Here is a 239383-nt window from a genome sequence, read left to right as displayed (position 1 = left end):
TTTTGTATTCCCCTTTAGACATGTGGGGGTTACTTTAGACTGATATCACACAGAGAGCTTTGTTTTTTGCTGTCTCTGTTTGTTCTGTGTTTGAATAACCCAATGATGATTTTGTCCCTCTGTGTTTGCATGTGGGAACGGGATTGGTTGTGGAGAAACAACCACTCCCTATTTAAGATGGCTTCTCATGAACAAAAAGCTGTTTTCCTGATGAAGCTCTAGTACGGAAACATTGCAAATAAATTAAACATTGCAAGTCAGACAGTGTGCGGGAGTCCTTAATATAAATCTGACATGAACAAATAATGAAATTTACGTGTTACAGACTTTAATGACGCAATTTACATGTTGTAGACATAATGACAAAATTCATGTGGCACAGATTTAAATGACCAAATTTACGTGTCCTCATTATAAATTATGATGTTATGTTATAGACTTAATTGACAAAATCACTTTACTGACTGAACTGATTAAACTTGCACGTTGTGGACATATTTACGTGTTAGTCTTATATGACTAAATTTATGTGTCACTAACATACACCATGAAGTCTATGTTACTGATTTAAATGACAAAATTTATGTGTTACAAATTAACATGTTGCATACATAATAATGAAATTTACGTGTTACAGGCTTAAATTACCAAATTTATGTGTTCTCAATATAAATGATGAAAATTACATTATGGACTGAATTGGCGAAATTTACATGTCACAGACATAATGATGACATTTACATGCAACAGATATAATTGACAAAATTTCCGTTTTACAGTTTGAAATTACAAAATGTGTGTCCCTAACAAAATGATAAAATTTACATATTATGGACTGATCTGACAAAATGTACATGTTGTAGACATATGACAAAACATATGTGTTTCAGTCTTAAAGTACTAAATTTATGTGTCGCTAACATACACCATGATATTGACATGTTACAGGGTTAAGTGATGACATTAACGTGTCACAGACTTAATGGAATTTACATGTTGCAGACATATATAACAAAGATTACATGTTACTAATTAGAATAACAAAATGTACTTGTTACAGACTTAAATGACGGAATTTACGTGTTATAGACTTAAATGACAGAATTTACATGTTGCAGACATATATGACAAAGATTACATGCTACTGATTTAAATAACAAAATTTATGTGTCACAGACTTAAATGACAAAATTTATGTGTTGCTAACATACAGCACGAAATGTACATGTTATGGAACAAATTAACAAATGTACACACGAGGAACTCAAATGACAAAATTTTCATAAATGTGGTTTAAATGACTACATTTACATGTCGCTGACATACATGACAAAACTTACGTGTTATTGACTTAAATGATTAAATTTACGTGATGCTAATTTAACCAGTGAAATATGAACGCCACTGACATACATGACAAAACTTACGTACATACAACGTACGTGCTGCACAAATAAACAAATGATTTGATGTCGCACCCATGAGCTAATGACGAAATTTACATGTTATGGACAAATAAGAATCACATTGGTTTGTTTTCGAAGAATCATGGCCAGCAGTGTTTGCGACACTGTAAAAATCAAGTTTTTAGCGCTTTCTGGTGGACAAGCTCTAAATTACCTCAAACACATTTAAGAATTTCTATACTGACTTTTCTCTCCTTTAACTATCGACCCATATTTACACCAGTATCACTGTATCTGCTGTAAACTAATATCTGCTAATTTATTGATGTAACTTTAGTTAACACACAGTAAGACTGAAGGTAAATCAATACACAAATACGTACTGTCATAAATATTTATAATATACAAACTGTGCTAAAACCATCAGTACAATTATAGAAACTGTGTACTGATTAATTGGCATCAAATGAAGAACTTCAGTGTATGAAACAAAAAAAAAAACTAAATATTTGATGGTTTAAGCTAACATTTTATAGACTCGCAAATAACTAATATTTTAAACAACATTAGAAGTGATTGTTAGGTACAGTCCTGCACAACGATACATGTATTTCTCTAATAAAACATACACTTTTTAGAAATATGGATGACAAAAAGAGCTGCCAGTGTTTAAACTGTTTTCATACTGATCAAGTAGCAGTGGAAAAATATCATTAAACTGATATTTTCTATTTAAAAGTCACTTTTTGTGTTGGTTGTTGGAATTGTTACCTTAAATGCTCACATTAATTTTTATCTCTGAGTTTTTGCTGGTCACAACGTTTTAATTTTTCTCCAGTTTAAGTGTTTTTGCACATTTTTCATGAATATTCAGATGAACACAATTTGTACAAGGAGGCACTGACACTGTGAGCGCTTACTTATTGAGGATTCATTGTACTGTAAGTGATGTTGATGAAATGATGTTGAACAGATGTATTTATAGTGCGGCAACACAGCTGATCAATCGTTCAGTTTGTGATAAAAGCACCAAATTTGTTACATATATAGCTTAGAATATGTAGAAGACGTGGATATCAGGGCATTGCAGACTGGCATTCTGATGACCATGGCGTCAAAATCCAATATGGCTGCCAACAGAAAACCATTTCAGCCATAAGTTTTGTAATGAAACTTTATATTATATTATATGTATATATATATATATATATATATATATATATATACATACCTAAGTTGGTGCTTTTATATCACAAACTGAAAGATTGTCTTGATTTTTGAGCTATGCTGCCCTAATTTCATTTATTTTAAAGTTTATACATGTTAACGATGAATTCCAGAATCCACTTTGTTAAAATTTAAAAAACAAGTTATTTCAAATGTTCTGTTTTCCTTCTTGCTCATTTTATTTAACTAAAGATTTATATGTTGGTGATGTTTGAATGCTGTTTGAATTACTGTATATGGCACTGCATTGTGGGTAAATTGAGCCATTTTCTGTTTTTAGCATCTAGACCGCGTCTTCACATGCAAAATAAAATAAGCTAAAGAAACATGCCAATGGAGTAAGATTATTTCACCTGCTCTTTCAGATTGAGGTTTTGATCCCAAATCCATTTCTTCTGTCTCATTTGAAGCTGATTAAAAAAAAAAAAAAGAAAAGAAAAAGAAAAAGACCTGGGAACAGGTGGACTCATTTCACCTTATTGGCTGAATTTTGTCTTGTTTGAATAAAAATACGTCATGGAAACAAAAAATGTGACCAGATGAGTTATTACAGAGATGTGTTTTTGTCTTTATATACACCAAAAGATGGAGATGAACAAATAAATTTACGTCTCACAAACATGAGTGCAAACTTGCAGTGGTTAGCATTGTCACCTCACAGCAAGAGGGTTCCAGGTTCAAATCCCGGAGAGAGGGAGCCCTTCTGAGTGGAGTTTGCATGTTCTTCTCGTGTCAGCGTGGGTTTTCTCCGGGTGCTCTGTCTTTCTCCCACAGTCCAGAGACATGCAGGTTAATTGGTAACTCTAAATTGTCCGTAGGTGTGAATGTGACTGTGAATGGTTGTCTGTCTCTATGTGTCAGCCCTGTGATAGTCTGGTGACCTGTCCAGAGTGTACCCCGCCTGTCACTCAGTGTCATCAGCACCCCCAATAGGATAAGCGGTCACAGAAAATGAATGACTATAACACGTACAAGTTACAGTTTTGAAGGAAATGTACAGTGTCTGCTTATCAAATGCAGATGGTCTCTTTTCAAAATAAAGTTCCAACTCAGGTTTACTTTCTTGGGTTTAGACAACATAAATAAATACTTACAGTAAGTATGTTTAGCCTCGTTTCCACCAAACACTTTCAATATAGTACCTTTGGAACCAACAGTAACCCTTCAGACATGGTACCTAGACCCTCGGTCTGTTTAGCATTTCTGCCACAAACAGTACTCTTAAATGTAGGCAGGGTTGTCACTCATTGCTCCATCTAGCACTCGCTGTATTTCCTCATCACCAGTGACATAGATGAAAGTCTGCACCTTGTTTATTGTCCACAGAACGAGGCTGCACACTGACATTTTCAGAACAAAATAGAACAGGCTGCAGTGAGAGTCTCTCTCTGTTGGATATTTAAAAATAGCAGGTTTGTGCATTTGGTCCCTCTCAGGCAAGCTCAGGGGTTTAGTGTTGCCGGAGCCCACAGAAAAGACGCTCTGTGATGCTTTTTTTTCCTCCAAGTGAGGATTAGAATAGATGCAGTTCACATAAACCAGTCGAAATTAATGAATATTTTTAAAGTCTTGAAGATCCACTCATTACTAAAAGTGTCTCTATATAAGACTAAAGTAATGGTCAAAGTTGTCATTTTAAAATTTAAGGTGTGTTGATGGATTCACGTCATCAACTAAGATATATAATCCCTCCAGTGTGTTCTTGCGCACTTCAAGGCATTGCCTCTAATTTCATTGTGCAACTTGTATTATGACAATAAATTTGATTCTTGATTCTTGATTCTTTTTCTGGGTCTGCCCCGGGGCCTCCTACCAGTGAGACGTGGCCAAAACACCTCTAGCGGGAGCTGCCCAGGAGGATCCTGATCAGATGCCCAAACCACCTTAATTGACCCCTTTCAGCGCAAAGGGTCAGAGGCTCTACTCCAAGCTCCCTCCAGGTGTCTGAGCTCATTACCCCATCTCTGAGGCTGAGCCCAGACACCCCATGGAGAAAATCATTTTCGCCACTTGTATGCGTGATCTCATTCTTTTGGTCACTCCCCAGAGCATAGGTGATGGTTGGGATGTAGATGGACCAGTAAGTCAACCAGCTCCACCTTTTAGTACCAGATCTATGTGCTAGGTACCCCAACAGAGGAGGGACCAAAAATGGGGACGGTATGGAGTAGTTCTATTGGTATCATCCACAACTTTTCACAGTGGAAACGGCAAAAAAGCGTACCGAACTGAACCGTACTGTACTGCTTGGTGGAAACAGGGCTTTTGTAACGTAATGTCACGTGACATACACCACAAACCTCATGTAACATGTCACTAGCATACTATGCTACACTGTTGTTGAAATAACTCAGATGACTTTTGGTTTGAGACAGGACACAAACAGCTGACTCCAGGGTGGAGTTTGATTGACCCATCCAACTTACCCTCCGCTCTCCCACCCACCTGATGCAGGCTGTCTTAATCTTAGTACTATGGCAGCTTCTAGGTGTGTCAGAAAATTCTAAAAAATTATACCGTCCACTTCTTCTCATACCGTCACTAAGGGTACCTTGGTGTGTCAGTTTCTGAAGCCAAGGGCCACTGACCAATCATTTGTATTTGATGAGTAAAAGGTGAGAATGGATTGACAATAATGGTGAGGTGTATCCAAAAGCTGTTTTTCCCAACACATTTTCACTCAGACCTCATCACATATTGATGTTTGGTCATGGACTTTACACATCCACGTACAATGTGAAGGATGAAAGGTAGGGCCTCCATAGTGTAGTGGTTAGAGCACTTCTTCCATGTGGAAGGCCCAGGATCAAATCCTGCTGGGGTCGACGTCAGCAAAGGCATGTGGTCGCAAGAGGTTCCCACCGCAGAACCAAATGTCCTCAACAGCAGTGCATCTCAAGCCCGTCAGATGGCCAGACACAAAAGCGGACTAATACCACGCAAAGGTACCCTGGGTGCGTTGGTTGTTGATGTTCTGGACCACTGTGTTAACGTGATCCTGTTACATGCATTGTCTTCTTTCAAAATATACTCCTGTTTTCACAGGAAATGTACAGCTTGCATACAGTCTCTTTCAGAATAAATGCACTACATTGGTACAACATCGCAAATTGATGTTGTTTTTTCCTCCAACAACAAAAGCATGTGGTTAAGTTTAGGAAAAAAAGAACAGGGTTTGGCTTTATAATCTTACGGGATGCGAGCACCGCTCTCCAGAATGAAAGTCGGTGTTTGTTGGATCATGCCGACATTTAAGGGCGGCTTTTATTATGAGTGTCTGACGCTGCATGTCACTGGCCATCGCCGTATTTCAATGACTTCGGTGTTAGTACGGGTTGTTTTTCCATGTCAATACAGGCCTAAAAACCAAGTGCAGAGTACATTAGCCACGGTAGCTTTTACCTAATTTTAACTGCAACACAGCTCTCACTTGACCCTTTCATCTGCAACCAAACAGAAGAAAGTCTGCACAAATTAACGATGAATAGTGTATGCAGTGCACAGCATAGTTTCAAGGGTGGACTTTTATAAAAAATCTGGGGCAAGTGAATTTTAAAAAATTGTGGTTGCTGTTGACGATAGCTTGGCTATTTAAAAATGGCAGGTTTGTGAAGGATGTCCTGATTCTGTCTAACCAATCAAACCTTGACCATCCTCAACTTCTGCTGAAGGAAGGCTGCCCTGTAATAGTCGACCAAATGTTAGTTGACCAGAAAGGTCATTAGTCAGCAAGATTTCATTGGTCGCTTAGTTGCAGAAAAAAACAAATACGCGTGAAACTTTAGAAGCTGCGCCTTATCAAAATAAATCAAAACCTATATGACTGGACCATGTGGGAATTTAATTTGTAGGACAGACACAGGAAGAGGCCATGCTCAACAGTCAAACAGGAGACATGTTACAAACCAATCACAGCCAACAGACATCTTTCCCTTCTTCTGTAAATATTCAGTCTGATAAATACAGAAAAGTTGATCATGTTAGTGCAGGGCTACCCAGAGCTTTACATCTGTCCCACAGTCGATAGGCCTACACACTTGGACAGCACCTGGAAGAAGATCAGCTCTGCTCTCAGGATTTCGTTTTCCAGGTGGTTAAAGATGTGGCTTGTGTACGGTCCCTAATTTCCAGGGCTGGTACCTGCGGTTATTCCACAGGCTGATTAATAACATGTCGGGCAGGAAATCCAAAGTGTGGAATCATTTTGAGAAGGTGAAGCATGAACCCAAGGTGATATGTAAACTCATCTTCATTCGTCGACACAAACAAAACATGGAAGTAGCTACATGCCCATTAGCCACTTAGCACAATGATTACTGCTTTGCAGACAGCATCATTAACAGGCGGCTCGCTCAGTGTGTGACGTGCACTTGTAGATAAAATATAGGCCTATATTAATGAAGGTTCATTAGTACGGTTTTGTATTTCTCTGTAATGCAGCACAGTGTTAACAGTGTTACTGATACTATTCTTTCTCAGACCTTTAACTCAAACCACTGTGTTGCCCCGACCAAAATATATCTTGTAATAATTGAAAAATTAATATCGTACACATGCGGGTGACTAATCGAATAATGGCCCGAAGTGATGACTATTGGTCGACTAGGAAAATTTGCAGTCGGGGGCAGCCCTAAGGAAAGCCAAGAGGGAGTGAGTCGAGTCATATCATGAAGTAGAAATGCAGCATAACTGAACTACTAAAAAAAAAAAAAAAAAAAGAAAAAAAAAACCCTCCATCATACTGTATTAGGTTAGAATAGCAGAGATGCAGTAGACATTGTAGAAACTGTGAAGTTGTTGTCACTGAACAGAAAGCATCATTCGGTCTGGTGACAGGACAGGTTCCTTTATATATATCTGTAGACAAAGGCTGCCTTTAGTATCTTGTCAGTGGCTTACTACATGTCATATTACAAAATATGATTAAGACTTTTTTATTTAAACGTATTAAAGTCTTTTACTGACTCTGGATGAGTTTAAAATCTGGAAATTTGGACACAAGTGCAGGAATCACACGTCCTGATTCTCATCACATGATCCAGGCATCCAGCTGCGCTATTGGCTGACAGCCCAGAGTGAGCTTCATCAGTTGGTGAGAGGACACATACACACACACACACACACACACACACACACACACACACACAGGTCAGTGAGCTATAATGCAGCAGATGTAGGGCAGCACAAACAGCATCGCTCCATTACACAACTCCACCTCTACAACACACACACACACACACACACACACACACATCAGCACTGTGTGTGTGTGCGATTGTTTATGCATGTGTGAGCATTTCTTAATGACTAATCTGCTGCTGTGTTTGCGTGTCGCCACATCAGACATTGAACATTAAATCGACCTTAAAGGAGCAGTCTGATAATTATTTATAAACCCTCCTGTTCTCTGTGGATCCAGGATGGTTAGCGTAGCTTAGGACAAAGACTGTAAGCAGAGGGAAACTGTTAGCCTAGCCCCATCAGGAGCCAGCATGTTCATTTTTAGTACAACAAATAAATAAATCCAGAAGAAGTCACATGAGCAAACAAGCTGATATAGCAAGTACATATTTTGGCAACTGACAGTTGTTTCATCAAATGTTGGTGATGATGCTCCGTCCAGTTGTAATTGGCCAAGCAAAAGAAGAAAAGCTGTCAGATCTGTCGCCATTTCCTGTAAGTGCATAAAAGCTGTCTTTGATTTGAGACAAGACTAACCTGTCAATATACACACACTACACTATTAACACTTACATGTAGTACACTGCATACTCCAGGAACAGCTAGACTTTTTTGAACCAGGGCCAGATTAGATAATGTTGAAATACCTGGGGGCCAGTTGTTTCTCTCATTGCATGGGTTTTTAAAAATGGCTTTACACATCTTTGCTGTTGGGCTGCGTATAGACCCTTTTAGGACAGACATCCCAATGACATCAGTTTGTTAGCTGGAGGCAAAGCCTGCCTCTCCACCACAGGGCTGTAGGCTACATAGGAGTTTTAAATGTGGTCTTGTTGTGTTATTGGGAGCCAGAATAGAAGGAGTCATGACTCAAAACCAGCCACCACTGCCCGTCAACAAGGACAAAGACAACTATGGTTAAATGTAATGACGAAATGATGAAGAGGAAAGGACTGGATGGAGGCGATCATCAAAAATGCTCGCATGTGCAGCACACACTTCATATCAGATTAGGGAAAAGGTATTTCCTGTTGTAAGGACGTTATGTGGAGGATAACGTTATGTGTATTAAAGGTTATCATGTCCACCTCATCAGAAATTGGGGAGGTATTGAGAGGAATATTGGATTTCTCTGTAATGCTAACTTTTTAGCGCATTAGCTGACGTTAGCTTCAATTGTAAAACAAATTGGAGGAAACCATTCAAGTGTCGTCCTCTGTAAGATTGGCATAATCTGGTCCCATTGGTCATTGTTTACTTACTCAAGTAACACTTGCGGTCCCAGAGAGTGAGTGACCTGACATGGTGTTTTCATAAATTCAGTCTGATGCTCTACACTAATATGAGAGCCCTGTTGGTCGAAGAAACGGAGTGTTATATTTCTACACGAATTAACAAGGGTTAAGTTAATCACACATTCACTCTGCTGCTCCGTCTCCACAGGCAGAGTGCCCACAGTGTGCTCTGCCACTCTGAGAGTGTGGTGCTCTGGATAACTGAACAGTAAGGTCAAACATTGCTCCAAATTTACAAACGGTCCAGTTTGTGCCAGAGTGTGCTCTGTCACTCAGAATGAGTATTTTTGAATGCACAACTCACATCATCTTCCTCTATTGTCTAAAACAAGCCAACAGGAATTGCTAGCTAGTGCCAGGTAATGTCTGTGGATAATTGTTTTGCCTCCAGCTAAGTGCTGCCCACCAAAAAGTGTCATACTGTTTTCTAACAGTAAAACGGTATGTTGGCAAGAACCTGGAGATATGATACGTATCACTACGAAGGGGTTACGATCCAATATATTGCAATACTGTAAGCAAGGCGATATATTGAGTGGCCCCTGAGCATCTGATGTGAGAAACATTACGTGTTTCACAGGTACCCAGTCCATCCAGTATATGACGATGTCCGTTTAAGGCAATCTTTGTTTCAGTTGATATTTAAATGATGCATTTTACCAAATAAATTTGTGCTTCATGAAGTTACACACACACACACACACACACACACACACACACACACACACAGTGGCGGGTCAGTGGCGCCTGAAGGGTTAATGTGGTTTATTCTGTCTGCAGAAGTCCAGCAAGAAAACATTCAAATCTGACATCTAGTAAACAACAAATTACATTTTTCTGTGTGTATTTGTGTGTGTGTGTGTGTGTCTGTGTGTGTTAACTGGGTTATTTACTGTGATAAAACCAGTGGAGCCTGATTCGTGTTCACATCAGAGTCCAATAAATTATTTACACTGATTCTCTATCTCTGAGTGTGTGTGTCATCATCATGCTCGCTCTCATGTCTGATGCTTCTGTTTCTGTATGTGTGTGTGTGTGTGTGTGTGTGATGGGGGTGTATTACATGTTTTATTAACACACACACGTACACGCACATTCAGTGGTCTGGTGTGTACCAGGTCAGTGTTACAGTTTGTTCTCGTTTAAAAAAGGAGGGATTATAGAGGTGTGTGTGTGTGTGTGTGTGTGTGTGTGTGTGTGTGTGTGTGTGTATTGGGGGATGGTGTGTGTGTGTGTGTTCATTGTGACTCAGAGCCCTGCAGCGTCTGTTCAAAACCTCGACCTCATTTATTCCTCTCAACCTCTCCTCCATCTTTCCTCATTTCCTTCCTTCCTCTCCTCTCATTCTCTTATTTATCCTTCTTTTCCTCTTCATGTCTCCTTTCCTTTGTCCCCTGTCTTATTTCCCTCTCCTTCCGTCTCTTCCTCTTTATCATTAAATTGATTCACAAACAGTAGTGGAATGTAACTAAGTACATTTACTTAAATACTACACTTAACCTGTTTAACCCAAAATTATTATTCCCAGACATAAAACTATCCAAATCATCTGTCACTGATAACCCTTTGAAATAATCAGTCATTATTATTATTTTTTTTAATTTTCATGGAACAGTAGATGAAACAATGTTATATGGTTGGTCAAAACTGTGAACAGCGGGATGATGTGTTATATCTACCATTTAATGACTGAATTATCATAATCTTTTATACAGTCATCAAAATTCACACACATTTAAACTCTGTCACTGGCCATCCCCAACATTACCACTGGAATGTTCTATCATATTCCAGAGTGACTACTTTACATAAAAAGTAAATCTTATACATACATACATCACCACTTTGTTAATGGCGTTTTACATTCACATATTAAGTGCTAGGTATTTTACGTCTGCTGTTGATGTTCCAGGACATGAAATCAACACCAGGATGTCAACAAAAGCACATGGTTAGGTTTAGAAAAAAATATCTTATAATTCAGGCATTCAGGAAGAGAAAACTCAGCTCCTGGGTGAAAGTCCAGGGTTTGTTAGTCCCATCCACTGACCTCCTACCCACCCTTTCCTGCTCTTTATATTACGTCATTACCAGCAGCGTTTCAACCTGACCCGGTCCAGGAAAGTATCATACTGCCCTGATAGGTGCCATCTGGCTGACCAGCAGCATATCATCACAAAGCCAAAGGTTACGTCCCACCGCATTACATACTGCTGCAAAAGGTGGCTTTTGGCGTTAGGTGTCTGATGCTGACATCATTGACAAAGTGGCGGTATTCAACGACTTCGGAATAAAAACGGGCTAGAGGGGGAGGTCATAATCACTGATAAAGCTGTTCCTATCATGATCTGTTGCATAAGTTCAGCATATGAAGGGAGAGGAAGAGAAGGAGGAGGAAGAAGAGGAGAAGCAGGAAGAAGTAGAGGAGAAGAAGCAGGAGGAGAAGCAGGAGGAAGTAGAAGACGAGAAGCAGGGGGAAAAGCAGGAGGAGGTGTAGAAGGAGGAAGTAGAGGAGGAGAAGCAGGAGGAAAAACAGGAGGAAGAGGATGAGTATTAGGAGCAAGTAGCGGAGGAGAAGCAGGAGGAAGGGGAGGAAGAGGAGGAGAGGCAGGAGGGAGTAGAGGAGAAGAAGTAGGAGGAAGAGGAGGAGAATCAAGAGGAAGAGGAGGAGAAGCAGGAGAAGCAGTATGAAGAGGAGGAGAATCAGGAGAAGCAGGAAAAGCAGGAGGAAGAGGAGGAGAAGCAGGAGGAAGTAGAGGAGGAGAAGCAGGAGAAGCAGGAGGAAAAGCAGAAGAAAGAGGAAGAGAAGCAAGAGGAGAAGCAGGAGGAGGTAGAGGAGGAGAACGAAGAGGAGGAAGAGGAGGAGAAGCTCTCATAGCAACAGAACTAAAAATACTTCCTGTTTATAATCAACACACACAGAGGACAGTGACATCATCAACAACAAACTGCAGTGCTGAGGTCAGAGTGATGTCATCGACCCATCCTGCTGTCTCTGTCCAATGACAGCTCGTCTGAGTGTGCGTGTGTGTTCATGTATCTGTGTCTTATAAAAATAACATAACAACCAAAAGCTTTCAGCTCCAAGAACGTAAATATTTAACAGTAGCTCACACACACACACACACACACACACACACACACACACAGAATAAAAACTGTAACTAATGATGTCACAACAAATCAGAATTTCTCAGTTTGAATAACAATAATAATAATAATGGTAATTATTATTATTAATAATAATAATAACAACAACGAGGTGTGGACAAATGCAGCTGTCACTTTGGGTTCGGAGTTATTGTGACGCCATTTCCTACTATTTTCTCTGGAGTTTACCTAATTTAGTGGCTGAGACATTCAGCAACCCGGTCTCACTCAGAAGTCATTGAAATCCGGTGCTTGGGCAGTGATTGCAGGATCAGACACTGACGATACAAGCCGTCCTTTAAAGCGGCGGGACCAGGACGAAAGTTAAGGTTGTGAAAGTCTGAGTTAGGCTGTTGGGAGGGGTGGTGGATCGGTCCAACAAACACCAACTTTCATCCGGGAGAGCGGTGTTCACATCCTGTAAGATTCTAAAGCCAAACCCCGCTCTTTACTAAGCCTAACCATGTGCATTAGTTGTTGGAGGGGGTAAAAAGGCTAAACTGCATTGTAGTGCCTTTATTTTGAAAGAGACTATATGTAAATGGTATATTTCCTGTGAAAACGGAAGTGTATTTTCAAAACAGGGTACAGATGACCCCGGTCCATGACCAAGGCGGGGCCTGTGAAAAGGTCAATGGTTGACCTTTAAATTGGATCAAGTAAAACCCTTTACTTACTGACTTAAATCATTGATAATACAAGTAATAGGTATTTACATGATAAATAATTGTATTTTTATTAACATATTTCAGCATGTCATCAGATACGGGTCAGGTGCGTGATGCGCAAAATTCACAAGTGCCACTGATGTAAACATGCAAGGCGAACTGCAGCCTGATGAGCTAAGTCAGAATGCCAGTACAAAGAGAACAAAAAAATGAAAGGAACAGAGAGGTGATGAGCAAATGGACAAAAAAACAAACCCAAAAAAACAAAGACACACCATGAAGACACACCAGAGGGGTATTCCAGGTAGGAGGTTCAACAAACTCTGAGTCTAATCCTGAACTCTGAGTTGACTTACCTTGAGATGGGAAACTCTGAGTATCTGGTTCCAGAACAGCTGATTTGAATTTGTTCAATCAACTCTGAGCAGGTACACCTTGAGTTGAGTGTGTGCACAACCACAAAAGAGAGGCCGTTTATACGTTGCCGGCTACTTTCATAAATGGACATTTCACCGTCTCCGTTTTCAAAAAGATCTTCATTTACACTTACCCATGTATATATACACAAGAGCATGCCAAACCTGTAGGTGGCAGTGTAACGAGAAGCTCAAGCCTTCCATGTATCCATTGTCACCATAGCAACATAGGTCGCACTTTTGACACAGGCGCATGTTCCGGCGCATACTGTGACGTCGGCTGCCTATAACTCCGTTTATCTCAGTTTACATGCAAACGCGCAACCGGAGATTTCCAAAATCTCCACTCTGGCCGGAGTTTTTAGAAAGACTTGTTTTCAGAGGAGAAATCTCCATTTGCGTATAAACGAAGGGCACAAACGAAGGAAGATGTCTCCGTTTATCAAAATCACCGTGTACGTGTAAACGGCCTCAGAAAGCCATCATCAATGGAGCCCTGATACCTCGATCCACCATGGCAACTGGAGAGAAAAAGGGATCAACTTATTTTACACCTGTGGAATTGGAGGTTCTCATGAATGCCTACAGTGAATATGAACATATATTTCATAAAAAAAAATGTAACACTGCTAAAGCTTCCAAGGAGAGAGAGGCAGCATGGGAGAAAATTGCTGCCTGAGTCAATGCTAAGTTTGAATGCACTAGTCCATTAATTTAACATTTAACCACAATCGTAGCATACAGGTGAAAAAGTGATGGAGTGGTTTTGAATAAAATCTGATTTTCATTGTAGGTGCAATCTCACAGGGGAAAAACGCATTTGGAAGCAGCTTAAAATGATATAAATAAATGAATACTCACAAGCGTGGGTTCTCTCCGGGCACTCCGGCTTCCTCCCACAGTCCAAAGACATGCAGACTGGGGACTAGGTTAATTGGTGACTCTAAATTGTCCGTAGGTGTGAATGTGAGCGTGAATGGTTGTTTGTCTCTATGTGTCAGCCCTGCGATAGTCTGGCGACCTGTCCAGGGTGTACCCTGCCTCTTGCCCGATGTAGCTGGGATAGGCTCCAGCCCCCCCGCGACCCTCAAGAGGATGAAGTGGTTAGAAGGTGAATGAATGAATGAATGAATGAATACTCACAAGCCCCCGGCTGAGCACTGCCGTGTTGGGGTTCTCCCCGGAGAACAAGAGTAAGTAAGTAAGTAAATTTTATTTCTATAGCACTTTTCACAGATAAAATCACAAAGTGTTTTACAGCAAGAATAAAAAGCAATAAAATACAGACAGAGACAACACAGAAAACACACAACGGCACAGAAAACAGATTAAGTCAGCCAAAAACATCAACATCAGTAAAAAGCCTGTCTAAAAAGATACGTTTTTAGTTCTCTCTTAAAACCTTCAATGGACTCTATGCTACACAGAGTCAGAGGCAATGCATTCCAAAGGCGTGGAGTACTGGCCTGGAAAGAACAATCTCCTCGTGTTTTCAAATGGGTGCGGGGAACCATCAGGAGTTTCTGATCAGACGACCTTAGTGAACGTGAGGGAGAATAGGGTCTCAGTAGCTCAGTGATGTATGAGGGGGCTTGATCATGGAGGGCTCTAAAAGTAAGTACCAAGATCTTAAAATGAATCCTAAAATTAACTGGAAGCCAATGTAAGGAATATAGAATCGGGGTGATATGATCCCTTTTCTTAGACCCAGTTAAAAGCCTTGCTGCTGCATTTTGCACAGTCTGAAGGCGATTTACAGCCTTTTTGTTAAAACACATAAAAAGTGCATTACAATAATCAATGCGAGGTGAAACAAAGGCATGAATAATCATCTCCATTTCAGTTCTTGAAATCATGGACCTCAGTTTTGCGATATTCCGCAAGTGATAAAAGCAGTTCTTCACCAACTGTTTACAGTGGAGGTCCAAGGACATGTCCTTATCAAACACAACTCCTAGATTACGTAAGCTAGGTTGGACAGAGAGGCCTAACAGACCTAAATACTGCTTTATGAGGGGAATGGCACTGTTTGGGGCAATAATCAGTGTTTCAGTCTTGGCAGAGATCAGTTGAAGAAGATTGTTATTTAGCCATTTTTTGATGGCAGTTAAGCAGGCAGTTAAATTATCCAATTTGTGCAGCTCGGTTTGCTTGAAAGAGCAGCATAGCTGAACATCATCAGCATATAGATGATAAGAGACATTGTTGAACTCTCTGATAATCTGGCCAAGAGGGGTCATGTAAAGCAAAAAAGAGAATAGGGCCAAGAACTGATCCCTGTGGGACCCCGCAGGCTAGCCCTGTCGTGTCTAATAAAAACTGATTGACACGGACCAAAAAACTCCTGTCAGTCAGATAGGACCTGAACCAATTCAAAACAGTGTCTCTGAGTCTATTTAGTAAGACTTTATGGTCCACCGTGTCAAATGCCGCGGTGAGATCTAACAGTACCAGGACTGTGTATTGACCAGAGTCTGCTGCCATCAGGACATCACTTGAAACTCTAATTAAGGCAGTCTCAGTGGAGTGTTTTTTACAGAAGCCTGATTGGAAGGTGTCAAAGATCGAATTTGTATCAATAAAGGCAGTTAGTTGTTCGGCTACTACCTTTTCCAGAATTTTAGCCAGAAAAGGGAGCTTTGAAATGAGCCTATAATTTTTCAAATCAACAAGATCAAGTTTGGTTTCTCTAATTTAGGTTCCACTACTGCCTGTTTAAAGAAAGCTGGGACAACACCGGTTTGGAGAGACTGATTTATAATCTCTACAATACAAGGGCCAATAGAGCTAAGAGTTTTAAGAAAGAGTGATGTTGGGAGTATATCCAGAGGGCTAGAGGACGGTGTCATGGTGGCAAGGAGAGCACTGATGTCTGACAGTGAGACCAAAGAAAACAAGGACCATTCACACCGGGAAGGCTGAATGGTGCAAGGGCTTGAACCAGCTAGAGGAATATTAGCCCTGATGTCATTGACCTTGTTCACCATAAAGCTGGCAAAAACATTACAATCAGTCTTAGAATAGACGAGGGCTGAGAAAACATCAGGGGATGTAATAGAGCTGATGGTATCAAACAGAAACTTAGGATTTCTCTTATTAAGAGAAATAAGTTGGGCAAAAAAGCAGCTCTTGCAGTTATTAGCATATTATTTAAAGCTAGTCTCAGATCCTTGAGGTACAGCCTGTGGACCAGGGCAGGGCTTCCTAAGAGAGGTGGATCTAGATTCTATTGGAGCTACTTTATCAAGAACAGACTTACATCGAAAATTAAAACACTGAACCAGTGAATTCACATCATCATTATCATCACTGTTTGAAACAGGCTCGGTATCAAACAAGGAAATAAAGTTATCAGCAACAGGCTGATTAATAAAATGTCTCTTTCCCTGAAAAATACATGGCGGGTGCTCCTCAACATATGCCATGTCAAAGAAAACACAGCTATGATCACTGAGAAGAATATCCTCCACATATAGATTTTCAACATTCAAACCATGTGAGAAGACAAGGTCCAGTGTATGTCCCTTAATGTGTGTGGGACCAGAAACGTGTTGCTCAAAGTTAAAAGATTCAGTGATATTTAAAAGTTCAGTAGCAATGTAAGATGACAGATCATCTAGGTGAATATTAAAATCACCAATAACTGGAGCCTTATCCAGTTTGATAGTAGAAGATAAAGAGTTCAGTGAAGTCAGATAAAAACCCACCAGCTGGGCCAGGAGGGCGGTAAATTAAAATACAATAAAATGGGTTATGTTCATTTATCTTAGCCACTTGAAGCTCAAACGAGGGGAAACAGTCGGAGTCCACCAATCTAATTTTGTAGCAGTCACAGAATACAACGGCAAGGCCCCCGCCACGTCCAGTGAGGCGAGGCGTAGCAACAAACGAGTAATCTGAGGTACACAGCTCCTGAGGTGAATAAATTCCTCGTGCCGCTGCCAAGTTTCAGACAGGAAGAAAACGCCAAGATTTTTCTGGATGAGCAGGTAATTCAGGATGAAGGATTTGTTTGCGATGGAGCGTGCATTGAACAAGGCCATCTTGGACTGTGAAGGCACCACAACGTCACCGCCAGCTGACTGAGATCTGACAGCTGACAGACAGCTGACCCGCGGAGCGAAGACACGCCGTAGGCAGAGGCTGAGGTGGACCTGGGTATACTGGGGAAAAAGCTGAGGGTCGTTATCCTCCTCAAGAGCTTGCAAGGGGATGGGACGCAGGTAGCTCGTGAGACCTTCCAGGCCATGCCCGGGAAAGAGCCGCCTGTTCCGCCTCAGCCACACCTGAACGCCGGCCCTGGATCCGCGTTTCCGCAGTCTTCTCCAGAGTGGAGGTAGCAGCAGCCCTCCGAGTGACAGGTCAGCAAAGACAGAAGGAGGAGGTAAGAAATTGTGGCCCCAGTTTGCACTGAATTGCTCCATGGAGTTCCTGATTTGTAGCAGCATGGACCAATCATAGCACAGGCTGGAAGCGCAGGTTGACAGGGCTTGTGAAAATGACAGGACAAAAATTAACGTGAACGGCAGCGGCCATGCCAGTCACAGGCGCCATCTTGCCAACTGGTGAAAGAGTGGGTTGTCTCGATGTGACTGCAGGTCACAAAGAGAGGGTCTCTGACTGTTGTTTGTGCTTATGCACCGAATGGCAGTGCGGATTACCTGGCCTTCTTGGAGTCTCTTGGTGGCGTCCTGCCAGGGGTGCCAGCTGGGGACTCCATAGTTCTAGTAGGGGACTTCAACGCTCACAGGGGCAATGACGAAGAAACCTGGAGGGGAGTGATTGATTGAGGGGGTCTGCCTGATCTGAACCCCGAGTGGTGCTTTGCTACTGGACTTCTGTGTCAGTCATGGACTGGCCATAACGAACACCATGTTCGAGCACAGGGAGGTTCATAAGTGTACTTGGTACCAGAACACCCTCGGCCAAAGATCAATGATTGATCTTGTGGTCGTATCAGCACATCTGTGGTCGTGTGTCTTGGACACTCGGGTGAAGAGAGGAGCAGAACTGTCAACTGATCACCACCTGGTGGTGAGTTGGATCAGATGGCGGGAGAGGCTGCCGGGCAGACATGGTAAACCCAAACATGTAGTGAGGGTAAACTGGGAACATCTGGCTGAGGACCCTGTCCATGGGGTCTTCAGCCCCCACCTCCGGGAGAATTTCTTGTGCATCCCGGGGGAGGTTGGGGGCATGGAGTCTGACAGGTACCGATTGGCCAGAAGGGCTGCAGCTGTGGTGGTCGCTGAAGCAAAAACACGGGTGTGTGAGGAGTTCGGGGAGGCTATGGATAAGGACTTTCGGTTGGCCTCAAGGAATTTCTGGCAGACCGTTAACCGACTCAGGAAGGGAAAGCAGGGCTTGTCTCAGGCTGTGCTCAGCAGAGAGGGAGAACTGCTGACCCAAACTGGGGATATCGTCGGGCGGTGGAAGGAGCACTTTTGAGGACCTTCTGAACCTGGCCATCACATCCACTGTGAACGAGGCAGAGCCTGAAGACTCAGGGGAACTCTCACCCATATCCCTGGCAGAAGTTGCTGAGGTAGTTAAAAAGCTCCCCAGTGGCAAGGTGCAGGGTGTGGATGAGATTCACTCTGAGATGCTGAAGGCTCTGAGCACTGTTGGGCTGTCTTGGCTGACATGCCTTTTCAGTATCGCGTGGGGGTTGGGTACGGTGCCTGTAGACTGGCAGAATGGGGTGGTGGTCCCCATCTTCAAAAAAGGGGACCGGAAGGTGTGCTCTAACTATCAGGGTATCACACAGATCAGCCTCCCTGGTAAAGTTTACTCCAGGGTGCTAGAAAGGAGGCTCCAACCGAATGTCGAACCTCAGATTCAGGAGGAGCAATGCGGATTCCGTCCTGGCTGTGGAACAGTGGACCAGCTCTTTACCCTTGCGAGGCTGCTGGAGGGGTTGTGGGAGTTTGCCCATCCAATCTACATGTGGTTTGTGGACCTGGAGAAGGCTTATGACCGCGTCCCTCGAGGGTCTTGTGGGGGGTACTACGGGAGTACGGGGTGCCAGGCTCACAGCTACGAACCATCTGGTCCCTGTATGACCAAAGTGAGAGCTGTGTCCACATACTTGGTGTTAAGTCTAACACATTCTCGGTGGGTGTTGGCCTCCGCCAAGATTGTCCCTTGTCACCAATCCTGTTTGTGACCTTCATGGACAGGATTCCGAGGGGCAGCTGGGGGGAGGAAGGGGTCCGGTTTGGGGACCTCAGAATTGCATCTCTGCTTTTTGCAGATAATGTGGTTCTGTTGACTCCATCACACCGTGACCTCCAGCATGCACTGGGGCGTTTTGCAGCCAAGTGTAAAGCAGTTGGGATGAGAGTCAGCACCTCCAAGTCTGAGGCCATGGTTCTCCGTCGGAAACCAGTGGATTGCCCTCTTCAGGTTGGGGGAGAGTTACTGCCTCAAGCGAGGGAGTTTAAGTATCTTGGGGTCTTGTTCACGAGTGAGGGTAGAATTGAGCGTGAGATGGATCAGCGGGTCGGTGCGGCTTCTGCAGTGATGCAGGTGCTGTACCAATCCATCGTGGTGAAGAGGGAGCTGAGCCAGAAAGCGAAGCTTTTGATCTACTGGTCCATCTGCGTCCCAACCCTCACCTATGGTCATGAACTCTGGGTAGTGACCAAAATAATGAGATTGCGGATACAAGCGGTGGAAATGAGTTTCCTCCATGGGGTGGCTGGGCTCAGCCTTAGAGACAGGGTAAGGAGTTTGGACATCCGGAGGGAACTCGGAGTAGAGCTGCTGCTCCTTCGCGTCGAAAGGGGTCAGTTGAGGTGGTTTGGGCATCTGACTGGGATGCCTCCTGGGCGCCTCCCGCTCAAGGTGTCCTGGTACGAGGCCCCGGGACAGACCCAGTACATAGTGGAAGGATTACATATCTTCTCTGGCCTGGGAACGCTTTGGGGTTCCCCAGGAGGAGCTGGAAAGGATTTCCGGGGAGAGGAATGTCTGGGGTGCTTTGCTCAGCCTGCTGCCCCCGCGACCTGGCCCCGGATAAGTGGATAGAAATTGATGGATGGATGATTGTACCTTTCTTTAGTTTTATTCATATTTGATTTGTTAAACAAAGTAGCTTAAATAACCTATCATTCAGCCACAGTTTTGATACTTCAGGTTTCTTTATTGTCATTGTACAAACAAAACGAAACTCAGGTGCACTCAAGGACCGGACTCAAAAAAAAAAGTAATAAATAGTAATAAAGATAGATAAATAAATGCCTCCATTCCACCCACATTCTACACAAATATAGATATACTTGTTAAATGCTAAATAGACCTTCACTTTTTATACCGCCATTCTAATCATCCGACAACTCAAACTGCTTTTTACACAACATGTCACACTCACCCATTCACACACATTCACATAGTTGTGGCCAAGGCTACCATACAAGTTGCCACCTGCTACTCCTTAGATTTAATGCAGGACTTTTACTGTAAGAGAGTATTTTTACAATATAGTATTGGTACTTCTAATTTTGAGTGGCCTTTAATCAGCTGATCCTCAGTGAGTCTCATGGGACTGCTTCAGCCAGACAGGAAACTCCCTGGGGACGCTGAGCGTGCAAGTGTGCGTGTGGTCACAGCTGTTGCATTCATTAATGGACAATTTACCAGTTTGATCTGTGTTAAATCGGAGAAGAGAAGGAGAAAGAGAAACAGGCGGAGGGGGAGGGTCAGAGGTCAAACAGGGCTTCCCATTTCCTCCTTGTTTCTTCTTGAGTTCTTTTTCTTTTTACAGCTCCAGTGTGGAGGATTTAGGGGAATATGTTGGCAGAAATATATTAAAATAATTATGTTTTTTAGTGTATAATCACCTAAAAATAAAAATTGTTGTGTTAATTATTTTAAAGTCAAAAGACTCTATATAAAAAATAATGAAACTGTTTAAGTTGAATTAAGATGATAAAGTTTAAATTAATAAAACTTACATTTATACATGAAGTTAATTATAACAGAGAATTTGATTCCATTAAATTTCTGTATGTTTAAGAGCTGGAAATATTTAGTTTACCTCACAATTGTAGCATCTGCTATGTGTTTACGTATTCAGTTAGAATGTTTTACTTTGTATTTGCTGTTCCTGCTCCTTAGTTTTGATGCATAGACTCAACACATTTATATATCCTCATTTAAGTCTATTCAGAGGATCAATCAGACTCTTCAGTCCAACCACTGTGACAATACAAAAGCGTAGTAAAAAGGTGAAACCAGCAGGATACTCCTTATATATTCATTCACTGATTATATATATATATATATATATCTATATATATATATATATATGTGTGTGTGTGTGTGTGTGTGTGTGTGTGTGTGTGTTTGTTTGTTTTTATTTTTATTTATTTTAGTAGAGTAATACTAAAAATAGAATAAAATGATGGAGTTTGGCAAGTTGCACCCAGATGCAGTTAGTAGGATAAGTACATCCACAGCAGAAAGACAACAACGCCATCTACAGGAAAAACTGCGCTCACACACACACACACACACATACACACACACACACACACACACACACCATCTGTCTTGAAGTTGTGTTTATTTAAAGATGTTCGTGTTAAATTAGTTTTTATTTGGTTTTCATTTAGGTTTTTTTGTTTTAACTGCACTTTTTTTTTTTACCTTACTTTTTTCTCTCAGTAAACTCAATAGTGCGTCATAAATAAAAAATGGAGGATTAATATCAAAACAGAAACAATTTAATGTGAAAGAATACTTTAAAGGAAGAGAAGACGCAAATGATTTTCACAACAGAATCCCTAATGGAAAAGTTAATGCAAATGCCATTTAGCTTTGTTTTATTGATTTCTTGTGCATTGATTATTTATATAATTTATGTCACAGGTTCCTAATTTGAGGGTCCTGACCCCCACCAGGGGGTTTCAATCAATCAATCAATTCAATCAATTTTATTTATAAAGTTTCTGAAGCCTGACACTAAAGTTGCATAATTGCCTCGAGTTGGTTCGTGTTCTCACGGCAGCATTTACAAGTGGACCAGATCAAATGCCTTGTGCAAGAAAGCTGCTCTTGATTGGTCAGTATTTCCATGTGGGAAAAATCCAGGGAGTAAACAAAACATTGAAGAAGAGTACACTTGCAAAATAAATGTGACACTTTCTAATGTCACAATGGAGGAATAACTATGCAGGTTGATTTTAGCGCTGGTCATCGTGTAATATATTACTTGCATTGTTCATTTTAGGCAAACCATACAGTTTGAATCGAGGCATGGCTAAATTCAAACTAGAAAACAATGTTTTGATACATTGGATGTGCAGATTGTGCATATTAAAGCAGTACAGGAGGAGGTGCACATAAATAATCCTCTGGGACTGTAGCATGCTCATGCTTGTTTAACTCAAACAATGTGTTATACGACTGCAGTTGGTTCAGATCGAGGTTGGAACACATTCTCACCACAAACTAACCACACCAGAGTTTATTTGTAACCAGTTGGAGACCACCTCTTCAAGAGGGTTCGGTCCGGTGGTTTTGGTGCACACCACCCTTACCAAAAAATAGTTTACTTAAGTATATTTCAGTTTACTTTGAATGTACTATCAGGGATATACTAAACAAAAGTATTAGTTTATACTGACAAGTAGGCTACACAGAAAAAGTTGAAGTATACTTTGCCAATACTTTTACTTACATGCAAGTGTATTTAGCCTATACTTGTATAGAAAGTATATACTAGAAGCCATGCATGCACTTAAAATGAAGTATTCTTGTACTGTACTACAGCTGGCTTGTGGGTGTATACTTGTATAGCTATATAATTCAATTCAATTCAATTTTATTTATAAAGACCAATATCACAAATCACAATTTGCCTCACAGGGCTTTACAGCATACGACATCCCTCTGTCCTTATGACCCTCGCAGCGGATAAGGAAAAACTCCCCCAAAAAAAACCTTTAACGGGGAAAAAAAAATGGTAGAAACCTCAGGAAGAGCAACTGAGGAGGGATCCCTCTTCCAGGACGGACAGACGTGCAATAGATGTCGCACAGAACAGATCAGCATAACAAATTAACAGTAATCCACATGACACAATGAGACAGAGAGAGAGAGAGAGAGAGAGAGAGATGCAGGTAATGACAGTAGCTTACAACAACATTATTGAAAGTAATAATATTATAGTTATAGTTCTGGCTACTGCGGTACAATATGTTGAAAGTATATATTAATATCTGGCAGTATACATGTGTGACAATAATCATATGCGCATAATAATAATGTGTAGAAGTATGCCTAATAATGGCAGCAGCAGCAGCAGGAGGCATCTGGCGGGACCACGGCAGCAGCATAACCACACACGTCACGCTGTCCAGGCACCGCTGCGATATGAGTTAACCTGAGAGACAGTGGAGCACAAAGGCTCCGGAGAAGAAGCCGAGTTAGTGACATCCAGAATGGCCGAGTTAGCAAGATGCAGTAATAGGATACGAGAGAGAGAGAGAGAGAGAGAAGGAGAGAAGGAGAGAAGGTGCCCGGTGTATTATAGGGGGGTCCTCCGGCAGACTAGGCCTAAGTCAGCCTAACTAGGGGCTGGTACAGGGCAAGCCTGAGCCGGCCCTAACTATAAGCTTTATCAAAGAGGAAAGTCTTAAGTCTAGTCTTAAATGTGGAGACGGTGTCTGCCTCCCGGACCGTAACAGGAAGATGATTCCACAGGAGAGCAGCCTGATAGCTAAAGGCTCTGGCTCCTGATCTACTTTTGGAGACTTTAGGGACCACGAGTAACCCTGCGTTCTCGGAGCGCAGTGTTCTGGTGGGATAATAGGGCACTATGAGCTCTCTAAGATATGACGGAGCTTGACCATTTAGAGCTTTATAAGTTAACAGTAGGATTTTAAATTCAATTCTGGATTTTACAGGGAGCCAGTGCAGAGAAGCTAAAACAGGAGAAATATGATCTCGTTTCTTAGTTCCTGTTAGTACACGTGCTGCTGCATTCTGAATTAGCTGGAGAGTTTTTAAGGACTTACTAGAGCTACCTGATAATAGAGAGTTACAGTAATCCAGCCTTGAGGTAACAAAAGCGTGGACCAATTTTTCTGCATCTTTTCGGGTGAACTATTCCTCAAAAAAGAATTAGAGTTGTTGTTTTTGTTCAAAAGTGTGTTTGTAGATATGGGAAAGTATATGTGTTCAGATGAAAAAAAAGTCCCAAATTCAGTTGTTTAGTTCAGAAAAATAGTTTATTGTTTTGAATAATGAAAAGGTCCGAGATGTCTTTCTATGTTTTACTCGAGTGTCTTCAAGGTAAATAATCAAACTTGTGGACTAGTATTACAGTATGTATATTTACAGTATTCTACAAAGTATACTTTCATAAATTACTGTATATACCTTTGTATGTGGTAAACATAATAGTACACTGAGTACGAGGAGTATACTTTGGGTATAAGAAAAGTAAAATGTGAGTATAAGGTTAGTGTACTCTACATATAGGAATAGTATAATTTAATTGTAAGAATAGCATACTTTGAGTAGCCGTGGTATACCTTGAAATATAAGTGTGGTATAATGTAAGTATAGGTGCAATGTACTTTTAAATATATGCAAAGTATAATTTGAATATATGAATAGTGCAATTCAAGTAAAATGTAAGTGTAAGTATAAAAAATAGTGCAATTCAAGTATAACAGTAGTATACCTTTAGTATTAGAATAGTATAATGTAAGCATTCGAATTGTGTACTTTAAGTATACACAAAGTATTATTTGTCTATACGAATGGTACATGTTAAGTATAATGGGGCAGCAGTAGCTCAGTCCATAGGGTCCTGCATTGAGAACCAGATGGTCACCTGTTCAAGTCCCCGTCCAGACCAAATATGGAGCGTGGACTGATGGCTGGAGAGGTGCCCTTGAGCAAGGCATCAAACCCCCATACATATACATATACATACATATACATACATATATATATATATATATATACATATATATACAGTACAGGCCAAAAGTTTGGACACACCTTCTCATTCAATGCGTTTTCTTTATTTTCATGACTATTTACATTGTAGATTCTCACTGAAGGCATCAAAACTATGAATGAACACATGTGGAGTTATGTACTTAACAAAAAAAGGTGAAATAACTGAAAACATGTTTTATATTCTAGTTTCTTCAAAATAGCCACCCTTTGCTCTGATTACTGCTTTGCACACTCTTGGCATTCTCTCCATGAGCTTCAAGAGGTAGTCACCTGAAATGGTTTTCCAACAGTCTTGAAGGAGTTCCCAGAGGTGTTTAGCACTTGTTGGCCCCTTTGCCTTCACTCTGCGGTCCAGCTCACCCCAAACCATCTCCATTGGGTTCAGGTCCGGTGACTGTGGAGGCCAGGTCATCTGCCGCAGCACTCCATCACTCTCCTTCTTGGTCAAATAGCCCTTACACAGCCTGGAGGTGTGTTTGGGGTCATTGTCCTGTTGAAAAATAAATGATCGTCCAACTAAACGCAAACCAGATGGGATGGCATGTCGCTGCAGGATGCTGTGGTAGCCATGCTGGTTCAGTGTGCCTTCAATTTTGAATAAATCCCCAACAGTGTCACCGGCAAAACACCCCCACACCATCACACCTCCTCCTCCATGCGTCACAGTGGGAACCAGGCATGTGGAATCCATCCGTTCACCTTTTCTGCGTCTCACAAAGACACGGCGGTTGGAACCAAAGATCTCAAATTCAGACTCATCAGACCAAAGCACAGATTTCCACTGGTCTAATGTCCATTCTTTGTGTTTCTTGGCCCAAACAAATCTCTTCTGCTTGTTGCCTCTCCTTAGCAGTGGTTTCCTAGCAGCTATTTGACCATGAAGGCCTGATTCGCGCAGTCTCCTCTTAACAGTTGTTCTAGAGATGGGTCTGCTGCTAGAACTCTGTGTGGCATTCATCTGGTCTCTGATCTGAGCTGCTGTTAACTTGCGATTTCTGAGGCTGGTGACTCGGATGAACTTATCCTCAGAAGCAGAGGTGACTCTTGGTCTTCCTTTCCTGGGTCGGTCCTCATGTGTGCCAGTTTCGTTGTAGCGCTTGATGGTTTTTACGACTCCACTTGGGGACACATTTAAAGTTTTTGCAATTTTCCGGACTGACTGACCTTCATTTCTTAAAGTAATGATGGCCACTGGTTTTTCTTTAGTTAGCTGATTGGTTCTTGCCATAATATGAATTTTAACAGTTGTCCAATAGGGCTGTCGGCTGTGTATTAACCTGACTTCTGCACAACACAACTGATGGTCCCAACCCCATTGATAAAGCAAGAAATTCCACTAATTAACCCTGATAAGGCACACCTGTGAAGTGGAAACCATTTCAGGTGACTACCTCTTGAAGCTCATGGAGAGAATGCCAAGAGTGTGCAAAGCAGTAATCAGAGCAAAGGGTGGCTATTTTGAAGAAACTAGAATATAAAACATGTTTTCAGTTATTTCACCTTTTTTTGTTAAGTACATAACTCCACATGTGTTCATTCATAGTTTTGATGCCTTCAGTGAGAATCTACAATGTAAATAGTCATGAAAATAAAGAAAACGCATTGAATGAGAAGGTGTGTCCAAACTTTTGGCCTGTACTGTATATATGTAGGATAAAGGATCCCTACACATATATAGACCTTTTTGTTACAGACTTAGATTATTTTTGTTCAACCAGAAACAGCCTCAAAATCACCATCACTAAACCCACCAGACTCTATTTAAATTAACTGCAAATTTATCATCCTAAAACACACTTTATCTAAAGTCAACAGAAACAAAATACAACTCACAAAAGCCGTCTTAGATTGTCTTTCTGCTGTTCCAACAATCCCCAACTCTGATTTACAGTTAGAGTTAGATGTGAAAAAAGGCTGTTTATTTAAATGGCGTCTGCTGGAAAGGGCGATGGCAATATCAAGGCTGTTTCTGGCTGTTTTCCTCCCTACCACTCCTCTTTTTGATCTTCTAACATCCAGGGGCAGAAATCCCGGAGGGCATACGTCATATCCCCATCTTTTCTTTAGAGTTGCGTAGCTGGACTGAGGTGAACAAAGTTAGACGTGGTTGTCGTGGCTGAAGCAACAAAGAAAAGGAAGAAGGTGAAGGTGTTGTCCCAGGAGACAAAGAAAAGAAAACGGGAGAGCGATAAAACAAGAGCGCGAGCAAGGATTAATATTGGCCCGGCTTTCACACGCTGGCGAGAGCTGAAAGAGGACTGCGAGTGGCAGTAGAAGTAGGGTGACCAGACGTCCCGCATTGTGCGGGACTGCACAGCATTTCTGTCTCTTTTCACACATCACGCAAGTTGAGACCATGTCCCGCATGATTGGTTGCCACCCGCGCTAGCATTGTTGGAGTACTGTAGTACTACGGTACCTCACAGTACCACTACTGTGGGATAAGTTCAAAGTCCAATTGCAAGAGGGTGAGTGTCCATGCGCCGTCCAATAACAGTGCGTGCTGGCCACCTGGCACTCAATATGCTGCTGCAGTGGTTTGTATCCAGTGACATTTCAGGTATTAGCTGAGCTATTGAGAATCTTTAAGCAGTGAAAGTTACTATTTATTTCTTTTTACTTGTAGGTTAGATTTGTTTATATATGCTACAGTGATTTGTTTTCCACAGAGCTCTACGGTGCAAGAATTTTACTCACATTTGCGACTAAAAATAGTTTTGCGCAAGCAAAACAAATCATTCAGAGCACCATGTGCGAGTACAGATTTCAACCAGCAGCAGAAACTAAAGGCAAATCCTGCTGGTTGGGGGTTGAACGGGGGTCACAGACGCCATATTCCTGTCAAATACGGCGCAAGATAACGGCTTACCGGCGACGGAGAAATCCGGCTCCAGGTACAATAATTTCATCTTTGTTGATTTATTGACTGCCCAGAAATACCTGAACAGCCAAGCCGTGGCGGCACACAGTTATGTGATGTGTCAGAGGAGAAACGAGCCGTTCACATTTCTCTCTTTGTGGCAGGTAACGGCACACAAACCTCACCACACTTTAGGGACTGTTCTTAACTTATGAAGGGACTGTTCTTTACTTGTCAGGGGAGGAGGGTGGCTGGTTGATTTTTGGTTTATTTTTATTTCATTTATTTATTTTATTTTGATCTCCCCTATGTTAATCACTTATTGATGCTGTTTTTGAAGTATGAATAAGTCAATAAGTAATTTATTCCACTGAAATATCATTGATGTATTAGGCCTATAGAAAAGTGATTTATCTTTTTATAAATGACAAAAGGCACATCTGCCTAATTTTTGCTGTGGTATTGTGATACTACTCAGAATCGTGATACTTTCACTGGGGTCCCACTGGTACCATGACAAGTCTCTGATGACTAAACTTCGCACTGGGGGCGGGTGTCCCACATTGTCCCTCACAAACCTACTCCTTGTCCCACATTTGGTTTATTGGGACCTGGTCACCCTAGAGATGGAGGGGGGGGGGGGGCCTCCAAGGCGCCTCTTGCCTGGGGCCCCCAGAGTGTCTTCAAACAGCCCTGCTCTCTACTTAGGAGACTCACTGTCTGCAGGTTGGCTGCCTCAGGAGGTACATTTTAAGATAAAGTGTTAGCCTACATACAGACAGCTTTCATTTTAGTTTGTCTTTAACAGTTTGCTGTTAGTACTGCGAGCGCAATGTGCTTGTGTCAACCGCGATCGTAAATCATAATAGCGGTGAATGAGAGACAGATAGAGCGGATTGAAATATGGACTTCTACATGCTGATCACATGTATTGATAAAGTATTGGCTTGGCTGCAGAGGTTTTATCGCACTTACTTACAGTAACAAGCATAGTTGTCGTCAACTAGAGTAATCTTGAAGTTATATTCCCTTCATCCGCATCGCGGCCTCTCTGCTGTTGTCTGACTTCACTCTGTTGAGTTTGTGTGTGTGTGTGTGTGTGTGTGTGTGTGTGTGTGTGTGTGTGTGTGTGCGCGCGCGCGCTCTGAGGAGGAGGTCAGCCCTGACATGCAGAGAGCAACTCATCTCTGAGTTTTGAAAATGAATAAATAAATAAAGCAATCGGCCTATTCAGGTATGTACAAAATGCTATAAGGCTACCTGTTCTGAAGACATGTTGATTGCACATTACATGGCTAACTTCAGGAAGTTCACCGGTATCGTTGGCTTGTCAACAAATGCACGCGCACACAGATTTTTGTGACAGATGTAACAGACAAACTTTTTTTTTTTTTGTCTGTAGGGGGACCCCGTGAGGTAAAAAGCGTAATCCTCCATTGTGTTGCTTTAACCCTTCTTCTTATCTTTCCTCCTGTACTCCATCTTTCATTTCTTCCTCCCTCGACTCTCCTCTTTCTGTCCTCGTCCTCTTCCTCCTCCTCCTCTCTCTGTCCTCCTCTCTCTGTCCTCGTCCTCGTCCTCGTCCTCCTCCTCCCTCTCCTCTCTCTGTCCCCCCCCCCCATTACAGATCCCTCATGTTTTATGGATGTTTATCAGCAGATGGAAGCCAAGTCCTCTCAGTGTGTGTGTGTGTGTGTGTGTGTGTGTGTGTGTTTTGTGGGTCACATTTCAGTTTGTTGTTTTGAGTCTTCCAGTTTTAGCCATGATGCACTCAGATCCTTAACTGCAGTAAAAGTACTAATTCCACACAGTAAAAATACTCTGTTACAGTTCAGGTTATGCATTGACAAGGTTCCTTTAGTAAAGGTATGTTAGTAAAATCAGTAAAATGTCACTGCCTTTACAGCTTCGACTAGTTCAAATGTACAGACTTCTTGCAACCCACCGGGTCTCTCGAACCAAGGAAATGGGGCTGAGTTCAAATAAACACAAGAAATTTGTGCTCTAAATAAAGGATCTGCCCTATGATAAGCTATTATGGCAAGGCTTAACTATAGAGACCAGTGAGCTGTGATAACTAAAACGTCTTTGGGGTCATCAGGTGGGAACCTCCTTTCACCAGTGTTTCGTCTTGTTGGTCCCACAACACCTCCAGGAGGCTAGACAGTGATCTCTGGCATCCCAGAGACTCCCCTAATGCCAGCTCTCACTGCTCCCCGCACCAACCCAACAACCTCCTTTACCTTACATTACACATGGCTTTCTCAGCCCATGACAGCACTGCCACCTTCAACAAACCCAGGCTCCATTGATGCAAGCTCCAGGTAGTGACCGTGCTGATACTATCTTTCCTAGCACATTCACCATACCCTATTTCACATGCTACATATTGTAAGGAGGTACCAGATACAATAACAATCTTTATTTCATAAATACAATCAAGGAAAGCTTTAAGTTAAACGTGTGGGGGCCTGAAGCTGAAACAGAGGGCATGGACCATTATACTGGCAGGGGAAACTAGAGCTGGACTACAGCCCAAGAAAAAGGGTGCACATCACTGTTAAAGAAAAATAATCCACACCATCCCACAAGATGTATCACACACTCCAATTTCCACACACAAATAAGAGATGCGAGACACACATCACTGAGACCAATCACTACAAACTGGGAATGCACTGCAACCAAACACGACACACAGTGAGTTACCCTCTGACGCAGGTGCAACCAACTACAGCCCTGCCTGGCACATGTCTGGATCCCTCCCGTTCTCTCCCCTGTACCCTCACACAAACAATATATATATATAGGCCTATCACAACATAACAAATACAATAATAAATCAATTCATAACAATTAATAAAAAGAACCAATGTAACTTGCGTGATCGTCGAGACCCCCCCACCAGGGTCTAGGCTTGTGGCACCATCCAACTCCCCGGGGAAACCACGGCTTCGTCGGACAGCACAGTGGAAGAGGAAGAGATGCCCACTGAAGCAGGAGCAGCAGGGAACGCCAACAGCGGCATGCTGGAGGCGGCAGCTAAGCTGGAGAGCGCTTGGCAGCTAACGCTCCTATCAACCCTGCCCTAACTAAAGGAGACGCAGGGCTCCCCTCCTAACACAGGAACGGTTAAACCTAATCAGCTGTCTTCGTCGCCGGTGGCCCTACCAGCGGCGAACGACACCCTCCCTCCCAGGATGAACGCAGCCGCACATGCAACAGGTTGCTCCCTAGAGACACAGACAATGAATGGTGCTCTGCTTTTCAGTCTTAGAGTCCAGCGCACACAATCAGCCGCAGCTGCAACTCATCAGAATCAGCAAACGCATTCACCTTGCAGCATGGTCTCAAACAAAAGGGATTCAAATAGGCCACTCCCACACTTAAATAATCTTCCTCTTCCTGGATTTTCTCCTGAGACAACTGATTGGTGGATCTCTCCACCTGATCTCAAGGAGTTATGTACCCTGCTTAGTAGTTCCCCCTGCTGGCCCCCAACTGACATTATTCCGCTTCATCCAAATCCACTGACTACATCTAGCTGCTTCATCTGACATTTTCTTTACTGTCTTCCTCAAACACTGTCCCCGCACTCCGAGTTCCCCCAGGAGGGAGACAGCTGATCTTGCTATGAATCCCCTACACCCCACTTCTACTGGACAAATCCTAGTTTTCCATCCTTGCTGCTCAGCTTCTGCTCCTAAGTCTGCATACCTAAGCTTTTTTCTTTCATAGGCTTCTTCCACTGAGGCTTTCCAAGGAACTGTCAGCTCAATGAAATTAACTATCTGTTGACTCACTGACCACAACACTATGTCAGGCCTCTGATTGGTACAAACTATTTCCTGTGGAACAACAAGCTTTCCTCCTAAATCTACTTGCATTTCCCAATCACAAGCACCTTCTAGGCGGCCACACCCTTGCCTCCTTACTAACTTATCACTTCTGTATTTCTCTCCCTCACGGACAAACTGAATTGCTAAACTCCTATTCTTAAAACCTTCTGAATTTGCCTGTCTTCGTTTCCCTTCCCTTCCCTTCTTTCCCAATTCAACCATTGTCCCTGGTTAGCCTGGGCCACTACCTTTGCACCCCTTAATATCTCCTCCTGTTGACGTAACTGTTTCAGAACCAGCTTTCTTTTATCTTTGAGACCTGCTTTATTCCATACCGGTTTGACTGAGCCAAGCCCCAGGCCTCCCCGGCCAAACTGAACATTACCTACGATCTCTGCATGCCTAAGAGCTGCCTCTGCCTCCTGAACTGCCGATCTTGGCTTCCACTTCCTTCCTTTGGTTGGATTTGGAAGCACACTCCTAACTACCATGTCCTTACTCTCAGATAACAAGAGCTCTGTCCTGACCTTGGCACATTTAAATCCCTCTGTTAAACTAGATACTGGCAGCTGAAGTATCCCTTTTCCATACAATGCAACACTACTTAGGCACCTAGGAGCGCCCAACCACTTCCTAATACAGGAGCTAACCGACCTTTCAATTCTCTCCACAACGGATATTGGAATTTCATAAACTGACAGTGGCCACATTAACCTAGGATATAGCCCAAACTGCAAACACCACAACTTCAACTTTCCTGGAAGTTCTGATTTATCTATTCTATTCAATCCTTCAGCCACATGTTTTCTAAATTTCACCACCTGTTCCTCATCATTCAACTCCACATTGTACCACCTACCTAAGCTCTTTACTAACTTTTCCCTAATTGTTGGGATTTCCTTATCATCTATGACAAACTTCCTATCACTTAACTTCCCTCCACGTATTGAGATGCTTCTAGACTTACTTGGCTTGATCTTCATGCTGGCCCACTTGAGGTTTTTGTTTACCTTCTCTAGTAGCCTCTTTGTACATGGCATTGTTGTGGTCACCAGTGTCATGTCATCCATGTAAGCCCTAACTGGTGGAAGATGCACCCTGTTCTGCCATCCCTCCCCACCTACTACCCACTTGGAAGCCCTGATGATTACTTCCATCACCATAGTAAATGCTAATGGAGAAATTGCACACCCTGCCATGATGCCTATTTCTAGCTTCTGCCAACCTGTTGTGAAAACCTGTCGTACTAAGACACAATCTAATATCCTGAAAATATGCTTTCACTAAGTTAACAACTACCTGTGGCACTTTTAAGTAGTCAAATGCACTCCAAATGATGCTATGCAGTACTGAACCAAACGCATTTGCAAGATCTAAAAATATTACATGCAGGTCCCTTTTTTAAATCTTCGCTGCCTGAATCTGTTGCCAGATAATGCTAGTATGCTCTGCAAAACCTGGTATTCCTGCCTTCTGCACTATATTATCTATTAAGCTATTCCTTTCCAAGTAGCTAGCTAATCTCTGCACCACTACATTAAAGAAAATCTTCCCCTCTACATTCAAGAGAGAAATCATCTGGAATTGGCTAAGGTCCATGGACTCCTTTGCCTTAGGAATGAGGACACCTCCAGGATATCCGGTGGAAAACCTACTATCCTATTCTTCTCTAAATCTGAATATGTAGTTCTCAAATATTATTCAACCTCTAGCCTTTCTGCTTTAAGCTGCCCTCCCTTTTCCTGGCTAAACAATCACTTTAAACAAACTTAAAAGGGTCCCTGAAATAGCTGTCCTTGCATATTCCCTCTTGCCCTTTCTTTGCCACACACTTCTTTCCCTGATGAGGTCTGAGGCCTTTAATTGATGTTACTTTCTGCCAGCCGCAAGGACAAACCTGGAGCATCTTGTTCTCGATTGTGCTACTTTTGCCCCAAGTGCTGCTAGTTCTAGCCCTGGTGGATAGGTCCATGCCCCCATCCTTCACTGAGTCACAGATCCAATGCACAGTCGTGTCCGTTCCAATGTTACCGTGTAATCCACCTGTGAGTCATCTTCCACCCCTGCTCTTGCTGACTCTTGGGGTATTTTCCTTATGTTGGCTGTAGCTAATTTGGTTGTAGCAAGGCTGCTAGGCCTCACTACTGCTACCATGGGTTGCTAGCCCATGCCAGCACCTTTGGGGTCTTTTCCCTCCTGTCAGCTGTCTTTCCAAGCAGTCACATGGTCTTTCCCTTGTTGATGAAATAACTGCAACTCTTTGCGCTACCTACATACTTTGTAAGTACCTGTGCTACTGTATTTCAATAAAGCAAAACAGAAATTAGCAACATTAGTTTTATTTTATGCTGCTCATGATGCGGGCTATTTCATACTGTAATTACAGAAATGATAGTTATGCTCAAAGATACATATCAAATGGAAATGCCATCTACCCTTTCCTCAGTGAAAAAATATTTCTTTTTAATACTTGTAATATTTATAGGTTTCCACCACATCAAACTTCATCCTACATCCAGAGGGACGCTGCATCAATTATGTATTTTTCTATTTCATTGTAATTGTAATTGTATTCAAAGAGAATTTTCCTGTTATATTGTAATTGTTGCTTAATAAATACAAGTACATTGTAGCATGTGTCACATAGTATCCTTTGTCTTGTAAGTGGAAACTGTAAAAGTGTTACTGTGACTAAGTAACTTGTATGCTGCTATAGTTGTCATCCTGGAGTGAGAACCACTTGTTCAGTTAATTACTGTAACCATTTTGAGGTTTAAAAGGCATTTAAAGCTGTTATGTTGAAAAGATATTCAGAGAAGGTTCAAAAGTAAAAGTGTTTTTCATTGACTATTTGTACATGTTGATTGAATGGTTACAATTACACCACATTTCACCAGGATTTGCAATATTGACTTTGAACTTACAAATTCCGTTGTGATTACTTAGTTGGGCTCCAAAATGGTGATAGGCTATTGATAGTCAAATAGATGGTGAAAAAAACTTTCACTTTTGAATCTCCTCTATACATCTTTTCACCATCACTGCTTTAAACACATTTTAATACTCAAAATGCTCACTGTAATATTTAACTGAACAAATGGTTCTGGTTTTCGGATGACAAGTAAGGTAGCATACAAGTTACATACTGAGTCAAACTAACATATTTACAGCTTCCACTTAAAAGATAAAGACCATGTGACACATACTACATACAATACATAAAATACATTTGTATTTATTGAGCAAAAGATTAAATATAACACGAAAAATACTCTTTGAATACAATTACAGTGAAACAGAAAAAATACGTAATTGATGCAGGCTCCCTCTGGTTGGAGGAAGAAGTTTGATAAGGTGGAAACCTGTAAGTAAAACAAGGATTTAAAAGAAATTTATTTTCACTGAGACAAGGGTGAATGTAGGCTACATCAAGGGTCTGATATACAGTATCTCACATAAGTGAGTACACCCCTCCCATTTTTGGAAATATTTTATTATATCTTGTCATGGGACAACACTATAGAAATGACACTTTGATATAACTTAAAGTAGTCAGTGTACAGCTTGTATAGTAGTATAGATTTACCTTCCTCTGAAAATTACTCAAAACACAGCCATCAACATCTAAACAGCTGGCAACATAAGTGAGTACACCCCACAGTGAACATGTCCAAATTGTGTCTAAAGTGTCAATATTTTGTGTGCCAACCATTATTATCTAGCACTGCCTTAACCCTTTTGGGCATGGAATTCACCAGAGCTCACAGGTTGCCTCAGGAATCCTCTCCCACTCCTCCATGATGACATCATGGAGCAGATGGATGTGAAGACACCTTGCGCTACCCCACCTTCAGCTTGAGGATGCCCCACAGGTGCACAGGTGAATTTAGGGCTGGATACATACTTGGCCAGTCCATCACCTTCACCTTCACCTTCAGCTTCCTCAGCAAGGCAGTTGTCATCTACTAGGTGTGTTTTGGGTCGTTTAGCTGGCTGAAAAGAGGTCTTGGACGTTCAACTTAACATGACTATGTTACTAACGGTGACTATAGTAATTTTTTTTAAATGCCTTTTCAACATAAAAGTGTTGGCTCAGCCTGTTGAATATCACACTCCAGCTGGATCTGACTCAGATTTCAGGATGGACTCACGTGCTGAGGTGATCAGGCTGCAAATACTGTGGACTCGAGCCCTGCTCCTCGCCTCACAGGCTCACATGGTGATAGTTTTCGGGGCCAAACCTTATCAGGTTCTCCAGGTGCTCACTGACAGCTCCTCCCTCAGGTCTCTAGGAAGCACTGCAGGTTTAATTTGCAGTTTATTTTTATTTAATTCTGTGGGTGGACTCTCAATAACTCCTGGAAAATAACAGTTCAGTTTAAATCCTGACTGCCAATGTAAAATCTGCAGCATTTAATCCAAAGAGAAACATTTTGGTATGAACACATATCATCAAAGTTCTCTCCAAAACACAACTTTGTTTTCCTTTTAATTTTTTATTCAAAACCCTTCAATATGTTTTTGTTACAGCACACAAAAAGTCAAACACAGTTTTCCCCACAGACAGGACGATGATAGAGGATAGTATCAGCTGACAGAAGAGTGAGCCAGGGTCAAAGGTCAAAGTTGGAGGTCAACTATCACCTCGCTGCAGAAAAACAAAACATCTGTAAAATTATTTTAAGTCATTAAAAAATAAAAACAAACCTGAAACTGAGCTGAGAGTCTATTTACAGTATTGCCTTAAAAACCAGTTAAAACTGACCTCAGCAGGTCTGACACGCGACCTTTGACCTTTTACACTCTTTAAAACAACAACACAACACTTAACAGCAGCCCTGTGTCTTCTGCAGGATGCTGCAATGTGGCGATGTCTTCATTAAACGTTATAGGCCTCAAAAAGTGTGAAGTTTGAAAGGTTGTGGGTTGTCACGTTTAAAAAAAAAAAAAAAAAAAAAAAAGGCCCGTGTGCCATCACGTGACTGACCCGGCTGTTGTAATTGCACTGTTTGGCCACTACAGAGATCGGCTACAAAGCCCAGTTGGGGGCTTGCCGTTGACCCAGAGGCTAAGTCATAGTCAGACTGAAATAAACAAAAACGATTTTAGAAGTGTTGGTCAATTTACATGATATTATCATATCTGTATTATTAACATTAACAGTCATTTTTAAATATCATGATTATCTGGTATATTGCGACACACCTAAAAGCATCCATGATGACATCCAAGTCTTAATTACAAAAGCTCTGATAAATATCGGACTGATATGGAACTGCCTGGACACAAAACAAACATGGACTTGTCAGCTAAATTCTGCTGTTAAAGGTGATTTAATGTATAACGTGTAACATCCTCACTTCACTGTATTTAAACTGTCACACAAGTGAGTCTGTAGACTTCTTCAGTCGTTCAACAACGTAAAAGCAGGGCAAAAACCTCCTGTCTTTAATTCCCATGATTGTTCTCCTCACAGAGTTGCACAGGACAAACTCGCCACTTAAGTACTGGACACATGAAAGCTCTGAAAAGTGGTGTGTTGGTTTTTAAGAGTGTAAACAAGAAAAAAGCTAAAACTCAAAAGCAGTTTAGTTCAAAGTTCTGCATCATCAGGACAAGAAAAACTCACTCCTCGGGAGATAAACAAATGAAATGCAGAAATATACTTTTAAGGACACTACTTTTTTTCTGTGTGATAATCATATTTTCAATAAACAATTTACGTGATTACCAATTACTTCCTGTCAGCTCAGGTTTGGTCCTGTTTGAAACAGACACAGAGAAAGTAGAGTGTAAAAAGTTGCTGCCTGCATGGCTTCAGAATTCAACGCAGAGCAGTGACACCTGAATCAGACGCAACAGGTGTGTCCGTTTCAGGCTCCACCTCCATCGTAATGGGTCAATGAGCCCTCAGTATCCCATAATCCACTTCAACGGTGCGTTCAGGTGATCTCTATCAGTTTGTTCAGTTATAATTTAAGTTGGGTTTAAGTGGGTCACATGACCAATAGGGTGTAACATGATTGTATAAATGTCTGATTGGCGCCCTCAGACGACTTTATTTAGAGTTAAGTGTCTTCTTTCTCAGTTTTACTTTAGCTGCTTTGAATTCCGGAAAATTTAATTTCCACCTGCAGGTAAGTTTTCTGACTCAAGAAGTACCTGAACGCACCGCAGGTTTTGGTCTATGTGAAAATGAAGCGTTTCCTCTGAGGAGGAGCTGCAGTGAGGTTCGGGGCTATTTTCAGGAGGCGGGGCCTAAAGTGAGACATTGCGGTGGTCTGAACATCACGAGAGGACGGGCAGTTTGAGGACAAGCCAAACTAAAAAACAACAGTAGCTGCTGTTCAGAGACGAAACAAAACAAAAAAACCAAACGCATCAGAACAAATATTTCCTCCCACCCACCCCCTAATCTTCCCTGGAAAATCCCTACAATAAATCAAACACACACTGGGAACATCATCTCCTATGTGGACCTGAGCTACAGCAGGTCTGCATGTTTCTAACGGGGCAGAGACAGCAGAGTCAATGTGATCGCTATTGAGTTCAGGGACTAAAGGGTTAAAACACGATGGTCGATGAAGATCCTGAAACATGTGACGTCCCTGATTGGGTGTTAGACACACTGATGTCCTGAAGGGGCGCTCTCCTCTCCTGTTAGAGTCCAGAATCAGATATGGCTGCAGGAAGAACCGGGTTCTGGTCCTCTGCAAAAACCTGAAGGATGATTTTCAAAGATCAGATCGGATGTGGTCTGACTGTCTGGTGTGAAGCCCAAGAAGACAGACAGATGATATGAAACAAGCTGGCTCTTCACTTCCTGTTTGTGCAGAATCATCTCTGTGTTCAGAGGTTTCTGTTTCACCTGCAGATAAAACTCCTCGTTGAGACATTCGCGATGAATCAAGACTTTGGTGGGAGACGTTTCAGGACAGCAGGTCCAGCTCGTACAAATCAAATTAAGTCCAGAGCAGAGTACAAGACCTTCAAGAGCTCTGAGTTTTCAATCCCAGATTATTGTCATGGTGATAAACCCAAACTACACAACTGATCTCAGAACCAGTTTACAAGACAACTCCTAAACTAGATCAAATCAGGGGTGTCTTCGCTACCAAGTCAAAGACAAACCTGTTGTGTTTGTTTTTCTCCAGTACTGTAGGTACCAGGGATTCAATTCTTCCCGAGCTGGGCCCTATTTCAGAAAGCAGGCTCAACAAACTCTGAGCCTGATCCCAATCTCCGAGTTGACTGAGCCTGAGCTGGCAAACTTTGAGTTTTCGGTTCCAGAACAGTTGAGCAGAATTACCTCAATCAACTCTGAGTATGTTCAGCCTGAGGGAAGCGCATTCACAGTGAACACCAACAGACATCATTAATGGAGCGCAGATAACATGATTCTCAGTGACGATGGGGCCCAAACACACTGGGCAGCAACTCAAAATCAAGCACAAAGATATCAATATAAGGCTGAGGTTAACTGAATTGCTGAGAAATGATGTCTTCACGTAATCTCCTTTATTTTCAGATGGAGCTATGATGGGATGTGAGTCCCATAAATGAGCCAATTACACTGCAGAATCTTTGAATATATGAATAGTGTTCATGAATCATTGCATAATGTATCCACGTGGATGAATTTCTTATTAACACTGACAAACCTGCAGTTCTGTGGAATTCCACCTTTTTCTAATGATTTTTTTTTTGTTGCCTGTAATGGCAAAACAGCATAACATTAAGGGGAGAGAGACGGAACGACACACAGCAAAAATCTGCAGGCTGGACTTGAATTCGGAGCTGCTGCATCAGGGGCTGGGCGTGGGATCATGGTGCCCTGCTACATCCACGGAGCCACTGATACCCCATGATGGTTACTTTGATGATCCTTTCTGATCTATGCCCATGGAAAACCACAAAAACTGGCAAAAGTCTTTTCAGAAACAGAGCCACTTTTTCTACGGCCTGACAAACCGTTGCCTTGCAGATGTGTCTCTGATGTTATAAAGAAAACTACCGCTGCTGAAGAAACAAAGGGCAATGCATAAAATTTGCTCCGATGATAATGCAAATCCACGATGTGTAATTTGATTTATCTGGGTGGAACAGATTGTTAGATAAATAATAGACTGTGAGGTGAAATTGTGTCTTTCATACAGACACTTCACAGAGAGACATCCAAACAGGGTCTAATGACCATCTCCTTACGCAACAGCCTCTGAATGAACTGCCTCAACGTCCACAACTTTATTCACGGGGACACGCCATGTTTCTTCTTCCTGCTACATACTCAGTGGGTGATCAGCCTCAGGCTTAGATGAAGCAAACCTGCGAGCCAGCAGGTTTGCTTCACAGAGTATGTTGCCATAACTGACTCAGGGTTTTGCTGAACTGGCTTTGTGAAACAGAAAACTCAGAGTTTCCCTCATCTCAAGCTTAACATTCTCAGAGTTTTCACTAATTCTGCTTTCTGAAATAGGGCCCGGATAGCACGGCATATACACCTACAAGTGTTGTAAGCACCTTTTACACCGCCTCTACGAGGCAGGAATTTCACGCCGGCTGTGTAAAAAGTACAATCGTGGAATGGGGGAACAAGAGTTGTCTCACCTCAAAGCTGGCAGTGGAGGTAGTAACAGCACAGAAACAGTCTGTATAAACAGGATAGCCAGTGGGATGAGATCATGGGCGGCATGGGTGTTACGTTTTGACGACAGGTTTTCACGTGATTTCAGGAACCTATCCGGTTCAGTTCTTTCAGCCTTGTGTGAAAGCTGCCAATCAAACTCTTAAACAACCAGACAGATACGGCTTTTCCGACAAATTCCCTGTTGTTCTAGTACCGGTTACGTTAGGATTCTTGGAACCAGTTTTGATCTGAACCATTGTAATCAAACAACAACCTGCTATTTTTTTTGTGTGTGTGTGTCAGTTGAGAACCAACTTTTCAGTTTCTGAGTGAATTTATTTTTGGTCAAAATGCTCTGAATGGTTCAAAATTAGGTGCAGGAACCCGAATGGAACCCGTTCCATGTTGGTAGAAAAGGAGTAAGAGAAACTACGTCTCAGTCTGGTTCAGTCTGGATCTCCTGATCTGTATCAGTGATGTTTAGCCTGTATTTACCCGAGATCATTTAGTAACTATGGTAACACGTTTGCAGCAGCCGCGCTTTTCCCTGATTAATCAGAAACTGGAGCATGTAGGCTTTAAAACCAGCTGTGTGATGTGATTGTGTATTAGACCAGCAACGTCTCAGAGGTCTTGCGGTCTGAACTGGACTACAGCAGGAAGCTTCGTCAGGAGGCTCTTTATTCCACCACCTGATGTTGGACACAAGTTTTGTTTTTCCCAGAGTGAGCGTCCGTCCCTGAAGTAGAAAACACACCCGACGGCTTCTTGATACAAGCAGGAGCTATAGCCAAGCCGACCACCAAGACGCAACACCCAAATCTAGCCTGACAGAGGAGAGGAAGTGACATCATTCTGTAGTCACACCTTTTCTCAAACATCTTTGCTAACAGGAAGTCTGTTCGCAGCAGGGCGGGACTTGTAGATTTGTTTTTGGCCGGTAGGTTTGCTGCCAGACTTCAGTCATCCAGTGAGGCGTTTAGATGAGTCAGAGTTCAGGATGTGGACAGGGGACAGACTGTGACCCTGAACCAGGTTTAAAGGGAAACACGTGGACTCTTCAATCGGTATCAACAGGTGAAGTTCTGATAAAATCTTCTTATATATTATCTAAAAATAAAGAAGTGAGATTCTATTACAAACTGAAACAAACTATCGCAGATCACACAGTTCCTGTTGCCGCTGTCTCTGTTGCCGGTTGTTGTTTGTTTGTTTGTTGTTTTTTGTGTGGCGAAGGACGCGTCCAGAGGTGGACTGAGACGGACAGAAACAGGACGGGACGACACACAGACGACACATCAGCTGGAGGACTAGTCGTCTTCGTCGTCATCATCATCCTCGCCTTCGTCGTCCGCGTCTCTCTTCCTCTTCTGTCCCTGAACACCCGCCTGGTCCTCTGCACAGTGAGAGAGAAAACTGACCTATCAGAAGAGAGCGACGGGATTCTGACTTATTTAAGTGCATACTAATGCTTAACTCACCTTCCTCCTCCTCCTCTGCATAGTCGTCCTCATCGTCTTCCTCGTCCTGACAGGATGCAGTGACAGAAGAAGCTTCATTGAGTCACAACTTCCAAAATAAAAGACACAGACCCTTTTACTGTGAGTACATAGTAAGATGTTTTTGGGTGGGCGGGACTTAGCTGGAGGCAAAACAATTCTCCACAGACATTAGCTAACGCTAGCTAGCAAGTTCTGTTGGCTTGTTTTAGACAATGGAGGAAGAGTGAGTGGTACATTCAGAAATACTCATTCTGAGTGTTGGAGCACACTCTGTGGTTGCTTGTGGTTGATTACTAATCCAATCTTACAAAGGAGGACGACACTTGAACGGTTTCCTCCAGTTTGTTTTGCTATCGATGCTAACGTTAGTTAATGCGCCAAAAAGACAGCATTAGGAGAAATACAATATTCCTCTTAATACCTTCCCAATTTCTGATGAGGTGAACATGATAACCCTTAATCAGAGGTTGCGCTAGACTTTTTCGTCGCCGGTCATTTTGACCAACAAGGTCGTAAAAATCCGGTCATAATCTATTTTTACCAGTCATTTTAATTTGCGTTTTTAAATTATAATAAAGATATTCAAAGACGTTTCGTTTTCATTCGTTCGTTTTTAATAAATCCAACAAGCAAGTTATAAAGTGTCAATCAATCAATCTTATAAATAAAATTGATTGATTGATTGATTGATAAAGTGTGCATTAATAAGGACATGAACGAAAAGATGAACAGACATCAACACACCGCAGCGCTTCAGTTTGGCGTCTGGTCTTCATGCGAGCCGCAAGCGCTTCTGTCAAGCTGGATAGAGCGGATCGTACCAAACAGGAAGTCGGACACAGAATAGACCAGAGAATCCAGCCAATTTTCAAAATAAAATAACAGCATGCACTGAGGAACGTGAGGGAATACCATGTTTATAATTTAAAATAACACAACAATATATAATCTAACGCATTTTTCAATACCCTAATCACAATTTTAATTTTGTGTCACTGAGCCTACAGACTACATAAATAAAATGGTCAGAACAATATGCCCTATTCATTCAGTGTTAATCCAACGTGGTAAATACATGGACATGCAATGACAAATTGTCATTAACTTATTACGTTATAAAAAACGATTAAAATATGGCCTTACCCATGTTTAAAATGACCTGTTGAAGTGAAAAAACGAGTACTGACAGGAACAGGCGAGTGGAGTCGATGTTTAACCGGTGCGGAGAGCGCAGGAGAAATGCGCTGCCTGTGTGGACAGTCAAGCGCCTGCGAGTATACTCGCAGGACTTCTGCGGCACTAACGCATCTGGTGTGTCCAGGCTGTTATGTAAACAACGCTACATGAAGCAGATGAATGACTTTTTCTCTGCAGTGTGAACACGGCAACCACAGACTGTGCACTCCGCTGCCAAGTGGGCAGGGGTGGTAATTGCAACCGGTCAAATGACCGACGGCCTTCAGATTTTCCGGTCATTGTTGTAAAAAAAACGGTCAATGACTGAGAATATCCGGTTAACGCAACCCCTGCCCTTAATACACATAAGGTTATTCATCCCTGCGACAAGAAATACTTTCTCCCTAACCTGATATGAAGTGTGCGCTGCACATGTGACCATTTTTGATGATGACCTCCATCCAGTCCTTTTGTGTTATCACACTTAACCATAGTTGTCTTTGTTTTTGATGACCGCCAGTGGCGGCTGGTTTTGAGCCATGACTCCTTCTATTCTGGCTCCCAATAACACAACAAGACCACATTTTAAAACTCCTATGTAGCCTACAGCACTGTGGTGGAGAGGCAGGTTTACCTCCAGCTAATAAAGTGACGCCATCATGACATCAGCCCGAAAAGGGTCTAAACAGAAGCAGCTTGTTTCTGATTGGATGAAACTAACAAAGCTCTAAATCTGTTCATCACGTCTATGTCATGTGACCAGGCTGACCTCCATCAGACCGACTCTGTTAGGCTGTGGTTCTTAAATATACTGATATAAGTGTACAATGTCAATTTATAAAATCATACAGATTTATGCTGTTTGTTATCGTCATTTTTTGGCTGTAAATAAAACATTAGAAATTATAAAATCATTCAAGAATTTGTGATTAAAATGTTTTCCCTTTTGCAAAAAAAACTCAGGCAAGCTTTAAAAACATATACATAATATAAACAGAACCAAATATCATTTTTATAAAGATGAACTATAGAAGACAAATTTCTTTTATTGTCTGGAAATCACGTTTGTCTTCAAAATAATTCTAAAAATACAAAATCAAATTATATAATTTAGGAAAAAAAATATTTTTCTTTTATTCAGGTGTGATTGTTGTGTTTTAGAGAAACATAATGCCCCCCCCCAAAAAAAAAGTTTTTTAGGAGACAACAGTGTCCTTCATGTTTACCAACATTTGTCCTCAGAGGCGGCCATTTTGGTGCTGAACCTGGTCAAGAACACGGTCACACCTGAAGTCACAGCTGAGGTCGATCCATCAGAGCAGCTCAGTTCAGATCAGGCAGAGAACCAAACTTAATTTCAAATTTATCTCATCAAACTTCACCTTATGTTTCATATCTTAATGTTCTATGTTCAAACGGTTTAAATCATAGAAGAAAGTCGAGCCCATTCAGTCGTGCAGTTTTATAAATTATGGAACTTAGAATTGAGTCTTTTGTTTTTGGATTCAGTGCGATGAACAGAGTCAAACAGATGTCTTATATTTTTAATATTTCATATTTCTTGTGTTTGCAGCTTCAGTCCGACGTAGGATCTCACTAACATTTGAAATCAAATTCCAAACCCTGGAATGACATCCAGTTCTATCGAGACAGATTTAGTGCAAATGCAACAATTAATGCTGATACAATCAGTGTCTCTGAAATAGTTCAAATGTCACAAAATTTATTGTGTACACTCAGTGGGTCTGATTCATGAAACGTGAGCAGAACGAATTTGTGTGTAAACTGTTGGCAGAAGAAAATGTACGCGTACTTCAGCATCCATCAATATGTTAGTAGCTCCGAAGCACTTTGGTTGAGTGTAACTGTTACTGTTAATAACAAGGTGTTGCAGTCACTACAACTGGATAGTGTATTGCAAGTTTGTATATTTTGGCGTAAAACAACTGAAATACATTGTCAGTGAATATTTTGACGATTAATTTAGTTTCAACATTTTTGTGACTTGCCAGGTGTGTTAATTAGCAACTGGGGTGTAACGATCTGGAGTGATATATCGATTCAATGATCAACAATCCAGTATCATCGATGCAAAGTAAAAACATCGACCCATGTCATCATCTTCAGGTTACACTTTTATTTTGAAAGTCTGTGTCACCATCAAACAGCAGCAGGCGGAAGACAAGCAGCCAAGAGAAAGAGGATGAGGATAACGTTATTTAACTTAAGAATAAATCAGCAGTGTGGAAATAATTTGGATATCGGAGAAATTACAGGTCAACAGACAGAGCACATGCTGTATGTGAACAATGTCATTAAGAGATAAAACACGACGTAACGTTACCCGCCTGGCCGGACATCTCACTCTACTAACTTCTCACTAAAGCAACATTAGCTGTTGTTTCAACAATGCTGAGCTAAAAAAAAACGTGCATGCGGGCTGAAACTCAACCAAGCTGGTCAGGAGATACAGAGACTTAAACCAACAGTAAGTGACAAAATTAATAACATTACATGTAATTTGTTAAGCTATGAGAAGAGGAAAAACAGTCACAAATTTATGCAATGTAAACATGCTAAAGCTAATAATGGGTCACTAGCAAAAAAAAAACAGTTGTTTTGTCTGTGAATCGTGACAGTTACTACTGAGCTGAATTTGATACTTAGTGGAGTCAGTTTAAAGTAAACTTCACTGCACTTATTTATGTGTTGTTTTTATCTTTTATGGCCAAAAATGAAAAAGGGTGGCAGCTTCTTCTGTAACAGACTGTGTTAAATGGGCATGTAATATCGTCTCATATCAGTTGCAGGCCCCTGAATCACACTGAATCAAAATTATAATGTTGCAGACTTCACAATATCAGCTAATATCTTGTCATTGTCCAACGAATGGAAATAATATCATATTAGCAACATTATTTTAATAGAAATATTAATTCATGTTTCCCTCAAAAAGAATTGGCTGTTTCATTAGTTGTATATCCAGGGATGCAAACAGGTATATGGTCAAAAAAAGAGAGAGCTTGTCAAAGTGAAATTCTGAATATTGAAATACACAAACGCTAATTTGGAAGAATATTGTGTATTCCAAAAAAGAACAAATCCATTAGGCCATCATGATCTCGCTAGAGGTCCAAATCTTTATACATGTCTTCATGCTCTTTACATTGAACAAAGCAGGTAGATTGGCCTACTACAAATAACATGTCAGTTTCAAACTAAGACATCTGAATATCCTGGGGCAAGTGCCCTTAAGTGCTGGATAATAGTTTTTACATCTGGACTGTATGATAAAAAAAGAAAGAAAGAAAAAGAAATTCTGATTATCAAAATACACACTCATTTCCCTCATTCTACAAATGAACAAAGTTGAATGTTTCAGCAAAACTACCAAAACAGAGTGCAGTTCAACCTACCTCTTTCCACAATTTCTTTGTTTATAACAGCTACAAGGTCCTTGCTCACTCTGGAATTGATATAAAACGCGGAATGTTTATGGAATGTTTGCGTTGTTTGGCATGAAAATGACACCCTTAAAAATAGTCAGAGGCCACTGTATTAGTTAATTTGTCTGTATACAGGATGTAGTATATGCATGGACTTATCAGCATTTCATAAGCAACCGTTTAAAAATTACTTTACAAATACGTTATATTTACTGCCCTTGAACTCTACCAAACCAACTAGCCAAAAACGTGGAAAGAATAAATGAATGAATGAATGAATGAAAATGAAAGTAAAGAAGCTGCATATAATGAGCCATTTTACTTTCACTGTAACAGTGCTGGTATGCTGAACAAGATCTGAATGATGAGTTCATATTTCACACAGAATCTGAATCTGCACACTGCCTTTGAATCGTCCCCCTCTTGAAGTCGAATCTTTTAATCCTCTCTCTTTCTACAAATCTTGTGTGTATTCTTTCCATATTTTGCCCACTTGTTAGTGAAATAATTAAAGAACCTCCATTAATCGCGCAATTTAAATGTGAAAATGTCACAGTCCCTGTCTCTCATTCCCCTCCTGTCACTCTGCTGCAGTGATTTTCCACTCTCCCTCCCTCTGCTCCACTCTACCTGCCAGCCACGCCCACCTCATCAGCCCAACTCTGCTCACCTGCCTACACAGCTGCAGCTCATCATAATCAGCCCTGCATTTAAGCCTCTCCAGCACTCTCACTCATTGCCAGATTGTTCTCAATGCTTGCACCAGACTTTCCAGCGTTTCTCTGCCTGATCTCCCGGTGCCGACACTGCCTGTTCCCGACCTGCTCTCCTCGTCTGCCTCCCGGTAAACTCACCTGCCTTCTGTCCCTGACCTCGTGCTCTGCCTCAGCGTTTCTGGTATCTGACTGCTCGGCTGGTAACGACTCCTCCACCTGTCCTCGTTTATCCTCCTGCCTGCTCCTCTTCGGTGCCTCTGCCTTCGCGGACTGCTCATCTGGCTACGACCCCCCCACCTGCCTCCGACCACTCCTCTGCTCTCTCCCCGTCGGCACCTCCACACGTGCAGCCGGCTCTTCGGACCACGGAGCTTCCTCCTCATCGTCTTCGGCTGAAGTAAGCTACTTCTCTTCCTCGTCTGAGCCCGGAGACTGTGTGAGGGCTTGCAGCCCGAAGAACAAACTTTATTCTGTGTTTATTCAATCTGCACACCTTGTTTGTTGTGGTGGGAATAAAGGTCGTTATCAACTGTTCCAAAGCGCCTGTGTACTGCATTTGGGTCCATACCACACCCGTTTCAGTACAATCTGGCCAGAAATGGACCCAGCAGACCCCGCTTCTCCTCAGTCTCGCCTAGCCCAGGTGGAGGGAATGCTCCAGCAGCATGAGGCTCAGTTAGCCTCTAACGCGGCGGAGGCCCGTCAGTCAGCGTCAACTCTGGAACGAGCACTAACCTCGCTAGCCGCCCAGGTACAACAGATGGCAGCCTCCATGACTCAACACGCTGCCTCTGCCTCAGCTCCAGCCCCTCCTGCTCCGACCCCGGGGCCATCATCCAGCAACACATCTGAGCCCGGTGGGGGCGCCAGAACACTACGCTGGGGATCCTGAGGGTTGCAACCCTTTCCTGACAAACTGTTCAATTCTGTTTGCCCTGCAACCCCATACCTTCGCCACAGAGGGAGCTAGAGTCGCCTTCGCCATCAACCACCTCACTGGAAGGGCACGTCTGTGGGGTACGGCGGAGTGGGAGAGAGGCACGCCAGCCTGCGCCTCTTTCCAGGCCTTCTCAGAGGAGCTTCGCAAGGTGTTCGGACCCGTTTCCCTGGGTCCTGATGTTACAGGGGGACTCATGAGTCAGAGGCAGGGGGACCGGACAGTTTCGGACTATGCCATAGACTCTGTGAACCCGGGCTCGCCTCAGTGACTGGAACGCGGCTGCCCAATGCGACGCCTTCCTCAACGGACTAGCTCCTTACGTTAAGGATGAGCTGGTCTCGTTTGACCTCCCTAGCTCCCTGGACGGGCTCATCCAGCTGACCACGAGGCTAGACAGACGAATACAGGCGAGGAGGAGGGAGCAACGCCACGAGGGAGGAGATCATCGGCTTTCCGCCCGTCAGCGTGGGTTTCCAGCCACCCCTGTCCTTTCCTCTGAACCCATGCATGGGGGGGCGGAGCCCATGCAGGTGGGGCGCACTAGCCTAACGCCAGAGGAGCGAGAGCGCCGACGCCGGGGAAATCTCTGCCTCTACTGTGGCCAGGCCGGCCATTTTGTCTCCCGGTGTCCAGTAAAAGGGAGGGCTCAGCAGCCACGAGGGGCATTCTGCTGAGCCGGTCCCAGAACTCTGCCCCCAACCCAAGACCACTGTTTCACGTCCAGCTCCTGCTGGCAGAGGGTTCCCACACCCTCGCCACTTTCATCGACTCAGGTGCAGATGTCAACCTGATCGACGAGGAACTCGCCCGTCAGCTGGACATTGGTCAAGTTCCTCTCCCTCGTCCCATGCCGGCCAGCGCTCTGGATGGTCATCTTCTGGGGACCGTCACTCATCAAACCATCCCCATTTCGATGCTCCTGTCCGGCACACACCATGAGACCATCCGGTTTCATATCCTGAGGTCTCCCAACCTTCCCCTGATCCTCGGCTACCCCTGGCTTCGCCGCCATAACCCCCATATAGACTGGTCTACGGGGTCCATCCTGGGATGGAGCCCCTCCTGTCAACAGATCTGCCTCAGACCGACAGTTGCACCCACGCCGCCTGCCAGCTCCTGTTCCACCCCAGACCTCTCCATGGTGCCCCCCGACTACCACGATTTCCGGGAGGTGTTCAGCAAGGCGAGGGCCACCTCTCTGCCCCTCATCGCCCTATGACTGCGCCATCGACCTCCTTCCGGCTCTGTTCCCCCAAGGGTCGCTCTACTCCCTGTCCGCACCTGAAAGGGAGGCCATGGAGACCTACATCAGTGATGCCTTGGCCGCCGGGATCATCCGACCCTCCTCATCACCTGCTGGGGCGGGGTTCTTCTTCGTCGACAAGAAGGATGGTTCCCTGAGGCCCTGCATCGACTACAGAGGGCTGAATGACATCACGGTAAAGAACCGCTATCCTCTCCCCCTCATCGCCTCAGCTTTCGAGCTGCTCCAAGGGACCACCATCTACACCAAGTTGGACCTCCAACGCCTATCATCTGGTTCGGATCCGAGAGGGGACGAGTGGAAGACAGCCTTCAACACCCCACAGGACACTATGAATACCTAGTGATGCCTTTCGGGCTCACCAATGCCCCGGCTGTTTTCCAAGCCCTCATCAATGACGTACTAAGGGACATGCTCAACAAGTTTGTATTCGTCTACCTAGACGATATCCTGATCTTCTCCCGGTCCAAGCAAGAACATATACATCACGTCCAGACAGTGCTACAACGCTTGCTAGAGAACTCCCTGTTCATCAAGGCTGAGAAATGCGAGTTCCACGCCTCCTCTGTCTCCTTCCTGGGATACATCATCGGCCCAGACCGCATGGAGATGGACCCTGCTAAGGTCTCAGCCGTCACCTCCTGGCCTGTCCCTGACTCTCGCAAGCAGTTGCAACGTTTCCTGGGGTTCTCCAACTTCTACAGGAGGTTCATCCGGGGCTACAGCACGGTGGCAGCACCTCTCACCGCCCTTACCTCCTCCAAGGTCCCCTTTCGATGGACTTCGGCCGCCGAGGAGGCGTTCCAGCACCTGAAGGGGCGATTCAGCTCAGCCCCCATTCTCCTGATCCCTGATCCCGAGAGACAGTTCGTAGTGGAGGTTGACGCTTCTAATGTGGGGGTGGGGGCCGTCCTCTCCCAGCGTTCCGCCAAGGACCAGAAACTACACCCCTGCGCTTTCTTCTCCAGGCGTCTGTCTCCACCTGAGAGGAATTATGACATCGGTCGAGAACTGTTGGCGGTGAAGCTGGCGCTGGAGGAGTGGCGCCATTGGTTGGAGGGAACCAAGACCCCTTCCTCGTCTGGACCGATCACAAGAACCTGGAGTACATCCGCTCGGCCAAAAGACTGAACTCTCGTCAGGCCCGGTGGGCTCTGTTTTTTGCCAGATTCAATTTCACCCTCTCCTACCGGCCAGGCTCCCGCAACATTAAACCTGACGCCCTGTCCCGACAGTTCATGGTCGGGGAAGAGGACCCCTCCAGCCCAGACAACATCCTCCCCGCTTCCCGTCTGGTGGCCGCTCTCACCTGGGAGGTGGAGGAGCGGGTAAGAGCTGCTTTGGAGGACCAGCCGGGGCCCAGCTCCTGCCCCCAAGACCGCTTATTTGTCCCTCAGGAGTTGAGGTCTGAGGTTCTGCAGTGGGCCCACGGTTCCCGACTCACCTGTCATCCTGGAATTCATAGAACCAAGGAGGTTCTACAGGCGGTTCTGGTGGGTCACCTTGGATGATGACACCAGAGACTTTGTTAACGCGTGCCCAGTCTGTAACCAGAACAAGGCCCCCGCGACGGGCCCCTGCCGGTCACCTGCACCCTCTGCCTGTGCCTCATCGACCCTGGTCCCACATCTCATTGGACTTCGTCACCGGGCTGCCGCTGTCAGGAGTCTACACCACCATCCTGACAGTAGTAGACCGGTTCACTAAGATGGCTCATTTCGTGCCCCTGCCCAAGCTCCCTTCGGCCAAGGAGACTGCTGAGCTAGTCTTGCAGCACGTGTTCTGGCTCCACGGCCTCCCGTCCGACGTGGTCTCCGACCGAGGCCCCCAGTTCACCTCTGCATTCTGGAGAGAATTCTGCCGCCTCCTGGGAGCCTCCACCAGCCTGTCCTCTGGGTTTCATCCCCAATCCAACGGCCAGTCCGAGAGGATGAATCAGGAGATGGAGACGGCGCTCCGCTGCATGGCTTCCAAGCACCCTGCCTCCTGGTCCACAGAACTGCTGTGGGTGGAATACGCCCACAATACCCTCATCAGCTCTGCCACTGGGCTCTCTCCATTCCAGTGCGCTTATGGCTACCAGCCTCCCCTGTTTCCTGCCCAGGAGAAGGAAACCGTCTGCCCGTCGGTGGAGGCCTTCATCCGCCGCTGCCGCCGGACCTGGACACAGGCCAGGACCGCTCTCCTACGGGCCACAGATCGTTATTCAACAGCAGCCAACCGCCGCCGCTCCCAGGCCCCCCCTTACCAGGTGGGACAGAAAGTGTGGCTGTCAACCCGGGACCTTCCTCTGAGGGTGGAGTCGATGAAATTGGCTCCCAAGTTTATTGGACCATTCCCCATTGAGAAGGTTGTAAATCCAGTGGCTGTTCGGCTCAAGCTGCCCGCACTATGCGGATTCATCCCACCTTCCATGTCTCCAGGATTAAGCCATTCCGGGAGAGTCCCCTGCAGCCCGCCTCCCAGCCACCTCCACCTCCTCGCATCATTGACGGGGCCCCTGCTTACACGGTGCACCGCCTGCTGCGCTCTCGTCGTCGTGGGAGGGGTCTGCAATACCTCGTCGACTGGGAGGGGTACGGCCCGGAGGAGCGGTCATGGGTTCCGGCCCGTCAGATCCTGGATGCGCGACTCATTGAGGAGTTCCATCGCCAACACCCTGATCAGCCCTCCAACATCGCCTCGGCACGAGGGGGTCACAACACCAATCCTCAGTCCCCTCTTGCAGCTGAGACATCTGGATCTGAGGAGGAAGACGGGGGGTCAGTCTTTGAAGAGGACGAGGAGGCTGGGACGGAGGCCTCAGAAGAATTTTAGCCCTCCTCCAGGCCCCCTCCACCCACCCGGCTCCTCTAGAACTGTTTGGGACGTCAGGGGCCGTCCCTTGAGGGGGGGGTTCTGTCACAGTCCCTGTCTCTCATTCCCCTCCTGTCACTCTGCTGCAGTGATTTTCCACTCTCCCTCCCTCTGCTCCACTCTACCTGCCAGCCACGCCCACCTCATCAGCCCAACTCTGCTCACCTGCCTACACAGCTGCAGCTCATCATAATCAGCCCTGCATTTAAGCCTCTCCAGCACTCTCACTCATTGCCAGATTGTTCTCAATGCTTGCACCAGACTTTCCAGCGTTTCTCTGCCTGATCTCCCGGTGCCGACACTGCCTGTTCCCGACCTGCTCTCCTCGTCTGCCTCCCGGTAAACTCACCTGCCTTCTGTCCCTGACCTCGTGCTCTGCCTCAGCGTTTCTGGTATCTGACTGCTCGGCTGGTAACGACTCCTCCACCTGTCCTCGTTTATCCTCCTGCCTGCTCCTCTTCGGTGCCTCTACCTTCGCGGACTGCTCATCTGGCTACGACCCCCCCACCTGCCTCCGACCACTCCTCTGCTCTCTCCCCGTCGGCACCTCCACACGTGCAGCCGGCTCTTCGGACCACGGAGCTTCCTCCTCATCGTCTTCGGCTGAAGTAAGCTACTTCTCTTCCCCTCGTCTGAGCCCCGGAGACTGTGTGAGGGCTTGCAGCCCGAAGAACAAACTTTATTCTGTGTTTATTCAATCTGCACCGTACCTTGTTTGTTGTGGTGGGAATAAAGGTCGTTATCAACTGTTCCAAAGCGCCTGTGTACTGCATTTGGGTCCATACCACACCCGTTTCAGAAAAGTCTCATTGACTGACTGTCACCAGTGTGTATGTGGAGAAGGAGAGGGGCGGAGGGAGCGGAGCTGTGGAAACATCCTGCAGTCCGACATACTATCATGCATTTAAATAACTTATTAGATGGATATATGTAGAGAAAGGCGACATTTAGAGAGCAAGCCCAAATAAGCAACTCCACTTTAGAAACAAGCCCAAAGTCGCGGCTAATAAGCAGACCTGGCAACCCTGAGCCCTACGCATAGCGCTCTATGATCTTTGCAGCACATCATCCAAATGAAAACAAGTGGTTCACGCTTGCACGTGCATTACACAGTTGTTTTGCCCACAGCATTGTCATCTGCTCATTTCATTTGTGTTAGTGGAATTATCTACCAGACTCTTCCACGTCCACGGCCACGTCTGTCAAATTTCAGCTTCAAATTTTCTTTTAAATTTTAGCAACAAACATTCAGCGTTCCGCAGTGTGATGCGGCAGAACCACATCATCAGCTCAAGCTGCCTCTCAGGACGCTTTGTTTTTAAGTGTCGTCCACTCTGAGCTCATTTCTGTATTATTAAACCTGAAGCACAATCAGTGAAACAGGAAGTAAAGTGTGACTGCGACTGTTTTGGTGTTCTCTGCCTGGTCTGGACAGGTGCATCATGGGAACAGACCTGTGTCTGAGCCAGCTATGGATCGACCTGTAGGCTGAAGCCTGAGTTGCCCACCTGATCGGCCCGGTTCACCTGAAAGCTCAGTCCCACCTCTCCTCCCTCTGAGCCGTCCTCGTCCTCCTCTTCATCGTCTTCCTCATCGTACTCTCCAGTGGGCCCTGCCCCGTCATCGCCGTCCTCATCTGTAAATACAGAGACCACGTTCAGACAGAGAACAGGAGGGTACTGGTTATTAGTGATAGGCCTCACCAAAGGTCCAGTGATACAACATTATCTCAATACTTAAGACACGATACAGTATTACTGCAATTTTACTTATTGTGTGATATGCTGAGTATCGCGATATGTTTTCATTCTGTTCATCTCACTTCCAGCATTTTTATAGCAGCAAATTGTATCTACTGATTTTATTATTCCAGTAGGCTTTGAATTTGCAATATTAATAATTTATATCCTTAAAAAAAAAAAACTCACCGGTTATACTGGTCTCACCACTGAACACACACACACATACACAGACAGACAGACAGACAGACGCGCGGTGTCCCACCTTCGTCTTCAGCCTCAGAGTCAGGCGCCTCATTGTCCTCCTGGTCAAAACCGTCCAGATAGGTGACCTGAGGCAGCAGCTCAAACACGCTCTCCCTGTAGTCCTCCAGAGATGTTATCTCACAGTTGAACAGGTCCAGACTCTGAAGGCTCTTCAGGTTTTGCTGCAGTGGGAAACATGGTGTTAGTATGTTAGCGGCTAAAAACAGCACACAGACAGGAGAGACTGATGTTAATGTGAAGCTGAACATATTAAGGTCTGATTTTAGTGTCAGTGAAATAAAAGATTGAGGGTGGATTTAAAACACATTTAGACTGATGACTCATAATTGTCAATTTCATATAAACAATAAAACACACATATTTTTGTTTGTTTGTTTTTTGTGTTGTTTTTTTTAGATCACTGAATATCATAGGACAAAAAATATTACACCTTAGTTAGGGTTTGGGGATATGAATTAAGTAATCTTTCCTTCCCTTTAATTTTCCTTTTTTACATGCATATTTCTCATATTCTCTTAGTAGTATTTTTCATTTTAGTACAGGGTTGTTGTTGTTTTTTTTAAGTTCAATTTTTTGTGCTTTTTTGCCTTTAGTGGACAATAAATTAAAAAGCGAGCCAAATTATAGGTCTATCTGGTTCGCAATCAAACATTTCTAGTGCTGGTGTGTTTTATTTTTTTCTCAATGGCCCCTCCGCGGCTCCGTAGTACACAAACAAAAAATGAAGTGAACTGAATTTAAACTCAATTTGTTTGACTTACATTTATCTCTTTCATATCATGAATGCATAGATCTATGCTTTTGATGTGATAACCAGCCAGCCTGACAACATAGGCTACAGAGGCCCTGGACCTGCTGCGCTCAGAGGTGGAGCGGCGTTTTGATCAGGAGGGACTCCGCGTAGCTGCAGGGTGAGAGCAGGCAGTTCTTGAGGCGGCTCGGGAGAAACGAGAGCTGCTAATAGAGCTTAGATTGGGTCCAAAAAATCCAGCCCGACCCGGCCCGAGCCCGTGCACGTTATGTCTGGGACGGGATTTAAATTATGACGGGATTTTAATTATGATTTAAACCCGTCATTTTTCAATAAGTTGGCCGTTATAATTAAGAGTATTAAACCACAATTCTTGTTATTTGAATGACAGAAATATAGGATCTTAATGAATGGCACAACACGGAAGCATGATTATGTAATAAAACAGGTGTTTATTTTAGGATCCAGGTGGTGAAGGGCTGTGCGCACACAATGTTCCAACAGGGGACAGCCCTCCATTCCGAAACACCGCCGTTCCAAACCAGCCCCACTCCGAAATTGATTTTCAATCAAGTTTGAGAATTGTACTGTGGAGTTTTGCACAGTGGCGACCGGATCTTTGCACTCAAACCACAAAAAAAATGTGATGGCACAACAGTCTCCTTCAGTACATTATTCTATGCTTTCTTTTAATTTTCACATTGGCTAGTCATCCTGTGTAATTTGTTTTTAACAATCGGAACTGTTGAAACAAGTTGTAGGAAGCCTCTGCAAGTAGGCTAATTGGTTGCTGGCAAAATGGTTAATCAGCAGTGCCGTGCACTGTAGAGCTGATGCGCTGCTGGTTCTGTCGGCCTGAACAGAATACAATGTTTATAGCCTACTGTTGTGTACAGCCTGATAGACTGAGCTGAGTAGTGATGTGCGGGTCGACCCGTAACCCGCGGGACCCGCAAATGGACCTGCGGGTCGGGCAGCAGTGATCATCTGTTCAATCGGTCTGTAAATGGTAGTTTGACATTATGATTATTATTATAATCATTAGGCTATTACTGTCACGGCATCCGAAGGTACTGATGCGTTGAGCAGGTGACAGTCCGCGGTCGTTTTCAAAACACACTTGTGTCAGCACTCCAGAAACTTGTTGAAACTTCAAACAGTAATTTACTGTACAAAATGGGGGAAACAAACATTGACAAAAACAGTTCCATAATTCATATTAAATTCAAAAGATAACGAAAAAACAGCTATATAAAAATGTGTGGAAAAAAAAAAAGAATATGAAATACCAAATTTTCATAACGAATACTTACCCATACAAACGAATATCCGAATATTTGGGTACAGCCCTATCCATAAAGGGTTCAAAGTGTTCAGGTTTCATGCAAACACTGTTAAGAAATAAACTGTTTGCTTTTTTCCTCCCAAGATAAAGTTTGTGATTAAATACATTATCTGACTCTTTGTCTTTCTTCACCATCTTTTTAATGAGAGAGGACAAGCGTGTAACTTGCTGCAGGATACTGCTGCTTTCACTAAAACACCCTGATCACTACGCACCTTTAACTAGTCCCTATTATTAACTGGACATTACACAGGTAGCCACGCCCACACAGTGACAAGGCCCAGACGCACAGCACTTTTTGGCCCCCCCACTTCTGAAATGAATCCAGTGTGCCTGCCTTCGTACATGAGGCGCTGGCACTGTCCACTATGCTAATCACTCCTGAGGGTCGAGCACACTCAAAGAACATGTTTTCTTGTGGTGTCCTTTCTAAAATGAGCAGTGTTGATAGTTATGATATTCTATTATGATCAAGGAGTTAATAAGCCATCATCGTAACCAACCATATCTTTGTTGTTTCAACTTTAACTTAAAAATCCTTCCACCAGATTAGAAAACACACGTTACGTTGTGTCTAACTGTACGTTTTTATTATCTTCTTTGTTATAAAGGTCTCCAAATAGATCAAAGATCTGTTTCAAGCCCCTGTTTGGTCCAAGACGGCTGATGTTACTTCATGATACATAAACTAGAATTACCGCCCTGCGGTTATATGTCTCCGTGAACCAGTCAAGTTTTTCCGTTTCTCTCTCAGTTTACATCCATGTCTGTGACAACATTAATACTTCACACACAGAAGATCTATACAATCAGCACAGTTTCAGGGTTAGTGTCACCAATTCAGTATCTGACCAAATGTGTCCCCTTCTGTTCCTGAGATATGACGTTGAGTAATGGACAGAAAAGTGTCTTAAGCAGAAGATTATGATGTCACAGTGAAGCTGACCTTTGACCTTTTAGATTTAAAATGTTATCACTTCATCATGCTATCATATTAGACAGTAGTGTGAAGTTTAGTCACAATTAGCATATGAATACTTGAGTTATGACCAAAAACATATTTGACTTTGACCTCTGACCACAATATTATAATCAGTTTATTCTTCAGTCCAAGTGAACGTTTGTGCCATATCTGAAGAAATTCCCTCAAGGTGTTCTTGAGATATTGTGTTCAAAAGAATGGGACATGGGACAGACGTACAGACTACCTGAAAACATAATGCCTACAGCCACGCCTATCGCCAGTGCGGAGGCATGATAAAAATATCCCCTTTCAGACATTAAGGGCTCTGTAGTTTTGATCTTAACTGCATTATTCATTAATATCCTTTATTTCTGTATGTATAGCACTTTTCAAAAGTAAAAAGTTAACAAGAAAAGAGTTTTTAAAACTATAAAAAAAATAAATAGAACTCTGAAAGAAAAAGGAAAAACTCATTAAAAATCTTTTTTTGCTACATAAAATAATGTACAGACAGAAAACGAAGGCATATGCATGCATATGGGTGTGTGCATGTGTGTGCGTGTGTTCTCTGACCAGTGCCTCCACATTGCTCAGTTCTTTGATCTTGTTCCCGCTCAGGTTGAGGTAGGTCAGGTTGGGACATTTCTCCGACAGAGTCTCCAGAGAACCAGACAGATTGTTGTCACTCAGCTCCAACTGACCACACACACACACACACACACACACACACACACACACACACACACACACAAGGTTTATCACCACAGGAAAAACAGCTAACCTACCTAATCTACACACTTACAGATATCTGAGGAGGTGTGAGGTTTTTCTGCAGCTGTTGGGACTGTTTCCATTCTAAGATCTGGGATCGTAAATGTATGATTAGCTGCCAGCAGATTGAAGCACTTCCATTTTCCAGATTTTAGCAGATTACAGGTGTGCCAGATGCCAGACTGTTACTATATGAGGCATCCAGATCATTATATACATCATTATGTGTAATAATAACAGCCAAAGTGTGTTGCTGTGAACGTTTTGCTCCTCCTGTCATGGACTCAATTAATCCCGTTATCTCTGGCAAACACTGCTACCACTATGTTTTGTTTGTGTGTTACTGTTCTGCCTACATGTATGTAAAGCATACTTCAGTCCCTTGAAAATGCTATAAAATATCAAGCCATTGCTACTACTATTATTATTATAAAATACTTTCCTTGTATTTTAGTAAAGCTGCCCCCGAATAGTCGACCAAATGTTGGTTGACCAGAAAGGTCATTAGCTGGCAAGACTTCATTGGTCGCTTAGTTGCAGGGAAAAAAAACAACATGAAAGCTGCGCCGTGTCAAAATAAATCAAATCGTACATGACTGGACCATGTGGGAATTTAATTTGAAAGGACAGACACAGGAAGAGGCCTCGCACGGCAGTAAAACAGGAGTCACGTTACAAACCAATACCAGCCGACAGATATCCTTCCCTTCTTCTGTAAATATTCAGTCTGACAAATACAGAAAAGTTGATCATTTTCGTGCAGGGCTACCCAGAGCTTTACATCTGTCCCACAGTCGATAGGCCTACACACTTATAAACAGTGCCTGGAAGAAGATCAGCTCTGCTCTCAGGATTTCAACCTAATTACTATTACTGGATCACTGTGACACTGAAGAAAACTTCAAAACATGATGATTCTCAGGGAACCCATGCACATTCTTTTGTCTGTGATATTTTAGTAGATTTGTGGATGTTTATTCTGGATGGACACCAGGCTCAGGAAGTGTCAGTAACACTGAATGATGTCAACATGTGTGTCATGTCTGTGTGTGTGTGTGTGTGTGTGTGTGTGTGTTACCTTGCGTAGTTTGGGCAGTGAGGGCAGTTTAGCCAGCGAGCTTAGACCCACATTGACCATACTGAGGAACTCGAGCTCTGTGAACGCGTCCGTCAGACCTTCAACCTCCCCATCTGCAGAGCGACTGTTATCAACCACCAGCTCTGCTATCTGACACACAGACATACACACAGACATGGTCTTTATTACTGCAGTATATAGGACTGCGCCATACCAAACCCAAGACACAATAAAGTGCCAGTTGAGCGTTTATAAAGTAGATTTATTACAATTTTATAGACAAAACATTATTGATTCATCAAGAGTGTAACAGTGAATAAATCGCTAACTGGAGTAAGTGTTAGCTGCAGCCTTCATTGAAGTGAATGGTATTTTTCACACACCAAGTTGTCACACCAAGTCCAGCAGATCGCTGACCTTATTCTACAGATGGAGCTCATAACATGAACGATGTAATAAGAGCGATAGGTGTCTCACTCTATCTTCAAGGAGTCACACCAAAGGAAACAATTCAAGAACTTATTACTTGGTTCTACAGAGAGTCCACACAACTGGCTCTGAGATCAGAAATCAAACTACCCAGGGAAGCCTCCTGTGCTCAGTATGATACTACTGGTCTGTTCTAATGAAGGAGTGCTCCTCAGCCAATCAGGAGCTAGAGGTAATAATACATTATTAAGGGAATTGTGGACTGAACTCTGCACCCTGGGCACTTGTTTGTACAGAGGTCTCACTGAAGTGATGTTAAGCCTTAAATATTAGGATGTTTTGGGACACTGCCTTTGATTGACAGGTGGAACACAATCACCATCCTGCCTCTGCTCCATATATTGTTTGCTATTACTGCAGATACATCAGTATGAGTGTGTTTGTCAGCTGATCAGTACTTTAGTGTGTTTAAGGTCATTCAGGAGTTTGTCCACCTGACAGGTGGAATTTTACACTGTAAAATGTTACACCCAGTATGCATCTTAATCACAATTCTTAAAGTAAAACATCAAAGATTGTTTGAGGGATTAAAAATTACAATCAGCTGATGTATCACTATCAGACTTTTCAAACTCTCAAATACCACTATCAGACTGAAAAATCCAGTATCTGGAGACTGGGGGTTGGCCACCATGTATCCACAGCAAAGCTGTCCTGCCACCAGGATGGCGTTACCATCAGTAATTGAGAATGAGCGGCACCACTAGCTAGCTCCCACCCTGGTGGCAGTAACTCGTAACCCTTGGCTTGGGAACCAGAGGTTCGTCAATTCAAGTCACTGTGTGGACCAAATATGGAGTCCTTGAACAAGGCACTAAACCCCCAACGTCTCAGGCATCTGTCCATGGGCCGCCCCCTCACTCTGACATTTCTTCATTTAATGTATGTACAGGTCCTGTTTGGTGTGTGTATTTTGGGCCGGTGTGTATATGACAACAGAGTGAAGAAAAGGGATGAATTTCCCCTCAGGGGTTAATAAAATATTTCTTTTTCTTTAAAGAACCACCAAGACTAGCTGACCAGTGCGGACTTAAGGGTGGGCAGTGGGCACTATATTTCCACATGTTTACGCAGCTGGCTGGCTGTCCGTAAGCAAAGCAAAGTGAATTATTGTTATTATTATCTTTTTTTTGTTTTGTTTTCATTGGTAATCTCAAATTAAAATGTGCATTTCATAATAACAATAATAATAATTATTATTATCATTGTGATTATTATTAAAATAACATAATGGGTAAATACACATAAAAGACAAGATAAGACAGAGTAAATAAGATTTAAATACACAACACACTCACACAGACACATACATACAAACATAAAAAATACAATTTAGGTTTGATACCAATTAATTAAACAAAAGTTATGTAAATGCAAGTCTAAAAAGAAAAGCTGTCTCCTCAATCTGAGTCTGGCATCCTCTGGAAAGCTGTTCCAGCGACGAGGGCAAATAACACAGCACGCAGCATCACCATACTTTTTAGTTGGTTTAGTCTACTCTGGGGAACATTTAATAGACCAGAGGTAGAGGATCTTAGGGATCTTGAGAGACCGTATTTGACCAACATATCAGACAAATAATCAGGAGCCAGAACCATGCTACAGCTCAATAAAGAAATGACCTGCGAGAAAAACCCCCACCAAATAGCCTACATTGGAGAATCAATGACTCAGACATCTAAAAAACACTTTAGAACAGTGGTGTCAAACGTACGCTCAAAACTGGCCCACCAAATGCTCCAATGTGGCTCAGTAGATGACTTAATGCACCTAATATTGATGCATTTGTATAGGCTAAGAGGTGCCAAGTTTTAGGAGCAAGTTAAACACCAAGTGGCCTACTTCATGTAAAATGCTGCTTCAGGGGTGCTCCTACTCTCTGAAATAACACTGTGCGGAATGTTTTCAATAAGCAGCTTCAGTAGGCTACAAAGGAATCTGTATCGGAAAGACTCTGTATCAGACTTCTATCTCAAAACAATATATATATATTTTTTTTTAAAAAATATTTTTTTGGGCATTTTGCCTTTAATGGACAGGACAGGTAAGCGTGAAAGGGGAGAGAGAGAGAAGGGGGGATGACATGCAGCAAAGGGCCACAGGCTGGACTCGAACCCGGGCCGCTGCAGCAACAGCCCTGCACATGGGGCGCCCGCTCCACCACTAAGCCACCGACGCCCCATCTCAAAACAATATTATTGGAACCCATACTACAAAGTCCCTACCAAAACCTTTGAAATGTAAACAGTTTGTAAAGCAGGGATAACTTTACCTGCTTCCTTAATAGCTGCCACCTTAGTTTGCTGTGGTGATGTCAGCATTACTACACAGGAGTGGACATGTATGGAAAAATGCATATGTAATGACAGCAGGTAGTGGATTGACTGAATGCAGAAAACCATATGATATTGCACATTTTTTTCTCTAAGGCTGCTCATCACCTGTTTTGTAAATGATTGACAGTTTTCAGAATACACTTGTACCTCTTTACACTAAAAGAAAAGGAAATAATTGGAGGTGTCATTATTTACAGGTTTTGTGCAATGGTTTTCCTGGTCCAGCCTACTGGAGATCAAAATGGGCTGTATGTGGCCCATGAACTAAAATGAGTTTGACACCCCTGATGTAGGATAAATATTGTGATATTGCCTTTGCTTTGCAGAATAATTAAAATCTTGAGGGTACAGGTACTAAGAGTGTGTCAGTATGAGCTCCCAGCTCATGGAGGACTTTGTTCAGACTGGCGGCTGCCTTTCCTCTCTGGTTCTTCTGCTTATGTAACGAGCAGAGACTCTAAGTGTTTCAGTGGAACAGAGCAGAGCTTCAGCCTGCAGGCCAACAGGCATCAATGAAGACACCACCATTACACTGTGCACTGTGTGTGTGGAGGGGGGTTAACCTACTATAATCTACATTTATCGTGTGCGCGTGGTGGGGGTTGTCTGCTGAGCCTCCACAACACATTCACCATCTGCAGGCATCCCCCCCAATTCATAAAACATGACACCAGCAAGTTGAGTTTGTATTTCTCAGTCTGAAGTGAATTAACTCTGAACCACGAGCACAAGTGTGTGTGTGTGTGTGTGTGTGTGTGTGTGTGTGTGTGTTATTTAACTGAAGCTGATCGGTTGGCAGTCCGGTTATATAACTTAAATCACACACATACACACACAGAGCACTGACTGCTTTATAAAACGGGACAATCCGAATAAAAGTGTTTTATAATGAATTTGTATTTAATAGATATGACATCACACCAACCATCAATGGTCGGTTACGTTTAGTTTAACAGAATCGACATCAGTAATCCATCAGGGCAGTAATCTCTTGTACTTAAAAGCCTCGTTGAGTAACGCCATTTTGATTGGTTACGACGCTGTTCTCCAAACACCGACACTATACAGTCAACGCGGTACGGTAACGGATCGTAATGTACCACGCCTTTTCTCGCTTCCTTTAAAGTGCCGTGTTATGTAAACATTCGTCGATTTGTATAAACACAATTCCCTGTCGAAACAGCCGCTAATCCGCTTTCTGTAACGTTAAGTCGGTAACGCGTTACCGCCGAGCACGAGCTCTCCCACTCAAAATGTCTCTGTGACCGACCTCAGTGCGCCCCGCGTCCGCCACCGACCACGGTTGCACGGGAAATGTCGACCAAAACCTCAAAATAGACGTAAAATGTACGTTTGAGTTCAATTTAACGGAGATAACTTCCTAATAATGGCGGGAGACTGGGGGTTTCCGTCGAAGTTTAAGCCGCTGGCGACTTAAAATGTCCGCTCTTCAGAGAACGACAAAGCACCAGCACCGATGTCGTTGTTGTTTTTCCGGGACGAAATCCCGCCGCGAGCTCCGAAATCACCCCGGTAAATAACCGTGCTGGTAACAAACAACCACCAGCATGTTAAGGTTTATTTATAGTCGTGTCGTTTTATCCGTTTGAGTCCTCTGGGTGGCCGGTGACTGATTAAAAAGGTGAAACTTCCACGACAATAGTGCGTTAAGGTGTTTTAGACGATACACAGTTTAACGGGGAAGTGTTTGGGCTGCTAAACGTTTACCGGTAAAAACCGAAGCTGAAGCAGTTTGACGATGTAATTCTTGTCCGTGGAGCCACCCTGAGAGTCGGGATTTCACCGGAGAGGAGGAGGGGGCGGGCGGACGGAGCCGCTGAGATGCTTCCACATCCATCAGGGCTCTCAGCCGGTAGTCGATCAAACTATAACCGGATCGATAACACGTTTAACGGATCGAATGATCCGAAACTTTCTTCGGTCGTAGTGTTTTCGGTAACCTCCATGTGATATAGCGAGGGGGGAGCAACCAGGCTCCGGTCGCACATCACCTCCCGGGCTATTTCAGGCAACAATTAAAATGTTATTAAAATAAAAGCGGCTCACCTCCGCCGGGCTCCGGTTCCGCAGCTCCAGGTTGATCCTCTTCTTCATGTCCATGTTGAAGTATCCGGTGTGCGCTGATTAGGATAACGGGCTATGGACAGTTGAGAAACTCCCTGGGATCAGAGCGGTAGCTGCTTTCCTCTGATGGCCACAGTTTGCCTACTGATCCTCCATGATACCTCGCGCCCTGCCCCCTCCCTTTGCGGCCCCGCCCCCACCACTCAGGGTTGGCCGCGCGCCTCTCTGCCGCCTCTGATTGGACGGTGGGCACGTCAATCAGCATTGATCAGCGATAATCCACGAGCTGGGCGGGAATATCCCAAAAACCAGCGGCCGCCTGTGAACGCCTCATGGGAGCTGTAGTTAAATACCACAAATGAATCCTTATTTATTCATTTAAATGACAAAATCTCACGACTTTACCGTCAGTAACAGCATGAGATACTCAGCTATTACAGACGCAAAAAGCACGTTAAAATAAACAAAAAATACAAGATACGAGTGCAAAAAATACAAGTACTTAAGTACAATTGTGAGGTACTATATCGGAATACAGATATTTTTAGCTGCTTCATACTTTCACTCCACTACATGTCAGAGCGAAATATTGTACTTTTTATGGGACTAAATTTATTTATTTATTGGATTTTAGTAACTTTACAGAGCGCTAATACAAAATATAATGAATGAATTAATTTTTAATTAGTTTTTTACTTTGATTTCACATTTTATTTTTTAAAATAAATTATGCTTTTATATCAACACTTTTTTTTAAATCCCCAAGGGGAATTCACAATCTACCCAGCAGTACATAAAGTCATTAAATGAGTTCCATCTTTACCAGCTGCAACATTAAAGTGGAGAACACCTTAATGCATTAATAGTTATAATACAATAATACAATATACAGTACAGGCCAAAAGTTTGGACACACCTTCTCATTCAATACGTTTTGTTTATTTTCATGACTATTTACACTGTAGATTCTCACTGAAGGCATCAAAACTATGAATGAACACATGTGGAGTTATGTACTTAACAAAAAAAGGTGAAATAACTGAAAACATGTTTTATATTCTAGTTTCTTCAAAATAGCCACCCTTTGCTCTGATTACTGCTTTGCACACTCTTGGCATTCTCTCCATGAGCTTCAAGAGGTAGTCACCTGAAATGGTTTTCCAACAGTCTTGAAGGAGTTCCCAGAGGTGTTTAGCACTTGTTGGCCCCTTTGCCTTCACTCTGCGGTCCAGCTCACCCCAAACCATCTCCATTGGGTTCAGGTCCGGTGACTGTGGAGGCCAGGTCATCTGCCGCAGCACTCCATCACTCTCCTTCTTGGTCAAATAGCCCTTACACAGCCTGGAGGTGTGTTTGGGGTCATTGTCCTGTTGAAAAATAAATGATCATCCAACTAAACGCAAACCGGATGGGATGGCATGTCGCTGCAGGATGCTGTGGTAGCCATGCTGGTTCAGTGTGCCTTCAATTTTGAATAAATCCCCAACAGTGTCACCAGCAAAACACCCCCACACCATCACACCTCCTCCTCCATGCTTCACAGTGGGAACCAGGCATGTGGAATCCATCCGTTACCTTTTCTGCGTCTCACAAAGACACGGCGGTTGGAACCAAAGATCTCAAATTTGGACTCATCAGACCAAAGCACAGATTTCCACTGGTCTAATGTCCATTCCTTGTGTTTCTTGGCCCAAACAAATCTCTTCTGCTTGTTGCCTCTCCTTAGCAGTGGTTTTCCTAGCAGCTATTTGACCATGAAGGCCTGATTCGCGCAGTCTCCTCTTAACAGTTGTTCTAGAGATGGGTCTGCTGCTAGAACTCTGTGTGGCATTCATCTGGTCTCTGATCTGAGCTGCTGTTAACTTGCGATTTCTGAGGCTGGTGACTCGGATGAACTTATCCTCAGAAGCAGAGGTGACTCTTGGTCTTCCTTTCCTGGGTCGGTCCTCATGTGTGCCAATTTCGTTGTAGCGCTTGATGGTTTTTGCGACTCCACTTGGGGACACATTTAAAGTCTTTGCAATTTTCCGGACTGACTGACCTTCATTTCTTAAAGTAATGATGGCCACTCGTTTTTCTTTAGTTAGCTGATTGGTTCTTGCCATAATATGAATTTTAACAGTTGTCCAATAGGGCTGTCGGCTGTGTATTAACCTGACTTCTGCACAACACAACTGATGGTCCCAACCCCATTGATAAAGCAAGAAATTCCACTAATTAACCCTGATAAGGCACACCTGTGAAGTGGAAACCATTTCAGGTGACTACCTCTTGAAGCTCATGGAGAGAATGCCAAGAGTGTGCAAAGCAGTAATCAGAGCAAAGGGTGGCTATTTTGAAGAAACTAGAATATAAAACATGTTTTCAGTTATTTCACCTTTTTTTGTTAAGTACATAACTCCACATGTGTTCATTCATAGTTTTGATGCCTTCAGTGAGAATCTACAATGTAAATAGTCATGAAAATAAAGAAAACGCATTGAATGAGAAGGTGTGTCCAAACTTTTGGCCTGTACTGTATATTATTCTGAAATTAAATATTCTGCATCATAATCAATAATATAATAGCCTATATATTATTCTGCAAAATTAGTACTTTTACATTTGGTACTTTAAAGGGATAGTGCACCCAAAAATGAAAATTCAGCCATTATCTACTCACCCATATGCCGATGGAGGCCCTGGTGAAGTTTTAGAGTCCTCACATCACTTGCAGAGATCGGCGGGGGCAGCGGCTAGCACACCTAATGGCTGATGGTGCCCCAGACTAACGTCCAAGAACATAAAATTGAATCCACAAAGTATCTCCATACTGCTCATCCGTAGTAATCCAAGTGTCCTGAAGCCCCGGCATAAAAAGTTGTTTGGAAAAACGTCATATGAACTCTGTCCGTGTTTACATCACGTGACACGTGCACTGCAGGGGGAGACAACAGTAACCACAGTAGCTAAAAGATCATTTGCACTACGGTCTTTTAGCAAAGGACAGCCCAACACGTCTGAAGACTCTGAAATTGAGGAGGAACAGCATTTCTTTGTTGAGCCGTATTTGTTTGAGCCCGAGTATACGGACGCGGAACTCAGGCTACTGGACGAAGCAGCCGCCGCAGCTCATGAGCCTAACCCTCAGCCAGCTGCAGAATACCGGAGTCGAGCACTGGAAACCTGGTGGTGTAGTTGTTTCAAATGCAAAGCAATGCCAACGGATAAGGAAAGTCTTTGCTGCTCAGACTGGGAATTGGCGATGCCTGCACTTGAGAATCTGGACATCAGTACTGACAAGACTGCTGCTCTTCAGAGACCGTGCATCACCGATCACCCTGAGCGCGCACATGTGAGCGCGGAGCACAGAGAAGCAGTCAGAGCTACAGGCTACAGTGAGGCTAAAAACAGAGTTCACATGACGTTTTTCCAAACAACTTTTTATGTCGGGGCTTCAGGACACTTGGATCACTACGGATGAGCAGTATGGAGATACTTTGTGGATTCGATTTTGTGTTCTTGGACGTTAGTCTGGGGTGCCGTCAGCCATTAGGTGTGCTAGCCGCTAGCCTTGCCGATCTCCGCAAGGGATGTGGGGACTCTAAAACTTCACCAGGGCCTCTGTCAGCATATGGGTGGGTAGATAATGGCTGAATTTTCATTTTTGGGTGCACTATCCCTTTAAGTATATTTTGATGCTAATAATGATGTACTTTTTATGATTAAAATTTTGATTGCAGGAATTTTAGTGCAAGGTATTTTGGCACTGTAGTATTATTTTTACTTGAGTAACAGATCTGAGTGCTTCCTCTGCTGCACATTGACTCTGAGCACATTTATACTTTGTCTTGCTTATCCTCAAACTTGGCTGGATTAATAATATATTAATCACCTGATCACTCCTAATTTTATTAAATAAAAATTTCAATGAAGTGTTAAGTTAACTGAAAGATATAAGTCACCATTGAAGTGTAGAAGTTGCAGCTGTTCTGGAACTTTCAGTCTTATCACACAGTCCTCCAAAGCAGATAAGTACTGAGTTAATGCTTACTTCAGCTGAGGAAGCTACAGAACAGTGACTAAGCATGCAAAGATTTTGTCAACTTTTGGTCAATAAACTGTGAATCCTAAACATTGGGTTTGAGAAACAACTCAACTCAGATCCACTTACTTGCTTGCTTTTTTCCCAGAGTTTTTCAACATGTTACCTTAACACTGTTGTTGTCACCATTTTGCTAATTTGGACTTTTTCTACTGCAGGTTATATATATATATTCTATTTATTAATAATCATACATGTACAAGTACACTACTCAAATTAAAAATTTAAATCACACTTCAGATCTTGAAGAATGAATTATTCAAGTTGAAAATCTTTACTGACGTACATTGTATAATTTGTTGAGAACAAAATGACGTAACAACAATCAGTGGAAAACAAAATCATCAACCCACTGAGGGCTGGATTCAAAATCACACCCAAAATCAAAGTAAAAAATTTAAATCACAGGCTGATCCAACTTGTGTGAATTTTACCACAACAACTCATAATGTGACTCAGTAGTGTGTACAGCCCCTGTAGGCCTGTATGACCTCCTGTAAATGTCTGGGCATGCTCCTGATGAGTCGGTAGATGGTGTCCTGAGGGATCTCCTCCCAGACCTGTATCAGGGCATCATTGAGCTCCTGGACAGTCTGTGGTGGTACTTGGCGGGGTCGGATGCACCAATACATAACGTCCCATCGATGCTCAGTTGGATTTAGGTCAGGGGAATGAGAAGGCCAGTCAATGGCATCAGTGCCTTCATTATCCAGAAACTGCCTACACACTCTGGCCACATGATGCTGGGTATTGTCCTGCACTGCTCCAGCGTAAGGTCTGACAGTCGCTCTGAGGATTTCATCCCTCTACCTAACAGCAGTCAGGGTACCGTTGGCTATGACATGGAGGTCTGTGCAGCCCTCCAAGTATATGCCTCCCCAGACCACCACTGACCCACCACCAAACAGGTCATGCTGGAGGATGTTGCAGGCAGCATAACGTTAACCACAGCGTCTCCAGTCTCTTTCGTGTCTGTCACGTGCTCAGTGTGAACCTGTTCTCATCTGTGAAGACAACAAGGTGCCAGTGGCGGACCTGCCGATTCTGGTGTTCTCTGGCTAATGCCACTCGAGCTGCACGGTGCTGGGCTGTGAGCACAGGTTCCAGTAGAGGACATCAGGCTCTCATGCCACCCTCATGGAGTCTGTTTCTGACAGTTTGGTCAGAAACATGCACACCAGTAGCCTGCTGGAGGTCATTTTGTAGGGCTCTGACAGTACTCCTCCTGTTCCCCCTCATACAAATGAGCAGATACCGGTCCTGCTGCTTGGTTGATGCCCTTCTATGGCCCTGTCCAGCTCTCCTAGTGTAACAGCCAGTCTCCTGGTATCTCCTCCATGCTCTTCTTGAGACTGTGCTGGGAGACACAGCAAACCTTCCTACGACTGCACCCATGGATTTGCCATCCTGGATGAGCTGGACTACCTGTGCAACCTGACTGGGCTGCAGGTACCGCCTCATGCTATCAGTAGTGACAAGGACACAAGCAGAACACCAAACTAGAGAAGAATCAGTCAGGAAGGAGAAGCAGAGAGCCACTGTCTGTGGCCACCACATGTAAAACCATTCCCTTTTTGGGGGTTGTCTTGCTTTTGCCTCTCCATTGCACCTGTTGTCACTTTGATTTGAACCAAAGCAGCTGAAACTGATTCACAATCACGTGCGCTTCCTAAATGGACAGATTGACATCCCTGAAGTTTAACTGACTTGGTGTTAGACTTTGACCGTTACGTGTTTCTCTCCTTTTTTTTTGAGCAGTGCATATATGTACCTATCCATATTCTATATATATATATATATATATATATGCAGTATGATACAAGCTTGTGCAATTTCCCACTGTGCAATATTTTACCACTTACTGTGCAATAATATTTGAAGGCTATATATCTGTATATTTACAGGTGAAAAGTGCCGATAGATTTTATATTATTTTATTTAATTTTTGTTTTTGTGACATTTGTATCCTTTCAGGCAATCAGTCGCTTTTGCTTTTTGTATTTTCCTCCTGACCCCTGAGCTGCTGTAACATGAGATTTCCCTGATGTGGGATTAGTAGTTTTATCTTAATACTCAATATAGAGGATATAAGTTTCTTAGTGACAACGACACAAGCTCCATCCACTAAGAAAGAAGGCTCTAACCGAAGGCTCTGGAGATACGATTTTTAAAGGTAAATATTCTAATTTATCAGATTCTAAACTGTAATTATAATCTCTGTAGTCACAGTTCTTTAAGTGACATTATGGAAACATGGAGTTTTTTTCTTGGTTTATGTCTGATTCAAGGTAAATGCATTAATCAGAATTTGTCAGAAGCAAACATTAATTTGCTGTGTTTGTAAGTAAAAAAATAAATGATTAAGTTTATTCTTGACTATGGAACCAATCTTTATTCATTTTATTTATTTTTGCCTACAAGGTCAAAGTTAAGTTTAAGAAAATGGAAATTCGAACAAGTTTGTCTTTGAACAAAACACCTGTTGACACTTAAATAAGCCAGCTGCTTGCAGATTGTTTTTACTTCTTGAAAATATTTTTGTTAAATGTATTCTATTGGCAATGTCTTCACTTTTGTTATGTTACTTTTAATGGCAAAAAAACATTTTCTGAAAAATAAAATAATACAAATAAAAAGTTTTCAAGCAGACAAGCCAAATAAATAACTCACACCTTGATATTGTTTATAAAAGGCTGCAGATGTGTATGTTAAATGTCACACGTGAGGCTGATGCTGTTGTGTTACATGTCAGGCCCGTCACGCTTCTATTGCTTTGATGATGCTGGCATGCTGTCTAAAATCACACACTGGAGCAGCATGATGCCGCTGTTGTTTGGTTCTGTGTAAAAATGCAAAGGTGGCCTGAAGAAAAAGACTTTGTAGATGCTATAAAGCCATCTATGTCTATGATATCTGTATATCATACACTGAATCATACTGAATATAATAGTTGTTGATGCTAAAAATTTAAAAACACATCAGTGAGCCACACTGTTGCACTGAAGTAGACATAGCTCAATTTTCATCAGCAGAACAGTGCAATTTTAGTCCATTTTAAGCTTTCAAATGAAATAGTTTCAGGTGTGATTGTAGCAGCCAGCTCAGCACCTAAACGCCTCATGCAAACTTCAGGTGTCACTGTGTGAAAGCATCAAAAATACAACTGAGAAGTTAAAAAAAAAAAACAAGTGTTTATATTTCAGATTACCAAAGCAGACAGCCATCATCAATATCATCATCATCATCATTGTTGTCATCATCACGGTGAAGCATTTGGGTACAGTTTAAAAAAATACAACTTTATATGTACATAGAAAAAGGTTGGCTTTGCTGAGCTTATAAAAATAACTATCATACTTAACTCAAATCAATCACCAAACAGTGACAGGAAGGAACATGACGGGCTGCTGAGCCCATACAGGTGAGCCTATCGGCTGATAGGTGGTAATCAATAGCTGATTTTATACTGTGGGACTGAACTAGGACAGGAAACACAATAAAACCAGAGCCGGGAGAAGCTTTTTAAAGACAACACTGATGACTTTAGAAGTTTCATCTCCAACTACAGACTGATTTTATATTTTAGAAAACATCCAACAGATTTTATCTGGATTTCTTTCCTCAGCCGGCTGCAGACAGACGAACTTTTTTTAGTTACATTATATAGCAAAAGAAAGTACTGAATTTGAAAAGCTTGTTATCATCATCTAGAAACACCACCTTGTCTACACACACAGACAAAAGGCATGGGGCATTTACTGCCTACAAATATTCATTTGCATCCACGTTTGTTTTGTTGATATGACAAATGCTTATTTGCACCAATCAAGTACAACAACAACTAAGAGGAGTCCTCCATTATGAGTTAATTCTATCCTTGTAGAGTGGCCTCACTTCTACTAATAACTCCTAAATTATGTCAGATTACACTGGCTTATGTGCTGCACATTAACACATTTTAAGGTTTTTTATCAAATTACCACAAGCACTGACACACAGGTGGCTGATACAGTCTTCTGTATACATGACAGAACTTGGAGCGTGGACATGACCGAACTTTAAGGTCCAGTGTGTTGAATTTAGGGGCATCTATTTGCAGAAATTGAATATAATATACATAACCATGTTTTAATTCATTTATAATCACCTGAAACTAAAAAATCGTAGTGTTAGCATCACCTTAGAATGAGCCCTTTGTATCTACATAGGGAGCGGGTCCTTTTCCATTTAGTCCGCTATGTTGTTCTACAGTAACTCAGAACAAACAAACCAAACACTGGCTCTATTTAGGGCACGATTTCACATGGGCCACCATAATTCTCCTGCACACATAGATTTAATGGCATCACCACTGGATGCCACTAAATCCTACACGCTGCACCTCTGAGGTGCCAGTTTGGTCATTTTTGGAGGGATTTAAAGGTGAAGTGTGTGAGATTTAGGGGGATTTGGTGGGATCTTGCAACTATCTGAAACTTCTCCTGGTTAGAATTTCTTCAGTTTTTATTGTTCAGGAGGTTTCTACCAGGAGCTTAATTATCTCTGGGGGTCTCTTCTCAAACAGACCTGATGATTTAAAATGGTAGAAACACTGAATAAAGCAGTTTCATGTTACAAATCAGTGTACCCCTGGTGCTGCTTATTGCAGTTTGGCTTCTTACTATGTACGCAAAAATGCAAATGTCCCTATCTAGAGCCAGTGATCAGATTGTCTGTTCTAGGCTACTGTAGAAACATGGTGGTGCAACATGTGATCTCCACGAGGACCTGCTCCCTATGCAGACATAAATGGCTCATTCTAAGATAGCAAAAACACAACAGTTCTTATTTTCATGTGATTATACACTAAAGGAAACATACTTATATTATATTTCGGCCAGTACATCCCCCAACTCCTGCACAGTGGAGCTTTAAAAAGTGGCTTTTCAGCCAGTGGCTTTTATCGGAGCATCACTGAACTCACCAGGACAGACAGTTTGCACACTAGTTTTCAACTGCATCACTACACCATTAACTCTGACGAAAAAATAAAGATGACTAAATCACTGCAAAATTTACAAAAATAAACAAAAACTGACAGCAGCCTGGAGGGAAGGAAGTCAAGCCTAAAACCTGATGTTCAACAGGAATGTAAATATGTATTTAAAGGGATAAAAATATGCAGAATAACCTTTAAAAGGACCATGAGACCAGAAGGACGTCCTGAAAATCAATACGTTCAACATGAATTTATAAAGAGTTCCACAGCTGATGATTGTTCACAGGAAAAAGTTGTTAAATGGCAATAATTCTTTTAATCAAAAATGCAAAAAATTGAATGAGTTACACGTTCTTAAATGTGAATCTCTTGTTTTTTTAAACTCTTCTATGACAGTTTGACAACTGACAGTTTTGGACATTTGAAGAAACTGATAGGAAACTTTCTGAGAATCTGTAAAATAACTGATAATGAAAACAATCATGAGCTGCAGCAACAAGCTTACAACAACTTGATAACTGGAAACAGCTGGTTTTGATAATAATCTGAGAAAATCAACGTTTCTGTGATGGATCTGGTTCAGCTCTTGGATCTATGACACTCAAAGTCAATCCAGGAAAAAAGACGACTTTTTCTGTATTCAAACATTAACAAGCCCGTTGAGGAGCGACCAGAAGCAGAAAAGCTGAGAACATTAGCATTTTATCACAAAATGGTTCCCTTTGCTTCAAGAAGAGATCCACTGAAACCTCTGGGCTTCCCCGCTCACTTTGGGATACATTTGTAGGGAGGCAAATTCTAATTCTTGTTTTTTTAGTGAAGTGAGTTCTTAAACGTGATGTCGTCACATCCCAAAACAAAACTGATTATAAAGAACAACAGTAACACAATATGAAAAAAGTAGGAAGCAGTTCAGAGTTATTTTAGTGTCCAAAGAATCCTGAAAAAGGTGCCTTTTCTTCGCCTTCACAGTCGTGGCCTTGTTTTGTCTGTACTCTTTCAGGGAAGCAAAATGGTGCAAGCTGCAGCGAGGTGTGAGTAGCTGAGTTTCATAAAGGTTTAATGTGGTCCCAATTTATCAAAATTTGGAGTTATGAAAGCATCAGATGAACAATCTGCTGATAAAAACTGAACATGACAGAAATACAGGGACAGAAATGGGCTATAACAGGGACAACCAACTGTGTTAACAAAAAAGGACAAAAATGTTAAATTTAAAAACTAAAACTCTGAGTCAAATGGGGCACGTTAAAGCAATGTTCAGGAAACAGACATGGCTGTGTTTAAGGAGGACCATCTTTCCCTCATGTTGTTAATTTGATTTGGGATCACTGACTGCAGCTAAAACAAAAGAAGTTAGTACACTGTCGCTTTCTTCCCCCTCAGCTGGTCTCCATCTCTTTTATCAATTCATCCAGTCTCATTCCTTTCTGCAGCAGCTATTTTGCATCCTAATTAAGAAGGCATTCAGTTAGAGTGTAAATAGGAACTCAGTCATAACATAACTCCTCAGTCATGTTTGTTTAGTCTGTTTTCACCTGTCTCTTCCCACTGTTTTGTCCTTTTGGGGAAGCTATTTCATTTCCCTCTCTGAAGTGTCATCATCAAATTTTTCCAGGATTCAAAATGGGGCATGGCTAAACTCCTCCATCATGCTTGTTTAGGTTTTTATCAATCTTTTATCAATCTGTCTTTATTCTCTGTATCGCCATTTTGTTTTCCTCTCTGAAGTGGTGGTATTGAATCACTGAAGGATTCAAAATGGTGCAGGATCAAACTCCTCTGTCTTCTTTGTTTAGTCGGTTTTCAATCGTTTCCTGCTCCTAATGTTTTTGAAAAGCCATTTTGTGTCTCCTCTCCGTTGTCTTCTGGGGATTCAAATTGGTGCACACTTGAAATCATCCGGCTGTGAAACCAACACCTCCAGTTATGATATGTCTTTCTGACGGTGTTACCCCCGCTTCTCAACCTCACCTCCTCCTCTCTGTTAGGAGCTGACCTCCGTCGTCTCTCCCCCTGTCTCCACCAGCGTCACCTGACCCTCCTCCCCCTCCATGATGATGCCTCCCTCCTGTAGCACCACCATCTCCCCCTCCTCTTCCACCATGCCGGCCGCAGCCTCCTCCTCGTCCTCCTCCCCTCCAACCACCTCCTCAGGGCTGGCTGCGTTGGCGGCGGCATTGGCAGTAGCAGTGTTGGCATTGGTGCTGTTGGCCTGACTTTGGGACATGGCCTCCAGCTTGATGCGGTACTCCTCGGCTTCCTGCTCCTTACGCAGCAGCTGCTGCCGGTACTCCTGTGCCTTCCTGTTGGCCTCCTGCAGTTGCCTCTGCAACAACTCCTGTAGAAGAAGAAGAAGAAGAAGAAGAAGCAGAAGCAGAAGCAGAACAAGAACAAGAAGATCATGTTAACATAGATCAACTCACAGAACTTCTATTTCTGTTACTACATGTACTACTGCAATAGTAAGTGTTCTCCACTCACTGTCTCTCCTGTGTCGTTGTGGTTGTTGGTCACCTCCAGCTTCCTCTTCCTGGATGGTGGAGGCTGAGGGTCCTCCGTCACCACCTCTTCTGTCACAGTGTTGGCCGGCACCGCCAGCACTGTACACAAACAAACAAACATATTGATTACCAATATATTGTTCTGATCAGGGAGCGCTGAGCTGACAGGAGGTTGTCTTACTCTGCTGTCCGTGCTGCATGGTGACAAAGAACGGCGGCGCCATCCCTCCTGTGGTCTGCAGGTTGCCGTGCTGGTCTGTCACTATGGTGATGACCCTCTGACCCCCCTCGTTGACGACTGTGGCGTGCTGGATGTTGGAGTCCAGAGCGCTGGCGGCCATCGCTTCCTCTGAGTCACCTGAGAGACACAAACGTTATACCATCACAGCACAGGATGAAAGGTTCCTGTGTTTCTGTGTGAGCGTTAGATGGAGCTCTGATTCCCTGCCCGAGCCCAATGGTGCACGACCTGGCTAGGGCCCCCCCCCAGCTAAGAATTTTCCTAGTCGACCAATAATAATCATTTAGGGCCATTAGTCGACTAGTCGCCTGCATGTTTAAAATATTAATTTAATTATTAAATGATATATTACGGGCAGGGCAACACAATGGTTTGAGTTGAAGGTGTGAGAAAGAATAGCATCAGTAACATTGTCAACACTGCTACATTACAGCTGGAGACACTTTAAGTCCAGAAAGATCTCGTATCCTAGGGTGTCGGTAGCTTAGTGGGTAGAGCAGGCGCCCCATGTTCAAGGCTGTTGCCTCAGCAGCCAGGTTCGAATCCAGCCTGTGGCCCTTTCCTGCATGTCATCCCCCTCTCTCTCCCCCTTCATGCTTACCTGTCCTGTCCATTAAAGGCAAAATGCCCCAAAAAATATCTTAAAAAAAAAAAAAAAAAAGATCTCGAAGGCAAACAACACACACAGGCAACAACATGCAGGTGTATTTTATGTTAACACGGTCATTTCTACAGAGGAATTCTTATTTTTTCATTCCAGTTTTAATTTTGTTCGAATCGAATGCAAAGTGATAGTGCATGCTTTACATTAAAGAGTTAATGCAAACAAACCCACCTGTACTATTTATTCCCTAACCCAATGAGAATTGATAAGAGAATTGATAAGGATAAGTGATATTGATAATGGAATCAGAATCGCTAAATTCTTATCAATTACCATCCCTACCGCCTGGAAAACACAAGGTTGGGCGCAGGGCCCTACTCTTGTACCTTTTCTGTGCCAGCTTTCAAGAGCGTGGCGGCAGATTGCGTCTGAGGCTGCTAAGCAACCTTAACAAGCATCTTATAGCCTATTTACCTGAAATCCTGAGTGCAGAGCTGATCTTCTTCCAGGCGCTGTTTATAAGTGTGTAGGCCTATCGACTGTGGGACAGATGTAAAGCTCTGGGTAGCCCTGCACTAACATGATCAACTTTTCCATATTTATCAGACTGAATATTTACAGAAGAAGGGAAAGATATCTGTCGGCTGTGATTGGTTTGTAATGTGACTCCTGTCTGACTGCTGAGCATGGCCACTTCCTGTGTCTGTCCTTTCAAATTAAATTCCTACATGGCCCGTTATATAGGTTTGGATTTATTTTGACAAGGCACAGCTCCTAATAGAGTTTCACGTTTGTTTTATTTTTGTTTTTGTTTCTGCGACTAAGCTTCCAATGAAATCTTGCTGACTAATGACCTTTCTTGTCGACTAATGTTTGGTAAGCTATTAGAGGGAAGCCCTACACCTGGCTGTAATTTCTCATTAGTCCCTCAGGCTTGAATCGGGTTGGGTTCTCAACAATTTACCGGTGGGTTGTTTTGTTTTGTTTTGTTTTGTTTTTAATGAAACCGGAAGTTGTAGTGCATAAACAGCGGGAGTTATTATGACTGAATCAAGATGAAAAAAGAGAGAAAGAGACTGGGACTGCGACTGAGCTTGGGAAAGTGATAAAACAACGGAGTGATACAATGGAGAACTGGGGAAGAGCAAAAGGCTTTAAGGCCACTTAGTTGGCAATATTTGCTTCTGCTTCCCCAGCAGTGGGAAAGATGTGGTGACATGCAGTGAAGAGCGGTCATCACCATTTGCGTGCCGCATCACCATAGACTGCTGTGTGCACAAGACACACCAAGGGGCTCAACCCACTCTGCTGAACCTGTCGTGCATGAGACGACAGACTAGTGAAATAGCAGAAGGAAGAGGAGAAGGGCAAGTGGTGCAAGGAAACACGTCAGCCCTTAGCTTGTAATATATATTTTAATATTAAGAAATACATATCTCATAGGCCTGATATATAAAATATTATACAGTCACTAAAGAAATTTGCAATGTTGCAATCGCAACAGTTAATGCAAATTCAACCAGCCCCAGTGAATTCTGCCCAACCGTGCAATTTTGTCCAATCAACTTTGACCAGCCTCCTGTGAGTTCCACCAATCATAGAAGTCCCCCGCATAAACATAATGGACATACGTCACCGAATTCACTACCTTCTTTAGAGTATGAAGATGCAGACATGACATTCTAATGTCTCAATTTACCATAAAAATTACTGCTAAAGACCATGCAAAACAATTCCCTGATGTTCTTCACAAAAGAAGAGGTAAAGTGTTTTGCATCCTGTGCAATATTGTGGTGGAGCACAAATGAAAAACATCGATTGACAGACACTTTCTACCGCAATACGTTTTTGGAGAATGGCTGAAACTAGCGAACCACAGACCAGACAAATCACAGTGACAGAGGCTGCTGCATCCAAATCTGTTGCAAGCGCTTAAAGAATGATGGTACGTTAGATTAAGTACACGTGGTTGGAAGTAACGTCAGTTTATTATAAATGCAAAGTAAGAGAGATGTGCTTGCATGCTAACGAACACCAGAGTTCAGGTTTATTCCGCTTGGAACAAGTTACCTTTGGTTTTTAATGATGTACAAAACCCAAAACCAGTGAAGTTGGCACGTTGTGTAAACCATAAATAAAAACAGAATACAATGATTTGCAAATCCTTTTCAACCTATATTCAATTGAATACACTGCAAAGACAAGTTACTTAATGTTCGAACAGGTAAACTTTGTGATATTTTGCAAATATTAGCTCATTTGGAATTTGATGCCTGCAACATGTTTCAAAAAAGCTGGCACAAGTGGCAAAAAAGACTGAGAAAGTTGAGGAATGCTCATCAAACACTTATTTGGAACATCCCACAGGTGAACGGGCTAATTGGGAACATGTGGGTGCCATGATTGGGTATAAAAGCAGCTTCCCTGAAATGCTCAGTCATTCACAAACAAGGATGGGGCGAGGGTCACCACGTAGTGAACAAATGCGTGAGCTGATTGTCGAACAGTTTAAGAACAACATTCCTCAACAAGCTATTGCAAGAAATTTAGGGATTTCATCATCTACGGTCCGTAATATCGTCAAAAGGTTCAGAGAATCTGGAGAAATCACTGCACGTGGCGACAAGGCCGAAAACCAACATTGAATGCCCGTGACCTTGATCCCTCAGGCGGTACTGCATCAAAACCGACATCAGTGTGTAAAGGACATCACCACATGGGCTCAGGAACACTTCAGAAAACCACTGTCAGTAACTACAGTTCGTCGCTACATCTGCAAGTGCAAGTTAAAACTCTACAATGCAAAGCGAAAGCCATTTATCAACAGCACCCAGAAACGCCGCGGGCTTCGCTGGGCCCGAGCTCATCTAAGATGGACTGATGCAAAGTGGAAAAGTGTTATGTGGTCTGACGAGTCCACATTTCAAATTGTTTTTGGAAACTGTGGACGTCGTGTCCTCCGGACCAAAGAGGAAAAGAACCATCCGGACTGTGATAGGCGCAAAGTTCAAAAGCCAGCATCTGGGATGGGATGGGGGTGTATTAGTGCCCAAGGCATGGGCAACTTACACATATGTGAAGGCACCATTAATGCTGAAAGGTACATACAGGTTTTGGAGCAACATATGTTGCCATCCAAGCAACGTCTTTTTCATGGACGCCCCTGCTTATTTCAGCAAGACAATGCCAAGCCACATTCTGCACGTGTTACAACAGCATGGCTCCAGAGTGCGGGTACTAGACTGGCCTGCCTGTAGTCCAGACCTGTCTCCCATTGAAAATGTGTGGCGGAAAATACGACAACGGAGACCCCGGACTGTTGAACAACTTAAGCTGTACATCGAGCAAGAATGGGAAAGAGTTCCACCTGAAAAGCTTCAAAAATTGGTCTCCTCAGTTCCCAAACGTTTACTGAGGCCCCTGTGCCAACTTTTTTGCAATGTGTTGCTGCCTTTAAATTCTAAGTTAATGATTATTTGCAAAAAAAAAAAAATAAAGTTTCTCAGTTTGAACATTAAACATCTTGTCTTTGCAGTGTATTCAATTGAATATAAGTTGAAAAGGATTTGCAAATCATTGTATTCTGTTTTTATCTACGATTTACATAACGTGCCAACTTCACTGGTTTTGGGTTTTGTATATAAAACAAAGCAAAACAAAATCAAAAATTTAATGTCTCTTACAATTTTCACTATCTCTAGCAATTTCACTGCAAAAAAATATGCTTAAAACATTGCAACATTCATCTCAATTTTTTTTAGAAAAGCTGGTGCGAAATTAGGCATTTTAGGCCGCAACAATCCCGAAAAAGCCTGCGAAATCCTGGAGGGACTGATTTTGAAATTTGGGTTTTCAATCGGGCTCAGGCCCAAAACTACTGCCATGGTTTGGGCTCGGGTCGGGCTTTGACAGATTTTTTGGGCCCAATCAGAGTTTAGTGTTAGTGTGTTTTTGTGCGTTTCTGTGTGAGTGCTGGTACCTGCGTTGGCCTTGTTGAGCAACTCGGCCAGGTTTACCACTCCCCCCTGGATGGCAGGTATTCCCTGGATGATGAACTGCGGCTGGTTGGTAGTCGTGCTGGTCTCTACATTCATACTCACCTGGTTCATGTTCACCTGGTTCATGTTCACCTGGTTCTGCATGCCCTCCTGCAAACACACACCGAGTACAAATGTCAAGAAAACCTGAGGTGGAAATGTTCCTTTAAGTCACATGTTCACATTTAAATCATCTTTACATGATTTGTTTTGAGCCTCTTGGTGTGAGTCAGAATCAGACTTCAAGACACATTTAAGACAGTTTTTTAACTGTTTGTGATCATGTGAACAGAAGTTTTGATAATATATTTACACGATGGTTCAAAAGTTCAGAATCAGCTCTTATATTGATTTTTTTCTTCCTTCAAGAATCAATATTTGAACCAAGATAAAAATAGTGTAAAACGTAGGAGAACAAAACAACAGTGTGCTCGAGGTCTGTCTTTATCATATGAAACTCAAAAGGGTCAACACATGGGGAGACAAGATGAACTTCAGGCACTCGTGTGGAGCAGGAAAAAATACACTCAATTAAGTTAAAAAGCCTTTATTCAAAAAACATGGCAAAAACATAGACTGATTCATCTTCAAAATGGCCCCTCATTGTGTTCCATTGCTGTCATCCACCTGCATTAACTTATCAATCAGGACTGGTGGACACCCCCTACCAAGTTTATAAAATGTTTGCTCGACTTTTATCCATCCTTTTGTACCCTGATGAAGACCTTAGGGCTGCCCGGTCGGTGTTTTAATGTAAGTAGTAGGGCTGCCCACTACTAGTTGACCAAACGTTAGTCGAACCAGAAAGGTCATTAGTTGGCAAGATTTCATTTGTCACTTAGTTGCAGAAAAAATAAATAAATAAATAGATTAACGTGAAACTCTGTTAGGAGCTGCACCTTGTCAAAATAAATTAAAACCTACATTTTTGAAAGGACAGACACAGGAGAGGCCACGCTCAGCAGTCAGACAGGAGTCACATTACAAACCAATCACAGCTGACAGATATCTTTCCCTTCTTCTGTAAATATTCAGTCTGATAAATACAGAAAAGTTGATCATGTTAGTGCAGGGCTACCCAGAGCTTTACATCTGTCCCACAGTCGATAGGCCTACACACTTATAAACAGCACCTGGAAGGAGATCAGCTCTGCACTCAGGATTTCAGGTTCATAGGCTATACAATACTTGTTATGGTTGCTTAGCAAACTCAGAAGCAACCTGCCGCTGCACTCTTGAACGCTGCCACAAAAAAGGCACAAGAGTGGGGCCCAGCGCCTTACCTCGCCTTTCCAGGCAGTCAAAGATGCTGCATGTGTACGGCCCCTAATTTCCAGGGCTGGTTCCTGCAGTTATTCCACACACTAGTTAATAACATGTCAGGCAGGAAATCCAAAGTGTGGGATCATTTTGAGATGATGAAGGACAAACCCAAGGTGATATGTAAACTCATCTTCATTGGTCAACTACAAACATGACGCATCATCTGAAACACTTAAGTAGCTACATGCCCATTAGCCACTTAGCACAATCATTACTGCTTTGCCGACAGCGTCATTAACAGGCGGCTCGCTCAGTGTGTGACATGCACTTGTAGATAAAATACAGGCCTATATTAATGAAGGTTCATTAGTACGGTTTTGTATTTCTCTGTAATGTAGCACAGTGTTAACAGTGTTACTGATACTGTTCTTTCTCACACCTTCAACTCAAACCATTGTGTTGCCCCGCCCAAAATATATCATTTAATAATTAAATTAATATCGTAAACATGCAAGTGACTGGTCGACTAATGGCCCTAAATGATGACAATTGGTCGACCAGGGAAATTCTTAGTTGGTGGCAGCACTAGTAAGTAGCTATGCTTTGAGTGCATTTCTTTCTGCTCCACACAAGTGCCTGAAGTCTCTCTTTTTCCCCCCTTAAAAACAGTATAATTAAGACACCATCTGTATTTATTACATTTGAAAGAGTTTCAGCACTAGAAGAATGAAATGAGAGGACATCCCTACAGTGTCTCATGACGTGGGAGAACACTGTTATCTTGGATGTTGACTTTGTTCTCTTGTCTAAAAAAGTGTTGGTGAGATGGTATAGCAGGTTCAACACTTTTTAAATGAAGATACCAGTCATTCACTTTTAACAAATAATAATTTCACAACAAAAATAGTGATAGAAATATAACAGCCAAACCACATAAAACAATAAAGCACAAAGCAAATAATAAAATAAATATTACCGAAAACCAGCACTGCAAAAACAAATAGACCACAATTAACAATTTCAACATGTGTATTAAACCAGCAAGCAAAGCAATCCTGGTGTGTGCGTGTGAAAGAATCCTCAAACAGTATTTTACTGTGTTCAGACTACAAGTCATTTTCAGTGGAAGCCGGTGGCATGAAGCTACACACTAATGCCTGCTATTTACTAGGGATGGGCAAACGATCAAAATTCATTATTCGATCATCAAAAAAAATTAACGATCAATTATCGATTAATTGATAAGCGAGTATTTCAAAAGAGAGAAAACAAAAGAGTGCAGTGCAGACTGTCACCGCAAGAGAGCGCAGCTGCCCCAGTTTTGAGCTTCAACCCACCAGGCCAAAGAGAAAGAATGGCGCGCATGCGCAGTTCACCCCTGGGTGTTTACAACCCTTGCCAGCCAGAGTTACAGGCTTCCGTTTTCAGCACAACCTCCGTCTTTCAGTGGCGTAGTGTTTTCAGAGGCCTCAAGGGAAGCCGCCAAGGCTTGGAGAGGGATGAGAGCCTCCGTCTGTTTCTGATTTTTTGCCTGGCATAGGTCCGGTGGGGGTCTCGTAGGCCCGTCGAGCCGCAGTGCTCGCCGGGAAGGGTCTCGTTGGCACGGCGGCTCGCCGGACCTATGCCAGGCATTGTAGGGGAAACACTGCAACTATCGATCAAAATTACTTGTGATCAATCAAAAGCCTTAACAATCAATCATCGATAATCGAAAATTGATGCCCATCCCTACTATTTACTGCTGCTGACAGACATGACGAGCTACAAATCAAAGTTGAGCTGGCCTCTAGGGGTGTACCATATCATCTCGTTCACGATAATACCAGCATAATATTAATATCATATTAAAAAATTAATATCGCGATACTACTACTTTTTGACATATTAATGTCATACTGTTATCCACGGCAACAAGCATGGGCTAAAAGTGAAATATTACCAACTCCGCGGTGATTCCAAAAAGAGGAGCAGCTTCAATCATGTGAAACTGTGGCGTCCTGAGTGTTTTATGAACAGCTCTGCAGTTCTCACTCTTTTAGTGACTTACTGCGCAGAGGGAACTCATTCAGCAACTCCTCTGGCAGCAGCACAGCGTCTCTCCCTCTCCTTTCTTGCCGTACACACATGGGAGTCTGTGTCGTCAAGTGATTTTGTCATAAACATTTGGTAATGTAAACCTACATGAAGATCGCGGCTTGACAAAAAACTACATATGTGAATGTGTGATAGTTATGGTAGTATAACAGGTCACCACAGGTTACAGTGTGATGATTAGATGAGAAATGGCAGAGCAGTCGCAGCTCCCAGGGTGGTGACAATCGTGAAGAAGAATGTTCCAATGTTTAGTTCAATGTACAGAACAAATAATTGTTCAGTTGTTATATTGGCTGCTGTCATTAAAAGAAACACATGAACACCATGATTCCTTTATGATTAAGTGTTTGTGTCTGTGTCCGTCTGCCCCGCCCCCAAAACTGTAAACCTATTATTACTGAACAGTAATAAATATTTTTGTCTTCATTTGGAACGTTTCATCTTTTTGGATTTATTGTCCCAGTTCAGGCTGTTTAAGACTTTCATTAAACTCTAGACATGAGTAAAGACATTCTTATATCTGCTGTAATAATAAAATAAAATAAATAACATCACATTTAAGAAGATGAAAATAAATGCAAGAAAACAGCCTCAACAACATCATCTATACAAACCATTAAACTAAAACTTTTAATCTGTCATGTAACATCAACCCACAGCTCAGAGGTCAGTCTCTCACCTGCAGCAGCAGCATCAGCTCTGTGTTCTGGATGTCGACGGCAATGTCAAATGGCGTCTTGTCAAACTTGCTGAGGGCGTGCACATCTGCTCCATGCTTAATGAGCGTCTCTGCAACGCCATGGTGACCGTGCTGTGCAGCCCAGTGCAGCGCCGTCATCTTCAGCATGTCTTTGGCATTGATGTCTGCTCCACTCTGAAAGTTTGAACACAATTAGAAACCGAGGTGATGTCATCAGAAATATTGTTTCCTTTCACCTATCTTCTTCTCCTGCTCGAGTTTTAAATGAAGAAGAGTTTTCCAGGTCTTTATCTTAACTTATTTTCTGGCTTTTGTATGAGAGTGTTCAGAAATTTTATTCACTTTGATTTAATCTTTATGAAGACATTTTGAAGGATGGATCGATAAAAAATCTTTATGAACTTTATTTAAGACTAAAACACTACATACAACTGTAGTCAAGACCATGTTGGATGTTTGGACACTTAATGTTTTATGTCACATGTTTTCTTCAATACTAAAATAAACCTCAGGTTGTTTCACAGCATTAGAAGCAACTGACAGTTTTTTGGAGTCAAGGGTCAGAGGTCACAGACAAACATTGTCTTTCAGTCCTGAAGAATCAAAATAACCTAAACTCCAGATTAAAGTCAGTAACATCTGAGTGGCTCTCACCCGGACCAGCAGCTCCACAATGACCATGTGTCCCTCAGCAGCGGCCATGTGCAGTGGGGTCCTGTCCACTTTGGTGCGGGCATCTCTGCTGACGCCGGCTCTCAGCAGGACATCGGCGGTGGAGTAATGACCATGCTGAGCAGCCAGGTGGAGCGGGGACGTCCCCAACTACAGAATACATACAGACATGTTTTATAGATAGACAACACAACAGGACAAAGGCTTCTTCATCAGTTTTAGGGCTCAAAATCACAAAAATAACACTCAGTGAAATCAGGAGCTCAAAAACAAGTCACACCAACATCCATCTTTACTTCCAATACTCAAAACTGTTTATTAGCAAGAACTGCAATATGAACTGCAATTTCAGTGGGAATGGTGTTATTTTGCATTTCATTTTAACTGGAAAAAAATGATGGTGTGCGATTTTGTCTGGGGTCTTTACCAAATAAGCCAGTCCCCTTACATCTGTGATATGATTTGTAGACTGGGGCATCTCTGTAACACCACATTGCTTCATTTATAATGATATGCTGCGACACAATTTACTTTTATTAAAAAACTGCAGCTCCTGCAATTTTGTAAATTGCACCTCGCCATATTGCATTTTTGAAAACATTTTGATAAACTGTGCTGCCCTACTGCAAAGTGAGCGTTCCTTGCTCTCATATTGCTCTCTGGTACAGGCACCCGCAGACACTAGGGCTGCCCCAACTAAGATATTTCTCTGGTTGACCGATAGTCGTCATTTAGGGCTATTAGTCGACTAGTCACCTGCATGTTTACGATATTAACGATATTAATTTAATTATTACATGATATATTTTGGGTGGGGCAACACAATGGTTTGAGTTGAAGTTGTGAGAAAGAATAGCATCAGTAACATTGTTAATGCTATGCTACATTACAGAGAAATACAAAACCCAGTCCCTCCAGGATCTTGCGGCAAAAAATCTTGAACTTGTGGCCAATTTTGTCAAAAATTGTGATGAAAATTGTGGCATTTTTATGATATTTTGTGGGAAATTGCGGTAAATGACAAAAATTGTGGCTAATGACAAAAGGAGAAAGTTTTTTTGTTTTTTTTAGGGCCTAATTGATTTATCGGCCGGCCGATTATAGCCATTAGAGAATAATCGGCAATCGGCCAAAAGTTGGCCAGTTGACGTCGATGTTAACACTTATATTTTCATCACTAATAAAATGCAGGGAATATGGTGTTTTACTTAGAAATGATGTCCTTGTGTTACTTTTTGCACTATAATCTACCTCTGTTATATTGGCAATAATAAGAAGAACTCTGGTATTGTGAACATATATGTGAATGTCTTAATTCATATAGACTTTGCATGATTATTTTATTTCCCAGAGGTTTACTGCCTTTTTGCACATCATATTTTTGATTTATTTTGAGTTCAAGTTGTTTATATGCTGCTTGTTCCAGTATTTGAAAATAGTAAAATGTTCTTCCTTCAATTTATATCTTTGTAACAAGTGTTTGAACTATATTTAAGCCATTAAAAGCAGGTATTTCGGGGGGTTTTAAATTGAAAAACGTAAAAATTTATCAGCTGATATATCGGTTATTGGATTTTTTTTATTCCATAAACATAACATTTTAATACATTCAACACATATTGTATGCATTTAAACAGTGCAAATTTTTGCAGAGCATTTCTCCATAGTGCAATGCCATTAGTGCATTTGATGGCGCGTCTGATGACGTTTCAAATGACGATGCATGCACGACAACTTCCGGTCGGCCGGAAACTGCGGAAAAACCAAATCAAGGGACTTTTAAAAAATTGCAAGTCCCTGCAAATATTGTGGACTTTCGTTGAATTTGTGTTAATTATTGCAATCGCAAGATCGTGATTTTCTGGAGGGACTGAAAACCGTACTAATGAACCTTCATTAATATAGGCCTATATTTTATCTACACGTGCATGTCACACACTGAGCGAGCCGCCTGTTAATGACGCTGTCGGCAAAGCAGTAACGATTGTGCTAAGTGGCTAATGGGCATGTTTTGGATGATACGTCATGTTTGTAGTCGACCAATGAAGATGAGTTTACATATCACCTTGGATTCGTCCTTCACCTTCTCAAAATGATCCCACACTTTGGATTTCCTACCTGACATGTTATTAACTAGCCTGTGGAATAACCGCAGGAACTATCCCTGGAAATTAGGGCCCTACACATGCCATGTCTTTAACCGGCTGGTTAGCATTGTATAGCCTATGAACCTGAAATCCTGAGAGCAGAGCTGATCTTCTTCCAGGTACTGTTCATAAGTGTGTAGGCCTATCTTCCATGGGACATGTGCAAAGCTCTGGGCAGCCCTGCACTAAAATGATCAACTTTTCAATATCTATCACAGAAGACGGGAGAGATATCTGTCGGCTGTGATTGGTTTGTAATGTGACTCATGTCTGACTGTTGAGCGTGGCCATTTCCTGTGTCTTTCCTTTTAAATTAAATTCCCACATGGTCCAGTCATATAGGTTTTAATACATTTTGACAAGGCGCAGCTTCTAACAGAGTTTCACGTTTGTGTTTTGTTCTTGTCTGTGACTAAACGACCCATGAAATCTTGCTGACTAATGACCTTTCTGGTCAACTAACATTTGGTCAAGTATTGGGGGCAGCCCTAGCAGACACAGACCCAGGGTGAGTCTGAGTGAGATGGAGGCAGCTGCCTGGAGGAAGAGAGACTTCACTCGGTCAGGCTCTGAGATTAACACAACACCCAAAACAGCCTTCCTCCATCTCAGAAACATCACCCATCTCTGTCCATCCCTCATCCTCATTCACGCATTCATCACCTCCAGACCGGAATACTACAATAGTCCCCTCGACAGCTCATCATCCAAAACTCTCAAAAAACTACAATATATCCAAAATTTAGCTGCTCATCTCCTCACATACTCCCACACCCGTTACCAAATCACCTCCATGCTTCAACCTCCACTGCCTCCTCATCCCGCAAACTCCTCATCATCATCTGTAAAGCCCCCCACAACCTGGCTCCCCCTTACCTGTCCAAGCTCCTCCACAGGCACACTCCATCCCACCTCTCAGGTCTGCTGATCCCTCAAACATACCTCTCCAAAAGTGCTTGCAACCTCTAAAAAAAACTGTGTTCTCCTTCTCCCTCTCTCTATTTCATCCTTGTTTTTTTCTTGTTTTGTTGTTGTTCTCTGTAGAGCATCTTTGAGTATCCAATAAAACGCTATAAAAATTCAATGTATTAATATGTATTATCATTATTATTATTATTATATATTATTATATAATTATCATAACTTTATCTATTATTGTGGGAAACACACTGAGGCAGTTAAACTGAAGTCTCACCCAGTCGGTGGTGAACGGAGCTCCGTTGGCCATCAGGTTTCTGACCTCATCGTCTTGACCTTTCCGAGCGGCCTCCAGCAGACGCTTCCCGAGGTCCACCAACGACATCTGACACAAACACAGAAACTCATGTTCATAATGCAGATATATTTGTCAACAAAACGTCTCTGCAGTTTCACCCTTTATTCTACAACAACACAAAAACAACAAACTTCTGTTTATAAGCTGTTTTAATTTAACATCATGCAGCCACATCTGAGGTTTATTTGGGTATTTTGTTTTTCTGCTACTTCATAGGTCTACTCTGCTACATCTCAAAGTATTATACTTTTTTTTTTTACTACACTACATTTATTTGACAGTTTTAGTCACTTTACAGATTCAGATCATTAACACAAAATATAATAAACTAATCAATAATAATGTAATATAGATTAAACTACCCAGCAGTAAAAGTAATCAAAATGAATTCCACCTTTACCAGCCGCAACATTAAAGTGATGAACACATTAATACATCAACAACTGTAATACAATAATATGATCAAATGGATCAATGTGCAGAATTAGTACTTTTTCTTTTGGTATTTTAGGTATATTTTGCTGATAATACTATGATCGCCGAGTATTTTTTTTCATTGTTGTATTCTGCTGTATGCTTTTACATAAGTAAATAATCTGAGCAATTCTTTCACCGCCACTTAAAAATGTCAAAAACTGATGCCTGCCTGGTAATGGATTCAAACTGGAAGTGTTTTAGGCGCTAAAAATACACAACAAAATAACCTCACAAATTAATAACTGGTAAATGGTTCTTATGTTTTGAAGATGTAGCACAGGTATGAATGGGTTTCTTGCTGGGTTGCAATGGAGTGAGATTTTATGGTACGATTACCATCTTAGAAAATACCACGGTTTCACTGTATCACAGTATTATGCAATTATTATTATTATCATTATTATTACTATTATTATCAGTTACAATGACCATTAAAGGACTGAAAACAGAAGATTGAGGAGGGTGAACAAACGTTTTTTTATAACTGAAACTTTTTTCCCCAACTTTGTTTATTTGTTATAATATCGATTTACAATGAACATCTCTTGTCTATCTCTTTGATGTCCCTTACTCTCTGATTCTCTGACTCCCTTATGTTATCTCATACTTTTGTCTCCTATGTTCACAAGGAAATGTGAAAAAGAATGGAAAAGTTGTAATTATAATGGTGTAACAGTCACAGGGGACAGTTTGATACTTTTAATTACATTTTTCTGATTATACTTGTCAATGCAGGACTTTTACTGTAAAAGTGTTGTTTTTCTGAATACTTTCTCCAATATGGTTATTTGTGGTTATATTGAATAGGGTTTATTTAGGGAAAGAGACGACAGAGCTAAGTAAATTAGCTCGATGCTCTGTGTCCGGTAATGGAATCCGCAGAGCTACACAGCAGTTGTGATAAAGACACAACGGAGAAGGACGAGGTTTTTCTCTCTGCGGCCGAGGAGCCATTTTACGCGCCTCCGTGGACAGAAAAGAGTCCGCCATGTGCCACGTACCCCCGTCTCCCCTCCGGGAGCTGTTATTTACCACAACAACCGTTTAAACCCGTCACCTGCTGCACCGAAACATTTGCAACATCAACAGACAGGAAACCGTTTGATATTAAGTTGTTGGTTTTCCGGGGGAAGTCAGAGAGAAATTTCCTATTTTACACACGGAGAAAAAAAACTACTTCCACATCCGGTTAACTAGCATTCTTCAGGCGCGCGCTGTTAAACCGCGTACAGGAGATTGGACTCAATAAAAACTTAGAAATCAACAGTATTTTGACCGTTCTACACGCGAAGACGAAGATAAAAAATTCGCTTTCTTCCACAAGAGGATTGTGGAGCAGTTACTTACCGCATCCAGGTTTTTTAGGGTCCAGCCGGAGAGCTCTTCTCTCTGCTAAGCTAATGCTAGCACGCTAGCAGGCTAAACACAACAAATCTCTCCGCTTGTGAAGACTTGTGTGCGCTATATATCACTCTGCGTTCACATCAAATAGGTCAGTGATGTGCACACTTATATTCACAATACGCTAAACATGGAAATGAGGCTCCACTGTAGCTCGTCGGGCTCAGAGTCAGGGCTTGTTTACCGCGGCGAGTTACCGAGAAGCCAACGGTACAGGCCCCGGATGTTAGCTGCTTCTTCTTCTCTTCGGTTTTTTTTGGCGGATGGAAGCCAGTGTTAATGTGCAGTACCGCCACCCTCCATGTTGGAGTGTGTACCAGTTATTTACCCCCCCCCCCCCCCCCCAACACACACACACACACACACAAAATAAACAAACCAGTACATAAATAAGTAAAACAATGATTACAAAAAACTCAGAATTCCAAACTGTCTCGACCTGCCCATATTACGAACAGCCTTCGTAAATCAATGTCAGATACATACAGGACTTCCCTTTTTAAAGGACCCATGGTATAAAAAGTCAGGTTTCCATGTCTTTTTATTATAAAGTAGTCGAGAATGCTATATAAATGCTGTGAAGATACCAAAACACTCAATCCAGAGAGAAATGTAAACGGTCCATATTTAGAAACTGCCTTGAAATGAGCAATATAAACTTAAGCGGAGTTGTGGTGTCACAACAATACTATGTAAAGGTAGAAACTGCCATCACAGTCAGGGTGAATCCAAATGTCTAGACTTCAACGCACTTGTGGACTTTGCGGGCACATACCCAGGAAGTCTGGGAGTGCTGTCTAAATCCACAGGCTTGTTCCAGATGAACTGTGGCTCGCGTGGAAAGTGGACGAGATGAGACAGCAGTAGCAAGAGGCGGTGAAATTGGGACAGTTTCCAGCAGCCTTCAGTCTGTACAGGAAGTCACAGAAACACTCACAACCTGTTAGATCTGATGCAGATACATTAAGAATGTTATCAGACTCATATATCAGTTTGTTCACAGTCTCCAGTTGTTTTAATTATGACAGAGTGACCCATTAAAACATTTTACAGGCTTTCTGTAATTTATGTTCATGGTTCAACCTATATTTTACATGAATTGTCATGTAAATCAACATCATATCAGTTTGCTGCTGCAGAGCACACCTGTCCCCTCAACTACATAAATACATTTAAAACATCAGTGTTAATATACAGTAGACCCTGTATAGTTTATGATGAATGTACTTTGTATCTGACAACTAGACATGACCATCAGTAACACAGCATGTATTCTGTTAACAGAATAAACCTTCAGATCAAATAACATCTAAATCTCTGAAATTCAACAAAAATTAAAAGTTGATCTAAATGTCATCTTGTTGAGTCAGCATCTAAACCAATCAGCCGTTAGATCAGGTGAGAGCCAGGTGTTTCCCATCATGCCCTGGGCCTTGCAATTGGTGGAGAGCAACTGCAGCACCTGGCTCTAAAAACTGCAGCCACCTCAATCTCGTGAGAATATAAGCCAGTAGGGTGTGATAGGCTGTTCCTACAGAGAAAAGGACATTCCTAGCCTGGAGTGTGAAGCAAGGAAAATTCATTCAGAGCTACAAAATGAACATATCAGACTTGTAGAGATGTTGTATTATTTGCAATTTTGTCTTGCAAATGTGTACCCAATATTAAACTGCAAATGTTATTAAGCACAAATAAACAAGTTTCAAGCATAAGATCAGATCAGGTTTTGTACCTTGTCCACTTTTGTGTGGGATTGACTGCAGACTGCGTATAAAAATGTCCATAAACAAGGACAACAGGTCTATATTTGGCAGAATGAAGCATAAGGTGCAGCAAATCCAAAATGTAATGTCCTTCTATGAGGACGCAGGGTCCCAGGAGGATATTCCTGACATGTTTCAGTGGGTGTTGGCCTCCGCCAGGGTTGTCCCTTGTCACAGGATCCTGTTTGTGATATTCACACACAGGATCTCAAGACGCAGCCAGGGGGAGGAAGGGGTCCAGTTTGGTGACCACAGAATTACGTCTCTGCTTTTTTTCAGATGATGTGGTTCTTTTGGCTTCATCACACCGTGACCTTCAGCATGCACTGGGGCAGTTTGCAGCCGAATGTGAAGCGGCTGGGATGAGAGTCAGCACCTTCAACTCTGAAGCCATGGTTCTCTGCCAGAAAGCAGTATGCCCCCTCTGGGTTTGGGGGAGAGTTACTGCCTCAAGCGAGTTCAAATATCTAGGGGGCTTGTTCACAGTGAGGGCAGAATGGAGCATGAGATGGATCAGTGGTTTGGTGCAACTTGTGCAGTGATGCTGGTGCTATGCTGGACTGTCATAATGAAGAGGGAGCTGAGCCAGACGGTGAAGCTTTCAATTTACTGGTCCATCTATGTCCCAACCCTCACCCTTCATGGTCATGAACTCTGGGTAGTGATCAAAAGAATTTTATTGTTTATTGTTTTTTTTGTTTGTTTATTATTTGGTTTTATCTCGAACAACAACAACAAATAGCCATAAAATTAAAAGTAACGAAATGTCAGAAAAAGCACAACACAAATAAACAATCTCATCCAGAAAAAAACCAACAACAAAATACAAAATAGTGTGTTTGAGAGGGAACAGGAGGAAGCAGAAAGCTTTAGTCCTGTCCCTTCCTCACAACATCATATCATATGCAATAATAATAAGAAAAGACAACAATAAAATAAATTATATGTATGTACATATATATATATATATATATATATATGAAAAGATACCCTGACAAGATAATAAATAAATATAACAAAACAATTGATAAAACAAAGATCAAGGCATAATTAAACTAGCCTCCTACAATATCCTAAACTCAATAAATTAATTTCCCAATCACTCCCCATATGCAACCAAAATAACATATTCAATGATCCATGACCCAGCCGTGAATGCAGTTAGTTACATTTGTATTATACATGTTGTTTCATGTAAGGAACAGAAATTTAATAGAAGAAATATATACAGAAAGTAAATATAGTTACTAGTGCTTTGTTTGATTACTTCATCAAGACTATTCCACAAGGTTACCCCACAGACTGATATGCACGTGCTTTTGAGAGTATTAAGTACACAAGGTTGTTAAAAAATTTAGTTTTTTAGTTTTCCTGTTAAATGATATTTTCCTTCTCTATTTTGAAACATCTTTTGAATGTTTTCAGGCAGTGCCTTATTTCTTGCTTTAAACATCATTATTGCTGTTCTAATTTCCATTAAGTCCGTGAATTTCAAAGTCTGTGATTTAAAGAATAGAGGATTGGTATGATTGAGATACCCAGCATGATTCATTATCCTTACTGCTCTTTTTTGCAATGTGCATATCCTTTGTAAGGTGCTCTTGTAAGTATTACCCCAGATTTCAACACAATAGATCAGATATGGTAATATGACTGCACAGTAGAGAGAGTGTAGTGTTGCTAAATCTCTCAAGACAGGTTCTGCAATTTAAAGGAAGAAAATAAAAGTTGTTTTTTTGTTGTTGTTTTTTACCGATGGATTTCCAGATTGAGTGTTGCTTGATTCAAGATGTGTCTACGTTTACTCAGCACTCCAATGCTCTTTGCCATCTTAGAACACAGATACTTAATGTGGGCCTTCCAGCAGAACTTGTGGTCTATTAAAACACCCCGAGTGTTTTCATAAAGTCTTTCTATTACATTATTCATTTCTAATTGAACATCTTCATTAATTTTATGATGTCCAAATAACAGAAATTTAGTTTTGTTCAAGTTCAGTGATAACAAACTAACATTTTAATTTATACATTTCTTTCGTGACCACTTCCAAGTGCTGCTGCAAGTCTTCCCCAGAACAAAAGATTTTTGTGTCATCCGCAAAGATAACAAACTTAAGTATATTTGAAACTCTACAAATATCACTGATGTACAAAATAAATAGCCTCGGGCCCAAGACTGACCCATGTGGGACACCACATGTAATATTCAGACACTTTAGCCCCTTTTACACTGCCAGATTTTCGGCAAATGTTAGGCTGTTTTGCCGGCAAGCTGCAAGCGTTTAGACACACAGAGCCGGAATGGCAAGTTGATCCGAGGTGCCCAATTTTCCGCCTCGTAGGGTAGTCATATTGGTGGAACCCTTTTAGTTTAAACAGATCGAGGCGGCCTTCCGTAATGGGAGGGGCTGTTGATGACGCTGCACATGCGACCCACTGGCGGTGAATAAACAGGAAACAGCTGATAGCAGGAATGATCAGCTAGTAGGCTACTAGTAGCAAGAGGGAAACGCAAACCTGACAGACACTACAGTAAAGATGAGCAACTGGGGAGACAAAGAATTGCGCCCCCTTCTTGTCCTCGCAAATGAAGAGGCCATTAACCATCAAATGATGGGGACGGTGAAGAATGAGAAAAGATCTCATAATTACGAGATCAAGATCTCATAATTACGAGATAAGGTGTCTAATTTTTTTTATCCAGTGAATGCAATGTGCTTCCGTAGAAGGACGGGCCAACTTATGAGAGAATTGCCGAAGGACTGACCAGCCGCAGCTGCTCTCGGAGCACGTCAGTGTTTACGTCACACACAATTGTGTCTAATGCTTTTTTTAGGTCAACAAATATTCCCATAGCATATTTCTTATCATCTATACAGTTTGTTATTTCCTCTACCAACTCAATTAATGCCATAGAAGTTGATCTGCCTGATCTGAACCCATACTGACTGTCCATTAACATACTGTTCGTCACCATCTTTATACAATGGAATTACTTCAGCAACTTTCATGCTATCTGGAAATGTTCCCATTATGAATGATAAATTACATATATGTGTTAGTGGATCCACAATTCCATTTATTATTTTCTTTACGAGAAACATATCAATATCATTCCAATCTTTTGACATTTTACTTATACACTTATTTACAATATTGATAATTTCCTTACTTTTTACAGTTCCCAAAATGATTGAGTTTGGATTTCTCTCCACACAGTTCTCAACACATCTCTTCCCGGAGTTATTTATTTCTTTGGCCAGTTTCGGACCCACATTAAAAGAGGAACTGTGAAATCTATCAACCACTTAATTCATATCAGTAATTGTTATGTCATTGTCCCTAAACAATTCAGGGTAATCTGGTTTGGTTTGTGTTTTTCTAATAACATTATTTAATATATTCTATATACTTTTTACATTGTTTTTATTATTCTCTAATGATTTATTATAACAATCCTTCTTACATACCCTCATAATATTAGTTAATTTGTTTTTGTATTTCTTATATTTAATCTCCACCTCTTTCGTTCTATATTTTATAAAACACCTCTACAAAGTATTATTTTCTTACAGGCATTTTGCAGTCCCTTAGTCATCCAGGGGTTTTCAGAATACTTATTCTTGTTACTACATTGTTTGATTGGACAGTTTTTGTCATATGCATTTTTTAATAAGTCTAATAATAATTAATATGCTTTATTAACACCAGTTTCTTCACAAACTTCTTTCCAATTATAATTCGTTAAATCATTCCTAAATGCAGCTATAGATTCCTCAGATCTTACTCTCCTGTATTTAACTTCATTACATTCCCAGGTCCTTTTGTAATTACATTCCTGAATCGCAAAGACAGGCAGGTGATCACTAATATCATTAACTAATAATCTGCTTACAGTGTTGCTCTCCATATTGTTTGTAAAAATGTCAATCAGAGTGGCACAGTGAGATGTTATTCTGTTTGGTTTTGTGATTGTTGGAAATAAACTCATACTATACATTGCTTCAACAAATTCATCTGCCATTTATGCCTGTTGGGATTCAACAAGTCTATGTTAAAATCCCCACAGACATATCTGACTTTTTGCTTTTCTTTAGTGAATACACTTTCCATATTTTCTATAAAGATTTCAATGTTCGACCCAGATTTCCTATACACACAACTGACAATGACATTTTTTTTTCATGCATATTTCAATAGTTATGCACTCCATTACATCATCAATGATTACTGACATATTGTCCACAACCTTATAAGTGAGGCCTTTGTCAACAAATAGAGCCACACCTCCTCCAACTTTGCTTCCTCTATTAATGCAATTTAGCTCATATACCTGCAAAACAAAATCTGTACCTCTCTCTTCGTTAAGCCATGTGTCTGAGATGGCTATAATGTTAAAAGGCTTTTTGAACCATGTCAGATATTCTTTTTGCTTTGGAAGTTTGCATATAAACTTCTGCTGTTAAAATGAATGATCGTTATCCCATGTTCAACAGTAATATTATTGTTAAACTGCTTCTCTGTATAATAACAGCAACTGGTGTTTATGTTTTTAAAAAGATTATGTTCCAGATCTATAACCTGCTATATTCTGTTGAGTTTTGGTCCAAGTTAAGATGTCCAATACCGAAAATCATTTATGTTATCGGACATGTTTGTGGTAAGGATGAGAACAACAAGCAGGGCTTTAGCCTGGCGTGGTGGTTGGGTTGATGCAGTTGCTAGAAGCCTGGCAGCTGTTAGTGAGTGAAACTCAGTGCTGATCTGAAATAGAGCCAAAAACCTTCAAAGATACCAGCAATGTCCACAATTTTTCAGTATTGAAATGGTTTTAATCTTCTTAGTTGAAACAGCAGCAGAATTTTTGAATTTAATGCAGGATTCCTCAGATTTTTGTTTGATAGAAAATCAGCCACAGGTTCAGAGAAACACAGCAGCATCCATCTTCAGTGTGATAGTCTGGTGACCAAGAAAATGTCCCTGAAAACGCTGAATGCTCTGTCAGATCCCAACCTCACAGATTCATCTGTAAATTGTCAGAAAATAGTGAAAATCACCCGTAACAATTTCTTGTGGCCAAGATGACATCCACACAGTCCAAAACCCAAAGATATTTCATTTACAATGATCCAACTCAAATCAGATACTACCGCTGACACCATCAACAACATCATGTGGAAGCATGGTCAAAACATCGCTGTCCAGTGGGACGGAGTAGATGTTGATTGCTATCGTCAGTTCAGAGGTAAACTAGAATGAGATCATTGATACAAGTGGCCAAAATAAGTTTCTTCTGTGGGGTGTCTGAGCTCAGCCTCAGAGAAAGGGTAAGGAGCTTGGACTTCTGGAGGGAGTTCAGAGTAGAGCCGCTGTTCCTTTTGCGCTCTGTATGGTTTTCTGGAGGGCAGGGTTATTGGATGCAGTCTTCAAATATCTCTGTGCTATTGTTTGGTGTCTTTGTCTTAAATTCTTGATACCTGTTATGGTGTGTATGTATTGGTTGCTGATGAAGAACGGGAGTCTGTGTGCTAGTTTCAGTGCTTTGTTTTGGATTGTTTGCAGGTGTTGGTGTTGGTTGTTGGAGATGGTGATCCAGACGGGGACAGAGTATTTGAAGAGTGGTCGGATATATGACAGGTAGACTTTGATGACTCTGCTTTCCGCAGAGGGCTTTGAGATGGTCAAGTCTATTGTTTGCTTTTTGTTCCAGATTGTCAATGTGCTTTGCCCAGGTCATATTGTTCTGGAAAATAACCCTGAGGAATGTTGCTGTATTACTGATGTTTATTTTTGTAGAGTGTTAGGTTGATGGTGTTTGCCTGCAGGTGTGGGTTTTTGGTGGAGGATGCATTGAGTCTTGCCAGGGTTGAGCTTGATTCTCCACATGTTTGACCACTTTTCTATTTCATTGATGCATGTATGAAGTTTCTTGGCTACGAGTTAAGGACATCTGGAGGTGGACCAGTAATAGAGATAATCAGTGAACTGTGAGACTTAGGCTATGGTGGCTGGGGGGTAGTAGATGTCAGATATGTATAAAAGAGAGAGGAGTGTACTGCGCCCTTGGGAGCTCCTGCTTGGGAGGTGAAAGGTGATGAGATGGCGGTGGCTACTTTGAGTTTGATTTGTCGGTTATTAAGAAAGTTTGAGAGGATGACTTTGGTGGGTTTTGGTAGTTTGAGGTTAGAATCCAGTAGTCTGTATTGTTGATTGCTTTTTCAGTGTCAGATAAGATTGCAAGGGTTATTTGGTTTTTGTTGAAATTTCTGTAGATGTCTTCTGATAGTCGGAGTATGTTGTCTGTGGTGGCTCTTCCTTTTCTGCAACCTGCTTGGTGGATTCCTAGGAGGCCCACTGATTCAATATGGTGTGGCTGTGGAGGCTTATGGGGCAGTAGCTTGTGGTATTGTGTGGGTCATTTCCTGGTTTGTGTATCATAGTAACAACTGCAGTCTTCCACTGATAGGGAAAATGACCGGTTATGAGGCAGGTGGAGAAGAGCTGTCCAAGGTGCTGGAGGTAGGTGACAGGTGCTTGTTTTATGAGTATGGTGTCAGCTTTGTCTCCCCCTGGTGCTTTGTTTTTCATATTTTTCAGCTGCAGTTGTATTTCTTGAGTGGTGACTGGTTTTATTAGTTGATGGTGCTCTGTATTGTGGTTGGCTGTGGATGTGTGTTTTCTGTCATGCTGTGCAATTTCTTTGTCGACTGTGGTTTTCCATGTCTGGTCAAAATGTGGGTTGCTTTGGGGGTCTGTTGATTTCTGTTTTGGTGTGGGGTGATCTGAACCTGATGAATTCTCTGTGCAGTTTCCTTTTTTGTTGTATGAGCTGGAGGAGGTGAGGGGGTTGTGTCTGTGTCGGTGCTTTGGCAGATGTTTGGGGTATTGTTTCCTCTCTGGCTTGGATGAGAAGTTGAATTGTTGCTCGGTGGTCCAGACCTTCGGCGTTGGTAATGAGAGTGGTGTCCTTTAGTTTTTCTTTTATGTTTGTTCTGTATGTTTCCCAATTTGCTGTTCTGTAGTTGTATTTCTTTCTCTGGGTTGCTTGTAGATTGAAAGAGAATGTGGTGAGAACAGATGATCACTGGAGAGATGGTTTGTGGTGGTGAAGTTATGAAGTTTTGACCTGGCTAGGTCAGGAGAGCAGATAATCAGGTCCAGGATGTCTGTGTTGCCTGTTGATGGGGATATGTAGGTGGGTTCATTTGTATTGATAATAGACAGATTTGTGTCAGTTAAAATCTGTTTTAGTGCTGTGCAGTTTGATTTGTTTTTTGCAATGAAAGTCTGTATGCTTCACATTCAGATCACCCATTGTGAGGGAATAACTGGTGTTGGAAATGGCTATGAACAGAGCTACTGAGGGTTTTATTCCAGGGGCACAGTAGATGCTAGTGAGTGTGATGGGATGATATGAATGAATTGTCATTTTGGCTGCAACATACTCGTTTCCCTTCAGTTCATCTGGTGGGAGGTTGTAGTTGATTTTGGTGTACTCAATATATTTCTTAACTAGGATCACCACTCCATCTCCACGTCCTGTCTGCAGTTCCTTTCTGATGATGTTGTAGCCGGGGATCTGAAGTTGCGATTTGGTTGTGAGCATTTTTTCATTTATTGAATCCACAGAGATGTTGTTGTCGCTGAGTATTTGGATGAGTTGTAGGAAGGTGGTGAGATTCATTATGAAGAGTGTTAGAAAAATAGACAGAAATATTGCTGTTTGTTGAAGTGTGTGGGAGTGGGGGGTCATATACTGAAGTGTGTGCTTCCTGATGCTTTTTAATACTTTTTTTTAATACTACTCTTTTTTCCTGTCATCTATGGTGTGTTTTTGAGGTTGTCACAGAGATGAGTGAGGTGGTTGTGATCATTCAAGTGCAGGCTGGGGGGGGTTGGTGGTTGTGGAGGGTTTTCTGTCTGAGGGTCTGGTGGGTGGTGGCTTTTTGGTTGATGGGGTTATGTTTGACAGGTAGACAGGAGAGGACTTGGAGGCAGCAGAGTATTCTCCACCACTGTTGGCATATTTGGCTTGTCACATCTCAGGCAGATGACTTGGTTGGTGCAGCTGGTGGAAATGTGGTTGAACTGTTGGCATTTGTAGCATTGTTTGATGGTGAGTGGGGGCTGAGCCTTTTCCACTCTGTACTGGAACAGGTCCATGTAGAAGCCTTCGTGGAGAAGGCCAGCAGCTTGATCTGGGTTGGTGAGGCAGATCTTGATGAATGTGTTTGGCTGCTGGGTGGTTTTGCTGACGATTCTGTGGATTCTGGTGATATTGATGCCTTGTTTTTCCAGTTCAGATTTGACCTGTCCCTCTGTGGTGTTTGTGGATGCTGTTGCTGACCAGAAGTTTAGAAGGGGGTTTAGACGAGGGTGTAGTGTTGGGTTTGTGCGCCAGCCTGCAGTTGAATTGTGCTCTGTTAAATGCTCCTTCAGGCCACTGGGAGAGGACAGAGTTCAGGGAGGGGATGTCTTTGGGGAAGATGAGGAGGTTGCCATTTCTCATGGGAACCAGTTTTTGGAGTTAGGCTTGTGGCTTGAGTTTTTGGACTTCTTGGAGGATGGATTGGTTGGTTGAGAAAGGGTTGTTCTGGGTTTTGTAATTCTCTGTTACAACAGGTGTGATGTCTTGGTGCTCTGATGACTTCTGTCTTGCTCTTTTCCTGGGACCTGTGTTGAATGCTTGGTATTTGTGCATGTTTGCATTCACTATGTCTGAATTCTGGCAGAGGTGGTGGAAGCAGGGTCTGTGGGTCGTGTCCATTCAGCAGAATCTGTTCCATGGTGGTCAGCATGGATTGCATCTGCATTGTGGCACTGTTGAGGGGGTTGAGGGTGAGCTGGTTGATTTGGTTGAATATATTTTTGATTATTATGAGGTTATTGATTTTCCCAGTGGTGGGAGGGGCCGGTGTCTCAGCAGAAGTAGATGGATTTGAGTTTGTTGAGGCGGTTGCTTGTTTTTCAGCTTTAGGGGGTTTGGGTAACAGGTTGCACATTTTCTTCTTTTGTGGATGTATTGGTTGTGTGTGGTGGGATCCATTGTTTCCAATTCCTGAAGTGTGTTAGAGATGAAGCTGCTTACTGCTGGGTCACTTGGATAAATAGTGTTCTTTCTGTCTTGTGTGATTTTTTTGGTTTGGGATTTGGTACCAGTTTTTTCCTTTGCGATAATTTTTCATTTGCTCCTAAAGCTGTTGCCCAAATGTGTTTTCTCCCCTGTGCATTTGTTGATGGTCGTGCTGCAGCCATTGTTTTCTTTAACTAGAAATGGGGATGGGGATGAGTGTATGTGTGTTGGTGTGTGTTTGAGTGTGTGTGTGTGTGTGTGTGTGTGTGTGTGTGTGTGTGTGTGTATGTGTGTATTCCACTGCTCAGAATACGGTGAGTGTGTCATGAAGACAGACGAAGGGTGAATAAAATAAATAAATAAATAACAAATAAAAAGACAGGCCGATGTAAGTGCACAGTGAACCAGTGTAATTTAACAGTAGAGATGTGCCTTGGTCCCCATATATACCTGTATTTCAAGGGGTCATTTGAGGTGGTTCAACATCTGAACAGGATCCTGCGGGGAGCCTCCCGTTAGAGATGTTCTTGGCACGTCCCACTGGTAGGAGGCCCTCGGGCAGACCCAGAACACGCTGGAGGGATAACATCTCTCATCTGACCTGGGAACGCCTTAGGGTCCCACAGGAGGAGCAGGAAAGCATTACTGGGGAGAGGGATGTCTGGGGTGCTTTGCTTGGCCTGCTGCCCCCATGACCTGACTTCGGATAAGCGGATGAAAATGGATGGATGGATGGGGGGCGAATTAGAGATTGCTTAAAAAATTATTTTACATGACACATTTACTTCTATTTTTCCATGTAAATTTACCAATGAATTTATAGTGATCACTACCTTTCTGGTACCTTCCTTTTCTCAGACAGACATCTCTTAAAAACATGTTCAAGTTTCTGCGTGTGATTAATCATAAAAAACAAGTTGACCAAAAACAGGATATTTTTCTTTTATTGTTGGCAGCTTTTACATTCTGACAAGATGAACTGTAGATCCAGTGCGAGGCCCGCTCAGTAAATCAACATGAGAAATAAATACATACATAACAAATAAATAATCAGGCCAAACAGTGATGGTGACCTTTAATAAAGCAGCTCAGGATAAAAGAAATAAAAAGGCACAAATGGAAACACATGAAAACTTAAGTCTCAGAGGGTTGAACACATAACCTCTTAAATATATAAATAAATGACTTGAAACCATTTTATCAATCAATATTTAAATAATTTGATCAAAAATGAATCAATATAGTGTTTCTAATATTTCATCCACCTCAGAAAGGGTTAATCTCATTTTCAAACTGTTGTTGGTTCAAATCTGATCAGAATCTGGTTTCTTATTTCAGTGTGAACGCAGTCTGAGATCAGGTGACATGAAGGGACGGCTGATCTGGGATCTGTATTGCAGTGAGTTCGCCTGCTGTCTTGTCTGACCTGGGTATTCTGCTTTCATGAAGCTGGTTTAATGCAAGGAGACGCTGAGCATTATTTCAGATTCACTAAGTTCACTGTCTATAACCAATTATTTTATGTGTGAAGTTTAGTTACTGCTGATGCTGCATTCACTGTCACTGTCACTGTATGTTTCAGACTACACCTGAGAGAAAGGGCTTCTACATTTCTAAAGCCAAGTTCAGACCAAAGATTTGCGACGACACGAGTTGAAACAGGCAACTTCTTGCAATGTGTCGTTCTGCAGCGTTGTAAAAACCAGCTGGTTCTTACCGATGCAACTAGATGAGATGGTGTATGATCTCTATGCAACAACTCTCTGTACTTCTGTTCTGATTTCCAGCTTTTCAGGCTTATTTGTGGCAGACTATAATTTGTAGCTTCTTAAAATATGAATGGGGATAGTGTTAGTGAGATACTGGCTACAGCTGTATTTGCGGTCGTGATGAAACAAAACCAGCATCAGATGGACTGTATTCATAATCAATATGCCACAATAATATAAATAATATAAATTGGCTTGTTGTAAATCTTTGGTCTGAACGACCATAAAAAACGCGAAACACTTAGTTTGTTTGAAACCTGGAAAACTTAACAAAACATTTTATCATAATGTTTATAATAATTTACACACACTTTTATTGTCTTAAACAAAAACCTATTCCATTTAATTGTGTTTTTTTACTAAATGTGACTTCTGCTCACTTCAAAGTTTTGGTGGAACTTTCATCTCAGTCAACTAAGTTTCTGTTGATTATCTGCTTCATGATACGGGTTTTAATTAGGACTCAGCAAAAACAGGACACCCAAAGAGAGATGGACGAAGCTACAGACTCACATGGCTATACAGACTCCTACAAACACATCTAAGCTGACTGCTTAATGTGAAATAAAAATATGTTTAGATGATTCAGGACCAGAGAGTGAATCCATGGGACTTCAATCTGAACCAGGATCAGTCTCTGCAGACCTCTGTCTGCTTTGTTTTACTGTGAAAAACGCGCTCTTATTTTGGTGACTTCCTGAAACATTTTTTTCAGAGGTCAGGTGATATGAGGCTGATATGGGGTCAGAGGTCAGGTGATGATGATGGACTGATCGGGGGTCAGAGGTCAGGTGATGTCGGGCTGATCTGGGGTCAGGTAATGTGAGGCTGATCTGGGGTCAGAGGTCAGGTGATGATGGGCTGATCTGGGGTCAGGTGATGTGAGGCTGATCTGGGGTCAGAGGTCAGGTGATGATGGGCTGACCAGAGGTCAGGTGATGTGAGGCTGATCTGGGGTTAGAGGTCAGATGACAGAGCGTTGTGTTTCAGAGCAGCAGGTTGAGGTCGGCCAGCAGAGCATCCACATCAGCAATTGGAGCTCTCCAGTAATTGAAGGACGAAAACTCAGTCATCTCCTCCTGCAGACAGACAGACAAACAAACAGGCTGTCATGAGCAATAGGCTCAGATTTCTGTGTCTGACACAAAAACATGTCAAATAGGGTGCAGGTTAAAAAATACAAGTTACTCTTTAACCCCCAAGTGGACATACATAGAATCTTCAAGAGCAAAGAAAGGATCTTACAAATGTAAAACACCAAAATGTTAAACTTAGTTAAAGAAGAAAACATAACATGTTTAAATAAAAATAATAATGAAATTGAACAGAGAAAATCAGCCTCACCTCCTCATTCTGACTCCTCAGTGAGGACGACTTGTCTTTTCCTTTGATGCTATTGGCTGGCTGGCAGTCGGTCAAACCCAGGTCCTCCAGCTCCGACAGGTCAAGCGCCGGGATTGGCTGCCTCCAGAAGAGGAAGGAGTCGTATTGGCTGTTTGACTTCTCAATCATGTTTCAATCTGAGAATAAAGAGACATGAACATCATCTGAAACATTCATTGTTTTGTCAGTGAAGATTGTCAGTCATCCAGGTCATGGTAATCATAAATGCTATATCGTAGGACTTGCTTGCGTTTCTTGAAGACGTTTCGCCTCTCATCCAAGAAGCTTCTTCAGTTCTGAATGACTGGTACAGAGTTGCAGGCTTTAAACCCTGTGTGGGTGGGAACCCTTGCAGAGTCGTAGGGGTCACATGTGAGCTCTTAGTTTGAGAGTCCTTAAGGTCACAATGTGAGTCTTTGACCCACCTGGCCACCATGTGAGTCGTTAGGGTCAGGTGGGACCAGGGGTGAATGGGTGTGAGGTCGTCTGGGGAGGGACCCCAAGACTGCATTGTAGGTGGGTGATAAGTTGTGTTGTAGGCCACCCCCTCTGTTTAACAATAATCGTTCCAGCTTGACGTAGATGGCTTCTTTTACTTCTCTTTCAAACCATCTTTCTTCCCTGGCCAAGATGTGCACATTGCTGTCCTCAAAGGAGTGTCCCTTCTCCTGTAGATGTAGGTGGACAGCTGAGTCTTGACCTGAGGAGCTGGCTCTCCTGTGCTGTGCCATGCGCTTATGGAGTGGTTGTTTTGTTTCCCCAATGTATAAATCTGTGCATTCCTGGCTGCACTGAACTGCATACATGGTGGTCAGGTGGGTCACCGACTCACATTGTGACCTTAACGACTCTGAAACTAGACCTCATATGTGACCCCAACGACTCTGCAAGGGTTCCCACCCACACAGGGTTTAAAGCCTGCAACTCCGTACTAGTCAGTTAGAACTGAAGAAGCTTCTTGGATGAGAGGCGAAACGTCTTCAAGAAATGCAAGCAAGTCCAGTTGCCTACGATATGGCACTTTCGATTAATTGTTTTCTGTCCCGTGGGAGGAGACGGCATGAATATAAAATGAACATAAAAACACAAAAAGAAACGAGAAGACTTTCTAAGTGCTGCTGCTATAAACACAATGAAATTAGGGTCATGCGATGAAAGCAAAGAAAACCCAAATCAGTAACAACAGAGATCAGATGAAGAGCTGAATAAATAAGGAACTGGTTTGTATTAAGATTCTTTACTGCAGTACAAGTACAAATACCACACTATGACAGTAGTCAGATAAACATAGTGGAGTAGAAGAGAAAGACTCAAGTAGAATAGGGTTGCAACTGTATGAGATTTTCACAGTGTGAGAATTGTCTCAGAAAATATTACAATTTCACGGTATCACATTATTACAGAATTTGGTGCATTTTTTTCAATATTGTAGATAAACAAATGTACACGGTTTGATAACTGTCAACTTTTATATCAGTGGTTCCCAGCTAAGGGTGGGAATCAACAGAGGAGTCACGAGATAATCTTATTGTGATATGCTGAGTACTGCGATACAAAATATTGCAATATATTGCAATTTATCACTTTTTTTTCCAACTGCAAATTATTTTCCCAATGGAAAACTTTGTCAACATCAATTTTACCTCCTAAGATGATGGAGTATGTGGAAATTGGGGGTTTAGGTGGCCGCCAGTAGCTAACGCTAACACTGGATGGTGGCGTGTGAGGTGAGCCCTCATGTTCGTAGTATTCCCAGAGTATTTTATACTCTATGACACTGCTTGCAAATATCTAAATCTTCCTTTCCTTCTGTGTTAAAACATCCAAAATAAGTCCAGATATTGGATTTAAATGCTCCACAGTCCATTTCTGATTTCTTTCTCTGGTGCCTCCATCTTTGTTTTGATGAACTTCCTGCCCAGCGTTGCCAGGTGGGAAATGTAGGATTATAGTACCAGAGACTCAAAATTATCATATTTTGAGGGAAATTATCGTACATCCGTCATAACCAAAATAACAATCCTACTGATGCGCTACAGGCAATCATACAACAGTTAGTTTCGACCGAGTAATTTGATTGGACGAGAGGCATGCCGTACGTGAGTGCTGATACAGAGTATAACATCACTGGGACATGTAACAGTAAAATACCTCCTCTCACAGGTGTTATAAACATAAATACAACCGTTAATTAACCAACTGTCACACTCGCTACATTGACGCAAACTGACACTATAGCGTTACACTAAGAAGATGGATATTTTCCCCAAAATTACATTTGAATTAAATTATGAGTGGTCGTCAGGAGAGGACGAGGAAAAGGAAAGCCAGGACTCTTCTGTGCAGTCCTCCAGGTGTGTTTGTGTAACATCAGCCGACCTCGACAAACTGGAGAGGAGCAAAAATGAAGCGACCACGGTCAGGAATTATCAATGATCACCTGATGAGGTACTGATGAGGATGAGAGAGAGTGGAAGCTGAATCCGGCCGTGCCAACATTCAGGTTTGCCAACGTTTCATCAGCCGAACTGGACGAAGTTACACAGCTGCAGATCAATGTAAATACAAAGTAGCTTGTGAGTTCCTGGCGTGTGTTCTGCGATGCCTGGCAACAGACTGGGGGAAATGTTTGTTTTTGGGGAGCTACATAACATACTTAAATAATTTATTCCATCACCTTTTGTTAACATTTCCTCAAATGTATCTACATTTTAATGACAGCAGTTGCAAAGTATTCTGTTTCTATTTAATACTGACTGCAAACAACTACTAATATTTTTAACATCACAATTCATAATCAGCCAGAGTGCATAAAAGCAGCAAAGGTCTAGGCTGGGCCCCCAATGTCCTCAAATCCTAGAAACACCCCTGGTAGTTGAAACGTAAAGTCTGCTACATAATAATGTACAAATTTAACGTATCCACGGTTTTCAGAAATGTACAACGCCGTAAGTGATTTAAAAGCTGTCCGTCTCTGTCTGTCTGTGTGAGGTCAGTAAATTTCCACTGACTGAATGCAGCATCGGTTTATTTTAAACCTTGTTTTGGTTTTATTTTTAGTGTTTGCAGCTTCAACAGGCTGTTTACAGACGACACACAGAACTGCACTGAAATAATAGACTTTTTTATCACAGTTTCACCACAACACCGGAAAAAATTTAACTCAATTTTAAATTAAATTTTTATACTCCAAAACAAAGACATGACTCTTCTTTTATTGAACGCCCTTCAGATTTACAGTAATTCAAGTTTAAACCTACAAAATAAATTAAAAATAGTATATATGCTCTGACAAGAAGTGCACAGTTTAACTGACATGCATTTCATGAAAGTCCATGTAAAATTATATTTCAATTAAAAGTGCTGAATTTAACATTACAGCTAAAAGTGAACAAAAACGACACAAAAAGGGACTAGATAAAGAGTCAGAACTGAATATTGATAAGATATCTGTGATTAGAGATCAATGAACGGCTCACAGATCGGTCTCTCGCCGATTAAATCACAGCAGAGCTCTTCCACTCATCATTTTTATAGCACCGATAACAGAAAGCCTCTCAGTAGCTCATAGTTAAAGGAGCTCATTTTATTTTAATTCATTTTTAAACTGATTTTAGATAATTTCTATCAAAAATCTGAATTTTTAAATTATATATATATATATATATATATATATTTACATATATTCCATCCATCCATTTTCATCCGCTTATCTGAGGCCGAGTCGCGGGGGCAGCAGGCCAAGCAAAGCACCCCAGACATCCCTCTCCCCAGCGTTGCTTTCCAGCTCCTCCTGGAGGACCCCAAGGTGTTCCCAGGCCAGACGAGATATGTAATCCCTCCAGTGTGTTCTGGGTCTGCCCCGGGGCCTCCTACCAGTGAGACGTGCCCGGGACACCTCCAGCGGGAGGCGCCCAGGAGGCATCCTGATCAGATGACCGAACCACCTCAACTGACCCCTTTCGACGTGAAGGAGTAGAGGCTCTACTCCGAGCTCCCTCCAGATGTCCGAGCTCCTCACCCTATCTCTAAGGCTGAGCCCAGCCACCCCACGGAGGAAATTCATTTCAGCAGCTTGTATCCGTGATCTCATTCTTTCAGTCACTGCCATAGGTGAGGGTTGGGACGTAGATGGGCCAGTTAATTGAAAGCTTCGCCTTGCAGCTCAGCTCCCTCCTCACCACGACGGACCAGCGCAGCACCCGCATCACTGCAGAAGCCGCACCGACCTTCTGATCCATCTCACGCTCCATTCTACCTTCATTCATTCATATTATATGATATATGATATATCATATATATATTATATATTATATATAGCCATCAGAAGATGGGTACACTGTGGTCATTAAGGGATGGACACAGTCAGCAGCAATACTCAGGTAGGCTGTGGCATTTAAACCATGCTCAGTTGGTGCTAAGGTGCCCAAAGTGTGCCAAGAAAATATCCCCCACACCATTACACCACCACCACCAGCCTGAACCGTTGAGACAAGGCAGGATGGATCCAGGCTTTCATGTTGTTTTTGCCAAATTCTGACCCTACTATCCGAATGTGGCAGCAGAAATCGAAACTCGTCAGACCAGGCAACATTTTCCCAATCTTATATTGTCCAGTTTTGGTGAGCCTGTGTGAATTGTAGCCTCAGTTTCCTGTTGTTAGCTGACAGGAGTGGCATCCCGTGTGGTCCTCTGCTGCTGTAGCCCACCTGCTTCAAGGTTCGACGTGTTGTTGGTTCAGAGATGGTCTTCTGCATACCTTGGTTGTAACGAGTGGTTATTTGAGTTTCTATCAGAAAACCATTACCATTACTATTCTTCTTTCTATCATCTTGAACCAGTCTGGCCATTCTCCTCTGACCTCTGGCATCAACAAGGCATTTTGGCCCAGAGAACTGCCGCTCACTGGATATTTTCTCTTTTTTGGACCATCCTATGTAAACCCTAGAGATGGTTGTGTGTGAAAATCCCAGGAAATCAGCAGTTCCTGAAATACTCAGACCAGCCTGTCTTTCTTCCCCATTCTGATGCTCAGTTTGAACATCAGCAGGTCGTCTTGATCATGTCGGCATGGCTAAATGCTTTGAGTTGCTGCCATGTGATTGGCAGCAGCTTTTAATTAATTTAATTTTTAATGTTTTATTTTATTTTATTTCAGATTATAACTCAGATTTTTACACGTTTGTTGTTTTTAAAGTTTAATGTTTTGTTTCCTTTCTTGTAATATTTTCACAATTTTTACGGATGTTACAACTGCAGGTTTTTATATTTTAATCTGAGGACATTTACCTTCAGGGAGTGGTCCTCCACCAGTCACTCAGATATATATTTATATGTCGAAAAATATATTTATTTTTACTCTTCCAGTGGGTCTATAACAGAAACTGGGTCATGGTGTCTCTGCAGACTGAAATAAACCTCAAACACTTCACTGACTCATCGCCGACAGCCTGACACTGATGGATCCACCAGCAACCAAACCTCATTCACATATCTGTGGATTTCAGGTTCGGCTGGTTTCACAGCGAGGCAGGCCGATTGATTTTAGGGCGTTGACACAGATTCATACCGGCTGATGACCGGCCGTTTGATCTGTGACAAATTACAGCGATTTATCATTGAATTGGAGAAATCTTAGATTCAAATTCGTCGCCACTATCTCTGCGTTTGTGTTATGTCTGTTACTGATTAGATGTTTAAACTGATGGATACATTGTGCCATTGATCAGTCTGTATTAGAGGCGTTGGCCCAGTGTTCTGCTTCATCGCGAGCCGATGATGCAGCCAATTAAAACCGATTTTACACGATGAATTACTGACGTTTATCTAAGAAATTAACCTTAAATATTCAAATTATAACATTAGGTTTGGGTGAACATCATTTTTAAAGCGTTTACTTAGCAGTAGGTTCAATCATCACCGGCATTAACAGAAAGAAATGTTCTGCTCAAAATTATCTGATGAAAATAAACTTGATTCTTACCTTTTCTTGTTTCCGGTGAGAAAATAAAGGTTTGTGTGGTTCCTCTTCTCCGTTGTGTCGCTTCTTTTGTGTCAGTCGCTTCAGACGGTGCCCCACTGATGCTGCAGGTTAAATCAGCTCTGCGCTTGCGTCAAGCTCACAGGAATATACACCAAGGCTTCCGGTCAAACATTTCAAAATATAAGGGAAGTTTCTCTCTTAAGTTGATGAACTCATTAATTTTGGATGTTGATAACGACACATTATTTATTTATTTATTTATTTATTCACTATCTAACTCTAAGTCCCTGATAGAGTGTCACATGTTCAACATACAAACAAATATTAAATAAAAGTCAAATTAAAGCATTTATTGAAATACAGTTATAAGACATGCAGGGTGATATTGAAAGACCATTTTGATTCGCAAATATCACACAAGGCATCATTTTTCAACACTGGGAGGTAATAATACTAATAATTAAAAACTTTATTCAGAAAGCAGCTCAAAGTGTTATTAAAAAAGAAAAAGGCAGAAAATATAAACAATAGCAAACAAACAAAATACAAACAACATCAACAAAATAAAATTAACAACAACGATACTACTACTACTACTACTACTAATAATAATAATAAAAGGCAGAATTCCTGCATATTTTAATTCTGAATTACCACTGAAAACTGTAAAATAAATAAATAATAATAATAATAATAATAATAGTAATAATAATAATAATTATTATTATTATTATTACAGGCAGAATTAGAAAAACAAATAAAAATTATCATTATTATTTTCAATAATAATAATAATAATTATAACAATAATGATGGTGATGATGATAATGATAATAGTAATAAAAGTAATCGTTAGAATACATTTCATTAAAAAACAAAACAAAAAAACATTAAAATGTGGAAAGAAAGATTAGGCCTAAAATGAACCTTTCTTTGTTTCTTTTTCGAGCTTTTGTGTCAGTTTTACTGAAACTTTTCATATATTTTCAACATCAACATATTTTTAAAATAGTTTAGGCTACTACATAATTCTGAGACGGATGTTTTTTTAATCCAACAAAAAGTTATACCTTTATTTTGAAAGTAATATTAGTTTCCGGTTTGTTCGGTCTGTATCTCCACACATGAAAAAATATTAACATGTCAGGACCAGACAGAATCTGCAAATGCAGAATTACACCTCTGCTGATTTTCTGCAGATTATAGTATCTAAAAATAAAATAAAATATTTGGCAGAATTCCTGCATATTTTAATTCTGGAGTACCACTGAAAAACAACAACAACAACAATGATAATAATAATAATAAATAAAGCCGCAAGCTGCTATTCCGGGGTCCAAGCCAGAATGGACCTCTGAAACCTGAAAGCTGGGTAGGATCAAGGCCTTTGACAGTTCATGACCTCTGCATTATAGGTTACCAACTGGTTTTATGTCAATCAGACAGCTGTTCATTCATTAACGTACGTATCTCTTCCAGACCACGCTGTTATTTGGAAACACTGTCACTCCCTATTGGTCAACTGCAGAAACATTTTGGGGGCATGCTTTAATGGCTTTGTTAAAAAAAATAGTAATAATAATAACGATGCACAGAATTCCTGCATATTTTCATTCTGAATTACCACTGAAAACTGTAAAAAATAAATTAAATTGCATTAAACTGAACAATAATAATGATAAAGATGCGCGCGCTGTGTGTGTGTGTGTGTGTGTGTGTGTGTGTGTGTGTGTGTGTGTGTGTATGATATTTTATAGTCCAGATATATGAAGAGTTTTTGAACTTTCTGGGTGTAACAGATGATAAACCTCCTTCTGGAAACGTCTCCAGATATTGATTTGTCATTAAACATCATGCTGAACTGTGACTTGAGCATAATAAAACATGACGGAGACGGATTTCCATGTCGGAGATGTAATGAGTGTGAGAAGTCAGCAGGAGGAGCTGTTTAACTGGAAACCAACAGAAAACAGAGGAAGAAGGAAAAAGAGAAAAAAAATGAAGTCCTTCAGAGAAAAACTGTGGATGTATTTCCTGGTTGGAGCCACACCTCAGAGACAGACAGACAGAGAGACTCAGTCTGCAGATCTCAGTGTGACGTTCGGCTGCTCCTCTGCCTCTGAGTCTTCTTCTTCGTCTGCTGGTGAGTCTTTTGTGTTTTATCTGCTGTAGCACTTTAACATGGAAAAGTTCACCTTTAAACCTCCTTCAGTGTTTCATACCAAGCTGGAGGGAATAAGACCTCTCACTCTGTCTCACATTCAAGCTTCTCCACAAACCAACAGACAGTAGGGGATGCAGACATCTTATATGACTGAGGGAACGAGTAGAATGAGACTAAATGAAGCCATTATAAGGATTTAAAGTAGGCTACTGGACGAGCAGTGTCCACGTAGTTTGACCAGGTATATATACGAGGTATGTATGAGCACCAGTAATGGTTTTCTGACAGCTGGGATAAACAGAATTAAACGTTGAAATAAATAATACTTTTACTGACCGACACATTCATTTAAAGGACCTCTGGTTTGTCTTTGTGTGTGTATACTGAGAGAAGCCATTATGAGGATTTTTTCAAATAGTGGACGAGCAATGTCCACATACTTTACGCCATGCTGTGTGTAAGCTGCCATGATAGCAATACTAAGAATAAGTAAAATTTCAAGTTTAAAAATAGAAATAAACCAAAAGTTATGGAGGTTCTGATTTTAAATAAAATGTCGAGGGGAAAAAAGGACCTTTTTTGAAAAACAAGCTGTATTTGGTTTGATGAGGGAAAATACTGCAACATTTGTTCTGATGGCTCTGAAGTCTGGAAATCTGGTAGGGGTAGATTTGGGTCGTATAACTAACAGTACAGCTTTGAAAATTTTAGATCACATCAAAAATCACACTTTAATCAATATTCAAAGTCAGGATTTATGAAAAACAAGGGGAAAATGCTATATAGTGTTTATTAAATGTTTTCTATATAAAATAGGCTATATTTTTATACAGTGCATATGCGCATATCTTTGATATTCAACTTGTTATGAGTTCATAGATACCAAATACTTGATTGTGCTCCTTACAGTAGATACAGATTAGTTATTAACGTGCTATATTCAGTCTGCGATTTTCCTGAAATACAATGAAAAACAGTTCATAGACCCTTTTAGGGCCGACGTTACAATGACGTCATTTTATTAGCTGGAGGCAAAACCTGACTCTCCACCACTATTCTGGCTCCCAATGACACAACAAGACCACATTTTAAGACTCCCATGTAGCCTACAGCCCTGTGGAGGAGAGGCAGGTTAACCTCCAGATAATGAAATAACATCATTGTGACATCGGCCCTGAAAGGGTCTTTACTTCAGTGTTTCCTTGATGTTGGCATAGATACAGCCAAAAGACAGTGCTAGAGGGCGGAGTCAAAATTTTCACACAACAAACCAGGCAACAGTGGAGGAGGTTGTGATATTACCCCTTTTAGACGGAGGCAGTGTTGTAGACTGTGTTGGTCTGTGCGGCCCCTATTATAACTATTATTAGTGATTCATTCTGTTCTGCGATTATTTAAATGTCTTTGTCGCCTCCTATGGTCGTATCTTTCTTTTCTGTGCTACACTGCCCCCACAGTCTCTGGTGGTTCTGCTCCAATTTTTCTGTACTTGTTTCCACTTAGGTATGTGTACGGAGACGAGGCAACTGCAAGTCCAGTCATTCCTATGGGAATCTGATATCCAATGTGCCTGCGAAACTCCACCTCTCCGTTCAGTCCAGAATTTGCCTCGAGTATGTTAAAAAAGAATTGAACGTTTGTGGTGGACTTCGACTGTATTACAGTGTGCTAGCTTAGCTAACAGGCTGCTAACTGGCTAACAGGCTATTTTCTTCAATTCAGTTGCCTGTGTTAATCGTCAGTTGAGTTTGTATAATTAAAAAGAACTTGTTTATCTAGTTTGAACGTCATTATGACTCTTTCACCTGTTCATACGTCTTTTTAATTAAATATTAAACAAAATATGCTACGTGCCTGGCAGGTCCTGTTTTTGTTCTGGTAATGTTCCAAGCGCATACTCAAAACTACTGGATGGCAAAAACCCTGGCAAAATTAGCCTCTCCTACACGGCTACAGATAGTTTCTATCAGGTTTCTATCCATCTGTAAAGGAATGCACTTCCTTTTGTTGGACACTAAAGGCATTGTTAGTATATTTACGGATCTACGGACACTAGTCACATACATAAGTGAAAACATGGTGATAAGCTTTCACAAATAAGAACAATATAAATGCAGAGTGCAAACAGATGGCTCTGTCCGTCTCCATATCTAACACTGAGCACAAGTGAGCCCTTAAAAACGAGATGGAAGCCAGCTCGGCCAAGTCAGTCTGCAGCTGACCCGGACACAAAAGTGGACAAGGTCCAAAACCTGATTTTATGGTTGAAACTTGTTTATTTATGATTAAGAATGTCTGTAGTGCTGCACGGCGGTTCAGTGGTTAGCATTGTCCCCTCACAGCAAGATGGTCCGTGGTTCAAACCCAGAGTACTCGCATGTTCTACCCATGTCAGCGTGGGTTTTCTCCGGGTACTCCAGTTTCTTCCCACAGTTCAAACATGAAGGTTAATTGGTGACTCTAAATTGACCGTAGGTGTGAATGTGACTGTAAATGATTGTCTGTCTCTATGTGTCAGCCCTGTGATAGTCTGGTGAACTGTCCGGGGGGTAAACCCCATCTCTCGCCCAGTGTCAGCTGGGATAGGCTCTAGTCCCCCATGACCCCTGACAGGATAAGTGGTTACAGAAAATGCATGAATGAATGTTTGTGGTTTGATATGGCAATAATTGTGACCAAATTTAGCAACACTTAGGCCTACAAGCTAAGACCCTGCTACTTTGGAGGTACGCGTTTTTTGTTTGAAGACACTTTACTATTGTCTCGTTTGAGGACATTGAGACTAAATGTTGTCTTATTTGAGGACATTGGGAATAATTGTTGTCTTGTTTGAAGGTAATGAGAGTTAGGATTCAGTTTGGTGGAGTGATATAAGATGTGAGATGCCACTATCATTGTTGATGTTCAGTTGTCCTACACTCTTAACTAATAAATTTATAGGTAAGACAGGAGACAGAAACATGCCTTACATTATCATGCATCCAGTGGTGCAGCAGCAATAATTATATTATATTTTGGTGTTTGGGTGCAGATTTGTGTGTGGAGTGTAAAGGTACTGCTGAGATCGGGGCCAACGCAGAGAAATGTTTCAGCAAACTTCAGGAGGTAAAAATATCTTTCCATCGCCCCTTTGCTGCCTGGTTTTTACACTGTCTTTGAAATGTGGTGTTTTCAGTGTGAAGATCCAGATTACAGGTCTGGAGTCAGTTTAGAGGGACGGAGCCGCTGACTGTTCAGATCTGTTCTATGAATGTCTCTAAATCAGATTTATCACTGGGCGGGTTTTCACATGTAAGGACTTTGTATTTGAAAGTTACGTTGCGTTCATGTGCAGTTAACATGTTGTAACTCTGGAAACTCTGAGATCTGAGGGTTTAACCAGAGTGTGAATGGTTGATGTGCTGCCGCCTGGTTGAGGTCCAGCAGCAGATATGTGTCATCAGTCTGAGCTCACCCTTCAAACAAGAACTCGTCTGTCAGTTAAATCCCTGCAGATGTTTTAGGGACTTTCTCACTGACTCAGTGTTTTTGGATGGAGACTGGCCCACGTCTTGGGATTGTACTGTTGCCATGGCAATGTGGACCTGTTGAACCCATGTAAATCTTCTCTGTTGGGGCGTCGGTAGTGTAGTGGATAGTGCCGGCGCCCCACAGGTGATACCTTGCTGCAGCGGCTGCGGGTTCAACTCCGGCTTGCAACCATTTCTGCATGCCCCCCCCCCCCCACTCTTTCTCTCTCACCCCGTTTCACTCTGTCCTGTACATTAAAGGCAAAAAGCCCGAAAAAAAAAATCTTTTAAAAAAAAAAATCTTCTCTGTTGTACTTACAAGTCTTTGGTTCGGCCAGCAGGTCCTGGATCAGTGTTCAGAGTTCACAGTAGAGGGTGTCGACTAGACTCTGACCTCAGTGTTTGTTAGTGTGCAATGAAGTGGACTTGACCTTCAGCCTTTATATCAACACACACGCACACAGGGGGAAGTATTATCAGTTGCTCCGCTCACACGTTTAACACAAGATAACACAATGATTTAATCTGCTTATATTATTAAAGCTGAATCGCTCCTTGCTGTTTGTTGTGTTGTGAACTTGTGATGTCACTGTGTTGTCAGACACAGACAAGATGACTAGCTGACTGGTTAATGTTTCTTAAAGGGACAGTTTAACATGTGTGGACTGTGTGCAGGTTTGATGACGTTGTGTTTGTTAAGAGACCAAAAACCCAAACCTGCTCTGTAGACATGAAACTGATCTGAACGTTTCAGAGAGAAAGAAAATAAAGTATTTCACAAAATGAAGAAATAAAAATGATCAAATCTAAGATGGTCTTAAAGGGGCAGTTTGTAGGATTTAGTGACAACGAGTGGTGAGGTTGCAGATTGTGACTAAAGCACGATTTATACTACGCACGTGGCCTACACCGTTGTGAGTGTTTGTACTTGTGCTGCGGTGTGTCTGTGTCACTGTGCAATTACACCTTCAAAACACTAGTTGGCGGCAGGGTTTCTATGAAGTGCTGCAAAGTTTAGTTGATTCAAAGCACACATTAAACATAATAGAGACAATTTCAAACACAAGTTTCCTTGTGTTTCCTGTTCCTTTAACACCAGCCACTAGCGATTTGACCAGCCGAGGACTTTGTTCTATTAGAGGGCGAAAAATCGCCGGAGCACTGTCTGTGCGGGTGTCTTCGGTGCCTTCTGCCATGTTTTCACAGTCCAAACATTGCAAACTGCTCATGCGCGCCTGCTTCTGAGGGACTGCTGCTGCTTTTCCAGGCAATGAGCAGTATCACCATGAGTTTTTCAAAGAGCGGTAATCAAACACGGTTTTAATGATAATTAACATTTAAAATGGTAATTCTTACCGTCAGGAATTTTACTGCGGTTTATCATTTTACCGGTAATCATTACATCCCTAACTAGAGGCTCATTAGGTTTTAATGAGAAGCGAAACTAGATATCATCTGCGTATAAATGATATACAATGTTATATTTGTTTATTATTTGTCCTAATGGTAGCAAATTCAGAGAAAATAACAGAGGCCCAAGAACCAAGCCCTGAGGAACACCACAGGAACATGGAGAGGAATCAGATACAAAGTTACCTATATAGAGACGGAGAAACTTGTGTCAGAGAGGTTTGAAGAAAACCAGTCTAATGCCTTGCCTGATATGCCAATGCAGTCATGCAGCCTGTTAATGAGGATTTGACGGTCCATTGTGTCGAATGCAGAACTGAGGTCCAGAAATACTAACACGGAACAATTACCTCTATCAACAGACATTAAAATATCATTTGAAACTCTCAGAAGTACAGTTCCGATCAGGTCAGTTTACAGGTCATTACATCTTTATACTGTAACAGAGTATTTTAACAGTGTGGCATTAGTATTTCTACTGCAGTGAAGGAAACAGAGAGTAGGTCAGACTGATACAGAGGGCCCTATTTAGATGGTCTAAAACGCAAAGCGCCAGGCGTGCAGCACATGGGCGTGTCCCAGTCACTTGATTAACACAGCTGCAAACTAATGAGTTTACATCCCTCTCAGCCAACCACAAACAGCCACAGCATCAGATAGGGAGTGTATAGTCAGCATCTGTCATCTTAGAAAAGCCAAAAGAAAAGAAACAGAGTGAGACTGCGAGAGAGAAAGAGAGAGTGCGCCCACGAGAGAAACACTGTCAACAAATTGTAGATTATTCAATTTATTTTAACCCGGGAGGTTAGAGAGCCCAGCTCCCTCTCCAGCATCCTGAACCCCTCTTCCTGAAGGTGCAGGAAGGGCTGGTCCCGTGGCTGCACCGTCTGCCCTGGCTGTGGAGCTGGGGTCATCCTCCTCCTCCTGACAAGATTTAGTTTTATGTTCTAAAAGCTTTTTTTTTCACATATACATTTGTACTTGTAGGGCTATAAGTTTATGTTTTTAGGTCACAGAAGCTGGTTATTGTTGTGTTTATGTCAAAATAAAGTTTATCAAACGTTTTCACATCTTTGATTTTGTGATTTACCTGCCAAAATGATCACAATTCATTTGGGAAAGACAAGTTCATTTTACAGGCCATGCATCATCAGCCCGTGGAGGTCTGCTCGCATGATGATAATCATTATTACTGCGATTAGATCATTTTGATTAATGACTGACCATTAAGACGTGTTTCTGATAAATATTTTAATGTGCACAATAATAACCTTTCACATTGTAATCATATTTTTGTTTGTTATCTTTTGCATATGTGTGGCTGCTCCGTGTGTGTCTGAGCAGAGTGCACGCGCGTTGTGCACCCGCCTAGAGACGCATATTACTAACTTGTTTAACAGCGAAATACTGCACCATTGACTTTAGACCAGGTTTTTGTTGGTCACTGGCACATTTGCTTTTTACGTCATCTAACTAGCAACGCGCCATGACTGCGCCTGACCACTCCTCATTTTTAGACCAACACACCCAGAGAAGCGCAAGTTCATTTGCTAGTTAGATGACGAGGGCGCAGGGCGTGAAAATGACAACTACGCTGGCATCTAAATAGCAATGACACTTGCGACATGGATTATGTGCCCTCCGCCATCCGCTTTAGACCATCTAAATAGGGCCCAGAGACTTTTATCTAAAGCAGGTCAGCAGAGAGAGTGAAAAGCAGCTTCACAATGAATCTTTTCATTCAGACGTTTAAAGGAAAAACTGTCTGCTTAACGGTCAACTTTTAATGGTCTCTCCTGTCTGAACACAACGGCAAGCTTTCACATTGCTGCTCACATGGAAAATAAGAATCACACAAACACAAACACACCTTCAGCTGGACTGCAGGTCTGAGACCTGATCGGACTCTGATGGATCATTTACCTTGGATTTGTACTTTAAAAGTCAGATCCAACGTACACTTGATTTTCTAAATGAAACATGGGAACATGAACGTCATCTTAATGTTTGAAAAGAGCTCTTGAGTTCTTTCATGTTGATCCTCATCACAAACCTCTTTGTGCTGAACAGGAAGTGATAATCTGGAGCAGGAAGTGAGCGTCTGAGTTTAGACAGGAGGAAGTGAACCGGGCCAGAAAACAGTTTGTTCTCTGAGGAATTCAAGTTTTGTCTGAAACTATGTTTCACCCAGTGATGAAAAGTTAAAATATCCTCAGAAGCAAATACTCTGTGAAATTAACAACAATATAATGTTTTTATTTTGCACTACAATTTAAAAAATATATTGTATCACAATAACACTGTACATACAGTACATACTTTCTGCATGCATACATACAGTATGTATATACACACTAACCAACCACTTTTTAGGTACACCTTGCTAGAACCGGGTTAGACACCCTTTTTAATTCTTGGTGTCATAGACTCAACAAGGCAGATTTGTCAGCTGCACATCCATGATGCGACTCTCCTGTTCCACCACATCCGAAAGGTGGTCTATTGGACTGAGAACTGGTGACTGTGGAGGCCAGTGGAGTACAGTGAACTCATTGTCATGTTTAAGAAACCAGTTTGAGATGATTTGAGCTGTGTGACATGGTGCGTTATCCTGCTGGAAGTAGCCATCAGAAGATGGGTACACTGTGGTCATTAAAGGATGGACACAGTCAGCAACAATACTCAGGAAGGCTGTGGTGTTTAAACCAAGCTCAGTTGGTACTAAGAGGCCCAAAGTGTGCCAAGAAAATATCCCCCACACCATTACACCACCACCACCAGCCTGAACCGCTGATACAAGGCAGGATGGAGTCTCTGCAGACAGATACACCATCACACAGTGAGAGTGGGTCTCAAGTGATGGTTTAAGTAGAGGTTTGTTTTCTCTTAGTCTGTCAGCTGATTAAAGAAACCTGTCATGTGAGTTTCTGTGAGTGTCCTCAGGGACGCGGTCCACCTGTCTGTCTGAGCGATGCATTCACTGTCTGACAGAGAGTCCTGTTGTTGTTGTTTCAGCTGATTAACTCTCAGCTGACCTCAGATCAGGAGGACTGTCACCACTCTCTTCTGTCTCTGCCATCTCTTTCTCTGTTGTCTGTGTCTGCTGTCTCTGTTTCTAATATTTCTGTTGTAGTTTCTGTTTCTGTTGTGCAGCATCTCAGAGCTGTAGGTAGTTAAAGTTTAGTTCTTCTTTATGTACACCCAGTTAATTTCACTGGATCCTACATGTCCCATAATTCTGCTGGACAGTGTCAAATGTTTTTAGACCTGGTTGGAACCTGTGACAGAACTTAAGATTTTGTAGAAAAACAAATTCTTCCTGCTCACCAGAGGACAAACCCTGTAGATGTTCATGACTCCATGCTGTTTCCTCTGACTCCACCTTCAGGACAAACCCTACATGTTTATCTTCACTGTAGTTCAGGCAGCCCAGTCGCCAGAAGAAAATGTTGGCACTGCATGTTTCTGCAAACCATGAATGCATCACGTTGGTACATTTCATATGTTTCATATCAGCGTTTCTGAAGTGACGCAATATATGAGCTGACTTTGTCATCAGGAGTCTCTGCTGTGTCACCTCAGCACAACATCTGCCAAGCTGCAGAACGCTGTTCAAGACCAAAAAACAACACAACTCATTGTGATTTAGTGAGTCGTTGCTGTGTTTCCAGCAGCTTTTTCAACACATTCTCATTACAGCTCCTCAAATACCACCTCTTTGTCAGTGGCCCTACACGTATGCAACACATTCTCACTCTGACCTCGTCACATGTCGATGTTTGGTCATGGACTTTCCACGTCCAGATACGACATACAGGGTACCCTGGGTGCGCTGGTTGTTGACGTTCTGGGACGCCGTGTCAACTTCAGCCTGTTAAATGCATTGTTTTTTTTTTTCCAAGATGAACTTCTGTTTTCACAGGAAATTGAGAGGTTACATGCAGTCTCTTTCAAAATAAATGCACTACATCAGTACAACAATGGCAGTTAGCATTTTTTCTCCTCCAACAACAAACGCACGTGGTTAAGTTTAGGAAAAAAGAACAGAGTTTGGCTTTATAATCTTACGGGACGCAAATTCCGCCCTCCCAGGCGAAGGGCAGTGTTTGTCCACCACCCCTCCTGCTTGCTCTGGTCGGACTTTTGCTGCCTCAGCGTTCATCCTTGTCCCACCGCATTTCCCCCCTAACACCACCAGGCATCATTAAACTTTAACGGCAACCGGCTGTGTATCATGCAGATGTTAAAGGACGCCTTTTTTCGTTGGTTTCTGATGCCTCAAGTCACTGCCCAAGCACCAGATTTTGACGACTTCAGAGTGCGACTGGGCTCAAATATGACGCTCTAGGTTCCCTCCTGTGTCAATTTTAGACATTCATGGATGAGACAGTCACTGCACACTGAAGCCTGTGGAGGATATTTGCAGAGCTGTAAGCTTGTGCTGCCCTCTGTTGGGCGAAGACGCAGTACTCTCCACGTGGTATCAGGAGCAACTCTCCTGTGTCCTTTAAATCGGCGCACTTACTCTACAGTCTCTTCCCTGGTCACATGCCACTCCGGTGTTCACGCAACCTTCTCTACTCTGGACAGACACACGCTGCTCTATACAGGTGAAAGTCCAGAGTTTTTTTGACCCATCAACCTCCACTTCCACCCACCCTTTATGGACTAGTAGTTGCCACCAGCATCACTATCACAGTTGCCCAGTGTGTCTCATACCAGTGCAAAGGCTGCCTCTGTGAGGTGGTATTTGATGAGTTGAGTTGTTGCCTACAGCATCACAAACTTCCACCATGTGGTGTGAACCATACTGCTGCTAAGGTTGCCTCTGTGTGTCGGTGTCTCACAATGAGATACCTAAATTGGCAGTGAGAATGAGCTGGTCTTTTTAGTTTTCAAGGACCCGTTGCTATTTTCCAGCCGGGACTGTGCCCCCCAGAACAGGATAATTTATTCCAAGACATGATCTTTTCTCCACCATAACCAAATGGTTTTTGTGCTTAAACAACAACTTCACCACAGCACTGTTGAAATGTTACGATATGTTGAAATATCTACCACATAATAGTGTTCAAATGTAACATATCTGTGGTTTGCAGACACGTATGATGCCAACATTTATTCTGAAGACTGGGTTGGTTCAGTATAGCTGTGTGTATAATGAACATGTTTAGGTGGCACTAACAGGACTGTAGCAGGAACTTAAACTTCCTGCCTCAATTTAGACTCTGTGTGTGTGTGTGTGTGTGTGTGTGTGTGTGTGTGTGCGTGCGTGCGTGTGTGTGTGTGTGTGTGTGTGTGTGTGTGTGTGTGTGAATATTTGTCCCATGATGTCAGTGTGAGGAGGAAGAACGGGAAAACTGTGTGGAGACGAAGAAAACACACACACGCATACACTGCCCCCCCCCCCCCCAATCGGTCTGCAGATGGTAAGGTCCGCCCTGCTGTCAGTTTGAATTTGGGAACTTAAAGTTTCAGTTTGTCGAGCGGCTCAGAGGGAAAATAAAGTTTGAGGAAGGTTAACAGTTGATGAGTGAGACAGTAGTAAAAGTAAATGTAGTATGGTACTGCAGTACAGTTTCTGAATCTGCAAAGTTAAAGTAGCAATAAAATGTAACTATTTAAGTACCTTGAATTTGTGCTTAATTATTTTCTCTCAACCAGTGAAAATGTAAGGAAACAGTTTACTTCAGAATAACGAGCAACACATTTGTTGTCAAGGTGAAACAAACGTCTGAATTTTAACCCCTGCGGCTGTAGAGGTTTACATTCCTCTGTGCTGATCTGAGTTGGATGTAAAGCATGAAGCTACACGCTGCTTCTCACATTCTTTCCTTATTATCTTCTGAAATGTGTTGGACAAACTCCAGAGGTTTTTCTCCCACACACTGAAAATAGGAGCACAGGAGAGAAGTTTAACCTCTTTATGTAATCAGGAAACACTCTGCGGACGCCTGTTATCAGACGCTCGAGTCGGATCTTGACTTTCCCTGTTTGATAAAGAATGTGGCAGCCAGAAGAGGTTTGGAGAGAAAAACATGAAGTAATTATTTAAAGACTGGTCGCACAGCCACGTTTCAAATTCATGGGAAATTCAAGTTATTCCACCGGAATCGTAGTAAATTTGTGCAAATTATTTACATTTCTCAATTTAGTTGAACTGAGCTAACTGATCATTAGTGACATTTAATCTTTAGTATATTTAAAAGACTGAAAGTCTCTCCAGTGTTTTACTTCAGCGGTGAGAAGCCATAAAAATATCTGTAATGAGGAGACAGGAGAGAAACCAGTGTTTGTTCTCTGAGGAACTTTTGACTGAGTTTTATTTGTGTGTGTGTGTGTGTGTGTGTGTGTGTGTGTGTGTGTGTGTGTGTGTGTGTGTCAGGTACACAGAACTTTGTTGTTGTTTTCAGCCTGTTCGGTTTGTTTCGTCTGACAACAACAAGAACAAAACTTCCAGAAACACTTTAATTTAAACTTTACAAGCCTCAGTGTGTGTGTGTGTGTGTGTGTGTGTGTGTGTGTGTGTGTGTGTGTGTGTTCGTGCGTGCGTGCGTGCGTGTGTGCGTGCGTGCCTGTTTGTGTGTGTTTGTTTGGACCACACCCAGTGTTTAGTCATGCTTAATGTGTTCACTGTGTTGACGTCGCACAGAGGTTTGGTTCCCATGCAGCTCAAAGAGAGACTGTGGAGTTTGAGGACGTTTTTTTTTTTAATTTTAGTTTTTTGTTTTTGTAATGTAATCAATTACATTTTTAAAAAATAACTGAATCACTTAATAATAACAACCACATTAATCTTAAAAAAACCCACTATTTGAATTGTGCCATTAATTACATGTGATGTTTGTCAAATTAAAAGAAAATTCAGCAAGTCAAGAAAGTTGCAGTTTGTCAAGGTTTGCAATAGTAACAACACTGCTCAAAAAATTAAGGCAACACTTAACGGTCAAAGTCAAAAGCGGCCTTCACATGGTAAGAACTATGCGCTTCGCTCACCGCCAGGTGCAGTGCAGCAGCGTGGTCAAAGTTCAAATAATTTCAATTCTGAGCGCAGCGCTCGGGCGGAAAATCCAAGCGGTGCATGACACCAAGGGCAGTGATGCTGCTTTGTCAGGCGTCGCAGCCCTCTCCATAGACAAACAATGGGACAACCAGTGCAAAGCGGTTTTACAGCTGATCATGTGTAGAGGCCTTAACACCAACTCAGTTAAACTTTGGGGTTATCAGTCTGTCCATTTAGGAAGCACAAATGATTGTGGATCAGTTTCAGCTGATTTGGTGCAAATCAAAGTGACAACAGGTCAGGGGCGTTTCCTGGGACTGAGAACATTGGGGGCTGAGCCCAGAACCTTATAGGGAAGTCTAGGGGATCCTACCTGGGAAAAAAGCTCTATGCTTTCTTGAGCCTTATTGCGTCTTGTCTACAGCCAAATACTGCCAACATGTACTTCAAAATGTGTCAAAATAAAATTATATTATATTGATAGAAACAGGATGATGCACTTATAGATAACACAGGAATTAAAGCCAAAAAAATAAATATTTTGTAAATATTTTGACTGAAGCCAAGTCATATTCCCCCTCAATTTTTAAAAAATGTTAGAGGTTACATGTTTTGCAATTTGTAGTTTGCTTTTTTTTTTTTGACACCAGACCATGTGAAAAAGTTGAGTGATGATGCCTACAGACTATATCAGGAGCCATATTTTCCCCAAAAAATGCACATTAAATGAGTCAGTTTAATTTTTGGTATTTTATTTTTCCTTCCTTGCTAAAGTGGCACTCACTGGGCTCAATTATATTGTTTTAATTATGAAATACAAGAGATGGTAGTAAAGAGTTTAAATGTTGCAACAATATATGAGTAGCCTAATCAATAACAACATTGACAAATATCGATATGAATAACTGTATACATGCAGGCAAAATGAGATGGAGGTGCTCGGCAGCGCTCGGCAGCCCTTCGGAAGTCCTCGGGAGTTTTATTGTGAAAGCTCAGCTTTCACAATAAAAAGAAAAAGGCCAACACTTCAACCCACACAGCAACGTTAGAAGGACGTAACAACAGTTACGTAGTTGTGTGCGGTATCTTTGGTAACTTATGTGAGAAAAATATCACTGAATTTATGTGTGGGAAAAGTCGCCAGCCGCATCGAGCCTTCAGGGATTTTCAGCCCGCCTACGCGCGTCTATCACCGGGGAGGACTGTCCCGCAGCTCCGCCGGCACGCCCCCCTAACACTACACGTTTCACATAATTTTGAAGGAATAAACAGAATTTAAATTATTCATTTACCTGTTTCTGGTAACGGCTCCCCGGAGACGTGAGCCTCAGCCGAGTCAGCCTCCTTGTTTTTGAAAAAACGTCTTATATCCATGATCTTTCGTGTTGTTGCTAAAACGTCTCCCTCCAGCGCGCCAACGGTTTAGATACCGGAAGAGCCTGGTGACGCGAGGCTATCAGCCAATAAAACACGGATGCTTCACACAACCCCTCTCTCTGAGTAACCAGTCTCGATGTCATCCTGTGTTGCATTGACTGAAAATGGAAAACTACAACTTCTTTAGTGGCTCGTTAATGTACAGTTATCATTATTTCTTCTGAAGTTGAATTATCCGGGGCTTAAGAAAAAACGTTTGGGGCTAAAGCCCCGGATGCCCAGGCCAGGCGACGCCACTGCAACAGGTGCAATGGAGAGGCAAAAGCAAGATAACCCCTAAAAAGGTTTTACATGTGGTGGCCACAGACAGTTGCTCTCTCCTTCTCCTTCCTGACTGATTCTTCTCTAGTTTGGTGTTCTGCTAGTGTCCTTGTCGCTACTGATAGCATGAGGCAGTACCTGCAGCCCAGTCAGGTTGCACAGGTAGTCCAGCTCATCCAGGACCAGAGGATTTGCTGTGTCTCCCAGCACAGTCTCAAGAGCATGGAGCGAGATACCAGGAGACCGGCTGTTACATGAGGAGAGCTGGACAGGGCCATAGAAGGGCATCAACCCAGCAGCAGGACCGTTATCTGCACATTTGTGTGCGGAGGAACAGGAGGAGCACTGCCAGAGCCCTACAACATGACCTCCAGCAGGCTAATGTGTGCCTGTCTCTGACCAAACTGTCAGAAACAGACTCCATGAGGGTGGCATGAGGGCCCGTCATCCTCTAGTGGGACCTGTGCTCACACCCTGGCACCGTGCAGCTCGATTGACATTCGCCAATTCGCCACATTATGCTGCTTGTAACATCCTCCAGCATGACCAGTTTGGTGGTGGGTCTGTGGTGGTCTGGGGAGGCATATACTTGGAGGGTAAATGTCATAGCCAATGGTACCCTGACTGCTGTTAGGTACTGGGATGAAATCCTCAGAGCGATTGTCAGACCTTACGCTGGAGCAGTGGGCCCTGGGTTCCTACTGGTGCAGTGGACCCTGGGTTATTACATTATGTTGTTCTCAACAAATTATACAATGTGCATCAGAAAGATTTTCAACTTGAATAATTCATGACTGCACATATAAAACAGTAGATTGAGTATAGTTTCTCATTAACAAAAGGTTCTCCTCCTCACCATGTGTAAAATGTTCTGTGTAAATCTTCATACTGTAAATTCACGTCAGTCAATAAACCAGTCACAGCTTTGGATTGTTTGCTGGACATGAGGTAGTTTGTGCATTAGATGTTTGAGATGTTCAGGTAGAAAACAAGCATGAAGATCAAATAAATCTTTGACAGATTTAAATGTTCATCAAAAACAAAACAGCCTGATTGCAAAAGATGAAGTGACACAACCAGTAGCAGATTTCTCAAGACAATAAATCATCTGTGAACTTCATCCATCTTGACACAGACAAATGATTTCATTATGTCTCTGCAGACAGACAGACAGACAGGTAATTTATTAACCTCCATGTGGGCATTTGTGTGATATTACAGAGCACAGAAAAGACCAGAATGTGAAGTCTAATCACCAAAATACTCAATGAAATGAAATATAATGAAATAAAAAACATATAAAGTTTAAATCAAATGTGAAAACAAAATTAAAATAAGACAATCAGGTAGAAAATGTAAAAATGTGTCTGTAACTTGTTTCTTCTCTGTCTCCACAGATCAAACCTGAAGCTGTTGTCACATGTCGGATGTTAAAACTTTTGGATTCTTCTTGCTTATCATTTTTCATCAGTGGACATCAGCGGATTTGTGGGAATTACCTAATCCAAAAGAAATAATTTAATACCTTCCTCTTTGGACTCGTGGATATTCAGTTTTTATTTGGTGTTTTCCTCAGTCTGAACCCTCCTGGAGTCCAGACAGTTTTCAGTCTGAAGTGGGGTATACTTTGGGTCTTTGGGCCCCTGTGTGTCACTGCTGCTGGTGCAGTTTTTGTCTGAATGCCCCAGGATTATCCAGTGGCTGCAGTTCCACCCCAGGTCTGCAGGGCGGCAGCAGAGAGCGGCGGTCAGCCGCTGGATAAGCGGAGCATCGGCATGAGCGACTTCTGGCACAAGATGGGCTGTTGTGTGGTGGCTAAACCACCACCGGTAAGACACTCAATCAACTTACCTAATCTTAACCTAAATGTCCTCATAAACAAGGTTGAGATCAGAGGTCCTCAAACTGTGCCTCCAAACTATGGGGTGCCATTTGTAAATTGACTCACACTGAAATTAACAGCAACATTTTGCCACATTTAGCTTCAAACAATGTTTAAAAAAGTGGTGTGAATTTTTTAAAGTCACTTTTTACCATGCTTACAGCAATATTTCAAATATGTTAAATATAATGTCACAGTTAAATCTAAATATTAAATGTTAAACCTAAATGTTAAATCTAAATCTAAGGGCTCTAGTTTCGCAGACCGGGCGCGGCGGAGGCGCAGCGCACCTGCGCTTCGCCAACTGGGTGTGTCTAGGCGGATTTTGTAAGTTTGGCACACCGTGCGCGCTGGCGCAGCTACTCCTCTATCCCACCTCTGTCCCTCCTACCGGCACAAGTCGGAAGGAGGGAGGAGAGAAGGCGTAGAGTGGGTTTTACACACATCACACCAATCAAATGAGCCCCTCTCCTCGCCCTTAAATGCGCCGTGCGAAGGCGTAATGAGAGTTTACTCAATTCGCCATGGCAGAAGAGAGCAGCAGCGTCAGACGGCCAAATTTCTCCCAGGAGGAAACTGATGTTTTGGTCCGGGAGGTCCAAGCTCGCAGTGTCCGAATATACAGAACTGCGAGCAGACCTCCACGGGCTGATGATGCAAAAGGTAGCCTGGGAGGAGGTCACCACAATTGTAAATCAATGTTGCGTTTCTCTCGTGCGCGCGCGCTCTTTTTCTCTCTTTCTCTCTCGCAGTCTCACTCTGTTTCTTTTCTTTTGACTTTTCTAAGATGACCGATGCTGAATATATACTCCCTATCTGATGCTGTGGCTGTTTGTGGTTGGCTGAGAGGGATGTGAGCTCATTAGTTTGCAGCTGTGTTAATCAAATCAGATTGGGTTTCCATTACGCGTGCCAAACGGTGCCAATCCCCTTTGATCTGACATCAGATAGTTGCATTGAATAGTGGTTTTTGGATATTTATTGCATTGTTAATGTGCCTGACATTCTGGAAACCTGCCTGTGAGGTTTTGGTGATGTGTGCACACTGTCCGCCGGTCAGCCAAACTTCGGCTTACACCGGCTGCGCTCCCCCTGCGCTGACAGTAGACGTGGTTTCAGTTGGCGAGCTTTTAGCGCACCTTCGGCGAAGCCTTTTGGCACGAAACTCACTGCGCCAAGCTGGGTCTGTCAGCACCTCCCCCTGCTGCGCCGCCACACCCATCTCAGCGCACCTCGGTCTGCCAAACTTCCAAACTGAGTGCGCCTCAGGTTGCGCTGCTTGAAACTAGCTCTGCGCCGGGTTCGCCACCCTGCGCCACCCTGCGCTGCGCCGCGCCGGGAAACTAGAGCTCTAAATGTTAAATGTTAAATCTAAATATTAAATGTTAAATCTAAATGTGCTTGGTGAAACTAAATATTTAGCTAATATGTAAATGCACACTGCCGGTCACCAGAAGTACCAAAAATAAAAGCCTGGGTGGTCAGACTGTTATTATAGCATCAAATAACGAATTAAAACCAAACTAATCGGAGAAAATGAACACTTGAACCTACATCAGCGTGATAAGAACTACCTAAAATGACAGAAACCATGTTTGGAGAAATTTTATTTGACGTGCACTTTGAGTTTTTAATGTCTCATCCTTGCTTGGCAACATGCCAACATGTCCGGCGATTTAGCTGAAAACATTGGAAAGGCCGTTTTTGCCACAATTCAGAATTTCAGCAGTGCATCTCTGGCAACAGCGACAGTGACAGTATCCACCATAGAGCCATCACAGCACTCAGTAAGTTTGTTTTCTAGCTCGCACAGCATATATTTCTTATGTTAGCACGTAAGCTATATGAAACTAGCTAACGTTAGCCCAGTAGAGATTTGCTACTCGCATCAATGTACTTGTTTAAATTTTGACCACTGGACATCGCAACATTACAACACACAAAAGAAAATGTCGCTAATATTTTGTAAATGTCTCTTCAGGCTTCCACCAAATCTCTACTGGGCTAACACTAGCTAGTTTCATATAGCTATCATAAGGAACATATGTGATGCAAGTTAGAAAACAAACTTACCGAGTGCTGTGGTGGCTCTATGGTGGATGCTGTCGCTGTCGCCAACGATGCACTGCTGAAATCTAGATGGGACACTAAAAACTAAAACAAGGTACACTTCAAATAAAATTTGTAGTGTCACTTTAGGTAGTTCTGTCATTTTAGGTAGTTCTTATCACGCTGATGTATGTTCAAGTGTTCATTTTCTCCGATTAGCTTGGCTTTAATGTCTAATTTGATGCTATAAACACAGATTCCACCAGAGATAAAAACTCGTGTTGTACCATTCTCATATGGTTCTAAGGAAACTCCGACCAATCATTGCATTGCGACCGAGCTTCCTGTTTGTCTTCCCCATGTGGAGGCCTCTGACTGATGTAACCGCTCGCCTAACATTTCCTGGGGTTGTGTTTGACTGTGCAGGACAGGTAAGGTTATGTTTAGTTTGCTTCTAATATGACGTATAAAGTTATGACAACACAGCACCCAGTTGCTAATGGCTAATGTTAGCCTACTGTAGCATAGCCGCTGAAACATTAACACTATCTTCCTTGTGCGTTTCCACTTACTAGTAACGTTAACGCTACTATCTAACGTTAGCACTGTAACGTTATTCTAAAACTCATCAGTCATCACTGACTCCGGTTGAGTTTTAAAACTCCGGGGTTGCCTTTGACTGTCTTGGTTGTAACGTTACACTCGCTCTCCTCTTCCGTGTATCTAACGTTACCTTGCCAACGCCTACGTCTATCATAGACATAATGAGGATGTAATGGAGGAGGGGGGAGTAGGCCTTTGAAAGGAGGTGGAGTTGCAGGAGGAGGGGGGTGGGACTTTGGAGGGAGGCGGGAGTTGTGGATGTTCAAAGTGCTGTGTGAAATCCAAGAAAGGTAAGAGTAGCTTTAAACCCCCATGTCCTCAAATCCTAAAAACACCCCTGCATACACCTGACCTGTGCAGGGCTGCTGCGTCTGGCCCCTTGCCTACTGTCATTTTTCAAAAGTGGCCCCCAGGTAGAGTAAGTTGGGTATCACTGGTCTAAACTTTGATGGAAAACTCTAGACCTCATCGGGTTCAGTGAATCTCTCAACAACTGGAAGTTACTCAAGAGGAAACAGGTGGAAGAACTTCCTCTTCCTGTTTCACTGTGACCTCTGACCTCCTGCAGGCCAACACCCTCCCTCCACATTATGTTACAAACATTTGTTTGGACACTGTTTCCTGCTGAATTGCAGTTTTTTTTCTATGTAAAGATATATTTTAACTAAATCACATTCACTAGAAGGACTGACCCTGGCTTGTTTATAGACCAGGATAAATCCAGTATTTAAGGAAATAATCTTGTTGGACATCACAGAGTCCAAAACTGTGGGAACTGTGCTTTAACCCTGAGCAATGAACTGCTGTATGTTGTGTAACACAGATGTTACACCACAGCTGGGCGGAGGACTCGTGGAAATATTTTCATTTCATCTTTCAGGCTAAAAAATTTGTTTTAGTGTTACTTTGATTTATCAGCCTAATAGTCTCTTATTAGTCTCATAGTTACATTTAGGGTGGAGTCACAGTGGATTATAAACATGTAGAATTTAGATTTACTGAGAAAAAAGATACAAGGTGCTTATTTTTGGAATTGGTGTCAGGTATGAGAAAGAATAACAAGAAAAGTTTAGTCAAAGAAACTTTATCTCACTGATCTGACTTCAGACGGGTCAAAGGTCGACTACTGGAAAAGTGAATTATTTACAAAATGACATAGGCTGGTATTCAGTGAAGTCTCTCCAGCCTCAAACAGCATTTAGTAGAACAGCCAAACATGCTGATTGGATCATCATAATAACACACAGCTCATTCCATCTATAAGGACCAGGGTTATTGATCCTGTGGATCAACAGCATCATAGCCCGATCGGGTCATTGTAACGTTCTGCTGGGACTGGGAGGATTCACAATTCACTAAATGTAATCCTGCATTTGTCTCTGTGCCTTGTTTCATCTGAAGTGTTGAAAACATAAGGTCAGTGATAGAACTACAGAGCAGTTTGTGTATGAATGAGTCCCTATTTTGTTTGTCTCATGAATGCAGGTGACGCGACACACAATCCTGCCAATGTTTTTACATCATGCAGGACAGGAGGCGATATTGTGTGAGGAATCAACCCCATCGGCAGGAAAAAAAATGTTTGCATCATATGTTCCTGCAAACCACAGATACCTTAAATTTGTACCCTACATTTCAATAGCTCTGTGGTTAACCTGGGATTAGATTTAGACACAAAACCCACTTAGTTATGGTTAGGAAAAGATCATGTTTTGGCTTAAAATACCTGGTTTGGAGACACAATCCTCACAGCATCAAAAATAAACACAGCATTAGCAGTCACACATTTACTGATTTAATGTGGGCAAAATGAATAGAAACGAATGTGTTGCAGCTACAAAACCATCATCAGCAGTGTTGGGCAAGTTACTCTCAAAATGTAATATATTAGTATTATTAGTATCAGTATTCGCCTTCGTTTGAAAGTAATAGGTTACTTATTACACTACTTTTGCATCACTTTCATAATGAGCTCAGAACTAATGTTGATTTTAAATGGATGAGGGTCATGTTGTTTTGCTGAAGCTCCAGTTTATTACATTTTATTTCAAATCCAGTCTGACCCATTCATGCATTCATATACAGTGGTTACCACTTTGTATTAAAATCCCTGCTTAAATTAATAATAGTGTGAGGATGTAGAAACATTAAAAGATCTAGACCAGTGGTTTTCAAACTTTTTTGCCCAACGCACACCTGTATCTATATCTGTGCACAATAGCTTCTATAACGTGTGTTATCACTCTCATCACAACATAACACAATAAAAATAAAGACTAAGACAGGTAGCTTTCATGATACTGTCTACTGACTATTTGTTTTTTTCCTTTCTTTCAGTGATAGGTCGACTTCAATGTTGCTTCATTGTAATTTGCCCCGTACAATAAAGCAATCCACTGTCCCACTCACAGCTTTCTCCTTTTAAATGTTATCACCCCTCACACTGGCTGCCAATCAGGGCTTTTGATGTGACACACACTTATAATCCTCACGTGCAAACAACGACAAATAGGTTTCCGTGGAGTTTTTGTAAATGAAATGAAATTAAATTTTTTAGCTAGAGTTTGCCTCTTTATTAGGAAATGGATGTGCACAACATACTGATACAGTCAATTGTGGGGTGACCATATTTTGATTTCCAAAAAGAGGACACTCGGCCCAGCCACGCGATAGCATACTTAAATGATACTCGCAGTTTACTCAAAGATGCCTTATAATTTTAATATATTTAAAATTTATATGTATGGATAGAAAATTCAGTTATATTACAAAATAATATCTCTCAAAGACAGAAATTCAAAGACGGAAAACCGGACATTATCATCAGTTTATAAAAAACCCCCGAATTCCCCGGACGGGACGTGAAAAGTGGACATATCCGGGCAAAAGAGGATGTTTGGTCAGCCTAGTCAATTGAAAATAATTCATAACTTTTTTATAGGCCCAGTTTAATATTGCAATAATGATGTGTGGTTATCACAGAATTCCAAAGCACACTCGGATTGGCATCACGGCACACCATATGAGATCCACTGGTCTAGACCATTTAAAATATATGAATATCCTTGGACACAGGGAGGGTCAGGCAGAGGATTTAAGTCTGATAATTATGCCCATGTCGTTGAGACGTCCCAGATGTGGTGTTGGTTGTCGTCTGCTGTAACACACTACAGAAGATAAAATGATGGATTATTGCGTACAACAGTCATTGTCGTTCATAATCCGAGCATCGGATAGCATTGAGTTATAATCAGGCTGATATCGTGAAGTGTGACCCTGGCATAACTAAAGCAGCTTTTTATCAACTTTATCTATAAAACACTTCTTAACACACAAAATAGTTAATCCAATGTGTTTTATGGTGCAGAGAGACAAATGTGATGAAAGACAGGAGACAAACAAAATTAAGCAGGGCCCTATTTCAGAAAGCAGCATTAGTGAAAACTAGAGTATGTTAAGCCTGAGATGAGGGCAACTCTGAGTTTTCCGTTTCACAAAGCCAGTTCAGCGTAACCCTGAGTCAGTTACTATGGCAACATACTCTGTGAAGCAAAACTGCGAGCTTACAGGTTTGCTTCATCTTCATCTTGATTGCCTGCTGAGTGTGCAGCAGGAAGGAGAGACATGGCATGTCCTTTTATTGAATTAATTTGTGGACGTTGAGGCATTTTATTCAGAGGCTGTTGCATAAAGAGAAGGTGATTAGACCCCGTTTGGATGTCTCTCCGGAGGAGTATCTATATGAAAGATACAATTTCGCTTCACACTTTATCATTTATCTTAACAATCTGTTCTGCCCAGATATATCAAATATTACACATCATGGATTTGCATTATCATCGGAGAAAAATCTTATGCATTGCCCTTTGATTCTTTGACAACAGCAGTTTTCTTTATAACATCAGAGTCATTGAATACATCAGCAAGGCAACTGTTTGTCAGGCTGTAAGAAAAGTGACTCTGGCTCTGAAAGGACTTTTGCGTGTTTTTGTCAGAAACGACAAAGAAAGTTCCACAGAGTATCAGTGGCGTAGTCCTTGTTACAGCAGCCGCAGGTTCAATACCAGCCTGTAGTCCTTTGCTGCATATTATTCTGTATTATTATATAGCGTCACTTCACATTACCTATTAATACGCTCTGCAGTCTTTTCCCATCCCACCTCACGCTGTTTAGCTGCAGCTGCTGTATTAGATTTTTTTTTTTTTTTCATGTCTTCATTCTTGGTCATTAAAATCTCCTGTTCAGTTGTGATGAAATAAGTGGCTCTGCTTGTAACTCCGCTTTCTGCCACTGAAAATCATGTTATCTGCACTCCACTGATGATGTCTTTTGGTGCTCACTGTGAATGAGCTTCCCTCAGGCTGAACATACTCAGAGTTGATTGAGCTAATTCTGGTCAACTGTTCTGGAACTGAAAACTCAAGAGTTTCCCAGCTTAGGCTGGACAGGTGGAAAGTGACAGACAGTGTGACAGTTTAAGTCAGATCTGTTTACGTGTTGTTTACTTATCGACAGTAATAATTTATAGACACTCAGTGTATCTGTGAGCTGAAATAAAACGGATTTCTTCCTGTGGAGCCAACATCCATCCTGCAGTCAGTCTGGAGACAGTTTGTCCTCTTGGGGACAGAATGAGACAAAATTTATCGTCCATAACACAGTGATGTCAACATGTCTCACTCAGGAACAAGTAGAAGAAAAACTAGGGATGTTCCTGGCAACTAATTTCCCTGCCGACTAAACGAAAATTTTAATCAAGACGAGTCGACTAGTCTAACAAAAGGGAAAACACTCAGAAAACAGTCAAAATTTAGCTTAGCTTATTAAGTATTTGAAACATTGTCCCAAAAAATATTGTGTGCATTAAGAGCCCTTTGAAGCCTTAAATCACAATCTTCAACAACCACGTCAGATTTTAAATGCCGCTGAAGTACAAGACACTTTGCACCATGCAGTATGAATGTGACCATGACGGCAACTGAGTCAAAAGTTAACCACTTAAATAACATCTAAAATAAATAAATTGCCTCTGAAATGTGGGGCACAATGAACCTTGCAGATTATCCAACAGAAATGATAGCAATTCACTTTAAAGTTAATAAAACATCTAATTTATAATTAAATTTCAGCTGAAATGAGAGGCATTTTGCGCCATGCAGTATGAATGTAAACCCTGCACATTATCTGACAACAACTCACTTTAAGTTAACAAATAATATCTCAAAAAAGATAAATTGCTGCTGAATTCATTTTCTAGACCAAAGTACTGCCAAACCGCGCTGGTTTTGTGAGAGGACATCTCTCCAATTTCCCACCCTGCTGTTTCAAAACTCCAGTCTACTCGAGCATTACCGCGGGGAGGGGGACTGCTGTCTGACAGCTCTGTAGCACTCACTAGTAGCAGGCGGCTGCATGACAGTTAAGCGGCCTTGTGCACGAATAAAACACTAATTGGTTTTACCAACTAATATTTCGTCGTGACGTCTAGTCACGTGTATCCCTAATAAAAACATGTATTTACAGTATAAAGTGTTGGAGTGTGTTTATGGTGTTAACAGCAGCCGGTTATTTGAATGTCTCTGAGGACCTGATAGAGCAGCTGGACGGAGATTTGGGTGGTGAAGGCTCCTGACAGTGACAACTGGGTGGTGCCTGTTTCGGTCTGTTTGTTAGCATGTGTAACCAAGTCTTGCTAAAGGAGACGTCTCATTTTCAAAGTTAAATATTCAGCCGTGACACTGAAAATCATTAGGTAACACAAAACTACACTCATGCAAAGGCCACACTGCCTGCGTAAGCAGTGCACAACAGCTCCTTTGCTGAAATGCCGCGGCTCGCACTTGTGCAGTGTTCGCACAGATGGTGTTGTTGCTATGCCGCTGCTGCAGAGCTGACTGTAACTATTCTATTTTCACACTTAAAAGCCAATACTCCACTCATTTATGAAGCCGTGTAGCCACTGCATTGTCTGCAACACAGTCCTACAAATATTTCACAATTTAAGGCCTTGTATTAACAAGGGGGACTCTGTCCACAGAAACACTGTCAGGAAGCTTTTATTTTGATGGGAACAAAATTATATGATGATATTTTTTCATGTCTGTGATGGATATAGAAATTGAAAGTGTACTGAAAGGAGGTATAATGTCAACATGATGAATAAAAGATAATTTTCACTGTCTGTTTTTGCTGAAAAAGCACACGACACAGAAAACATAGGTGAGACTCCTACTATCTACATTAGTGGTTCCCAGCTGCTGGGTCACAGTTCAAAAGTGGGTTGCAGGCCTATTTTGAATGGATCACAAGTGACTCACAAACATGTCAAGTATTTATTTTTAAGTACAGTGAATTTCCGACACTGATTTTTTAATTTGAAGTGCTGTTTCCAGCTATAAAGTGAGTGAAAAACAGACAGCTACTTGACAGAGACAGCAAACTAGCTCAACGACATGGCCAAACTCAAGTTATGATGCTGAATATATTAAACCGTGTGGACCATAAACTAATGACTAAGGAGAAATCTAGACCCCGTGGCTGGACCAGTTGGGAACCACTGATCCACATGTTCCACAGCTCAGCAGCAGCTGAGCAGCACGGCTCACATGGGCAGTGTGGCTGCTCTGATCTATTAACATAGGTTAGGCTTGTCACGATACCAGAATTTCAGTAGTCGATACAAAACCAGTGAATTTCCAGGATTCTCGATACTCATTCGATACCACGATAAAAATCAAAAAACAGAACTCTTTAACCCTAACTCTAAGGCCTCATTTACACCGCAAGTGACCCACAAGCGTTGCAGCAACACGTTTATTCACACCAAAACCAAACAGACGCATTGCGCAGCAGCTGCAGCTGTCCCGTCAAAATAAAAACCATACCCGAACCGTTGGTGGCGGTGGCAGGCATATCTCAGTGAGCTGAGATATGCCTGTGCCCTACAGAGAGTGCCCGAGCAATGCTGCGTCCAAATTCACACCTGTACCTCTCTATGGATTTTCTCCGCAACCGTGCGTTGTACCGAGAAGCCACTGATATCATGTGAAACAGCGGCACCTCCACTTGTCGGTAGTCCAATGTTTTCACAGCGAAAAAAATGATAAAATTACACTAAAATGATGTATAACAAAGCTTTCATACAGCTTTGCACAAACATTACTCTTGGATGGATTACTCACAAATGCAGGGTCGCACAGAAATGCCACACATATCACTGAATGCACAGGACCAGAGCTTTCCAGTGATACCACACACATCATTGTGCTGTCATCCCATCATGCTATAAATACAGATCATATGTCGACAAAATAAAAACCTGACAAATTTCTTTACAATCCATTATACAGATCTTGTTATCAGTCACTTCATATAGTGAGGAATAATATTATGACTATTTTTCTATTATCTTAGATGTAAATATTGCATGTTTCTTTCAGATAAAACACATTTTTGACTTGTGAATGAGTCAATAGAATTTCTTGCAATAATGAAAAAATACTGGCAATCATGTCCGCCTGGCACAAACCACATGTTTTGGACAGCTGTGAAGTGACAGAATGTCCCACCATCATGGTTCTTATGTTGCCAGATTCCAAAGAGTCTCCCCTCTTCATATATGGCAGAATATGTCATTTTCCAACTTGCTATGGTGAGATACATGTAAAAATGTAAGAATTTAGTAACACAGATTTGTTTTTTTCATTGATTAATATAAAATACAGGCACATAGAAGGACATGTGATGATGGCAAATCTGGTTAGCCCAGATTGTCCTGAAAACAACAAGATATAGCATGTGTATGTAGCCTTTATAATGACTGTGATATGAGCTTAAAAGTAAAGGCAGGAAAAATACCCCAAAAAGGCCTAGGGCCCAAAGGATACAGTGATATTAAAAGGAAGGGTTTGTTTTTTTAATCCACACTTGAATGTTGGTTATTTTCAAGAAAATATGTAGTTTTCTTAAAAATCAACTGGAAGAGTAATGTCATGTGCTTGCATAAGATTTCTGCTCAGTCATTCTAACAAAACCATAATGAGCTTGTTTTCTTCACATAGAGGATCACTATGGCCAGCAAGCAAGGGCAAGAAATATTGAGAACAATTGTTGGTTCTATGTATTTTGTATTATTTGTAATTTAATATATTTTTATATTTTAAGTTTCAATTTGCACTCCATGCCCTGAAGTTGGGAATTTTAACCTACAATATTTGTATTTGTATCAATAAAGATCAACATTTTTCCCAATTTCTTTTTCATTTTTTTTAATGAAGGGGTTCTTGTTTAATTTATATGATTTAATTAATAACAATTAAAAAATAACCCTTAGATACCAGTTTGATCATATACCACTAACTGCTTTTTTGAAAAATACACTATAATTCAATATTTAAAAGCAAAATTGACTTTAATTATAGTATCATCGGTTGACCCAAGTAGAAGACGAAGAAATGATTTTGCACTTGTCCTGTGCATTTGACCCTAACTATGTAAGAGCAGTGGTGCTATGGCAGCCCATCTGCGTCATCAGCACAAATTATGTCCCCATGTGAAAAGATCCACCATCCCCCCTGATTTTTTTTTTTTACAACTTGAGTACTGGTCAAGCAGGAGATGTCTACACACAGAGGTCACAACACACGCAGACTAGTGTTTTTTGTTGAATACCGCGACCATTTGCTCACGACTTGTGCAAAAAAATTGGCGTCTCTTCTATTTCCGAGCTTGCTCACGAAAGCAGCACGACTCGAGCAGCGCGTAGAGTGGATGCGGTGTGAATGCTCTAACCTGTTAACATGCTAACAGGCGTTCTTCTTCAGCGCTCGTCCTTGGCACTGACTGAAGCGCATATACTGCCCCCGTCAGCTCCGACAGGAATCGACACGGCCCACTGAGGGCAAAGTTGTATGCGGTACTTACAGTACTGAAAAAAAACAGGTACCGACGTATTTTTTGCGCGTTTGCATCGACTTGGTACCGAAGTATTGGTTCTCATGACAACCCTAATAGGCACTGACACATGCTGCTCATGCAGGCAGTGCAGCCCAGGCGTCATTGTACTTCAACACAGCAAACTCTTCCCAGCACTCCTCTCTCCAACTTGCATTCTCATTTTCTCTGTTGTTTTTCAACAAGTCACCTCTCGTGAGATTTCAGAACAAGATGGGGTCATAAAAACAAATGGTCCAGGGAAAGATAATGAAAAATGTTTCATTTCTCTGTAGGGATCCTTTCCATATAATGTTGTCAGACACTTAGAAAAACAAACTGAACCTCCTAGAGAAAAAAAACAAACACTTTTAGTGGACATAAATTAACAGTACATATTGCCCAGCGTGGTTACACTGCACCTTGTTTCACTGTTGCAGGCTGCAGCGCTCGCTCTAATTCTGGGCCAATTTCAAAAACTGTTGTTCCCAGTAGACACTTAAGCCCTGTTTCGTCCAAACGCTTTCGGTCTAGTACCTTTGGAACCAAAAGTAACCTTTCAGACATGGTACTAGACCCTAGGTTCATTTAGTGTTTTCTCCCAAACAGTACTCTTAAATGTGGGCAGGGTTGTTGTCACTCACTGCTCCGTCCAGCACTCAGTGAATATATCCTTATTACCAGTGGCACAGATGGAAGTGCACTGCAAAAACTCAAAATCTTACCAAGAATATTTGTCTTATTTCTAGTCAAAATGTCTGCAGTGGTGCAGTGTGTGCACCTTGTTTATCGTCCACAGAATGAGGCTGCACGCCGACATTTTCAGAACAAAATAAAACTGGCTGCAGTGAGAGTCTCTCTCCATGGGATATTTAAAAATAGCTCAGCTTCTCAGGCAAGCACAGGGGTTTAGTGCTGCCGTAGCTCACGGGATCAATGCTCTGCAATGCTTTTTTTTTCTCCAAGTGACGATTAGAATATATGCAGTTCACATAATCCCATTAAAATTAATATATAGTTTTTAACACGTGAAGATCCAGCCATTACTAAAAGTGTATGTCATATAAAAACTAAAGTAATAGTCAAAGTTGTCACAGTGAAATTTAAGGTGCGCTTCATGTTGTCAGCTCATGCACTGGGTGACATTACAAGTTAACGTTCCACCTTAAAAGTTGCTGGCAGTCAGCCCAGTGAATGAAGTTGTTTTTTCTCAGACTACAGCTGCTGCAAGAGGCAGCAAGACATCTTCAGAGCTACAACTCAGCCCTGAGCAGAGTTACCGTCCGCTATTGACCAATCAATGGACTGCAGTGTTCACAGCTCCACCTTTTAGTACCAGATCTGTGTGCTAGGTACCTCAACAGAAGGGGGACCTAAAATGGGGACAGTACAGAATGGTTCCAAAAGTAACCATCCACAACTTTTCAATGTAGAAACGGGAAAAAAAGTATACTGAACTGTATTGTACCGTACCGTACTACTTGGTGAAAACAGGCCTTTAGACACAAAAACATGGAATGTAGGATCCATGTTAAAAAAAACCCCACATATGCTTCCCTTTAAGTTTTTAATACGGAACTTTTACTCGTAGTGGAGTATTTTCACTACTTTTACAGCAGTAACGATCTGAATACTTCTTCCAACACTGCAAATAGTGAACAACCTTCATGAAGTTCTGTACTAAATAATATCACACACACACACACACACACACACACACACACACACACAGAGTTATTATTACAGCAGCACTCAGTAGACTGGGGAGAGGAAGTCTTCCTCCTCCTTCTTCTTCCTGTGTCTGTATTTATAGTTTTCTTTTTGTTCCATTGTGGTACTGCAACAATACACTGTTAATAAACACACACACACACACAGACACACACACACACACACACACACACACACACACACACACACAGGGGAAGTTAAACTGAGCTTCACAATGTAAAAACTCAGCAGACTTCAGCAACAGATGTTCATATGTATAGAAGTCATCCAGGGGTTTACTGACAAAATGAAAATAGAGACGTTTACTGTGTGAACAGGCACAGACAGAGCAGATCAGAGTTCAGGTGGCCTGAAAGCAATGTCATGAAGCAACATTGACAATCTGGCCAAGAATGAGTGGAATTGGGTGGGTTATATCCTGCAGGGCTGTTGAGGAGGAATGTAAACGGGTGAGAGTCAGGTGACCTGGACAGGTGGGGTGGTCTGAGGACACCTGGTGGACAGAGGGACACAGCGGGCTGGAGGGGACAGGGAGAAAGACTTTGTGACAACTAGTTATTCATCAAATGAAGAAAACGGAGGACAAACATCTAAAATACAACACAATGACCACATTTATAATAACAGTTACTACATATAACAGTATTTCAGATTTTATCTGGATCATATCTGATGTGTGAATTTTGGGTCTCTTGTCATGTTTCAGAGAGACTGTCCTTTAAACTTATCATTTTCAGTTTTTAGCCCAAACACGTAAAGGATCCAAAGTTTTACATTAAATTATTATTACTATTCTAAAAATTTTAAGTGGGGTTGAATGAGGTACTTATCCACATACCTTTATCTCTAGAGAGGTGCTAAGAAGTCCCTTTGCATTTTCACACATAACAGAGCCAAACGACAGCAGCATTGTTCCGCTCCAGCGTCTGATTTTGAGAGCATGCTGCCATTGCGGGATCAAAAGAGGTGTGACATCTAGCACAACAGTGTCAGCCTCTAGTGTTACATTTAACACACCCATCGTCAGCACTGTAAAAAAAAAAATAACAATGACAGTAATATGTCAATAACAATCATTGTTCACTGGCTGGTCTCGTCCTCTGCTCGGAGGGTAAGGAGGTCCTGGACCTTGGTGTTTTCACAATTTGCGGACATTTACAGCTGCTGTTCATCTTCTTTGAGTTAGCTGCTAACTGCTAGCAGCTACTTTTTGAATCTCCAGTGGTGGGTTGCACACATAACACGTTGTCAAAATTTCACACACATCCTGCTGGCTGTCTACCCTGGAAATCCAGAGTTCTCGCGAGAGCACAATTTGAATTTGCTCAGCGAGTCACTCTGACAATCAGTAATGATGTTCATTACCTATGCCCATGAAACCGAGCTGCACCAATCACATCGGTGTATCTGATATAGGCAGGCCAGAGGCGAGCTAAACAGATGACGACAGCGCTGCGACGACGATGTCCGGAATCAGTCAGTAAACATTGCAAGATGGCTACGGATGAACACCAGTTGTTTGACACAGCTTTGACTGCTACAATGAACGAGTTAGACTTGGCTTTTTCTCTAAAAGAGGAACAGAAGACAGCGCTCGAGTCTTTCCTTTGCAAGAAGGATGTTTTTGCAAGAAGGACTGTTTTGCCGACCGGATACGGCAAGAGTCTAATCTACCAGTTAGCTCCGCTGGTAGCTAAGCGTATACGTCACCCCGTGTATTGTTCTGATTGGTTGTAGTGTTATCCAGTTATCCAGAGGAGAGGAGTTGAGCTGCCATAGGAGCAGACAAAAAGAGCCTCTATGGGAGCTGGTATGTACAACAGAGAGTGAGTATGGGAAAAATGCATTTAATCACAGGGGTGGTGAGGCTGGACAATGGCGTGAATGGCCATGGGGCAACACGTCCAGGAGTGCCGGTGCATGCCTAGCCACCACCGATGTGGAGTTGTGCATTGAAAATAATAAGTGCATATTTTTGAAGTGCAGGGTTCACCACTGGTGTGTTTTGGCCTTTATACAGACATCATTTCAGCACTGATACTCCCTCCACTGCCGGCTTAAAGACAATGCTGTCCCCTTATTCTGCAATTGTACCTTTTATACAGAATGACAAGGCGGCATAACAGTGGGAAATTTCCATCTTGAAAAGGCAATGTAAGGGTGGTTTCACACCTGCCCTGTTTGGTTTGGTTCAATCGAACTCAAGTTCGTTTGCCCCCCTAAGTGCGGTTTGTTTGGGCAGGTGTGAACACAGCAGTCGCACCCAAGTGTGCACCAAAACAACTGGACTGAGATCTTCTTGAAGGGCTGGTCTTGGTCCAGTTACAAATGAACTCTGGTGCGGTTTGTTTATGGTGAGAACGTGTTCTGACCTCAATCTTAATCAACTGCAGTCACATTACGCATTGTTTGGGTTAAACACGAGCATGTTACGGTCGTGGAGGATTATTAATGTGCACCTCCTCCTGTACTGCCTTGATAATCATCAGATGCTTCAAAACATTGTTTTCTAGTTGGAGCCGCGTCTCGTTTTCAAACTGTATGGTTTGCCTAAAATGAACAATGCAAGTAATATAGTCCACGATGACCAGCACTAAAATCAACCCACATAGTCGTCCCTTCACTGTGACGTTAGAAAGTGTCGCATTTGTCTTGCAAGTGTACTTTTCTTCAACGTTTTGTTTATTTCCTTTATTTTTTCTACATGGAAATTCTGACCAATCAAGAGCAACTTTATTGTGCAAGGCATTTTATGTGGTCTGCTTGGGTTCAGCCCACTTGACATGCTGCTGTGTTGTGCTATGGCCTATTCAAGTCCTGGAATTTGTTATTGACATGACAACACCTAAACGCAACATAGGCTCCGTTCCATTGAGAGTGTGTGTACAGGGCCGTGCTGCGGGTTTGGTACGGGCTCAGTTATAATTGTCTCTGACTCAGGTCGGGTTAGGTCAGAAAAATGCTGCCCAAGCCGCACTCTAGTGTGCTCACCTGTGTGTGTGTGTGTGTGTGTGTGTGTGTGCGTGCGCATGTGTCTGTGTCTGTGTCTGTGTCCGCATCAGGGCCGAACTCTGCCGTGCGTGATACAGAGCGCAGAGTTGTAAACATGCAACCCTGTAGAACAGAAATGACATGCCGTCATGTAAATAAGATAAATAACGTAAGGCTTTTTAGTTTGTTTAATAAAAGGACAAGGTATAGACATGTTCTTTAGGAAAGGTAACCTTTAATGACTTCTGTTGTGATCTGGTTCTATATAGAAAATAAAATTAAATAAAATCAACCTGATCTTCAAGGGGGGGGGGGGGGGGCACCCCCCAAATATAATGGTAGGGGAAACACTGCAGTAGGAGTACTTTTACTGCTGCTGAAATGTGTAACTCAAAAACATGATAAATAAAAAAACTGATCACACCTGATCTGTTGTGACTGTTGACGGGTCCTGTTGTTGCCATGACAGCGGCTCACCCTGTATGTGGGAGGAGGATGAATCACATCCAGCTGGCGTGTGGTTCAGAAAATATTCACATCTGTCAAACATTACGTAACATCAACATCCACCAGGTACATTTACTCAGGTACAAATCAGAGGTACTTTACTCGAATACTCCTTCTCTATTATATTTATCTGAGAGTTTTAGTTGCTTTACTAATGAGGGGTTTTTTTAGTGTGGTTTTAGTCCTTTTACTGCAGTAAAGGATCTGAATACTTGCTGCTCAGGTCAGTTGAATCGTCTCTAAGAAGTTTATAACATTTGAGTTTTCCTGTGATCTGACAGACCATGTTACACAACAGCAGCTCTGAATAATCCAGAGGAACATAAGCCTCTTACATCAGATCCAAACACCACTGATTCTGGATCAGGTCTGGCTTCGTCACAGCGGGATTAACAGTACTCTGACAGTAGAATGGGAATGAGGTGTTCACTGTTAGTGTGCCAGGGCTACAAGTGCCACTGAATGGAGCACAGTGTCCCTGAATGCAGCTCAGAGTGTCCCTGAATGTAGTGAAGAGTGTCCCTAAACACAGCTCAGAGTGTCCCTGACTGCAGCTCAGAGTGTCCCTGAATGCAGTGCAGTGTCCCTGAATGCAATGCAGAGTGTCGCTGAATGCAACACAGTGTCCCTGAATGCAGTGCAGAGCGTCCCTGATGGCAGTGCAGAGCGTCCCTGATGGCAGTACAGAGCGTCCCTGATGGCAGTGCAGAGCATCCCTGAATGCAGTGCAAACCATCCCTGAACGCAGTGCAGTGTCCCTGAATGCAGTGCAGTGTCCCTGAATGCAATGCAGAGTGTCGCTGAATGCAACACAGTGTCGCTGAATGCAACACAGTGTCCCTGAATGCAGTGCAGAGCGTCCCTGAATGCAGTGCAGAGCGTCCCTGATGGCAGTACAGAGCGTCCCTGATGGCAGTGCAGAGCATCCCTGAATGCAGTGCAAACCATCCCTGAACGCAGTGCAGAGTGTCCCTGAACGCAGTGCAGAGTGTCCCTGAATGCAGTGCAGAGTGTTCCTGAATGCAACACAGTGTCCCTGAATGCAGTGCAGAGCGTCCCTGATGGCAGTGCAGAGCATCCCTGAATGCAGTGCAAACCATCCCTGAACACAGTGCAGAGTGTCCCTGAATACAGTGCAGAGTCCCTGAATGCAGTGCAGAGTGTCCCTGAATGCAACACAGTGTCCCTGAATGCAGTGCAGAGCGTCCCTGATGGCAGTGCAGAGCGTCCCTGAATGCAGTGCAGACCGTCCCTGAACGCAGTGCAGAGTGTCACTGAACGCAGTGCAGAGCATCCCTGAATGCAGTGCAGAGTGTCCCTGAATGCAGTGCAGAGTGTCCCTGAATGCAGTGCAGAGCGTCCCTGAATGCAGGGCAGAGTGTCACTGAATGCAGGGCAGAGTGTCACTGAACGCAGTGCAGAGTGTCCCTGAATGCAGTGCAGAGCATCCCTGATCGTAGTGCAGAGCGTCCCTGAACGCAGTGCAGAGTGTCCCTGAATGCAGTGCAGAGCGTCCCTGATCGTAGTGCAGAGCGTCCCTGAACGCAGTGCAGAGTGTCCCTGAATGCAGTGCAGAGCATCCCTGATCGTAGTGCAGAGCGTCCCTGAACGCAGTGCAGAGTGTCCCTGAATGCAGTGCAGAGCGTCCCTGAATGCAGGGCAGAGAGTCCCTTAACACAGCGCAGAGTGGCCCTGAACACAGCCCTGAATGTCCCTGAACACGTCTCAGAGCTTCCCTGAACGCAACACATATGCAAAAATTAAACAAGATGATTCATTATGAAAAATAAAACGTCATGACACTGTTGGAATGAGATGACTTTGACAATGTTAATAGCCTGTGTGTGTGTGTGTGTGTGTGTGTGTGTATGTGTGTGTATATATAGAAGAAGAAGAGGAGGAAGATTGATCGCAGTATGATCGGAGAACCAACAAACTTCATTCACCTCACACACATCGGCTCCGGAGAGATGGCAGAGGGCCTGCAGCCGGTGAGACGACACACCTGTCTGCCTGTCTGTCTGTCTGTCTGTACACCTGTCTGTACACCTGTCTGTGTGGTTATTATATTTTGAAAATTAAGCTGTAATTGCACAAGACATAGGGCGTTTCTCAATACCAAGTACACCAAGTTCGGACTTGTGCACTTGGGAGTTCAGACTTGGCAAGTTTGACTTAGGAGTCCAAACTCCCAAGGACAGCTGCCATTGCCGCTGGTCTGTGAGAAATGCTTTTTGGGTCACCTGGCTGTCAAAAGTCCACTCAAGTCACCTCCCGATGCATCCCCGATGCATCCCCGATGGAATGGGCAGAGCAAGTTCACATCTGGGCATTTGGACTGTACTTGGCTGGATGCGGACTTTGAATTGGAACAGTGCTTGGGCTGCAACTGATGACGTTTCACAAGTCTGAAAGAACACAAGTACAGGCAAGAACGCAGATTGAGAAACGCCTATAATATTAGAAATATATTTACATGTTCTTCATTTGCTTTGTCAGGAAGTGCCACGCAGCACTGTGCTCTTCCTGTTTCTATTTTAGCTCCTCTGTTGTCTGTTAAAATCTGCCTCAAGTTCAGCTGCAGGTCTGACCACAACACAATAAATAAAATACAGTATAACAAAAAAATATTAAAACAAAAAAGATAGAATAAAATAAAATAATGGCATAGTGTGTAATAAAATAAAATAAGACAAAAAAGTAAATTTAATTAAAGGTAAAATTAGATAAAATGTAAAACAATAGGCCTAAGAAATATATTTTTTTTAAAAAAACGGAAATGAAAAACAAAATAAAATGGTAAAAAATATATAAATATATGTAAAAGAACAAAATAAAGTAAAAAAAAAAAAAAGTAAGTAAAAACTAAATTAAAGGTAATGGTAAAATTAAATAAAATGAAGAAATGAAGAAAATAGAAAACAAACAAAAAATGAAGTAAATACTGTAGGCCTAAGACAGTATAAAACAACCAAACAAAAACTTAAAGAAAGTCAAAATGAAATAAAATAAAATGGTTAAAGTAAAGTAGAAAGTAATAAGAACACAAAAAAGAAAAAACAGAGCAATCATTTAATGTAATTCCATCAACAGCTGGAACAGTTTGAAATGGTCTGATGACATCATCTGTCTGACCAGTCATCACACAGATGATGTCATCAGACCATCATGGTCTGATGACATCATCTGTGTGATGACTGGTCAGAATCAGCAGGTGGTCTTCCTCTTGGATGAGTTCAGTGGTCAGATGTGTCCTTCCTCACTAAGTCACTTCCTTTGTTACGTCAGATGATAAACAGAGAATCTAAATTCACCCAAAACACAAACATACTGAGTGAATGACTAAATAATAATAGTCCATTAATCAATAGAAATGCAAACTACAGAATATACATAATATTTACACACAATTAAAAACAATTACACATAATACTGAATTAAATGAAAAAAAAATCTAAATACATGAAATATAAGTTATGTGTTCATTTACATGTAACCAATCATATTGATTATGTTCTCTGTGTGTGTGTGTGTGTGTGTGTGTGTGTGTGTGTGTGTGTGTGTGTGTGTGTGTGTGTGTATGCGTATGTACAGTCGGGGTCGGTTCAAGAACAAATGAGGTCTAAAGGCCCGAACATGAACGGCAGGAACAGCATGTTATAGCCGGTAAACACACACACACACACACACACACAGCTGCCTCTTCAACTTCACGCAGAGCTCACACACATAAACTAACACTTCAGCTCCTCTCAGAGTAAACACTTAATGATGTAAAGTACGAAATACACTACTTTCATATCAACAAACACTGTGACTTCTCATTCAGTCAGACTGACACCTCAGCTCAGCAACATGTTTGCTCAGACTCACATTTCAGCTCCTTCAAACACATTCGCTTGGACTGACACTTAATCTCCTTTAAACAAGTTCGCTCAGACTGACACTTGAGCTCCTTTCAACGTTGCAACTTCACATTTGAGCTGATGTGAACGCACATTTTCTTTTGTGAACTTTTTCAAGTTTGTCATACAAAGTTGTCATACCTTCTTTGTGTAAAATTATTCTATTTCATTGTACTTCCATCAGTGCTGCCACTTCAACTGACACCTCAACTTCACTCACAGCTCACATATAAACTGAAACGTCTTCTCTTTTTAGCACTTCAACTTTTTTCAGTGCTCCACATCCAAAGACTTCTGCCCTTTACGTCTTATCTTGATGCAGAAGGGGTCAGCCAATAGGGTTAGGCAACAAAATGATGTGGTTAAGGTTAGAAAAAGGTTGTGGTTGACATTGATTCATGTAATTAACGATTCACATGACAAAATAAGTCAACCTTAACTTTTGGTTTCACACGAGACAAGAACACTGGTCTGCTGGGTCATAGTCCTGTGCTTGTTGGACCCATCCACTTGAAGTGGACTTTGTTGCTATTTATACGATGTCTGTTGTTCTGAATGTCTAATAATGATTCACATGGGTTTACATGGGAGTTGGCTGACAGCTGGTGCTTCTCATGCAGACAGTAAAGGGTGCATTGCGCTTCGGGTGCCTTGTGCAATGGGTGCATTGGGTGCATTGAGTGCATTGTGCGTCGAGTGCATTGTGCATTGGGTGAATTGTGTTGCATTTTTAACTCTAGTCTGTTAATCAGCCCTAAACCTAAACTAGATTATAATTCATTTGAAAGCCTTGTTCTTAGTCTTTTACATCCGACCTGGAAAACATCGCAGCCACTTTTATTTGTTATAGTGTACCGTGCTCCTGGCCCGTATTCTGAATTTGTATCTGAATTCTCAGAGTTTTTATCCAGTTTAGTTCTGAAATTAGATCAAGTTATTATTGTAGGCTATTTTAACATTCATGTTGACATTGATAATGACTCCCTGGCTACTGCATTGATCTCATTATTAGACTCCATTGGCTTCAGTCAGGGTGTACATAAACCCACTCACTGTTTTAACCATACCCTCAATCTAGTTCTAACGTATGGAATCCCTCTCTATCAGACCATTATTTCATAACTTTTGATTTCTTTTTACTTGATTACACACCACTCAGCAACAGTTACTATACTAGATGTTTATCAGATAGTGCTGTCGCAAAATTTAAGGCAAAGATTCCATCAACATTGAATTTAATACCATGTCCTTCAAAGATCCTTGAGAAAGTAGTCGCAGACCAGCTGTGTGATTTTTTTACCCATGATAATAATTTATTTGAAGAATTTCAGTCAGGATTCAGAGTGTATCATAGCACTGAGACAGCACTAGTTAAAATTACAAATGACCTTCTGATTGCTTCAGACAAAGGACTCGTCTATGTACTTGTTTTATTAGATCTTAGTGTGGCGTTTGACACTATTGACCATCAAATTCTGCTACAGAGACTGGATCACTTAATTGGCCTAAAAGGTTCTGCACTAAGCTGGTTTAAATCTTATTTATCTGATCGTTTTCAGTTCGTTCATGTTCATGATGAATCATCTCTACACACTAAAGTTTGTTTTGGAGTTCCACAGGGTTCTGTGCTCAGACCAATCCTATTCACTCTATATATGCTTCCCTTAGGTAACATCATTAGAAATCACTCTGTAAATTTCCATTGTTATGCGGATGATACACAGTTGTATTTATTGATAAAGCCAAAAGAAACTGATCAGTAAACTAAACTTCAAAAATGCCTTAAAGACATAAAAACCTGGATGAGCGCCAATTTCCTGATGTTAAATTCAGACAAAACTGAAGTTATTGTTCTTGGCCCCAAACAACCCAGAGACTCTTTATCTGATGATATAGTTTCTCTAGATGGCATTGCTCTGGCCTCTAGCGCTACCGTAAGAAACCTCGGAGTAATATTTGACCAAGATTTGTCTTTTAATTCCCATTTAAAACGAACCTCCAGGACTACATATTTTCATCTGCGTAATATTGCAAAAATTAGGTCTATCCTGACCCGAAAAGATGCAGAAAAATTGGTCCATGCTTTTGTTACCTCTAGGCTGGATTACTGTAACTCTCTATTATCAGGTAGCTCTAATAAGTCTCTAAAAACTCTCCAGCTAATTCAGAACGCAGCGGCACGTGTACTAACAGGAACTAAGAAACGTGATCGTATTTCTCCTGTTTTAGCTTCTCTGCACTGGCTCCCTGTAAAATCCAGAATTGAATTTAAAATCCTACTGTTAACTTATAAAGCTCTACATGGTCAAGCTCCGTCATATCTTAGAAAGCTCATAGTGCCCTATTATCCCTCCAGAACACTCCGCTCTGAGAACTCAGGGTTACTCGTGGTCCCTAAAGTCTCCAAAAGTAGATCAGGAGCCAGAGCCTTCAGCTATCAGGCTCCTCTCCTGTGGAATCATCTTCCTGTTACGGTCCGGGAGGCAGACACCGTCTCCACATTTAAGACTAGACTTAAGACTTTCCTCTTTGATAAAGCTTATAGTTAGGGTTGGCTCAGGCTTGCCCTGTACCAGCCCCTACTTAGGCTGACTTAGGCCTAGTCTGCCGGGGGACCTCCTATAATACATCGAGCACCTTGCCTCCTCTCTCTCTCTCTCTCTCTGTCTTCGCTAACACTCATGTCCTGTTACTACATTTTGCTAACTCGGCTGTACTGCATGTCACTAACTTGGCCTCTGCTCCCGAGCCTTTGTGCTCCATTGTCTCGCAGGTTAACTCATATCGCAGCGGTGCCTGGATAGTGTGATGTGTATGGTTGTGCCTCCTGCTGCTGTTATCATTAGTCATACTTCTACTGTTATTATACACATGATTATTGGCACATATGTATACTATCATATATTAATATATACTTTCAGCATATTGTACCACGATATCCGTAATTATTATTATAATATTATTACTTTAATTAATGTTGTTGTAAGTTACTGTGATTACCGTCTGTCCTGCATCTCTCTCTGTCTCTGTCTCTCTCTCTCTGTCACATTGTGTCATACAGATTACTGTTAATGTATGATGCTGATCTGTTCTGTGCGACATCTATTGCATGTCTGTCCGTCCTGGAAGAGGGATCCCTCCTCACTTGCTCTTCCTGAGGTTTCTACCATTTTTTTCCCCGTTAAAGGGTTTTTTGGGGAGTTTTTCCTTATCCGCTGTGAGGATCCAAAGGACAGAGGGATGTCGTATGCTGTAAAGCCCTGTGAGGCAAATTGTGATTTGTGATATTGGGCTTTATAAATAAAATTGATTGATTGATTGATTGATTGATTGATTGTGTGTCAGGTGCATCATGCTTTGGGTGCATTGTGCGTCGAGTACATTGTACGTCGGGTGCACTGTATATCAGGTGCAGTGTGCATCCAGTGCATTGTGCGTCTGGTGCATTGTACGTTGGGTGCATTGTGTATCGTGTGCATTGTGCGTCAGGTGCATTGTACATCGGGTGCATTGTATGTCGGGTGCATGGCGCATCAAGACCAGGCTGAAGTGTATTGACTTTTTACACAGTACAATATCTGACTCCATCTTGTGTGTTTATTATTTTTCAGGAGTGTATTAAACTGACATAGACCAGCTGACGGACCTTCTCTTTCCTCTGAATGAGCCTCTCCCACATCTGACCACCGACCATGGGCTGCGACCCCCCTTCTACCTGGCTCAGGCATTCAAAGCACTGTGCTGTCAGCCACCCTGCATGGGGCGCCATCGCGATCCTGACCAGCCAAATCTCTCCTTTGAGGATTATAACTTTATTTAAAAAATGTGTATTATTGCAGCAAAGTATTTTCTACAAGCCAAAACTGAGAATCAGTAGCCACTTTTAAAAAAACATCCAGTCCAGACGGAGAATCTTGCTGAGCTTTTCCACGTCTCAGATCCAATAAAGCGGCAGCTATAGGATTTGGACTACATCTCCCAGCATGCCTTAAAACTCCCTTTACGTACACATCATGCTTAACTCTGACAATAAGGAGATATTTTTATTATTGGATTTAAATATAAACAATTTGGATCGGAGTTTAAGAACTAATGTCCACGTGTTGTACTTGTTTTCACCACTAGAGGGCTGACATGAAGATGTTTCCCCTGTCAATATTAAATAAAACCAACCAATGACATCACTGGACTCCATTTCCCAGAATCCCCTTGACAGAATGTCTGTATTTAAGGACGAAAAACTGGTTTCAAAGTGCTTTAAACAAAATGTCACAAACAGACTACGTTTCCAAGCATTCATAGGGAAGTTTTCTCTAAACTTTCCCATCCAGGAGGTTCCTTTATTCAAACCGTCATGCTGGTGGTAGTCCTAGGATTCCCAGGATGCTTTACTCTGCTCAGTTGTGCTCTGTAACAGGAGTATTAAACATTTTGTTTGTTTGTTTCCAAAGCCCTGCCTCTGTTCATTGGTCACATGGCCTCAGTGATGACATCATTGGACTTCAATTCCCAGGATGCTTCACTCCACACAGCCTCACTGCTGGTGCTGAATGATTTAAGACTCTTATTCTCAGAGATGGGAAAGTCCCCCTTGTGTGTGTGTGTGTGTGTGTGTGTGTGATGTCATATGGTCTTTATACCCCACCAGTTTAAATATAATTGTTGCTTCCCTCTCACAGGGGACAGGAAACACAATTCAAAACTTCCATCAGAAAATGATATGTTTTTGTCAAAGTTTCCACTTATACAAAGATGTTATTTGTCTTTCTTTTCAGTTGACTACTTAAACTGCGGATGAGGCCCTAAACGGGTCTTACGCCAACAAGACAAGTTAATAGACAAACTTTTAACTTCACGTGGCACGCTTAGACCTTTTTCAGGACTTCTGTTTAAAAACATTTCATGCTGCATCTGGTGGGATTATGAGTGTTTAACTGCTTCATATATTTTGACAATTTGAACATTTTTAAGCAGACATTATTTTGAATTTTCTGCTGTTTTTTTTTTTTTTTTTTTTTTTAATGTGATTTTCTGTTTGATTTCTCATATGTCACCTTTTTTTTAAATTTTGTCTTCCTTCTGAGTTTTTCCACCTCTGTTTCAGGGATTCAGTTTGGGTCTCTTGATGTGTGGACTGAGCTGAAGATGTCAAATATTAGAGAGGTCATGGGAAAGCTTAAATATCCTTTGCTAAGTAAAGAATTTCTTTGAAGCTGCCACCCTGAAATTAATTATTGTAGAATTTAAACTGTCATGCATTAAATGCATGGCAGTTGAAATTCCCCAAAACGTTTAATCCCAGTTGTAAGATGGGGTGAAGCAGAGGCCACCAACCAAAAGTGTATTTAAACAAACATAAAACTGCACATTTTACTTACAGATTAAACTCCTATAGACCCTTTTAGGGCTGATGTCACAATGTCATTTTATTAGCTAAAGGCTAAACCTGCCTCTTCACCACAGGGCTGTAGGCTACATAGGAGTCTTAAAATGTGGTCTTGTTGCATTATTGAGAGCCAGAATAGAAGGAGTCATGGCTCAAAACCAGCCGCCACTGCATTTACTCCGTCAACAAAAACAAAGACAACTAAAGTTAAATGTGATAAGACAAAAGGACTGGATGGAGGCCATCATCACTTCAGGTTAGGGAAAAAGTTGTTGAAGGGATGAATAACCTTATGAGTATTAAGGGTTATCATGTCCACCTCATCAGAAGTTGGGGAAGTATTAAGAGGAATATTGGATTACTCACATTACTTACTAACGCTAACTTTTTAGCCACTAAAATTTAGCACATAAACTAACGTTAGCACTCTGCTACTCCCAGAGTGCAGTGCTCTGGATAACTGAACGGTATATTCAGACAGTGCTCCAAATTTATGGTCTAGTTTGTGCCAGAGTACACTCCAACACTCACAATACACAGAATGAGTATTTCAGGATGCAACACACGCATCATCGTCCTCCATTGTCTAAAACAAGTCAACAGAACTTGCTAGCTAGAGCTAGCTAATGTCTGTGGAGACTTCTTTTGCCTCTAGGTGACACGCCCACCAAAAAACATCATTCTGTATACTAAAAGGGTCTTTTACATTTTCTGTAAGATTTATATTACTAACTTTTACTACTTTATCTGTTTCAGTCTAAAAATATCTCAAAATGAACCTTAATACAATCAAAAATATTCAGTTGTATAATGAAAACTTTATATATGTCATTTAACCCTAAACTTACCAGAAAAATTAGTGTGAACATGACCTCAGTATTCTCAGTGATTTTCAGGGCTGCGCACCAGACTGGACTCTTAAGCACAGTTTGATTCGACTGGACAAAACATATATCTCAACAATTCCAAGGAAGCGTTAACTGATTGATTCATTCATTCATTACAATAACTGTATATGTCCCAGAAATTATAAAACAGGCAGAAATGAAAAATCAAAGAGGTCAAACTCAGAAGTCAGGCCAAAAAAAGATGATGACGACATTTGCGAACACTCACGAACTGTAACTCAACCCTCAGCTGTTGTCTACACTATCCCGGGAGTGGGTGCCATGGAAACCGCTGACTCACGGTGTTCCTCCTCGCCGTGGCAACCAGCCACTTCCTCCCCGAGGAAGCCAAAACCTCTATTTAAGGAAAATGTGAGCTGCTGCTGCTTGTCTCAGTTTCCTCAGGACAGCGTGGTGTGTTTATGGGACTCTCTCTGTTAAACTCCACCATGGTAACAGATGTGTCAACCACAACAACCAATTATCATACTGGTTTTACATCATGTGACTCTCAGTCATTTTTGATCAGCTGATACCATTTAAGTGAACAACAGATACAAACAAGGAGCCAGAAATAAAAATCACATGAGACTGCTACAAACAGAGCTACCAGCTTCTTCTGCTGTATTTAAAACACAGCTCCAGTGAAATCTGACAGTGTGAACAAGAAGCAAACTTTTGACACGCCATGATTGGATGTGAAGGACATTTTTAGCCCAGTTGCCAAAAAAAAAAAAAAAGTTGGCATTGTACTTTTCTGCAAAACCACAAATACGTTACATTTGCACATTTCATGTGTATCATACCAATGTTTCTAAAGTGACACAGTGCATGAGCTGACTTCCGAGGTGGTGGGTGGCAAAACGTCTGCCAAGCTGCAGACTACTGTTCAAGACCAACAAACAGCAAAATCCGTTGTGATTTAGCGAGTCATCACTTTGTTTCCCAGCAGCTTTTTAACCACCAAACCAGCAGGGATAGTGCTACGAAATTGGTTGAATTTTACTGAAAGATCGCTGCGTTTCCTGCAGGGATTATGCCCCCAAAATAGATGTTTCAAGTCAAATCATGATCTTCTCCTAACCATAACCAAGTGGTTTTTGTGCCTATACCTAACTACACATTAACCACAGAGTTGTTGAAATGTAAAGGGACAAAATGTTTCAATCTTTCTGCTACATAATAATGAACAAATGCAATGTATCCTTGGTTTGTAGAAACATACAAAGCCAACACTGACATGGAAAGACACATGGAAGTACTTCAAGTGTGTGTACAGGCACATCGGCATTTCTGATCATCTGCAGGTGTGTCCTGATCCCTCAGCATGTCAGACACTGAGTTGATCCGAAACCTGTATCAGGTGTTTACTTCCGTTTCATGAGTGTCAGAGAGGCAGGAAAGACAAGAGTTTACTCAGGTCGAAACCAAGTTGATCAGGAAGACAAGAGAGAACCATATAACCGGATGGAGATGGACCCGTATCTAAACTGCTGGACTAATCAGTGAAATGCAGAGCAAGTGAGCAGGTGGTCGGGGATAGTATATGACAGGTCAACATAAAACAGGTAAAAAATGAATAATTAATACCTATCTGAAGTTGTGATTTTAGAATCTCTAACTTTCTGAAACCTGGATCTGATGGTTACATGGAAAACACATAACATGGATACCCGTAGTGTTCGTGGTAACACCCTCACTGTAAAACCTTCAGCTTCAATATGGTTCAAATCTAAACAATAGACCCTTTTAGGGCTGACGTCACAATGTCATTTGATTAGCTGGAGGCAAAACCTGCCTCTCCACCACAGGGCTGTAGGCTGCGTAGGAGTCTTAAAATGTGGTCTTGTGTTATTGGGAGCCAGAATAGAAGGAGTCATGGCTCAAAACCAGCCGCCACTGTCCATCAGCAAAAACAAAGTAAAAATTTGGTTAAATGTGATAAGATGAAAGGACTGGACGGAGGCGATCATCAAAAAAAGCTTGCATGTCCAGCGCAGACTTCATATCAGGTCAGGGAGAAAGTATTTCCTGTTGTAGGGATGAATAACGTTATGTATATTAAGGGTTATCATGTCCACCTCATCAGAAATTGGGGATATATAAAGAGGAATATTGGGTTTCTCTGTAACGCTAAGTTTTTAGCACATTAGATAACATGAGCATCAATAGCAAAACAAACTGGAGGAAACCGTTTAAGTGTCGTCCTCCTTTGTAAGATTGGCATAGTAATCACCCACAAGCTTCCTGTGACATCATCCATCCACTGAGTGAGAGCATACGAGTCGGCCAGTCTGGTCCCGTTGGTCAGTGTTTACTTATTCAAGTAACACTTGCGGCCCTGGAGAGTGAGTGACCTGACATGGTGCGTTGGTAAATTCAGTCTCTACACTAGTTGGCCCTGTTGGTCGAAAAAAATGGAGCATTTTATTTCTATATGAATTAACAACAGTTAAGTTAATCACACATTCACTCTGCTCGGCGCTCTGCTGCTCTGGCTTGCCAGAGTGCTGAGAAAGCACTCTGGCACTCGGAGAGTGCAGTGCTCTGAAAAAGCAAATGGTACATTCAGACCGTACTCTGAATTTATGAACAGTCCAGTTTGTGCCAGAGTGCGCTCCGACACATCATCTTCCTCTATTGTCTAAAACGGGTCCATGTCATTGGTTCGACAGCCCATTGGTTCGACATCCCATTAGTCCGACTGTCCGCAGTGCTGAACGGCTCGCGGCGGGCATATGGTGCGCCGCAACCGGCTTGAGGCAGAGCAGGCTCACGGCTTATGTGTTTGTCACTTTCTTTTTCATTAACCTACACCATGATCTTTTCCTGACCCTAACCAAGTGGTTTTTGTGCCTAAACCTAACCAGACCTTAACCACAGGGCATCATGATGATTTCGGAACGGACTTCGGAACAATGAGTTTAATATGGTCGGAACAATGGGATGTCGGACCAATGGGCAGTTCCCGTCTAAAACAAGCCAACAGAACTTGCTAGCTAGCACTAGCTAATGTCTGTGGAGAATTGTTTTGCCTCCAGCTAAGCCCCGCCCACTAAACAACATCATACTGTTTACTAACAGTAAAAGTGTCCATACAGCAGAACAATACAACTGCAACACTCTAACGCAGGTCATGTTCCCGTTACAAGTGAATCTTAAGCCCAGGAGGTGAACTGGCACCTCTCCAGCTACCAGTCCATGCTCCATATTTGATGCGGACAGGCGACCCTCCGGTTCCCAACCCAAGTCCCCAAGTTCCTATGGACTGAGCTACTGCCCCCCATGACATGGTCATGTTTCATGCTGCCTGAAAACAAAGACAAAATTCTGTTGTTATGGAAATATGTGGGGAGAACTTAAAGTTAAATGTTCTCTTATTCAGCAAAGGCTCTTTCTGACCCATATGGCATCAACTTTTTTTCGACAAATGCAAAAACCACCTCAAGCTTGCATGAAAACTTTGGAAGTTTTATCCAATCTCACCATTTCCATTCATCTTTTCTATGCGATATTTTAAAACTACGTTTATGGAAACACAGTTGTTGTCAACTTAAGTTAAGTTTGAGTCTTCAGGTTGAAGTCGGCCGTGTTGTTGTTGACCTCTTGACTCAGTCTGCCTCGTTTCACTTCTGATTCTTGGAAACTCAGAGCAGCTCTCAGGAAAACAAAGTCTGGCTCCTTTTGTTGATCACAACCATGGTTCCTGTCATCCTCCGCGCACACACACATGGGATTTCCCTCACAGTTTACAGTCCACCAACACTGGAGCACACTTTCCCTGAAATCCCCAACAGAAATAAGATTTAGAGACGATGAGGTGACAAAGATCTGAATATGAATCGTGTTGATAAAGTCGAACTTTCTTATTACCAAATTATTTCTATGCTTTTTGTTGTTCATCAAAGATGTTGATTTATTGAGCTGTGTTTGTATCTCTTTTTTTTTTTCGAATATATGTTGCGTAGTTAGTGTTGTATGAATGATCATGAGCCTCTGTCAAAACCTGCAGGAGTTAAGGAATAAAAAGTCAAACAAGAATTATTTTATTTTCAGCTAACATTCATTTCACAGAGACACTTATATCCAGATGAGCTTCAATTAAACTTTACTGTGATATCAACCAACCAGCAGCCTCCACAGCTGAGCACAACTTTTCACTATAAATACAAAGTCAGTGATATTTTTACACAACAGGTTTAGCTTTCTGGAGATCATTACACTTATTTTAATGTAAATTAGTGTTTCATTTAGAAGAAATTAAATGTATTTTTGGGTGATTGACAGATGTCTTTCACGTTCAGCTGTGGTTGTGGTCCTGGTATGTGGTCTAGAAATCTGTGAGCATGAAAACACGTGGAGAAAAAAAATCAGAAAATAAGAAACTTCCTGCTGTTTCAATGACAATCTGCTAACAGGCGAGATATGAGAAACATGAACCCGTATCCAGCTTTAGGTGGCTAATGCTAATGCTAATGCTACAGAGGGCAATGTGACAAAAAATAAAAATCGTAGTAAAAGTCATGGTTTAGTGAATGAAGTCCAGAAGGGTTTTTTTAACCTCTGTCCACAAGATCCTGTTTACATGTTGTGTTGCCAAAATGATAACTTACACAATATATTATATCTCATAAATATATAACATAAAGACACCACACTTTTCTAAACCTAACCTGCATAACTTAATGCTAAGTAACATTATGACTTTTCATTGGCTTAACCTATGTAACTTTATGTGACATACATAACGTGATCACACCCATGTTTCCTTTTCATTAGCCTACGTAACTATACTAAACCCAAACTACGTAACTTTAAGTACATATTTTTAAAGTAAGTAACGTGACGTAACCAACCATGTTTCTTTTCCTGAACTCAACCTGCGCAGTAGTAGTAAGCCTTAGCTACTTAACTTAAATTTAAGAATGTATCTTTACAGTAAGTACGTAACGTGATGATGTCCAACTTTTTCTAAACCTAACCTACGTAACTTTACTAAACCTAACCAGCATAACTTAAATTTAAGTACGTAACTTTACAGTAAGTACGTAATTTTTCCTAAATTTACTTTACGTTAAGTACATGAAGACACCCAACCATAATCCTTTTCCTACACCTAACCTATGTAACTTTAATTTAAGTACGTAACTTAACAGTAGATATGTAACGTGATGACCCCCACCTTTTCCTAAACCTAACCTATGTAGCTTTACATTAAGTGAGTAATGTGACGATACCCAACCATGTTTCTTCTCCTCAACCTAACCTACTTAAATTTACTAAACCCAACCTACGTAACTTTGATTTAAGTACGTAACACAACAGTAAGTACATGACGTGACAATGCCCAACTTTTCCTAAACTTACTTTAAGTATGTACTGTAACTTTACATGAAGTAAGTAACATGACGAAGCCCAACCAATGCCTTTCCTTAACCTAACCTAACCTAACCAGTAGGGGTGCTTATTCGAGGACCGCTAATGTGTAACACATATGAATCAGGGAAGCATTTGATAATAACTTTTACAAACAGCTGTAGAGATCAAATGTGTACCAGATGTGGAAAGAACTTAAAAGCATTTGTGAATATGTTGTGGATCTGGTGCAACAATGATTTGTGCACACAAGATAAAAAAATATAATCTTCCAGGACTTCAGCTATAAAAAGTCACAAAACGATTCACTTACTGATTTTATTATAGAGCATTCCAACTATTTTAAAACTAAAGCGTAAACAGAAGGATTTAGAGACGTTTTAAGAGTGTCATAAGAACATCAGGGAGTTTCTGTAAACTAAATTAATCTCAGACGAAATCTTTTTCACGATCTTAAAAACACCAGCGGTCTTTACTGGACATCTTCAGTGATATTTTGTGTCTAATGTGTGACTGATGATTACATTTAGTAATTTCTGGTTTTTGTCTTGTGTTTGGTTTTGTTATATAACCTCCTCCTCTGCAGAGAAACAGAAATACAGATAGACTTTATTCCTCGTTATGTAACGTGTTTCTCATGACGGCTGAATAAATCTGCTGCTTCATCTGTTGTGTGAGTTGATGAATAATTTATTTTAAAGTGGCTCAATGTGTTAAACATTTTGTTGGTGTGTTGATTTCCAGTGAGACACTGGAATCATTTTTATTTAAAAAAAAAAAAAACAGATTATTTTATTTATCAATATGTGACATTATAGTCTAGTTTTACTTAAAGAAGCTCAAATCTTAACAAGAGACTTATGAAAATAAAACATGAATGAAAAGGGTGTGGAAGAAAACACAACATACGTAAATATGCTGTTTAATGTAAGTGAGTCTCCTAATCACTCCAAACATCACCATTTATTCATTTAGTCTGTGTCTACTTTTATCCATAAAACAACTGTTACATCTCAGAGGAAACACTTTTTGTGATGTTTGGACTACATCCCAGTGAAGTCAGCATGTCTGTATCTACATGTATGTTCATATTTTCAGACTGACTGTTTCCCCTCCTTCACTTGAACATCATGTTTTATGACAAGCAGCTGTGCAGAGACCACAGACCTGTAATAATGCTGTGTGTGTATGTGTGTGTGTGTGTGTGTGTGTGTGTGTGTGTGTGTGTGTGTGAGAGAGAGAGAGAGAGAGAGAGAGAGAGAGAGAGAGAGAGAGAGAGAGAGAGAAAATAAACAGAAGTCGTAGAGTAAATGAGTTTCTGACTGAACTGGGACAGTTGGTTTCCTCACATGCTAACACCACAGCCAATGTGCTAACCTGGTGACTAAATGGTAACTTACTTGTTTCATCATAAACCAGTTGAGTCATGAAAGAACATGGGGAACACTGGGTCTGTGTTTAACAAATAGACATACTCTTTGTGAGATATGAATGATATTGATATTGAATGAATTGATATTTATCTCATGTCTGTGTATTCAGTACAGAGCTAGGGTCACCTCATAGTTAGCTTAGCTTAGCATGCAGACTGGAAGTGAGGGTAACAGCTAGCATGACTGTCCAGCTCTCCAATACAATTCTCTAGGGATGATATTTTCTACACTCTTGAAGAGTAGTGTCCAGCACCCGACCTCCCGTTTTCCAGGTGGTTAAAGATGTGGCATGTGTATGGCCCCAGATTTCTAGGGCAGTTATTCCACAGGCTAGTTAACATGTCAGGCAGGATATCCAAAGTGTGGGATAATTTTGAGAAGGTGAAGGATGAACCCAAGGTGATATGTAAACTCATCTTCATTGGTCGACTACAAACATGACGTATCATCTATTACAGGTCCATGTCACTGGTTCGACAGCCCATTGGTTCGACATCCCATTAGTCCGACTGTCCGCTGGCTTGAGGCAGAGCAGGCTCACGGCTTATGTGTTTGCCACTTTCTTTTTCATTTTAACCCACACCATGATCTTTTCCTGACCCCTAACCAAGTGGTTTTTGTGCCTAAATCTAACCAGACCTTAACCACAGGGCATCTTGATGATTTCGGAACGGACTTCGGAACAATGAGTTTAATATGGTCGGAACAATGGGATGTCGAACCAATGAGCTGTCGTACCAATGGGCAGTTCCCATCTATTACATGGAAGTAGCTACATGCCCATTAGCCACTTAGCTCAATCATTACTGCTTTGCCGACAGTGTCATTAACAGGCGGCTCGCTCAGTGTGTGACGTGCACTTGTAGATAAAATATAGGCTCATGAAGGTGTCAACGTCATTTTTCAATTGTTCTCCATGAGCATACAGCTGCCTAGGGAAAAAGCACCACACACAGCATCTTTTTTTCAGAGCACTCTGCCTTTTCTGTGCGGCCACTCTGAGCACATAAAGTTAAAAATCTCTGAACTTTTCAGAAAGATGTCAGTGCCGCTTCTTTAGCAGGGCTACTGTTTACTGTCACAACAAAGGCAGAAAAGCTCTCTTTGTTTGGGAGCAGATAGGCCAGCAGATGCTGGATGTTGTTGGTGAGTGTTATCATGTCAGCTTTGTAAGCTTGAAGTTAACTGTGTCAGCCCTCTATTAATGTAGCATCACGTCAGCTACCTGGCTTATGATAGTGTCAAGATATTGTTGTCATAGAAACAAAACCCACACACAGCACATCATCAAAAAAAGCACACAATTGAAGCTAGGGTAGCAGTGGGGGAACATACTACATGTCAGGTGTCTGCTCCCCTGCAGATCTGATGGATGGAGCACTTTGGGGTCAGCGTGGAAGTCGTGCAATGCTGCAGTTGCCATGAAAGGGAGGACGTCGACACAGTCCTGTAAGATTCTAAAGCCAAACCCTGTTCTTTTTTCCTGAACCCATCACTTGCATTTGTTGTTGAAGAAAGAAAACGTCAATTTGTGGTGTTGTACTGACGTAGTGGGTTTATTTTGAAAGAGACTATATGCTAACGGTGAAAATGGAAGTGTATTTTGAAAACAGATAATGCATGTAACAGGCTGAAGTTGCCATGGCATCCTAGATCAACAACAACCAACGCACCCAAGGTACCTTGCATGTCGTATCTCAAAGTGAAAAGTCCATAAACAAATGTCGATATGTGATGAGGCTGGAGTGAGAATGTGTTGCCCATGGGGTACAGGGGGGACAAGGGAAGGGACTTTGCCTCTCTTTAGCAGCAGGAGTGGGTCGGAAGGACTACAGGGTAACTACCTAATTCTCGTCTTATTTGCAAATGTGCTCCACGCAACTCTACAGTGAAATAAGATTAAGTAAATCAATGTATGGGATACTGACTGTATGACTGTATCCTTCCAAGATGCCGATGCCACCCCAGACTGCTCCCCTATTCCCATTCTCTATAAAATGACATGATACTAGTCCTAGTAGTAGTAATACTCCAGTGTAAACACTCAGAAACATGTAAAAGTCCTGCATTCAAAATCAGACTTAAGTAAAAGTACAAAACAATCAGGATCAAAATATAAAGTACCAAAAGTAAAATAGAATAATATCTATTATATTACTTGACCAATTATTGATGCATTAATGTGTTCATCACTTTAATGTTAAAGGTGGAGATCATTTTAATGACCTATGTACTGCTGGGTGGTTTAATCTGTAATAATACAGGGCTCTAGGCTGCGACCAAATGGTTCATTTTTGGAGTCAGTGCATAAAACGAGGGAGCAAGACCGCCAGTGTAGGCCAATGTGTGTGAGATGGAGAAAGTCTGAGAGTGGGTGATTAGTTAACTGCAAGGATCGCATCATCTACAATCACCAGTAGGCTGGTTCAAGATGAAATGTGCTTTGCCTGGAAAGTGGATGAGAGCAGGCGTCTGCAGCAAGAGGCAGTGACAACAAGCTGCGGTTAAGTCAGAGGCTAAATACAAAAGTCCACTCTCTGGACTTGCAGACTGAGCCCTCGCAGACTGCAGAAATGCACTGACCACCACTGTGTGATAGAACATGGTCAACATCTCCACACACACATCGAAGGACCTCAGTGTCTATAGGAAGAACAGGCGGCTCTACCCCTTCCTGTAAAGAGCATCAGTATTAAAGGACCAGTCCAGCTTCTCATCCAAGAGGTCCCCCTGATATTTGTAGGCATGTACCATCTCAATCTCCTTCTCCTGTATGGAGACTGGTTGATGGGGTGACCTCTTTCTTCTGAAATCCACCACTATCTCCTTGGTTTTAGCTGTGTTCAGGTGGAGACAGCACTTACTGAAGGCATCCACAAGGTCCCTGTATTCCCACTCCTGATACAAGCCACAATAGCTATATCACCAGAGTATTTTTTTATGTGGCAGGACTCTGAGTTGTACTTACAGTCTGCTGTGTAGAGTGTGAACAGGAACAGTGTTAAAACAGTTCCCTGCGGAGCACCATTGCTGCACCTGACCATCCCAGAGACACAGCTTCCAAATCTGACATACTGAGGCCACTCTGTCAGGTAGTCTGTTACCCAGGAGGTCAGGAAGGAGGTCTACTCCCTCTACTCTACTCCCATCCCCTCCAACCGGTATGTATGGGGGGCTGGATAGTATTAAACGCACCCTCCACCCATGTGCTCCTGATAGGCAAACTGGAGGGGGTCCTCAGCATTGGTGGAGTCGTCTTTCACGATGTGTGTGATGTCATTATTATTATTACTATTTTTTTCAGTCACTGTGGCTCTTCATGTGCCAGCCAAAATGTTAAAAACGTGCCGCCAGATGGCAGGAGCTACATTTGAAGTACTGTACGAAAACATGCAAGTCACTGAATCCTTTACAACAAGTTTATGCAAATATTGCACAATGAAAGCCTTTTCAGAAAATGAAGGGATTCTCTCAACTGAAGTTATAAGGGGCTTTTAATTTGAAACAGGTACAGGAAGTGTTGAATTTGAAATGATGGCATGATGCAATAACTTTATCAAGGCGAAGGGGGAGCATTTAAAACTAAATATAAAAATACCGAGGGATTAATAAATAACAGCCCGTTTATAATGTAGTCTGTTTCAAATGAAGCTGGGAGCCTCTGCAGTTGTGGTGAGCAAAAGACCTGCCACTATTTTTTTTAAATTTTCTTACTTTACGTCCGTCTCCATTATAAAGATATAACATTGTTTGCTAGCTTGATGCTAATGGCAGTACTCACCGGGTTGACAAAGTGCCTCTGCTGTTTCACCCCATAATTTTTCCCTTTTTACTCTGTGTGGTAACATCCCTAGAGGAAATATCTAAACGGGTGTGGTGTTTTTGTCATACATTTGTCTACGGCAGCTTATCACTCTGTGTTCCTATTGGTCAAAGTGACGGATGAGACGGGAGCAGTTGTGAACGACAAAACGAAAATCAAACATGCTAGACTTTCTGTTGGAACGTCATGAGGCGTCCCAGACGTGGCATCAGTTGTCGTCTTCTTTGACACACTACATGAGATGAAACGATGGATTCTTTCTTTTTACGCTTCACGCTGCTGCAACTCTTTTAAAATCTTACTTGATTTTTATCATTTATAGTTTTAACACTCCATGACTTTATTTATCAGTTCTGTTTTATGTACAGTCTATTTTAATATAGTGTACTGCCCTTATTTTAAAGTGCTTTGTGCTGCATTTCTTGTATGAAGATATACAAGTATATAAATTAAGGTTATTATTATTATCCTCCATGGCAGAATTTACAACCAGAAGTTACGCAAAAAACAATCTGGTTTACTTGAACTTACCAAAAAAATCCTGCAGCAGGACGAGAGAGTCAGCACGCCCAGATGCCCGCCCCTACCTACCGCCTGGCACAAAATGCACCCCACACCGATGCCAGTCCCTGCAGGTGGCGGCTCCACAGGGTGGGGGCTCCATGTTATTCATTCGGGCTGAGCCCAGACGGGCCCTATGGTCCAAGGACTGGCCACCAGACACTCGCTGGTGAGCGCACAGAATCATTTCATAACTCAGATAGCTCACTTCAACAGGTCAGATAGTAAATTTCAGGTGGATGATGATGAAGAGGAGGAGGATGTGCACTACACACAGACAGAAAGAGATTGTGTGTTGTGTCGTTCGTGAACGAATAGTTCAAAAGAACGAATATGTTGAGTGAACGTACTGAACTGAATTACTTCCGGAACTGATTCGTTCATTTCTCAGTTCAGTTGAGCTCAGCAGCGAGCATGCAGGTCCGGGAGTGGAACTGCCGATTCATCGTCCGTGCGAACGATGAATCACTCGCGAGTTGCGAGGCAGCCAGGGTGCAGGGAGGGGAGGGACTGCCTACCACGTGACGAATCACTCGGTGAACGAATTACTCGGTGAACGACGTAACCCGATCCCTGAGTGATTCAAATCATTTCTTCTCAGTGATACACTTTCATAGGCACCGTTCCAAACTAATGGCTAATGTAGCCAGGAGTCAAGCCACATGAACACAATCACACACCTCCCCATTGTTTTAACAGACTTAGTTTCCAGATAAACAAATTTAAAACGTTAGGCTGGCCAGTAATTAGACTCACCAGTGCAGGGCAGACGCAGTAGCAGCTCAGCTGTGTATCAGTTCAGTGAGTCGGACTACACAGTACACAGTCAGGGCTCCTCCCGCCAAGCACTGAACAGTTCAGTGAACGAATCTTTTTAATGAACTGATTGTAGTGATTCAGTAACATCTAAAGAACTGCTTTGCCCATCACTAGTGGAGACGGAGACAGAGGACACCTCCGCCCCCTTGTGCAACTGCGGTGCTAAATGGAGGACACAGGGAGACAGACTGGTGACAGAAAAATAACTCCAGTGGAGCAAATCAGGAAATGTGTCTTTTGATTTGGTCTCATGTAGCACAAACAAATGCACTGGACTCAGTAGGCCCGTTTCCACCGCAGGACCTTCGGGGTAATTTTACGGGGCCAGGGCCATTGGTGCGTGTCTCCACCACAGGAACCACCCCTGAACGACAGAGTTCCGGAACTTTTATAGGGGCTAAACAAGTCCCTGCCTCGGAGTAGGTACTCAGAACGGCCCCGAGAAACTCCTGGCTGGGGCTTGGGGTTTACTTGGTGCTGATTGGATAGACTCAAGGCGGGATGTGACGTCAACAGAAAGCGTCAAATTAGCCGGCATTTTTAAAACTCAACAGACGAGGGTTAGCTCATTCATAGCTTCCACCGCCATGTAAACGAAGAGACACGCCAGAAACACAGCAACCACCTCAGCTCCTTCTATAAGGGATAATGTATAGTGAGCTGGTGACAGTTGAAAAATAACTCCCGATAGGGGAATGGAACCCCGGAAGGGAGTTATTTTTCAACTGTCACCGACTCACTATAGAGAAAATCGCATTGTTGTTTACAAACACTTCCAGGTAGAAAACCAGCAGAGTTTAGTTATATCACATTTTTCACGTCACTATATCATCGTTTAGACTAATCTGATGTTTGTAAAGTCTATTAACACAATGCTTGAACAAACTTTACTATTTCTGTGTGCATGTTTTGTAATTAATAACATGGTTATCATAGATTGGCTGGGCTGACCATAGCTGTTAGCAGTGTCTGTAATAACTAATTAACTCAATAAACGGTCCGTGAAAAAAATATTTTTTCCAGCGGATATCTTAGTTACAATATGATTGAGCTAGCAAAGCAGTTTTGTGTTGCTATGTGTGGTATTTATTCAGTTTTGGGAAATCACGAGAAAGCATCAGTGGCTGCAGCTGACAGGAATAGCTAACAGCAGCAGCAAAGCTAACATCAGGACGTCATCTGTTAAAAGCCTCCCGTTGTCGGATACGACATGAAACTACTCCAGTTAGCTCAATAATATTATAAGTAATATTATTACTTTCATTAATGTTGTTGTAAGCTATACTGTCATTACCTGCATCTCTCTCTCTCTCTCTCTCTTTCTCTGTCTCATTGTGTCATACGGATTACTGTTAATTTATTATGCTGATCTGTTCTGTACGACATCTATTGCACGTCTGTCTGTCCTGGAAGAGGGATCCCTCCTCAGTTGCTCTTCCTGAGGTTTCTACCGTTTTTTTTCCCCATTAAAGGGGTTTTTTGGGGAGTTTTTCCTTATCTGCTGTGAGGGTCTTAAGGACAGAGGGATGTCGTATGCTGTAAAGCCCTGTGAGGCAAATTGTGATTTGTGATATTGGGCTGTATAAATAAAATTGATTGAAAATTGATTGATGTTATTAATTTCAGAACGTGATAGTAAGGGTTAAGTAATGTTTGTTCAATCATTGTGTTTACAGACTTTACCAACATCAGATTAGTCTAAACGGTGATAGAGTGACGTGAAAAATGTGAGATATTCATATATATATGTAAAGGTGATTCCCTCCAAAGGGACACTAACGACTCAAAGTACACATCAAATAAAATTTCCTATTACCTACAGACACTGCTAATGGCTAATGGCTAATGGCTGACGGCTAACGGTGTCCCTACGCCCCTATGTCGCCCTGGTCTAAATGGTTGCGCAATGATTACGTCACATTCAGAGCCCGGTAACTTTACAGGAACCTCCCTCCTACTCCGCTCTCTCAGTGGAGACACGGCGGTTGAGAGGGCCGAGCGAAAGGACGTTCCTGTAGTAGTTCCTGCCCTCCAAATAGTACCAGGAACTTCTTCAGTGGAAACAGGCCTAGTGTGCAAGGTTTCTGTGCGTTATGTGTTTTTTTGGATGACAGATTTAAAAAAACACATACGAAAAAACAGACTCACTTTGCAAAGACCTTTAGTCTGGCCCCTTCCCTGGGGCCACTTTGCCTTGGGAGACCCTACCAGGGGCTATTAGCCCTGTACAATACAACTCCCAAGATCACAGGCACACACACACCCCTCCACCACATTAAGGTGGCAATTCTTGGAGGGGACCCAAGAATCGCCCCTTTTGCCACTTTTGCTTTTCAGCTCTTCTCCCAGGAGGAGCGGGAAAGCGTTGCTAGGGAGAAAGATGTCTGGAATGCTTTGCTTGGCCTGATGCCCCCACGACTTGGCCTTGGATAAGCAATTGAAAATGGATGGATGGATGGATACTAAAAAAATTACATGAAGTAGTAAAAACAAAATTATTTTTATTCTATCCCATTTTTGTTTAAAAAAATACAGTATCTCCATTGCAATAAATCATGCCTGTTTCTGTCATGACCCTGTACTTGTCACTAGTTTCCCTGTGTTTTTGCTTATGCTCTGTTTCTCGTCCCCCTGTCTGTCTCTTTGTAGGTGTTTTTCAAGGTCAAGAAAGAGTCCTCAAATGGCCAAATTTCAAGAAGGCTACTATGCGGTGCTGTTTGTAAAGTGGCCAGTCATGCTGAAAATAACATCAACATTTTGGCACATTTAGCTTCAAACAATGATTAAAAAAGTGTTGTAAATTTTTTAACGTCACCTTTTACCACATTTACAGCAATATTTGTTAACTCAAAAATATTAAATCTAAATCTAAATCTAAATATTAAATCTAAATCTAAATCTGAATGTTAAATCTAAATGCTAAATCTAAATCTAAATGTTAAATGTTAAATCTAAATCTGGGTGAAACTAAATATTTAGCTAATATACAAATTCACACTGCCGGTCACTGGAAGTACCAAAATAAAAGCTCAAGATGGTCAGACTGTGTTTATAGAATCAAATAACGAATTAAAACTAACTTATCGGGGGAAATGGACACTTGAACATACATTAGCGTGATAATAACTACCTAAAATAACAAGAAACATGTTTGGAGAAATTTTATTTGATGTGTACTTTGAGTTGTTAGTGTCCCTTCGGAGGGAATCACCTTGTTGTTTACAAATACTTCCGGGTAGAAAACCAGCGGAGTTTAGCTACATATATATATGCATATCTCACATTTTTCACGTCACTATATCACTGTTTAGACTAATCTGATGTTGGTAAAGTCTGTAAACACAATGATTGAACAAACATTACTATCACGTTCTGAAATTAATAACATGGTTATCGTAGATTAGCGGGGCTAACCGTTAGCTGTTAGCCCCATTAGCCGTGTCTGTAATGACTCTAACTCTAAACGGTTCGTGAAAAAAATATTTTTTTTCCAGCGGATGTCTTAGTTACAACATGATTGAGCTAACTGGGGTAGTTTCATGTCGTATCCGACAACGGGAGGCTTTTAAAAGATGACGTCCTGATGTTAGCTTTGCTGCTGCTGCGGCCACTGGTGCTTTCTAGACATCGTGATTTCCCAAAACTGAATGAATACCACACATCGCAATACAAAACTGCTTTGCTAGCTCAATCATGTTGTAACTAAGACACCCGCTGGAAAAAAATATTTTTTTCACGGACCATTTAAGAGTTAATGAGTCATTACAGACACCACTAACGGGGCTAACAGCTAACGGTTATTAGCTTAGCTTAGGTTGTTAGTCCCTCCGAAGGGACACGAACAACTCAAAGTACACGTCAAATAAAATTTCTCCAAACATGTTTCTTGTTATTTTAGGTAGTTATTATCACGCTAATGTTCAAGTGTTCATTTGCCCTGATAAGTTGGTTTTAATTTGTTATTTGATTCTATAAACACAGTCTGACCATCTCGAGCTTTTATTTTGGTACTTCTGGTGGCCGGCAGTGTGAATTTGCATATTAGCTAAATATTTAGTTTCATCCAGAACATTTAGATTTAACATTTAACATTTATATTTATATTTAGCATTTAGATTTAACATTTATATTTATATTTAGCATTTAGATTTAGATTTAATATTTTGATTTAACATTTAGATTTAGATTTAATATTTAGATTTCACATTTAGGTGCCACATTTAATATTTAGATTTAACTATTTAATATAACAAATATTGCTGTAAATTTGGTAAAAGGTGACGTTAAAAAATTCACAACACTTTTTTAAACATTGTTTGAAGCTAAATGTGGCAAAATGTTGATGTTATTTTCAGCGTGAGGCACTTTACAAACGGCACCCCGTAGGCTACATCATCAAACCCTGATGAATCACTGTTAATGTCAAGGATCCTTCCAAACTTACTGAGGACTGAGTTCTTCTTTCATAGAAATTCCAAGGAAGCATGTGTGTGTATCCTCAGTGGGTATAAAATCCCCACAATGCTTTGCACACTATTGGGCCTCTTCATTGAAACGTGCCAGCGGAGCTCGCCAGGATTTAGATAAATATGTCATTTATTCAGATTAATGACACCAGGAGTTTTTATCACACAAGCATGAAAAAAAATCAACAGAAAACCCATAATTTATGCTTTCCAATGTGTCCACTGCCAAATAATGAGATTTTTTAAATAATCTATCTATTTTTGGGCGAAATCGTGGTGAAAATGGCCAGAGTGGACACATTTAAATATCCTGCAGGTCAAAGCATCACTCACTTGACCTAGTCTCACTCGTGAACAGCTCCTTTTGCATATTCAGTGAAAAGAGGAATTACCCCTCCCACTGCCAACTCTTCCAAAAACAACAGGACTCATTTTTAGATAGCCATTTAATTGTCCAAATCAGTGGAGCAGATGAAACTACCATTATATTATTTGGCGCTATGGACGCTTCATATCCAGGTCTATTCATACACTTGTGAGTAAAGCATATAAGAGGAGAGGAGAGGGCTCTGTCTTATCTCTTCATAAACTGAAGTTATATCATAGGCGTTTCTAGCCCATTGTTGGGGGTGCTGAAGCACCCCTAAATTGAATCCCAGCACCCCTAAAATTTGAGAGATTTTTAAAAAATTTTTTTACTGTATGTCCCTTTTGAACAAGCTAGAAAAGTGTCAGAACCATACAGTATTTGGTTGAAATGTAATATTTTAACAACAAAAATACAGCAGCCCCCCGCCTCGAAAATGGTTTGATCCACCCCATCCCTCCCACCTTTCCCCGACTCGGGCTCTGAGCGCTCTATCTGCACAGAGCAATGCGCTGCCTTCCAGAGTGGGTGATATGCAGTAGTGGTGTAAGTACCTGGCTTAAACCAGGATATGTGGCACATTTCTTAACTTCTACCAGTCAATACCAACACATTAATATCATTACCAGTCCTCATTTTTGCTGCATTTAATCGTAGGTCACTGTTTATGTTGTTAGGTGGGAGTTAGCTGACGTTTTTTCTAGCTAGGAAACGTTACAGGTGGCCAGTACCACTGTCCTCTGTTTGAATTGGAATGAGAGAAGCTAGCTGTTGTGTCATGTGCATGTGTTAATATTAAAGCCAGGGTGCTACTGACTAGCTAACTGACTGGATGCCCATTAACATTATAAGTCCTATTGTGTGTGTGTGTGTGTGTGTGTGTGTGTGTGTGTGCATACATTGTACCATAGGCAGGGTTGCCTCTCTTTTATTGTTTTTTTATTATTATTATTTTGTAGATTTCAAGCACTTTTCTTTTTTGAAGTGTATTTTTATTTATGTAATTGTATTATATAATACAGACAAGAAGGAAAAAGCCAGAGACAAACATTGAAAAAGTCAATTACTGTTAATGTGTTAATGTTACATGTTGTGCATTGCATTTCAAATAAAAGTCCAAAAAATAAGTCCAAGGTCCATTTTTGGTATTTTTGGTACTCACTATAGGGGGCTGGTTTACTCCAGAAACATACATACTGTTTATGTGTATGTTGAGGAGCTGCTGTTACGATATGTTTCTTTTATGATTCCAATCCATTCCTCTTTTGCTGTGGCTCAGCATTTAAATAACCTTTATCAGATTTGATGGTCTAGTCACAGACTTTCCCAAAAAGTGTTGTGCTTTTCTTTCACAAATGTGGGAATGAAATTGAGTTAAAATGTACAAAACAGTGACATTTATCTTGCCTGGCTGGGCAGCTCTCTGGGTGCTCAGCACCCCTAAACCTCTGATCCTAGAATCACCCCTGAGTTATATTATTATTCATATAATAACATAACAATATACTATTTATCGTGTTATACGGTGAAATGTTTCACCTTATAACGTGATGACTTATATTGTTTGAACGACTGCACCTTTGCCCCCAAATTCCACCAGATGTGTGTGGGCTGCATCGTGCTTCCACCGGCTGCAGCTGTGCTGCGTTCCGGCTCCATCACACCTGCGGCGCTCCGGAGCCCTCCGCAACAGATACGCAGGACTTCTATTTTTGCCAGACGCCAGAGCACAACACAGCAATTCAGGGGGTTATCCCTGTGTTTCCAGGGTTTTATGTTCCCCACTTAACCCAGCAAAAAAGCTTCTATGTTCCCCACTTATACAAAAAGGGTTCTATGTTCCCCGCTTATACAAAACGGGTTCTATGTTCCCCACTTATACAAAAAGGGTTCTCTGTTTCCCACTTATACAAAACGGGTTCTATGTTTCCCGCTTATACAAAAAGGGTTCTATGTTCCCTGCTTATACAAAAAGGGTTTTATGTTCCCCACTTATTCAAAAAGGGTTCTATGTTCCCCGCTTATACAAAACGGCTTCTATGTTTCCCGCGGTAGCACTTTATAATACAGCCCGTGTTTTACGACGTAACTCCCCGTGTCTTACGGCGTAACTTCCCGTGTCTGACGGCGTAACTCCCCGTGTCTTACGACGTAACTCCCCGTGTCTTACGGCATAACTTCCCGTGTCTTACCATATACTTATTGGGACTTTCATGGTAACTCTCTGACATCTACATGGCATTTTAGAGGAACCTGTTGTGTAGTTTTGCTTGTCTTACAGTAGACCTGCCGGGGTCTTACAGTGGAACTGCTACTGTCTTATGCTGTCACTCCCAGTGTCTTATAATGGAACTTCATGCGTCTTACCTTGCACTTACTGGGACTTCCCGGGTGACTCTCTGACATCTACCATGACATTTTGGGGGAGCCTATATGGTTTAGTTTCACTTATGACTTACAGTGTAACTCGCTATGTCTTACAGTAAAACGTCTTACAGTCCAACTCCTGATGTCTTACCATGTAGGCCTACTTATTAAAACTTATAACTATAAAATCAGATATGATTTACAGTTTTAAAATACACGAAAATCATACTGCAATATGTAACCTGTTTAATCACACAATGACAACTTCAGAGTTATAAAATATCTTTATTCTTTACGCAGACACCTGGTACTTACATGCTAAGTGCCCAAGACTTCCCTGTAAGTACCAGGGACCGGGCTGTATTGTAAAGTGCACACTGTTCACCCTTCCTTACCATGCAGGTACCTAGTACTTACACTCTAAGCACCCGAGACTTCTGCTGTACCTACCAGGGACTTTCCCTGTAATTACCAGAGACCTACACTGTACTTATCAGGGACCGGGCTGTATCGTAAAGTGCACACTGTTCGCCCTTCCTTACCATGCAGGTACCTAGTACTTACACTCTAAGCACCCGAGACTTCTGCTGTACCTACCAGGGACTTTCCCTGTAATTACCAGAGACCTACACTGTACTTATCAGGGACCGGGCTGTATTGTAAAGTGCACACTGTTCGCCCTTCCTTACCATGCAGGTACCTGGTACTTACACTCTAAGCACCCGAGACTTCTGCTGTACCTACCAGTGACTTTCCTGTAATTACCAGAGACCTACACTGTACTTATCAGGAGCGGGCTGTATTATAAATTGCACACTGTTCACCCTTCCTTACCATGCAGGTACCTGGTACTTACACTCATTGTGTGATTAAACAGGTTACATATTGCAGTATGATTTTCGTGTATTTTAAAACTGTAAATCATATCTGATTTTATAGTTATAAGTTTTAATAAGTAGGCCTACATGGTAAGACAAAAGGAGTTGGACTGTAAGACGTTTTACTGTAAGACATAGCGAGTTACACTGTAAGTCATAAGTGAAACTAAACCATATAGGCTCCCCCAAAATGTCATGGTAGATGTCAGAGAGTCACCCGGAAAGTCCCAGTAAGTGCAAGGTAAGACGCATGAAGTTCCATTATAAGACACTGGGAGTGACAGCATAAGACAGTAGCAGTTCCACTGTAAGACCCCGGCAGGTCTTAGAGGAGTTACGCCGTAAGACACGGGAAGTTACGCCGTAAGACACGGGGAGTTACGCCGTAAAACACGGGCTGTATTATAAAGTGCTACCGTTTCCCGCTTATACAAAAAGGGTTCTATGTTCCCCGCTTATACAAAATGGGTTCTATGTTTCCCGCTTATACAAAAAGGGTTCTATGTTTCCAGCTTATACAAAAAGGGTTCTATGTTCCCCGCTTATACAAAAAGGGTTCTATGTTTCCTGCTTGGTTGAGCAGGCAACATAGAACCCGGGAAACATAGAACCTTTTTTGTGTAAGCGGGGAACATAGAACCTTTTTTGCAGGGTTAAGTGGGTAACATAGAACCCGGGAAACATAGAACCCTGGAAGCATAGATACATTCCCCAATTCAGCACGGAGCAGATCATGCGGGGCAGGAAGTCGTGCACAGAAACAAAATAAAACATCCGGTTAATTTTCAAAATAAAATACAGTGTTCACGGCGGATCATATTTCCCTGCACTACACCTTGAAAACGTTATAATGGGCAGAGGCAGGCCTGAAGTCAACAGGTCAGAGGTTTTTCAGACGTCATTTCACCCCGTTGACACCACAGATGAGGAGATGTCAGTCATGGAGGTGCACCGAGATGTCTTCCTACTACTCCTCTGGTTTTGTGGTTCTTGTTATATCGCGCGATTATGTGTGAATTTGCAAGATCTCGTGGGTCCTCGTGACTCCCACTGTCCGGCAGAGCTGCAGCGCTCCGCACAGCAAAGGCAGCCGGTGGGGGTTGACGGACGGCGGAGCACGCAGCAGATAACTAGCGCAGCCGTTCTGCAACGGACACGCATCCAGTGGAATTCCGGCGTTACAATCCTCAACACAGCAACATGTGAAGTGGGCGGAACCCAAACCAAATTTTTTTTGATTTTTTTCAGCAGTGTGATTTGCTTATTTCATTTCGGTTAGTGGAATTATTAATTGGACTCTTCCACGTCCATGCCAGCCACCAACACCTGTGTTGAATCAACGCCGTAGGCTCCACGTCGACGTAGAGCCTATGCCGTAGCCTGACGTGCACCTCCCCAGAACTGTAACTATGCGTCGCCATGACGCAGACCTCCTGTCTGACGCTGTATACTGACACCATTTCCCTCAGTGGAAAGGGAGCTTGTATTTACTTTTAGTTCACAGAAAAAAAACAATAAATTGTTAAGACAGTAAAGCCTCCACTAAAATAACATTTTAAGTCATGTGTGTGATTTATCCTTCAGGGATTTATACTTTGGGATTTATCCAAGTTTCATATGAGCAGAGGAAATCTCCGCTTGGCGCTAGGCTAGTTATACGATGTTAAATGCCATAGGCTTGTGCTGATAATGTTAGCATGTTGTATTTGTTTGGAAAACGTGTAGTGTGAAAGTTGTTTTGTCGGTGAACCTTGTGAGTTGTAATGGAGCCAAATTGTGTGCCGTTACCTTTGTTAAATTGTTGCTGTTGTCCCTGGTTTTATATGAGAAGAGGAAAAGATTGCTGGCCGCTAGGCTGATCAGTACAATGTAAAATACCATAGGCTTGTGCTAATAACATTAGCATGTTGTATTTGTTTAAAAAACATGTTTAGTACATGACATTTGTTCTGTCAGTGAACTTTGTGAATTGTAATGGAGCCAAATTGTGTGCCGTACCTTTGTTAAATACTGCTGTTGTCCCTGGTTTTATATGAGAAGAGGAAAAGATCACTAGCTGCTAGGCTAATTTATACAATGTAAAATGCCATAGACTTGTTCTAATAACGTTAGCATGTTATATTTGTGGGGAAAATGTGTCCAGATTAACACAAGTGTTTGTCTGTGAATGCTGGGAGTTGTGAAGCTGATTTGAGTACTTGTGTTTAAAATCATCCCTATTAAGCCATGTTTAATGTGTGTTTAATGTGTGTTTTTAATCAACTAAATTTCACAGCACTTCACAGAAACCTCTGCCACCGACTTGTGTTTTGGAGGTGTAACTGCAGAGTGACACGGACACACCACCACAGAAGTAGAAATATTCACAACAGCATAGACGAAGTGCATATACAAGGTCTACGCACAACCATAAATCCCCTTTCAGCGCTTGATCTCTGCTGTAAATCACGTTATTTTAAAAATCTCATTACTTGGCAGTGGTTGGAAAGTGTAAATTATGAGGTTTCTGTCAATTTTTTTTTTTCACGCTTGGATGATAAAAACACTCGTGGAGACATTATTCCAAATAAATGACATATCTATCAAAATCCTGCTGAGCTCCACTGGCGCAGGTTTCATCGAAGAGGCCCCGCCTTCACCTCCAGCAAATCGTGTGCAAAGCGTGTGGGAGTTTTTACCAGCTGAGGGTCCACATGTGGATCTTTCTGAAAGACGGACTCAGTCCTCGGTGAAATCAGGAAAGATCCTTGACATTGGAACAGTCCTTCGGCGGGGGTTGCTGACGTAGCATCCTTCAAAGTCGGTTGTTTGAGGATCCTTCCAAAACCATACAGTAACCAACCCTGCAGTATAAAACACCGGCTCTCCTCTTCAGTCCTTGTCAGATCATTGTGTCTATCACTGTGGTACAGTCATGCTTCAGGCCTCAGTTGAATTGTGATTTCAGCTTAGATTTCCCTGGTGTATTTTTTCATGAATACTTACCTTGTGTTTTCCTCCATCATAGGATCACTGCCTACCTATCTGCCAGCCAGTTTGACCTTCTGCCACGCTCCCAGTCACCCACACCCCTCCAACCTTGTTTTGCTTCCCTGCCATCAGCTTCCATCCCCTGTATTTTTCCTTACGGCCACATTCATTATCCTGGTAAAAAAAAAAGTTTTTACCACTCTCTTTCTGAGTCTGTGTTCTGCCTTTGGGTTCACCTTGGTGATTGTAACAGTTTTGTTTTACTGTCCTGCCAACCTAATTGTTTGTTTTTCCCGTACCACCCAGAAACAGTTTCTCCGTCCATCATCCACCATCTGCCCGATTCCATGTGAACACAGCATGCACACACACATAGGCTATATACAGTTTGGCAATAAAAGAGGTAAATAAAGAGGAATCTTTTTTTGTTTTCCAGGTGTTTTTATGTGAATGTGGATCTTTCAGTTTGAGGAGTTTCTATAGTCTGCATGTTCCACTTTATCCTAGGTGTGACCTGCATTGTGGGTCTCACACTTCTCTGGTCTTGACTGGAACACACACACACACACACACACACACACACACACACACACACACACACACAAACACACTACCACACACATTCTGGTCTGTGGGTATTTCTCAAAGTCAAGGATCCTCCAAAGGCAAGAGTCCTTCCTAGCATTCAGTGAACACACATTGGAACAGGCTAACAAGTGTCCCCAGGTGATCGTCTTTAACCCTTAGCAGACTGAGGGTGTTTCGGGGTACTGTGATAATTTGGCCACTCTCTAATGTTGTACAATTTTAAACAAATGGAGCAGTTTTCTCAGAGTCACGTGACTTTTAGGGTGAATACATTTCTGGATCATATTTAAGAGTAAGGAGAGTATTGAAGTAAAGACAGCAGTTGAAAAAAGTTCAGTCATTTACAGTATATACACAGACTCATAAACAGAATCACTTTGTCATTTGAAAGTGGTCCATATTTTATGTGTACTACAGTAATATGAATAGCGTACCTGATCTGATGAGCCACACTGCTCTGAAACAGCTGACTGCACTGACTGTACATGTTACTGCCGCGTAATCCTCCCAAATATGTTGTGTAAAAATATGTAAAAACAAACACGTTTTTTCTAATGTGATTTCTGTGGCCGTTCTCACCCCAATTCCCCCTAAAAAATGTACCAATTGAAACCAAAAGAATGAGAACAATTATCATGTTGTTATCATGTGAATAGTGAGGGGGTGGACACTTAGCGCTCCATCTCTGCTGTAAACGATTACTTTACAAACTTATATGTTTAATCTAAATCACGTTATTTTAAAAATCTAATTCTTCATACATTATGAGGTGTAAATTATGAGGTGTCATGCTTGTATTATAAAAACTCCTGGAGACATTAATCCAAATAAATGACATATCTATCAAAATCCTGCCAAGCTCCACTAGGGCAGGTTTCATTGAAGAAGCCCTTCATTTCCAGCAAATTGTGTGCAAAACACTGTGGGGATTTAATGATGAAGTTATCGTAGAAGAATGAGATGCCGTTCCAGGATGACAGAAATTGCTGCCACATGCGCATTTCCATTTTACAAGTGTCGTCCAGAACCGCTTGGTCGTGGAGAGAGGGAATGGCGGCTGCTGGTCTTTCAAGGAGAGGAAGCTCATTTTCGGCCTACATCATAAAATGTGTCCGTTTATTTATACGTAAATTCTACCCTCTGGGGCTGCTGCGTGAGGCTAGTGTGACCACCTGTGAGTGCTGTGGGACGGTGGAGCGGCTCACAGCAGCACCCGCTGCTCGATGGGGACAGTAACTGCAGAGCGACAGAATTCAGAGTCTCCAAACACGAGTACAGTCTCCAATAACACCAGAAAAAGATGCTAGATTTGTCGCTAGTAGTTTTTAACAAAGAAAAAGTCACTAAGAGGATTGGAAAAGTCTCCAGATCAACTCGGAACAATGGAATGAAACTTGAAAAATGCTCCGGTGGCGGTTTATATTTCAAGATCGCTGATTCGCTCATTTTGCTGTCAATCAAAAAGGGATTCAGCCTCAGACAGATCATCCAATCATCATGCAGAAGCCCAGCGTCCAGGCCAGCCAAGGCCAGCCCACTGACCCATAGACCCCCTGAGACGCTGAGTGTCCGATGGGCGGGACAAAACCAAGCATTTATCCAATGACTGTCTAGTTTCGCTGCAGTGGACCAACCCACTCTATGCTTCCCCACTGAAGTCTTTGGATGCTGAGCTTCAACACTGTTTAATGCACTGTGACGCTGCAGGAATGAATGAGAAGAAAGTCGCGTCAGTGACCTGTGATAAGTAGCTGATTCTGAACAAAAGTTTAATGCGTTCTAGCGCATATTTAGTCAATGAAATGTAAACACAACAGTACATATTTGACCACTTATTTTTTGACATTTTAGGGGAAGCTGAGCTTCCCTTGTAGTCTTAGAGCAATCGCCACTGGAATGGATGCAGCTTTGGTCAGCAGTTGAGAAAAAAAAGATTTTGCCTGTGGAATTATGCGGATGGCATAATTGAGGTGCCCGAGGAGAGCGAGCACCTGGTGCACCTGTCTGTCAGGAGATAATTAGACAAGAGCAGCAAGATGCGCTGCACTTTTTCCAAGGGCAGTGAAGCCTGGAATGCCAGTGAGTTCAGAGTAATGCCCAGAAACTCAATGGACGTGCCAGGTCCTGAAGTTTTCTCTTTGGACAGAGGGACGCCGAGGTTGGAAAATGCGGACGTAAGCGTAGTGAGACCGTGGCGAGGAGGTGAGGACGGTGGAGTCATGACAAGAAAATCGTCAAGGAGATGAAGCACGTAGGGGAGCCTGTAATTGTTGGAGAGGATCCAGCATAGAGCCTCGGATAAAGAGTCAAAGATTTTGGGACTGGTCTTGCAGCCGAAAGTGAGGTGCACGGAGAAGTAGTAAGCCCCCTTCCAGCAGACACCAAAATAACACCAGAAGTCAGGGTGAATGGGCAAGACCTTGAATGCGCTGGTGATATCAGCCTTAGACAGCCATGCCCCATGTCCTGCCAGACGGATCAGTGCCATGGCGTGGTCAATGGTGGCGTACTGCATGGAGAAATCCGGGCTAGGAATAAGGCTGTTGATGCTCGGGATGTCGGATCCGTGTGGGGAAGACAGGTCAACGATCAGCCTCTTTTTCCCCGAGTATTTGCGTGTGGTGACACCGATGGGACTAATACGGAATACAGAGAAAGGAGGATAATCGAAAGGGCTTGTCATAAATCCCTCAGTGACCTCTTTTTCCAGTAACATGTCGAAAGTGTCGGGCTCAGTGAGAGCGGATTGAAGATTGTGACACGTGTGGGAAGAATCGGGAAGCACCTCCATGCCCGGGTGAAAACCATGAGTGAAGCCAGGAGGCGGCAGCCGGACGAGTTGCAACCCCACTGATTGAAATTATTGCACACCATCCTGCCGCCCTGATAGAGGATCGACCGTCCTTGCTTGTCAACACCCTTTGACACCGGCACGGTGACAGTGGGATGTGCGTCCTTGGCTCTGGGGATGACAGGAGGAGGAGGTGCAGCGGAAGACGGACGGTCAAAGATCGTGGAGTGGTGGGGCGAGAGTGCGGTGGAAGAGCCATGATAGTGCATGCAGAGGCCGGGTGAGAAGGGGCGCTGCAGAAGTCGCAGGAGAGGGAGGAACGAGCTGCGAAAATGCAGCAGTATATTTCAGAATCGAGGACCCACCAGTACGTCCCCTGATGTAGCTGCTGCAACCGGCTGGCTGCTTGTGCAGCAAAGTGGACATGGTAGCTATAAAATCCCGCCCCCCCCCGAAACGCAAAGCCATGTCCAACACGATGGACAGATAGTCGTCCAGCTCTGATCGACGGTAAGGATAAGCAGAGCAGATGAAGTCGCAAAAGAGGGAGAAAGCTAGAGCAAACTCAACAGCAGTTAAGTCTTTAGACCTGGCTGGAAGGGGTAAGGAGAGACATGTCGGAAAGAGAGTGGAAGGCAGTGAAACACCTGCCGGAGGAGCCCCTTGTACTGCAGGACGGGGCTCCTGGGCTGCGATGCCAGCCAGAACAGGATAGTTGGAATGAAGGGTAGAGGAAAGGGATGTGGGGATGGAGGATGTGTGTGCATGGGGTGAGAGTGGAGGCCTGTGAGACAGGGAGGAGAAGGAGGCAGATATAGCGCGTGACATACCTGCATCAGAGGGAGCAGGCACAAGGGGTGATACGACCTGACCCCTGGCTGGGGGAATGAATGAGAGAGGCTGCTCCAGCTGGAGTGGTGGAGGCGCCGTGACGTCACCGATGGTGATGCTGGCAGGAGTAAGCCCCGGAAGGGAACCCGGAAGTGCAGCCAGCTTGGGAGAAGGAGCTGTGGTCTCGGGGGCCCGGACAGCGGCTGAATAGAGCTGGAACAGCCTGGACTTATTGTCGCTGCGGTGGAAGGGGATGTTTTTTGCCCTCAGGAACCACTTGAGCCGGTTGATGGTCCAATCCCTTATGTCGGGCTCTTGTTGTGGACGTGGAGATGGTGGAGATGGCTGAGTGGAGTGCGATGGAGCGCCGCGGGAGCAGCGAGGTCGACTAGTCGCTGCACCACTGCAGGAAGGAGGAGGAGGAGAAGACCGCCGCTGGTTCCCATGGTTGTGGACGCGGCGTCGATTTCCCACCCGCGAGGACGGAGGAGAGGAGGCCTGAGACCCACTAGGAGTCTGGGCAATCTCGTTGATGGAGCCCAACGGAGAACCACGGCAAGGCCAAAGGATGTGGACCACAGAGCGCAGCCAGCTCCCATGGAGTGTCAGCTACTGGCAGACTGCTGAGACGGAGTCAGAGGATCACCTGGCTCAAACAGGGAGTCATACAAGTCGTCGGAGTCGGACCCGGACAGGTTGACTTGCAGGACATGATTCATCTTTGGTGAGTATACAAAAAAACACACTTGCTGAGATACGTAGGGTCGCCAGTGTTCGAGAGATCTGACAGGCCCGTGGTAGAGCTGTGCTGGTATATATACGTTAGTCAGGTGATTAGAGGAGTGGCTGAGGCGTGGTCCTGCTCCTGAACCTAAGTTAAACAATTAACTCCATGTAATACCAGCTCTAAAGCAATCTCAAGAGGAGACTGTGAAATTCCATTTAGACGCACTTCCTTTTCACAAACTGTTCTGTCAGTCAGGGGCAGTAAAACCTGGAATAGTCTGCCAATCTCAATAAGGGAATGCTCTACCGTTTTCTATTTTGAAAAGGCACTTAAAAGACTGGCTCAAGTCCAATCAGATCTGTAACCACTGTTAATTTAATTTAATGTATAAAGCGCCTCTGTGGTCATGTGCAGTGATATGGGCACACTAGCACTTTAGTATGACTATTGCAGCACTGAAAAAATAAATATATGTATATATATATATATATATATATATATATATATATATATGAATTTTAACAGTTGTCCAATAGGGCTGTCGGCTGTGTATTAACCTGACTTCTGCACAACACAACTGATGGTCCCAACCCCATTGATAAAGCAAGAAATTCCACTAATTAACCCTTATAAGGCACACCTGTGAAGTGGAAACCATTTCAGGTGACTACCTCTTGAAGCTCATGGAGAGAATGCCAAGAGTGTGCAAAGCAGTAATCAGAGCAAAGGGTGGCTATTTTGAAGAAACTAGAATATAAAACATGTTTTCAGTTATTTCACCTTTTTTTGTTAAGTACATAACTCCACATGTGTTCATTCATAGTTTTGATGCCTTCAGTGAGAATCTACAATGTAAATAGTCATGAAAATAAAGAAAACGCATTGAATGAGAAGGTGTGTCCAAACTTTTGGCCTGTACTGTATATATATATATATACCTCATTTTCCATACACACCCCCGACAGACGCCTCCTCCCTAATTTAATGTAACTCATTTTATTACACCAACAGCTATTAATATTTATATGAGCACTGCAGCACTTTATAACCTTACTCATTCATATCCATTCTTTCTATACAGCATAACAAGAATCATGAACAGGACTTTGTATTGCTGCAGTCCCATCTTCCATCTACACATTACTTACAGTCCCCCACTCAAACTCCTTTTTACACTGTATTTTATTGCACAGAATGTTTTGGTCTTGTCTTGTACTATATATGCTTTTGACATTGTTGATGGATTGACCTGGGGTCATGTGCAATAGGGTTTATGTGCAATATTATGATATCCCTGGTCACCTCTGGTGATGTCACGGGCTACACTTGATGTATTTTTGAATGTATATGGTGCACCTCTTGTGTCTTCTGTATTGTGTCTACGTGGTTGCTATGAATTTTAACTCTGTCTTTTGTCGCTGCTGCTCACTACATTTTTACATCAACTTGCCTATAGGAATAACAGATGGAAATTAGCCGTAGGCTACAATCTGGCGTATTTACATATACTCATGTATTTGTTGAGCATGTCCCTATTTCTAAATTAAAAAAAAAAAAATTCTTTGACTTTGAGAAACACCCTGTGTTCCTGTTTATTGAGTTTCCTCAGCAGCTACCTCACTTCCTTCCTGTCTACCTCCATTTCCTGAGCAGCCGCTTGGTTCATACTGGCCAGACACACACACACACACACACACACACACACACAGTTCTTTATAAATGACCACAGTGTTTCCTCGTGCGCGCGCAAGGAAACACTGTGGTCACACACACACACACACACACACACACACACACACACACACACACACACAATTAAGGTGTTCACAGGTACCAGCTCTGATCCAACAGACTTCTTAAAGCGAAAAACACTCACTGTGATATAACATATATAAATATACAGTATATTCCCTGTACAGTAAATATGGAGCTACAGATGGTTAGCTTAGCTTAGCATAAAGACCAGAAACTAGGGAAAAGGTTCTGGTCGGTTGGAATGTAACAAAATCCACCTCCACCTAGTTTTAAAGAAAAAAAACAAAAGGGAAGATATCTTTCATCTTACAAGATATTAGGTCCATCTTAAACAAAAAGAATTCACTTCTTGTGCAAACAAGATCATATCTCATGCACACAAGATAAAAAAATACTTTTCATGACTTTGCTCGCCCCGATAATACATTGTGACTCGGTGGTATTTACATCACTTCATGCTGTTGTTTCATTACACTGCGTTAGATTGCATAGATTTTAATAGAAATTATAATATTTGCTCAAGTTTTGTTCTGATACAAAGTTATTAAAAAACAGTTCGAAATGTTTAACACTTAATAAAGACAGAGGGAGCAGCAACACCCAGTGACATCGAAGCTCCACTTGACGACAAGAGGCAGCTTCATATTAAATATCTGACCCAGAACAGGGAGATAGGATCCAGGCGTTTTCAGTTTCACCTGGTCAGACTCCGGTCATACCTGCAGGGAGCAGAGATGACATCATCAAGTTCATTTCAGCGTAAAAAGATTTTTTTCTCTTAAAAATCAAAGTTAGAAATTAACCATATTAACGAACCTCTGAGCAGGTTGAATATATCTTGATAAAATGACAGTCTTTGACATTTTCTTCAATATGTTCCTTTCATCAGACTACAAACCAAACAGAACATTCCAATAATTCTTTTTAACAGCTTGATCTTTTCATCAAACTCCAGTTTTCTTAACCCATTTAATCCCATCAGTTACAATGGTGATAGCAAAACAAAACAAAAAACAACAACAAAAAAAAAAAGTTTTCAGTTATAAGGCTCTAAAAATGTTACCAAATAATGCATCAATGCATTTCCAGCGAATATTGAAACAATAAAGGGTCTATCTGAAATATGTGCAGTGTCACATGTTTAGTGTAAACTGTCACATGACCAGAGCTGTTTACTTCCTGGTTGTACCATGAGACCTGGATGGCTGCATCAAAGCTCCCAAACAAAAGGTTAATTGAAAGGTTTTTTGGGATGCATTGTCTTTAAGGTATCTGGTACTGATACGTGCATTTGTAATTACTCAACTTTGTTCAGTGGGGTCACAGAATTAGTGAACATGTTGACGGCAACAGTAGTGACTGGTGGGATAAGACGGTGCATCTAAATGTACATGTTCTTATACACGTACATAATTCTTGTTCTACCTAACCTCCTACTCTTCTTTTCTTTTTTTAGGTTCACTCTGAGCGAAGTTTTGGATATGTGGGATCTTGTTGATGGTCCAGACCATGTGTACAACCTAACAGTTGTCCCTCAAAATAAAAAAAATGCGGCCTCAGTGATTGTGACAGCGATGGGTCAGATATAGACTATGAGGGGGAGACAGGTTATTTGCCAGTCAGGCTTTTAAATTCATATGTTGAACTTACACAAACAGATCACGACAGGAACAACTTTATCAGTGATTATAACCCATGACCTCCCCCTCCAGCTGATTCTAAATCTGACCATCAAAGTGGTCCCGGGTGAGGAACCAGACTAAGAGCGATTCAAAGACCTCGATGAAACCTTGCCTGGTATGGGGACACCGGGGCCTCCTCCTGGAGCCAGACCCAGGAGGAGAGCTCACCAGCAAGCATCTGGTGGCCGGACCTTAGACCATGGGGCCCATTTGGACTCAGCCCGAAGAGACAACATGGAGCCGTCACCCACCACCCGCAGGGACAGCAATCAGGGTCGGGTGCATTGTGTGCCGGGCGGCAGGCAGGGGCAGGGCCCCTGGCGTGCCAATCCCTGGCGTCGCAGACTGGCTTGTGGAGCGTGGAATGTCACCTCTCTGGTGGGGAAGGAGCCAGAGCTCGTGCGGGAGGTGGAGTGGTACCGACTAGATATAGTTGGGCTCACCTTCATGCACAGCACTGGTTCTGGAACCAAACTCCTGGAGAGGGGCTGGACTCTCGCTTTTTCCGGAATTGCTCAGGGTGAGAGGTGCTGGGTGAGTGTGGGTATACTCACAAACCCCTGGCTGAGCGCCGCCGTGTTGGGGTTCTCCCTGGAGAATGAGAGGGTCGTCTCGATGCGACCGTGGGTTGCAAAGAGAAGGTCTCTGACTGTTGTTTGTGCTTATGCACCGAATGGCAGTGTGGAGTACCCGGCCTTCTTGGAGTCTCTTGGGGGCGTCCTGCCAGGGGTGCCAGCTGGGGACTCCATAGTTCTCCTGGGGGACTTCAACGCTCACGTGGGCAATGACGGAGAAACCTGGAGGGGGGTGATTGGGAGGAACAGCCTGCCTGTTCTGAACCCGAGTGGTGCTTTGTTATTGGACTTCTGTGCGAGTCATGGACTGGCCATAAAGAACACCATGTTCGAGCCCAGGGAGGTTCATAAGTGTACCTGGTACCAGAACACCCTCGGCCAAAGATCAATGATCGATCTTGTGGTCGTATCAGCAGATCTGCGGCCGTGTGTCTTGGACATTCAGGTGAAGAGAGGAGCAGAGCTGTCAACTGATCACCACCTGGTGGTGAGTTGGATCAGATGGCGGGGAAGGCTGCTGGACAGATCTGGTAAACCCAAATGTGTAGTGAGGGTGAATTGGAAATGTCTGGCTGAGGACCCTGTCTGTGGGGTCTTCAACTCCCACCTCCGGGAGAATTTCTCGTGCATCCCGGGAGAGGTTGGGGACATGGAGTCTGAGTGGGCCATGCTCAAAGTCTCCATTGTGGAGGCGACTGCTAGGAGCTGTGGTCAGAAGGTTGTCGGTGCCTGTCGGGGCAGCAACCAAAGAACCCGCTGGTGGACACCAGCAGTGAGGGAGGCCATCAGGCTGAAGAAGGAGGCCTTTTGGGTCTGGCTGGCCTAGGGGTCTCCTGAAGCAGCAGACAGGTACCGGTTGGCCAGAAGGGCTGCAGCTGTGGTGGTCACTGAAGCAAAAACCCAGGTGTGGGAGGAGTTCGGGGAGGCTATGGAGAAGGACTTTCAGTTGGCCTCAAGGAAGTTCTGGCAGAGTGTTAACCGACTCAGGAAAGGAAAGCAGGGCTTGTCTCAGGCTGTGCTCAGCAGAAAGGGAGAACTGCTGACCTGAATTGGGGACATCGTCGGGCGGTGGAAGGACCACTTTGAGGACCTCCTGAACCTGGCCATCACGTCCACTGTAAATGAGGCAGAGCCTGAAGACTCGGGGGAACTCTCGCCCATATCCCTGGCAGAAGTTGCTGAGGTAGTTAAAAAGCTCCCAGTGGCAAGGCGCCGGGTGTGGATGAGATTCGCCCTGAGATGCTGAAGGCTCTGGGCACTGTTGGGCTGTCTTGGTTGACAAGCCTTTTCAGTGCCGTGTGGAGGTCGGGTAGAGTGCCTGCAGAGTGACAGACCGGGGTGGTGGTCCCCATCTTCAAAAAAGGGGACTGGAAGGTGTGCTCCAACTATCGGGGTATCACACTGCTCAGCCTCCCGGGTAAAGCTTACTCCAGGGTGCTGGAAAGGAGACTCCGACCGATTGTTGAATCTCAGATTCAGGAGGAGCAATGTGGATTCCGTCCTGGCCATGGAACAGTGGACCAGCTCTTTACCCTTGCGAGGCTGCTGGAGGGGTCGTGGGAGTTTGCCCATCCAGTCTACATGTGCTTTGTGGACCTGGAGAGGGCTTACGACCGCGTCCCTCGGGGGGTCTTGTGGGGGGTACTATAAGAGGAGGGGGTGAGGGGGTGCTGCTACGAGCCATCCAATCCCTGTATGACCAAAGTGAGAGCTGTGTCCGCGTACTTGGTGTACAGTCGAACACATTCCCGGTGGGTGTTGGCCTCCGCCAAGGTTGTCCCTTGTCACCAATCCTGTTTGTGACCTCATGGACAGGATTTCGAGGTGCAGCCAGGGGGAGGAAGGGGTCCGGTTTGGGGCCCTCAGACTTGCATCTCTGCTTTTCGCAGATGATGTGGTTCTGTTGGTTCCATCACATCGTGACCTCCAGCATGCACTGGGGCGTTTTGCAGCCAAGTGTGAAGTAGTTGGGATAAGAGTCAGCACCTCCAAGTCTGAGGCCATGGTTCTCTGTCGGAAACTGATGGATTGCCCTCTCCGGGTTGGGGGAGAGTTACTGCCTCAAGCGAAGGCGTTCAAGTATCTTGGGGTCTTGTTCACGAGTGAGGGTAGAATGAAGTGTGAAATGGACCAGTGCGGCTTCTGCAGTGATGTGGGCGCTGCGCCGGTCCATCGTGGTGAAGAGGAAGCTGAGCCGGAAAGCAAAGCTTTCGGTTTACTGGTCCATCTACGTCCCAACCCTCACCTATGGTCATGAACTCTGGGTAGTGACCAAAAGAATGAGATCACGAATACAAGCGGTGGAAATGAGTTTCCTCCGTGGGGTGGCTGGGCTCAGCCTTAGAGATAAGGTAAGGAGCTTGGACATCTGGAGGGAGCTCAAAGTAGAGCCGCTGCTCCTTTGCGTCGAAAGGGGTCAGTTGAGGTGGTTCGGGCATATGACTAGGGTGCCTCCTGGGCGCCTCCCGCTGGAGGTGTCCCGGGCACGTCCCACTGGTAGGAGGCCCCAGGGCAGACCCAGAATACGCTGGAGGGATTGCATGTCTCGTCTGGCCTGGGAACGCCTTGGGGTCCCCCAGGAGGAACTAGAAAGCGTTGCCAGGGAGAGGGGATGTCTGGGATGCTTTGCTCAGCCTGCTGACCCCGCGACCCAGTACCGGATAAGCGGTTGAAAATGGATAGATGGATGGATGTTGGGAATGGCCAGTGACAGAATTGTAAATGTGTTAATAACTGAGCTGGGATATATCAGAATTTTGATGACTGCATAGGAGATTATGATAATTCAGTCAATAAATGGTAGATACAACACATCATCCCAACAGTCACAGTTGTGACCGACCAAAAAACACTTTTTCACCTAGTGTTCCATGAAAATTAAAAAAAAAAAAAAAATTGATTATTTCAAAGGGTTATCAGTAACAGATTTGGATAGTTTTATGTCTGGGAAAATTTTTGAATTAAACAGGATAATATTCCTCAAGGAAACAAATCTCTGATGATTCAACTTAACCATTTCATTAACATCCATTTCTCATTTTAGTGTAAAGAAATTCAAAGAAACAATAGTGAGTCAGTTTCTCATTATGGATTTGTGTGTCACATGTGTTTTAAATTCTTCCTCTTCTGTTTTATACTTGGATCAACTTGTTTTCTCTCCCTTTGTTGTGACCGTTTGGGTGATGAACTGTACTTTTAGATCTATACACTTACTGTGTGACACAATCTGGGATCTGCACGTGCTCAGTGGGGATAAAGTGAGAGAGATCCTGGAGGCTGCTGACGAACTGGAGCTTCCTGCTGAACTTAGAGCTGGGGGGGGGGGGGGAATTTTGAGAACGTTAGTTTGGTTTGATTTGTCACCCAGTGGTCAGAGTAAATGTCTGTATTGTAAGTTTCTGCAAAAGCTACAAAACCACCTAGTCATGTTTAGGAAAAGATCATGTTTTGGCTTAAATTCCCAGTTTGGGGTCACAATCACGGGCAGCTGTGGCTCAGGAGTCAGAGTAGGTCGTCCGATCCCCGGCTCCTCCTGTCAGCATGTCAAAGTATGCTTGGGGCAGGATACTGAACCCCAAATTGCTCCTGATGGCTGTTTCGTTAGTGTATGACTGCGTGTAAATGACTGCGCTTTGAGGGGTCAAGAGAAAGGAAGAGTGCTATACGAGTGGAGTCTGGCTGGAAACATTGTGATCTTTCACTACAAAATAACTGGTTTTGTCATTTGTTGATGTTGAACAGTGGTCTGCAGCTTCGCAGGCGTCTCTCTTAGGTGTGACACCATACGCCATCCCCTCCACCTCCTGATGACGAAGTCAGCTCATATACTACATCAGTTTAGAAATACTGATATGATACACAGGAGCGCACAAATGTAACAGACAATGCCAACATTTTGTTCTAGCGACTAGGCTGCTGACAGAGACTGACGAAGAGGAGGAAGAGGAGATGGAAGAGGGGGCAGCAGACCTGATGAAGGGTTTGATGATGGTGATGAGGGCTTTGATGTACCAGGTGGGATGAACCACGTAGAAACCCTTCAGGTTCTTCCTCAACCTGCACACACAGACACACAAGTGCACGCACACACACACACACACACACACACACACACACACACACACACACACACACACACATATACAGTACCTGATTTATTACTGCAAACTGAGTACTTTACTTTATACTTCCACTACATTTATTCGATTCTTACTTTTTACATTAGAAAAAAAACACATAATTGTCTCCATTTACTTCCAACAAACTTCAGCATTAAAATTCTCTTTACATGAAGTCATTGGTGATAAAAAAAAAAAAAAAACATATCAATACTCCATAATGATATCACATAGACACATTCTGCACAATGAGTACTTTTACTTTGGTATTTTAATTAGCTGATAATACATCTGTACTTTTACTTAAGTGGCATTTTGAATGAAGTGCTTCCTCCTCTGCTGCCCTGTATAGTTATACTCTCAGTCCTAAAAAACTCTTTATTTTGCTTCAACACGTCAACACAGCCTGGCATCAGATATCACTGTGCTCACTTTATGTAGATGATAAACTGAGGCTCTTTTACATCTTCATTAAATTCAATAAATTAGAAAAATGTGATGACACACATTTGTTCATATTTTTGTATTTTGTAGCACTTTGAGGCCAAATGTTTGAATCATGTTTTACGGTCAGAACTGAGGAAGGGGGAAAAAAATCAGTGAAGATCTAACTCCCCCTACTGGACAGAGACTGAAACAACACCTGACAGGGGAGAAAGAAAGAAAGAAAGAAAGAAAGAAAGAAAGAAAGAAAGAAAAGATAGAAGGAAGGAAAGAAGGAAAGGAAGGAGGGAAGAAAAGAAAGGAAGAAAGGATGGAAGGAAGGATGGTAGGAAAAAAGGAAGGATGGAAAGAAAGAAAGAAAGAAAGAAAGAAAGAAAGAAAGAAAGAAAGGATGGAAGGAGGGAAAGAAAGGAAGAAAATAAAGGAAGAAAGAAAGGATAGAAAAAAGGAAGGATGGAATGAAAGAAAGGAAGAAAAGATGGATGGAAGGGAAGAAAGACAAAGAAAGAAAAGAAGGAAGATTTGATTTTGTTACTCCTGGTTACACAGCCATTTTATGGGAACTACAAAATAGACTTTAAAAAAAACTACAGCAGCAAAAAATACAGAAAAACACCAGAACACCAGCAAAACCACATCAGGACCGTATCAGAAGTTGAGAACCAAGGAGTTCTCCCGCACAGAACAAAACACCTCCTGCATCCCCCAAATGTTGATAAAAGTGTCCATCAGGCCGTAAAAAGAAAAAACTACATCCTGTGACCCCTGACCCCTCACACGGTTGTTCTTTGTTTCCAGCTAGCTTGGCCAACCCTGAAAGGTAATTAATGAATAAGATAAGATAAGATACACCTTTATTGATCCCGTAATTGAGAAATTCCAGTGTTACAGCAGTCAATGAGAAAAGAGTCAGATTAAAGATTTCAAATTTAAACTTAAAAAACTTAAATAACTAGGCATGCAAATAAGTACAAAAATACAAGAGACGGCGATAAATAATAATAATAATAATAATAATAATAATAATAATAATAATAATAATGTGACGGCCTCCTGCCTCTAGGGCCTGCTGTTGTGTTCTGTGTTCCCTCTTTTGTGTTGTCTTGTCTTTCCCTGTAGGTCGTAGGTGGGGCTTGCCACACCTGGGTGGATTTGGCCAGTCCACAGGTGTATAAGAGTTGGCACTGCTCCTCACATTGCTGGCTGCTCTTCCCTTCTCTGCTCTGCTCCGTGACCTACCTGGGGTCCGTTTCACAAAGCAGGTTTAACAAACTCTGAGTCTAATACTGAACTCTGAGTTGATCTACTCTGAGATAGGAAACTCTGAGTTTCCAGTTCCAGAACAGCTGATTTAAATCAATTTAATCAACTCGGAGTAGTTTCACTTGGAGTTAAGCGCGTGCACCACAACTATAAAAAGCCAGCATCAATGGAGCCCCGATTTGACGAGTCACCATGGCAATGCGGAAGAGGGCTGCGTTTTTCACCCCACTAGAATTAGAAATCTTAATGCGCTCATACGGCGAGTTTGCACACGTTTTCAAAAAGAAGTGCAACACCGCTGCAGCTGCAAAAGAGAGGGAGACGGCGTGGGAGAACATTGCTGCTCGGGTCTTGAATGGTAGCCTATTAATTTATTTCATTTAGGTGCAATCCCGCGGGGGAGAAGCGCACTTGGCAGCAGTTTAGGATGAAGTATAAAACCATTGTTCAAACAGGTAAGACCTCGGCATAATCTCATGGGGGTACCTCATTTTGATCATGTTTTACATTGTAAAGTAAATATTAAGTGGCTGTTTGACTGTGCAGTTGTTTTATCCCCAACATAATGCTGTTTTCACACACATAAATGTGTTCTCATCTATATCATTTTCTGTTAAATTATTAAGCCTATTTAAACTAACACAGACTTCTACTCAGCCAACAGAAAGAAGGCAGATGCCCGTAAAACAAGCACACTTTTCTGACCGCCCTGCATACAGTTGCCTTACTCAAGTGCTCAGCATCTCCGACATTGTACAAAAAACTTCCATTTGCAAAGAAACGCGCAACACACAATATCTGCTGGGATGTGAGAGCATGACTACGACTGGTAATGTTGCAAATGTAAGGACGGATTAGGTTGTGTGTGTAGATGATGGACTGTGACGTGAAACAGTACAGCTCAAAAATATAATTGTCTGGAAATGCTAAAACATCTATGCGTGGTCTGATAACCATCTCCCGACGAATATTTAATTCTCTGTGCAGTAATGCTGCTTCTTCATCCACGGGATCGTTATCAAAAGGACATGCCATGTTAGTGAAAAAAGTCGACACATACTGACTCTGATTTTTTTAAATGATTTTTTAAAATGACAGACGGCAGAAGTAGGCTACGGCAAAACTCGCCTGCTGACTGAATGAATGAGGAAATCAAATGGAGTGTGTGGCTCTGAAAGAGGGCGGAGACAGAGAGAAACTCGAGGTTCCTCGGTTCTTTGAGAAAACATGGTCCCGACCAGGTTAGGTTCATAGAGTCTGTTACTACGGTAACTGACCGAGAGCTTAAGTTACCTCTCTCTCTGAAACAGGCTAGAGGTACCCCTCTTTCTCTGGTTTGAGTTACCTCCCTTTTTGAAACGGAAAACTCAGAGTTTCCCTCATTTCAAGGTTAACAGACTCTGAGTTTTCACTAAACCTGCTTTGTGAAACGGACCCCTGGTGCGGCTGCATCACTGCACCCGTGATTCCTCGACGCATTATGTTGTGGTTTAGTTAGTTTATTTGTTAGTTCAGTTAGTATTTGATTATGTTGCCAATTACCTAAGTTTATATTGTTTGTAATAAAATCATTTCATTTTACTTTCACAACCGTACGTCTCCTCGTTTTTGTCATGGCTTTGAGCCAGGTCATGACAATAATAATAATAATAATAAAAATAATAGGAAGTGGATAATAATGAGCAGCAGTGAATGAAAATGACCAGTGGATAAGGTGCAAGTGATTGTATGTGCAAAACAGCAGACAGCTGTGGTGTCCATAAAGTGTCCATAGTGTCAATAAAGTGTCCATGGTCCAGTCTACTGTGAGCAGTGCTGGTTATGTAGCCTGACAGCAGCAGGCAGGAAGGACCTGCAATAGCGTTCCTTCACACACTTTGGGTGAATCAGTCTATCGCTGAAGGAGCTCTCCAGAGCTTTTATCTCCTCCTGCAGAGGATGGGAGTCATTAGTCCTCAGAGATGACAGCTTGGTTGTCATCTTCCTTTCTCCCACCACCTGCACAGAGTCCAGAGAGCATCCCAGGACAGAGCTGGCCTTCTTCATCATCTTGTCCAGTCTCTTCCTATCTGCAGCTGAGACGCTGCTGCCCCAGCAGACTACTCCGTAAAAGATGGCTGATGCCACCACAGTGTCAAAGAAGGTCTTCAGGAGCGCCCCCTGCACTCCAAAAGATCTGAGCCGCCTCAGCAGGTAGAGTCTGCTTTGGCCTTTCTTGTGTAGTGCTGTTAATGTGATTAGTCCAGCCCAATTTATTGTTAAGATGAACACCCAGGTACTTGTAAGATGTCACCATCTCAATGTCCTTTCCCTGGATGTTCACCGGTGTTGGGGGAGGAGTCTGTGCCTGCTGAAATCCACCATCAGCTCTTTGGTTTTCTCCGCATTGATCTGAAGGTGGTTCCTCAGGCACCAGTCCACAAAGTCCTGGCTCAGTTCTCTGTACTCCCTGTCGTCCCCATCTGTGATGAGGCCGACGATGGCAGAGTTGTCAGAGAACTTCTGCAGATGACAGGTGGGGGTGTGGTATGAAAAGTCTGCAGTGTAGAGGGTGAAGAGGAACGGTGCCAGCACCGTCCCCTGCAGGGCCCCCGTACTGCAGGCAACCAAGTCCGATACACAATCCTGGGTCCTGACATACTGTGGCCGGTCCGTGAGGTAGGCCAGGATCCAGGATGTGAGGTGATTAGCCACCCCTATGTGCTCCAGTTTGTCCCTCAGAAGCGCAGGCTGTATGGTGTTGAAAGCGCTGGAGAAATCAAAGAACATGATTCTCACAGAGCTTCCGGGCTTCTCCAGGTGGGAAAGAGCTTTATGCAGGAGGAAGATGACGGCGTCATCCACCCCAGTGCCAGGCTGGTAGGCAAATTGCAACGGGTCCATTGAAGGGCCTACTGCGGGGCGGAGACGAGACAGGACCAGGCGCTCCAGAGTCTTCATGAGGTGCGATGTTAATGCCACCGGTCTGAAGCTGCTGAAGTCCTTAGGGTGCGGAGTCTTGGGCACAGGTACCACGCAGGATGTCTTCCACAGCTGTGGTACTCTCCCCAGCCTCAGGCTCAGGTTGAAGATGGTTTCAACTATCCTGCACAGCTGGTCTGCACAGGACTTCAGGAGCCTGGAGCTGATGCCGTCTGGACCCACAGCCTTCCTCGTCTTTATCTTCCTCAGCTGATCTCTCACCTGACAGGTAGTGAAGGACAAGCTGGAGCAGGGGACCTGTGTGCTGGAGGGTGGAGGTGATGAGGTGAGGGGTTGCAGCCGTGATGTCTGGGCCAGGGGAAGGGCAGACTGATCAAATCTATTGAAGAACAGATTCAGATCATTCGCCCACTTCTGGTCGCCTCTGGCCTGGGAGTCTGGTTGTTTGTGTCCTGAGATGGTTTTCAGACCTCTCCAGACTCCGCTGATGTTGTTCTGCTGCAGCTGTTCCTCCATCTTCTTTTTATATCCTTCCTTTCCCCACCTGATGTTTCTTCGTAGCTCCTTCTGCACGGCCTTCAGCTCCTCCTTATTTCCAGAGTTAAAAGCTCTCCGCTTCTCCTACAGGAGAGTTTTTAACTCTGGAGTAATCCAGGGTTTGGTGTTGGAGAAGCAGTGTACAGTCCTGGTGGGTATGGTGCTTTCCACACAGAAGTTTATGTAGTCCGTAACGCATGATGTCATACTGTCAATGTCCTCTCCATGGGAATCACTGAGTACCTCCCACACAGTAGCCTCGAAGCAGTCTTTCAGGGCCTCCTCAGACCATCTTTTCACAGTGCGGGTGGTTGCTGGTTCTCTCTGCACCAGAGGTCTGTAGACAGGCAGAAGATGAACCAGTTGTGATCAGCTCTTCCCAGGGGGGGCAGGGGGATGAGTGGTATGCCTCCTTGGTGTTGGCATAAAATAAATCCAGTGTTTTATTGTCTCTGGTGTGGCAGGAAACATACTGGGTGAAGGTGGGCAGGGTGGTGGATGGACAGGCGTGGTTGAAGTTCCCAGAGATCAGAAGGAGGGCCTGAGGGTGCTGTGTCTGCAGCCTACTTGTAACAGAGTGGAGAATGTCACAAGCAGACTCAGCCTTTGCAGACGGGGGGCATACACCGCTACCACAATGACATGAGAAGACTCCCTGGGTAGATAATACGGTCTCATGCCAACAGCCAGCAGCTCAATGTCCCTGCAGCAATGCTGTTCCTTGATAGTGATGTGCCCAGAGTTACACCATCTATCATTCAAAAACACAGCCAGCCCTCCTCCTTTCCTCTTACCGCTGTCCGCTGTCCCTTCGTGTCTGATGAGCTGGAATCCGTCCAGCGCGGCGATCGTGTCCGGTACTTCCGCGTTCAGCCATGTCTCGGTAACACCAGCACGCTGCTCTGCCGGTACTCCCTCTGATGGCGAGTCAGCGCCGACAGCTCGTCCATCTTGTTGGGGAGCGATCTTACGTTCGACGGACGGGAGGACAGGTATGTACCGTCTCCTCCGTTGTCGGCGCTGCACTCCGGCGCGACATCCCCGTCTCCTTCTCCACAGCTAGCCGGGAATGTCGTGCCTCTCCTCGGGCCGCACCGCGGTGTAACGCAGCGCTAACAGCTGGTCCCGGGTGTAAACAATGGAGGCACGGCTGGGCGCCGGGTCCCTGCACACGATCATATCCATAGCAAAATGGGAGAAAGACCGCTATAAAGACAGCAATCTTCGTCTCCATAACAAAACAGAACATACGTGCTAGCTAGCTAACTGAAAAAACTCCGTGAGCAGGAGTTGCTGTAACAGGCGTCCGCACTGGGGGCGCCATCTTGACGCATCAATATATGTGTGGCTCTTTTCTTTGCTGCGTGCTGCAGACCGTAAATGAAAAGTGGAAATGACAAATGTTCCCCTAAACCCTAAAACCAGTCCTGTAGCTGTCTAAACAGACAGAAAGGACAACTGTTCCCTGTGCCAGGATCAAGTTGCACCAGATATCTGTCGGTGGCTATGGCAAACACTCCTCTCTCAGTCTGGATCTCAGGCTAACAGATGACAGGACCTGAGAAGAGATGTAACTGGTTCCAAAAAGGGGCTCCTCAAAGAGCCACAGCCTTTCGGTGGAATGACAAGGCCTGCCATGCCTGTAAAACAGACTGGTGAAAAGGTGTCAGACCAGTCAAGTCTATAGACTGGGGCTGGAACAGGAAGAGGTGTTTGTCCAGTCCTATGCATTCAGCTCTCCTCAGCAGCAGACAGGCAGTGTCCATCCAAGACAGGCCGAAGCTGTATAACAGTTTTTGAGGAGTCTGCAGTCTGAAGGCTGCAATATGAGATGTGATGTCCACAAGGCCCTGTCCTCCCTCGTGCACTGTCAGGTATAGCACCAACGAACGCAACCAGCGCTGCCCTGACCAGAAAGAGTCCAAAACTGCCCTCTGAACCTCTTCGATCAGGCCTCTTGGTGGAGGCAGGACTATAAGTCTGTGCCAAAGAGTCGAGGTAACCAAGTTCAAGACCCTGCCCCTGAAGGAAAGCTGTGGCAGCAGGCATTTCCATTTAGACAGCGTGGCACACACTCTCTCCACAGCACCCTCCCAGTTCTGCCTCTGAAACTCCTCAGTTACCAGAAAAATCCCCAATACCTTCATGCCCTGCCAAACCCAGCCGAGATTTCCTGGTACTTGAGGAATCCCCCTATCTGTCCATTGCCGTACCAGCAAACCCTCACCCTTCCCCCAGATTACCTTTGCTGAAGATGCCCTCTCATATAACTCTGAACTGCCAACCAGGAGAGCCACATTCCTCTGGTCTCCCACAGAAACATTAATGTCATCCACATAGGGAGATTACAACCAATGAGGGGCGCTGTAGCAAACCTGGTAGCATAACACCTGACAGCCTAAATCTCAACCTGCTTAACAGTGGTTCAATGGCTAAAGAGTACAGCAATCCAAAGACAGGACTCCCCTGCCTAATGCCTGTCTGAGCCTGCACTGGACAGCTCAGCCCACCACCTGCCTTCTGCAAACAAAAGGCGTCCTTATAGAGCAACCTCAACAAAGACATAAAACCCTCTCCAAAACCAAAAGCTCTCAAAGTGGAAAAAAGAAAATTATGTTCAGCCCTGTCAAAAGCTTTTTCTCAGTCTAATGAAATGACCCCAACATCAATATTGTACAGCTTGCAGACATCAAATAAGTCCCTCATGAGGAGGAGATTGACCATGATGGATCTGTCCAGTACACAATATGACTGGTCCCTGTGAATTAATAAAGTTGTTCAGCTTGTTTGAAAGCACTTTGGAGAGGAGTTTATAGTCCACACACAGCAAAGGCAATGGTCTCCAGTTCTTAAGAAGGGCCAAATCTCACTTTTTTTGCAGAGGTGAGAGGACTGCATGGCGACAGGAGGCAGGCCCCCCTTCTTTTCCCTCCAAAGTCCCCAGAATGTCTCAAACTTCTGACAGAAATTGTTGTCCTGAAGCAGCCTGATGTTAAAATGCCAGTATGAGCTGCTTTTACTGGTCAGTGAGACATAGACATCTAAGGTGAGTAAGTGATGGTCAGTGAAACGCACAGGGTAAATGTAGCTGTTAGAAAGTCTGTTAGTGAAACTCTGTGATATATAAACCCTCTCCAACCTCGCTGCACTCATCCTACCGCCTGACACCTTAATCCATGTAAACTGCCTGTCCTGGGGATGTTTGACCCTCCACACATCTACTACAGCTGATTCTGAGATGACCTGTGATAAGGAAGTGGATGAATGTAAATGAGGTTCCTGTCCTGTCCAATGTGAAGTTGATGGTACAGCTCCAGTCCCCACCCATCACTACGCACTCACCCTGATCACACTGTTTTAAGGAAGAAAGAAAGAAAGTAAGAAAGAAAGAAAGAAAGAAAGAAAAAATGGGCTGTACCTCCTGTTGATGGTGGTGTAACACTCCCTCAGCCAACTGATTCCTGGCAGTTTGTCTTTCTGCCCTCCGGCACAAAGATACACAATCACATAGTTTTCTGCAACCATCAGATCCAGAGTTCCCACCACATACCTGCAGACAGACAGACCGACATGTGAGTTCTGGTTCATAGTTCCCCTCAGGATGAACCCGTATCACTTTGATGATCCTCTGAATTTTTCATTCACGCCAAGAAAACCACAGATATGTTACATTTGTACATTTCATACATGTATCAGTGTTTCTGAAGTGACAAAGTGTATGAGCTGACTTTTTGGAGGGAATGGTGGATGGTGTGACACCGAGGAGAGACACCTGCTGAGCTGCACACCAACAAAACCAGTTGTTTTTTTCATCAAGGCATCACTGTTTATCCGGCTGGAATAGTGCCCCCCAAATTGCCTTTGGTGGGCGGAGCTTAGCTGGAGGCAAAACAGCTAAGCTCCAAAACAGATATTATAAGTTCTGTTGGCTTGTTTTAGACAATGGAGGAAGATGATATGAGTCTCTCTGAATAGGGTGCGTTTGGAAATATGTACTCTGAGTGTCGGAGTGCACGCTGACACAAACTGGACAGTTTGCAAATTCAGAGCGCTGTCTGAATGTACCGTTTATTTATCCAGAGCACTGCATTCTCTGAGCAGCAGAGCACACTCTGGGCTCTCTGTCTGGTAAGAAGGAGCAGCAGAGTGAATGTGTGATTAACTTAAATGTTCATTAATTTATGTAGAAATATAACACTCCATTTCTTCGACCAACAGAGCTCTCATTTTAGTGTAGTGTCAGACTGAATTTACCAATGCACCATGTCACTCACTCTCCGGGGCCGCGAGTGTTACTTGAATAAGTAAACACTGACCAACAGGACTAGACTGGCTGACCCGTATGCTCTCACTCAGTGGATAGATGATGTCACAGGACTATGCCAACAGTTTCTACAAGATTGTTTTGCTATCGAAGCTAACGTTGGCTAATGCGCTAAAAAGTTGGCGTTACAGAGAAATCCAATATTCCTCTCAGCAGCCCCCAGTTTCGGATGAGGTGGACATGATAACCCTTAATACACACTAGCTATGTTTACATGTGCAAAATTTCTTAATCAGATTAAAAATTTGAGGGATTGGAAATTCAGAATCCATTGTTTATATGGGCGCTAAATCAAATAATCTGATCATGACGTGTGTATACATGCACCAAGCTTTATTCAGAATAGCAGCATTTTGACATGCGCAGAGTTGTCTAATTTCCCTAAAATAACCATAGAAGAAGTGGTACTTCCATCTGTGCTGTAAACAAACCTTGATGCTGCTCCACTTAACTCTTTTGCGCTTTTCCCTTTTTCCCTTTTCCCTGTTCTCTTTATACATCCATGGCTTTTCCCTGCACTTAAAACTCAGCACTCAGAATGGACCTGCGCCAGGTTCTTAAAGCTGTACTTTTGTTTCTATTGTTCTCCATGATCAAACTAGGGCTCAGCAATGCATACTGCTCCTGCGTTACAGAAGGAGAGAGCGGAAGGAAATGAACATCCCTCCAAGTTTAGTGCTGCTGCCCCCTCCTCCACCAAAGACCAGAAGCCAGTGGATGAAGGTTAGAAGTAAAGACTGGTGGGAGCGGGTGGCACTCACGGAGTTCATCAGTCAGGAGTGGAAGCAAAACTTCCGCATGACATGACTGTCTTTCATGAAGTTACGCACTTTGATGGAGAGATATATAGCCCCAGACGAGGTGACTAGTAGCTAGTAAATATTGTATTTTCAGCTTGTGAAGTGGAGATACTTTCTTGCAATGTGTATATTAACTATATTTCAATAAATCTCTGTGCTTGTGTAAACCCTTATTTGTCTTGTTTCATTTGAGCTTAAGTATGAAGTGAAAAAATATGGAATCACAATAGTGTAAATGCCTTTATACAAATAAAAAGTTGAACTCTAAATAATTACATGTCCTCTTTTTTATAGTGTGTGAGGAACACTGAAGGAAAGGATATCAATCTCCTAATCGTTGGTGACCCAGCCTACCCCCTTCTTAACTGGCTCATTAAAGGATACCCCAACTCTCCCCGTCTGACTCCTCAACAGGAGTCCTTTAATGTTTACCTCAGCTCAGTCAGGGTGGGGGTAAAGATGACCTGGTTGCTAAAGTCGAGGTGGAGAGTTCTTCTAAAAAGAAGTGACTTTCATTTCAGTTTTGCACCAACCATGATTGCCACCTGTTGCGCACTCCACAACTTCTGCCAGAGGGAGAGGGATTATGGCAACAGCAGCTGGTTGGAAGAGGCTCGTGACTGTGCAAACATCTGCCCTCAGCCTAACCAGCCAGTGAATCTTCAGTGCAGTAGTGGTGGAAACCGTGCAAAAGAGGCGTTGACAGCATGTATGGTCACCCAGTTCCCACCCTGTACAGGGCAACGACTAGTAAAAACAAGTGTTTTCTGTTTAGAGTATTCATAAGAGAAACTCAAATTACTGACCAAACACTAATGGCACATTGCAATAAATGAGAATATTGTTAAAGAGTTCAATATTTTTTGGTCAGTTATTTCAGGCAGTGAAAAATAAATATGTAAATATTTTCAGACACCTTGGAAATATTAACATAATTTTATTTTTTACTTTCTAAAATATCTTACAAAAAACATTGAACTTTTTCCACGATATTCTAATTTTTTCAGATGCACCTGTAGTGTTGAGCGCACAATGTGGAGCTATAATTCTATACCATTAAAACTTAACAGCACCTTTAATAAGTGATCAACTAAAGCTATTCTACTGTTGATTTTAAATGTTGATGCATTTGTGTCAGAGCAGTCCTGATTGTCCTAATTTTACAGGTTAGTAGATTACTAGTCCATACCCATTGAGTGCACAGTTGCCCACGTACAGTTTCACATGGTGTGTGTTTGGGATACAGGTCATAGGAAATTGCAGATTAAATAGTCAACTGAACCCATTAAGAAGAGCAATGTATTCAGAGAGAGTTTTTGTGAATTTGATAGTACCATTGCTTTATTGAAAGTACAGTAGTACCATTGCCAATAGTGGGATAGTTAGTGGGCTAAAACTGTACATTAGTAGTTGAGGTAGCACGTTGAAAGGCAGATAGTTAAAATGTTTATATGTTGTATTGACTTACAAGAGGGGTGCACTGGTAGAATGACTGTACAGCATACCATACCATGACTTAGTCATACCAAAAATTAGAAAAAAACCCAAGCCATTCGTCCACAGGGGGAGCCACAGCGATCGGTCGCATTTTAGCCAATTTTAAGCATTTTTCTGTTGTTATAGTGCCACCCAGTTGCCAATTAGAATTAAATTTCTCCAGTCACCTTGAGGCATCCTGTTATACATATCTACCAAGTTTAGTAAAAATCAACATGGCGGTTAGGCCTAGATAAGAAATTAGCTCTCTAGCGCCCCCATTTTGTTTGATGGGCTCAATAATGGAGGGGTCCCCTCAGATTATGTGTGGTCATATGCCTACAAAGTTGCGTGGTGATCGGTGAAACCCTTGAGATGTTATACACCTTTATGTGATGAGCCACGCCCTCCGCAATATTCATTGCCTTATAGAAGCTCAGTTTTAGTAAGTTTTCCAACTTTTGCCAAGAGGGAACTTTAGATATTGGTCCCTAGATTATGTTCACCGAGTTTCATGCAGATTGGTCAAACTTCCTAGGAAGAGATCGATTTTAAGTGTTTTTCAAAAAATTCAAAATGGCGGAAAATCTATATAACCGCAAGTTATGGGTTCTTAGGCCCTCCTTTGGCCAATTGATGTAATATTGCTTCATTCGCATCCTCCCATGACCCTCTACCACTGTGCCAAATTTCACATGGATTGACCAAGTCAGTGAGGAGAAAAACGTGGAACAGACACACACACACAGACAGAGTTTTCATCATAATATAGTAAGATTTCGTCTGTCAGGTTTGTCACATGTTTATGAAGCACTGAGAAGATACTTGTGATATAATTTTGAGTTTGTTCTCAAAGCCCTTTTATATGCAGTTAAGCATAGTATTGGATTAACAGAATATCATATTTTAAAAACTGCAAAAATACAAGAGTACTTTAGAGCTCTTTAATGGACCAAACACCTCCATACATTCTTGTAAAATAAAGTGTCCCTTATTGGCACTCTTAAGTGCTAGTGCAGTGCAAAAAAAAATATTTTCTGAGGTACATAAGAAAAACTGCAAACTTAACATTTGTGCAGTTAGTGCAAAACAGAACATGTGTCCACAGAGCTTCACTGTTTTGTAATGCACATAGAAAAAGAGAACAGTCTGTGGACTTTGTGTAAATACACCGCCTTTCACACAGTGGAGGTAGATTGCAACTGTATAATATGTTCTATTGCTGCTCAGACAGCTGTGGCAGCTTGATAATTCTTTTATTAACCTGTAATAGAAAATAATTTTTTCATACATTCACCTCCAGCCTAGTTTCTGACAGTTCTTCTCCTTAACGTAACCCTGTCTACTCCAAGCCCATCAGTTCATCCATCAGAAGAAAAGAATTGAAAACTGGCGGGGTCTGAACCACTTTTCCCGTTCTGGCTTTTAGCTTTGTAATAGCTAGCTTTCAAGCTTTTCCAGTGATTTTTAATTTGGTCGATGGTTTGGTGGACTCCGACTTCCTCCAGCTTTTCATGAACTTGTTTATATAACTCGGTGTTTCTAGCCTTTCGACCGTGAAGTCGTTCAACAATTCTCAGCTCTCTTTAAAGTTTTGAGCAAGAAAGTTGTATTGGGAACAGACCAGCTCACGGCTTGCCACAAAACAATGCAAAGGCGGAAATGCATCACGTTGACATAGGGCACACATGCGCAGTGAGATTAATTTTACCCCAAACAGAAGTCACAATCGGAATAAGTGTGTACATGCTGTTCGGAATAAGGTTCGGCATAAACCACTCCTCTCAATCAGAACACAATTTCTTTCCGAATGAGCCGAAACGAATCAAAATCTTCCAGTTGACATGTTTATATGAAGCATTTTTATTCTGATCATGCACCATGTAAACATAGCTAATATGTCTTGTGAGATTTGTTTCTACAAGTGAATATTGTTTTATTATGTGCCATCTTGGCAAATTTACTACACTTGGCTACATCCACGCAGGTACCACACGGCAGCACAAATTGCAAGAGTGTCTTCTTCCATGTTGAATCGATACACAAGTGTGGACAAGCGCACATACTTATACAATTTCTTTGTGTTCAGTTTAACTAATCACACAGGAGGCACTTGAACCCAAACCACTGACAGTGTTTCCCCTAGGTTTACAGCTTTGGGGGGGGATAACAAATCAAAAAATTTTGCTCATATTCGGTTCAGGTTCGTCCCACTTGACATGCTGCTGTGTTGTGCTACGGCCTATTGAAATGCTGGAATTTGTTATTTACGTGACAACGCCTGAACGCAACACAGGCTGTGTGTGTTTAATGTTAAATGTCAGACCTATTTAGACTTTTTATTCTCTTTTCATTGTCCAAACGTGAAAGTTTCTGTACTCAGGCAAATGCACGAAGTCATATTTCTGTGCTACAGCCAGTAACTTGCTTTATAAAATAAATAAAGAAGCATAATCAAACGTTCAAAATTTGACGTCTTGAGCAAAATATTGAGCGAGCCAAATATTTTACCAGTGGCACTGCTATTTTGCAGCACTGGCAGCTTTTGGTGTGAATGTATAGTTATGTAGTCAAACTGTTCCAGTTTCATTGGTGCTGGACTGCTGGTGACTGACTGGAGACACAGAACTATCACTTTAGGTTAGATGTCCTTGTCTGAGAATAACTAAAAATAATAATAATAATTAATGTTGATGTCTAATGAATAATGTTGTATAACCCCTTCTTTATGAATGCGATTTTTGGGGTAATGCATATATATATATAAATATATATATATATACATATATACACAATATACATATGTATATATATATATATATATATATATATATATACATATGTATGTATGTATGTATGTATGTATGTATATGTAAGCATCTGAATACTGATTTTGACATCAGTTACCATGGCAACAATTGAAGCTTTGAAGCATTCGAGTCAGCACAAGACTTCTCTTGCGGCCAGGCTCTGCTGTCTCCGACACCGATTCAACATGCTGAAAAGCTGACAAGGGCTGACTAGCACCAACTTTGTAGGACACACCACAAAAACTAGAGCATTAGACGCTCGCTGATGGCCCGACATTGACCAATGGCCGACCGTCAACCTGAAGTGTAGGGATCTTCTCCACTTTTTGGGATAAAGAAGCTCCATTTTGATGCTTTTTCTGCACTCTGGCACCTTACTTACATTAAAACTACAAAAAAGTCTTAGTGTGAATCAATTTATTTTCATTGAGAATTAGAATATGGTTGAGGGGGGCAGATTTGGCTGGCGGGCCATGAGTTGACCATCATTAGGTCATAGTGCAATTTTTGCCATGCTCACCCCGTTGACTTCAAAAGAACTGACACCAAATTCTACAGAAAAATTTGAACCCTGTCACTGACGTCTTGACCTTTCTTATTATAGTTTCCTTGACCATAGCCAAATTTTGCCTGAATTTAACCACGTTTAACCACAGAGTTATTGAATTGTAAGTTTTAACATGTCCACCACATAATATAACATACAGAAGTAACGTATCTGTGGTCTGCATTTTGTGTTGCTTTTACCTGAACAGGTTATCCATCACATTCTGGTAATTTTCCAGACTATTCTGCGGCAGGTAACAGGAAGAAAACACGATGATGTCATTCATACCGTCTCCATAGTAACCTGAGAGGCGACAGAGAAGGTACAGCAAGTGTTTGAGGTCTCGTCTACACGTAAAAAGATATTTTCCCCTTCTATTAAAAAAAAAAAAAAATCCTTGTTTTACAAAATGTCTCCATCCACACTAGAACCACAGACTGTAAAAATAAGAAAGGTTGCTACTGCGATGCCACCCTTCAGATTGTGGACTGCCGTTTTGAAGCCTTGAGTTCGGCATTTTTGCTGTCGCCATTTTGGTTTTTTGGAGCCAAAAGTGACCATATTTGAGCAAGAGGGTGGGGCTGTGGAGGAGCAAAGGGTAGATCTGACTGGGAAGCTAACACTATTAGTTGACAGCCTGTCCCTCAAAGCGGCCCGCTGTTAAATATGCATAACTTTGAACCTTAATAAAATGTAAGTAGGTGAGTTATGTTGAAATTAGCTACAGAGACCAAAACAAATTGTGTACCAGGCTGTAAACATATTTTTATCTGTTGTAAAGTTGGTCACTTACTGCGGACTAAAATCCTGTTTAAAATCATGTGTTTAATGTGTAAACGATCTCTGTGTTTGTTAGAAGCCAGTGGAAATAGAGCCCTGAAACAGTGAAATGATTCTACTGACCTATAGTCCAGTCAATCTAACTCAAAAATGGGCTCAACCTAGGAGAAATTGCAATAGTAATGTTTCATACTTTTATTGGCTCTAATACCCTCCTGCATCATATCTCAAGTATACCTTCATGGATTTAGTGGAACATTAATAATTCTACGTCAAAAGCAACGTTTTAACATTTTACAGTTACATCGTCTGGGTGAAATGATGATAATATTGGAGGGTCTTTACTGCTGATGGAAATGCCTGAACCTCTTGCCCTACATGTAAAAGAGAAGACAAAGCACTGTTTATTGTCTTTTTATCCACCAACTATGATGCCCCATTTTGTGTCAGAGGCTGCTTTCTCTTCAGCTATTTTGTAAGGGTGTCAGGCTTGGTTAAAAGTTACCCTTAAAGTCTGTTGAGTCTCTTTCCATGACTGGGGTGAAATCCCGACTTGGGATCCCGACACCTCTCTATCCTGCCTGTGAGAGGCAGGACTCCCTTCAGTGCAAGCTTTAGTGAGGGAAAAGCAAGCCAGGTTTTTGACCAAGATGAAGCTGCGTCAGGGCATGCTAGATGACCCCTTGTGGTATGTTTTAGAAATGACGATAAAAGACATTCAAGTCATGAACTTATACTTGTCTGAGATAATGGAGATACAAGATCATATTCAGAGTGACCGTAGAGAGATGATCAAAAAAATTAAGATCTAAAGAGGGAACAAGATACAAGACCTACCAAGTCATCAATCCAGATATATCTGTTCATCCACTATATACCAGCCCCAGGCCCAGAAAGCAGGAAAGCAGAGTTTTCAGTTCCAGAACAGTTGATCAGAATTAGTTCAATCAGCTCTGAGTATATTCAGCCTGAGGGAAGCATGTGCACGGTGAGCACCACAAGCCATCATCAATGGAGTGCAGATAACATGATTTTCAGTGTTCATATATTTTAATATAATTTGCTATATCCTCTTATTCAGCCGTAATCTCATGGGGCCCAAACACAAAGATATTGTACAGACTGGCAAAAGTTTTGCTTATACTTTCTTCATTCTGTCAACATGAGGCTGAGGTTAACTGAATTGCTGAATTGCTGTGAAATGACTTCCGATTCACATAATCTCCTTTATTCTCAGATGGAGCTATGAAGGGATGTTAAGTCCCATAAATGAGCCAGTCACACCGCGGAATCCTTACATATATAAAAAGTATTCATAAATAATTGCATTATGTGTCCACATAGATTCTTTTCTTATTAACACTGACAAACCTGCAGTTCTATGGAATTCCTCTTTTTTTAAAATATTATTTTTTGGGCTTTTATTGCCTTTAATGATTAATGAACCCATGGCTGCTGCAGCAGCAGGAACTGTACAGCTCCTATATAAGGGCCCCCTGCTCCATCCACTAAGCCACTGATGCCTTATAGTAGTTGTCCTTAATAATCGTTTCTGATTTATGTCCAGGGAAAACCACAAAAACGGGCAAATGTCTTTTCAGAGCCAGGGTCACTTTTCTTACGGCCCGGGCCCGATAAACCGTTGCCTTGCTGATGTGTTCAGTGCCTCTGATGTTAGAAAGAAAACTTCCATTGCCGAAGAAACAAAAGACAATGCATAAAATTTGCTTTGATGAAAATGCAAATCCATGATGTGTAATATTTGATATATCCGGGTGGAACAGATTGTTAGTCAAATGAGGTGTGAGGTGAAATTGTGTCTTTCATAGAGACAGTTCAAAGAGAGACATCCAAACGGGGTCTAATCACTATCTCCTTACGGAACAGTCTCTGAGTAAACTGTACTTCAACGTCCATGACTTAATTCACAAAAGGACACGACATGTCTTTTCTTTCCTGCCACACACCCAGCAGGCAGTCAGCCTCAGGCTAACATGTATTTTATAGTTCTGTGTTGAATTGACGACGTATCTATGGCATAGGCTGCCTACGCCGTAACCTACACAGTAACCTAACGTGCACCTCCCCAGAATTGTAACTATGCGTCGCGGTGACGCAGACTTCTCGTCTGTTGCTGTATACAGACACCATTTCCCTCAGTGGAAACGGAGCTTGTATTTACTTATAGTTCACAGATAAGAAACAATAAATTGTGTAGACAGTAAAGCCTCCATTAAAAAAGCATTTTAAGTCTTGTGTGTGATTTATCCTTCAGGGATTTATACTTCGGGATTTATCCAGGTTTCATATGAGAAGAGGAAATCTCCGCTCGTTGCTAGGCTAATTTATACAATGTAAAATGCCATAGGCTTGTGCTAATAACGTTAGCATTTTTTATTTGTGGGGAAAATGTGTCCGGATTAACACAAGTGTTTGTCTGTGAATGCTCTGAGTTGTAGTGATGCCAATTTGTGTACTTGTGTTTGAAATTGTCTCTATTAAGCCATGTTTAATGTGTGTTTAATGTGTGTTTTGAATCAACTAAACTTAACAGCACTTCACACAAACCTCCACCATCAACTAGTGTTTTGAAGGTGTAACTGCAGAGTGACACAGACACACCACCGCAGAAATAAAAATGCTCACAACGGTGAAGGCGATGTGTGTAGGCTACGTGCACAACCATAAATCCCCTTTTAGATGAAGCAAACCTGCTTCATGTTGCCATAGTAACTGACTCAGGGTTACACTGAACTGGCTTTGTGAAAAACAAAACTCAGAGATTCCCTCATCCAGGGCCGTTGCAACCAGACAGGAAACTAGGCAATTGCCTAGGGCCCTGAGCTGGAAGGGGGCCCCCAGAGACGGCTGACATTGGTCCATATAAATAACAATATGATGGAACCCCTATAGACACTGCAACAACGATAACACTTTGGAATCCCCCTAATGGGGCCCCCTACTAGCTGCTGCTTGCGAGTGGCTAAGTAGGGTGACCAGACATCCTGCATAGTGCGGGACTGGTATCCAGTGACATTTCAGGTATTAGCTGAGCTATTGAGTATCTTTAAGCAGTGATAGTTATTATTTATTTCTTTTTACTTGTAGGTTAGCTTTGTTTATATATGCTACAGTGATCTGTTTTCCACAGAGTTCTACGGTGCGAGAATGTTACTCACATTTGCGACTAAAAATAGTTTTGCGCAAGCAAAGCAAATCATTCAGGAGCGCGCTGTGTGAGTACAGATTTCAACCAGCAGCAGAAACTAAAGGCAAATCCTGCAGGTTAAACCTACAATCCTTGTATGTTGAACGGGGGTCACAGACGGCGTATTCCTGTCAAATACGGCGCAAGATAAGGGCTTACCGGCGACAGAGAAGTCCGGCTCTAGGTGCAATAATTTCCTCTTTGTTGATTTCGTGACTGTCCAGAAGTACCTGAACAGCCAAGCCGTGGTGGCACACAGGTATGTGGCGTGTCAGAGGAGAAACGAGCCGTTCACATTTCTCTCTTTGTGGCAGGTAACGGTCTACTGCTCAGAACTGTGATACTTTCACTGGTATCGTACCATGGGTCCCAATTTTGGTACCATGACAAGTCTCTGATGACTAAACTTCGCACTGGGGGTGGGTGTCCCACATTGTCCCTCACAAACCTACTCCTTGTCCCACATTTAGTTTATTGGGACCTGGTCACCCTAGAGGCGCGGGGGGATTCTTGCCTGGGGCCCCCAGAGTGTCTTGAAACAGCCCTGCCCTCATCTCAGGCTTAACATACTCAGAGTTTTCACTAATGCTGCTTTCTGAAATAGGGCCGTGGATAGCTGTTCAGCATCAGTTGAACAGTGATTTATCTCGGTAAAAAGAGAACCAGCTGTGTAGTACTGAAAACCCGGTGTTGACCCATAAGTTACCTTGCTAACTCCAAATCACACTTCGTAGTACAGACCTCAGGAGTCCGCCATTGTTGTTGTTGTTTCTGGCGGATGCTTATTACACAAAGCAACAATGGGCATGTGAGAATTAAAGAGATGATGTCATTGTTTCCCAAAGGCTCCGTTTTACATCCATACAGATACACAGTGACTAATATTTAGAACAGTGGTTCCCAACTGGTGGGTCGCAGTCCAAAAGTGGGTTGCAGGTTCATTCAGAATGGATCGCAAGTGACCGCGCAAGTGTCAAGTTTGTAAAAAGTATAGAGCTTTTATTTTGAAGTGCATCTAGTTCCTGCTGTGGGGTGAGTGATTAACCGACAGAGCTTGACAGAGACAGAAAACTAACTCAATGATGCTCTCAACTCTCATTTTGAACATTTCTCACCTGTGTGCTGGCTCCAGCAGGTGGGCCTGCTGAACCATCATCTTTGCAAGCGGACACTGCGCTGTGGTCACAGTACTATGTGGAAATCAGAAATTTCACCACTTCAAGTGTGGCTGTTGAAGTGCACAGTCTGGCATAATTTATCGCTCCGCTTCTGCAATTGGTCGTCAGTACTGTCTTAAACAGCTTTCACATCTCACATCTCCAAAAATGTCAGAGTAAATTTCAAAAAAGGCGATATTTGGATAAACGTAGGCCACGTACTTAAGAATAGCCTATTAAAATTTAATAAAGTGACAAATAAACAGCCTAGCCTTACAGTGGAAATTAAAATAGACTTTGCCGTGCAGGATATTGGTGCATGCCGTGCAAATGGAAGTTTGTCACTGACATCAGTTTTTTAACTGCCAATCACGTGGTAAAGCCTACATAAAGTGTTGAATTGAATTGTTTTAGTTCCTACGTTTCCTGAAGGCAACGTGATAGGGGAAGGTCCCTAGCCTTTTTATTAAGCTGTCACTCATGATTCCACACCCCTCTCAGTGGATGCCCCCACGCTAGATCAGGGCCAAAAGTCTGAAACTGAAAAGAAAAGATCTGAAACTGAAAAAGAAAGGTCTGAAAGTGAAAAAAGATTTGAAACTGTAAAAAATAAGATCTAAATCTGAAAAGATAAAACGTGCAACTGAAAGAAATAGGATCTCAAATATCTAAATATATGAAAGTGAAAATAAAAATAAATAATTTATTCAAAAGAATTACCAAAGTGAATCATAATTATATATAACCTGAAAAAACATTTTGTACACTTATTTTTATTTTGTATACCTTGATGTATTCTTCAAAATTCAAGATAATTCAAGATCAAAACTTGAATTTTCAGTTTCAAATTTCATTTTTTCAAGTACAAAACATTTGGCCCCAATATAGCTCCATACAATGACATATCGAAACACAAGAATGACACTGAATGCATTGTGGACCTCAAACTAATGACTAAGGAGGAATCTGGATCCTGTCGCTGGACCATCTGGGAACCACTGGTTTCGAAAATCCGCACTGTAGAGAGGGTTTTTCAAAAAATTTTAGTGACGCAAAACTCTGTGTGGACGAGTGGCCAAAATGTAGAAGACAATATTAGTTTTCAAAAATATCTATTTACATGTAGCCAGGAGCTGAGATAACTGCAACCAAGTTGAGTCATTGTACCTCCGTGTGACAGCACCCTGAGGAATGGCTCCAGGATGCTCATGTTTACTCGGCTCTCCTGAGGAGGAACACCTGTGGAGAAACAGCGCCACCTGGTGCCTTGACTGTCCACCATGTCCTCCCGTTCCAGAGCTCCCAGTTCACTCTGGTCCATCCCCGGTGCAGAACCGGTCTGTGAGTCGAACCTGGACCTGGGACTGAAGCCGGGCGCTCTGCGACGCCGGGATGCCACGCCGAGACGCCGCAGGTCGTCTGGAACACAAACCATGTGATGTCATCAAAGGTGCTTTGGGATGGAATAAATAAACAGGTGGTCATCCTCAACAGTTCTGACCTTTGACCTCTCACCTTCCAGGTCGTAGATGGGGAAGGGCAGTGATTCGCTGTCAGAGGGCGTTTCCATGGCATCCAGGTCAAAGTCCAGCCCTGTGTCATCATCGTCTCCAAGTGAAGGGGAGAGAAAGGCTGAGGGGAAGTCGTCTGAAATTGTAGACTCACTGCGATCTAAAGAATTAGCATTGTTGGCTGGAGTTAGCATGTATCATTATTATTATTATTAATAATAATTATCATTATTATTGTTATTATTATTATCAATTATATTATTACCTAAAGACAAACTGAGAGCTGGAGCCACCAGGACTTTCTTCTTCGTTGGTCGTGACAAAGCCAGACTGCTGGGAGGAGCTGAGACAGGAATTGAGGTCACACATTCAGTCTTTCACCTCACACTTTATCATTTATCTTAACAATCTGTTCTGCCCAGATATATCAAATATTACACATCATGGATTTGCATTATCATTGGAGCAAATTTTATGCATTGTCCTTTGATTCTTCGGCAACGGCAGTTTTCTTTATAACATCAGAGACACTGAACACATCAGTGAGGCAACAGTTTGTCAGGCCTTAAGAAAAGTGACTCTGGCTCTGAAAGGACTTTTGCCTGTTTTTGTGGTTTCCCTGGACATAAATCAGAAAGGATCATCAAAGAGGACTTCCACACAACCGCAGGTTTGTCAGTGTTAATAAGATATTAATCTACGTGGATACATGATGCAATGATTTATGAACACTTTTCATATATTCAAAAATTTCTGCGATGCAATTGGCTCATTTATGAGACTCACATCCCATCATAGGTCACACTGTTAAGATAAAATGTTTGTAAAATGTTTCTATATTTTCTGTATATTAGCCACATTAATGCATCACATTACACAACGTCACTTCACATTACCTATCAATACGCTCTGCAGTCTTTTCCCATCACACCTCACACTGTTTAGCTGCAGCTGCCGTATTAGATTTTTATTTTATTTTTTTCAAGACGTACAAAGTCTTCATTCGTAGTCGATCTCCGTTTCAGTTGGGATGAAATAAGTGGCTGAACATACTCAGAGTTGATTGAGCTAATTCTGATCAGCTGTTCTGGAACCGGAAACTCAGAGTTCCTCAGCTCAGGCTGAGAGGTTTGTTGAGCCTGCTTTCTTAAGTAGGGCCCAGGACTTTCTTCTCTGTTGGTTGTGACAAGGCCAGACTGCTGGGAGCATAGATATATATAATCATAGATGACTCATTCCTGTGGCTACTGTGTGTCAACGTCGCCGCCATCTTGGGGAGGTCACGGCCGGCTGGCTAGTACTGTTGTGTATAGAGATAAGTCTTCAGCAAACTTTGCGTGCTCGCTCAAAAGACTCAAAGTGTAATTGGGTGCCAGTCCAAAAAATTACAGCAAAGCAGAAAAACCCGACAGCACTCACTAATAAGTATAATACTTTTTAATATAGTGGATTGCACAGCAGCAGTCGAACGGACGTGTTTCAACTCATAGCCGTCCTCAGCGTTAAATGGTTTGTGGGTGTGTGTCCCTTTTAACCAGCTGGAACCAGCTGGTTCAGATTAACATTAAAAACAACACAAATATGGATCATTTATAAATGCAACCTCAGTGATACATCGAAAAGTCTGAATATAATAAAAAAAATAGAACATATATATATATATATATATATATACATTCTATATGTGCTTCAAGATTTTCTATTTTTTATTATATTCAGACTATTAGATGTATCACACAAACAAGAATTTCTATTTTAGTTTTTTTAATGAATATTTTATTTGTTGTTGTTTTTTTTTTGCAGATTTTAGTTTTCACTCAATCATAAAGATGTAATTCCTCTCAAATTTGTATTGTTTTGCTGTTGTTTTTGATTATTTGAATACTTTATTCTTATTTTTTAAATTGATGTTTTATTGTTTATTTTGTGTTTGTATCTAGATATTTTGTATTATATTTTGTAAGTATTTCATAAAGTTTACTCATTTATTTTATTTAATTTATTTTCATATTTATTTATATTTTGTATTTAATTTTTATTTTAAAATCTTGTTATTATTATTATCATTAATACACATTTTAAAGAGAGCATAATGTACAAAATTTGCCCCATTACAATTTTAAATTAGAGCAAATTATACGAGACAAACTTCGTCTCCAGGGCTGTGGGTGTTAAAGGATTAATGATGGACAGTAAAACAACTAAAACTAAACAGAAATCAAACTGTAAAGTTTTCAGAAGCATTGTGGAGTAAGGTCTTTCTCCGTACCTGGCCGGTCTGCGGTTGGTGTGGATGCTTTCTGTTCTGTGACAAACTCGTCTTCAACAGCTCCTGAAGACAGGAAGTCAGAGATCAGAAGAAGAAGATGAAGAAGAAGAAGAACAAGAAGAGGAGGAGGAGGAAAATGAGCTGCCCTGGATATATGTGTGTATGTATCATTCTCATCAAAACTCACCAAAACTACCAAAACGTATTATTATTATTGATGATGATGTTGTTGTTGTTGTTGTTGTTTTCCTGTGGGCAGCAAAGGGTGCTGCAGCTCAGGAGCTAAGAAAGTTACCTGTGTGGAGGTGAGACTGCTGCTCTGGCTCACCTGCTGGAGGACAAACAGTTGTCATGAAGAGAGACAGACAGACTTTCACATAAAGAAGAGATGAAGATGGACTTGTCTTCCTTACCCTCTTTGTCTGCAGTTGAAACATCTTTGCTCATCTCTGACTCAGCACCTGCTGCTGCTGCCATGACATCATTGACCAGTTCACCAGTTTCCTTGTCCTCAACCTCCTCCGCTTCGTCCTCCTCATCTTCTGTGGAGGAAGATCAGACTGACTGTCACATACACAGTTCAACATGTCGTGAAATTATTTTGTGCCTAGCTCCAGGAAACAACTGACAAATAGAAAAAACATATAATAATAATTATTTCTTTATTTATATAAATCAGTTTAACAGATTAAACGATTGTCATAATAACTGAATGATTTCCTGTGTGTAGACACAGGTCAGTACCTGTCTGATCATCAGGTGGTGCAGCAGGACTCATGGTGGTTGTTAAAGTACCATTAGCAGCTGCAGTAGTATTAGCAGTGGTGGTAGTATCAGTAATAGTAGTAGTTGCAGTAGTCGTAATATCAGTAGTATTACTTATGATGTCTTCCAGAGATGACCTGCACACAGAAACATTTACAGACCGTAAACTGACCTAACTGATTATTTTGATTTCACTTTAGTTATCATCATGTACTGCACACAAGTACCAGTATAAGGTATTTGTACTTTACTTGAGATTTGTTTTTCCTTTTCATGCTACATTCTACTGAAATCAAACTGTTTATACAACAAGTGCAGCTGAAACCATTAGTTCATTAAACAGTTAGTGGATTGACAGAACACTTAATGGCTCCAGCTGCAAAAACTTTTCCTTTAAATAAAGTTAGTAATTGTAACGTATTAGTGATAATGTAAATATCAGTGTAAATATCAAAGTATTGGTAGTAATGTTAATAATTGTAACATATTAGTTGTAGGAGCCAGGAATTAATTAATAGGTGTGTCTTTTCTATTCATAATAAGTGGAAAGGATATTGATTGTTATTCTTTGGTCTTGTTTGTTTTGGTTATGATATAATTTATTTTGTGGTCATATTGCGTAGGGGCATATGAAGTTAATATATTCACCTGTTCACTCCTCATTGTGTGGGAGAGAAGGGGGGTGAGCTGGGTTGCCATATTTTTTTGTTACTTTGATTATGAGTTTGTGCACTTTATCATGAGTTGATCATTTTTTTTCATTAATAAAAAGTTAAACTTATTTTCGAAATCTCAGTGGATTCTTTTGTTCAGCATGTCAGACAGTCAGGCCCAACCTCAGTCCCTCAGCGACTCCTTTGCTGTTTGAAGTCGCTACATTAGTGATAATGTCAATATTTGTATTGGTAGTAATGTTGATAATCGTAACATATAAGTGATAGTTTCAGTAATTATGAAGTATTGGGTAGGTAGTGAGGTTAATAATTGCAATGTATTAGTGATAATGTTAATAATCATAATGTATTGGTGATAATGTTAAAAATCGCAACGTATTTGTGATAATGTTAATAATCGCAACGTATTTGTGATAATGTTAATAATTGCAACATATTAATGTCAATAATTGGAAAGTATTGGTAATATTGTGTCAATAATCGTAAAGTATTAGTGATGATGTTAATAATTGTTACATATTAGTGATAATGCTAATAATTGTGAAGTATTAGTGATAATGTTAATAATTGTGATGTATAAATGATAATGTCAATAATTGTAATGTATTAGTGATAATGGTAACAATTGTGACGTATTCAGGGGCGGAAAGGGGGGACATGACTCCCCCTTCAGTAAAGCTGTCTCCCCCTAGAATAATTTGAGACACAATTAATAATTTTTGAACAATGCATAAGTATTTATTAAAAGCACAATGTAAGCAGTGCTCATTATAATCACGCAATAATGTGCTATTTAAATCTTAAAAGATTTAGTACCCCCCTCCCATTCCTAGTAGTGTTATATCCCACACTCTTTCCAACAAGCGGGGCTGCTTGGCAGCAGTAGTCAGCGTGTGTCTGGAACCGCTGCCCACATCGCCATCGCAGGGTAAGATGTACACTCACGCAGACATAGTTTAACTTACACAAGTTACAACACATCCCATTTACTGTTACAACAAGCCCCAGGCCCAGGCTGATAATATAAAATGTCTGCAACATTTCTCCTGCATTGTTCAAAAGCCAGAGTTTAGTGATAGTCAGAGAGGACAGGAGAGAAAGAAGAGGGAGAGGACAGGACAAGAGCAGTCAGTGGCGGAGCGGCTCGTAGCTAATGGGTACCTGTCTGTAGGCTCTCCACCTGTCAGTGAGACAAACATGAGAGACGTGCAGTTTAACCGACGAGGAGCGGTCATTATGCGTGACTATTACGGACGGTTGTGACGGAGCGTGGCTAATGGGTACCTGTCTGTAGGCTCTGCACCTGTCAGTGAGACAAACATGAAAGATGTGCAGTCACGGACGAGGAGCAGTCATTACGCACAACTATTACGGACGGTTGTGACGGAGTGTGGCTAATGGGTACCTGTCTGTAGGCTCTCCACCTGTCAGTGAGACAAACATGAAAGATGTGCAGTCACGGACGAGGAGCGGTCATTACATGCAACTATTACGCACGGTTGTGACGGAGCGGCTCGTAGCTAATGGGTACCTGTCTGTAGGCTCTCCACCTGTCAGTGAGACAAACATGAGAGACGTGCAGTTTAACTGATGAGGAGCGGTCATTATGCGTGACTATTACGCACGGTTGTGAGGTGCGCAGCGGCAGATCTCACAGCACACTGTTTATAAACCAGTTTACCAGTTTAATTGCAGGAAATGTTTTGTTGTTAAGCCATTTCTCATAAGTATAGACATTCACGCTGCCTGTTGGAGAGATAGAGAGATTAAAGCGTCGTATTGCGGTAAAAGATGTTGTATTAAAGACAGGCTACAACTTTTTTTTCCTTGCCCCCCCCTGGAATTATTCTCTAAAATTTTACTGTTTATTGTCCCCCCCAACAATGAAATGGGATTTTCGCCCCTGGACGTATTAGTAATAATGTTAATAATTGTAAGGTATCAGTGATAATGCTAATAATTGTAACGTATTGGTGGTAATGTTAATAATATTTATCATTACTAATAGTAAATAGTAATGGATTAGTAATAATGTCAATAATTGTAATGCATTAGTGATAATGTTAATAATTGTAACATATAAGTGATAATGTTAATAATTGTAATTTTTATTTTTTAGTCTAAAGTAGAATAAACTGAAGTGCATGAATTCTGACCTGCGGGTGTCTTCTTCTTGTTCTTCCTCTCTGGACTCCATGTTGTTCCTGCTGACAAATTACCTGATTACAATTTAAGTATTTACATTTTATGAATATATAAGCTGTAGTTACCTTGCAGATTAAAATGTTATACATTAAACATGTGACTGTATAAAATATGATGCACTGCCATGAAGTACATGATCCAATAGTGTGTAACCTTGTTAAACACCTTGACAGCATTTACATTAAAAGTTGACAGTAGTCATCAGGTAAGGGCCGTTTCATAGTCGACGCAAAGGCACTCAGACGCGAAAGCATTGGGATGCATCGAGATGCATTGGCTGACATGATGCATGCTTGCGTCTGAAAATGTATTGTCCCTTTTTTTGATACGCGATGCAGCAACACATGTAATACCATGCGTTGCCAGCGGGGGTGATAATGAAAAGCGACGTACTTGAAATTAACCACTTTTTGTTATTCACAGAAGAAGGAGGTTTGAAATATGGCAGGCGAGGAGGAAAAACTTTGCGAACTCGTACGGGCACATTCCCATTTATATGACAGCTCAAGTGCCCTGCAATCTAATAAAATAGCAGTAGAAAATGCATGGAAAGAGATAGCAATGGCAATGGGAAAGAGCATCGAAACAGTAAAAAAAAGGATTGTAAAAATGTGAGGGACATTTTGATCTGAATATCACCTGGAATGTCACCCGGAATGTACCGGTCACTCTGCTACCCCCTATTGCGCGAGAAATGTATTGCATTTAAAGTGTTGCCCTCGACGCTTGCATTGAATGTGTTGACTATGAAAAGAAGTGCGCTGCTCGTGTCACTTGCGTCGCTTGCTCGCGTTGCGTGTGTTGACTATGAAACAGCCCTAAGAATATAAATGTATACATACAGTAACACCAGCCATTGTTTCTGAGTACTTTTATTTTTGATACTTTAACTACATGAAGCCCATGAAGTAGGCCTACTTAAGTAATTATTAATACAGGACATTGTTACAATGGAGTATTTTTATACTATACTGCTGTACTTTAATTTTAAGGTCCTATATAACTTACAGAAAAAGCTTATTAGTGACAATAGTGTTGTTTAGTGAAATGCAGTAGGTATCCTGTTGGTCACACTAGATATGAGCAAGCACTTGGACATGACATGACAAACAAACGTGATGAAATGAATGTGACTGACCGCCATTGTATACGGCAGATCCATGTTAGCTAGGTTACAGATAGCTTACCTTACCTTAGGTTACATTTAGCTTGTTGGCCAACCCTGCCTTGCATTACGCTTGACAAGTAAAAACATTATCAATGACATGTTACATCATTTATTGTCAGCTAAATCAACACCATTTGTATGTAAGCATCATAGATCATGTTAGCTGGCAAAGTAATTTGGCAAGCCAGCCAACTCATAAATCCACTCAGATATTTTGCTAACGATAGTGAGCAAACAAGCTCAGGTTAGCCAGCTAGCTACACTACATTGATCTGGCATTGGTTGCTTTGTTCTGTTAGGGTCATTCCTAGCATTCTGTGTAATTTGAGTCCCCATGACATAATACAGTCATAGTTTTGTGTAAAAATGGGATAACACTTATTTTTAAAAGCCTGTCTTACATGGTAACCACTTCTACCATCGAACAATGATATGTATGCAGGATTAAATAAAATTAAAATTAACATTCTTATTATTATTAACATTATAACATTTAACATTACTTTAATTTAGCATAAGTAGGTGAAACTATCATGTCCCCAATTTTGTTTGCTCAATTTCAATTACAAATATAGGTAAAAGAAATCCAACAAATTCTATATTTTTTTTATTATATTTGTATAGCCTAATTTATAATATTGCTCACCACGTTATTTTTCGTCATTTATACATTTTTAATGCTTAAATTTTTTAAATATGTTGTGCCCCTGGGTCGATTGTCCACCCTCCAAAATATCACACCCATCCTGTCCTGACACTGTCTTTGACATTGTCCTACAGACACAGTTTCTGGGCTGTTACAACCTCCTGTGTCAAATTAAAGGCACGACAACTCTGTCCCCCCCATTACACGATCGTCCTATACAGCACAGTAAGGCAGAATAACAGACATTTGATGGTTAAGTGTGTGTGTGTGTATATGTGATGCTTTAAATGGTAATTTTAATGATTAATAGTTGTTATTAATGTTGTTAATTAATGTTTAGAATTGTTAATGTTCATTGTCATATGTCAAATGTTCATTTTAAACTTAATTAAATCTCTTTTCTTTAATGAAATGTGTTGTTCACTGGTGTAACGTCCACCCTGTTACATCCTGTCCACCCTGTTACCTGTGCGTTGTTGTTTTTGTTTTGTTTTTGTTTGTTTTTTTATGATAATTAAATAAAATCAACAAATATTAAGCATGTCTTAGTGGTTACTTGCATGCTATGAAATGGCAAAATGAAATCACTGAAATACGGAACAAAATTCCATTAAAATTGCCTTTGATTCGAAAAGAAATGTGTTGAAATTAGATTAAACAGAGCAAGACGTTTTTCTTTTTTTTTGTTTTGTTTTTGAATACTTGTTAAAGGTTATTTTGAGGATAAAGTAAGGGACATTTTAAGTCTTAGAAAATATAAATATTATAATAACTGTGCATTCAAAACACATATTAATAGAGATGAGAATGTCCTGTAACAGGGTGGACTTTTGGTGTCTGTCACATGCAAAGAATTTGGTTGAAAATACTAGATCATAATATCTTGAGCTGGACCGATACATTTTTCTTATACTTCATCATTCCCCCATTTACATGAAATAATAAAATCCTGTAAAATATTACGTTTTTTGATAGAAGTTAACCAGGCTAAAATGGCACCACACAATAGGAATGACCCAGTAGCTGATAAAGTTATTTTTTCAAATGCCAAGCCAGCCAACTTAACAGCCAGATCAGCCCTGGAGTCTGGATAAATTAAATGATGTTAATCACTTCAGACAAGATTTTGCTACATTAGTTAGGAATTCATTCATGTTAGCAAGCAACTAAAACCACATATCCCAATATATTTCACATCAGTGTTTCCTCTGATATTTTTGCAGCATCAGGGACACAGAATTTATGATGAGGCACTGAATTATATATTTTTTAGTTGCTGTTTATGACCAAAAAAAATTAGTTTTTCTTGTTTTTTTACATTCCTATCCTTTTATTAACCTATTAATTTATAATGTATATGACAAGCAAAATGCAGCCTGTGTTTCTGTTTACTTGCATTAAACTTTTCATTTTTTTATTAAACATAATTATGTGAGTACTTCACCTCCTATATATTAGCAGATCTGTAGTATAATATATCCAAATAACTCACAGGAAAATTAGACTCAGATCAAAACTGAGCTAAACTACAGGCTGTCAATAAACTTCTGGCCACACAGTGTCTGAGGTTGACTTTGTCATGCGCATATCTCACTGCTGAAGTAATCTGTATTTGTGCTGCTCTTATCTCAGAGGACCAGGTTACAACGAAGGAGACTGAAAGGTTGAAGACAAACTACAAACTTTTCTCAAACGACACAATGAAGAAACTAAAGATTTACAATGAAAACATAGAAGTAAAGACTCACAGCAGGTCTGCGCTCTCAGGGAGTCAACAGGAAGCTCACTTACACCCAGCAGCGGCAGCCTGGTGAAGTGAGACAGGTGAGACAGGTTCAGGACAAACAGTCGAGATCACTGAGAAACCTACCACTCACCTGGAGACTCACCTGATGACATCACAGTGACTTTTTATGAGTTTATGAGCGGACTCTAACACCTCACCCGTCTGTCTCTGTCTTTGTGTACTCTCAGCCAACAGGACAGCAGAGGTGTGGTGTGTTTCCACAGCAAGGGCCTGGCCCTGTTACCACGGAGATATGACTGTACAAGCAGGGGTGGAAACAGCAGCATTGCATGCCCCTGCCTGCTGAGTACACAAACACACACACACACACACACACACACACAGCTATATATATGTGTATGTGTGTGTGTGTGTGTGTGTGTGAGTTGATTACTCAATGATGAGTTTTTATTTTCCTGTTGTTGTCGTTCAGTGTTTTCAAACTCGAGACAAGTTGAGTCGCGTTTATTCCAACTGGCCAACCTTTGACTCAACAGGTTTGTCATTTAACGGCTTCACAGAGCAACAGGATTAACAAGTCTGCAGTCATGCTGGCAGCTCTGCATGGCTGCACCGTGAGGCCTCGTCCACATGGACATAGATATGTTTTTTCTCTTTTTGTCAACAAGCGCACTATGTTTTAGAAGTAACTTAATTCACTGGGCCAAGGTGGAACGTTTACTTGTAATGTTACTCAATGCATGAGCTGACAACATGAATCTATCAGGACACCTTAAATGTCATTGTGACAGGGTGCCCACTGGCTCAGTGGGTAGAGCAGGCGCCCATGTACAAAGGCTGGTTCTCACACTATGGATCCCCCCACAGGCACGACGAACACAAGTAGTTTTCTAGGAGCTGGTTTAATGAAGCCATCCAATCTCCATCACACCATGAAAACTGTATACAAATAACACAATTGACACAATTAGACATAATAAAATAAAGTAAATTAGACCAGACAAAACGTAGGGTACACACATGTAGCTAGCAATACAATTTGACCAAATAATAAGAAACAAAAGTACCTCGTTGGCTGCATTTCATAAAAGAGGGAATTGTCCATGAAGCGGGAGGTGATTGTCCTTAATGTCGTTTGTTGTCTCGTCTTGTCCGACAACTAACTTATAAACTTTGTAAATAGCCAAATAACGGCGAGGTCATCTGACAGTCCATCAATCATCTCTTCATGTCAGGAATGAAGAAAGCGGAAGTACGTAACAGGAAAGGAAAGTGAAAGTACGTCTCCAAACAACGCGAGACCAGGCTTGTAGACCATGTACATAGGAATAATCAAATTAATCACATTATGTGTCACTCAATAAAACTACTATGAAAATACAATCATGTCTCCAATTTTTAATATGAAATGTCAACATGTAAATATGTAAATGTAAATAACTATGAATTAACTGTTTATATGAACCAATCATGGAATCAATTATGCATTAATGAACTACATCAATGAACTGTATGCACCATCATGGATACATTTACACACACTGTTTACTGCAAAAGCAAAGGTCAGTGCATCATAAGTCTCTTGAAGCACAGGAACATCTTTGTGTTGACAATATCCTGTGCACTGGCATCTCACCATTTCAATGATGGCCTGAGGAGCCCATCAGGGATAGTGGGTCTCAACTAGCCTTTATCATCCATGTAGTAGCCATTTTGCAGAGGATTCAAAGCTACTTGCTGCTGAATGCTTGCCTAGCCCCAAACTCGAGCTTGCACATGTTGCTCCCCTATCAATAAGCTGCTTCAGGACATCCTCTGTAGGTGGTAGCTTGTTACTCTCTGCCTTACTTGTCAAAATGTACCATCTCAGCTCTGGAATGTCTTAATGTGATTCCTTTTGATTAATAGGAAGCACACACAAACCTAATCAAGTGTTTCTGTTGTTCTTCCCAGTGGTGTAAGGTAGTCACAATGGGCCCCAATGCACGCTATTATGAGGGGCCCTATTACACCCTAGTTACAAGTTATGAAGTACACACACATGCACATGCACACACACACACACACACACACACACACACACACACACACACAGAGTTTTAGGTGTATATATAGCAACAGTGTGTCTTACTGCTGCTATTACATCCACTTGCAGATACTTTATATTGGACACATTAACATACATATTACACAGCAATCATCATTACCTGTATCAGACAAATCTACAAAAGAAAATAGGAAATTATTAGTTTATCTTGATAGTTTTTTATTGGTAAATTATAGTTTTTTAAATAGTTTATGTAGACAGGGCTGTTTCAAGACTCTCTGGGGGCCCCAGGCAAGAGGCACCTTGGAGGCACCCCCACCCCACCCTGCCTCTAGGGTGACCAGGTCCCAATAAACTAAATGTGGGACAAGGAGTAGGTTTGTGAAGGACAATGTGGACACCCACCCCCAGCGCAAAGTTTAGTCATCAGAGACTTGTCATGGTACCAAAATTGGGACCCATGGTACGATACCAGTGAAAGTATCACAGTTCTGTGTAGTATCACGATACCACAGCAAAAATTAGGCAGATGTGCCTTTTGTCATTTATAAAAAGATAAATCACTTTTCTATAGGCCTAATACATCACTAATATTTCAATGGAATAAATTACTTATTGACTTATTCATACTTCAAAAACAGCATCAATAAGTGATTAACATAGGGGGGATCAAAATAAAATAAATAAATGAAATAAAAATCAACCAGCCACCCTCCTCCTCTGACAAGAAAAGAACAATCCCTAAAGTGCGGTGAGGTTTGTGTGCCGTTACCTGCCACAAAGAGAGAAATGTGAACGGCTCATTTCTCCTCTGACACGCCACATACCTGCGTGCTGCCACGGCTTGGCTGTTCAGGTACTTCTGGGCAGTCATGAAATCAACAAAGAGGAAATTATTGCACCTGGAGCCGAACTTCTCCATCGCCGGTAAGCCCTTATCTTGCGCCGTATTTGACAGGAATACGCCGTCTGTGACCCCCGTTCAACCCACAAGGATTGTGGGTTCAACCCGCAGGATTTGCCTTCAGTTTCTGCTGCTGGTTGAAATCTGTACTCGCACAGGGTGCTCCTGAATAATTTGTTTTGCTTGTGCAAAACTATTTTTAGTCGCAAATGCAAATAAAATGCTTGCACCGTAGAGCTCTGTGGAAAACAGATCACTGTAGCATATATAAACAAATCTAACCTACAAGTAAAAAGAAATAAATAATAACTTTCACTGCTTAAAGATAGCAATAGCTCAGCTAATACCTGAAATGTCACTGGATACCAGTCCCGCACAATGCGGGACATCTGGTCACCCTACTTAGCCACTCACAAGCAGCAGCTAGTAGGGGGCCCCATTAGGGGGGATTGCAAAGTGTTGTCGTTGTTGCAGTGTCTATAGGGGTTCCATCATATTGTCATTTATATGGACCAATGTCAGCCGTCTCTGGGGGCCCCCTTCCAGCTCGGGGCCCTAGACAATTGCCTAGTTTGCCTGTCCGGTTGCAACGGCCCTGTAGAATAAGTTTATAATTTGTTATAGACTGACACTGTTTTAAAAAAACAGAAAACTATGATTGAGATGGGATTGACTTATTTAGGGCGTGTATGGAAAATAGCACCATTTTTGTTTTAATGTGAGTTCTTCTTTGAACACAGGTGTATTTCCAGGTGCCAGTCAGGCCCCTCCACCCCAACGCATAATACAAGGTTGAATCATCAGCATAAAAAAACATTTTTGCACTTTTAGTAGCCCAAGCAAGATCATTAATACAGTGAACAGTAATGGTCCAAGGCAACTGCCCTGAGGCACACCACATACTAGATAACTGCTGTACGATAGGCCACCATTCAAATACACCTGTTGTGATCTAGAAGAAGGAGAAGATAATTATGGATCCACTTTAGCGCCAGTGGTCCAAAACCATAACATTCTAGTTTCTTTACCAAGAAAGAATTGTCAAGTAAATCGAAGGCAGCAGTGAAATCTAACAACACAGCCCCCTCCATCAGAGAATTATCAATGGCTCTAAACCAGTCATTTTTATCAGAGCAGTAGATGTGGAGTGGCCAGTTCTGTATGCATGATGAGACATAGTTATTAAATTATTCATAAAGAAATAATCATGAATTTGCACGTGTAGAATTTTTTCGATGATTTTGCTCAGGACAGGAATAATGCTAATCGGTCTGGAGTTGCTCTCATTAAAAACAGATTTTTTATCTTTGGGTATTGGGATAATTTTAGCTGTCTCCCACAACATAGGACATTTGCATACACATGGACATCTATTAATGATATAAGTCACAGGAGATGAAATACAACTAGCAGTAATCCTTAATAAATTACTATCCAAATTGTCTACACCAGCTAGTTTGTTGCCAGGGAGAGAGCAGAGAAGCCTTTTCACCTCTCTGATTTCAAAATGGCGAAATTCAAAAGTGCATACTTTGTCTTTCATTATAATATTAATGATTACATCATATGGTTGTCAGAGGTGTTCATGCTTTCACTAAGTTCAGATAATCTTTTTCATAAAGAAATTGTTAAAGTTATCAGCAATGTCATTTGGTTTAATGAGAGCAAAACCGTTTGATTCACTTAAGAGAGGACAAACATGTTTTCCGACTCATCATTTCATGAAAAACACTGCATAGATTTTTCCATCAAGTTTAGCATTATTTAATCTTTGTTTATAGTAATCCCTCTTTTTCATTTTATTTAATTTTGTGACTAGTTTACGTAAAGAGCAATACTTACGTCTGTCATCAATTAATCCAGATCTTATAGCAACCTTTTTAGCAGCGTCTCTCTCTGTCATTAAATTCACTAAAGTTTGGTTAATCCATGTGGCTCTTTTATGCTTGACTGTAAACTTTTTTAAAGGAGCATGCTTGTTTACAATCTTCATATACTTGGACATAAATAAAGTGAGTGCAGTCTCAGGGTCATCCTCCTCATTATATACATCACTCCAATTTATACTTGATATATCATTGAGAAAGCAATCTTCATTTTTTTTTATATGAACGTATAAATAATATTTGCTCTGATTTTCTGAAGTTTTATCTTTCTAGTAACAGCAATTATATTATGGTCACTAAAACCAATTGGCATAGAGACCACTTTGGAACATAGATCAGGAACATCAGTATATATGTGATCAGTACATGTATTCACAATGATACCATCACTATCTATACTAGTTCTGGTGGGCTGAGTGACAATCTGATACAGATTACAAGCATTCAAAATAGAAAGTACGTGGTTCTTATTAGTACCGGGCTGACCCAGCCAATCAATGTTCATATCACCTAAAAAGTACATTTCATTATTCATGTCAGATAACTTATCAAACATATCGCACAGACCATTAAAATACAGAGCATCAGTACTAGGAGGACAGTAAAAACAGCATACTAAAATTGGAAAATGATTCTGAACATAAATGGCGACTCTTCCTCCAAACTAATTTCTATCTTTTCTGAAAAATAGAGAACCGCTCAATATTTATGTCTGAATCAGTAAAAAAAAATCATCAAGATATGTTTCAGAAATGGCAAGAATATTAATACAGTTACTTCTAACAATAACTATCTCCTCAACCTTATTGTGCAAGCTGCATACATTAACATGAGCTAAGGCTAGCCCCTTTTCATGACCAAGTTTAGTGCAGGGAATGTCAGTGATGGAACCAGTCATATGGACTCACATTTTTTCTTTTTTTTTAAGATTTCTTTTTTTTTTTTTTTGCCTTTAATGGACAGGACAGATTGAAATGGGGTGAGAGAGTGGGGGTCGACATGCAGCAAAGGGCCGCAAGCCGGAGTCGAACCCGCGACCGCTGCAGCGAGGCATCGCCTCTGTACATGGGCGCCATCACCATCCACCACGCCACCGACGCCCCTTGGACTCACATTCTAAACATAAAATAAAAACATGCTAAAAGAGCAAGGGAGTTACTGCTTATCCGAATTATCTGAAAGCATTCTCAGAGTTTCAACGATGTCATCCTTAGCTTTAAAGAAGTTCTTGAACCATGTTGCCTTATGCCTAGTTAACACTACATGACTTTAGCCCTGATTTGCCACTAATTTAAAATGTATTTTTGATCTCCCCACCAGAGGCCCCAGATAAGACGCAAATCAGTGTTGGCTCCACACTCTGGTACTCAAACGACAACTGTTCAAAAGTGTGAGGTGAGAAGTCACCAATGCAATGCAGACGCACTCCAGATATTCAGCATGCTAAACATCTGGACCTGTCAGGGACTCTGTCGGCAAGCTACAGCTGATGAGAGCCCAAGACACAGGTTGAGAACAGAGACAAGATCTGAGCCCTGTGGTGCTTTTTCCCCTCTGTATCTGTGTCACGTGGGCTTCACCACTGCTCTGCCCCTTTAGGAGACTAGCAGCAGTCCTGAGTCTGTTCACTCTAATGGGAAATGTGAACATGAGTACAGATTATGACCAATTATTTCACCTCATAGTCACTGAAGTAAGTACTGGACCCATTTTTCACCCAGCCCTGCCCCTTCTAAGCATATTGACACCAAAATGGCATCTTTCATACTTACAGATCAAGAGAAAATGTCTCTCTTTTAGCAACACACTCTGGCAAGATCTGGCAACAACTGACATGATCTCTCACTGGGTTGATATCAGACATTAAGCTAGCAGATAATTCGAGCAGCAAAATAAGAAACAAACATAAATTTTGTGTTGTAATGTTTTAAATCTGCTTTCATCCACCCACACAACATTCAGTACACTTCAAAATGAACTTGGGGTATGCGGTGGAGAGACGCCCACCGCGAAGACTGGAAGTATATACCAATTCATACTATGGCATAGCTTGTAATGTGGTATCTTTGGAAAGAGTAACAGAGAGAGGGACAGAGAAGGTGGATTATTGCATACAATGTATAATAATCTGTAATGTTTCTTTAAGTTATAAATTACCTATGATATTTGTAAGCACCACAAGTTGACATGCGCATCCCAAGTCATGAGCCTATTCATTAGAGATTCCTCCTGGTGAAGGATATTTTAGTATGTGACCCATTTGTTGCTGGTCAGTCATGTAGTGTGAAAACCACAATGACACCCAATGACAAGACAAGTTGTGCAGTGTGAAAAGTACTTTGGAAGTCATGTAGTGTGAACTGAGCTTAAAACAACTCTTGCAAACCATACAGTCAGCAACAGAGAATGCACTCAGTGCAGATAATGCTTTTGCCTTTTCTGGACCGACAATATCCCAGAAAGGTTGGATCTGTAGAGCACCTGATACCATCAAGATTGCAGTGGTCTTCGCAAACAAGTCATAGTTGGCCATAGTGTTGTACGGACGTCACGGTTTGGTAACTCAAATGTTCCACCAAGTTTGTGTTGTCTCGTGTTGTCTCCCTTTGCGATTCAGACTTTCTCTTGCCTTTTTTCACGTGCGCCAGCTGCGAATGTTGATACAGGTGTTGTCATACACACCACTTGCGCAATCTGTGCTCCAATAGGATCAAGAAAGGCGTTTGTGTGCATAAATGAGTAAAATAAATTAACTAAATTAATGAATTGAATAAATTTCAAAGTACCGGTATTTTCCAAATGCAGTATAGTACCGTTTGGAATACTCTAGTACCGCGGTACTATTTCAGTACCGGTATACCGTGCAACACTAGTTGGCCATTGCCAAAAGCAGGACATCTGTGTCAGGAGAGAAGACAGTAAGTTGAACATCTACAGATTTTGATTCGCCCTACTAATAGGGGGGAAAAAAACGCTCTGGCTTGTTTTTGTGTCTCTAAACCAATCACAATCATCCAGGGTGGTGCTAGCTCAGTCCATAGGGACTTGTGTTGAGAACCAGAGGGTCATTTGTTCAAGTCCCCGTTAACCTCCTGGGCACTGCTGAAGAGCCCCTGAGCAAGGCACCGAACCCCCGACTGCTTGGGGCTCTCACTCTGACATTTCTCCATTAAATGCATGTATAGGTTCTGTTGGTGCATGTGTGTTTTTCAGGCCTGTGTGTATATGACAACAGGGTGAAAAAAATTCCCCTCTGGGATTAATTAAGTATATTTTCTTCTTCTGATATGCTTACTGGTCAAAATCTCTTTTTCTGTTTTATGTTTATAAAAACAAATGTTATCTTTTTAATTACAAAATCTGCATTGATTTTCAATTCAAGTCAATATTATTAGAAAAAAAAGTAAATTATTCAAGTTGCAACTACAGTAAGTATGGAGGGATGATCAACTTTCTGTGTGATTAACTTTACAGTCACAACTTTGTGTTGTGAACCAGCAGAGGGCGACAGGAAACCAAAACCCAGATCACCTGAAACAAACTGTCACTGTCAGAAATCAACAATCTTTGATTTACTAGAAATGGTTAACTGAGCATTGAAGCCAAAATAGTAGATATATGAACAACTGAATCAGGGTGTCTACAGGTATCAGTTCAATTTAAGACCCTTTCAAGACACTTTTAACCAAATTTAGGACAGATGTTTGGGTAAATTATGTTTTACTTATTAAAGTATAACAGGTAAGCATTGCAGGTAAGTAGTATATAGCCTATGTGGTCTTGTATAGAGGTAAGTGTTATGTAGGAATATGCTTATTAGAGGGAGTAAAACTGATGTACATTTTGCAAACAGGTAAGTGCAAGTGTGAAGTAAAATTAATGTTAAAAACATGGACTTTTACATAGAAAGGCTTCACTCATTTTAACAAAAAGACACTAAACAAATGGATACATGAAATTAGATAAAATTACCTCACAAATTCAGGTTTAAGACAATTTAATGACTTTTGAGGCCTTATTGTTGTAACATTGAATTTAAGACATTTAAAGACTTTTTAAGGACCTGTGGACAACCTGTGAATATCAAACTCTAAGTAATTAATCAATAAATCTGTAACTGAACATCAAATTAACTGTAAAATTTTTTTTAGCTGGGAGCAATTTTTTATTTTTTTGAACCATTATTTTCCCTTGAACCCAACCTGAGACTGTCAGGTACACAGTGACATCACCTTACTGTCTTCAAAATACCTTCTTCATGATTCACACAACATAAAAAATAAGACCAGGTCAAAACCTAAAAACCAAATAAATCAAAGTGAAAAAATGTGAAATAATAAATATTGAATTTCAGCTCTAAATGTTCTTTTTATTTGATGCTGAGGTGCAAATATGTGACCGTGTAACTGTTCAAGTTCTTCTGGTTAAAATGTAACTGCAATACACCCTGGACAGGTCAGATAGTTAGGTCTGGACTATCACAGGGCTGACACATAGAGACAGACAACCATTCACGCTCACATTCACACCTATGGACAATTTAGAGTTATCAATTAACCTGCACTTCTTTGGACTGTGGGGGGAAGCTGGAGCACCCGGAGAAAACCCATGCTGACATAGGAAGAACATGCAAACTCCACAAGGAATGGCTCCCCCACCCCAGGGTTCGAAGCAGGAACCCTTTTGCTGTGAGGCAACAATGCTAACCACTTAACCACTGTGCCCTCTACTGGTTAAAACATAACTCCAGTTTGTTAGAATGATAAAAAAAACAAAAACAGATTGATCCTTTTTTCAGTTTTAATTCCACATGAGGAGTCTCAGACATTTTTAATCATTCATTACAGACTTGACGTAACATAACACAGACTCTTTGTCAGTGTGTTGGTTTTAAAATAAAAGTGATCAATCAATATCTAAAAAAACTCTGTGAAGTCATTAGTCATCGCTGAAATAGGTTGATTCATAAATTAACAAATGCCAGTACAGAAACAGACATATTGATGCATAAAAGGAAATGTACATCCAAACATTAACTGTCTTTGAAGTTCTCTGAGATACTGACAGTACAAATACAGCAGAACACTGTGATGGAGGACAGCTGTGAATCGAACCTCCTTAATTTTACACACTGTTTAATCTACAGACTGTATATAAAGATAGATGACTTGTTTCCACTTCCTCTCACTGTAAAAAAAGGAAGCCAAAAAATCCTGGATAAAGGCACCACCACACGCGCACACACGCATGCACACACGCACACACACACACGCACGCACACAGATGAGCACACACGCACACACACACACACACACACGCACGCACGCACGCAGATGAGCACACTAGAGCACGGCTCGGGCCGCATTTTCCTGACCATCAAAAGACTGCTGTTATGCACAGTCAAACACGCCGCTCGCACAGCACTGCAGCACGGCAGTCTTCACACACTCAATTAGAGGGGAGCCTGTGTTGCATTCAGGCGTTGTCACGTAAATAACAAGAAAAAAAAAACTAACCTAGGGGAAACACTGACTCCTGTGTATGGACTCACCAGGGGAGTAAATTCCAGCTGGTAAAGTCTCTGTAGTCAACATGTTGTCCCACATTCAGGGAAGTTTTAATTTCTAATAAAAATCAACTGTCCTCTTCTGTACCTGGACTTCTTCTCCTGACTCTAAAAGGCATGCGGTGTGTGTTGAACTTCTGATTCTTTACAGGTGAAAATATCACCTGACTGTTGTCCAGTAAAGTGCCGATTAAATCTCAGCCTGAGTCCTGGCTGTCCAATCAGAGCTGCTCTTTCTCCACAGAGTGAGTATGGTTATGGGCGTTGAGTGCCGCCCTCCACCTGAAGCTGAGCTGACACTTGGAGCACTGGTACGGTTTTTCTCCGGTGTGGATCCTCATGTGCTCCATCATCTTGTCTTTCCTGCTGAAGCATTTGCTGCAGTCAGGGCAGCGGTGCGGCCGCTCGCCACCGTGTGTCTGCATGTGTCTCTGCAGGTGATTGGCCGACACCAAGCGCAGGCCACACAGCGTGCAGGCATGGCGTTTGCTGTCACCTGTGTGTGTCCTCAGATGCAGCTGAAGGCGTCCTCGCTCTCTGTAGCTGCGGCCACAGTCCATGCAGCTGAACGGACGCTCGCCGCTGTGGACGCGCATGTGACTGCTCAGGTGCTCCTTCCTCTTGTAGCACTTCCCGCATTCCACGCACTGATGGCGGCGTTCACCTGTGTGGGTCAGCAGGTGGCGCTGCAGGTGACTCTTAGCAAAGAAGCTCAGGCTACAGAGCTGACAGGTAAAGGGCCTCTCGCCCGTGTGAGTCCTCATGTGCTCCACCAGCGCCTGCCTCTGTAGGAAACACTTCCCACACTCGTGACAGCAGAATGGCCGCTCGCCACCATGAGTCTTCAGGTGAGCTGACAGGATGGATTTACTCTTAAAGCGTTTGTCACAGTCAGAGCACTCGAACGGTTTCTCACCGGTGTGAGTCCTTTGATGGATCCTTAGACGACTCGGACGGTCGAAGCTCTTCGAACACTCGTTACACTGATGCTCCTTCCTCACTTTAACATCTGCCCGGGCTCTCAGCTTGCCACCTGCCTTCCCGCCGCTGCTCTGTGACGATGACGGATTTCTCCTCCTGGCTTTCTGATGAGGACTAAAGTCTGGATCCTGACAGGACTCTACATCACCATCATCCTCTTCCTCCACCTCAAAACTTAAGTCCGGATCCTGACGGAAGTTTTCATCATCATCATCATCTTCCTCTTCCTCCATCTTAAATCTGAGGCCTGAACCCTGACAACAGTCTACATCGCCATCATCAACTTCCTCCTCCTTGAACGTGAAGTCTGGATCCTGACGATAGTCTTCATCACCATCGCCTTCTTCCACCTTAACCTCCACCTCCTCAAAGAGCTGCTGCTCAGAGGCGCCAACCTCAAAGGATTCTGGGTAACAAGCCCCCTGCTCCTCTGAGTGGAGAAAAAAGATAAATCTTTTTATTCATTTCAAAATAATTCTGCACTTTGACATTTCAGCATGTTGAGCAAAAGAATTCTTTGATTGTTCACCATCTTCTGATCGAAGGTCAAGGCTAAGTGTTAGATTTGGCTTGGATAGTGTATTGGTGTAAACTTGGTGCTTTTTGCTAGCTGACTAGTTCAGCTAGCAAAAATGGCCTGCAAAAAAAAAGAAGAAAATCCAGGTAAGCGATAAACATTTTTTTATTGTTGATTAGGGTTTTTCACACATGAAGAGGTTGGGAAGCACTAATCAAGTGCATACTGTGCATACACACTGGTTCTCTATTGCAAGATCGAACGTCCTTTAACACTGTCCCAATATGTTAAGGCGTGTTGGGCTAATGGAACAAAATAAAATCAGCCTAATAAAAAACAGACACGAAATATGAACATATTTTTTTTTACTAATTTTGTAGCAATAGTACATCATGTCCGTTTCCATGTTTGAACAATATATTAGCTATGACAATTTTGTGACTATATGATTAAAACTAGCAAGCTCATATCATTTTCCTCGCTTAATCGATTGCAGGGTCAACTTCCTGTTTGAATCTTGCCCCGCCCACCTATGTGATGTCACACCTATGAGGGCATTCAGTTTTGATCATGTGGTTTCACAGCTATGGCTCAGCAAAAAAAAAAAGAAGGTTTTTTTATTTATTTTTTTCCCTCTCCCATCAGGTGATAAAATAAACCCCATATAGTTATACTGTCCCATTTGAACTTATGTCTCAGTAACCCTTAATTCACCCCTACTTGTACTTTATACTTGGCCTATTTCTACTCCACTTCATCTCAGAGGTAAACATTGTTCTTTTGACTGCACTGCATGTAACTGACAGCTTTAGGTGCTTTACAGATGCCGGTTTCTGTCCCCTTTCATTGCAGTGAATACCATGTACTTTACCTGTAACATTAGAGGAGTATTTTGACAGTGTGGCATTACCGTTAGTACTTTTACTTAAGTACGTTACAAGACCAGAGTACTTCTTCCCCCATTGCATCTGGTACTTGATGCCAAAGTAGTCTGCAGTAACGTAACTTAATGCTATGGACACAAATATGTCATATTTAATGTACTTATACTTTCAAACACTCCATTTTTAAAGGCACTGATGGTAACGTTACAAATACTGTGTTGTTGTCTCCTGATTACCGGGAACATTAGCTGTAAACACAGTACCGACGTGTCTCTCACCTCTGTCTCCCTCTATCTGTCCGTGTTTCATGTTTTCCGGTCGCCACAGATCTCCGGTTAGAATGTTTAACTACACAAACACCGGGAGAAAGACTGCCCGGTAACCGCTGCTGACATGCTAACATGCTAAGAGACAACAGCTAAAACCTGTCGCAGTAAAAATACAACACTTCCAGTTCACACCTTCACAATAAAACTACGTTTTAACACAACAAACATTTCACGAACTATTCTGTTCACACAAACAGAAAATATAAATTGAACGCTGTAGGGTGTTATCTCTCTTATCTTTTTTGCGGCAGTTCCAGTATTAAATTTTCCTTTTCGTGCAGTAAGGAATAGTTTTCATAGTTTTCTTTTGGTGGCCAAAACACGGCCTACCTTTATTTTGAAGGGTACATTGTTTAACGACTGCTCATACTTCCGCAAATACATTAAGATTAAAATTCAATTATTAATAAGTTTTTACCTCTTAAAAACGGAATATTTTTTTAATTAAGGTGAAAGTTTGAAGGTGGCTTTAGTGCTCTTTGGTACATTTTATGAGATTGTTTCTCTTTAAACCTCTTAAACTGTTACCTTTAGTAATACCTGGAGAGATTTTTAAACAATACAACCAAATTATAAAGGAATACTTATGAAATGGGAATAAACCGAGGCTGATGATGTGTCCAAGGACCGTCAGAAATGTGAAGACAAGTGCATAACTTCTACCTACTCCTTTTCGAACGCTAAATATTTACCTCTGTTATTATGATTGTTTTTTGGGGTTTTTTTTGTATGAATGATTACCTTATTGATCACCTACATTTTGTTCTATTTTATTTATGTTTGAAATAAAGATTTTTTTTTAAAATCCAATTATAATTTCTGTTTTTATAGTTTCTAACTGTGATAAATGGTGTAATTTTGGCAATTTTGGGGGAAAACATTGTCAGAAGATGAACAAAAATACAACCATTTAAATTTGTATACCCCTCCCCTAAGCCAAATAATAAACACAAGCCCCTACCCAGTGCTTTAAAAAATATTTGACATGCCTTCCACTTTACGCACCACCCCTTCCCCTTCATAAGTAATGAACAGTCCCTTAAGTGAAATATGATGTAGCTGTAAGGTTTTGTTTGTCTCTACTGTTCAAGAGGGTTTTTTTGGTCACTTAAGCATTTTATTGAGGTTTTTCTATTTTAAGAACATCAACACAAAAAACAAATACATAAACACTAACAGCACAGACTAAACAAAACAGAGCATTATCTCTGCAGTGTTGATAATAATTCCACCTGCACTGATCCTTAAATCAGTGACCTACACATCAAGCCGGGAAACAAAACAAACAAACAAACAAACAAACAAACAAAGAAACAAAAAAGGTCCCCATGACACAGCCAAAACAAAAGAAACTAAAGCCCATTGCCTTCATCTGTATGTTACAATTGAAGTTCTTTTCAGAACAGTGTCTAGCTCTTATGACGCATTTAGTCCTTTATAAAAGACAAAAACTTACCCCAGACAAGCAAATATGACTCTCTACGGTTAAGGCTATTATTAACTCAAATGATGTGTTCTCTGTCATTAACCCACTCTCTATATTCGGGTCTAACTTGACTTTTCTAGTTTTGAAGAATGACCCTAGCAGCTGAGATAAAGTGTCATGGCTAGCACAAAAGCTGGTCTGGGTAGACGTGACCTGTCCCCCAAGAGGCAAAGTTGAACTGATTCAGGAACAGGCATACCCAGCCACTCTTGTATTGTTTTGATTATCTCTCGGCAAAAAGGTAGACTAGAGAACAGGCCCACATTGCATGGATAAAGGTACCTTCCTACTGTTTACATTTCCAGCATAGATTATTTTCTAGTAAACCCATTTTATGAAGACGGACAAGTGTAAAATACTATCGATGAAGTATCTTATAATGTATACATATATATATATATACATATACATTATATATATATGTATATGTCTGATATTAAAAATTCTTTGTTGATCTGAAACATTTATGTGTGACAAATATGCAAAATATAAGAAACCAGGAAGGGGGAAATACTTTTTTACAGCACTGTCTCTCTCTCTCTCTCTCTCTCTCTCTTTCTCTCTCTCTCTTTCTCTCTCACATATATATATAGAAGCTCAGGGAAATATCTATCTATCTATCTATCTATCTATCTATATATATCTATATCTATCTATCTATCTATCTATATCTATATCTATCTATCTATCTATCTATCTATCTATCTATCTATCTATCTATCTATCTATCTATATATATCTATCTATCTATCTATCTATATATCTATATCTATCTATCTATCTATCTATCTATCTATCTATATCTATATCTATATATATATATACATATAGATATATATATATAGATATATATATAGATATTTCCCTGAGCTTCTCTTGTAAACCAGCCTGCACTGGAGAATACCCTTGCCCAAGAATCCTTATGAATGTTCAAATTTAAACCCTCTGTCAGATAAGTCTGAGGTTCTCGCAGTAGCCATATATTGTGTTAGCGGTTATCTTAATAAAAGTGGAAGCTCAATTACATTTAGGTAGTTTAAAATAGTGCTGTACCATATTATCTTCCTCAGGCAACTGCTTAACTGCATTCCCCAAACTACTCCAGAAATCAGATTTATCTTTTAGGCTGAACTGTGCACTGAGTTCTTGATAAGATTTAAATGTTTTATCATCACCCAGATCTGGTGTATTTCTTACACCACAAGACAAACAGGAATGCCAAAAAAATCACTTTTTTTTTGGCCAATTTTGTTGCTGGGTTATTCCAAGGTGTAGAATATACCTACTTATATTGTGAAATCTCTCATAGTTTGTGAGGTTTAGTTAGAGTCAGAATCAGAATCAGAATCAGAATCGGTTTTATTGCCAAGTAGGTTTTCACATACAAGGAATTTGGCTTGGTGTATTGGTGCTTAACAAAGAATATAAAATATATAAAAAATATAGAGTAATTAGAGGCATACGTATAAAAAGGAAATACTATAAACAATTTAATATAAAATCTGAATGCAAATAACAATAATAATAGTAATATAAAAAATATAAAAAAAAAAATATGTATGAATATTCTTTGAGTGATGTAAAATTGGATTGGTCTCTTTGCTCCCAGACTTTATTTTGTAATAAAGCTTCAGTTGGACTGAGGTTAAGTTCTTGATCTATTTCTGTCCATCCTAAGTGATTACTCTCATTTGTCCAGTGTTTTCAAGAGTCAAGAGTACCCAACTGCAGGCAAGATCTGCCTACTTAATAATAGGTTCGTTTGAGATGAGCCAGGACTGCGCAAATTCGATCACCGGTGATTGGCGCACAATGCATGCCGGTTAGTTTTGTGTCTGACTTCATCCCAACTTGGGGGCTGTCCCATTATGTGCGCTTGATCACACTTACACACTTGGACACTTGACGTGTGCGTCCATGTGCTTAGTG

The 239383-nt window shown here is 41.9% G+C and overlaps 7 protein-coding genes across 14 annotated transcripts; 2 read left to right on the top strand and 5 right to left on the bottom strand.

Annotated features, from left to right (window-relative positions):
• Nucleotides 1-36952: 36952 nt before the first annotated feature.
• anp32e (acidic (leucine-rich) nuclear phosphoprotein 32 family, member E) lies at nt 36953-64562 on the bottom strand. Of its 2 annotated transcripts, none has more exons than XM_049601645.1 (7): nt 64352-64562; nt 59460-59609; nt 58184-58306; nt 54549-54711; nt 54053-54180; nt 42126-42171; nt 36953-42040 (listed from the first exon to the last, which is right to left on the bottom strand). In XM_049601645.1, exons 1-7 carry the CDS (start codon nt 64403-64405, stop codon nt 41955-41957), a joined length of 750 nt encoding a protein of 249 aa, XP_049457602.1. In that variant the 5' UTR covers nt 64406-64562; the 3' UTR covers nt 36953-41954. The 2 variants fall into 2 exon arrangements, with proteins under 2 accessions (XP_049457602.1, XP_049457603.1); XM_049601646.1 differs by having other exon boundaries at nt 54089-54180.
• A 6386-nt stretch (nt 64563-70948) lies between these two features.
• On the bottom strand, nt 70949-91093 carry gabpb2a (GA binding protein transcription factor subunit beta 2a). The gene is made up of 8 exons (XM_049601606.1): nt 90794-91093; nt 88889-88996; nt 85529-85696; nt 84854-85048; nt 80760-80928; nt 76117-76293; nt 75916-76034; nt 70949-75772 (listed from the first exon to the last, which is right to left on the bottom strand). The coding sequence occupies exons 2-8, from the start codon at nt 88994-88996 to the stop codon at nt 75419-75421; spliced, it is 1290 nt and encodes a 429-aa protein (XP_049457563.1). The 5' UTR covers nt 90794-91093; the 3' UTR covers nt 70949-75418.
• An 11519-nt stretch (nt 91094-102612) lies between these two features.
• On the bottom strand, nt 102613-110953 carry mllt11 (MLLT11 transcription factor 7 cofactor). The gene is made up of 3 exons (XM_049601675.1): nt 110818-110953; nt 104796-104971; nt 102613-104530 (listed from the first exon to the last, which is right to left on the bottom strand). Exons 2-3 carry the CDS (start codon nt 104961-104963, stop codon nt 104438-104440), a joined length of 261 nt encoding a protein of 86 aa, XP_049457632.1. The 5' UTR covers nt 104964-104971; nt 110818-110953; the 3' UTR covers nt 102613-104437.
• Nucleotides 110954-112823: 1870 nt separating this feature from the next.
• On the top strand, nt 112824-159515 carry cdc42se1 (CDC42 small effector 1). The gene is made up of 5 exons (XM_049601674.1): nt 112824-112960; nt 127999-128430; nt 147183-147287; nt 148891-148962; nt 152813-159515. Exons 2-4 carry the CDS (start codon nt 128281-128283, stop codon nt 148957-148959), a joined length of 324 nt encoding a protein of 107 aa, XP_049457631.1. The 5' UTR covers nt 112824-112960; nt 127999-128280; the 3' UTR covers nt 148960-148962; nt 152813-159515.
• Nucleotides 159516-177694: 18179 nt separating this feature from the next.
• LOC125904280 (craniofacial development protein 2-like) lies at nt 177695-188931 on the top strand. Its single transcript, XM_049601607.1, has 4 exons — nt 177695-178470; nt 178572-178711; nt 178841-178937; nt 186683-188931. Exon 4 carries the CDS (start codon nt 187026-187028, stop codon nt 188307-188309), a length of 1284 nt encoding a protein of 427 aa, XP_049457564.1. The 5' UTR covers nt 177695-178470; nt 178572-178711; nt 178841-178937; nt 186683-187025; the 3' UTR covers nt 188310-188931.
• On the bottom strand, nt 185635-223140 carry LOC125904276 (BCL2/adenovirus E1B 19 kDa protein-interacting protein 2-like). 6 transcript variants are annotated; one of them, XM_049601598.1, is made up of 15 exons: nt 222997-223140; nt 222856-222914; nt 219245-219292; nt 216394-216551; nt 216063-216191; nt 215945-215980; nt 215650-215712; nt 213646-213723; nt 213385-213540; nt 213037-213288; nt 206925-207027; nt 200186-200317; nt 191453-191539; nt 190697-190795; nt 185635-185945 (listed from the first exon to the last, which is right to left on the bottom strand). In XM_049601598.1, exons 3-15 carry the CDS (start codon nt 219283-219285, stop codon nt 185921-185923), a joined length of 1359 nt encoding a protein of 452 aa, XP_049457555.1. In that variant the 5' UTR covers nt 219286-219292; nt 222856-222914; nt 222997-223140; the 3' UTR covers nt 185635-185920. The 6 variants fall into 6 exon arrangements, with proteins under 6 accessions (XP_049457555.1, XP_049457557.1, XP_049457559.1 ...); XM_049601600.1 differs by having other exon boundaries at nt 215945-215977; XM_049601602.1 differs by having other exon boundaries at nt 215945-215983; nt 216099-216191.
• Nucleotides 223141-232477: 9337 nt separating this feature from the next.
• Nucleotides 232478-236058, bottom strand: LOC125904282 (gastrula zinc finger protein XlCGF7.1-like). Of its 2 annotated transcripts, XM_049601612.1 has the most exons (3): nt 235918-236048; nt 234768-234875; nt 232478-234668 (listed from the first exon to the last, which is right to left on the bottom strand). In XM_049601612.1, the coding sequence occupies exon 3, from the start codon at nt 234469-234471 to the stop codon at nt 233479-233481; it is 993 nt and encodes a 330-aa protein (XP_049457569.1). In that variant the 5' UTR covers nt 234472-234668; nt 234768-234875; nt 235918-236048; the 3' UTR covers nt 232478-233478. The 2 variants fall into 2 exon arrangements, with proteins under 2 accessions (XP_049457569.1, XP_049457568.1); XM_049601611.1 differs by lacking the exon at nt 234768-234875 and having other exon boundaries at nt 235918-236058.
• Between the last annotated feature and the right edge of the window lie 3325 nt (nt 236059-239383).

The sequence above is a fragment of the Epinephelus fuscoguttatus genome, linkage group LG17 (genome assembly GCF_011397635.1).
Source record: "Epinephelus fuscoguttatus linkage group LG17, E.fuscoguttatus.final_Chr_v1".
In the NCBI taxonomy this organism is placed as follows: domain Eukaryota; kingdom Metazoa; phylum Chordata; class Actinopteri; order Perciformes; family Serranidae; genus Epinephelus; species Epinephelus fuscoguttatus.
Note: the sequence above shows the minus strand (reverse complement) of the source record. Positions and strands in the feature narration are given on the sequence as shown.

What these genes read in the sequence shown, in the direction of transcription:
- cdc42se1 (XM_049601674.1), top strand. Translation starts at nt 128,281, where the DNA reads ATGCCCCAGGATTATCCAGTGGCTGCAGTTCCACCCCAGGTCTGCAGG. An exon ending in TGGTGGCTAAACCACCACCG is followed by an intron (nt 128,431 to 147,182) that starts GTAAGACACTCA and finishes GTGTATATATAG; the next exon opens with AAGAAGAAGAGGAGGAAGAT. An exon ending in TGGCAGAGGGCCTGCAGCCG is followed by an intron (nt 147,288 to 148,890) that starts GTGAGACGACAC and finishes GCGTATGTACAG; the next exon opens with TCGGGGTCGGTTCAAGAACA.
- gabpb2a (XM_049601606.1), bottom strand. Translation starts at nt 88,996, where the DNA reads ATGTCGTTGGTGGACCTCGGGAAGCGTCTGCTGGAGGCCGCTCGGAAA. An exon ending in CTCCGTTCACCACCGACTGG is followed by an intron (nt 85,697 to 88,888) that starts GTGAGACTTCAG and finishes TGTATTCTGTAG; the next exon opens with TTGGGGACGTCCCCGCTCCA. An exon ending in ACAACGACACAGGAGAGACA is followed by an intron (nt 75,773 to 75,915) that starts GTGAGTGGAGAA and finishes CTTCTTCTACAG; the next exon opens with GAGTTGTTGCAGAGGCAACT.
- LOC125904282 (XM_049601611.1), bottom strand. Translation starts at nt 235,948, where the DNA reads ATGAAACACGGACAGATAGAGGGAGACAGAG. An exon ending in ACAGATAGAGGGAGACAGAG is followed by an intron (nt 234,669 to 235,917) that starts GTGAGAGACACG and finishes TTCTCCACTCAG; the next exon opens with AGGAGCAGGGGGCTTGTTAC.
- anp32e (XM_049601645.1), bottom strand. Translation starts at nt 64,405, where the DNA reads ATGGACATGAAGAAGAGGATCAACCTGGAGCTGCGGAACCGGAGCCCG. An exon ending in GGAACCGGAGCCCGGCGGAG is followed by an intron (nt 59,610 to 64,351) that starts GTGAGCCGCTTT and finishes TCTGTGTGTCAG; the next exon opens with ATAGCAGAGCTGGTGGTTGA. An exon ending in CACTGCCCAAACTACGCAAG is followed by an intron (nt 58,307 to 59,459) that starts GTAACACACACA and finishes GTGTGTGGTCAG; the next exon opens with TTGGAGCTGAGTGACAACAA.
- LOC125904280 (XM_049601607.1), top strand. Translation starts at nt 187,026, where the DNA reads ATGGGGACACCGGGGCCTCCTCCTGGAGCCAGACCCAGGAGGAGAGCT.
- LOC125904276 (XM_049601598.1), bottom strand. Translation starts at nt 219,285, where the DNA reads ATGGAGTCCAGAGAGGAAGAACAAGAAGAAGACACCCGCAG. An exon ending in TTCAACTGCAGACAAAGAGG is followed by an intron (nt 215,981 to 216,062) that starts GTAAGGAAGACA and finishes TTTGTCCTCCAG; the next exon opens with CAGGTGAGCCAGAGCAGCAG. An exon ending in CCCCATCTACGACCTGGAAG is followed by an intron (nt 213,289 to 213,384) that starts GTGAGAGGTCAA and finishes TTTGTGTTCCAG; the next exon opens with ACGACCTGCGGCGTCTCGGC.
- mllt11 (XM_049601675.1), bottom strand. Translation starts at nt 104,963, where the DNA reads ATGATTGAGAAGTCAAACAGCCAATACGACTCCTTCCTCTTCTGGAGG. An exon ending in TGAGGAGTCAGAATGAGGAG is followed by an intron (nt 104,531 to 104,795) that starts GTGAGGCTGATT and finishes GTCTGTCTGCAG; the next exon opens with GAGGAGATGACTGAGTTTTC.